This window comes from Oncorhynchus mykiss, chromosome 2 (genome assembly GCF_013265735.2).
Source record: "Oncorhynchus mykiss isolate Arlee chromosome 2, USDA_OmykA_1.1, whole genome shotgun sequence".
Taxonomy (NCBI): domain Eukaryota; kingdom Metazoa; phylum Chordata; class Actinopteri; order Salmoniformes; family Salmonidae; genus Oncorhynchus; species Oncorhynchus mykiss.
The window spans coordinates 35,629,111-35,917,468 of NC_048566.1; the positions used below are offsets into that span (position 1 = coordinate 35,629,111).

General features: G+C 43.1%; 14 protein-coding genes and 1 long non-coding RNA gene across 27 annotated transcripts; 7 read left to right on the forward strand and 8 right to left on the reverse strand.

Moving 5' to 3' along the window:
* Positions 1–438: 438 nt before the first annotated feature.
* LOC110488593 (pleckstrin homology-like domain family B member 3) lies at positions 439–34,552 on the reverse strand. Of its 2 annotated transcripts, none has more exons than XM_021560872.2 (15): positions 34,496–34,552; positions 17,157–17,305; positions 16,796–16,906; positions 16,424–16,561; positions 15,941–16,069; positions 14,535–14,717; positions 13,347–13,457; positions 11,725–11,826; positions 9,925–10,012; positions 9,001–9,166; positions 8,540–8,627; positions 7,105–7,254; positions 6,586–6,793; positions 2,347–2,432; positions 439–2,138 (listed from the first exon to the last, which is right to left on the reverse strand). In XM_021560872.2, exons 2-15 carry the CDS (start codon positions 17,301–17,303, stop codon positions 2,004–2,006), a joined length of 1,842 nt encoding a protein of 613 aa, XP_021416547.1. In that variant the 5' UTR covers positions 17,304–17,305; positions 34,496–34,552; the 3' UTR covers positions 439–2,003. The 2 variants fall into 2 exon arrangements, with proteins under 2 accessions (XP_021416547.1, XP_021416538.1); XM_021560863.2 differs by lacking the exon at positions 34,496–34,552 and adding an exon at positions 33,062–33,554.
* Positions 34,553–35,137: 585 nt separating this feature from the next.
* On the reverse strand, positions 35,138–39,301 carry LOC110488606 (persulfide dioxygenase ETHE1, mitochondrial). The gene is made up of 7 exons (XM_036947146.1): positions 38,810–39,301; positions 37,819–37,963; positions 37,463–37,611; positions 37,013–37,142; positions 36,327–36,416; positions 35,843–35,959; positions 35,138–35,504 (listed from the first exon to the last, which is right to left on the reverse strand). The coding sequence occupies exons 1-7, from the start codon at positions 38,999–39,001 to the stop codon at positions 35,458–35,460; spliced, it is 870 nt and encodes a 289-aa protein (XP_036803041.1). The 5' UTR covers positions 39,002–39,301; the 3' UTR covers positions 35,138–35,457.
* Positions 39,302–45,180: 5,879 nt separating this feature from the next.
* On the reverse strand, positions 45,181–71,736 carry drd2l (dopamine receptor D2 like). The gene is made up of 8 exons (XM_036947154.1): positions 71,467–71,736; positions 59,000–59,403; positions 57,613–57,722; positions 56,722–56,858; positions 47,173–47,387; positions 46,916–46,999; positions 46,359–46,722; positions 45,181–46,190 (listed from the first exon to the last, which is right to left on the reverse strand). The coding sequence occupies exons 2-8, from the start codon at positions 59,372–59,374 to the stop codon at positions 45,994–45,996; spliced, it is 1,482 nt and encodes a 493-aa protein (XP_036803049.1). The 5' UTR covers positions 59,375–59,403; positions 71,467–71,736; the 3' UTR covers positions 45,181–45,993.
* Positions 71,737–73,771: 2,035 nt separating this feature from the next.
* Positions 73,772–97,204, reverse strand: LOC110488613 (DNA repair protein XRCC1). Its single transcript, XM_021560895.2, has 17 exons — positions 96,811–97,204; positions 96,329–96,421; positions 94,855–94,962; positions 94,509–94,667; positions 90,130–90,207; positions 87,065–87,188; positions 86,770–86,876; positions 85,817–85,985; positions 85,393–85,648; positions 84,738–84,854; positions 80,452–80,536; positions 80,173–80,281; positions 78,453–78,492; positions 77,545–77,681; positions 77,171–77,261; positions 76,835–76,910; positions 73,772–74,826 (listed from the first exon to the last, which is right to left on the reverse strand). Exons 1-17 carry the CDS (start codon positions 96,859–96,861, stop codon positions 74,719–74,721), a joined length of 1,908 nt encoding a protein of 635 aa, XP_021416570.2. The 5' UTR covers positions 96,862–97,204; the 3' UTR covers positions 73,772–74,718.
* Positions 97,205–107,220: 10,016 nt separating this feature from the next.
* Positions 107,221–109,762, reverse strand: LOC118936742 (sialoadhesin-like). The gene is made up of 3 exons (XM_036933832.1): positions 109,685–109,762; positions 108,410–108,796; positions 107,221–107,633 (listed from the first exon to the last, which is right to left on the reverse strand). Exons 1-3 carry the CDS (start codon positions 109,737–109,739, stop codon positions 107,221–107,223), a joined length of 855 nt encoding a protein of 284 aa, XP_036789727.1. The 5' UTR covers positions 109,740–109,762.
* A 5,354-nt stretch (positions 109,763–115,116) lies between these two features.
* On the forward strand, positions 115,117–122,776 carry LOC110488622 (NACHT, LRR and PYD domains-containing protein 12). 2 transcript variants are annotated; one of them, XM_021560908.2, is made up of 9 exons: positions 115,117–115,185; positions 116,244–116,503; positions 116,640–116,739; positions 117,664–117,741; positions 117,943–117,993; positions 118,198–120,019; positions 120,162–120,248; positions 120,345–120,512; positions 120,787–122,776. In XM_021560908.2, exons 2-9 carry the CDS (start codon positions 116,273–116,275, stop codon positions 121,121–121,123), a joined length of 2,874 nt encoding a protein of 957 aa, XP_021416583.2. In that variant the 5' UTR covers positions 115,117–115,185; positions 116,244–116,272; the 3' UTR covers positions 121,124–122,776. The 2 variants fall into 2 exon arrangements, with proteins under 2 accessions (XP_021416583.2, XP_036803070.1); XM_036947175.1 differs by lacking the exon at positions 120,787–122,776 and having other exon boundaries at positions 120,162–120,234; positions 120,345–120,497.
* An 8,250-nt stretch (positions 122,777–131,026) lies between these two features.
* On the forward strand, positions 131,027–148,883 carry LOC110488629 (B-cell receptor CD22). 2 transcript variants are annotated; one of them, XM_021560918.2, is made up of 17 exons: positions 131,027–131,206; positions 134,931–134,980; positions 135,755–136,090; positions 136,309–136,620; positions 136,720–136,980; positions 137,068–137,331; positions 139,312–139,575; positions 141,402–141,662; positions 141,776–142,039; positions 142,145–142,408; positions 142,518–142,787; positions 144,963–145,226; positions 145,336–145,605; positions 147,354–147,680; positions 147,928–148,015; positions 148,170–148,269; positions 148,363–148,883. In XM_021560918.2, the coding sequence occupies exons 2-17, from the start codon at positions 134,935–134,937 to the stop codon at positions 148,768–148,770; spliced, it is 3,999 nt and encodes a 1,332-aa protein (XP_021416593.2). In that variant the 5' UTR covers positions 131,027–131,206; positions 134,931–134,934; the 3' UTR covers positions 148,771–148,883. The 2 variants fall into 2 exon arrangements, with proteins under 2 accessions (XP_021416593.2, XP_021416602.2); XM_021560927.2 differs by lacking the exons at positions 144,963–145,226; positions 145,336–145,605.
* Positions 148,884–154,844: 5,961 nt separating this feature from the next.
* LOC110533750 lies at positions 154,845–156,554 on the forward strand. Its single transcript, XR_002475033.2, has 4 exons — positions 154,845–155,362; positions 155,499–155,950; positions 156,118–156,208; positions 156,301–156,554. It is a non-coding gene; the product is annotated as an uncharacterized LOC110533750 (long non-coding RNA).
* Positions 156,555–156,786: 232 nt separating this feature from the next.
* Positions 156,787–159,004, forward strand: LOC110488639 (free fatty acid receptor 2). Its single transcript, XM_021560940.2, has 3 exons — positions 156,787–156,843; positions 156,927–157,651; positions 158,036–159,004. The coding sequence occupies exon 3, from the start codon at positions 158,045–158,047 to the stop codon at positions 158,996–158,998; it is 954 nt and encodes a 317-aa protein (XP_021416615.1). The 5' UTR covers positions 156,787–156,843; positions 156,927–157,651; positions 158,036–158,044; the 3' UTR covers positions 158,999–159,004.
* Positions 159,005–159,950: 946 nt separating this feature from the next.
* On the forward strand, positions 159,951–162,131 carry si:ch211-231m23.4 (free fatty acid receptor 2). Its single transcript, XM_021560951.2, has one exon. It carries the CDS (start codon positions 159,961–159,963, stop codon positions 160,885–160,887), a length of 927 nt encoding a protein of 308 aa, XP_021416626.1. The 5' UTR covers positions 159,951–159,960; the 3' UTR covers positions 160,888–162,131.
* Positions 162,132–162,151: 20 nt separating this feature from the next.
* LOC110488647 (lens fiber membrane intrinsic protein-like) lies at positions 162,152–170,424 on the reverse strand. Of its 2 annotated transcripts, none has more exons than XM_036947200.1 (5): positions 170,199–170,424; positions 168,175–168,386; positions 167,466–167,615; positions 167,131–167,265; positions 162,152–162,418 (listed from the first exon to the last, which is right to left on the reverse strand). In XM_036947200.1, the coding sequence occupies exons 2-5, from the start codon at positions 168,347–168,349 to the stop codon at positions 162,357–162,359; spliced, it is 522 nt and encodes a 173-aa protein (XP_036803095.1). In that variant the 5' UTR covers positions 168,350–168,386; positions 170,199–170,424; the 3' UTR covers positions 162,152–162,356. The 2 variants fall into 2 exon arrangements, with proteins under 2 accessions (XP_036803095.1, XP_036803096.1); XM_036947201.1 differs by lacking the exon at positions 170,199–170,424 and adding an exon at positions 170,005–170,147.
* Positions 170,425–182,637: 12,213 nt separating this feature from the next.
* vsig10l (V-set and immunoglobulin domain containing 10 like) lies at positions 182,638–188,839 on the reverse strand. Of its 2 annotated transcripts, none has more exons than XM_036947207.1 (12): positions 188,726–188,839; positions 187,418–187,747; positions 186,848–187,120; positions 186,177–186,443; positions 185,712–185,957; positions 185,318–185,596; positions 184,822–184,914; positions 184,042–184,266; positions 183,621–183,737; positions 183,479–183,519; positions 183,279–183,374; positions 182,638–183,007 (listed from the first exon to the last, which is right to left on the reverse strand). In XM_036947207.1, the coding sequence occupies exons 2-12, from the start codon at positions 187,623–187,625 to the stop codon at positions 182,933–182,935; spliced, it is 1,920 nt and encodes a 639-aa protein (XP_036803102.1). In that variant the 5' UTR covers positions 187,626–187,747; positions 188,726–188,839; the 3' UTR covers positions 182,638–182,932. The 2 variants fall into 2 exon arrangements, with proteins under 2 accessions (XP_036803102.1, XP_036803098.1); XM_036947203.1 differs by lacking the exon at positions 188,726–188,839 and adding an exon at positions 188,048–188,714.
* Positions 188,840–189,965: 1,126 nt separating this feature from the next.
* Positions 189,966–194,056, reverse strand: etfb (electron transfer flavoprotein subunit beta). Of its 2 annotated transcripts, none has more exons than XM_021560982.2 (7): positions 193,897–194,056; positions 192,540–192,698; positions 191,965–192,123; positions 191,791–191,853; positions 191,315–191,473; positions 191,001–191,217; positions 189,966–190,708 (listed from the first exon to the last, which is right to left on the reverse strand). In XM_021560982.2, the coding sequence occupies exons 1-6, from the start codon at positions 193,945–193,947 to the stop codon at positions 191,047–191,049; spliced, it is 762 nt and encodes a 253-aa protein (XP_021416657.1). In that variant the 5' UTR covers positions 193,948–194,056; the 3' UTR covers positions 189,966–190,708; positions 191,001–191,046. The 2 variants fall into 2 exon arrangements, with proteins under 2 accessions (XP_021416657.1, XP_021416664.1); XM_021560989.2 differs by having other exon boundaries at positions 193,793–193,985.
* A 5,810-nt stretch (positions 194,057–199,866) lies between these two features.
* Positions 199,867–216,776, forward strand: LOC110488684 (upstream stimulatory factor 2). 6 transcript variants are annotated; one of them, XM_036947224.1, is made up of 11 exons: positions 199,867–200,600; positions 205,405–205,442; positions 205,751–205,854; positions 206,920–207,039; positions 207,342–207,489; positions 207,792–207,879; positions 209,544–209,582; positions 210,667–210,725; positions 212,544–212,650; positions 212,991–213,119; positions 213,785–216,776. In XM_036947224.1, the coding sequence occupies exons 1-11, from the start codon at positions 200,560–200,562 to the stop codon at positions 213,872–213,874; spliced, it is 963 nt and encodes a 320-aa protein (XP_036803119.1). In that variant the 5' UTR covers positions 199,867–200,559; the 3' UTR covers positions 213,875–216,776. The 6 variants fall into 6 exon arrangements, with proteins under 6 accessions (XP_036803119.1, XP_021416676.2, XP_036803111.1 ...); XM_036947216.1 differs by having other exon boundaries at positions 199,869–200,600; positions 205,748–205,854; XM_036947229.1 differs by having other exon boundaries at positions 199,869–200,600; positions 212,544–212,638.
* Positions 216,777–226,092: 9,316 nt separating this feature from the next.
* LOC100653444 (hepcidin-like) lies at positions 226,093–236,159 on the forward strand. 2 transcript variants are annotated; one of them, XM_036947245.1, is made up of 4 exons: positions 226,093–226,405; positions 226,500–226,580; positions 226,827–226,918; positions 236,087–236,159. In XM_036947245.1, exons 1-4 carry the CDS (start codon positions 226,319–226,321, stop codon positions 236,091–236,093), a joined length of 267 nt encoding a protein of 88 aa, XP_036803140.1. In that variant the 5' UTR covers positions 226,093–226,318; the 3' UTR covers positions 236,094–236,159. The 2 variants fall into 2 exon arrangements, with proteins under 2 accessions (XP_036803140.1, XP_021416707.2); XM_021561032.2 differs by lacking the exon at positions 236,087–236,159 and having other exon boundaries at positions 226,827–227,310.
* Positions 236,160–288,358: the final 52,199 nt, after the last annotated feature.

The following is a 288,358-nucleotide window of genomic DNA, read 5'->3' on the forward strand; positions in this document are numbered from 1 at the left end:
AAAACAGTTTAAACAATTGCGGCTACTTTGCTGTTATTCTGGCTACACTGTTTGACGTGACTGTCAGTTAGCCGTAGTTGGCTAGCTAGCAAGCAAGAGATAAGAACGTCCCCAGACAATTATGGCAATGGAACATTTAGAACCAACGACTGGGTCGCGTCCATAGATACAGAACTGTTTCAATATGCTTTGTGTTGTAGTCACGGCAGACAAATATATATATTTAAGCAAACCTTACTAGGCTATTGCTACAAGAACACAAATACTTAATGACTGGCTCGCGTCTCTGGCAACCGAACTGATAGAACGAACGACCAACCGGCTTGGATAGCAACCCTATTTATGTGTCGGGACTATGTCTTGTGGAAGGATGAAATAGTATTAATAAAATCATCAAAATGACGTTTTTAATGAACATATGTCAATCATTATTTGAATAGGTTGGTAACCCGTTGTATACAAGTGATAATGCCCTCGAAGCCGGTGTTTGAAGGATATTTTTGCACAGTTTGCCGACCCGAGACGAACCCGTTCCAATATATCCTCCAAACACCGGCTTCTTAGCCATGATCACATGTATGACATTAATGAAATACGACAGTAGTTAATGATAAGTTGAAATAAGTAAAAAAAAAAAAAAAGTTAAACATTTCGTTATTGTTCAACTCTTACCTGCATTGCTCTCCGAGTCCTTTATCTATACGGTGTACGGCTGAGACAGAAGGGCCTGTGTTTTAACCAGACCACTTCATTTGATACACATACCGTTCCCAAAACAGATGAGGACCTTCGACAATATTATCTTCTTTTTCATTTTGAAATGGAAATACATTTTGAGGTCATTGTAATTCAACAAATAATACATTCTCCTCTCTTCATGTTACAACTGCTGGGGGCAAGAGAAACATGGTTCCCATTCAATCCCCATCAATTTGAAACGGTCAATACCATAATTAATATATCTGATTGTGGGTGCCAGTTTGGATAGCTCGATAGCTGTCTGGCAGGAAAGTAAAAATAGAAGCATGATTAAAAAGTCGATTTCAAGAAGACATTGAAGCAACGGGAATCAGAAGGGAAGGTTGTTTTCACAGTCAACAAAAGTGTATGAATGACCTTTAATGATAATAGTAAAAAATAATAGTAATAATACATATTTATAAGTATATAGTACTTCTGTGTTGATAGTAATAGAAAAAACAATCCATTTGAGATAGGAATGCTCGGTCAGTGTAAAATATACATATATTCAACATAGATATACATGTACAGGTTATTGCCAAAATAATGGAAAGACTTGAGTTAATGAGGAATACAAAGTATATTGAACGCAGATGCTTCCACACAGGTGTTGTTCCTGAGTTATTGAGTGTTAGTGTTTCCTTTATTTTGGCGGCTACCTGTATATTTCAATGGAAGCTGTAGTACTTCAATCTGGCCACAAGAGGGAGCTCAAACACAGCTGGTAGAGAGACACCAACCATTAAATCCTGATTTGAGACTAATAAAAAACATCATAGGTTTGTCTGTCAGTATATCATGGTTGGCACTGACTCTAAGATGTCAAATGGTTGCTCCAGCTTCCACATCCACGTCTTTATATTCCCATGCTCTTGTTCCTCCTCCATCCTCTCAACATCTCTTGTTCCACACAGAGCATGTAACAGTCTGCCACTCAGTCCCATGCCATCAAAGCTCCTAAGAAACTATCCAGAATCAAATGTCAGTTCCTTCAGGAAGCGCTTTCCTGAACATTATGTTCTGCTCATCACTCCTCACCTCCACCTCAACAACTCATATGAGGTAAAGTTCAGGCATCAAAATGGCTGCCTAGCTGGGTCCTACACACATTGTAGGGTGTAGGTTGAAGATTGCAGTTTTCCCCACATAATGTAAACTGCTGAAACTGTAGCCAGGTTACCCAAGTCAGCCAGGTGAATGGAGGTTCAGCCCAAGGGGTAGGTCAGACAGACACAGGTAAGGGGGCAGGTGTAAAGTCAAAGTCAGTAGCGGCTGTGCTCGTCTGTTGCTGTGACAATGACGTCCATCCAGATCCTCATGGCCTCGGCGCTGGGCGCCACCAGGAAGAAGAGGCGCTCGTACGTCTTCACACAGAATGTAAGGCTGGGCCGCGGAGACTGAGCGCGCGAGAGAGAGAGAGAGAGGCAGAGAGAGGGAGGCAGAGAGAGTGAGAGAGAGTGAGATGAATGGTGAGAGAGCAATAATTATTGGGATTTGGTTCAAGCATTAAGTGCATGAATGGATCATCTCTTTATCAGTTGTGGTGATATCATGGGCACACTGTTCCCTCTCTATGGTGATAAAATACTGTATATGAGGACTCACTGAAGTGGCTGTGCGCAGGTGGTCATAGTAGACTTCCTCTATAGCCTGGAAGTAGATCACCCCCTTCAGCTTCCTCTCATCACAGTCTGAAGGTAAACAATAGTCAATTAGAGAGAGAACGAGAGAAAGAAAGAGAGAGACAGACACAAATCACATAGGCATTTAGTAGGGCTGTGGCGGTCATTACATTTTGTCAGCCGGTTATTGTCATGCAAAAGACTGCCAGTCTCATGGTAATTGACCGGCAATTAACATAAACACATTTAGTATCTCCAGGCCTCCACGCATACAACCTGCGTACAAGCTTGCTGATGCACACCTTGCAACATCTATATTTTTTAAAAGTAGAATATATCAATTGAATATTCACCATCACAATAAATCCATTATTTATTTTAGGCAGGTCTAAAGAAACATTATGATATGAAGAAAATGTATTTCGGAGGAACAGAATATGATTTGGCCTACTGTATGTTATCTGGCTATGTGCCATGCCATAGGTCAGGGATACTCAACTCTTACCCTACGAGGTCCGGAGCATGCTGCTTTTCTGTTCTACCTGATCATTAATTGCACACACCTGGTGTCCAGGGTCTAAATCAGTTCCCTAATTTGTCCCTGAGCGTAAAAGTGATCATTTAAAACAGGTCCTATATTATGCTAGATTCAGAGTTATTGATACAAACCTTAGAATTTCTTAGAAATCAAAACAAATATGGGCTGCATGCCAGGGGCGCAACTTTCACTGGGGACGTCCACCCCCAGTTTTGGAATGTGATACAAAACTAGGCAACGTTGTGCTTTAGGACCATGCGGACGCCTCCGAGCAGTCGGTTAGGCTGTTTGGAGTGTTTATCTGACTTAACTTGTTTTGAATAATTATGTCCCTCCCACTTCTAAAACCAAAGTTGCGCCGCTGCATGATGCGACTATAGGCTATTCATGATTTGAGAAAGTATTAAAAAAAAGGCTTGCGTTTCTGTTACTTGCCTCAGGCTGCACAGCAGTTCTCTCATCAAACTATTCCTGCCCATTAAACTATTCTCAATTTAGTCTTGTCTTTACTAATATGTAAAATTAGTTTTGATTTAGAATGCCCATTATCAAATGGGCAGGAACAGGGGCAGGGGAAAAAAATACGTCATCTGTCTGCTCTCGAATAGCGAATGGAGGCCGCGTGCTTTTCCACCGGTCCGTTTTATCAATGATGACAGGTAGCTACTTCGGTTATATAGTGGAGCATGTGCTTAATATGAGCAGCTGAGAAATAAATATAAGGAAGCTTATTTCACTCCAAGCATCAAGACCTTTTCAGGAGCATGCTCTAGCTGCGTGACAGGTGATATTCCGCCCAAATTGTTTATGCCATGAGCTCTCCAACCCTGTTACTGCAGCTACCCATTGCTTAATTTGGAAAACCAAGTGAAATATTTGCGGGAAAATGGATAGTAACCTGTTTTCACAAAGAAACATATTTCATTAAACTGTTGACAGCCCGCCTGCCTGCACGAGGAAGGAATAAAGGAGAGAGGAGGAGATGGAAATGCATGGTAGTGACATATTCTGTATAGCTAAAGGTAATGTGCCCCCCAATTAATTCCCTATTACTAGGCTATTCAAAATCACCCTGCACAATCAATTTACCGACTGCATCGCCTAGGGCTATACGTTCTCTCCCAGACTCGTGGATAGACATTTTGGAGCATAGCATAAGGTAACCAGTCCATCCACTATGCATACTAATACAATCCACACTCAAAGGCAATTGATTACTCAAATTTGTTAATTTTGGGGTAGAGGCTCAACCAATTATGCACCAAAGACATCTTAAAATAGTTTTATTTTAGATTTTTCTTCCATGAATAATAAGCGGTAAGTACTGTATATCTGCACAATAATAATTTTAATAAAAAAAAAAAAAATGGGCTTGGGTTCATATGCCTATGTGTATGCAATCCCGTTATGCCCTCAGACTAACCATAATTCAAGAAAAGAGTCTATACAGGATTAAGATTGAATCCTACTACACCGGCTCTGACGCTCATCGGATGTGGCAGGGCTGGAAAACTATTACGGACTACAAAGGGAAACCCAGCTGCGAGCTGCCCAGTGACACAAGAAACACTGAAGCATGCATGAGAGCACCAGCTGTTCTGGACGACTTTGTGATAACGCTCTCGGTAGCCGATGTGAGCAAGACCTTTAAACAGGTAATTATTCACAAAGCCGCATGGCCAGACGGATTACCAGGACGTGTACTCAAAGCATGCGTGGACCAACTCGCAAGTGTCTTCACTGACATTTTCAACCTCTCCCTGACAGAGTCTAATACCTACATGTTTCAAGTAGACCACCATAGTCCCTGTGCCCAAGGAAGAGAAGATAACCTGCCTAAATTATTACCCCCCCCCCCCGTAGCACTCACGTCAGTAAACATGAAGTGCTTTGAAAGGCTGGTCATGGCTCACAACAACAGCATCCTCCCGGATACCCTAGACCCACTCCAATTCGCATACCTCCCCAACAGATCCAGAGATGACGCAATCTCAATCACACTCCACACTGCCCTTTCCCACCTGGACAAAAGGAACACCTATGTGAGAATGCTGTTCATTGACTGCAGCTCAGCGTTCAACACCATAGTGTCCACAAAGCTCATCACTAAGGACCCTGGGACTAAACACCTGCCTCTGCAACTGGATCCTGGGCTTCCTGACGGGCTGCCCCCAGGTGGTAAGGTTAGGCAACAACACGTCTGCTACACTGATACTCAACACTGGGGACCCTCAGTGTTCTGGCAGTATGGTGCCAGAACAACAACCTCTCCCTCAATGTGAGCAAGACAAATTAGCTGATCGTGGACTACAGGAAAAGGCGGGCCGAACAGGCCCCCATTAACGTCGACAGGGCTGTAGTGGAGCCGGTCGAGAGTTTCAAAGTTCTTTGGTGTCCACATCACCAATGAACTATCATGGTCCAAACACACCAAGACAGTCATGAAGAGGGCACAACAACACCTTTTCTCCCTCAAGAGACCGAAAAGATTTGGCATGGGTCCCCAGATCCTCAACAAGTTCTACAGTTGCACCATCGAGAGCATCCTGACCGGTTGCATCACTGCCTGGTATTTCAACTGCTCGGCATCTGACCGCAAGGCACTACAGAGGGTAGTGCCTTTACGGCCCAGTACATCACTGGGGTCAAGTTCCTGCCATCCAAGACCTATATACTAGGCGGTGTCAGAGAAAAGCCCCAAAAATTGTCAAAGACTCCAGTCACCCAAGTCATAGACCTTTTTCTCTGCTACCGTACGGCAGCGGTACCGGAGCGCCAAGTCTAGGACCAAAAGGCTCCTTAACAGCTTCAACCCCCAAGCCATAAGACTTCTGTACAACTAACGAAATGGCCACCGGATTATTTACATTTGTTTTTTACACTGCTGCTACTCGCTGTTTATTATCTATGCATAGTCACTTCACCCCTACCTACATTTACAAATTACCTCGACTAACCTGTACCCCTGCACATTGACTCGGTACAGGTACCCCCAGTATATAGCCTTGTTATTGTTATTTTATTGTGTTACTTTTTTATTATTTTTTACTTTATTTTATTTGGTAAATATTTTCTTAACTCTTTCTTGAACTGCATTGTTTGTTAAGGGCTTGTAAGTAAGCATTTCATGGTAAGGACTACACATGTTGTATTCGGCGCATGTGACAAATAAAGTTGTTTTGATTTTGATGCATAAGCTATAATATGCCTACGGGTGTTTTTAAAATATCATCACCTTAGAAAGCTGTCCGTTAGGCTTTGAAACAACATCTACAATAACCATGTTTTACAATCCGTTTCAACCTGCTGTTGAACTTCTTTCTTCAAATTGATCCTCAGAGTGAGGTGAGTTTTAAAAGCACGATACTGTTTTGATGAAACGTGTTTGATGTGATTTTCAAATGCATTTGCATTGATGTCAAGAGTGGTTAGAGGGACAACAGAGCCCTGAATACCAGGCCATTAGGAACTGATGATCATTAGCAAGTTGGGTACTATCTAAGCATGTCCAGAGTGCATAACAAGAGATTACCTTAACTCAACTTCACATGGAAATGTATAGCAGTCATGACTCAAGACTGCCGGTGTGGCGGTAATAGGGTCACCGCAACAGCCCTAGCATTTAGGCTTATACATACCAACACCCACCACACCCACACAGTCTCTCTCTCTCAGCCCCCTCACCTGTGTAGTAGGCTAGCCGCCTGTGGTCCATATCGAACAGGAACCACCTCCTCCTCCAGGTCTTGACCCGCCCCCCTCGCTTGGTCAAGAAGCCGGCACAGCGGCGAGGGGACATACGCAGGCCCATGCACCCCGCCACCCCGTGACCCAGCGACTCCACGTGGGCCCGCAGGTCAAAGTTCGCAGAGAGGAAAAGAGGTAGGGAGCGCTGAGAAAAAGAATGAGTATAATGTATATTGTTTCACTATAAATATGCAAAATTAAACGGATCAACGTTACAAGGTTAGTGAGAAGGAGACAGACAGAAAGAAAGACAGATTGAGAGAGCAATAAACAGGGAGAAAGGAGAGGTTGGAGAAAGGATGTATAGCACTATAGAGAACAGACAGACAGACAGACAGACAGACAGACAGACAGACAGACAGACAGACAGACAGAGACAGACAGAGACAGACAGAGACAGACAAACAGAGACAGACAGACAGACAGACAGACAGACAGACAGACAGACGGACGTACCTCAAGGGAGTTGGGGACTGGACTGGTGGTTTTTGGCTGCTCCTCTGGGTCAGGGACTGGCCTGGTCTGGGACTCTACTGGTTCTGCTGCTCCTCGGCCATCCAGCTCTCTCTGCCTCTTCTCCTCCACAATCACCTGCCTCCTTTCCTCCTGGATCAACACACATGCTCTATCTCAATTATCCACTTCCTTGTATCCTATCTCCTCGTGTCCTTATGAATCATATTGCCTCCCTTCGAAAGAGGTGCCTCCCTTCAAAGACCTTTTTCAATTCCTTTTTCATTTTTTAGAAAGATGCATACTTTTATTGAAAACAGGGGGGTTAAGATTAAGTACAATATCTAGGCTGAGGCATATACACTCCCCTACGTATTTATTTGGACAGTGAAGCTAAAAGTTCATTTGGCTCCATACATTTTGGACTTGAGATTACATTTTTTTTTATGAGGCGTCAGTACAGAAGGTCACCTTTTACTTGAGGGTATTTTCATACATATGTTTTACCGTTTAGAAATGAAAGCACTTTATGCACATACCCCCATTTGAAGGTGTCATAAGTATTTAGACAATTTCACTTAAAAGGTTAGCATGTTTTGGGGGCATGATCCGTGTGCATCTGTAACTTTCTCATTCATTATTATTCTCGATTCATTCGTGATTAACCGTGATCATGGTAGCATCCACATGAATGTAGGAGTGTTCAGAAATATATTCTATTCTTATTTCCAATAAAAGTGACACCAAAATGACACAATACATTATTTACCATTCATTTCTATTGGGCACAACATAATCTGAAACACAACCAAAACAAACTGCAAATGCATCCAACGAGTTTGTAGAGTCGCACGCTTGATGTAATAATTGCGTGCTAGGAATATGGGACCAAATACTAAACTTTTGACTACATTTAATACACTATAAGTGAAATTGTCCAAATACTCATGACACCTTCAAAATGGGGGCACTAGACACATTCATTGCATTCATTTCTAAACGGTAAAACAGATATGTATGAAAATACCCTCAAATAAAAGGTGAAATTCTATACTGACGCCTCATATAAAACAAGTTTTAGCTTCACTGTCCAAATGAATACATTGGGGAGTGTATTTGCTCGGTGTTGGAGACACAGTAATGATGACATAGTTCAGTTTTGTTCGTTTTCTATGAAGTGTTCTTCCATTTCACAGTCTGTTTTCATCTGGTGGTCATGTTGATTATCTATGGTAATCAGTCAGTTGTCACACAACAGGGTTGTGTTCATTAAGCAACAAGCAGAAGAAAACCGACTGAAACAGGGAGGGACTACCTGAATTAATCGTCCAGTAACGTTTGTAAACGTTTTGTTACAGTGTGCCCTAATGAATATGACCCGGGCATGTCTAAAGCTGTGTGTCTCTGGTGATTAGGGATGTTAGTGGTGGTGACTCACCCTCTCTTTGAGAAGCCTCTCTCTCTCTGCCTTGGCCTCCTTCAGTCTCCTCTCAATCTCAACCAGGTTTAACAGTCCCAGACTCGGGCTGGAGGGAGAAGGAAAAATACATACATGTCAGCATGTCAGAGTTATTGGCATTATTGTCGTCAAGGACGCAGACACAGATGTACAAACATACAGACACGTGCACACACGCCCACGCAGAGTGAAAGCAGCGTTTATATTTCACTCACACACACCTAGCAAACTCACCTGGCCAGTCTATCACACTCCACATCACATCAACTACATCTCCACTCTGACCCAATCACCCAATCAATCTTCCACAGACAACTCATCACATTCCCTCTCCTCCTGACAGCCAATCAGATACCTACTCTTATTCACTCTCAACAGAATCACACTAACGTGTTCCTTTAAACTTTGTGTGACTTTAGACATTTTTTCCCTCCACTGACCTGGCAGCACGGGAGCTACTAGCACTGTTACAGGGGGTGAGGAGACCACTGTCATTGCTGGGCCCAGGTCTGTGCCCGTTGCTGTGTCCATTGCTGTGCCGGTGGGAGGGGAGGGGGGAAGTGAAGCGCTCTGGGCTCGGACTGTCAGGTACCATTCTCACCAGCCCTGTGAAAGAGATAGAGATAGAGAGAGAGAGACACAGAGAGAGAGAGAGAGAGAGACACAGAGAGAGAGAGAGAGAGAGAGAGAGAGAGAGAGAGAGAGAGAAAGAGGAAGGGACACAAAAACAGCACACATAGCACTTATTATATTATATAAGAGACATGGTAAGGAGAGCACGAGAAAGGGGGAGAGAATAGAGAGAGCAGAGGAGAAAAAATAGAGGGGGAGAATGGATGACAGTGCAGACATACAAACACACACACACACACAGTGGGTTAGAGAGAGAGCCTAGAAATTGGATTTATGCAACAGTGGAGTAAACAAACTGAACAGAATTTCTAAAGAACAGCCATAGACTAGTAGCCCCACTGGCTCATCCAGTTCATACAGCTATATCCTGCTCACGGCATGGTAATAACACACAGCTACATCTGCTACTGACTCGTCTTAGCAGACACTGAAAAGGCAGAGAGAGAGAGAGAAAGAGATGGAGAAAGAGAGAGAAGCAGAGAGAGAGAGAGACGCAGAGAAAGAGATGGAGAAAGAGAGAAGCAGAGAGAGAGACAGGGAGATAGAGAGAGAGAGAGTAGGAGAGAGAAAGAAAGTAGGAGAGAGAGAGAGAGAGAGATGGGGTGGAACTAAACAAATACACAGACAAAGACAGAGGATCAAAGAGAAAGAGAAAGCAAAAATGTAAAAATGCTCTGAGGTAAAGCAAATGAAAAAAATGAATTCATAATTAAACACCAATCATAGGTCACCTTGCGCCGAGACCGGCCTATCGGCGAGCTTATTGTTGCGGTGCGAGCTCCGTCTCCGGGGTAAACTGGCGGATTCTTTGGCTTGTTCCTGAAGTTAGGGAATAACACTGTGATTTTGTGTTTCAGTACATTACTGGGAGAAAAACAACAAGTGAATCAAATCAGTGTTTATGTACAGTGGCAAGAAAAAGTATGTGAACCCTTTGGAATTACCTGGATTTCTGCATAAATGTGTCATAAAATTTGATCTGATCTTCATCATAGTCAGAACAATAGACAAACACAGTCTGCTTAAACTAATAACACAAATTATTGTATTTTTCTTGTCTATATTGAATACATCATTTAAACATTCACAGTGTAGGTTGGAAAAAGTATGTGAACCCCTAGGCTAATTACTTTTCCAAAAGCTAATTGGAGTCAGGAGTCAGCTAACCTGGAGTCCAATCAATGAGACGAGATTGAATATGTTGACTAGAGCTGCCTTGCCCTATAAAAAACACTCACAAAATGTTAGTTTGCTATTCACAAGAAGCATTGCCTGATGTGAACCATGCCTCAAACAAAAGAGATCTCAGAAAACCTAATATTAAGAATTGTTGACTTGCATAAAGCTGCAAAGGGTTACAAAAGTATCTCTAAAAGCCTTGATGTTCATCAGTCCACGATAAGACAAATTGTCTACAAATGTAGAAAGTTTAGCACTGTTGCTACTCTCCCTAGGAGTGGCTGTCCTGCAAAGATGACTGCAAGAGCACAGCGCAGAATGCTCAATGGGGTTAAGAAGAATCCTAGAGTGTCAGCTAAAGACTTACAGAAAACTCTGGAACATTCTAACATCTCTGTTGACGAGTCTACGACACGTAAAACACTAAACAAAAATGGTGTTCATGGGAGGACACCACGGAAGAAGCCACTGCAGTCCAAACAAAACATTGCTGCACGTCTGAAGTTCGCAAAAGAGCACCTGGATGTTCCACAGTGCTTCTGGAAAAATATTATGTGGACAGATTAAACTAAAATTGAGTTGTTTGGAAGGAACATGTGTGGAGAGAAAAAGGCACAGCACACCAACATCAAAACCTCATCCCAACTGTAAAGTATGGTGGAGAGAGCATCATGGTTTGGGGCTGCTTTGCTGCCTCAAGGCCTGGACAGCTTGCTATCATCGACAGAAAAATGTATTCCCAAGTTTATCAAGACATTTTGCAGGAGAATGAAAGGCTATCTGTCCGCCAATTGAAGGAAGTAAATCAACAACAGAATGGCTTCAACAGAAGAAAATACTCCTTCTGGAGTGGCCCATTCAGAGTCCTGACCTCAACCCGATTTAAAATGCTGTGGCATGACCTTGAGAGCGGTTCACACCATACATCCTAAGAATATTGCTGAACTGAAACAGTTTTGTAAAGATGAATGGTCCAAAATTCCTCCTGACCGTTGTGCAGATCTGATCCGCAACTACAGAAAATGTCTGTTTGAGTTTATTACTGCCAAAGGAGGGTCAACCAGTTATTAAATCCAAAGGTTCACATACTTTTCCCACCCTACACTGTGAATGTTTACACGGTGTGTTCAATAAAGACATGAAAACGTAGAATTGTTTGTGTGTTACTAGTTTAAGCAGACTATGATTGTCTATTGTTGTGACTTAGATGAAGATCAGATCCAATTTGATTACCATCTTATGAAGAAATCCAGGTAATTCCAAAGGGTTCACATACGTTTTCTTGCCACTGTATGTGTCACATACAAGTGGCAAACATGATCCGTGTCAACGGTAACGGCCCGGCAACACACCTGAGGTGATTTGTGAATGGTCAGCGGCGAGAGTGACATCGTGCAAGGGACTGAGCTGGGGATGTTGGACCAATCAGCGAGTGGCTTCTTCTCTTTCAAGACCTGATAAGAGATGGGAGTATGCCCATTATATAACCGGTTATGGCATAAACTCAGCCATGAAGAGGACAATGAAAAAAGAGACAAGTGAATGTTGTTGTTATAATGAGCTAGACATGTCAGTTAGGTTGGCCAGACCGTCAATCATCAGACCTGGATGACCACACGACACACTAAGACGGTTGTGTCAACATTTAGCCATGGCACATAACGAAATGACATAGTGGGAGTGTAACAAGTAGCAAAATACATTCTGCAACTCACTGAGAATGGAAAATGCATGCCAGCTCTCAGGAACCACCCTAATGAGTTAAAAAAAAAGATGTCCCTCTCACTATATCTCGCTTTCCCTCCTTCCCTCCCACCCCTTCTCCCTGACTCACAGACACATGAGCAATTCAGAAGCGGCATGCATTCTCCGTTAACCCGTCTCAGTCTCTCTCTCTCTCCTGTCTGGAAGAGCAATGAAATACATTTCTCTCTGCCAAAAACAGTGCCATCTCTTCTCATTAGTGACTACTACCCATATGGCTACCCTAGCATGTCATACAAAGTCGTATTGCATTCAGACACAGTTGTACAGAAACACACTGTCTGTCCCTCCTTTCTCCCCCTATCTGCCACTCCCTCCCTCACTCCCTCTCTCGTCCTAGTATTAACTAACACACTTAGCCTGTATTAAATGCCTTTTCTGATTAACCCAATCTACAGACACTTGAAGCGTGCATATTTGATTTGTGGTGTCTCTCAGCTTACCGGTGTTGTTGCGACGTTTTTAAGTTCTCTCAGCTTGTCTTCTCTCATTCCCTCTCTCTCTCCCTCATAGTCACCCTCCCCTGTTCTGCTTTTCTCTTCCCTGTTTCTTCCTTCCCTACCTCCCTCCCTCCCTCCCTCCCTTCAGTCATGCCTCTCTCTCGCTCACTCTCTATGCTCAGTTGTGCTCTTTCCCTGTCTCTAACTAGTCTCCTCCCCCTTTTCAACCTGCCCTGTTATAATACTAATCAAAGGCATGTCATTGGTTCAACAACAAACCATATCACTGTCCAAGCAGGGAGTTGACAAATCATACACTTTGGCGCTTCGGACAACCATTATGAATATTGAATAAAAACACTGGCAACAATGGACATTCTTATCTAGCTTCTAAGCACTTCATTTAAATGTTACATTTTAGTCATTTAGCAGATGCAGTTTGTACATTCATTTCAAGATAGCTCGGTGGTACAACCACATATCACAGGCATAGAAAGTACATTTTTCCTCGATGACGTAGCTATCAGTAGATCAGTAGGTGACATGACAGAACTTGGGAAGGTTGAAAACTAGGCGGGCTGCAGTGTTCTGGATAAGTTGCAGGGGTTTGACGGCACAAGCGGGACTTCAGACACTTCATTTAATGTATCATATTTATCATACTTGGGCCACCGGGAAAATAAGACATAATCATTTCCCTGATCAATAATAAATAAATAAAGTTAAAGTTCTGACATTTGCTGGTCATCGGTCTCTGTTCCCCGTATTACCCTTTGAGTGGGGTGGAGCAACTCTTTCCTCTCCTTCCTCAAGGCATTCATCTCTCTCTCCTTCTCTCTCTCCATCTCCTTCAACTGCTTCTCAAGCTGCTGGACTCGCTCCTGAAGAAAGCAATGAATAAAGAAAAGAAATCGACCAATGAAACGTCAGGCACTTAATATTAAACACCGCGTCATTCTGTCTCCTGTCATTCCTGTACTGTGTGTTCAGTGGCATGTTAGACAGAGGATGTTGTTGTTAGTATTATAGAGTTGTTGTGTGAAATATGCGCAGTATCTCATCTGTTACGTCTCATGTCTTATGTTAATAGTCAGTTCATCTAGGTATGTTCAATGGCACACCTTCCAGCATCCATTGGAGTTATGAGAGGAGATGTGGGACGAATAACAGAGGAGAGGAGTGAGAGATGGCAGGGAAGAAAGATTTAGTGATGTCAACTCAGCACAGTTCATATGTCAGAGAGGAGGAGATAGAGACATAGAGAGAGACCGAGAGAGAGAGAGGGGTATAGAGATGAGCTGTCAACCCAAGCAAGGCCACAGTGCAGCTGAATCAACTCTCTCCCACTCTTTCCTCCCCTCTTTCCATCACTATCACTTGTTTCATCTCTCTTTCTCTATTCTCCCACTTTTCCACCTCATCACATGATATCCTAAGTTTATCCTCTTTCTTCTCTCTCCTCACGATACAGTCCTTCCTTTTATCCTTCAACCCCTCCCCTCCACTACCCCTTTTACCTTGCCTCTCCATTCTCTACTTTTAGTCCCTCTTCTCTCCTCCAATTCCTCTATTGACCAGCTCTCCCTTCATCTATACATCCTTCTCCACTTTCCCTCCCTCCCTCCCTCCCTCCCGAAGGTGCTTCTGATGCAATTGCCTAACTTGTTTGTGCAGTCATGTGACAGTGGAGGGTGATGACGTAGAGTGTGAGGAGAAGGGAGAGTTCACGCTCATGTCTCCGTTTGAGAAGAGGAGGATGAGGGGATGGGGGTTACTTGTGAAGAGCCGTTTCCAAACAGAGAGTGACTACCATTGGGGGCACAGAGTGGGGGGAGAGGAAGAGGGCATTTAGAGAGAGTCTGTGGTGGGGGATACGCTTCTAACCAAACCAGTAGAACCTGCTTGGAGATGTGAGATTCTCTGAAATGTTGTCTTCTTATTTGACAACCCTGGCTTACCTGCGCTGAGTTGACAGCATGCTTTTGGCATGAGATCTCCTTCTCCTTCTCTTCGTCGTTCCCTCTCTCCTTCCCTTCTATCTTTCCTTCGCTCTCCTCCTCCTCTATTCCGGCCTCGCTCTCCAGGACACGGAATTCCCAGTCCTCGAACACCCGGCAGGCTGCATCCACCATCTCTTTCTCCTGGGAGAGAGAGAGAGAGGGACGGAGGGAAAGAGAGATGGAAGAGAGAGAGAGAGAAAGAGATCGGGATGGAGGGAGAGAGAGAGACGGAGGGAAAGAGAGACGGAAAAGAGAGAGATGGAGGGAAAAAGAGAGTGGGATGGAGGGATGCAGAGAGAGAAAGTGATGAAAGAAAGATGCAGGAGGAGAGGAATAGACAGAAAATGGAAGAAAGCTGTTGATTAGTACAGAAAGAGCCTGTGGCTTAGAATACTAAAACAAAAAACAACTGGTTAGACCACTCCATTCAAGAACATTAATTAAACACAGACCATAAACCCTAAGTCCTAGGTCTCTAGCTTGTGTCCCAAAGGCCACCCTATTCTCTATTTAGTACACTACCTTTGACCAGGGCCGATAGGGCTCTTGTTACAAGTACTGCACTATATTGGGAATAGGGTGCCATGTGGGACACATCCTCTGTCATCAGAATGACACGCCATTGTCAGTGTCACTGCCAAAATGCACAAAGAACCCTTTGTCTGCCTGCCTGCATGTCTGTCTCAGATACCTCGATGACACTTTGACCTATCAGGTATGAAGAGGTACTACAAAGATAACTAGTACCGCCGACAAGAAAGAACGTACAGTTACTGAAGTCAAATAGAACGGAACTATGTCTTTGTGTCCCTGAGGCAAGCTTAGCTAGCTATCGTGTCCCAAGGCAGTAAGTCGTGAATGTGGCTAGGGTTATGTTCTATGGCGCTGTTGTTTGTTACGCTGTATCTTCGTCTTCATGTACTCTTTCCTCTTCTTTCCCCTTGGGTTCTCATGCAATCCTTTATAACCATGACCAGAGAGATTTGAATTGGAACACATGATGTTAAATGGGTTCCAACCAGAGGCAGTGTGAGACCATGCCGTCACTGGCACCTGAATTCAACTGTATATGAGGCTAGAGCAAAAGCTAGCTCTCCACTGCACAAAGTTGACTTCACTTCACTTCACTTCACAAACAGGAAGAAGATGCAGTGCATTCTCTTTTACACACAGTCTCGTGGCAAGGCATAAAATCATATCATATTCATAAGGTACCAAACGGAAGAAAATGGACGGAAACAGTTAGGGACAAACTGGACTTAAGAAGCGCTCTTTTTCTTTTCTTTTGCAAAATGTTTTAAAACATTGCGTGCCTTAATGAATACCAACCCAGTCAGTGGACTGTTCCTGGATCAGTAAATCACCTGTTGTAGTTGGACCAGTAGATGCTCTCTCTGGCCCTCTGGCTGACTGGGGATCAGTGTCTCCTTCTCCTCCAACCTACTCCTCAGCTCCTCAACCCGGGCCCTCTCCACCTCCAGACTGGCTCGCTCCTACAGAGAGGGAGAAAAGAGGAGGATGAGGGATGAGAGTGGGAACAGTCATCCCTTTATATAAAGATCCATCTGTTTGTCAGATCATTCCACTGTCACATAGCTTAGGCCTATAGTATAAAGTGTCACATGGAGTGACTCAGTATCTACCTCACTGATATATAGCTACTCATGTTCAGGCCATATCACTCTCGAGTCCCACACCATGAGATTCAAACATACCGCCTGAAGACAGGATGCTTTGGATGGTATTGAATGGAGCTCTGTCTGTGTACCGCTAACCGTCCGTCAGTCTGTCTGTGACTGTCTGTCTGCATGGCTCCCTATGCTCCTTGTGTGTACAGTACTACTGACCTTCTGTCTGTCCGTCTGTCTGTGTGTCTCCTTGTGCCTGCCTTCCTCCTGCAGTGTCTGTAGATCCAGAGTGTGTCTGCGCAGCTCGTTCCTCTCCTCATGCAGCTCCCCCTCCAACAGGGCTATCTCCAACTGCAGCTGGAGTGGCAGACAGGAGAGAGAGAGAGAGAGGTTAATCCCACAAAGAAGAATGCAGAATGTGCCTTTGAAGGAGACATTAGAAAAAAGGAGTTGGTTTGAAATTGAACAGATCCAGAATCAGACTTCATCAGGCACATTTACTGAACAGCCACCACTCTTCATAAAAATGGTTTGATATGAGACACAATCAGGGTTTAACTTGGTTCATTCATTAATCCATCGGTGTCTCACCTCTATCTTTAGCTCCTCCCTCTGCTGGTCGATCTCTGTGATTCGCTGTTGCAGCATGGAGGGCAATAGTAGGATCCTCGGTGAACGCGCCTCCAAACGTTTGGCTGGAGACTGAGAGGTAGAGAAGAGAAGAAGAGACACATAGAAGATCTAAAAGTCCTTCCGATGGCTCAGTTGGTTAGAGTGCGATGACTGCGGCGCCAAAGTTACCGGTTCAATGCCAGCGTTGGACACATACACTAATGTATATGTTGAGTTGCTTTGGATAGCAGAGTCTGACTCTGACCACATTACCAGAATAAACAACCAACCCAACCAACCATCCTCGACGCAAGTTAACGTGAGACCCACTCCTCCTTACCCTCTCACTCTCTGTGCTGCTGCTCTCGGTGTCTGACTCCACCCCTGAAGAGGCGGGGCTTTGCCCTCCAGCCAATCGGGTGACCCATGGCGGCCGCAAGCCCTGCTCCCATCGGCTCCTCGGGGTGTCTATATTGTGAAGGTGCATTTCTGTAGGATAGAAGGAGATGGGATGATGGGAGGTACATGACTTGATGGAATAGGGTTAGTGCTATCTGGGATCCTTGGACGTCCTTGACCAGTACCCCTAACCCTTAACTTGCCCATTTTAAATGTGAACTTCAACAGGGTGACGTCCCAAGGACCCTGAATATAGTGGTAATGCAATACACCGCGTGGTTAAGAGCTAAAGGAACCAGGTGACAGTTCACAGAAGTGATACTACACTATGAGCAGTGTCAGCAGCACTAAGCACTTTAAAGCAGAATATCCCCCTGACTTCCAGAAAAGATGTAACAGTTGATGGAGAAAACACCCAGGAAAAAGCGATAGTGAAAGAGAGGAGAGAACACAGGATGTCAGAAGGTGGTTTGGGATTGTATTTCAGGACAAGGACTGTTAGCACAAGGCTTTTGCTGAATGGACAGGGGGCACTGTACAGTAAACAATGCCTATTCATGTCCCAGCTTTTTTGAAGTGCATTGTGGGGAAGCATGGCACACAAATTTGAGTCAGTGCAATGATGTGGTCTTACAATAACCATACACAGATATACATAGAAACAAGGGGATTCACCTTTGAAGTACTATTCACAGTACATAGTACTATACACTGCTCCCACACAACACAAAGCCACATTATGAACGAATGCATGCATTCTCAGCGATAACTAGGTCATTTAATGTCTTTATGTCACTTGCTCATACGAGTGTAATCAGTAGTAAAATAGCAGCAAATATGTAACGACCAAGCAAACCGACTGCACACACTCATACACACACACACACACACGTGGGAAAATAGTCTGGATTCCCATTGTCCAAACCTTTCCCACCCTCTCCTTTTCCCCTCTCTACTCCTCTCATTCCGTCTCCCTGAACTCCTCTCTTCTCTCTCCCTTTCTTGCTCCTCTCCTCCTGCTCTCTCTCTCTCTCCATGCACAGGCCTTATTAGGCGATGGGGCCTGGAGGAGTGGTGACATGGAGATAAATATACAACTCTGATATGAGTGAGGGCTTCCAAACACAGACTGGCACACTGACACAGAGACAGACAGAGGAGGGAGAGAGAGAGGGACAGAGAGTGGAGGAGGAGAGGAGACAAGTGGGGGGAGGGGGGTGGGGGGGTGGGGGAGGAAGTGGGTTCTAAAATGTCAGAGGCCAGTGTCATATTTCCAGTGAGGAGATGGAAAACAGTCAGAGTGTGTGGCATATATCTACACAGCGCTGTACACAGGACATACAATACTATGTTGTTTATAGAATAATAGTGCAAGGCTGCATGCATGAACTATGTATATACTGTGTTTTTAAATGTGTGTGTGTGTGTGTGTGTGTGTGTGTGTGTGTGTGTGTGTGTGTGTGTGTGTGTATGCATGCATGCATACATACATATCTGACCTAGAAATACCGTATGCCAAATTCCATATGGTGAAGTTATTAGTTACTATTACTTCCATTCCATAAATGTAAATATTACATGTAATGGACAGCACATGGAGGTCATGCTTTGGGAAGAGGGCAAAATTAGAGTGAATGCTGGTGAGGAGAAATCTTTGTTAAAACCAAGACTGACTCACATCCATATGACCCAAACGGACGTTTGCATTATCCGGTTGAGATACACTATCAACAGTAAGAGAGACTGTAGTGTTGGAGAGAGTCATGCAGGAGTAAAGTCCATTCTGTCATGTCAACACAGATGCTATTCAGAAGCAACAAAACAAAGGCTAAACAAACAAACCAGGGTTGAGTGTGTAATGGCACCCTATTGCCTTCTTTTGACCAGGGCCCATGGACAACAATACAGAGAAAAGAGAGGACGGGAGGGAGGGAGGGAGGGAACACAAAGAGACTAACTTAAAAGGATGAAAAAGAAAGTGAGTAGAAAGGGACATAATTAAGGGGAAAGGGCAAAGGTATAATAGAGAGGAAGATTAAACATTTTTGTGTTAATGTGCTGAAAATATGTATTTATTACAGAGGAGTGGCAGGAGAGATGAGAGAGTGGAAGAAACAGAGGCAGTCCCAAGGAGTGAGTGTGAGTGTGAGTGTGAGTGTGAGTGTGAGTGTGTGTGTGTGTGTGTGTGTGTGTGTGTATGTGTGTGTGTGTGAGTGTGCGTGTTATGGTGAGTGAATGAGGACCCAAAAGCGAACTAACTTAAACAGAGCTTCTTTAATAACCAAACATAGGTAGGCTCAGATAGACCGGCAGATTCCGACAGGACAGGACAAGGTTACAGCAAACATGACGATAGTCTGGCTCAGGCATGAAACACAACAAACAAGAATCCGACAAGGACAGGAACAGAAACAGAGAGAGATATAGGGACCTAATCAGAGGGAAAAAGGGAACAGGTGGGAAACGGGGTGAATGGGTAGTCAGAGGAGACAAGGAACAGCTGGGGGAAAGCGGGGGAGAAAAGGTAACCTAACAACGACCAGCAGAGGGAGACAGGGTGAAGGGAAAGGACAGAGACAAGACACAACATGACAGTACATGACAGTACCCCCCCACTCACCGAGCGCCTCCTGGCGCACTCGAGGAGGAAACCTGGCGGCAACGGAGGAAATCCTCGATCAGCGCACGGTCCAGCACGTCCCGAGAGGGAACCCAACTCCTCTCCTCAGGACCGTACCCCTCCCAATCTACGAGGTACTGGTGACCACGGCCCCGAGGACGCATGTCCAAAATTCTACGGACCCTGTAGATGGGTGCGCCCTCGACAAGGATGGGGGGGGGGGGGGAAGACGAGCGGGGGCGCGAAGGACGGGCTTGATGCAGGAGACATGGAAGACCGGGTGGACGCGACGAAGGTATCGCGGAAGAAGAAGTCGAACTGCGACAGGATTAATGACCCGAGAAATACGGAACGGACCAATGAACCGCGGGGTCAACTTGCGAGAAGCCGTCTTAAGGGGAAGGTTCTGAGTGGAGAGCCAAACTCTCTGACCGCGACAATATCTAGGACTCTTAGTTCTACGCTTATTAGCAGCCCTCACAGTCTGCGTCCTATAACGGCAAAGTGCAGACCTGACCCTCTTCCAGGTGCGCTCGCAACGTTGGACAAAAGCCTGAGCGGAGGGGACGCTGGACTCGGCGAACTGAGATGAGAACAGCGGAGGCTGGTACCCGAGGCTACTCTGAAAAGGAGATAGCCCGGTCGCAGACGAAGGAAGCGAGTTGTGGGCGTATTCTGCCCAGGGGAGCTGTTCTGACCAAGACGCAGGGTTACGAAAAGAAAGACTGCGTAAGATGCGACCAATAGTCTGATTGGCCCGTTCTGCTTGACCGTTAGACTGGGGGTGAAAGCCGGAAGAGAGACTGACGGAAGCCCCAATCAAACGGCAAAACTCCCTCCAAAATTGAGACGTGAATTGCGGACCTCTGTCCGAAACGACGTCTGACGGAAGGCCATGAATTCTGAAAACATTCTCGATGATGATTTGTGCCGTCTCTTTAGCAGAAGGAAGCTTAGCAAGGGGAATGAAATGAGCCGCCTTAGAGAACCTATCGACAACCGTAAGAATAACAGTCTTCCCCGCTGACGAAGGCAGTCCGGTGACAAAATCTAAGGCGATGTGAGACCACGGTCGAGAGGGAATAGGAAGCGGCCTGAGACGGCCGGCAGGAGGAGAGTTACCGGACTTAGTCTGCGCGCAGACCGAACAAGCAGCCACGAAACGACGCGTGTCATGCTCCCGGGTGGGCCACCAAAAACGCTGGCGAATGGAAGCAAGCGTACCCCGAACGCCAGGGTGGCCGGCTAACTTGGCAGAGTGAGCCCACTGAAGAACGGCCAGACGAGTAGGAACGGGAACGAAAAGAAGGTTCCTAGGACAAGCGCGCGGCGACGGAGTGTGAGTGAGCGCTTGTTTTACCTGCCTCTCAATTCCCCAGACAGTCAACCCGACAACACGCCCCTCAGGGAGAATCCCCTCGGGGTCAGTGGAGGCTACTGAAGAACTGAAGAGACGAGACAAAGCATCAGGCTTGGTGTTCTTAGAGCCCGGACGATAAGAAATCACGAACTCGAAACGAGCGAAAAACAGCGCCCAACGCGCCTGACGCGCATTAAGTCGTTTGGCAGAACGGATGTACTCAAGGTTCCTATGGTCAGTCCAAACGACAAAAGGAACGGTCGCCCCCTCCAACCACTGTCGCCATTCGCCTAGGGCTAACCGGATGGCGAGCAGTTCGCGGTTACCCACATCATAGTTACGTTCCGACGGCGACAGGCGATGAGAAAAATACGCGCATGGGTGGACCTTGTCGTCAGAGAGGGAGCGCTGAGAAAGGATGGCTCCCACGCCCACCTCTGACGCGTCAACCTCGACAACGAACTGTCTAGAGACGTCAGGTGTAACAAGGATAGGAGCGGATGTAAAACGATTCTTGAGGAGATCAAAAGCTCCCTGGGCGGAAACGGACCACTTAAAGCACGTCTTGACAGAAGTAAGGGCTGTGAGAGGAGCTGCCACCTGACCGAAATTACGGATGAAACGACGATAGAAGTTCGCGAAGCCGAGAAAGCGCTGCAGCTCGACGCGTGACTTAGGGACGGGCCAATCAATGACAGCTTGGACCTTAGCGGGATCCATCTTAATGCCTTCAGCGGAAATAACAGAACCGAGAAATGTGACGGAGGAGGCATGAAAAGTGCACTTCTCAGCCTTCACAAAAAGACAATTCTCTAAAAGGCGCTGGAGGACACGTCGAACGTGCTGAACATGAATCTGGAGTGACGGTGAAAAAATCAGGATATCGTCAAGGTAAACGAAAATAAAGATGTTCAGCATGTCTCTCAGGACATCATTGACTAATGCCTGAAAGACAGCTGGAGCGTTAGCGAGGCCGAAAGGAAGAACCCGGTATTCAAAGTGCCCTAACGGAGTGTTAAACGCCGTCTTCCACTCGTCCCCCTCCCTGATGCGCACGAGATGGTAAGCGTTACGAAGGTCCAACTTAGTGAAAAACCTGGCTCCCTGCAGGATCTCGAAGGCTGAAGACATAAGAGGAAGCGGATAACGATTCTTCACTGTTATGTCATTCAGCCCTCGATAATCTATGCAGGGGCGCAGAGACCCGTCCTTCTTCTTGACAAAAAAAACCCCCCGCTCCGGCGGGAGAGGAGGAGGGGACTATGGTACCGGCGTCAAGAGCTACAGACAAATAATCTTCGAGAGCCTTACGTTCGGGAGCCGACAGAGAGTATAGTCTACCCCGGGGGGGGGGGTGGTTCCCGGAAGGAGATCAATACTACAATCATACGACCGGTGTGGAGGAAGAGAGGTGGCCCTGGACCGACTGAACACCGTGCGCAGATCGTGATATTCCTCCGGCACCCCTGTCAAATCACCAGGCTCCTCCTGTGAAGAAGAGACAGAGGAAACAGGAGGGATAGCAGACATTAAACATTTCACATGACAAGAGACGTTCCAGGAGAGGATAGAATTACTAGACCAATTAATGGAAGGATCATGACAAACTAGCCAGGGATGGCCCAAAACAACAGGTGTAAAAGGTGAACGAAAAATTAAAAAAGAAATGGTTTCACTATGATTACCAGAAACAGTGAGGGTTAAAGGTAGCGTCTCACGCTGAATCCTGGGGAGAGGACTACCATCCAGGGCGAACAAGGCCGTGGGCTCCTTTAACTGTCTGAGAGGAATGTCATGTTCCCGAGCCCAGGTCTCGTCCATAAAACAGCCCTCCGCCCCAGAGTCTATTAAGGCACTGCAGGAAGCTGACGAACCGGTCCAGCGTAGATGGACCGACAAGGTAGTGCAGGATCTTGAAGGAGAGACAGGAGTAGTAGCGCTCACCAGTAGCCCTCCGCTTACTGACGAGCTCTGGCCTTTTACTGGACATGAAGTGACAAAATGACCAGCGGAACCGCAATAGAGACAGAGGCGGTTGGTGATTCTCCGTTCCCTCTCCTTAGTCGAGATGCGGATACCTCCCAGCTGCATGGGCTCAGCACCCGAGCCGGCAGAGGAAGATGGTAGTGATGCGGAGAGGGAGGCGACGGAGAGCGCGAGCTCCTTTCCACGAGCTCGGTGACGAAGATCAACCCGTCGCTCAATGCGAATAGCGAGTTCAATCAAGGAATCCACGCTGGAAGGAACCTCCCGGGAGAGAATCTCATCCTTTACCTCTGCGCGGAAACCCTCCAGAAGACGAGCGAGCAAGGCCGGCTCGTTCCAGCCACTGGAGACAGCAAGAGTGCGAAACTCAATAGAGTAGTCTGTTATGGATCGATTGCCTTGACATAGGGAAGACAGGGCCCTGGAAGCCTCCTCCCCAAAAACAGATCGATCAAAAACCCGTATCATCTCCTCCTTAAAGTCCTGATACTGGTTAGTACACTCAGCCCTTGCCTCCCAGATTGCCGTGCCCCACTCACGAGCCCGTCCAATAAGGAGAGATATGACGTAGGCGAATTCCGACAGGACAGGACAAGGTTACAGCAAACATGACGATAGTCTGGCTCAGGCATGAAACACAACAAACAAGAATCCGACAAGGACAGGAACAGAAACAGAGAGAGATATAGGGACCTAATCAGAGGGAAAAAGGGAACAGGTGGGAAACGGGGTGAATGGGTAGTCAGAGCTGACAAGGAACAGCTGGGGGAAAGCGGGGGAGAAAAGGTAACCTAACAACGACCAGCAGAGGGAGACAGGGTGAAGGGAAAGGACAGAGACAAGACACAACATGACAGTACATGATAGTACATGACAGTGCGTGTGTGTGTCTGTGTGTTAAAGCTGTGCGATCCAGTTGCGCTAAATTTCCTGAACTTGTGCGATACCAATAAAAAGATCGATAAGTTTATAACATTAATGTGCACCAGTATTTTGTATTACCCTTTAAACTACTACTACTAGTTTGATGGTTGTAGCATCATGTGTCCCATTAACAATCACACATATTAACTAAATGTATTTCATTTCAAACTTCTCTAGTATAGGCTACTTATCGCAATGAACAATATCAGCATGGTCGGTATGGTCGTGTCGATCATTTTCAGTTCATGGCCCCAGCTCTAGTGTGTGTTATTCAACTACTGTCCTATCTGGAGGTGACACAATGCGTAACCCTCAAGTCCGAGGTCTGAAGACTCACTCACTCAATCTCTCACACTGTAGTGCTAATCTTTCCCCTCCACTCAGCAATAACCAGCAACAGTTGAAGCATCATACTCCTAGTACACACACAAGAACACACACGCCCTCTCAACAGTGATCGATCATGCACGAACAGAAGCAAGGATTCCATGATAATTTGATTCCACAATCCTTACTACCGACACACAAACACACAGAAAGAGAGAGAGGGAACAAAAGAACACAATTGAGGTTCATTCATACTTGTCCCTCCACCCTCTCACTGCAGTTGGTAATATGCAATCATATCTAAAGAAGTGGAAGCCTGTTCACTCTTGACCCACCTGTGTTAACAGGATTACAGGACTGTGATTCAATTCAATTCAATCAACTGTATTCATCCCTGAGAGGCAATTATTGCTAGCAGCCATAGGATACTGATTGATTGGTGTGTGTGTGTGTGTGTGTGTGTGTGTGTGTGTGTGTGTGTGTGTGTGTGTGTGTGTGTGTGTGTGTGTGTGTGTGTGTGTGTGTGTGTGTGTGTGTGTGTGTGTGTGTGTGTGTGTGAGTGTGTACGAGCTAATGTTCTTCCTCTAGCTCCTTTGACCACTTGAGGTCAAGTTTGGATCCTGTTAAACTTCAGCTGACGGAATCATCATCAACCCCCTTACTGTGTGACAACGCTCATGTGTCGGCCTATCAGCCTTATCTATCTGAAGAGGACAGACTGCAGCCACAGTCATAGATATACAGTTCAACAAACTCTGTTTGATCATTTGATGGTGGCCATTTTGTCTTGTGTTGGAATGTTCATGGAAGATGTTCATGTTCATGGAGAATCATTTGACCAACTCAGTGACAGCAGAATACAGCAGTACTCCTACAATTAGGGACGCACGATACATCGGTGAACATATCGGAATCAGACGATATTAGCTAAAAATGCCAACATCAGTATCGGCCCGATGTCTAGTTTAACGCCTATGTGAAAAACGATGTCAAAGCTGACGTGCATATCAATATAACATAGGTACGTGACGTAATGACGCCACGTAAAATGTTACGCTACAGGTGCAACATAGAATTCCTAACCTAGTCCACAATGTCTGCTGTGTGAATCGAGCGGTAAACAAGTCGAGCAGAAAATTTCAGCAAGACAACTCAAAGGCTAAATCCATTAACGCCAAGATAATGGTATTCATTGCCCTTAACAATTAACCATTCACTGTCGTGGGTGATGTTGGCTTTCGCGACTGGTGAGCACTGGTACACACTAACGTAACCAAGTGCACTATTGTTCAGATGTTGCCCTACTGGAGTTACACAGTAATAGCGTCACTGCTTTTAGCTTCACGACATACTATGGAGTTCTGTTTGGGTCTTTGCGCGTCAAAAAAGATATATGTCAAATAACACTATTTCACTCGTTAAATAAATTTGACACGTCAAATAACACAGTTCTATTATAGAATGTTGTGTGTACTGAATTTTCACGTGCAAGCCAAGCGCTACCACTACTATCAGTAGCACTGTCAAAGCTGTACGAAAAACGAATTGAGCAATTATGACTTTGATTATTCAGTTACATTTTTGAATGAACCTTTATTTAACTAGGCAAATCAGCTAAGAACAAATTCTTATTTACAATGACAGCCTAGGAACAGTGGGTTAACTGCCTGTTCAGGGGGAGAATGACAGATTTTTACCCTGTCAGCTCAGGGATTCGCTCTAGCAACCTTTTGGTCACGGGCCCAACGCTCGAACCACTAGGCTACCTGCCATTTAAGCAATAGACAACAAGATCTTAACAGGTAATTAATTAAATGACACAAATTTCACACGAATTTAACAACAACTTGCAGGCATTGGGTTCAGAACAACAATGACATTTATTTTATTTTTTTTCAAAAACACTAAGACTGGAAGGGCATGTGCCTGTCTCTCACAGAGTCACACTGACTGTGACCATAGTTCCCCAATATAATTGTATGGAGAAATTACAAAGAAAAAGTAGGCTAAGCACTGTGTAGCCTATTCAGAACCATACGCACATTCACAATCAAAACAAGTGACAAGAGCTATGCTATGTACAGTGGCTTGCGAAAGTATTCACCCCTTGGCATTTTTCCTATTTTGTTGCCTTACAACCTGGAATTAAAATAGATTTTGGGGGGGGGGGGGGGGTTGCATCATTTGATTTACACAACATGCCTACCAATTTGGAGATGCTAAATATTTTATTTTGTGAAACAAACAAGAAATATGACAAAAAAAACAGAAAACTTGAGCGTCCATAACTATTCACCCCCCCAAAGTCAATACTTTGTAGAGCCACCTTTTGCAGCAATTAAAGCTGCAAGTCTCTTTGGGTATGTCTCTATACGCTTGGCACATCTAGCCACTGGGATTTTTGCCCATTCTTCATGGCAAAACTGCTCCAGCTCCTTCAAGTTGGATGGGTTCCGCTGGGGTACAGCAATCTTTAAGTCATCCCACAGATTCCCAATTGGATTGAAGTCTGGGCTTTGAATAGGCCATTCCAATACATTTAAATGTTTCCCGTTAAACCACTTGAGTGTTGCTTTAGCAGTATGCTTAGGGTCATTGTCCTGCTGGAAGGTGAACCTCCGTCCCAGTCTCAAATCTATGGAAGCTTGAAACAGGTTTCTCTCAAGAATTTCCCTATATTTAGCGCTATCCATCATTCCTTCAATTCTGACCAGTTTCCCAATCCCGGACGATGAAAAACATCCCCACAGCATGATGCTGCCACCAACATGCTTCACTGTTGGGATGGTGTTCTCGAGGTGATGAGAGATGTTGGGTTTGCGCCAGACATAGCGTTTTTCTTGATGGCAAAAAAGCTCAATTTTAGTCTCATCTGACCAGAGAACCTTCTTCCATATGTTTGGGGAGTCTCCCACATGCCTTTTGGTGAACACCAAACATGTTTGCTTATTTATTTCTATAAGCAGTGGCTTTTCTCTGGCCACTCTTCTGTAAAGCTCAGCTCTGTGGAGTGGACAGCTTAAAGTGGTCCTATGGACAGATACTCCAATCTCCGCTGTGGAGCTTTGCAGCTCCTTCATGGTTATCTTTGGTCTCTTTGTTGCCTCTATGATTAATGCCCTCCTTGCCTGGTCCGTGAGTTATGGTGGGCGGCCCTCTCTTGGCAGGTTGGTTGTGGTGCCATATTCTTTCCATATTTTAATAATGGATTTAATGGTGCTCCGTAGGATGTTTATTTTATAACCCAACCCTGATCTGTATTTCTCCACAACTTTGTCCCTGACCTGTTTGGAGAGCTCATTGGTCTTCATAGTGCCGCTTGATTGGTGGTGTTGCAGACTCTGGGGCCTTTCAGAACATCTGTACATATACTGAGATCATGTGACAGATCATGTGACACTTAGATGGCACACAGGTGGACTTTATTTAACTAATTATGTGACTTCTGAAGGTAATTGGTTGCACCAGATCTTATTTAGAGGCTTCATAGCAAAGGGGGTGAATTCATATGCACGCACCACTTTTCCGTTTTGTAAATTTCTTTGAATTTTTTGAAACAAGTTATTTTTTTCACTTCACCAATTTGGACTATTTTATGTATGTCCATTACATGAAATCCAAATAAAAATATATTTAAATTACAGGTTGTAATGCAACAAAATAGGAAAAACACCAAAGGGGGTGAATAATTTTGCAAGGCACTGTAGCGCGACAAACTTAGGAAATAAAATACTTAAGTATGGCATGCCGTATGCGTGCCTGAACGCAGAGGGTTTGTTTTCACTATGCGTTCAAAGCAAAGGCACCAGGGAAAAATGTTACACACACAACACATGAACACAACTGTCCTGCTAGGGGTTCAATTAAACATTCAATTAAAGGTACAGTCCACACTCTCACTGTCCCTGGTGGCCAGACCAAGTATAAACACAAACAAACAAAACCGTTTACACCAATAAGTATAAGTATATTATTTGTACATGTTTGGTCATATTTGTCTTACTCTTAGTTTTTTAAGAAGGGTACACTAGCAAACACATCCCCCACAGTCTTCCAGGGAATTTCAGGGTGAAAATCAAATGTATGGACTGTGCCTTTAACCTTTGTCTGGCTGATATTGAGCAAAAGCTGCTGTCACCTGAGAAACATAAAAACACCTGAATTTTCTGCATTGGTGAGCACTTTGCTGCACTATCCTCAAGAAAGGCATCAGGTGTTACCCATAACCCACCAGCAGTTCAAGTAGCTAAAGTGTCTCTCTTCCTTGAGTCCGGAAGACTTAAAAAATGAAACTTTCTGTCATCCGTGTATGCCATTCTGCATATTGAGGGACAAGTATGTAATCAACATACTGATTATGATGAATTGTGCTCCATTCAAACCGACTAGTCTGTCGGCCTCACAATGGGCTAGCACAGAATGTCAACAGCGGTCAATTGTAACAATGAAGTACATTTACATCAGTAACAATAAAGGGCATTTCCATAGACTACAGTTACTGTATTGCTCAGGTCTCTAGTGCTCTCCAGAGGATTACAGCGGAACCATCCAACCCCCACCGGACCAGTTAGCCATGGGCACATTGTGACATCTGACAGATCAGGTGCCCTGGAATACCTAGGACGCATCCAAAATGGCCCGCGATTTCCTTTATTGTTCGAAAGTAATGCACTATATATCAAATCAAAAATCAAATCAAATGTTATTTGTCACATGCGCCGAATACAACAGAAAAAAAAATACAACAAAAAAGTAAGAAATAAAAGTAAGAAATAATTAAAGAGCAGCAGTGAAGTAACAATAGCGAGGCTATGTACAGGATCTCTCTTGGATCTCAAATCAAATCAAATTTTATTTGTCACATACACATGGTTAGCAGATGTTAATGCGAGTGTAGCGAAATGCTTGTGCTTCTAGTTCCGACAATGCAGTAATAACAAGTAATCTAACTAACAATTCCAAAACTACTGATCTAGACTTGGTGCTCCGGTACCGCTTAACGTGCATGTGGTAGCAGAGAGAACAGTCTATGACTAGGGTGGCTGGAGTCTTTGACAATTGTTAGGGCTTTCCTCTGACACCGCCTGGTATAGAAGCCCTGGATGGCAAGAAGCTTGGCCTCGGTGATGTACTGGGACGTATGCACTACACTCTCTAGTGACTTGCGGTCGGAGGCAGAGCAGTTGCCATACCAGAGATTTCTTATAAGCTTCCGGGTTAGAGTCCCGCTCCTTGAAAGCAGCAGCTCTACTCTTTAGCTCAGTGCAGATGTTGCCTGTAACCATGGCTTCTGGTTGGGGTATGTACGTACAGTCAATGTGGGGACGACGTCATCGATGCACTTATTGATGAAGCCAGTGACTGATGTGGTGTACTCTTCAATGCCATCGGAAGAATCCTGGAACATATTCCAGTCTGTGCTAGCAAAACAGTCCTGTAGTTTAGCATCTGCTTCATCTGACCACTTTTTTATTGATCGAGTCACTGGTGCTTCCTACTTTAATTTTTGCTTGTAAGCAGGAATCAGGATAGAATTATGGTCAGATTTTCCAAATGGTGGGCGAGGGAGAGCTTTGTACGCGTCTCTGTGTGTGGAGTAAAGATGATCTGGAGCCACCCCCCCCCCCCCCCCCCCCCCCCCCCTGGTTGTACATTTAACATGCTGATAGAAATTAGGTAAAACTAATTTAAGTTTCCCTGCAATTAAAGTCCCCGGCCACTAGGAGCGCTGCTTCTGGATGAGCGTTTTCCTGTTTGCTTATGGCGGTATAACTCATTGAGTGCGGTCTTAGTGCCAGCATTGGTCTGTGGTGGTATGTAGACAGCTACAAAAAATACAGATGAAAATTCAAGGTAGATAGTGTGGTCTACAGCTTATCATGATATACTCTACCTCAGGCAAGCAAAACCTTGAGACTTCCTTAGATATCGTGCACCAGCTGTTGTTTACAAATATATATAGACCGCCACACCTTGTCTTACCAGAGGCTGCTATTCTATCATGCAGATAGAGCATATAACCCAGCAGCTGTATTTTATTCATGTCATCGTTCAGCCACAACACTGTGAAACATAAGATATTACAGTTTTTAATGTCCCGTTGGTAGCTTATACATGCTTTTAGCTTGTCCCATTTATTTTCCAGTGTTTGTGCGTTGGCTAATAGTACGGATTGCAAAGGCAGATTAGACACTCTTCGCCTGATCCTCACAAGGCACCCCGATCTCCTTCCGTGAAATCTCCATCTCTTTCTCCTGCGAATGACGGGGATGAGGGCCTGTTCAGGTGTCTGAGGTAAATCCCTCTCGTCCAACTCATTAAAGAAAAATTATTCATCCAATTCAAGGTGAGTAATCGCTGTTCTGATATCCAGAAGCTATTTCCAGTCATAAGAGACTGTAACAACAACATTATGTACAACATAAGTTACAAACAATGCGAAAAAACAAACAAAATAGCACGGTTGGTTAAACGGCAATAAAACAGCAGCCATCCTCTCCGACGCCATGATACATTTGTGTATGTCAGAAATGACACCCTATTTTGACCTGGTCAAAAGTAGTGTACCATATAGGGAATATGATGCCATTTTGGACCCTACCCACTGGGCACAGACGTCAATTCAACTTCTATTCCTGGTTCGACGTAAATCCATTGAAAATATGTGAAAACAATGTTGATTCAACCAGTGTATGCCCAGTGGGTAGTGACCATACCAGTCTCAGCTGTATGACCTCAGAGCCCACTTAGCAATGCTTCGGTGGTCAATGGAGGGCTACAGTCATCTAAGGAGGGCTATCAGGAAGCTGTCATCACCACGCTGTGTCCTGACACATCAGGTTCCCAGGAATACATGGTGACCAGTCTGAGCTGTATGACCTCAGAGCTATGACAGAGCCCACTACAGGGGGACTATGGGCTGAGAGAGGAAACTGTCATTACCACACTGGGGCCTGAGCAGGAAGAGCAGGTGAGAGGAACCAGGGTCATATTCATTAAGGCACCCAAACATGTTTTAAAAACAAACATGAGCGTTTCTTATTTAATAAGTCCAGGAAGTCCCTCCCCACTTCAGTCTGTTTTTTTCCCTTTGGTACCAAGTGAATACAACCTAGGCTGGACAGCATTGTGAGGGGTCGGTCTGTCTGTCAGATGAGAGGTGAGATATCATGACTAACTGTCTTCTAGGTGTGAGGGCAGATAGGAGTCTAACAATAGGCCTAGAATGATACTGTAGCTGAGCCAACTGGCTACTGTTGGGGAATAAAAAAAAAATGTTTTTAGGGGATCAAGGGTTGAAGATTAAAATACAAGCTAGGATCATTGATTGTTAGGGAAGATGATTTGTTGTATTTCCTGTAAGTTAATTAGAAAGTAAGATACCCTATAGGCCTAATTGTTTCTCCAATAAAGTAGATTATCACACTATGATACCACTGCATTAATAGAATAATTCACGCAAATGTGACTTGTGCATATTTCAACACTGCAAAACTGACTGGAATGGTCCGAAGACACCACTAATTACACAGACGTTGAATATATGCTAGTTCAACAACATTATCAGAGATTCCAGTGGCCTGAGCAAATCTCTCCGTTCTGAGGTCAGCGAAATAACGACCCATTAATGACAGGCTAGGTCCCAGATCTAGAGCGGTCTGTACAAGTGCAGCCAAGAAAAGGGGCGTGAGAGAAAAAGAAAGAAGGAGAGATTGAACACAGAAGAGAGATATGTGCTCCCGACTCCCCTGACGGCTACCCACCCAGGCAATCTTTCCTCTCCACCTCTGTCAGCGTCATCCTATACTTCCCCTCTCCTTTGTTTACACGATGCGCCCGATGGAAATGATAAACAATGATAAACCACATATATCAGCTGAGTCTGGTAAACAAATGTGAGTTTACATAAACTGAGGAAAACAATGCCATGGGAAAGGAGGTTTGGGACATTAAGAAAAACATGTTTGAATTAGAACCAGATATGGTCCTCTCATCGTTTCACAGTGAAAATTATACATTGAAATGCTATAGGCCTGGAGGACATGTTTAGCCCATCTAACTACTTATGCTCAAGCACAAAGTCCCAAATATTGGGTAATCAAATAGAATGTTGTCATAGAATCTTGAGTATCTGGATGTTCATAATCATACAACCAAGCATTCTGACATTTTAAAAACTACTAAACTCCCCAAAAAGTTGTTCTTTAAGTTATAGCATGTACACAATTTGCATAAATAGTTTTTTTTTAAGTATGCTATTTGGCTTGGTGTGAACTAACAGACTAATGATAGCTGTATTATTTACTATAGTCAATTTATATAAATGGCATAGGCCTATCGTTTACTTATATAAATAGTTTCGAAAGTAGGCTACAGTAGTCTACTGGCTTTCTGTAAACATAATCATAGAGATACTGTGTTCCATTTATTACATGCTCTGTCAAGCTCAAAGTGACCATTCCTTCTCATGACACCAATGAAGTTCATGTATAAACAGACAACCACTTACACTGTAGGTAGCTACTGCGGAATAATAATAATCCTAGCGTTATCAAATCGCGATCATTCACCAGCTACAATGTATCAAACTACAGCGACACAGAACAGAAACACAGAACTAATGCCTTACCTGAGAATATGCCGTTCTCTCTTCAAATGCGTTTTTGTTGTGGGGAACGTGTATTGTTGTCGCTGAATTTGAAGAAAATAGACGCTCATAAAAACAAGAGTGACTAAATAAAGAAGTGATGGGTTTGGACCGGGCGCGCGCTTTCGCTTTCAATCATACGAACTATATCCAGATAACTTTCAGAGTTTCTGTTTGCTGTCATATCCCGTCTGAATACCTTTGATGTCTATATTTTCCTCTCTCCTATCTGGTTTGATTCAATCCTTTCAAATCACTCCCAGTGAAAATGACAGATCGTAGTGAGATGTCGTCAACAGGTGAAATGGAATGCATGTTCACACTGACCGACACAAAGTTGGTGTGAAAATGCGCCTGGGCGCGTCACTAACTGACTACACAGTTTCTGTGGTCTGTTCGTGAGGGGGCTCCGCACCGAAATGAGAACTCTGATCTGGGATTTCCCGCGACGACATGGCTTTGTCATTGTAATGTGCTCGTTATAGGCTAACGCAGAAGCAGTTTGGCCTGGCACCCTGCCAACACACCTCGCGGGTTTTGTGTCACTCAATGCCAAGGGCCCTTGGAAAGCGTCAATAGCTGCCACGTAAATCTCTCCTCCACTCTCTTTACTATACCCAAAGGGCCTTTATCAGCCCCTGCCTCCTTTAACAGTTCTGTCTCAATGAGCTGATAGTGTAATCATAGACTATTCCCTCAGTCTTCCCCTAAACAAGGGCATGTGGACAGGGTGAGAGAGAATGCCTGGAGTTGGGGTTGGTAGCAGACAGTGAGTGGGCAAAGAGTGAAAGGGGTAAAAGAGAGAGCAGATGGAAGGGGCAGGGTACAGACTGGGTGAAAGAACAGCTGGTGACTTGTAAAAAGCACAACAAAGTCAAAGAATGGTGCCTTTTTTTCACAGGCGAAACACTGCCACAACAACATGTTAAGCTGCCTATTGTTTGTCTATGTATGGTTTTGCTTAGATTATTTTTTTTAAAGTACAAAATAAAACATAGCTTAGGTGTGATGGCAACACTGGTTACACCCTGTGCATTTCAAAACAATGAACGCAGGCGTTTCTGTCAGTCGGTAGGTGAAAGAAGAGTTGCCTAATGTGAATGTTCTGTTTGTCTCTAGTGGTGACAGGGACAGCTGGCAGATGAAGTGGTGTGAAGATGTATGTGACAACAACACATTGTAATTTTTCTTCAGACTTCTAGTTCTTTCTTTTTTTTCTCACTTTGAATACATCTTCTCTATTTCCATCCGAAGGTTACAGTAGAAACCTAAAAGTTCAGTCATTTCACACATGGTGTGTCCGGTGTCATTCAATGCAGTCAAAACCAAGCTGTCACTTTTGTCACAGCATCAAAGGCATGAACTGCTCAGGTAACCATACTCAAATATTTACACACAGAAGGAAGGGTACAGTACCTTTGAGAAGTATCTGAGAAGTATGAGCTCACAGTACACCATTATTATGAAATGATCAGGCAGGTTCAGAGACAGAGACATGGTTGAGTCAGAGCCAGACACTCCCATCTCCCCAAACCTGTCTACCAGGTAGAGACTAGTCAATGGGGCGTGGGACAAAAACGAATGTAGTATGCTACTAGGCTAGACACACAGCTAAGAGGAATCCTAAGGCTAAGCCGATTATGTTGATGTATTCAGGACATTACAATATGGTATTATATAAAGCGGCTGAGAGAATAACAGGATGATACCGGATAATGAAGAGGTAGATAGAGAAACAAGCACACAAAGGCATGGCAATGACATGTTTTGGACTCTCGCAATGGAAACTTGGCCCACAGTGATTTCAAATGCAAATAGAAGAGTTAGGTTTTCCTGGCATGCAAAACGGCCATGGCTGGCAACAGTCAGAGTACTGTGTGTGTGTATTGCCTTGACTAGGGGATGCTGGAAAGGCCATGTGGAAGAGCTCAATTGTGTCAGTCAGCATTCATGAATACTAAACCATGAACGGAACCTTCTATCAGAGCATTTTCCATAAGTTACACTGCAATTCTGCAATTTATACAGGTGTAGTCAAAGAAAGAGTTAATTCAGACATTTACATTTGAACAACCTTGATTTAATATAAAACTAGGTCATCTTAATGTTCACATTTTTCCAAGAGATTCTATTATAAAATGTTACAATGTACATGGCAATGTTTAATGATCATTAATGCATCTTTTACTATACAATTTCAGTATATGTACACCCACCAAATCATGACCACTGCTTTTTTTCCCCATAGGCAAACAAGGAGGAATGTATGTTCAAATTGGAAATAAAATATACACAACATTAAGTTGTGGCTGGGTGAAAATAATTTCCCTCTTCCTCCCAAGAGTGCTTAAAGTGAAATCCTAAAATCGATTTGCCATTCAAACCTCATGGAGTCCACACACCAGGTTGGCAGGCACCGCAATATCTGGCAGAGAGAGAAATAACAAATCAACATCTTGTTTCTATCAGTGAATTAAGAAGAGCTTACACTAACAAGTAGTCAAATTGATGCGCAAAGGACAGTTTGAAAGAGTACAGTATGTGTAACATATTGCCATCTCTTCACGGATAGCTTTGTCATGCTCATTCCCGTGATAAGGTTTAAGTGAGGTGAAAGACCACTGATAATAACTCTATTGTAACACAATAGTTGCATATAATCTAGATACTAATAGACCCTATAGTAATATAATATTATTACATCATACACAACAACAGTTTCTATTGTAATAGAATAACTGCAGAGGGTGGAGTGTCAGATACCGATCTTAGCAGGCTTGGGGAGGTTCAGGTTGGTCATGATGTCCACAAACTCTTCCACGGTCTTGGTCAGGCGGGGGTTAAACCTCCTCTCCTCGCCCACGGTGGAGGCCGTCTGACCTGCAGCACAGGATTAACAGACCTGTTAGCAATACATCACAATGATGATTCAATGACTACACTCAACTGTAGAACCCACGGTCTGATCTGGCTTAGGAATGAGAGTTGAAAATGAAAGTAGACAAATGGTGAAGGGTGGTGGTACAGTACACCGGACAAATTAACTTCGTAAAGTCTATGGAAAGGAGTGTCATAGCACTGCGAGAGTAAACAAGCCTTCTGGGTATGCTTGTACGAAATTATTGGTGAGACTATCCCCAAGAGCATAGATGTAAGAAAGGAAATCTTGCAAGGAAAGGGGTCAGGGGATATAGACATTACACTGGAATACAATAACACTTTTGCATAAAGAGGATGTCTTGTCAACCTTTGTAGTCATGTGCAGGGAAGACGAGGCACTGAGGAGGTAATGTGAAGATCTTCCGGTGGATTGATTCATAGAGCCTCCTAGAGCAGCCTGGGAAGTAGATAAACAAACAGATCAGGCTCGTTTTCATTGGACCCCAAACAAACGGACTGAAACAGGGAGGGACTACCTGGACTTGTCTGATAAGAAACACTAATTAACACTAACACTAACTATTCCAAAACGTTTTCCGTCACATGCCCTATTGAACATGAACTACGGTTCAGTGACTATTTGAGATCAGACTACACTGGGGAAAAAAGTCTACAATACTGCCACAGTGTGTCCACTAAGCATAAAACAATGCACCAAGTGTGGGTGAGGCAATGATCCACAAACTTTTCATGCATTGTTTAAAAACAGTTCCGACCAAAGAATTGGGAAACAATAGCATATAGGGATGAAAGTCTGTGATATACCCTGATAATATGTCCATGTCTAGATATATCACCACAGAGATCAAAAATCAGAGAGAATATGACTGAGTCACACTATAGTACTGTGTTGGCTTAGATACTTGCTTTTTGCATTGTTATGTCCAGCATGGATTCAGTCTTGTGGATGCCCAACCAGGCCAGTGCATTGCAGTACATTTTGTCTTGGCTCTGCTCGGTTTAGCTTAGTAGTGTGGAAAAGGTTAACGTTACCCTGCTGGAAGTCTGTCCTTCCACAGCCCCTGATTAGCAGTGTGTCCCCAGTGAAAGCCATGCTCTGGTCCCCTGTTACCAACGTCACACAGCCGTCTGTATGTCCTGGAGTCTCCCTCACCGTCAGATACTGAGGGACGAGAGAGGCAGTAAGAGGGATTACAGAAAACAAGGGAGGGGGAAGTAAAGAGGAGAAAGGTGTGACGTGTGAAGAAGAGATGAAAGTGAATAAGGCCGAAGCATTTAAAGCAGTGGACAGCAACCCTGGTACTGGAGAGCAACAGTACATGATGTGTAGGCTTTTGTTTCAGCCCAGCACTCTTACTCAGTTGAACAAAAAAACCTGTAAACCTATGACTCTTCAGGACCAGGGATTTTGGGTGAAAACAATTTGGGGTAGGCCCAGACCCATATTGTATTCTCTATAGCTGTAGGTAGGTCTGTCCTCACATGTTTGCCAAAGCTGATCTTATCTCCCTCTGATAGCATGATGTCTGCACTGGCCCCGCTGTGCTTGGAGATGGCACTCTTCATCCCAAACAGCCGGTTCTTCAGCTGTCCCGTGCCTGTGATGTGGTCTGCATGGCAGTGAGTGTTCACTAATAGGGGGGAACAGGGTACGGGGGGGGGGGGGGGGGGGGGGGGGGGGGGTACAGTGTGAGTCATATGTCATCTTAAACAAGGGTAGGATAAACAAGGAGATCAAAATGGATGTAAGATTAGTGTGTGCGTGTGTGTGTGTGTGTGGACGTGCTAGCCAGCGCATGCTTGTGTGCTTGTCTATGTTTTAGAGACATTCAAGTTACCTGCCACTTTCAGGTTGAAACCCAGTTCCTCTACGAGTTTCAGATCCCTATCCACTGTCTCCAGTACTGGATCAATGAGGACCGCCTCCCTGCTCTCTGTATCAGCCAGCAGATAAGTGTAGGTGCTGCTCACCGACTCAAACAGCTGTAAAGGTTGGAACAAGCAAGGACAGGTGAGTGAGTAACCATAGGTTATAAAAGATGAGGGGGCAGTACAGTATTCTATTACATAACACACATCATGCCTGTATATTGATCAAGAATGATAATATATGGGTGTGTAGTCTTATGGTGATAAGGGGTTTGTTGTTTTAAGGCTGCAAGTCTGTCAAGAGTCACCGTCAAGGTGGATTTTCATACTTTGAGGCGGTCCTACATGTGGGCATTCCTGCATCTACAGGAACCCCTCTTTATCCTTCTATTGGTCCATTTTTAAACTATGACTCCCGTATGGAGGCGCTCATGTACAGTAGGTGGCGGTAATGCACCATAAAGTTGCCAACCGCCGATAAACTCCACAGAAGAGGCGGGGGCGACAACACCGGTGGCTAGCTAGGGTAATAGTAGACAGTGTCCTTCGTCCCTGCTTATCGGACACAGTTTTCCCGTATTTATGTTAACGAGGATAGTTGTTCAGTAGGCGTTTAGGACACTGGGTGCTAGCTAACAAGCTAGGACTCCGGTACACAGCCGGTGGGAGAGGTAGCTAGCTCACCGGTAGACCGTGTACTTCGCCCCCGCCTCTCGGGCACTGTTTTCCCGCAGTTCTGCTTTTTTAAACAATGCAATAACGAAGGATGCCTAGAAAATACGTTCCCCCTAATTCTCATTTTGACCAATTACAAAATACCTGATTACTTGCACTGAAAAAAAAAACTTCATATTTTCAACAAGTCGGCGGAACCCAGTTGAAACTTCAGCCTAGAACTTTTACGCATGCCAAACTTTGGCCAAAAGCAAAAAATATAAATGATTGCAGTGGCTAACTCACCTGTCTGAAGAAAGGTCCTTTTCCCAACTCCATCCTGGAGCAGTAAGGTCGTATGATGACCGATTCCAGAGGCTGCTTGCTCGTGCGTAAGCCCGGGCCGATGTGGGCTGGAACTTTACGCGAGTACCCGGTTGTTTGGAGCCACAGCGTATAGGCCGGCGCAGGTTTCAGTCGGTTTACAACTGAACACATTTTTTCTTCACTGTTATTTTTAACTGACACTTTTTTGGGCGACGGACAGGGGTAGAAATCCCAAAACTGAGCAGACGAGTTTGACTAGTTTGTTGTGCCCCAATCCTCTGTAGCTGTCCGTTGCCGTAGAAGTATGGTTGCAACAAATGTTGTCGCTATATTGACTTATTGTGCACTAAAATGTGTAGTGTATCCAGGAAGTCCCAGAAATCTGATACGGGAGCCTACTCCTTGAGAACCTCCAAGCACTAGAGCAGAGGACAAGTGCAAGCTGTCAACCCTTCAACACACACGCGCACACACACACACACACAGAGAGAGAGAGAGATAGGGGGTCAGAGTTCGGTGTGTCACTATGACTGTGCACATGTGTATTCATATAACAAGGTACTTTACACTACGTGACTATTGTCAGCAACTCCAGATAGGAAACAAACCCAGTTGAATCCAACAATCCATGCATTAGTATGGTAATTAACCATATATAATGGTTTGAATAAGAATCTGCTTTCAATAAAATTATTGTCAGATTAAAGGACATTTTTATTTAATACAAAAATGGAATGTGAAGCAAAAGTACATAAAACTTTAATATTTTGCAGAAATGTAAGTGGTCATATTGCTGCTAATAAAATCTAGCTGTCAGAGGTACAATTCATTGTTTTTGGGGTTCCAGATTCTTCAAATGTGTCCACCTGTAAAAGAGTCAAAATCATAACATGGAGTGGAGCATTTTCACATTCAGAGAAGCACTGACCCAGTTCTGTGTGACTGGTGCATCTACTGTAGCTATGTACCTCTACATATTTGTACATCCAGGGGAGCAGCTGGGTGACCCTGGTGTAGACTCCTGGTTTGTTGGGCTGACCACAGCCATCTCCCCAGCTCACTATCCCAGCCAGCCTCCAGTCCCCCTCCCCTGTCTCACACACCAGTGGGCCTCCACTGTCTCCCTTAAAACCAGAGAAGACCACATATGAATTCATATATGCAGTTGTTGGTGTGTGTGTGTGTGTGTGCTTGCATGAGTCCACTCCTCCCTCCATGGTGAAAAGCACAAAGCATCCTGGGAGTGAGGTAGGAGCCATAGACATTTGGGTGGGAACACATGGACTGGGCTATCACTTGCACCTGAGCCTGTCGCAGCTCAGACCATACAGAGCCTGAGAGAGAGGGAGAGAGGATAAAGACAAGGCGCAATAAATTAGAGTGATCATCCAATCAGTTGAAATCATAAGGAAGTGGTGTGAGAATATTTGTGAACGTGGCTCACCCCCCTCTTTAGTGTAGCCCCAGCTAGTGATCCAATAGGGGGCACCAGGAAGGAAGGACTCTAGGACTGGGCATACACACTGGTCGAACCCCACCTAAAGCAACACATAACACAACACCATGGTCATGTTCCTTAGGACACACTGTAGCAAAACTTTTTGCAACAGAAAACAAGAGTTTCTTATTAGACAAGTTCAAATAGTACCTCAGTACTACAGTTTTCTCTGTTTTGTGCAGAACATTTACTGTACTGCACTGACGATAATCTCACATGTACCCAATGAATCAATGGTTAAATCAAAAAGCGGCCCTGAGAGGTAGTATTTTCACATTCTACTTTTAATATAAAAAAATCAAACCCACCATCTTAGCACCATGCTCTACCAACTGAGATACTTGTTGTGTTGATATAGTGTTAAGTTGTCAGTTAGATTTCATGCCGGAGAGAAACCATGAATATGACAAATGCCAAACAGGAGCAGGTGAAATCGGAATAGGAGTAACCATACATATAGCCATATAACTTCCGCTGAACAACCTTCATCATTAATTCTTCTCACCGCCCATGTCAGCCACGGTGCGCAGTAGCTCCAGGTCATAGTCGTTGTTGTTTACGGAGAAGCTGGGGTGATAGAGGATCTGCAGTGCTCTGCAGCGTTGGCCCGCTGATGTGTCCGTCAAACTGAGCGTGCCCAAAACCACCTGCCACTCTGACTCCTGCAACATGTTGTACCTGGGTTATGGAGAATGCAGGGAAAAATAAGGCACATATTATCTAATATAATAAGTACAGTTTCCATATTAAGACAGCCTCAGAGTCAAAAGGAGTTGTTAAGGAAGTCATAATATGGACATCGGAATAAAAAATAAAGCATATTTTCTCTCTCCCTCCCCCTTACTGGATGAAGCAGTGGGCTGCAGTAATGATCCAACGTGGGGTGATGATGCCCCCCCCCCCCCCCCCACACACACGTTTCCCTCTCCACTGCTCTGCCAGCCCCACTTGTCCTCTGCTAACATCCCCCCGACAATCCTCCAAGCCTTCCGACCAGCACCAACTGGACCTAGGAAACCTGAGGGAGAGTGGGATGGGGGATGGGTGCTTCAACAAATGAACTGTCAACACAGACATAACCTGAACACGTTATTCGGTTATGCAAGACATTGTTCAGTTTGTACAATATTGACTCGTGGGATCAGTTACTTATTGTCATTGTGTAATAGCCAGTCATTTAGCCAGTTGTCTACAGATTGCTTGTTCATTTGAATGTACCGAGAAGACCTATACAATTCTGATGTATCAGCGGATTGGATGGCATTACCTGCACGGACGTTTCCTGTCTGGTTGATGGGTTGCTTGGGCAGCAGGACTGGCATTGGGACACTGCAGTTCCCTTTAACGCCACATGGCTGCACCATGTCTGTCAGGTTGGGTGGGAAACACAGGAACTTGACTGAGGAGGAGACGAACAAGATGCAAAGGAGAGTGAGCGAGGACGAGGTAAAATGGGTGTTTGTTGAATGCTTGCATCCTTTTTTTTACTGTCAAATGCAGCTCGTCTTGGGTGGCAGGTAGCCTAGCAGTTAAGAGTGCTGGACCAGGAACTGAGAGATTGCTGGTTCGAATCCTTGACCTGACTAGGTCAAAAACCAATCAATGTGCCCTTATTGCGCCTGTAAAATCTGTCAATGTAACCCTAATGGTGCCTGTATGTCGGCCTGGATAAGAGTGTCTGGTAAATGACTGTAAATATATTAAGATATGACATTGTGTCTGAAAATGTTACTAGCCATAAAAATCCTTGCTTTCTCAAAGCTTATTGGAGGAGAGGATGCAAGGGACCTCCTCCCCCAATGAGCTTTGAGAGGAGTTGAGTGAAAAAGGCTTGTGATGTTTTCAGACACAGCCCAGGTCTACAAGCACTGTATTGTCATTGAAGTTACCTACAATAGCAAAGAAGGATAAAGACGGCGATGAAGGTCGTCAACATTGTCAGACGTGAGGGGCCAGTGCACCGCGGGGGCTCAAGATCTACAGTAAGAAGGGAATAGAATAAAAGATCCATTATTTTGAATAAACTGCTGCATTCTTTGGATACCTTGAACATTCAAGTGCTTTTCACAAGAATGCGCATAACCTTCATGGAAAAGAACAATACGTTTCAAAGACGTATGTCTGGCCCTGTGTGGTTGGCGTCTGCAAGCTTTCATGGTTGCCCAGGAAGGAGTTGGAACATTTATGCAATCAACAATGTGTATTATACAACCATGGAAAGGTTCATGGTATAGCCAGGGGGACTGTGGTGCTCAAGTACAGACACTTAAAGAGTACATTCACCTACATGAAAAAATGAAGAAAAAAAATCTCATTACAGTGAAAGTTGTTTAGGTGCCTATGGAAGCAAAGAATAGATAAATCACAACTTGACATGAACACAAGATAATAGACCAAAAGCCTAGTAAGACTTGGGACATATTCATTACTCCAATTCTGTTGCAAAACTTTGTAACATTTGGATTAAATGGAAGCAAACGGAACAAAACGGGAAGGGACCTACCTGAATTTGTCCAATAGAAACTCTTGTTTTGCTCTGTTTGCTTCCGTTTGGTTTATAAACGGTAAACAGTTTCCGTAATGAATACACCCGTGTATTCAAGTCTCTCTCTCCAATACGGCACAGTATCCTACCTGGCTGTTCATTAGGGCAGTCTTCGGGGAGTGCTAGCCCAACAGATCCTTCATCCACTTCAGATGGCTTCCTCTGTGGGACCTCCAGAGGGCGATTACAGGAAGGGAGGGGCGAGGATGTCTCTGAATTTGGCTCCTCTGAGCAGGCCAAGTCCGGGGGTTGGGGGTGTGAGAGGACTACCTTTGGGGTTTGGGCCTCTATGGGTACTTCAGAGGAGGACGTAGGGGGATCAAATCGTGCTTCTGTTCGGGGCTGTTGGGCCTTTAGATTCCTCTCAGAGGGGCGAGGTGTTGGGGTTGTGTCTGTCTGATGGGCATTGGGAGGTGGTGGTGGTATGCCCATTCCCAAGTGGGATTCCCCATGAGTGCAAAGAGTGTAGAGGATGGTAACTGGAATACCCCCACTGGTACACCCCCAGTGGCAACATTGAGGGAAACCGAGGGGCAGGTTCCGAGGGATGGGGTAAGGGGCTCATTGCATGGACGTTGTACATGTGGAAGGAAAATGGAAGCCTTCATATCTATACTTGTGAGGTCTGGGTATAGGAGTTTCTGAGGGGGTGGTGTGAGGAGTGGTTGGGCGAGGGGGGTGATAGCAGACCGATGCTGTAGGGGTTGGAGGCGTGTGACAGGTGGTGGAGGAGCAGAGGGGGTATGCGGCTGGGCAGGAGAGCAGACCAGAGGGGAGCTCTGGGCCTATCTCAGATGAATTGGTACCAGCGGTACGACAGGTGCCCTTCAGCAGAGATATAGACACGCTTTTAAGAACCTGTACAACGTGTTTTAAGTGTGAATGTTTACATCTTGACACAATCTCTGTTCTTACAAGCACGCACAGGATTTATTAACATATCTGTATACACATTGTCCTCCAGAAGTTTTGTGCTGTCGGTTCTGAATCGAATTATTGATTATAAGAAAGAGCATAATTGCTATAATAGAGCTATAAAAATTAGAAGCTTGCTGGGAAATCAATCAAATACCACCCATTGTAGATTAGGCAAGGACATTTTGTTTACAAAAAAAAGTGTAGATACTAGTCATAGAGAGCTGTGTCTCTACTTCATCAGGGATTATTCAACTTAATCTATTGCTCCTTCACTCAAAGTTGGAATTCCAAAGTCACAATTAAAAACATCCTTGAAATAGTGGCAACAATTCTGTCAAATGCATTGTCTATCCCAGGCTTGGTCTTTTTCAGATTATTTTCGCCAGACCGCTCCTCTTTTGTCTCTTCTTCTACCTGCACTCCTCCTTCCGTACCCAACCTTGTTCCTTTCCTAATCGATTCATTATCTCACCCCCCATCATCCCTCCCCTCATGAGTTACACCATCTTTCTCTCCTCTGTAGGTAGGTGTGAGCAGTCCTGAACAAGGTAGGCCTGTAACAGATCTATGCACTCTTGTCATCGGGGATCATGAAATATGCATGTGAATAATTGTGAGCCAGGGTTAGAGTTTAACTGTACCGCTGAGTCATTCACACGCGCAGATACTCAGTTACAGAGGTGCACAGACACATACACAGTATACTGAATGAATACAAACATACTTATGTTTTAAACATACAACATACAATCCATTCGTATTTGAAGGGCTTCTCATTTTTATTTGATTTCCTAGGTGGGTTTGCATACAGCATGACAAAAACACATTATTTGTATGGGGCAGTTTGTGTATGTTTATTGATGGGACAGGAGTTATCAATGGGGGGCACGCACAAACGCAGTCAGTGACCTAACCATCCATGACTTACACTGACCGACTATCTCTGTGTGCGTGTGTGTGTGTGAGTCCTGTTTCACATCAGCAGCATTTGTTTGGCCTCTCACGTTACTGTAGCAGACAGTTCGGTGTTGGCAGACAAGCATAGGGAGCATCCATACTGCTTCACCACCAGAGGTGGTAGAGAGCAAATGTATTTAAACAGTTTTGAAAACCAATTAGTCAAATTCTGTCTATTGTTTGACCAGTACAGCAGGGTTGGGGTCAATTTGAATTGAAGTTGGTCAATTCAGGAAGTGATTTGAATTTAAAATACAAAAACGGCTAGACTTTTGAAATAGCTTCTCCTCAGCTGAATAAGTCGTCATTGAAAATACAACTTTTCTCTTAAGTTATTATTCAATTGTAAAATATCTTTATTTCCAGAATTGACTGACTTCAATTCGACTTGACCCTAACCCACAGCAAACTTGAAATAGACTAGCAACAACATGAGTAGAATATAATTTATTACATGTATCTGTACAATAACAGTAATACAGATATTTACAGCAGAGCTCACATGAACAAACTCTAAACAATATATACATATACTTTATGAACAAACCTTGATTAGTCGCTCATCATATCACCATGGCATCATATCTTCACCAACATCATCATGTTCTTAATATAATACATCTCTTATAGGCTTGTTTACACTGGGACGACACAACAAGACGGCTATTGGAGAAAAATTGCGCTTGATGGTGCAGATTGATTGTGTATCTCCTTAAAAGATTACCTCTGTAATTTAATTAACGTCATTTACAAACTGTACATAACTGTATCAGAGTAAAAACAGGACAACGTCTGCAGACATTATATGTGAGAGCGGAATCAGAGAGCAATACATTTACTTAGTCATCCTCGTACGTAGTGGGACAGTCTTCTGCCACTGTTTGTGCCCTACCCCTTCAGAATATCTCTCTCCACCCGGTTATGTTTTATATTTACAGAAGTGTACATCTCTTTATAATTCCCAAGACTGTTTTTGATTTGGTATTTCTGTAAATTTGATTCACTTGCTCTTCTGTTTGACCTCTTAAATTATATATATTTTTTTATCTTCTCTGTCACCTCTCTCTACATCCCCCTCTATCTCTCCTTCCATTCCCTTCTTGTCTTTGTTTTCACCCCTCTCTTTCACTTCTTTAATTTCATTTCTAGTCTATTACCTTTTTTTTTTTTGCCTCTCTCCACTACTCAAACACTTTTCACACTTGTCCTTCCTCCCACTCTCCCCCCTCCTCTTCTTCCCTGTACTCAGCAGTTTAGGATCTTGATGAAGGCCTTACGGAACTCGATGTTGAAGGTGGTGTAGATGACGGGGTTGACGGCACTGTTGAGGTAGCCCAGCCAGGTGACAGCACTGTACAGGGAGGGGGAGATACAGCAGCTGGCACAGTGGGCCTTCAGCACGTGGGTCAGGAAGAAGGGTAGCCAGCAGATGATGAACACACCTTATGGAGGAGTGAGGAGAATTAAAGGGTGACGACTTAATGACGACTTATTCAGTCTCAATTCACTCTCTGCCCCTTCCCTTCAGATCATCAAACATTGAAGGGCCTAGGGGAAGGGGGAAGGAGTGAATTGGGACTGCCCTCATTGTCTCCTCCTGTTTCTCTCACCTAGCACGATAGCCAGCATCTGGGTCGCCTTCCTCTCCTTCTGCTGCGACAGAGTCCCTTTCACCCTCTCCTTCGCCATCGCTCCCTTCTCCCTGTCTGCATTTCGCTCCCTCCAGCGCTCGCGGCCACTCACGCCGTCCTCGAAGGTGGCACGGCGGGGTACGAGGGCAGAGCGTGGTGCCACCGAAGGGGACAGGGCCAGGAAGGGCGCGGGCGCCACCGAGATAGAAAGAGAGACCTTGGTGGCTCGTCCGGAGGCGGGAGGGGGGTGAGGTGGGGGGAGGCTCTGGTCTAACTGGGACAGGAAACCACGCCCCACAGGTTCCTCATCCAGGGGGTGCACCACTGCCTCCTTCACTAAGGTCTAATAGGGAGGGGGGGGGACAGGCAGAAAAGATGGGAAGGGAGAGACAAATGGAGACAGAGAAACAGCGAGAGATGTAGAGATATGTACTGTAGTTCAAATCTATGGCTCATGTTATAGGAGATTTCGGAATCCAACTTTATGGTCACAGTAGTTCCCCTGTGCAGTGGCTCACAGTGTTTCAGCGACTTACCACTTTCTTGCGTTGGGGGGCGCTGGTGGGGGGCCTCATGATCAGAGTGCACAGCTTCACATCCTCAGGGTGGGTACACTTATTCTGATAGAATGAAGGGAGAGAAATGAATGAGGGATAGAAAGTCAAAGATGCTTGCTTTTGGACCTACTGTCTTCTAAAATCAAGCTTTATTGGTTGGCAGTTTTATGGGGTTAATTGATTGATGACTGGCTGATTAGTTGATTGATTGATAGATTGATTGACTAGTCATGAACCTTCCTGTGCCTGTGGCCCTCCCCCGTCTTGCCTCCTCCCTGTGGGTGCAGGCCGTGTCTGCGGGGCACGGTGCGTCGGCCCCGCCTCCGCAGCACCACACAGATTTGGGCGTACACCAGCAGGGTCACGATGAACGGAACGTAGAAGGAGGCCACGGATGAGTAGACCACGAAGGACGGATCAGCGAAGGCACACTTGGTCTCCTCCCGACTGGCTGATGGAGTGAAGGGGATGAGAAGAGGTGGATAGAAACACAGAGATGTTGTTTGGGAGTGGTGACAGGTGGGAGGAGGTGTATGTTAAGGCAAGAGAGAAGTTTTCCTCTACAGTTCAGGTCAGATCGACATATTTAACCGCGTTGACATCTTTGGCTAAGTCCACTCTGTAATGGTGTGGCAACCAAGTAAATGCCTGGTTTAGCTCCAGAGAAGACAGGTACATAAGCATTTGACATTTGCTTTTCCTCTCCATATTCAAGCTGGATGCAACATTTGAAAGGCATTTAAAATCTGCTTCTTATAAGGCCAGGCTACGGCCTATAGCACAACACACTACAGTCTAGTTGAATCCTTTCAACATTATACAGCCGCTAGCAAATGACTATATGCTGCACACTGTAAGATAGCCTTTTTGTTGAATTGGACGTTTAGGTGGTAGGTCCAATCCAATAAACTCAAGCTTCCCCATATACAGTATAACCATAGCCTTTCTATAGGACACATGATGACCCTGAACGCCACATCATCTCTTGTTTTCCCAGCAACGTGTTCAAAGGCTAGAGGCGCTCTCAAAAGGTGACTGAATGTTAACATGCGGATTAAAGGCGCTGCATGGTCAATCCAACATCTGCAGTGGACGTAGAGCATTTACTGCGATATGGCCTCTACAGATGTCAGGGCATTTATGCTTCTTGCGCTTTGCCGAGCAGCACAGAGCTGTTGTGAAGGACGCTGTCAAGAAAGTGAGTTTGTGTTTATACAAGAACTCTCGCCCTCAGGGACAGTCGACCAATCATGTCAATGTGGAGCTATATGGAGCCCTTCGAATTGTTACAAAATTTGAGAGGCACATAGACATGCGGAACAGAGCTTGATTTGGCCTCTGCGTGCCTCCAGATGCTCCACAATTGCGTCACACCCTCCCTACGAAGCCTCCGACCACATTTTTCAGATCAAGCATAAAATGGCTTTGTGTTGGCCACTCCAGCTAGAGTGGTTGTTGCCATCCAGTTGCATCAAGCTGTGCAGCCTTTGCATACGAAAGCAGTACTCTCTTCAGCCCCATCCTCAAGGTAGGAGCTTATGTTCCAAACCTCAGTTTGCTTGTTTTCGCACGAGCTACCGCTCCGACGAGACGACACAAACATTTTTCAAAACAAAATACCATCTTGAGCGAAACGTGATGATGGGCACGTCCTCCGACTTAAAATGACATCACTGGTAAACATCACCGCATCACTGGTAAACATTCTGTATTGTGGATGTGGACCGACAGGCCAATCAATGAGTCCCTCTTTCATTGAAACGTGTTGACTGATTAAAGCATACAGAGCTGAAAGCTGTTAGTTAGCAGTAGTGTGTGTGTGTGTGTGTGTGTGTGTGTGTGTGTGTATGGTGTTCTTAGTGATTGCAGTTACTGCAAATCAAATCACATTTGTCACATGCACCGAATAGAACATGTGTAGACTTTACCGTGAAATGCTTAGTTACAAGCCCTTAACCAACAATGCAGTTCAATAAATAGCTGCGCATCATGACTAAACAGATGTAACCCTATCTAACTAATTATTCATTTTTTGTCTCTCACCAACTGGCGATACCCAGATATCCAGTAGGGCTGCAATCTTCCAGGCTCACAACAGATGGACTGGAAGACTGCAATGATTATTTTACACAGCTAATAACAAAAGGAGTGTGGGTTTATTCACGTGCGTCTTCCCGTGCCATGTTCATGTCTCTCCTAGACCGAATGAGTAAAGGAGACTAGTGCACTTGCGATTCCATTGAATAGATTCATTGGAGTGGATGTGGTTCTGGATTTTCTGGAACTCGATGAGGGATCCACTCGTCGACCTCCTTTAAGCTGCTGCTCAGTGCTCAGTGACTCTGTTTAAGGAGGGGCGGGACAGGGGCAAAAATAACGTTTCTGTAGCCTCGGCCTAGAGTCATTGACCGCATTCAAAGTTTTCTGGATATTAGCTCATATCCCGCTTAAGGTCTTATTCCGGATAAGCTGTTTACATGCACCTTTGATATCCCACCCATGAGTATCCCTGTATCCATGAATAAACAGAATGTTCATCATTTAATTATATGGGTTAAATGGAATAGTATCTGAAATATGGACACTGATGAACAATGGCGCCGGAGGGGATGACTGCCGTTTTACGGGCTCCTAACCAATCGTGTTGTTCTTTGCAACATATTTTGTAAATAATGTTTTTGCTACCGTTTCTTATGACAGAAAATAGGTTCTGGATATCAGAACAGGGAACTGGACAAAGATATTTTATTTAATGGGTGACACAAAGGGTATACTGTTGCTCCCAGACCAGGCCCAAATCCCTGTAATTCGCATGAAGACAGAGATACAGGAGGCACAGATCCGGGTGCCTTGTGAGAATTCGTCGGCGAGTGAGTAACCCCACCTTTACATCCGTTCTATTGGCCAATGAGCAATCACTAGAGAATAAACTGGATGAGCTTCGTTCGAGACCATTCTACCAACAAAACACTACCATTAAAACTATAATATCTTATGTTTCACCGAGTCGTGGCTGAACGACGACACGGATAATATACAGTTGGCTGGGTTTTCCGGGCATCGGCAAGACAGAACAGTTACCTCCGGTAGGACGAGGGGTGGTGGTGTGTGTCTATTTTTCAATAGCAGCTGGTCCGCAATGTCTAATATTAAGGAAGTCTTGAGGTATTGCTCGCCTGAGGTAGAGTACCTCAAGATAAGCTGTAGACCACACTACCTACCAAGAGAGTTTATCTATATTTTTCATCGCTGTCTATTTACCACCACAAACCGATGCTGGCACTGAGACAGCACTCAAAGAGCTGTATAAGGCCATAGGCAAACAAGAAAATGCTCATCCAGAAACTGCACTCCTAGTGGCCGGGGACTTTAATGCAAGAAAACATAACCATTGTGTTGTCTTAAGGGTCAAAAATGACCCGCCACTATGTTTAACAGCAGAGAAAACCGCCTAAATTATATTTTTTCAACTTGAAATTTGATTACTTCCTAAAGTGACACCAACATTAGAAAAAGTGAAACATCGCCTTTGATAATATTTTCATGAAAGCTGTACACCACCAGGGTACAAAGATGGTCTTAGGGTTATTTTTGACCCGGCAGTTATACAATTATTTACACCACAACCACCCCCCCCCCCCTTCTCATCAAAGTTTGCCTTCATCCCCACCACCACTCTAGTTTCTTACCACCCAAAGAGGAACAAGAAAGTGGTCCCCCTGAGCACACTGCACAAAAAGGCTGCGATCAGTGATCATGAGGACAGGAAGCCAGCCATCATCCTGGTCTACCACCACAACAAAGGAGGCGTGGACTAGCTGGACAAGGTGATTGGAATTTACAGCTGCAGGAGGATGACTGCCCGCTGGCCCCTGGTCATCTTCCATTGAACCTTTATTTAACCAGGAAAAGCCCATCGAGACGCAGTGTCTCCTTTTCAAGGTTAGACCTGGCCAAGAAGGCAGCAACAATTTTTTGTATTTTATTTTACCTTTATTTAACTCGGCAAGTCAGTTAAGAACAAATTCTTATTTTCAAAGATTGCCTTGGAAAAGTCGGTTAACTGCCTTGTTCAGGGGCAGAACGACAGATTTTCACCTTGTCAGCTCAGGGATTCAATCTTGCAACCTTTCGGTTACTAACCCAACGCTCTAACCACTAGGGTACCTGCCGCCCCAATCAATACATTACATAATTAAAACATACAACGATACAACATGATCCAGTCTCCCATCAATATTTTTAACTAATTCAGTGGCACTAGCATATCTAGATGAAGCATGGATTGTAGATTATTCCATGCGTCTGGTGCACAAGCAGAGAAGGCAGTCTTGCCTAATACTGTGAATGTCCTGGGGGACTAAGTAGCAACCACCTAGCAGACCGGGTATGGTAACTGCTGGTGCTGAAGGAGACCAGACTACAAAGGAAGAGGGAGTTTACCCAAAAGGGTTTAGTTGATGAACACATACTTACATATGCACAGAAAGTTACATTTGTGAGGTCCAACCTATCATTTGGTGCAATGGTGGGTGAGTGACTTGGCATTTGTAATAAAGCGCAAGGATGCATGATAACAGAGTCCAGTCTCTGTAAGACGGAGGTGGTTGCATGCATATATAAACAAGTCACCATAATCAATTACAGAGAGAAAAGTGGCCTGAACAAGCTTCTTTATAGCCATAAGTGGGAAGCAAGCCTTATTACAAAAATAAAAACCCAATTTCAATATAAGCTTTGTCACAAGATTATCCACATGAACTTTAAAGGACAACTTGTCATCCAACCAAACACCTAGGTATTTGTAGGATGACACTTTTTCAACGGATAAGCCACCAGATGTGACAATGCTAACGTTCTCTGGAAGACTTCTAGCTTTGGTATAGGTCTTGAATTTTGTTTTTTGTACATTCAAGACCCGTTTGAGACCATAGAGGCCTGCAGTGACTGAAAAACAGTCTGGAGCTCTTCAACAGCCTGAACCAGAGAAGGAGCACATGAATATATAACGGTATCATCTGCATATAGATGTAACTATGCTGGTTGCATCTCATTTACCAAATATTTTATTAAAATTCAGCTGTGCCATCAGAGTCCCTGGGTTCGCGCCCATGCTCTGTCGTAACCGGCCGCGACCGGGAGGTCCGTGGGGCGACACACAATTGGCCTAGCGTCGTCCGGGTAAGGGAGGGCTTGGTCGGTAGGGATGTCCTTGTCTCATCGCGCACCAGCGACTCCTGTGGCGGGCTGGGCGCAGTGTGCGCTAACCAAGGTAGCCAGGTGCACGGTGTTTCCTCCGACGCATTGGTGCGGCTCGCTTCCGGGTTGGAGGCGCGCTGTGTTAAGAAGCAGTGCGGCTTGGTTGGGTTGTGTATCGGAGGACGCATGACTTTCAACCTTTGTCTCTCCCGAGCCCGTACGGGAGTTGTAACAATGAGACAAGATAGTAGCTACTACAACAATTGGATACCACGAAATTGGGGAGAAAAAGGGGTAAAATACAACAAAAAAAGACAGACAGAGTCTAGCTAGATAGAGTCTAGCTAACAATTCATGGTCAACTGAATCAAATGCCTTTAATAAATCCAAACAGAGCAGAGATAGGACCATAGTTATTAGCATCTGAGGGATCTCCACCCTTTAGCAGTGGGAGGACATAAGCTGATTTCCAAATGTTGGGTATGGAATTGGTCAAGAGACTCAAGTTGAAAATGTGAGCCACAGGTTCAGTAATAATAGCAGCTGCTGTCTTTAAGAGGTAGGGGTCCAGGTCGTCTGGACCTGCAGACTTTTTAGTGTCTACTGCCTTTATAGACCTCAGTATAAGAAGCAGGCTCAAAGTTAAAATGGTTCACACGAGGGCCCATATCATAGTTGACTGTAACAGAGCTTATATTAGAGGCCTGGGCCCCACCATTATCAAAAACTGAACCAGCAGATATGACGTACTTGTTAAAAAACCCTACAATATCGTCTTTATCCTTCACTTCATTAGAATCCATCATCCATAACATAATTGATGTGTCCTCATACAATGCCTTTGTGATATGTAACAAGATCAACCCTACCTGGATGCCTGATAAGAGGAACAAGAGGATGGTGTTCCTGGAGCAGCTGGGAAAGGCACTTGTAAACCCACACATTCAAAGAAGGGAGCACCTTCCCCGCACAGCAGCCTCTGCAGCGCTTGTGAAAGCTGTTCAAGGGGCTGAATCTTGTCCTGATCCACCTGAGGCTGCAGCTGGGGCAGGCAAGAGGAGGAGATGCCACGTCTACCCCCCAAAGAAGGACTGTAAAACAAATACTAATGTGCTGTACATGTGAGAAATATATCTGCAAAGTCCATGCGCACATGCACTTGCATACTGTCCTACATGTGCTAATTAGAGTGGATTGATTAATCACGTTTTTGTTTTGTATCTATTATCTTATTTTATTCTTATTTATTATTGTTGTTTATACACCTTGTGGGTGGGGGCAATGGACTAGTATTTTGTAGTTGGATTCCTCATTGTACAGTATAAGAATATATCACTAAGTTCAAGACTGTTATTGCTACCCTTCAATAAAAGGCATTCAAAACTACTTTCTACACATTTCTGCTACTTCCGTAGGCTATACAAGTGCTCTCTTGCTAAAAAAAAATTATGTTTACACATATGCAGTACCTTTAGCAATAAACAATAATAAAATTCCTCTACTTTAGTAAAGAAAACAATTATGACAGGTGTGTTGTAATAAAAACGAGTGGTGTCCACTGATTAAATGCAGTCTTTCTGCATTGTGAAGAGGGAAAACCCAGATATTCAAAGTTTGATGAATGACAGGTTGTTTCTTCATGCAAAATAGATTTGGGGTTTAAAATCCAATTAAGCTGCTTATTTTAGGGGTAAAGTGAAAGCAAGTCATTTTTTACCCTTAGGACAAGGGGGTATACCGAATGTTAAGCTTACACAAGGGAAAAAAACCTCCACATTTACTCCACACATAGAGATGCGTACAAAGCTCTCTCTCACCCTCCATTGGGCAAATCTGACCATAATTATATCCTCCTGATGCTCCTGGATGCTACGCTGCAGGACTGTTTTGCTAGCACAGACTGGAATATGTTCCGGGATTCATCCAAAGAAAAAGAAGGAGTATACTACCTCAGTCACCAGCTTCATCAATAACTGCATTGACGAGTCATCCCCACAGTGACCGTACGTACATTATCCAACCAGAAGCCATGGATTACAGGCAACATCCGCACCAAGCTAAAGGCGAGAGTTGCCGCCTTCAAAGCGCGGGACACTAATCCGGACGCTATGCCCTCAGAAGACCCATCAAACAGGCAATGCATCAATAGAGGACTAAGATTGAATCCTATTACACCAGCTCTTACGCTTGTCGGATGTGGCAGGGCTTGCGGACTACAAAGGGAAACCCAGCCGAGAGCTGCCCAGTGACTAGAGCCTACCAGACGGGCTAAATGCCTTTTATGCTTGAGTCGAGGCAAGCAACACTGTAGCATGCATGAGAGCACCCCTAAATAGCTGATGTAAGATCTTTAAACAGGCCACAGCATTCACAAGGGTACGGGGCCAGACGGATTACCAGGACGTGTACTCCGAGCATGTGCTGATCAACTGGCAAGTGTCTTCACTGGCATTTTCAAACTCTCCCTGACCGAGTCTGTAAAACCTACATGTTTGAAGCAGACCACCATAGTCCCTGTGCCCAAAAACACAAAGGTAACCTACCTAAAATGACTACTGTCCCATAGCATTCACGTCGGTAGCCATAAAATGCTTTGAAAGGCTGGTCATGGCTCACATCAACACCATCATCCCGGAAACCCTAGATCCATCAACAATTTGCATACCACCCCAACAGATCCACAGATGACACAATCTCAATTGCACTCCACACTGGCCTTTTCCATCTGGACAAAATGAACACCTATGTGAGAATGCTGTTCATTGACTACAGCTCAGTGTTCAACACCATAGTGCCCACAAAGATCATAGCTAAGCTAAGTACCCTGGGACTAAAAACCTTCCTCTGCAACTGGATCCTGGACTTCCTGACGGGCCGCAGCCAGGTGGTAAGGGTAAGCAACAACACATCTGCCATGCTGATCCTCAGGTGGTTGGTGCTTAGTTCCCTCCTGTACTCCCTGTTCACCCATGACTGTGTGGCCATGCACGATTCCAACACCATCGTTAAGTCATTAACATTGAGACAGCCCATAGGGACAAAAGGAGATGATCATGGACTACAGGAAAACGAGGGCCGAACACGCCCCCATTCAGCACCAAAAAACTATCATGGACTAAACACACCAAGACAGCCGTGAAGAGGGCACGACAACTCCTTTTCCAACTCAAGAGACTGAAAAGATTTGGCTTGAGTCCCCAGATCCTCAAAGTTCTACAGCTGCACCAGAGAGCATCCTACAGAGAGCTGGTTGCATCAACGCCTGGTATGGCAACTGCTCGGCATCCAACCGTAAGGTGCTACCGAAGGTAGGGCGTACGGCCCAGTACATCACTGGGGCCAAGCTTCTTGCCATTCAGGACCTCTATACTAGGCGGTGTCAGAGGAAGGCCAAAAAAATGGTCACAGACTCCAGTCACCCAAGTCATAGACTGTTCTCTCTGCTATCGCACGACAAGCAGCACCAGAGCACCAAGTTTTGGTCCAAAAGGCTAATTAACAGCTTCTTCCCAGAAGCCAAAAGACTGCTGAACAATGAATCAAATGGCCACCCGGACTATTTGCATTGACACCACCCCTCTTTGCTTTTACACTGCTGTTACTCGCTGTTTATTATCTATGCATAGTCACTTTACCCCTACCTTCAGCACATTTACAAATTACCTCAATTACCTTAACTAACCTGTATGCACATTGACTCGGTACCGGTATCCCCTGTATATAGCCTTATCATTGTTATTGTATTGTGTTACTTTTTTTACTTTAGTTTATTTTGTAAATATTTTCTGAACTCTATTTTCTTAAAACTGCATGGTTGGTTAAGGGCTTGTAAGTAAGCATTTCACGCATGTGACAAATACAATTTGCATTGAATGTAGGCCTATGACCACTCACATGTAGCGTAATATCATATTAACTCCTGCATAATTATGCATTTCTTTAATTGAAATTATACAAATGTAACATTTTGACTCAGGAACAGGAGTGGAGAAAGATTTCTTTAACCATCATATGCGAATACGCGTGTAATGTGTAATCTTTGACACTTACGCAAGCAGACAATATTTCAACCACATAAAATATGCACCCAAGAAAAACTGAAGTCTTATCAGAAATGTCTTTTTCTCAGCTTTTAATTTCCTTAAAACCGGTCAAACTGATGACAATTGGACATTTTGCACAGGACCAATCTTTCCACTGTTTTGGAGTTATTGCATTTTCTCCCCGGGCCCCTAAAACGAAACAGACAACTTTACTGTTAACTAGATTACTAATGCATTCATTCTATCGATGTAAGACATTGTTCTGGTGAGCATTACTTTATTTAGATCTTCTGGGGCATATCAGCATATCCCAGGCATCTTATCCGGGTTTCTCATTACCTGGATACAAGCTTTTTCGTGTTGTTGTAAACGGAATATGACGTTTTTATGAGTCAACTCAAAAACAGAATACTTGAGTATCCCGAATAATAATGGGTTATTGGTGTGCATGTAAATGTGGTCACTGAGAAAGAGGGGGGAGGGGGATAAAGAGACAGCGAGTGAGACAGAGAAAAGGAGAGAAAGACAGAAACAGAGAGAGACCTGTGTTGTTGAGTCCAAACAGCAGAGGGCAGGAGATGGCGAAGGAGAGGAACCACACGACAGCAATCATCAGAGCCACCCTCCTCCTGGAGCTGTATCTGGTGTTATACAGCATGGGCATCGCCACCGCCGTGTACCTGCACACGCATGCTATATTTAGAGCTAACACCTACACACACAAACCACACATGCACATGAACACCTTGTCCACCACCGCCCACACGGCGTTAAGTTGCATTGTCAGTTCCTCTCATTCACCAGGCAAACACAAACAAAAGCTGTCCAAGTCAGTTTCACAGTGCAGCAGCGTGACAAACCAATCTAAGTGTCCTCCATAGAAAGCCTGGTGTGAGGAGAGGAGACTGTCATCCCTCCACAGAGTTGGTGGTCAGGGACAGACACAAACAAAGAACAGTACCCACACTAATCCCTGAGATATGGCTTCACATTTAGAGGGATTCAGTCTACAAAAGGACAAAAAAGGCTACAAGTATTGAGGCTGCTGAAATTGTCAATTTCTTTCAACGGTTTTAAAAGGGTATGGGTTTGGTTGGACAAAATAAGCTCATGTTAAGAAGATAATGAGACTTGAGAAGTGATTGAGGCTACCCGAAAAGATGGAAATGGTGTCCTGATTTTTGATTTTTCTTTATGGGAAAGCAACAATAACAAGCATTAAAAAATAAATTTCCCATCAGGAGACATTACCATCACCTTAAAATAAATGTTTTGCTGCAAGGGCACTATGAAATCAATCCAAATTTTGGAGAGAGTGTGAGAGGAGAGTGATGAGGGGAGAGTGAGAAAGAGCAAGACAGACAGACATATAGACAGAGATACTGTATATAGAGAGATAGAGATACTGTAGATAGATAAAGAAAGTGTGAGTACCTGTCGATGCTGATGGCACAGAGGTTGAGGATGCTGGCAGTACACATCATGACGTCCAGGGTCAGGAGGATGTCACAGTGGATGAGACTGAAGCGCCACTCCCCTACCACCTAGGAAGGGACACATACAGTATTAGTGCACTAGATAGGGAATAGGTGCCATTTGGGATGCAGTTATGCTTATGAATAATAGACTGGAGGAAAGGAGAACAAAGACAGATTCAGAGATTCAGATCAACAAGAAACTGTTGATGGGAAGAAACTGTTGATGGGAACCAACTGTAGATTATGTTATTGATCATGCTACCTTGACATGAAAACCTATTAGGGATAGGTGTTCAGCTAGCGGAAAAATTCTTAAAAACATACAAGTGTTATACATCGGCTTAAAGATACATTTCTTGTTAATCCAACCACAGTGTCAGATTTCAAAAATACTTTATGGCGAAAGCATACCATGCGATTATCTGAGGACAGCCCCCAGAACACAAAACATTACAAACAGTAACCAGCCAAGTAGAGGAGTAACAAAAGTCAGAAATAGCGATAAAATTAATCACTTACCTTTGATGATCTTCATATGGTTGCACTCACAAGACTCCATGTTACACAATAAATGTTTGTTTTGTTCAATAAAGTCCCTCTTTATGTCCAAAAAACTCAGTTTTGTTGGTGCGTTTTGTTCAGTAGTCTATTGGCACAAAGCACGGTCACAGCAGGCAGACAAATTCAAAAAGTACCATAAAAGTTTGTAGAAACATGTCAAACGATGTTTATAATCAATCCTCAGGTTGTTTTTGTCATAAATAATGAATAATATTTCAACTGGACAATATCTTCGTCAATAGAAAAGAAAAAACAAGAATGCGCGCTCCCGGTCACACGCAGCAAACATCTCTGGAAATTTCCACTGTCCACACATTGAAAGTGGTGTTTCTCCCTCCTTGTTTTCATTGTGTTTCTCCCTCAAAAACAAAAAGCCTGAAACAATGCCTAAAGACTGGCCACATGCAGATAGGGATCGTGAAGTCTTTGTATGGTGGATAGGCTTTCAATGGAAAAACAGCCATAGCATTTCCTGGATGGATTTTTCTCAGGTTTTCACCTGAGGAAACTTAACAGTTTTGGAAGCTTTAGAGTGTGTTCTATCCAATACTACCATGCATATGCATATCCTATCTTCTGGGCCTGAGTAACAGGCAGTTTACATAAGGCACCTTATTCATCCAAACTACTCAATAGGGTAACCGAGGGGGCTTTTGAAACACCTACGAATGAACTAGTGTAGAGAGACTAGGAGGTAAAGACATGGACGAGACAGACAAATGTGAGAGAAAAACACTGGCTGCCAGATGGATAGAAACATGTACGAACCCACACACACCCACCTCCAGGTAGACGCCCCAGGGCATGACCAGGGTGGCCAACAGCAGGTCAGACACAGCCAGGGAGACGATGAGGTAGTTGGTGGTGGTCTGGAGGGCGCGCTCTCGCGACACCGCCACACAAACTAGCATGTTTCCAAACACCACGCAGAAGATAAGCAGCACCAGCAGCACAGCGTAGAAGTTATAGGGAGGGGAGGAGGGCGATGGAGAGCTGGAGCAGTTGGACAGAGAGGAGGAGGAAGTGGAGAGGGAGAAGGCGAAGGAAGAGGAAGGGTTGGAGGTGAGGGAGATGGACGGTGTGAGGGAGGGGGGGTATGAAGGAGAGAGGGAGGAGAAGCCTGTCTCCTCTGTCTCATTGGGGAAAGTAGTCATCATGCTCCTCTGGACAGTGTGTCTGGAAGAGTCTGGAAAAGTAACAAGAGAGACTAATAACATCAAGAGTTATAACTCACAAATTCACACACAAAGCTCTACAACTCTGTACCTTGTATTTACACAACACATACAGTAGATTTATGTACAATTGTCAACTATCTCAGCTCAATGCAGATTTGAGTTATACTGTACATCCTGTAAGGGAAGTGATTAGTTGGTGCGGTGCTGATAGCTCAATAGATTGGAGCATTGCGCTTTCAATATCAGTTGTGGATTTGATTCCCACATGGGCCAAACATATCAAATGTCTTTGTTGTTCCTAGGCATCAGTCGATTTGGATATAAGCATCTACCATATGTTTCTACTTTACGTGAATTACAGTGGGATTCTGCATTCGACTGGCAGTTTTATTCCCCCTTAAGCCCATTGCTCTAACTAACCACAGCACCTCCACCATCCAATGTTTCAGATTGGCTTTGAGATACATAATTAAAAGGGAGAGATCTAAAGCTCCCTCCCTGACCCTCTAAATTACCCTACATACCTACACCAGCCTACATATAGTGCAATCTGAAAGTATTCAGACCTCTTGAATTTTTCCACATTTTGTTACATTACAGCCTTATTCTAAAATGGATCCCACAGACTCGTCTTCTGTAGGAGACAGGAGAATGACAACATATTATTACATCAGAAGAACTTAACCTACATCAGACGCATACCATCTTACTAACCTATATCAGGTCATAACTTAGTCTATACTACGCTGAATAAGCACATGTACAGTGCATTCGATAAGTATTGAGACTTATTGACTTTTTCCCCACATTTCGTTACATTACAGCCTTATTCTAAAATATATTACATCGTTTTCCCCCCTTCATCAATCTACACACAATGCCCCATAATGGCAAAGCAAAAAAAGGTTATTTGAAATTTGAGCAAATGTATGAATACGATAAAAAGGAAATATCAAATGTACATACAGTACCAGTCAAAGGTTTAGACACACCTACTCATTCCAGTGTTGTTTTTCTTTCTTTTTACTATATTGTAGAATAATAGTGACGACATCAAAACCATGAAATAACACATATAACATAACACACAATAACACCTTTGTTACTCATGTAGTAATCAAAAAAGTGTTAAACAAATGAAAATATATTTTATATTTGAGATTCTTCAAATTAGCCACCCTTTGCCTTGATGACAGCATTGCACACTCCTGGCATTCTCTCAAAGATATTCATGAGATAGTCACCTGGAATGCATTTCAATTAACAGCTGTGCCTTGTTAATAAGTTAATAAGTTGTGGAATTTCTTTCCTTCTTAATGCGTTTGAGACAAGCAGTTGTGTTGTGACAAGGTAGGGGTGGTATACAGAAGGGTGGTATACAGCAGATAGCCCTATTTGGTAAAAGACCAAGTCCATAATATGGAAAGAACAGCTCAAATAAGCAGAGAAACGACAGTCCATCATTACTTTAAGACAGGAAGGTTAGTCAATACAAAACATTTCAAGAACTTTGTGCATTCACAAAATCCATCAAGCGCTATGATGAAACTGGCTCTCATGAGGACCGCCACAAGAAAGGAAGTGTTACGGTGCGTGAATGAGGACCCAAAAGCGAATTAACGTAAACAGAACTTCTTTAATAACAAAACATAGGTAGGCTCAGATGGACCGGCAGATTCCGACAGGACAGGACAAGGTTGCAGCAAACATGACGATAGTCTGGTTCAGGCATGAAAAACACAAACAAGAATCCGACAAAGACAGGAACAAAAACAGAGAGAGATATAGAGGACTAATCAGAGGGAAAAAGGGAACAGGTGGGAAAAGGGGTGACGAGGTAGTTAGGAGGAGACAAGGAACAGCTGGGGGAAAGAGGGGGAGAAAAGGTAACCTAATAACGACCAGCAGAGGGAGACAGGGTGAAGGGAAAGGACAGAAACAAGACACAACATGACAATACATGACAGGAAGACCCAGAGTTACCTCTGCTGCAGAGGATAAGTTCATTAGAATTACCAGCATCAGAAATTGCAGCCCAAATAAAGCCTACACAAGTAACAGACATTTCAAAATTAACTGTTCAGAGGAGACTGGGTGAATCAGGCCTTCATGGTCGAATTGCTGCAAAGAAACCACCACTAAAGGACACCAATAAGAAGAAGAAACTTGCTTGGGCCAAGAAACACGAGCAATAGACCAGTGGAAATCTGTCCTTTGGCCTGATGAGTCCAAATTTTAGATTTTTGGTTCCAACCGGCATGTCTTTGTGAGACGCAGAGTAGGGGATCTCCGCATGTGTGGTTCCCACCATGAAGCATGGAGGAGGTGGTGTGATGGTGCTTTGCTGGTGACACTGTCACTGATTTATTTAGAATTCAAGGCACACCTAACCGGCATGAGGTCATGACTTGCCCTTTTGGGTGAGGATCAAATGCACCAGATCCCCCCCTCTCCCACCACAGTTTTATGACGGTCGTAAATACCTGCAAGAAAACTCTCTCTCCCACTCTTTCAGAAATATAAGTTAAATCCCTTTGTTACTCACGAGAGAGATGTTTCATTACAGTAACATCATCAAAAGGTTGAATAATGAAACAATATTTCTGTAATCCAAAGAGTTGGAAGGGCCCGTTGGTACTTAACTTATTTGGGGTAGGGGGCAGTATTTTCACGTCCGGATGTAAAGCATGCTCAGAGTAAACTGCCTGCTACCCAGGCCCAGATGCTAGGATATTCATGTTATTAGTATATTTGGATAGAAAACACTCTTGAAGTTTCTAAAACTGTTTGAATGATGTCTGTGAGTATAACAGAACTCATATGGCAAGCAAAAACCTGAGAAAAAATCAAACCGGGAAGTGGGAAATCTGAGGTTTGTAGGTTTTCAAGTCTTAGCCTATTCAATATACAGTGTCTGTGGGGTCATATTGCACGTCCTAAGGCTTCCACTAGATGTCAACAGTCTTTAGAAACTTGTTGCAGGCTTCTACTGTGAAGTGGGAGAGAATGAGAGCTGATTGAGTCATGGGTCTGCCAGAATGCCATGTGCTCAGTCAGGCGCGTGCCCGTGAGAGTTAGCTCCATTCCCTTTCATTTCTAAAGACAAAGGAATTCTCCGGTTGAAACATTATTGAAGCTTTATGATAAAAACATCCTAAAAATTGATAATATACATTGTTTGACATGTTTCTACGAACTGTAATATAACTTTTTTGACTTTGTCTGGACCTAGTGCCTGCGCATTTTGGATTACTGTACTAAATGCGGGAACAAAAAGGAGGTAGTTGGACATAAATGATGGACTTTATCGAACAAAACTAACATTTATTGTGGAACTGGGATTCCTGGGAGTGCATTCTGATGAAGATCATCAAAGGTAAGTGAATATTTATAATGCTATTTCTGACTTTTGTTGACTCCATAACATGGCGGGAATCTCTATTGCTTGTTTTGGTCTCTGAGCGCTTTACTCAGATTATTCCATGGTGTGCTTTTTCCATAAAGCTTTTTTGAAATCTGACACAGCGGTTGCATTAAAGAGAAGTATATTTTTAATTCCATGCATAACAGTTGAATTTTCATCAACATTTATGATGAGTATTTCTGTAAATTGACGTAGCTCTCTGCACTTCCACCCAGTGGTGGGCCGTCAGGGCCAGCAAGGTCTTCTCTGCTGGCCTAAACATCATCAGAATATATATATATATTTTTTAATATATTTTCCCACAAATGTGTATTAAATTATTCCCCAGAGTAAGAGTTATACTCTTCATTTCATAGCTTTCCTCTTGGTTGCACTGCTTCCAGCCCCAGGTTGAGATTTGGAGGGCTGGTCTTTATGTTAGATCTTTTATCCAATCATATTCAGCCATCATGTGTTGCCAGGGGTCTAAAATCTGCCCTCAGGCCTTCAGAATCAACAGTGCGGGCACTTGTAGCTTAAAGTGAATGGAAATGAAAATTTAGTGTCAACCAATCAGCTTTAGAGTTGGCTATTGTACGCCTGCTGGCTGGCTCCAGTGTTACACAGGAGCCAGCTAGCAGGCGTAGTGCGTGCACGTCTTTTGATTGGATTTCCAATATTGAGAGGCAGGTCCTATATGGGCAGAACCTCAGAACTAGGAAACTGAATTTGATAAACAAATTAATTTGCGTACTACTAAGCTGTTTTTTCAACCCACAATGGTGGAAGGAGGAGAAGATATCGATTTGGTCGAGGATATAATTATAATGCAATTCTCAAGACAAACTTTTCAAGAAAAGTTAGACATTGTCAGGAGAGGTCGCCCGACGCCGACGCTACAAAGCCTGTCACAGGCGGGAAAGGGGTTCGTTCGCCACTTTCAAAGTTCCAACTACGAGCGCTATCAATGGCTCACAGGCTCCGAGAAGCACTGCAAACTGTACTGCTGGGAATGCCTATTATTTGCAAGTGATCGATTTGGTGTTTGGAGGCACACTGGCTTTGCAAACTTGAGTTGTCTAGCCTAGGCAGCAACGAGACACCAAAGTACGGCTGGGCACTTACAAGCAATGGTGCTTTTGAAAACTTTTGTGGACACCCGAGTGGATCTACAGCTCAACGAACAAGCGCGCAGGGCAACGGGAGCTGCACAATGAAAAGGTATTGTACTCTGCAATTCTCTGAAAAAAAATTCAATTTCAAGGTGACGCAACGCCTGGTTATACTGCGTTTCTGTCTAAATGTATAGTGTCTAGAGCCATGGCATCATAATGATGGTAATAAGAGGTGGATTAATTTGGGTGGGACTGTGTAGGACCTCACTGAAGGCCCAGGCCCCAGGCCCACGCCACGCCACTGCTTCCACCGGATGTTTTGGAAGCAAAACATAACGCGCCAATGTAAACAGAGATTTTTGGATATAAATATGAACTTTATCGAACAAAACATACATGTATTGTGTAACATGAAGTCCTTTGAGTGCCATCTGATGAAGATCATCAAAGGTTAGTGATTCATTTTATTTCTATTTCTGCTTTTTGTGACTCCACTCTTTGGCTGGAAAAATGGCTGTTTTTTGTGACTAGGTGCAGATCTAACATAATCGCATGGTATGCTTTTGTCGTAAAGCTTTTTTGAAATCGGACACTGTGGTGGGATTAACAACAAGTTTATCTTTACAATTGTGTGTAATACATGTTTGAGGAATTTAAATTATGAGATTTCTGTTTGAATTTGGCGCCCTGCACCTTCACTGGATGTTGGTCCCTAGAGAGGTTAAAGAAAAATCACGTCGAATTCATTACTAATTTGTGATGTAACGTAAGGACAGAAGAACAACATAACTATCTTTGAATGTGTATACCTCCCAGTGATCAGATTCACATCTCATCTCATATGATTAAATATGAAACTATTTGTGAGAAGATGTAATGTGATGTTAGCCTTCTAAATGAATGGTCTTATATAAGAAGTTTTAACCAGTCAGTGACCACACCCACGCGAGCACAGACATTATGACAGAGAGAGGGAAAGATTCTACAAGACCAGTACACAGACAGCATGAGCTGGAAGGTACAAAATGGTTAGAAACTCTAAAACTTTCACAAGTGAAAAAGATGAAGACTACACAGGAACGTTCAGTCTGCAGCTGTTTAAGTACTTTAGTCTAGTCTAACCACCGCGTGGTACTCTGAAAGATCCATTCTAAAGAACATTTCCCTATCTAACAACCATTATAACAGAACTAAGAAATACTCTTTAGAATTACTCCCCTAGCGGATCAAGTGATTTCAACAGTGACAGCAAAGACATACAAATGTAAATATGTACATTGCAATTCTTTCAAATGAGCGGCTGGCTGTTCATGTGCAAAGTATTCACATTTCCATGAGCATAGTTCTCAGCTGTATGTATGTAGTTGGTGCATTCTGTCTTTCCCGCTCTTTATCTGTCCGCACCCCTTTCCATTGTCTACCAAGCCGTCATATCGGTTTTAGTCCACCAGGGACTTGACTTTGCATCATGTAGTAATCAATGTGTAAGCTAATGTGTAAGCTATTCTGTTTGTGTGTTAATGTAATTCTGTGTGATTATTTAGTTAGTAAATAAATAATTAAGCCAATTGCTATATTGCTGATTAACCATTTATGCTATGGTTCGTGCAGCTATCCAAGGATGTTGCGACATTCAGAATGAGACAAAGTAAATAAGAATTAATGAATTGGCTGTGACTGATGTAAAAGATATTTATATCTTTAGAGTTTAGTCAGGAGATAACTCGTTAAATAACTTTGTCCATGGTGCCCTATATTACTTACTCAATTGTTACATGAGTAATTTAATAGCGTGATTTTTTTTTACGTGGTATGTAATTATTTCATAAAATAACAGTCAATCACATTAATGATAGTCAAGACACGACAATGGCTACCACAGCATTCTGCAGAAAATACTCAATCCCATCGGGTTTGCGCTTAGTGGGACAATCATTTGTTTTTTAACAGGACAATGACCCAAAACACACCCACAGGCTGTGTAAGGGCTATTTGACCAAGGAGAGTGGTGGAGTGCTGCATCAGATGACCTGGCCTCCACAACCACCCGACCTCAACCCATTTGAGATGGTTTGGGATGAGTTGTACCGCAGAGTGAAGGAAAAGCAGCCAACAAGTGCACAGCATATGTGGGAACTCCTTCAAGACTGTTGGAAAGCTGGTTGAGAGAATGCAAAGAGTGTGCAAAGCTGTTATCAAGGCAAAGGGTGGCTACTTTGAAGAATCTAAAATATATTTAATTTGTTTAACACTTCCTTGGTTACTACATGATTCCATGTGTTATTTCATAGTTTTGATGTCTTCACTATTATTCTGACCATAGCCCTTCACCCCCAATTGCTCAGTTGGCCAGGCGTCCAGTTCTAGGAAGAGTTTTGGTGGTTCCAAACTTCTTCCATTTAAGAATGATGGAGGCCACTGTGTTCTCTGAGTCCTTCAATGCTGCAGAAATGTTTTTGTACCCTTCCCCAGATCTGTACCTTGACACAATCCTGCTCAGAGCTCTATGGACAATTCCTTCGACCTCATGGCTTGGTTTTTGCTCTGACATGCACTGTCAACTGTGGGACCTTATATATAGATAGGTGTGTGCCTTTCCAAATGGATTTACCATAGGTGGACTCCAATGAAGTTGTAGAAACATCTCAAGGATGATCAATGGAAACAAGATGCACCTGAGCTCAATTCTGGGTCTCATAGCAAAGAGTATGAATACTTATGTTAATAAGGTATTTATTTTTTTGATTTGTGCAAATGAATCTAAAAACCTGTTTTCACTTTGTCATTATGGGTTGTGTGTGTAGATTGGTCAGGATTTGTATTTATTTAATCCATTTTAGAATAAGTCTAAATTAAAACAAAATGTGGAAAAAGTCTGGGGTCTGAATACTTTCCGAATGCACTATAGCACAATCTCAGAATTAGCTGTCCAGGCAGAGTCTATTGGATCCATACTCCATCCAATGACACAGAGTGGTAATAGGAGTCTCTCAGAGGGCCACAATCTATGACCGGAGTTCCTATTGGACTAAATCACACTATTTACCTACGTTGACCTCTAAAAAATGTGTGTTGGTCAGGACTGGCGTTGTGTGCAGGCCTTAGAGGACAGTGCCCGCCCAACTGTACCTCCTTGCCCTCGTTAGTGACTATAGCTCAGCCAACACCATAGTACCCGCCAAGCTCGTCATTAATCTCAGGATCCTGGTTCTGAACCCCACCCTCTGCAACTGGGTCCTGGACATCCTGATGGGCCGCCCCCAGGGGGTGAAGGTAGGACACAACACCTCCACTTTGCTGATCCTCAACACTAGGGCCCCATACGGGTGCGTGCTCAGCCCCCTCCTGTACTCTCTGTTCACCCATGACTGCGTGACCACGCATGCCTCGAACTCAATCATCATGTTTGCAAACAACAGTTGTAGGCCTGAATACCAACAATGACGAGACAGCCTACAGGGAGGTGGTGAGGGCCCTGGCGGAGTGGTGCCAGGAAAATAACCTCTCCCTCAACGTCAACAAAACGGAGCTGATCGTGGAAACAGCAGAGAGAACACGCCCCTATCCATATTGGCGGGACCGTAATGGAGAAGGTGAGAAGCTTCAAGTTCCTCTGCGAGAAGCTTCAAGTTCCATCACCGACAATCTGAAATGGTCCATCCACGCAGACAGTGTGGTGAAGAAGCCGCAACAGCGTCTTTTCGACCTCGGGAGTATGAAGAAATTCGGCTTGGCCCTTAAGACCCTCACAAACTATTGCAGACGCACAATTGAGAGCAACCTGTCGGGCTGTATCACCGCCTGGTACGGCAACAAAAAAAAGGCGCATGTGCCACTGGCCATGTCACCGTTCTCATCGTTTTATTTTTATATCAAAAACAATATTTCTACCAGCACACCCAACCCAAAAAAATGGTCCAGCTCCTCTGGCATTTGCCAGATGGCCAATCCTCTCCTGGTATAGTCGGCCTATTTTACAGAAAAATGTATGAATTAAAGCTTAAAAGTGGTCAGCAACTTATCTTCATGTGGAGTGACAATTTACATGACCATTTCTACCAATCTGCATGCCAGTTAGGACCTATGATTTTGATATGCGCATTTTCGTTTAACAGAAAATATGCTGATGAAAGTAAATATCCATTATAAATCACATTGGCTACACCACATGGCAGTTGGTTCAGGATCTTTCAATTGCATGTACCTCCCTCTACTCCACCAGTCCGCCTTTATTCTAGCCCATCTGTCTTCAGCTCTTGCTAGCGAAGATGAAACATTTTATCAACTATTCTGGGCCCTCAGAGATTCCTGCACCAGTGAGCTCCAGACATACGGCTTTATTTGTGCAAGGGAGAAAAGTGTTCAGGTATTTGATGATGTTTCCACAGAATATATAGTCTCAGAGCATTACATTTTCCACTTTTACCCTGAGGCTCGGTGGTTAGGGGAGAGTGCTGGAAAGATTGTACCCTATGGGGGTATAGACATGGTAGCCAAAATAATGGCCTGCCCAGCATTTTTATACATGACCCTAAGCATGTTGGGATGTTAATTGCTTAACGAATTCAAATAAAATGTTTTGTCACATGCGCCGAATACAACAGGACCTTACCGTGAAATGCTTACTTACAAGCCCTTAACTCTATTTTCTTAAAACTGCATTGTTGGTTAAGAAAATATTTACAAAAAGAAAAAAAAAAAGTAAAATAAAAAAACAACAATAATGAGGCTACATACAGGGGGTTCCGGTACCGAGTCAATGCACTGGGGTACAGGTTAGTCGAGGTAATTTGTACATGTAGGTAGGGGTAAAGTGACTATGGATAGATAATAAACAGTGAGTAGCAGCAGGGTAAAAACAAAGGTGGGGAGGGGGTGTCAATAGTCCAAATGGCCATTTGATTAATTGTTCAGCAGTCTTATGGCTTGGGGGTAGAAGCTGTTAAGGAGCCTCTTGGACCTAGACTTGGCGCTCCGGTACTGCTTGCCGTGCGGTAGCAGAGAGAACAGTCTGACTTTGGTGACTGGAGTCTTTGACAATTTTGTGTGTACTGGGCCGTACGCACTACCCTCTGTAGCGCATTGCGGTCAGATGCCGAGCAGTTGCCATACCAGGCGGTGATGCAACCAGTCAAAATGCTCTCGATAGTGCAGCTGTTGAACTTTGAGTATCTGGGGACCCATGCCAAATCTTTTCAGTCTCCTGAGCAGGAAAAGGCGTTGTCGTGCCCTCTTCATGAGTTTATTGGTGTGTTTGGACCATGATAGTTTGTTGGGGATGTGGACACCAAGGAACTTGAAGCTCTCTACAGCCCCATCAATGTGAATGAGGGGGTGTTCGGCCCTCCTTTTCCTGTAGTCCACGATCATCTTCAATTCAAAAACCACACCCCTTGGAAGCATCTGCTTTCAACCCTTACGAAAAAAGATTGCAGTCAGAGTTGCTGCAGTCAGAGATGCTGCAAATACGGCATACAAAATGTTTTTTTATGAAGTAATTTTGCAGTGTAACTGAAGTTCAACTGCAGTTATTCTGCAATTATTGCGTTCAAAATACCACAGTTGACTGCTGTTTCAAAACTGCAATCTTTTTTCGTATGGGAATATAATTATTATCCATTATTTACTATATATATTTTTTTAATCCTACTTCCTTTAGTCCTTTGACTGACAGGATATCAATATGTTTAACAAGGTCAGTACTGTTCAGCAATTGGGCTTGTTGTGAAAAAGCTCTACACGGCAATGCTTATGGGAAATCATGGATAGTGGATACAAAGCGTGTTCTAAGACTTGTTTCATGGATTTAAAAAAATATATTTTAGATAGATGAGATGTGTCTAAGAGGGGAATTGAGTTAACCTTGTTGTTGTATACTGTCTGTGTCAGCGCTTCTTCAAGCCATACTTAAAGTAAGTTATGCAGATGAAGACTCAAAATATCTAGTGAAGTACAGTCTAGACTTTTCATTAAATAAAAACAGTGTCTTCAAACCCCCTCTTTCGCCCTCTTTTTCTGACAATCCTTTTCCCCCTAAAAATGGTTGTGCTTGGAAAGAGATATTTAACAGCCACCTCATTTTTTTTTAGTATATGCCCTTAACTTGTGGCTGTTAAATATGTGGTGACAACAACCCATGGACTAGATCACCTCTCTGTCCTTCCATGCTCTCTCTCTCCATCTTCTCTCCCTCCTTGTCTGTCACATGGACTCTAGCCAGGTCTAGCACAGCTTTGGCCTTGTTGGTCACAACACAAAATACTTTTTAAAAACGTGTACCCAACCTTGTTCTAGGCGAGATATTCACTGGGCAGCAACAATCAATGAAGGGAAAGGGAGGAAATTGAGCAGTGTGAATGAATCATCAGTGTTGAGAGAGGATGGACTCAGTGTAGTGGCTGTGCTGGCTGCCGCATTAGTGGGAAATTCATTAATTAATTAATAAATACTGACTGGTATATTTTAAATCCCTCACTTCTCTCAGACTCAACGCTCCATGATCTACTATTCCTCTCACTTCTTATTAAGACCATGATTTAACCAGGCATGTCAATTAATAATTGTTTTTGTATTTACAATGACGGCCTGTCCCCATGTGGGGTAGGGGTGGGGATTAAAAGTGTATCAATGCTTCATGATACCCAAAACAAAAACTAGTTCTACAGTATACAAATGTAAAAACTGTTTCTGAATATTACAATCAGTATCACCCTTATCTGCCAACCTGATCCGGCAGACGGAAAGCTGCTCCTTTCAGATCCCAGGTACCACCTGCCATCATTGTGCCCTTGATCAAGGCACTTGCCCCTGGAGCCATGTACGGGTTGCTACACTAAGGCGGACCCTGTGCTGCTCCCAACGTGTGGTGTGTGTTTGTGTCTGGGGGGGGGGGCAGAGCAAAGACGGTCATTTATTGAAGGAACACAGGATCTCATGGATAGGGCCGACCTCGTCCTAGATTAGCACTCTACTCTCAGATGCTTGATGCACCAGAATTTCTGCTTCGAAATATGGGACAAGTCAAGTACTTCGTTAGTCCTTCAATAAATGACCGTCACTCTACTCTCAGATGCATCAAGCATCTGAGAGTAGAGTGCTAATCTAGGACGAGGTCGGCCCTATCCATGAGATCCTGTGTTCTGAAAGGCTAAACTGATCCTAAATAAGCACTCCGACTCAGACTTTTAATACATACTTCCCCGGGACTCATTACTAGGTCTTAACAATGTATTCAGTCATTATACCAAACAGTGGTATATTTAATCCCATTCGTTTCCTAGGGGAGTCGACCACTCTCAAAAGGGTTTTCTATGCTCCTGCTGGGACGCAGACCTGCTCCCTGACATTCTAAAAGGGCTAGTTCCTGAACTACCCATCTCCTGCTGCAGCTCATTCTCAAGGTCTCAGTGTAAATCCACCATATGTGCATGAATGAATGAACAAGTACACACAGACACAGAGAGACATACACCTTATAACGTAAAAATACAGAGACAGGTAACCCAAATAGCAACAAAATGATGAGTAAAAAAGTAGGTTAAACTGCAACTTACCCTCACTCGGCTGTAGTGGTAGTCAGTCCCATTCCCTCCAAACAGAGAATTGCAACATACAGCAGACAGTATGAAAATGTATGCACTCACTATACCGTAAGACGCTCTGAATAAGCGGAAAATGACAGAGTGAATCAGTCAGTCACCACTCAGTCTGCTTCTGAGCCTGCTAACCCTTCTCCTGTCAGAGCTCACACCTCAACCTCTATAACATGCAACACACTCACTCCCTCTACTTCTCAATGAGTGTTCCAGCAGTAAATCCCTTCCTCTCGCCACCCCTCTCTGCTTTTCACACTCTGTACTTTCCTCCAAGTGATTTAGCGGTACCCTCCCTCTCCCCCCTCCTCCTCCCTCATTAGCCAGTGAGCAGTGTGTGTGTGTGTATATTCAGAAGAAAAAAACAGACAGACAGATGAAAACAAATGAACCGCGTGGGTAAAAAGATCTCTAAAGCACTCCAATTGGGCGACAAATTAAAATCATCCATATACGTTCGGCAGCGCTCGCAATGAGCAGAAGCAACAGAGGAGATCATCAGAGAGAAATGAGACGGGGAAGACAATTCGAAGGGGAAAACGTATATGCTTCATCATCAATGCGTAAACGGGGATAGCAATGGATGAGGGCAGGCAGTATGAGATGGGAAGTGTTATCGAACTCACTTGAAAACGCAGTGAGAGTAAGACTCATATCTCATAATTATAAAAGATAGTTCAGTGAAGTTGGTTAGTGCCCAAGTACTGAATGAGTTTGTTTTTCATCGTACAGACAAACACACCTTCGGCCTACGAGTAATTTATTTTGGCCCCGCAAAGTTTTTTTTGTCAAAAAGGACTGTAAAAATCAGCAGGAATTCGGATAAAAAATAATGTTAATTTAGGAAATCTGTTCAAGTATTCCCACAAATAAAAAGATAGCCATACAGTATGTGATCGTATCTCAATGGAATCAAGGTATGAAATAATGACTTAATTTAAAAATCTATATTTTTGGGCTTACTTGGTCAATTTGCAGTGTACAAATTATTATAATTATGTAGTCCATCATCTCTGACATCTAGTTGCCCACCCCTGCCTTAGAAGTTAAGATAAGACAGCACACCATCTGGAAAGGTTATTAAACCATCTCCAATGAAGCAGACCTTTAAGCCTCTCTGTGTCCATCAAAACCCCTTCATCCAACTGCAGTATCTCAGTAAATGACTCACTCAAAATGATCATGACTGCCAGTTTGTTCCGTTCCCAAAGCCCTCACCAATGTCCCTCATTGGGAGGATAATGTGATCTACACAGTATAGCTGAGCCCCAATTCTTCACCATTCTTCCAAAGTGTGCACACACTTTCTCTCATGGATTTTTACAATGGTGTAAACTCCTTCCAGCCAATGCTTACACTCCTATGCTTTAAAAAGGGCGGAGAATCGGGACATAGCCAATGAGAAAGCAAGCTTAGAAACTGTGGAAAAGGTACCTCAGGTGGTCCAGACAATGGTTCAGTCTACACATTGACAACTTGAGGAAGTAGAGCTGGATAAAAAGACTGTGAGAACTTTGATACACACAGCTCACTAACAGGAATTCTTAACTACGGTATGATACTCAAAGTACATCAGAATGTAACCATTGAGCTATAAAATGTCAATATTTGACAAAGAAATTGCCTATCAGACTAAAGAAAAACAGTATAGACAACACTATGAAGTGAAAAGGGCCTTACTTTGCACAATTCTAAACTCTCAGATCTACCGGTCTCTCGATTTCAAGAACATGCCAAATATGTTAAAGGAATATGAGACCATAAAATGAATAAAAGCTTTTGAAACATCTATGAATCCATCTGGGGCTCCAAATGGAATTAAGTATACACTCCTAAAAGGCTTGTGAAAAATATTATAAATTGCATTTCAACTTTAACAATGTTGTGTCAGGTCAGGTAATGAATGTCTAAAACTGTATGCATTAATCTTACACCACTGACATACCCCCACCCAAAATTAAAATGATTTCTATTCAAAATAATCATGGCATAGAATTCAAACATTTGATCATAATTTCTCTTCTCCCTCTTGCTCTTCTTCCATTACTCTAATCCCCTTGACTGGAGAGGGAAACATGGGGAGAACTGAATTAGGGGGGAGATGATAGAGAATGGAGGGATTGAAACAGAATATGAATAGAGGAAAGAAGGATGGGTGCATTCAAATCCGCTTAAATCTGTCTAGTTGATCAATAAAAACACGCAGGGTGTGCAATTCATTTAAAAATCCATTATTTTAATGGATCAAATATTTATTTTGGGGGGGGGGGGGGTAAATCTGAAAGCAAAGCTAAGATACTGTAACAAACAAGTCGAATCTAGACGGGAAAAACAAGGATAATGAACACACATCATATACTTCCAGAAATAACCAAGCAAAAACAGGACTTATTGGATCCTCACACTTTTGCACACAATAGTCTCTGTGTACAGTTCAAACAGCATACAACATGAATAAAACAAAAGTACATGTCATTGTACAGCACTACATGCTACAAATTACACTACAATCCCATGTATTATGCCAAAGTGGACTTAATAAATAATAAGATGAGGAATACCAACCAATCCATGAAGTCCATTTCCTATTCCTACCGAGCAACAAGGACAAAGGCCTTATTTTCTATTCATATTTCGTGGTCGTTGGCATCGAGTGTCAGTGACCTTAAAAAACGAACAAACACCTTTACGTCAGTAAACGGCACCCTATTCCCTACGTAGTACACTACTATTGACCAGGGCACATAGGGCTCTTTAAGAGAATAGGGTGCCATTCCGGCTACACCTAGGACCCTCTATGTTGCTCCTAACACTAATACACCCTCCACTATCAAAGCCAGTGGCCTTTCAGGACATGAGTGGTAACTGAAGTTTCCACATAGACCCTGAGGTAGTGGAGGTGAAGCAGAGAAATATAGTTTTAAAAGCCCTGAAAGAGAGGCAGATGGGGGAGTTATTTTTGTGCACCGGTAATGATAAGTCTACGAAGATATGCCATCTCTGGTAAGGAAACCATTTCATCCAGCTCTCTGGATGGCCTCAGGTAAAGTTAAGGCATTTGTACCAAAATGGCACAGGCTTGGTTTCATTTACCTGAGGATCTGAGAAGAGCTAGTGTCTATGGCTTCAATGTAAACCTCTCCTACCCTTTGGACAGGTACAATACTGTTGTGTGTGTGTTTGTGTGTGTGAGCACGTTAGCAAATGCAAGTCTCAAGGGACAACAGTGTAGGGCTGATATGGCAGCATCTTCTGTCGATCGTTGATGGCAAAAATCCATGTGGGTTTGACAAAGCTTAAATTACCATTCTCCATCAGTGCCTGTGGCAGAGAGAAAGCGAGACGAAAATATGTCAGGAGGTGGGAATCTGTTTAATAATAAAGGGCTACAGAGACTGAACCAATATTTAAAATGGTACACCAAATAGGTCAACAACATATATACTGTATTTCAATAGCTCGTGACTTGGCAGAAGCACTTTCCATTGCAAATGAGCTGGCGTGGAACACAGATGTCTGTGTAACAGACCTACATCAAAAGGCAACTAACCACGCATGTCCAATATCAAATCAAACATCAGTGATGCACACAAAAGGCCCTGAGGTAGGTAAACAGCACATCAAAAGTATTCTTAACATAATCCATGTCCTAGAATCCGTCCTTTTGGGATATATTTTCTAAATATAAATAATACTTAGGCCGAACAAAGTTGAATTACTGTTTAACGGATGCCACGCCTCACTTTTCTCCACAACCCGAAAAAAATCAAACATAATAATAATAATCAGATGTGCTGTTTTTTGGGCAATATACGCAGCTCTTTGTTAATCATGCACTCTCCGCTCTGCCTTGAGGCTTTTTTTGATGCCCAAGAGACCAAACAGACTCAGATCACGCGCTCAGATCATGTTCGAGCCTCGGATTGGACAGTGGAACACACACGCTGGCACCTGCAGGCGACGTGCAGATGTTTAATTTCTCTCTCATGCGGTCATGGCTGAAGCCGGCGCAAATTCCTACTATTTGTGTGTCCAGGTTAAACATGGGACGTCCCGCATTATAAACAAACAGACGGTTAAATTCATGGTTATTGCATCATTTTCAGATGTATTAGAAGCGATTAATAGACAAAACAACAATGTCATTTAACCAATTAACTGGTAGTAGGCCAAACGATAACAACACGAAGGAATGCGTTTGAAGTGATGACACGCCGCCTAGAACAGCTAGCGTGTCCAGCAAAGTACATCGCCAGTGGCACGCACATGCTTGTCGTGGCAGCCAGACGAGGCAGTCGAAGGAGGATGCGTTGAGCAAAGTTACTGGGCTCGAATTGAGTCACACTTCATCTATATAGATTGATGCTTCTAATTGTTGCATGTTATATGGATGATGATGAAAGGTTATAGTCTATGGCTGGATTGATGTATTATTTTCCAGTCCCACATTCATTTGGCAGACCTAACTTGATTGACTCTTTCTACCAGGCCTAGCCTATGAGCGGGTCTAATCGTATTTGTATGAATATTTTGTTAACGCCTGGGCTATAGAGATGCAGTCAGATAATGAACTCATTATGCATCAACATTTCAATTTGATTACAATGATTTATTGTTAATAATTCCTGAATTTGGTAGGATATACAATTAAGTAGATTAATGAACTGATAATACATTCATACATTACTTTGTTTTCAATCATTTTTGAAAATGATAGAAAAATGCATTCTATTATACATCCGATGTGAATAATGTTAATTAATGTTCAATTGTGTATTTAATAATAATAATCTGAAAATCAGTCTGAAATTGAATATTTTGCCTATTGTTCATGTCCATATAGCCTATGTGTGGTAAAGTACTGTTATACCTTATACACCTAATGATTATTATTTTTTATTTTTTTTACCCCACTCGCTCGCCTCACTTTTCTGGGGGGAAAATACGTTAAAACAGTGAATCAATTTTGTCTGGCCTCATTAGGAAAAATGTACTACTTATTTCACTTAAGATGATCACGTGATAGCTAGAGTGGCACCTCTATTTCATTCCAAGCCTTTCAAAAGGGGAAAATATCATTATACATGTCTGTCTCTTTTTTGGGCGCAGACTATGAATTGAGCACTTTACATAGATGACTAGCATTCTAACTCCCTGGAGTCATTACCTTTTAACAAAGAGATGAGACCTTTATAAGTGTGTGTGTTCCACAAATCATGTTCGTGGTGTGCGAGTGTGTGCCTGCCTGCTTGTGTATCGCACTCTCATATGTGTGTTTAACATCAATCAAGAGGTCTTTCGAAGGAAACAAAAGGGAGATCACACTCACGTCTTCAAAGGAGTCGTGCCATCCCTCGCCGGTGACGACAAACTGGACCTTTTCACTCATGTAGTCCTCCACCTCCCTGAAGAGAGGAACAAAGAAGGAGGGAGAGGAACAAAGAAGGAGAGCGAGATATATGGGGAGGGGAAGAGGAGGAAGAGAGTGAGAAAGCTACACGTCTCGCCGGAGATCCCAAACACTGTTTTATAAAGGGACAATGACACACAAGCCCTCATCCGCTGATCACTTGTATTACCTCTAAAAGTACTAGTAAAGTACTACTGTTACAGGAAAATCTGCCCTACTCTCATTCTGGAGTCAGTCTCTCTTTCTTCTCCCTACCCGTTGAAGGCGATGATGTACCGCAGGAGTAGGCGCCTGTCATTGTTGGGGAACTTGCCATAGAGGAAGAATCGCTTTCCAGTTAGGAAATCTAAAGGGTCGTAAGAAAATGATAGATCAGCATGAGTGCAAGACTCCCTGTAAGAGCATTACAGTAATCCTCATTGTTCATCACTGATGGGAAAAAAGAGAAGAAACGGTGTGCAATTTGACAACTTAACGTTTGCGAGTGTCGTGAAAAACCAGCGTGGCTTACAGAAAAGTTCTTTATTGATGTTGAATAACATGAACAATTAGCAAGAACAAACTGACACACACAGCCAGCACAGACCACACAGAGAGAGGCAGACAAGGTCAGACAGACAGAGACAGACCTGGTAACTCAGGGATGGGCTTGTCCTCCTCGGCCTCAGCGTCAGTGTTCTCGTCAGTCGACCCCCCAAAAGGGTCCTCCTCCTTCACTCCTTTTCTCTCCTTCTCTCCTTCCTTCTGCCGACTAGCGCTCTCCACCCTGCCGACGAGAGAGAAAAAAACTGTTTATGAAACGGGGGTTATGAAACTACTGATTGATGCTCTGCTGGTGTCCTTGAATGAAGAGACACCACACCTGTTCATTCTGTTGTGATACAGCACAACAAATACAACTGACAGAACCAGACATTTCAGCCCACATACAAAAACAAACACCCACGCACTCTTCAGATTACTGAAAGAGCTCAAGAGCGAGGGGAATGTTTGATGCAAGACCATTTCAGTATGGCGGAGTTTAAGACTTGTATTGATGCTCTACAACAAAAATCCTTTCCAACAACAAGCTCGGCAATTCATTTACATTCACGACGACAGCGCAATCCGACAACTAATGAATCAAAATGAGAACAGATGGGAAAATTATATATGGCGAGTTGGTAACCCCAGTAAAATAACAAATATGTGTAATAATAACCATGATGAGCAACAAGAGGATCAAGGTATCATGGACCCAGACCTTTGTGCTGTCTTGCCAACTCCTATGGTCATTGGGCAACTCCTATGGTCAACTCCTATGGTCATTGGGCAACTCCTATGGTCATTGGGCAACTCCTATGGTCATTGGGCAACTCCTATGGTCATTGGGCAACTCCTATGGTCATTGGGCAACTCCGACAGCACAGAGATCTGAAACCAGGCTAGGGCAGAGGCACTGTCAACCCAGAGGTCCTGCAGTAGGACATGGCTTCGACCCCCGCTACAGTCAAATATGAACACTATCCCATTCGTGTTCATTGGTGATGTTAGTTACCTCTTTAGCTCGTCCTCCGTGTCCATGCCAGACTCATCTTCTGTAGGAGACAGGAGAATAACATTATTACATCAGAAGAACATAACCTACATCAGAAGCATTCCATCTTACTAATCTACATTGGGTCATAACATAAGTCTATACTACGCTGTAGAAACATGTAAGTGCTTCACCCATACCTCTCTAAGCTTTGCTCTTCCAAAATTAAAAGGCCTTGTACTTAGGCCCTAGTTAAAGGCTAGGTTCCCTTAATACTGTGCATATGTATTTTCCAACCAGTGCAGACGAAGGAGACAAGGAAAATAAGCTACTTCTAGACTATTGAGATCCACCCAGTCGCGATTCATTCTTCTTCCCTCTTTCCAGGCATGTGATGCGTTAGTAAAGACGTTCTCGGCGCACTAATGCGCCCAGACCACTTACTCCTGGCCTTGCATTACCATAGAAATTAGAATCATGCACAAGTCTCTCGGCAGCGATTGCTCTACGCAAGTGCTTCGTTCACTCTCCTTGTCCTCTCGACACGCATCCCTCTCTTCCTGTCCTTTTTAATGGCGGCGTTGTCAATCCGTCCATCCCTCCACACAATTCATTAAAGCAGTCTTTTCCCAACTTCTCTCCCTCTGTCCATTTCAACCTCTCATGTCCATCCTCTTCAGTCTTTGTGGGGTTAGTCTTTCTTTCTTCCTCGGCTAGCTACTAGAGCAAATGTATTAAGCCCATTGAGCGATTTCATTCACTACATGGCCATAGAAATACATTTACGGCAATAATGGCTGTCAGGAAAAGGTGATGAAACGAGTCTCTGGAAGAGTATGTTCCTTTCTCCTATCCTTTCCAACACCATGTCAGGGTCCTTCCATTCTGACACATGTGATTCAGCTGCTATCAAAAGTGTGTAGTTGTCTGTTGTAAGAAAACTGGCAGCAATGATTTACACATAAATAAGTGGAGAGAATAATATCCGCTACGCAAATTAGTATCTGTTCTGTTGTTCGTTTCAAAAGCAGTGCTGCACTGAATATCTGAAGTGATCCTGACTGGTTTAACTACAGCCTCAATGTTTAGGATGATAAACACGTCACCCTCAGAATCCTCTATCCCGCCCATCAGTTAAAATAACTCTTAGCTCATCTCTCCATTTCCTCTATCCTAGTTGTCCACTTACATTTACATTTGAGTCATTTAGCAGACACTCTTATGCAGAGCAACTTAATGTAGTGAGTTCATACATTTCCACACTTCACGAGGCCCATTTTTTTACAGCATATTAAGAAAAAGTAATGTGAAATCCATAGATTAGGACCTAATAGATGTATTTAAATTGACTGATTTCCTCATACCAACTATAACTCAGTAACATCAATGAAATTGTTGCATGGTGTGTTTACATTTTTGCAGTATAGAACAGTAGTTCAGTGGGATAGAACAGTAGTTCCTTTGAAAACTGTTTCCGTATTAGCATTTTGAGCAATATGCTTGTGCTTCTCAGAATTCACCTCTCGCTCCTCCGTGCGCACAGTGGGGAGAGGGAGTGAGAGTCAGCAGCTGACAACGAAACAAGGACAGGCAGATACTTTTATAACAGGAATTAAGATAATACATAGGGTATAACTGTTGACCAAATTATTTTAGAACAATCTACAGGAACACTGTGTAGCAAAATCAGTCATTTTAGGTTTATCGTCCCAGCTCCAATGGAGGTGTGTATAATGGAAACCTGGTTCATCTGCGTCTGTGGAGCCACCATACAGATCTTCCTCCTCTTTCTTGATGGGGGTCTTTCTGGGAGTGGGTTGCCTTTCTTCTTCTCTCCTCTTTTGTGGAGTCTGCCAACGACGGAGAGGGCAGTACCGGGGTGGGAATAAAACCAACGCAATCATGTAAATCAGAACAATTACAGTTACTTGAAGCAGAATTGTGTTTTTTTTCTTTCTTGGGTCATCATTTCATGTCATGTCATACTGCTAGGTCGTGGAACGGTTTAAGAAGCCCTTACCCTTCTCTCTTTTTCCTCCTCACTCTCTTCATCCTCCTCTACGTCGCTCCCCTCCGAGCTGGACGCCGCTCCGTGCATCAGGTACCTGGCAGTAAGAGAGGAATGGGGGAAAGAAGAGAAAGATTGCATTAAATAAAGAAATAAAAAGGGGTGAAGGGAAAAGAAGCAAAACATCTGACTGGATAAACAAGAAGATTCCTACTAGATGGGCAGCAAAGGGATGATCACACTGGCTGGAATTCTGCGCAAAGGTTCCAATGTTGGAACAACACAATCCAAAGGGCGCAAAAAAGTTCCAGATGGACACAAAGGCTAGCCAGACACAGAACAGTAACAGAGTGCACACACGTCTCACACACAGTACCATAAATCAGCACCATGGACAGCACAGTCAATGCATCCACATACTTCCCTCTTCCTGTTAAGTGGATTTGTTTGACACTTGGGGGCGGTTCTGTCGCCTACAATTATGTATTTTCAGAATGTACATTTAACTGGGTGATATGGACAAAAATAAATTAACTGATGCGATACGATAAAAAGATTGATAAGTTTATAACATTAATGTGCACCAGTATTTTGTATTACCCTTTAAACTACTACTACTAGTTTGATGGTTGTAGCATCACGTGTCCCATTAACAATCACACATATTAACAAAACTTATTACATTTCAAACTTCACATTTCTCTAGTATAGGCTACTTATCGTTATGAACGATATCAGCAAAATGCGGTTTACCGTTCCAGCTCTAATGTAAAATATACATTTGACACACTACTGTAAATGTAATTGTACATGTCGTTTTGCAAACATTAGAAGTGCTACTACGCAAACAAGGGCGGAAACACAAACATTTATGCACTACCTTGAATTCGATGAGCTATGTTCCGTGAGGAATTCAAAGGCGGTCGAACTAAGTAAGTGTGTGGACGTTACGTTATTTTACTGGGCCTACATCTGCCTCCGTACCATCAATAGAACGTGACATACTGTCTACTGCAGTATCAAAGTCCTTTACTGACAAGACAAATGCCCTTGTTGGAATGGAACCAGGCCATTCACAACAGTAAATGGGTTTTGAGACACCTATCAAGGGGCGCCGGTGTGTCCGTGCCCTCCGAGCCACCCCACAGAGAGGGACTGAGAGGGTCCTATGACGAGCGAGCCTGGTGGCGGTGCCCTCCGTGCCACCCCACAGAGAGGGACTGAGAGGGTCCTATGACGAGCGAGCCTGGTGGCGGTGCCCTCCGAGCCACCCCACAGAGAGGGACTGACAGGGTCCTATGACGGGCGAGCCTGGTGGCAGTGCCCTCTAAGCCACCCCACAGAGAGGGACTGAGAGGGTCCTATGACGGGCGAGCCTGGTGGCAGTGCCCTCCGAGCCACCCCACAGAGAGGGACTGAGAGGGTCCTATGACGGGTGAGCCTGGTGGCAGTGCCCTCTGAGCCACCCCACAGAGAGGGACTGAGAGGGTCCTATGACGGGAGAGCCTGGTGGCAGTGCCCTCTGAGCCACCCCACAGAGAGGGACTGAGAGGGTCCTATGACGGGAGAGCCTGGTGGCAGTGCCCTCAGCCATCCCACAGAGAGGGACTGACAGGGAATAGAGTGCAATTTGCGACGCAACCTAGGTCTGTGATAACTAAAAGGGAATCTAAAAAGGTTTCTGAGGCACTTCAGATGTTACCAACGGACGAAACCTTCAATAATCTACACTAACGCAAAGTTTACTCATTTATTCCCCATTCATTCCATTGTGTTGCCGGTTTATCTTGATGCCACTTGAGGGAAGCGTGCGCCCCTCCTCTCCTCTTCTCTGTTCCTCCTTTCATTTTGAAGTGTTCTCTAAAGGACAAAAGGCCCAGAACATTTAGATGCATAGCAGTGTTCGTCTGGTTTGAGTTGGCCTGTGTGTTTGTGTACGAGCGTGCGACGACCGTCTCTCTGCGTTTGAGTATGTGTGTGTGTCTACGTCTCTCTCTCTGTGTGTGTGTGTGTGTGTGTTTGTGTGTGTGTATGAGCACTAGTGTTCTTCAAAGGAAGTGGACCCTTCAATTACCCATAGCAGATGCAGCTTTTAAATAAGGAATAAATCATTAGAGCTCCACACTCCAAACAAGAGCTGCACAATAGAGACGAGATGGCTTGGATGGATGGATGGATGAGGAACGAGGGATGAGAGTGAGGATAGACGAGGAGGAGAGAGGGATTCTCTATACAAAAAGGAGAGTGGTTGAGGGAGATGGAGAGCAGTCTACAGCAGAAGGGGGTCAGTAAACACAGCCAAATAACAGCGGTAGTGGGTGTGTGTGTGTGTGCGCGTCCCAAAGTAGAATTATGATGCCAACGCAGAGAAAAATACACACAATTAGCGTGTTAATACCTCAACAGTGTTAATTGGACTTATTTCCGCAACACCCCTTACACAATAGTACTTTATCATTTCGCACACCGCTTTCAAATTAGATGAGCGGATATTCATTTGTTTCTGAGGGCCAATTACACAGACATGATGTCAATTCTGACTAAAGAAAATGAGCGCATTGTACAGGAGTAGGGAAATGTGTAGAAAAACATAGGAGGTGACTGATGCAGGCAGCAATCACTGAGACCTGACCTAGCCTAGAAAGTACCAGACCTGCGTACAAATACATGCATATTTTCACTGAACAAAAATATAAACGCAACATGTAAAGTGTTGGTCCCATGTTTCATGAGCTGAAATAAAAGATCCCCAAAAATGTTCAGACCCACAAAAAGCTTGTCTCTCTCAAATGTTGTGCATTTGTTTACATCCCTGTTAATGAGCATTTCTCCTTTGCCAAGGTAATCCATCCACCTGGCAGGTGTGGTATATTAAGAAGCTGATTAAACAGCATGACCATTACACAGGTGCACCAGTTGTGTCACACAACTACGCCAGCGCAGGACATCCACATATGGCATCTTCACCTGCGAGATTGTCTGAGGGGGGTGCCGAGTTGTATTTATGTCTGTAATGAAGCACTTTTTGGGGATAAACTCATTCTGATTGGCTGGTCCTGGCTCCCAAGTGGGTGGGCCTAAGTCCGCCCAGGCACATCCATGGCTGCACCCCTGTCCAGTCGTGAAATCCATAGATTAGGGCCTAATGAATGTATTTTAATTGACAGATTTCCTTATATGAACTGTAACTCAGTAAAAGTATTTAAATTGTTGCATGTTTTGCTTAAGTATTTTAAAATACACTTTTCTGTGTATTTGAGTAGTTTGAAATACACAGCCCAAAACAACAACTTTAAATATAAGTAGTTGTAAATGCATGTCAATACTTTCCTAAATTCAACTTGTATTTAAAAAAACATTTTTTTTGTCTAAACACATCGTTCAAAACTGAGGTCTTATTGATCTACAAATAGTATTTGAAACCAGGTCTCGAAACTACCCGTGGAAGCAGTGATTTCACCTCAGGTCACAGACGAGAAGTGAAGACCTTATGTGAAAGACATTTTCACTTTGAAGAAAGGTGCGGTAAGAAACCCTTTTCATATTATCTGAGGCCTTGCTTTGACTAACTCGAGATTCAGCCATATTCTTCAATGCACAGTTTTGATTGAAGAGAGATCTTCATTGAGTCCGCTTGTAGCGACAAGAATCATTAGTAGAAGTTAGACTGAATACATCTTCAGTGAGCTGCATGGGTACAGGTAAAGTCTTGGCAATAGGTGCTTATAAACACCATTAACTGCCAACTTCACTTAATTCAAAGAAGCTTTCTGATAGAGAATGGGTGGCAATGAGTCAAAGGACCCATTTATTTGAAGCAGACTTAACAACACAGTCTAACTTCCTCCCCTCTCTCTCTGCCACCCTCCCCCTTGTTCTGCCTCCCTCAGTCTCCCCCTCGTTCTGCCTCCCTCAGTCCCCCCCCACCCACCTCGTTCTGCCACCCACAGTCTCCCCCTCCCTCCCCCTTGTTCTGCCTCCCTCAGTCTCCCCCCACCCACCTCCTTCTGCCACCCACAGTCTCCCCCTCCCTCCCCCTCGTTCTGCCACCCACAGTCTCCCCCTCCCTCCCCCCGTTCTGCCACCCACAGTCTCCCCCCCCTCCCCCTCGTTCTGCCACCCAGTCTCCCCCTCCCTCCCCCCGTTCTGCCTCCCAGTCTCCCCCTCGTTCTGCCACCCACAACCCCCCCCCCGTTCTGCCTCCCACAGTCTCCCCCTCCCTCCCCCTTGTTCTGCCACCCACAGCCTCCCCCTCCCTCCCCCTCGTTCTGCCTCCCACAGCCTCCCCCTCCCCTTACCGTTTGAAGGAGATCTTCTGCTTCCTCTTGTGACAGTCCAGCACCCACTCCTTCCGGACGATGACGCCCCCTGCTGACTTCACCTGGCTGTACTTGGGGGTGTTGGAGAAGGCACAGCTGGATAAAGCAGATGATAAACCCTTGGTTAGCACGGCTGCGTCCCAGATGGCATCTATATCGTGCACTACTTTCGACCAGGGTCGAACGTGACCATGGCTACATCCAAAATATGGCACACTATTCCCTGTATAGTGCAATAAATAGGGTGCCATATGGGATGCAGGCACAGGAAGGAAGCCAGGGACAGCCCACTGCTACTATGGCAGAGTGTGATTAGGGTGATATGGTCTGCTTTGCTTCGCATGCTGTTATCGTGATACTCCTCTAGTTACACTAGTCTTGGTTGTATATGAGATGGAGAATATACTTGATAATATTACTCCTACAAACATTACTACCACTATAATACTAGCCCCATTGTTGGTTGTACTCCACACAATTCTTTTTGACCTGTTTCCAATATGTTCTTACCTCACTCTATTACCATTTTCATGCATCTTTAAATTACCAATAAGATTTCAGATTACAATGAGAACCCAACTTAAGAGTACTTCCCAAACTACTACCTCACAGTATCTCCATCTCCTCCACTCACATGAGGTGTGTGGCGTCAGGGGTCCAGTCAGAGCGGTACTTGGCCCCCATGGCCAGGGCCTTGTCCCTCAGGTCCCCCCGAAAGGGGTTCTGGAAGCCACTCAGCACAAACACCACACCCTCCATGATCTTGTTGAGGGGAATGGTGGCCTCGGAGGAGCTGGACTGGGCTTTGGAGGGTTTGGCTCTGGGCTTGGCTTGTGGTTTGGACAGGCTCTCCTTCTTCTTGGTGTCTGGGGTTTTCTGGGCAGGGGAGACTGGGGTGAAAAGAATGACAGAGATGAGGAGAGGGGAAAATAAGAATATATAACTATCATGGTATTTGCATTGATTTATTAAACTTACTTTATTCACACAAGCATAGGTGAAAAATGTGTAGAGTGAGTCAGTGAGTGGCTGGCTGGATAGCTGACTGACTTCTTTACCTTTGGCAGCGATGGGGCTGGGAGTACTGGCTGTGCTGGGTTTGGCCTTGGGTTTGGGGGTGGTAGTGCCCCGTTCAGGAGAGCCCATAGGGCTGGGTTTCTTTGAGGGGGGCGGAGCGAGGGCAGTCTGGCGCTCTTTAGTGAACTCAAACTTCCTCTTCACTGCTGCCTAGGAAAAAGGAGAGAGGATGGATAAAGCCATTTGTCCTTACGGTAAAACAATGAGAGAAATACATACTAAAAGAACAAAGCAGTTGAGAACACTCACTTTTCAATTAAGAAAACAAGAAATTTAGAATGAAAACTGCTTATACTTTCTATAAGTGGGATAACTGACAGAAATGAGCAGAGAAAACAAACAAGCAAACAAATAGCAGGTCCTAATTATGTTTACACTTATGTAAATGAATGTGTAAGTGAGTAACATCGCCTCTCACTTGAAAGAATGTTCCATCTCTGAGCCTCTGGAAAAATGTACCACAAGCAAACATATGCCTCCATACTGTCATCTCTTTTCACTATCGATGATTTACAATGTTTACATTAAATCTATACTACATTAGCTACGAGGGCGCAGTCTACCGAACACAGCTGCAGGGCTAAAAAACAATCACCTTGTACCTCTTTTTAAAGAAATCAATATGGTGTCTGCCTCTCAAATGGCACCCTATTCCCTATATTGTGCACTACTTTTGACCAAGGCCCATAAGGCGCTTGGCAAAACTAGTGCACTATATAGGAATAGAATAAGGTGCCATTTGGGACATAACTAGTAACATAGCCTGGAGATTCAGGTCAGTCCGCACTAGCATGGAAGGACTTAATGAATGATTCACCATCAGTTCTGGTCTTAGAGAAGCCAATGATGCATCACTATGGGCTCTGATCAAAAGTAGTGCACTATATAGGGATTACGGTGCCATTTGGGATGCAGACCAAGCCTTGGTCCTTACCTGTGGTGGGGGAGAGTTGGAGGACGGTGGGGCTGAGGAGTGGCCAGACCCTGATCCAGACTGCAGGGCGGCAGCTGCATAGCTGAGCTTCTCAGTCTGTGGCGAAACTGTGGGGGGAGAAGAGGTGAAGAGACAGAGAGAGAAGTTGGTAAATATTGTTTCCAATTTCTCACCCCACCAGCAGACCCTATGGTGCTTTTCGCTCACTCAATCACATCACATCAATGCGCACTAATAAACATGCAATCTGAAATTAGCTGTAACTAGGCCTTTAGCTTGAGTACAGTAGTAGTACCCTTGAGCGCTGGGCTGGCTTTGGAGGTGCTCTCTCTGTTGAAGAAGAGGCTGCCTGGCTGTAGACTGGGGCAAGCCGATGGGGACTCATCCTTCACCCGGAACTGGCCCAGCTTGGTCAACTTCTGTCAGGGGGCAAGAAAGAGAGTGTTGTGAGAGAGTCTGATCAGTCAGTCATGTTAGGAAAGCACAGGACAGTGCACATAAATATAATTTTTGATGGTACAAATTCTAGTTCACTCAAAATCAAAGAAAGTTTAGAATTTTTTTTGTCTACTCTCTAGACGAGTCCACAGCCTAGCCCATCTGCTGTGTGGATCCAGCTTTATGCATAAATCCCAAATGAATGGGAAAGACAAGCACCATCTAATAAAGAAATAAAACAGTGCCCATTAACTTGAGGTTGAAGCATATTACTGGATCTGCGCAAAAGATGGTGGCATATGGACTTACAGTGCAATCAGACTTTAATCTAATCAGACCTTAAAATCAGCCTTAATCTAAAATTGATTTTTTGAATTGTATTCCTCAATCTATACACAATAATTTTTTGCAGACATATTAAAAATAAAAAACAGAAATACCTTATTTACATAAGTATTCAGACCCTTTGCTATGAGACTTGAAATTGAGCTCAGGTGCATCCTGTTTCCATTGTGATCATCCTTGAGATTTTTCTACAACTTGCAGTCCAACTGCGGTAAATTCAATTGATTGGACATGATTTGGTAAGGCACGTACCTAGTCTATATAGGTGTGTGCATGTCAGAGCAAAAACCGAGCCATGAGGTCAAAGGAATTGCCCGTAGAGCTCCGAGACAGGATTGTGTCTGCAGCATTAAATAAAGGTCCCCAAGAAAACAGTGGCCTCCATCATTCTTAAACAAAAAGAGTTTGGAACCACCTAGACTTTTCCTGGGCTGGCTGCAGGGCCAAACTGATCATTCGGGGGAGAAGGGCCTTGGTCAGGGAGGACCAAGAACCCGATGTTCACTCTGACCGAGCTCCAGATTTCCTCTGTGGAGATGGGAGAACCTTCCAGATGGACAACCATCTCTTCAGCACTCCACCAATCAGGCCTTTATGGTAGAGCATCCAGACGGAAGCCACTCCTCAGTAAAAGGCACAACAGCCTGCTTGGAGTTCGATTTAAAAAGGAGGTCAGGCTTGTCTTCTTATGGGAATGTGTCTGTAACTACTGCATGTCCCCTCTGAGGTTGCCCTTATCTTAATCTACACTGCTCAAAAAAATAAAGGGAACACTTAAACAACACAATGTAACTCCAAGTCAATCACACTTCTGTGAAATCAAACTGTCCACTTAGGAAGCAACACTGAATGACAATAAATGTCACATGCTGTTGTGCAAATGGAATAGACAACAGGTGGAAATTATAGGCAATTAGCAAGACACCCCCAATAAAGGAGTGGTTCTGCAGGTGGTGACCACAGACCACTTTTCAGTTCCTATGCTTCCTGGCTGATGTTTTGGTCACTTTTGAATGCTGGCGGTGCTTTTACTCTAGTGGTAGCATGAGACGGAGTCTACAACCCACACAAGTGGCTCAGGTAGTGCAGCTCATCCAGGATGGCACATCAATGCGAGCTGTGGCAAGAAGGTTTGCTGTGTCTGTCAGCGTAGTGTCCAGAGCATGGAGGCGCTACCAGGAGACAGGCCAGTACATGTGCTCAAACGGTCAGAAACAGACTTCATGAGGGTGGTATGAGGGCCCGACGTCCACAGGTGGGGGTTGTGCTTACAGCCCAACACCGTGCAGGACGTTTGGCATTTGCCAGAGAACATATGCTGGTGCGGTTGGCCCTGGGTTCCTCCTAACGCAAGACAATGCTAGACCTCATGTGGCTGGAGTGGAAGGCATTGATGCTATGGACTGGCCCGCCCATTCTCCAGACCTGAATCCAATTGAGCACATCTGAGACATGATGTCTCGCTCCATCCACCAACGCCACGTTGCACCACAGACTGTCCACGAGTTGGCGGATGCTTTAGTCCAGGTCTGGGAGGAGATCCCTCAGGAGACCATCCTCCACCTCATCAGGAGCATGCCCAGGCATTGTAGGGAGGTCATACAGGCACGTGGAGGCCACACACACTATTGAGCCTCATTTTGACTTGTTTTAAGTGTTTACATCAAAGTTGGATCAGCCTGTAGTGTGGTTTTCCACTTTCATTTTGAGTGTGACTCCAAATCCAGACCTCCATGGGTTGATACATTTTATTTCCATTGATAATTTTAGTGTGATTTTGTTGTCAGCACATTCAACTATGTAAAGAAAAAACTATTTAATAAGAATATTTCATTAATTCAGATCTAGGATGTGTTATTTTAGTGTTATAAGATATAAAACTATTTTTTTGTGAAGAATCAACAACAAGTGGGACACAATCATGAAGTGGAACGACATTTATTGGATATTTCAAACTTTTTTAACAAATCAAACACTGAAAAATTGGGCGTGCAAAATTATTTTGAAGTTTGAAATATCCAATAAATGTCGTTCCACTTCATGATTGTGTCCCACTTGTTGTTGATTCTTCACAAAAAAATACAGTTTTATATCTTTATGTTTGAAGCCTGAAATGTGGCAAAAGGTCGCAAAGTTCAAGGGGGCCGAATACTTTCGCAAGGCACTGTATTGGCCATTGGATGAGGTAATGTTTTGGTCCTAAGTGGTAAAAAAGAATGAGATAAAAACTTTGTTTAGGAGACCAATCTGGCTATGGGATACTCCTCTTACAAGTAAAATGTTCTTTGTGAACTGTTCCTGAGATCTGTGTTTCGTCATGTGAGTTGAGATGGGTGTGTCTTGGCTATAAATGATACTAAGAACTGTTTTGTAAGCACTCTGAGAATTCATTTATAGACACTGAATTGATCTAAAAGTCACAGGGCTATGGTGAAGCTCATATATAATTAAATATGGACTTTATAATATACTCTGACTTGTGTGTGGTTTGCTCTCTCAATGTTTAGTAATACAGGAAATTACCACGACATTGGCTATGTAGAAAAAGGTTAAAGATTGCGGCTGAGCTTCTCTTACCGGTGTTGTTGTGGTTGGTGGATCACTTTTGTCTGGTGGTGAATGGAACTTCACGAAGGCCACTCCGTATGCTATGTTCTGAGGGTGGAAAATGCCATTTGTCGTCATGTCGCTCCAACCTGAATCATTTTCATAAGTGTATACAATAGGAACTGTGCTGAGACTAGGGCTGTGACAGTCACTGAATAACTGTGTAGCTGACGGTTACGGATGAAGATTGTCATCGACATTCATTTTTAGGATTTATAAAATGTTTTAAGAACTTCATTTTCATGCAGATAAACTTTACCTAATAGCGGGAGTGTTCACTAATGATTCTAAGCAAATATTTTGCTAACGGTGTCTACAAAATGTTCTACATCTCCTCTTTCCAACTGTCCTTTGATGTTTGAGCAGCTAATCCCTAGAATAGCGGGGGTGTAGAGCGCTATAGGCTATGACACTTAAACACGTAAAAAAGCTTTGATGTGTTGACTTTCTTTTATACAATGCACATTTTCATTGCTTGCTAGTAAATAAATACATTGTTATTTAAAAAAAAAGAAAGTTGGATGTGTCTGACTATTCATTAATTATTCAACAGCGGTCGACAAGGTTGTTCTGGCTCCGAGGCCTATAATACACTCATGTGTCCAATGGACAATGGGCCAATCCTCTCCAACCTGACATGGTATAACTTCATATGTAATCTTTCCTTAATTTATAGACTAATCAATGCTGATCAGGCCCGTCCCTGGCCGATATGCTGCCCTAGGCGAGACTAAAAAAATTGCTGCCCCCCTACCCCACCAAAGTAGAATAGTAACCTGGGCAATATATACACACAGTGTCGTCCGAAATGCACTTTTATGAATACCCATGTAGTAGCCTTCCATTTTTAAAACAAGCAATTTACCGTCAAACCCTGTCATTGTTACATTCATTTCTGTTAATGCATCTACTAATCACAGTAATTTACCGTTCACATTCCCGGAATAGAAACGTTTGCGGAGATCACAACTTGCTACACTTGTGAGAAATACGTTTTGGTTTATTTCATACGATCACATACACTCTCCATCTTAGAAATGAGCATGCGTCTGGTTTCTGTCCTGTTAATGTTGATGGAGCAAGCACGCCTGAGCACTGATAGAAAAACACTACATGACCAAAAGTATGTGGACACCTTTTCATTGAACATCTCATTCCAAAATCATGGGCATTAATATGTAGCCGTTCCCCCTTTGCTGCTATAACAACCTCCACTCTTCTGGGAAGGCTTTCCATTAGATGTTGGAACATTGCTGCGGGGACTTGCTTCCATTCAGCCACAAGAGCATTAGTGAGGTCGGGCGACTAGGCCTGGCTCGCAGTCGGCGTTCCAATTCAACCCAAAGATGTTCGATGGGGTTGAGGTCAGGGCTCTGTGCAGGCCAGTCAAGTTATTCCACATAAATCTCAACAAAGCATCTCTGTATGGACCTCGCTTTGAGCACAGTGGCATTGCCATGCTGAAACAGGAAAGGGCCTGACCCAAACTGTTGCAACAAAGTTGGATGCACAGAATCGTCTAGAATGTCGTATTTCCCTTCACTGGAACTAAAAGAGCCTAGTCCGAACCATGAAAAACAGCCCCAGACCATTATTCCTCCTCCACCAAACTTTACAGATGGCACTATGCATTGGGGCAGGTAGCGTTCACCTGGCATCCGCCAAACCCAGATTTGTCCGTCGGACTGCCAGATGGTGAAGCTTGATTCATCACTCCAGAGAACGCGTTTCCCCTGCTCTAAAGTTCAATGGTGGCGAGCTTTACACCACTCCAGCCGACGCTTGGCATTACGCATGGTGATCATAGGCTTGTGTGTGGCTGCTCAGCCATGGAAACCCATTTCATGACGCTCCTGACGAACAGTTATTGTGCTGACATTGCTTCCAGAGGCAGTTTTTAACTCGCTAGTGAGTGTATCAGCACTCGTGGTCCTGTTCTGAGAGCTTGTGTTGGCCTACCACTTCGTGGTTAGGGAGGGATTGGTCGGTAGGGATCTCCTTGTCTCATCGCGCACCAGCGACTCCTGTGGCGGGCCGGGCGCAGTGCGCGCTAGCCAAGGTTGCCAGGTGCACGGTGTAGCCTCCGACACATTGCTGGCTTCCGGGTTGGATGCGCGCTGTGTTAAGAAGCAGTACGGCTGGTTGGGACGCATGACATTCAGCCTTCGTCTCTCCCGAGCCCGTACGGGAGTTGTAGCAATGAGACAAGATAGTAGCTACTACAACAATTGGATACCACGAAATTGGGGAGAAAAAAGGGGTAAAAAAATATTTACAAAAAAAAAAAAAAAAAAAATGAATGATTACGGGCCTGCTGCTCTCAGTCAGACTGCCCTATCAAATCAAACTTAATTATAACATACAACACACAGAAATATGAGCCTTTGGTCATTAATATGATCGAATCCGGAAACTATCATTTCGAAAACAAAACGTTTCAGTGAAATACGGAACCGTTCGGTATTTTATCTAACGGGTGGCATCCCTAAGTCTAAATATTCTTGTTACATTGCACAACCTTCTATGTATGTCAGAATTACGTAAAATTCTGGCAAATTAGTTCGCAAGCAGCCCATATACCCTGACTCTGCGTGCAATGAACGCAAGAGAAATTACACAATTTCACCTGGTTAATATTGCCTGCTAAACTGGATTAGTAGTTATTAGTTAGTAGTGATTATGATTGATTGTTTTTTATAAGATAAGTTGAGCTGACAAGGTGAAAATCTGTCGTTCTGCCCCTGAACAAGGCAGTTAACCCACAGTTCCTAGGCAGTCATTGAAAATAACAATGTGTTCTTAACTGACTTGCCTAGTTAAATAAAAGGTATACAAATAAATAATAAATAAAACATTTAAATAAATCGGAAATCGCCGCCCAAAAATACCGATTTCCGATTGTTATGAAAACTTGAAATTGGCCATTCCGATGAATCGGTCGACCTCTAGTTTTGATAACCGTGTAAATCTCTCTAGGACAAGGTGACTTATCAATATATTTGACAGTACTTCCCCCACTAAAAATGAAACGCTAATTAGCTGCTAATGTGGCTGTCATAAAGAACTACAAATGCCATGATGATCTGGACGAGACTGACGAATTGAGGCAAAGGTAAGAATCTCAGGATTAACTATATAATGTTAGCTAAATGTAGCAATGAATCAATTGGCTACATTTCTCAAAAAAAATTCAATTCTGTGAACTGTCTTGTGCAAGTTTCAAATTAACACAATAACTGTTAGCAAATGTGTCAGCTAGAGATGACATGTAGGAGCTTGCAGGGATTGGTAGTATAACATAACGTCAATTTTGAAATTAGAGAGTAAATAGAGCGGAATATATTGGAAAAAGTCCGAGAGATTTACATGGTTATCAAAACGTCACGCCAGGGTAAGCCTACCCGAAACACAGCCCCTATTTTAAGTGTTTATAAAAAACCCTATGGGGAAAATGAATGGTGGAAAAACGATTGGAACAATTTCCCTGTTTGACCCCAAGTTTTTATGGGTATTATGGACACCGCCCCTGCGGGGGGTTCTATATGACCACTCAGAAAATGTCCTAAAGCAGCCTGTCTGGACTCCATCACTTTAATAAAATCAAACACTCCTGTCATGATGTAATCTTGTCAAGGCCTATTTTCAGTAGCTTAGGCTACATTATTTCTCTCATTACAGCGTCCTCTCTTTGAAGAACATATGCCAATGCCATCGAATGACAGCAGCACGGATTGTGACGTTATGCGACTATTTTAGGGGAAAGTGGTAGAAAACCCACCAGACTTAATTTCAATGATTTTGTGTCGAAATAGGATCTGTATAGAATTGTATTATATGCAAGACAAACCAACAGCAAGAAAAACCAACAGAAAAGGACACACATCTTTATTTTGACTCCGTTAATAAGTAATAACCTGAATAATAACAATGAAACGCCATGATAATAATGAAGTGTAATGGCTTTTTTCAAATAGGTTTTTATTAAGAAGCAGACCCTTTGACATGTCTTAGTGTCTCAGCTAGGATTTTGACGTCATTGAATTTGAGGTTAAGGTAATTGGCCAGGCCAAGGTCACTGGCATAAGGGGGTTATGCCAGTGACCTTGGCCTGGCCAATTACCTTAACCTCAAATTCAATGACGTCAAAATCCTAGCTGAGACACTAAGACATGTCAAAGGAAAACAAAAATGGACGTTTCTTATTGGACAAGTGTTGTTAGTCCCACCCTGTTTCAGTCTGTTTCCTGCCTAATGAATACGACCCTGGTTTACATTGATTTAGGTGGCATCACACAGACACACAATACTCTCTGTTCACTAATGTTCGCTTTTAGTGCTGTGCAGCTCACCTTGTTGTACGGCTGGCTACACACAATCTTCACGCGGTCCCATTTCTCCTGGGCGTGAGCCTTCACCAGCTGGTTAGGGCCAAAGAAGCGCACGCGGTTGATGTTGGTGCCATTACGGCTCTCCATGGGGGACATGAAGGAGGACGTGACCAGCAAAACCTGGAAGAGACAGTGAGAAGTTATCTTAGGAATTAAGCAGCACACTATACCTGATGGTAGTAAAGCCACAACTATGCATTGTCCATAATAAAGAGGCAGAGACTAGTACCGTCACTCAGTGCATTCAGTGTGGTAGATATCAGCGAGGTATACAGGTGCTACAATACACAGTAAGGGGGTGGCATACCTCATAGTCCTGGTCTTTGACAGAGGTTGAGTGTCCCACCAGCACCTCGATAAAAGCAGACCCTTCATTTCCTATGTCTATGCTGTACACCTGCTCTTCTTTCTCAAACTGAAACGATGGGGGAAAGAGCATGGGTTATTTAGTACAAACTAGGGAAAAAAACTAACAGGAAGAATTAATTAATTAAGATTACAGAATAAGAAATTAAATGAGAAGGACAGGCTACAACACCAAGAGCCAACAGGTAGGCTTCTACATAATAATCTGAATTGTTACTGTAAGATTGAGAAGGGGAGAAAGTATATAGTTAAAGTTAAATAGTTTCAATTAGCCTAGCTAACATTAGCTAGCTTCCCTTGGTTTGATGCAGTCAATACAGGTACTATGTAATCCAGGGCTCTCCAAAACTGTTCCTGGAGAGCTACTGTCCTGTAGGTTTTCGCTCTAACTATAATCTAGAGCACCTGATTATAATAATTATCTGGTTGATAAACCAAATCAGGTTAGATACAACTGGGGTTGGACCGAAAACCTATAGGAGGGTAGCTCTCCAACTGGGCTTGAAGAGCCCTGATGTAATCAGATGAGATAATAAATAACTAGCAATACGTAGTCTACCAGCACAAGTTGACATGGTCGCTATCCCCCCCCCCCCCCCTCGTCACTCACATTTGAGCTGCTGCTCTGATTTTCCCTCCTACTAACGTTACAGCATTGGTTAGGGGCTCAGAAGTAAGCATTTCACTGTAAGGTCTACACTTGTTGTATTCGGCGCATGCGACTAATAATATTTGATTAGATTTTTGTTGCGTTAGGTATTTATTCAACTTTTATTTTCCCTTCATGATGACGGCGATCGGGACCTGTTATGATATTCACTTAGGTTTTTTTCTCTTAAGGTTGAAAATCACAATTTCTTTTAAATATTGTTACCGTTTACTTACACCCCTAGTAGGGAAGATATTCAACAATTGATTATCTACAATCTGCATTCAGAATAACTGCTATGGTGAAGAACTCATCAAACAAGACTACCTAAAACACCTAAACTGGAACAACTATCTCAGTACGGGTGCAATAAGTCCAACCACTTACAGATTGGAATATTTTAGGAAAGTGCACATTATTTGTCTTAGATCAATTAATTAATGTGCATGCAGAAATATACAGGATATATTAAAACAAACTATTCCAAAAATTCTCCCTGCAAAAAAGCATGCTGGGAAATATGATGGGCCACTCCAAAGTATTTTTCATTCAGGGAATTAACAGAAATTAACTCAGTCGAGTAAAGACACCTGTAAATCCCATTGGTGTTAACCCCACTAGAATCAACACTAAGATATAACACTCACAACACTTTTGACCTCAAAATCGAGAATTTAACACCCACAAATTTTCTGTATGAATTGGAGTCAGTGAATTGTTACACAATCCCATGAAAACACAGAGCAGAGGAAAAGTAGCCTATTACCTGTATAATGACTGAGGTTTGTTTCTCCCCTGGCCTTGCTGCTTTCCATTTTCTGTATGTGTCTGAGCTCAGCAGGTTGTCAGCCTTGTGAGTCTGCAAGGAAACAACAAGAATAGCTAGGACCCCATGATCTTCAATTACCATCTGGTGTTGTCACCACTGGAAATGAGTGTTACTGTTTACATTCAAGAAGATACATTTTTGACAACAATAAATTACTGGGAAGTGTACTGTAGCTAGCTAGCTACTTCGAATAGAGCATGCAAATACTATTCAGTACTATCACAATGATTTTGTTCTGGTGGGCTTAAAAAATAGCCATGGTCAGACTGTACTTATATACAGTAGAGGGCTAGACAGTCGACATTATCTCTCAATCAGACAGCAAGCAAACTTAGCTAGCTAACACGTTAGGAAGCTAGCAAGCGGGCTAACGAATACTGTATTAGCTAATGAGTCTAGATAGTAGTTGGACAACTTACATTGTCTTCGGTGCTGCAAGACACTACATGCTTGAGTTTTATCTCCGGCATTTTGCGCTAGTCACTTGACTTATCAAAAAAGTGGTGCCGCTTTATTTGTGTTTTTTTCAGCTAATCAAAACCAAACCTCTACGCTTGCTAGCTAGTTAGCAATTGCCTGGGTAGCAAACAATGGAACACGTTCATAGCTAGTTTATAGAAAGCAAAACGCCTCTAAATGCTCAATAGAAGTACCCTGTCTGACATTTCTGTGTTTCATGCATTGTATTTGACTTCCCTGTGAATTTTATTCTAATGTAAAGGCGGACAAAAACAGCCGAAACGTGCCCCCTGAATTTCACACCAAAATCCCTCTCAATTCATAACCTCCGATGTGACTTCCGGTTGATATTTAATTTAGCCAATCAAAACAGTTGACGCTTCTTCTTATTCTTCTTCGTGTAGTTTTACGGCCAACTAGCCGCTTTGTTGCTTATTTCTGCCTTTTAACAGTTCGAAAAGAGCATTGCACATTGTTCACAAAAAAGGGAAATGGGGAGAAAAGGAAATTGCACCACCATCTAAACCTATATATACAATATATACCACTATCCCCACCACCCCTTCCCACTACTTTGGCCCCAACAGATTCTACACTAGGCTGTTGGCATGGGTACCTGGAACACATATGACACTTTCTGCACTAATTGCACCCTCGAAACGTCAACCTGTCTCAACCGCACAGGACATTTCTGATCACTAGCAACATGGCCACCCCCACAATTGAACACTCCACTTTTCCCACCGAAACTACACACTCCTTTGTCCCATGCCTTTCTGCACACTTTTCATACAACGTAATCTCCCTCCTACATACTGTTGCAACACGACCATCAACCTGGCACCCAAAACACTGTAGTGGGTTCTGAAACAACCAGCAAATAAGTTTTTGGGGGTCAGAGATTTTAGGCAGAAGAACTACAGGGGGGTTTGAGAAGAGGTTCTGAGGCAATGAAGAAAGTAGAGGGTGGTGGGGAAAGGGGGAGGGAGACTGAGAGGATCACTGTGAGTAGTAGGCCAGTACAGAGTGACCAGAACGGTTTGTGCTTTTGTAAGGTTGGCTTCTTTGCATTTATTGCTATGGTCATTAATTGTACCGCACAAATGGAAAGGAAATCCCAGAAGATTGAATTGGTTGTAGTGGCAAAGCTCTTACGGGGTTATGTATGATAGTGTATATTGCAACCAGTATGTGGGTATACTCTGCCACTTATTGGATTGTATTTCATGTTGGTGGTAAAACAAAATATTAAAAATTCTTAACAACATTAAAAGCACAGAAAAAAGCTTTATTTTGTCACATGAATATAGAACCAGAACATACATATGGAAGAATATGAAATAGCTTTTTACTGTAGTGAAGAATGGATTTTGGTTTAGTAACCATCAATCCTCTTGAGTACAAGGTCAGGATGGGAGGTGAAGAGAGGCACATTTATATAAAACACATGCAAAAGTGATTGTTTAATAAGAGAGGTGTGTCCAACACCTTTATCATCATCACATTAAACAATCATGTTCATCCCATCTAGAACATCATTATACAAACATTATACATATAAGGATGCAAAATGTACTGCATGAAATAGGTGAATATCATGTGTGGACCATTATCTTCATCAGCCACAAACTACAGTGGCTTGCGAAAGTATTCACCACCTTGGCATTTTTCCTATTTTTTTGCCTTACAACCTGGATGCCTTACAATTTTGGGGGGTTCGTATCATTTGATTTACACAACATGCCTACCACTTTGAAGATGCAAAATATATTTTTTATATTGTGAAACAAACAAGAAATAAGACAAAAAATTCATACTTTGTAGAGAAAAAGTGGTGCAGAAATAACAGCTACAAGTCTCTTGGGGTACGTCTCTATACACTTGGTAAATCTAGCCACTGGGATTTTTGCCCATTCTTCAAGGCAAGACTGCTCCAGCTCCTTCAAGTTGGATGGGTTCTGCTGGTGTACAGCAATCTTTAAGTCATACCACAGATTCTCAATTGGATTGATGTCTGGGCTTTGACTAAGACATTCCAATACATTTACAGTGCCTTGCGAAAGTATTCGGCCCCCTTGAACTTTGCGACCTTTTGCCACATTTCAGGCTTCAAACATAAAGATATAAAACTGTATTTTTTTGTGAAGAATCAACAACAAGTGGGACACAATCATGAAGTGGAACGACATTTATTGGATATTTCAAACTTTTTTAACAAATCAAAAACTGAAGAATTGGAGGTGCAAAATTATTCAGACCCTTTACTTTCAGTGCAGCAAACTCTCTCCAGAAGTTCAGTGAGGATCTCTGAATGATCCAATGTTGACCTAAATGACTAATGATGATAAATACAATCCACCTGTGTGTAATCAAGTCTCCGTATAAATGCACCTGCACTGTGATAGTCTCAGAGGTCCGTTAAAAGCGCAGAGAGCATCATGAAGAACAAGGAACACACCAGGCAGGTCCGAGATACTGTTGTGAAGAAGTTTAAAGCCGGATTTGGATACAAAAAGATTTCCCAAGCTTTAAACATCCCAAGGAGCACTGTGCAAGCGATAATATTGAAATGGAAGGAGTATCAGACCACTGCAAATCTACCAAGACCTGGCCGTCCCTCTAAACTTTCAGCTCAAACAAGGAGAAGACTGATCAGAGATGCAGCCAAGAGGCCCATGATCACTCTGGATGAACTGCAGAGATCTACAGCTGAGGTGGGAGACTCTGTCCATAGGACAACAATCAGTCGTATATTGCACAAATCTGGCCTTTATGGAAGAGTGGCAAGAAGAAAGCCATTTCTTAAAGATATCCATAAAAAGTGTTGTTTAAAGTTTGCCACAAGCCACCTGGGAGACACACCAAACATGTGGAAGAAGGTGCTCTGGTCAGATGAAACCAAAATTGAACTTTTTGGCAACAATGTAAAACGTTATGTTTGGCGTAAAAGCAACACAGCTGAACACACCATCCCCACTGTCAAACATGGTGGTGGCAGCATCATGGTTTGGGCCTGCTTTTCTTCAGCAGGGACAGGGAAGATGGTTAAAATTGATGGGAAGATGGATGGAGCCAAATACAGGACCATTCTGGAAGAAAACCTGATGGAGTCTGCAAAAGACCTGAGACTGGGACGGAGATTTGTCTTCCAACAAGACAATGATCCAAAACATAAAGCAAAATCTACAATGGAATGGTTCAAAAATAAACATATCCAGGTGTTAGAATGGCCAAGTCAAAGTCCAGACCTGAATCCAATCGAGAATCTGTGGAAAGAACTGAAAACTGCTGTTCACAAATGCTCTCCATCCAACCTCACTGAGCTCGAGCTGTTTTGCAAGGAGGAATGGGAAAACATTTCAGTCTCTTGATGTGCAAAACTGATAGAGACATACCCCAAGCGACTTACAGCTGTAATCGCAGAAAAAGGTGGCGCTACAAAGTATTAACTAAGGGGGCTGAATAATTTTGCACGCCCAATTTCAGTTTTTGATTTGTTAAAAAAGTTTGAAATATCCAATAAATGTCGTTCCACTTCATGATTGTGTCCCACTTGTTGTTGATTCTTCACAAAAAAATACAGTTTTATATCTTTATGTTTGAAGCCTGAAATGTGGCAAAAGGTCGCAAAGTTCAAGGGGGCCAAATACTTTCGCAAGGCACTGTAAATGTTTCCCCTTAAACCCCCTTAAATGGCTTTTTTTCTGGCCACTCTTCCATTAAGCCCAGCTCTGTGGAGTGTACGGCTTAAAGTGGTCCTATGGACAGATACTCCAAGCTCCTCTGTGGAGTTTTGCAGCTCTGCAGCTCCTAGACCTGGTCCCTCAGTTTTGGTGGGCAGCACTCTCTTGGCAGGTTTGTTGTGGTGTCATATTCTTTCCATTTTTTAATAATGGATTTAATGTTGCTCCGTGGGATGTTCAAAGTTTTGGATAATTTTTTAATAACCCAACCCTAATCTGTACTTCTCCACAACTTTGTCCCTGACCTGTTTGGAGAGCTCCTTGGTCTTCATAGTGCCGCTTGCTTGGTGGTGCCCCTTGCTTAGTGGTGTTGCAGACTCCGGGGCTCAGTTGACAATGGATCTGATCGGACAGCTCAGAGCCTCTGCTCTTTTCTGTCCATAAAAAACAATTGGATTGGTGGAAGAGGCAGGGCAGGGCAGGGCAGGGCAGGGCAGGGCAGGGCAGGGCAGGGCAGGGCAGGGCAGGGCAGGGCAGGGCAGGGCAGGCCAGGCCAGGCCAGGCCAGGAGCAAGGAAGGAGGGTGTGGTCAAGCAAGGCATCAAGCAAGGCTAGACTCTGGGGCCTTTCAGAACAGGTGTATATATACTGAGATCATGTGACACAGATTGCACACAGGTGGACTTTATTTAACTAATTATGTGACTTCTGAAAGTAATTGGTTGCAACAGATCTTATTTAGGGGCTTCATAGTAAAGGGGGTGAATACATGTGCACACACCCCTTTTTCATTTTTCATTCTTTCAACTTTTCTGAAAAAGTAATAAAAAAAAATTTCATTTCACCAATTTGAATTATTTTGTGAATGTCCATTACATGAAATCCAAATAAAAATCCATTTAAAATACAGGTTGTAATGCAACAAAATAGGAAAAACTCCAAGGGGGATGAAAACCTTTGCAAGGCACTGTATGTACACTAATGAAGTAGCTAGGACTGCTAAGCCTACAATTATGTACACAAAATATATTTATATATATATATACACTACCGTTCAAAAGTTTGGGGTAATTTAGAAATGTCCTTGTTTTTGAAAGAAAATCACATTTTTTTGTCCATTAAAATAACAGAAAATTAATCAGAAATACAGTGTAGACATTGTTAATGTTGTAAATTACTTTTGTCGCTGGAAACATCTGATTTTTAATGGAATGTCTACATAGGCCCATTATCGCAACCATCACTCCTGTGTTCCAATGACACGTTGTGTTAGCTAATCCAATAATACAATTTTAAAAGGCAAATTGATCATTAGAAAACCATTTGCAATTGTGTTAGCACAGCTGAAAACTGTTGTTTGGATTAAAGAAGCAATAAAACTGGCCTTCTTTAGACTAGTTGAGTATCTGAAGCATCGGCATTTGTCGGTTCGATTACAGGCTCAAAATGTCCAGAAACAAATAACTTTTTTCTGAAACTCGTCAGTCTCTTCTTGTTCTGAGAAATGAAGGCTATTCCATGTGAGACATTGCCAAGAAACTGAAGATCTTGTACAACGCCGTGTACTACTCCCTTCATGGAACAGTGCAAATTGGCTCTAACCAGAATAGAAAGAGGAGTGGGAGGCCCCGGTGCACAACTGAGCAAGAGGACATTAGAGTGTATAGTTTGAGAAACAGATGCCTCACCAGTTGTCAACTAGCAGCTTCATTAAATAGTACCTGCAAAACACCAGTCTCAACGTCAACATTGAAGAGGCGACTGGGAAGACTGAATCTGCAATAGGTAAGCAGCTTGGTTTGAAGAAATCAACTGTGGGAGCAATTATTAGGAAATGGAAGACATACAAGACCACTGATAATCTCCCTCGATCTGGGGCTCCACGCACAATCTCACCCCGTGGGGTCAAAATTATCACAAGAACGGTGAGCAAAAATCCCAGAACCACACGGGAGGACCTAGTGAATGACCTGCAGAGAGCTGGGACCAAAGTAACAAAGTAACAAAATAATGCTGAGTTGTGAAGCATGGGGGTGGAAACATCATGCTTTGGGGCTGTTTTTCTGCAAAGGGACCAGGACGACTGATCCGTTTAAAGGAAAGAATGAATGGGGCCATGTATCGTGAGATTTTGAGTGAAAACCTCCTTCCATCAGCAAGGGCATTGAAGATGAAACGTGGCTGGGTCTTTCAGCATGACAATGATCCCAAACACACCGCCCGGGCAACGAAGGAGTGGCTTCGTAAGAAGCATTTCAAGGTCCTGGAGTGGCCTAGCCAGTCTCCAGATCTCAACCCCATAGAAATTATTTTGAGGGAGTTGAAAGTCTGTGTTGCCCAGCAACAGCCTCAAAACATCACTGCTATAGAGGAGATCTGCATGGAGGAATGGGCCAAAATACCAGCAACAGTGTGTGAAAACCTTGTGAAGACTTACAGAAAACGTTTGGCCTCTGTCATTGCCAACAAAGGGTATATAACAAAGTATTGAGATAAACTTTTGTTATTACTTATATACTTATTTTCCACCATAATTTGCAAATAAATTCATTAAAAATCCTACAATGTGATTTTCTGGATTTTTTTTCTCCTTTTGTCTGTCATAGTTGAAGTGTGCCTATGATGATAACTACAGGCCTCTCTCATCGTTTTAAGTGGGAGAAATTGCACAATTGTTGGCTGACTAAATACTTTTTTTGCCCCAATGTACTTTGTGCATGACACAAGTAATCTTTCAAAAATTGTTTACAGACAGATTATTTAACTTATAATTCACTTTATCACAATTCCAGTGGGTCAGAAGTTAACATACACTAAGTTGACTGTGCCTAAACAGCTTGGAAAATTTCTGAAAATTATGTAATGGCTTTAGAAGTTCTGATAGGCTAATTGACATAATTTGAATCAATTGGAGGTATACCTGTGGATGTATTTCAAGGCCTACCTTCAAACTTAGTGCCTCTTTGCTTGACATCATTTGAAAATCGAAAGAAATCAGCCAATACCTCAGAAAACAAATTGTAGACCTCCACAAGTCTGGTTCATCCTTGGGAACATCTGTACAAACAGTAGTACGCAAGTATAAACAACCATGGGACCACGCAGCCGTCATACCGCTCAGGAAGGAGACACGTTCTGTCTCCTAGAGATGAACGTACTTTGGTGCGAAAAGTGCAAATCAATCCCAGAACAACAGCAAAGGACCTTGTGAAGATGCTGGAGGAAAAAGGTAGAAAAGTATCTATATCCACAGTAAAATAAGTCCTATATTGACATAAACCTGATAGGTCCGCTCAGAAAGGAAGAACCCACTGCTCCAAAACCGCCATAAAAAAGCCAGACTACGGTTTGCAACTGCACATGGGGGCAAAGATCATCATTTTTGGAGAAATGTCCTCTGGTCTGATGAAACAAAAATAGAACTGTTTGGCCATAATGACCATTGTTATGTTTGGATGAAAAGGGGGGGGGGCTTGCAAGCACGGGGTGGCTGAATCATGTTGTGGGGGTTCTTTGCTGCAGGAGGGACTGGTGCACTTCAGAAAATAGATGGCATCATGAGGGTGGAAAATTATGTGGATATAATGAAGCAACATATCAAGACAACAGTCAGAATGTTAAAGCTTGGTCGCAAATGGATCTTCCAAACGGACAATGAACCCAAGCATACTTCCAAAGTTGTGGCAAAATGGCTTAAGGACAACAAAGTTAAGGTATTGGAGAGGCCATCACAAAGCCTGACCTCAATCCAATAGAAAATGTGTGGACAGAACTGAAAAAGCGTGTGCGAGCAAGGAGGCACAGAAACCTGACTCAGTTACACCAGCTCTGTCAGGAGGAATGGACCAAAAGTCACCCAACTTATTGTGGGAAGCTTGTGGAACGCGACCCAAAATGTTTGAACCAAGTTAAACTATTTAAAGGCAATGCTACCAAATACTAATTGAGTGTATGTAAACTTCTGACCCACCGGGAATGTGATGAAATAAATAAAAGCTGAAATAAATCATTCTTTCTACTATTATTCTGAGATTTCACATTCTTAAAGCAAAGTGGTGATCCTAACTGACCTAAGACAAGGAATTTTTACTAGGATTAAAAGTCAGGAATATTGAAAAACTGAGTTTAAATGTTTTTGGCAAAGGTGTATGTCAACTTCTGACTTCAACTGTATATATAATTTTAAAGGAGAGAAGGATCATCTTAATGTGCCACTTAACCCATTTTGTATCATTTTGCATAACAGTGTGTATAATCTGGCAAAATGATATCAAATGGATATGATATCATTGTGCCATTATCTTCATCAGTCAAGCAGTACGTTCGTTCTTGTATTGTTATACACTGCAAGAGCTTTCGTCCACTCCATGACATAGCTCTAGTCCAAGCCGTTGAGTGCTAACGATCTGGACCAGAGCTATCCATGACATACCTCACTGAGAGATGAACTCAGATGATCTCCAGGTAGATAGCTGTTTCAGTATTATTGTCATTGGAGGCAGGGCTTTGTCTGTCTCTTGTTCCTCTGTCCACCGTTCCCCCTTGACTCTCTCCTCCTCTTCTCTCCCCTCCTCGTCTCTCACCTCTTCTTCTCTCTCCCCCTCTCCTCTCTCCACCTCGTCTCCCCCCATCTCGCCTCCCCATCGGATGTGTCTGAGACACAACATAATGTGGTCAATCAGCCATTCAATTGGATATTTATGTTTCAATGGATAATAAAGCTACTGTATTGCATTGTATTGTAACATACCCATTTACAAGCAAAAATATATTTTTGGTACAATAGTAGGTGTACCTGTTTGGTCTGGACGAAAAGAGGGGTGCAGTTCTGGTAAACCAGCTGGTAACTGCCATTGTTGTAGATGTTGGTGACCTCAGTGCAGTTGATGTAGAGGGGCATCCGATCCTGGTAGATCCCCATGTCTCCAGGATACACCGGAGGTCTGCAGGTCAGCACACGCCTTTAAGGAATGAAGTTAAAGACAAGAGTTTGGATTAGAGAGGACATGATCATGAAACATCTACTTTTAAGATGTAATATTTCTACTCTTGCAACGGTTTTATATGTTCCTCTTTCATAATTCTATTCAATGTTATCTTAAATAAAACAACATATGTTTGATGTACTGGTATGTCATTTGGTTATTCCAAGTTTGTAAGACATCTGAAGTAACTGAGGCACAATGGTGGCAGACGTTAGAGAAGTCAGAGAAAGCAACTCTCAGAAAATATGTTTCTTACTTTCCTGACCTCTTTCGACAGCAGAACAGGAGGAGTAGAGAGAGGAGGAAGGTGGCCAAAGAGATGCATACTGCAGGTATCACTTTCCACAGCAGAGAACCTGTCAGTCAACAACAAAAACACAGCTATGTAAACTAAAGATACCACCTTTTTTGCTCTTCAACTTTCAGCCAACAGATGATCTTATCTTATATTATACTGTATTATTATATTATATTAATGGAACAGGTCAACCACCAGTTACATTGCAGGAATCATTCATACATTTGTAAGGATAATCTGAAAGAATAGGCCTTAGCGACCTTGAACGATTCATGCTTAGTATTTCACCCTCATATTTTACTCACAGTACAGATGCTTCCTACAATACACCATGTATAATGTGTGTGCATCTCAATTGTGTTTCCCTGTTTCCACATGTCCTCGCCTTCTTCTCAATATATATTGGAGGACAAGGTCAGAGGATCCTTTCCTCTGACCTTCTCCTCCAATGCGTTTTGAGAAGGAAGCGAGGAAAGGGGATGTGAGGAGTAAAGGAAATACAATTAATATGCACCCATGTATTTCTCTTGTGTGGTGTGGTGCCCCGATGCTTACCATCCTCTGCCTGAAGCAGTGTGTGGGAGTCATTGCCCAGTGCATTGATGGCGAAGCAGACTACCCTCAGTGGAGTGTCCATGTGGCCCTTCAGCATGGCTGTTAGTGTACCATTCTCTGAGCCCACTGATGTGTTGTATCTGTATGGTGGAACACTACCGTTGACACTCCAGGTGACGGCAGGCCGGGGGTTGGCGTCTACAGAACAGCGACACAGAACCTCCAACCTTTCCACAACACAGTAGGAGGAGAGATGGAGGATGACAGGCTTGTCTGGGGGATAGAAGAAGGGAGAACGAGAGAGAGAGAGCAATAGAAAGAGAGAGAGCATCATGGAAGTATCAGGGACGTTAGAGTACCAAAATATTGTTCTTGTATCACAATGTAAAGTGTACAAGTGTACAAACAGCAGCCGTTTAAATCCATACGCAGGAATTGGAAGTAAAATAATCGATCAAACATTGACTGTATAAAATGCTTACATTGAATGTTTAAGGAAGTCAATTTGGACTCTGCCCGTCCAATTAGGTTCTGGGCTGTGCAGCGGACCCTCATATCTCGGGTCACATTGTACACCCGGACCGTAAATGTGCGCTGGTGAAGGTCTACAGTTAGCCCATGTTGGGTGTATGACCACCTGTACTCTGTCACAGGCGGGTCAGCTTTACAGGAGCAGGCCAGTAACACGTTCAACCCCTCCTGGACAGTCAAGGTATGGACCTGGACTGTGACATCTTTTGGAGGGACTTGAGGAGAGATGCAATAGCAATCAAGGCCAGTATTCATAAAACATCTCTGAGTTGGAGTCCTGATCTAGGATCAGCTCCCCCAGCCTATAAAATATTTTGAATTAAGTAAAATCTGATCCTAGATCAGCAGTCTGAAACACTATGAATATGGGCCCTAGCTTAGCATTGCAAACAATCATACATTTATATAGAAAGTACTTACATGTCACATGGAGCTCCTTTACGGTGTATACTCTTCTTCCTCCTGGATATACTGCCTCACACCTCATTCTGGGTTTGATGCGATACGATGTGATAAAGGTGAGAGAGGTCCGTAGTGTAGGCCCCTGACCCTGGGTCTGGAGTACATGCGGCTCCCCGTACTCGCTGCTGTTCTCCTGAGCTCCTCTCTCCCACCGCCACTGGAGGGTGGGGGCCTGGGAGGGACAGGAGTAACTGATGCTGCAGTTTAGTGACACCATCTGTCCTTCTGTAGCTGCCCTCACACCGCTGATCACTGGGAGCTCTGGGGACTCTGTCAGTGATGGGGACAAAGAGAGATAAGAACTGACTTGATGAGCATAGTCTAAATGGGGATAAAGTAAATGTTTAGTCCATTAGCATTAGCGATAATTCAACTCAGTATGTGTAAAAATTGGTGTATTAACATGAGCCATATAAATAACCCTCTTATCACGTATTAAACATGTTAACAACGAAAATGATAGCAGTTACTTTATCTCTATATAATAACAGATGAGAGGCAGAGATTCTGTTAAGTAACAATAGATTATAAAACATTTTGAACATCTGCTCTTCCAGTGACATAGACTGACCAGGTGACCAGGTGAAAGCTATGATCCCATATTGATGTCACCGGTTAAATCCACTTCAATCAGTGTAGATGAAGGGGAGGATTTTTAAGCCTTGAGACATGGATTGTGTATGTGTGCCATTTAGAGGGTGAATTGGCAAGACAAAAGTTTTTGAACAGGGTATAGTAGTTTGTGTGAAGAACTGCAACGCTGCCGGGTTTTTCAAGCTCAACAGTTTCCCACAGTTTCCCGTGTGCATCAAGAATGGTCCACCACCCAAACGACATCCAGCCAACTTGACACAACTGTGGGAAGCATTGGAGTCAACACGGGCCAGCATCCCTGTGGAACGCTTTTGACACCTTGCAGAGTCCATGCCCTGATGAATTGAGACTGTTCTGAAGGCAAAGGGGGGATGCAACTCAATATTAGGATGGTGTTCCTAATATTTGGTATACTCAGTGTATGTAATTCTGTGCAATGAGATCCCTCTCACCTGACACAATGATGTTGACACTCCTCTCCTTCCCCCAGTCTTTCTGTCCATGGCCCTTCAGCGCCAGCTGATAGACATTGGAGTCAGCCAGGTGGACCTTGTCAATCATTACAGAGCAGTCTCCATCGTCCGTGTTTCCCTGGAGGGATGTCCGGCCCTGGAACTCCTTGCTGACCGTGGATTTGTCATCCGAACTGAAAGCTGTACTCCGCAGGAGGAAGATGTGACCAGTCCTGTAGCGCAGCCTCACGCCCACCACCTTCCCCATGGAGTGAGAGGCTGGAGGAGTGAAGGAGCAGGGGATGACCACGCAGGAGCCTGCCAAGGCAGGGACATAGTTTGGGACAGAGGGCACTGGGGACACAGCATAGGTGTCCTTCCAGAAGCCTGTTGGGATGAAGTAGCAGAGAAACATGAGCTATACTGAAAGTTAAAGCCCCATAGTGCAACAATATGACTTGGCAACAATGTGACTTTGCAACTATGTCACTGTCTGGTAGATGTGAATAAGATACTGTACAAGTAAAAATAGTAGCACCACACTATAACAGAACAGAAGTAACAAATAGCATCCTACAGACAATTAATCCTAGCTAAAACTAAATCTTAAAGTCATGCTATGGAGGAAGAACAATGTGTTCACAGTACAATCAATTATCAATGAACAATGAAATTAAATAGAATTGTACAAAATTAAAATAATGACTCTCTGTCCAGCTGTTTGTTGCCGGGTAGTCTGGTACAATGTGGCATGGTGGGACATTTCACAATAGAGATAAATTAAGAAAAGGGGAAGGGGCATGCTTCGTTTTGCTTTGCTTGCATTATCATCCTACTGTACCAACGTGGTCTCTGCGCTTTAACTCCTTATTCTGTCCCCTTTTATATGGTTGATTACACAATTGCATCAGTGAATGGATAGAATTGTACATAAGTAATTTTCCCTCTTTTTATAATAGTCCTGAGCCTCAATACATGGGGCAAACTGCTCTGCAGCTCATTTTTGCCATATCTAAAAAATAGATATATATTTGTCAATATTTCCCTTACTTTATGTTAAAATGCCACAATATAAAACTGGATTACTGGTCAAATCTCCATGTTGCATCATATGTAATGTTATGTCACTGTAAGCAAGTGACCAACTTACAGTTAGTTGAGGAGTTGTTAATTAAGATAAACAATTTTGACTCTCCCTATTATCCTAGTGATAAGGCTCTTCACATTTTAAAACATGGCAGTTAGTATTTAAATATAACATCATAAGCAACTCACCAAAGATCACAGTACACAGCAGGAGCATTCTGTCCAGACACATGACTAGAAGCATGCTCAACAGACACAACAGAGGGAAGGATGGTGTGATGGAAGAAGAGGCGAGGAGGAAGTTGTTTTGGTTTCATAATGTCACGGTGACATGAACTTATTTTAAGACCCCTAACAATTTCCCCAATAGTTTAAAATACTATACAGTTACGCTAACACATTTCAAAGTACGTCTCATATAATATCGGAATTTGTATAATTGTAATACATAGGCCTATAAAACACTCCTTGGCTGGCACACCACTTGCTATTGGCTTATGATCTTGCCTATGTTACTTGGTCATCGCTCATCCATATATTTATATGTACATATTCTTATTCCATTCCTTTACCTAGATTTGTGTGTATTAGGTAGTTGTAGTGGAATTGTTAGACTACTTGTTAGATATAACTGAACTGTCGGAACTGGAAACACAAGCATTTCGCTACACTCGCATTAACATCTGCTTGCCATGTGTATGTGACCAATCAAATTGAATTTGATTTTGATACATTGTGAGTCTGCGCATTGCACGGGCCAAGGTGAAAATACAGTAAGTGATGATCCTACAATCGTATGAGAAGAATAACTTTTAATACAGTCAGCCATTTTAAAAGAGGCCCATCACCCCTGAGACGGAGGAATCCATTGCCTAAGTGTCTAAGGAAAGAGAGACATCAGCAGTTATGTGTGTGAGGAGATGCATGAGGACAGGTGTGACTCACACCCATGCTGCTAGCTGTTTCCTAACATCACTAAATCTCTTCCCATTGACTCCCACTCATTATTAGCTGTAGGCCGTTGCATTCATGCAGGGAAAACAATCTTATTTTGGCATAAATGTAGGTTGATAATGTCGATTGTAAAATTCTATAGAAAGTTCATAATTAATCAGATAAATAAACAGTGTGACCTGAATTTTAGCCACTGACGTTTCATAGGTGGGCTACAGAAAATGATTTTGAACCTTCCAACAAAGTCCCTATTCCTAGTTTTAAATAAATATACTGAATAATGTTAGTGCACAAGCCAGGACAAACATTGCATGGAATGTTTTTCACGTAAAGCTGTAGTTCTGAAAATATCTATGAAAAACAATGTGAGGTCAAGAACAAGGTGAATAAAATGAATAAATGTCAGAAAAACTCTGCATGACTAAAGGTCAAGAGTGTCACGGTCGTCCTCCTCTTCATCTGAAGAGGAGAGGCGAGAAGGATCAGAGGACCAAAATGCGGCGTGGTATGTGTTCATGATGAATATTTAATAAAAGAACGCACTGAATACAAAAACAACAAATAACGACCGTGAAGCTATAAATGAGACCTGTGCTGACACAAGCAACTAACATAGACAGTCATCCACAAACAAACAGTGCAACCCAGGCTACCTAAGTATGATTCTCAATCAGAGACAACTAATGACACCTGCCTCTGATTGAGAACCATACAAGGCCAAAACATACAAATCCCCAAATCATAGAAAAACAAACATAGACTGCCTACCCCAACTCACGCCCTGACCATACTAAATAAATAAATACATACAAAACAAAGGAAATAAAGGTCAGAACGTGACAAAGAGGGAGAAGGTTCAACCCATGTTAAAGGTGCAAAATAAGCAGTTACTTGGAAATTAAAAAGTAAATATATATATTTTTAATCGACCAGCCAGGCTGCAGACAAAACAAAAAGAAAGGAAAAGATCACTATTTTACTTGTTTATCTTTATTGTGCATGTAGAGTGAGATTGTAGACTGGAGCAAATGGTATCATTCCAAGCACAATACAATCAGTTTTGGGAAAGGGGCCAAAATCAGAGGAGGCTTTCACAATCACAAAGTTGACTCATGGGTATTCTGTATACCCCTTATATTCTACATATGAATTTACCTTGGTAAATGAGTCTGACCAATCGGAATCCGCACTTCAAGATTGTTTTGACTCAGTGGGTGAGTTTATAAGGAAGTGCATTGTAGATGTTGTACCCACTGTGGCTACTAAAACCTACCCTAACCAGAAACCGTGGATGGATGGCGGCTCTTGCGCAAAACTGAAAGTGCGAACCACCACATTTAACCATGGAAAGAGGACTGGAAATATGGCTAAATATAAACAGTGTAGTTATTCCGGGGCCGCAGGGTAGCCTAGTGGTTAGAGCATTGGGCTAGTAACCGAAAAGTTGCAAGTTCAAATCCCCGAGCTGACAAGGTACAAATCTGTCGTTCTACCCCTGAACAAGGCAGTCAACCCACTGTTCCTAGGCCGTCATTGAATATAAGAATTTGTTCTTAACTGACTTGCCTAGTTAAAAAAATAAAACAATTCCCCCTGCAAGGCAGTCAAACAAGCAAAATGTCGGCATGGGGACAAAGTGGAGTCACAATTCAACGGCTCAGACACGAGATATATGTGGCAGGGCCTACAGGAAATCACAGACTACAAAAAGAAAACCAGCCATGTTATGGACACTGACGTCTCGCTTCTTTGCCTGCTTTAAGGACAATACAGTGCCACTGCCATGGCCTGCTATGCCCCCCCCCCCTTTCTCTGTGGCTTATGTGAGTAACCCTCGCAAGGCTGCTGGCCCAGATGGCATCCCTAGCCGCATGCTCAGACCAGCCAGCTGGTGTTTATGGACATATCCAATCACTCCCTATCCCAGTCTGCTTCAAGATGGACACCATTGTTCCTGTTCCCAAGAAGGGACAAGAAAACCGAATTAAATGAATACCGCCCCATAGCAATCACTTCTGTCATCATGAAGTGCTTTGAGATACCTTCACCTTCACCTTACCTGCCACCCTACACCCACTTCAGTTTGCATACCGCCCCAACAGGTCCACAGATGATGCAATCTACGCCTGCCCTATCCCATCTGGCCAAAAGAATGCTTTTCATTGACCACAGCTCAGCATTCAACACCATAGTACCCTCGAAGCTCATCATTAAGCTGGAGGCCCTGATTCTCAACCCCGCCCTGTGCAATTGGGTCCTGGACTTCCTGACAAGCTTCCCCTAGGTGGTGAAGGTAGGAAACAAAATCTCCACTTCGCTGACCCTCAACACTGGGGACCCACAAGAGTGCGTGCTCAGCCTCCTCCTGTACTCTCTGTTCACCCATGAATGCGTGGCCATGCACGCCTCCAGCTCAATCATCAAGTTTGCAGAGAACACAACAGTAGTGGGCTTGATTACCAACAACGACGAGACAGCCTACAGGGAGGAGGTGAGGGCACTCAGAGTGTGGTGTCAGGAAAACAACTTCTCACTCAACATCAACAGAACAAAGGAGTGAATCGTGGACTTCAGCAAACAGCAGAGGGAGCACCCCCCTATCCTCATCAAAGGGACAGTAGTGGAGAAGGTGGAAATGTTGAAGTTTTTCTGTGTACACATCACAGACAAACTGAAATGGTCCACCCACACAGACAGTGTGGCGAAGAAGGTGCAACAGTGGCTTGTCACCTAAAATCCCGACAAACCTTTACAGATGCACAATCAAGAGCATCCTGTCAGGCTGTATCACCATTTGGTTCGGCAACTGCAACGCCCTCACCCGCAAGGCTCTCCAGAGGGTGGTGCGGTCTGCACAATACATCACCGGGGGCAAACTACCTGCCCTCCAAGACACCTATAGAACCCGATGTCACAGGAAGGCCAAAAAGGTAATCAAGGACAACAACCACCCAAGCCACTGCTTGTACATATTCTTATTCCTCCCTTTGGATTTGTATGTATTAGGTAGTTGTTGGGAAATTGTTTGATTACTTGTTAGATATTACTGCACTGTCGGAACTAGAAGCACAAATATTTCACTACACTCGCATTAACATCTGCTAACCATGTGTATGTGACAAATAACATTTTATTTGATTTTATTTTATTTGGTTCCTGTACTTTTCAGTGTTCTGGGCACTGTTGTCGTGAAATGGAAAAGAATCATGAAGATCAAATAAGATTATTTGTACAAAAATCTAATACGTAATCTAATAAGGATCTGGTAAGATTGTACATGTTTTGCATTATATTTCAGTGTTGTACAGTATTTGTACATGTGTTGACTTAAAGAATATGCCTTATATGACATACACAATTTAGTACATGATTTTGGGGAATTTCCCCAAAAGATATGGTATGCCATATTTTAGAAACAATATATAAATTACATGAGTATTTTATGAATATTATAAGAACATGTGATGTTCTGAGAATGCAACCTCTTCAAAATAAACCCTTTCCTTATAGGTTTTACTTTTTTTTAAACATGCCAAATACTAAAAGAAAAATATAATATTTGTATATACATTTTCATTTAAAGGCATGGATTTCCATGGTTAAGCATGGGCAGCACTTCCCATTGGACAGTTGATTTATCTTCAACTATGCCTTTTGTTCTTCCATCAAGGTTTTTCACCATGCCCAGCCCTGCTTAGCTTAGATATTTGTCACTGACTACTGTACCAATGTGCTTTCATGAGAATGATTGCTGAAAGATCTCCACTTAATAACTAAATAGATTCACTGCTGCTATCAAAGTCATTCCTCATCCTCTTCCTCCCCTCATCCTCTCATCCTCCCCCTACTCCTACCTCTCCTCCTTTCCACCACCTCCTTCTCTCCTCCTCCTGCTCCTCCTGCTCCTCCTCTCCTCCTTCTGCTTTCACCCTTCCTCCTCCTCCTCCTTTCCTCCTTCTGCTTTCAACCTTCCTCCTTCTCCTCCTCTCCTCCTTCTGCTTTCACCCTTCCTCCTCCTCCTCCTGCTTTCACCCTTCCTCCTCCTACTCCTCCTCCTCGAGGCGGACTTTGCTTCTTTTTCAATAAGTGTTACATTGCATGTGTGAATGACATCAGGCGGTGGTATACAAGTGCTTTGAAATGTGTATGTTCCATGTATGTGAGACCTTAGAGGTCTCAGCTTACAGGTCTCTCGTATGTTTTTTTATGCAAAACATGCAACAGCTTTTTATTAACATTATTCAAGTGCTTTGACATTTGTGTCCCATGTATGTGAGACCTTACATATCTCTTGCATGTTTTTTATCCAATACATGCAACATTTCTGTTGTCTAAACGTAAACCTCCCACATAAGTCAGATATTACATTATTACTATGAATCTTGTAAGTGTATTTGCTGCCATATGTGTTACTTACAAGTTCCAGGTAGAATTCATAAGAATCTTGTTAAATTATTCTATATGTTTTCCATGTGGGCAGCGTTATTATCATAGCCATGAGAAGCGGTCTATCTAACACATTATAGAGTGATAAAACCGGTTCATAGACACATGATTGAACTGTGGACCATGGACTCCTTGAGCTGCTCTGTATTCGTAGTTCTGGGCGTGTCACTACCATTCCCACCATCTAACAGGTAAGACCGAGTATTCATACAATCCCTGCATACAGTCAACAGTATTTGGTCTAAAGAGTGCAGGGTGCAGTAGTGAATGTAGGCATATCTTCTGTTCAGGTAAGGGTTCTTACGGGCATCTCTTGCTGTTTTTTGTACCTCAGGGTTTTTGGCTTCAGTGTGGATGTTATGTTCTACAAAGTCGAATAACCAACTTTTTTTCTTAAACAATTCGAATGCGCTGTATAAGGATCCATATAAGCGGGCTCCCGAGTGGCGCATTGGTCTAAGACACTACATCTCAGTGCAAGACGCCTCACTGCAGTACCTGGTTTGAATCTAGGCTGCATCACATCCGACTGTGATTGGGAGTCCCATAGGGCGGCGCACAATTGGCCCAGCGTCGTCCGGGTTTGGCCGGGTTAGGACATCATTGTAAATAAGAATTAGTTCGTAACTGACTTGCCTAGTTAAATAAAGGTTCAATAAAAAATATAAGATCTGATTTCTATCTCACTTTTCAAATAGGATGTGCTGTAGCTCTTACTAGCTGGTCTTCTTTAATGATTATATACAGTACATGGATGTCCAAAACAATTGATCATGTGACACCATTCATTCCTATGTGAAGACTCAATAGAGCATTGAAGCCAAATGAAGTAGGTTAAGATGAAGTCTCATTGAGACATAACATGTGCAGTTTGAGCTACTCCAGGAAGTGACGTCGCAGGCTAGCTCAGTGCTACCCCGTCTCATACGATAACTAAAGTTGAAGGCCGACCGGGGTACTGCAGGCTGCTATTAGCAACTAAATTATCCTTATAACTTCTTCTGTGTGCAATTTTGTAAATAATCAGTTCTAGGACATACATTTGGTGTTGCAGATGCAATTACTGGTACCATGATTGTCTCCAAAAAAATGTTGTATTTATATGAAGATTGACCAAAAAAAATGCAATTTTTCCATTCCCTATAATGGGGGATCCCAATGCCTGCAGTTCCGCAGTCGGGCTAGAACTTCCGTGACTTTAATGAGAGAGGGCAGTCTTCTCCCCAGTCTTTTTATTAGTACAATATAAAATACTTTGCAACCTAATTAATGAATGTTGCAATATACAGTAAATAAAAGTAATTCAGATTCATCATTAATTCATAACCATACACTAACATATCTGCAGCACCAGCAGCACCACACCTCCATTGGATAATGACCTCTACAGCCCAGCAGCTGCTGCACTCCCAGCGGGATGTGCTCCTGGAGTGGACACGTGTCCACCCTGCCCCCCTACTACGCTGGCTATGTGACGCCAGGGTACTTTCTCACGCCCACTACTTGTCCCTGCTGGAGCGTTCACCCTCCAATGCCGTTGCGCAGGCCCTGGAGACGGTGTGCGCAAGTGAGGAGAGCAGCCGCGGCTTCCTGCAGGTCCTGAGGGAGGTGTGTATGTTGATGAACCACAGTACTTACAGTATAATAACCTGATTTGTTACTTACGTTAAGCAGGGCATCGTCGTAATTCTGTTCCTGTATCTAACATAATGGTGTCCTGTGACTGTTTCCTTGTCTATATAAGGTGCAGGACTACTACTGTGAGGAGCTGCAGGTCTGGGTGGAGAGACACTGCAGGGAGAGGACAGAAGAGATGAAGGAGGCCAAACCGGTTAGAGTGGAGGGTGAGCCTGGCTGCAGGGGAGTTGTAGCCTGGTCGCAGATCTGTTTGTACCGTCTGCCAACTCCTATTTTCATTGGTTAGCTGAGCACAAACAGATCTGCGACCAGGATAGGTGGCAAGGCAGTGTTGATGTTTGTAAAAAAAAATACTGATGGTTGTAATAGTGTTGTCATTGAGGTTTAGCCAAAGGCAGGCTTCTGATTATGTTTGACAAAAAAATAAGACAAGATATTGGCAGTGTGAGCCAAACCTGATGCTGAAAAACTGGAAAATTAATGAATTAATTGTGACTGAATGCGAAGTGAAAGAGCTGATAAAGAATAATTATGTCAGATTTACTTATTGAACTATAGAACATTATGGGGAAATGATTAACAGAGTCAATTCAGGCTTGCAGTATTCAACTGAAGTGCAATTCCTTGAACTGTGGCAAAGCCTCTAATGTCTTGCCAAGGTCTTATCTACTGCAGATTGGACTGGCAAGCGGTTTGCATACATGCTCATCCTTGCACAGCGATAGAAAAGTCATTCATTGTAGCCTGTATATAGTAGTCAATAAAATACTCTGTCAATGTGACAAAACATTCTGTTGAGTTTCCATCTGAGATGGCATTTACATAACAATGGCTAACTGTGAACTTTAACACCTTCTCACAAAGCAACAGTCTTGATGATGCGAAGGTTGTTGATCATGCTCGCCCAAAGACTTTAGTGTTACACTCCTAATGGAAAAACACTTACACTCGTGCTTACATTAATATAAAACACTGGCGACACACTGGTATAAGGTAAGTCTTAGGTGGAAGTACAGATAGTGTCAAAGACCTTTTCATTATCAACAAAGTCTGGGACAACATCTCACCTGATGCCGAGTTATGTTTTTCTAGTTTACGTCCATGCATTTTTTTCTATCTCATCTCTACAGAGAAGAAAAAGCCAAAAAGCCCCATTTCAAAACTGTTCAAAGGCAAGAGTAAATTCACTGTGACCCCTGAGGTCAAAGGTAATGAATTCCATTATCATCCACCATCAATAGTAAAGATATGAGATGATGAATCAATTATCACTAACATGCTTTCTAGTGTGCCCAAATGACACACATCAGTAATATGACACAATTAAATGTATTCAATCTCCAGGTAGGGAAAATGTATCTTTCAAACGTGTCAAATGTATAATTTCAATCGTTGTCTTGATAATTTAGTTGAGGAAGGGTTGAAACCTCGGCGGAGTGTAAAATCTTCTCATCTCAGAGGTAGGTTGATAACATTAAGAGTTGGGCCAAACTGTGTAACACTGACATTGAATTGACTGTTGAATCAATATTTGCTTATAAAGACATTATAATACACGAATTGCAGCAACATTTCTCGTAGATATGACTTGAGTATCTTATTGTAATGTGTTAGGTATGTGTGCCCATGTTGCGTGTAATTTACTTGTCTCTCTTCTATTGCAGTTCCCCTTTCAGCTCACAGAAATACCCTTCTGGAACGTACAGAACGACTTACATCTTACGCAGAAGGGGGAAGACAGGCCGCCAACTCTGCTTCTCACATTGAGATCCGATACACTGATCTCTTTGTGACTGAGGACAACGAGTCATTTGACAGCAGCCAGCATGAGTACTTCACCCTGGCCAGTCGACGGGCACGCATCTACGCCCACCAGGCCTGCCAACGCATCTGCCCTCGCCACCTCCTGAGCCCCCAAGGCACCACAGGGCGCCCACCTAAGCGGGTAAAGGTGAAGGGCATCGCTGGCATCGGCAAGAGCGTGGCAGTGCAGAGGCTGGTCTATGAGTGGGCGCTGGGGAAGCACATGCGTGAGTTCACCTGTGTGTTTGACCTCCGCTTCCGCGAGCTGAACCTGATCAAAGCCCCGCTGAGCTTACTGGACCTGCTCGAAGACCGATTCCGCTACTTCAAGACTGTCCTGCCAGACCTTCTGGCCTCGCCAGGTCCCTTGCTCTTCATTCTGGATGGGCTGGACGAGTTTCAATACCAACTGGACTGGAATGCTCCTGACAGGGACATCGGCGTGGACTCCAAGGTGCCTGTATCAGAGCTGATGATGGCGTTGATCAAGGGGAGTCTACTCCCAGAATCCTCGGTCATCCTGACATCCAGGCCTTCCACGGATGCTCCTAAGCGGTTCTTCCAGCGTTGCTGCGTGGTCCTGGGATTCGAGCAGGAGCAGGTGAAGGAGTACACCTCCAAGTTCTACAAGGACCCCGAGGTGTCTGAGAAGGTGTACAACTACATCGTGGACAATGACAACCTCTTTGTGCTCTCCTTCATCCCTCTCTATTGCTATATCATCTGCACCGCCTTGGCTGAGTTTTTCTCCTGTCAGGAAGATAGTGACTCACGGTCTCTAGAGTTAAACCCACCTAGGACAGTCAGCGAGGTTTACTACTGCTACCTGTTTACAGCCATCAAGCACCATGCGCTGAAAGGTAAGGCGAAGAGGAACACCCTCAGATCGGAGGTACTTTCTCTAGTTAGGCAACAGCTGACGAACCTGGGGAGATTAGCTTACGAAAACCTTCTAAAGAGTAAGATCATGTTCGACATACAGGACCTGGAACGTTATGGTCTCACGCCAGTAGATATACAGAGCACCTTCCTCAGTCAGATCCTGGTGCCTCTGAAAGAGGAGAGGGTGGAGATGTTTTCCTTCTTCCACTTGACCGTCCAGGAGCATCTGGCCGCCCTGTACTGTGCGATCAACCTCTCAAAGCAGGGTCACATAATCCAGGCTCTGGACTTCTGGTGCTTTGGTGAGATCCCCCCACCTTCCACCTCCCCAACTCCCCTACTGAGCCAAGACCTCCACCTGGACCAGACTAGGGTGGAGAACCTGCAGATGTTGACTCGCTTCTTCATGGGGCTTCTCCGGGCCAGGCTGGGGGGGCAGTTGGATGGGCTGGTGCTGGCCCCTCTGGAGGTGGGCTTGGAGGGGGTGGATATCCCCACCAGGCTGGGTATCTGGTTCCAGAACCAGTTTAAGGGTAGGCAGCTAGCCAACCAGACGGCGCTGAATCTGCTCCACTGTTTGATGGAGCTGCACATGAAGGAAGTCACCAGCAGGGCGTCACCAGAGATCCGGAGTCTGAACCTGTTCAAGATTAAGATGAGCGTGGTGGACTGTGCAGCATTACACTATGTGTTGCAGTTCTCCCCACATAGGCTCGAGGAGCTCAACCTGGGATACTCCAACATCGGAAACAGAGGTCTTAGCAGGCTAGCTCCGATATTGCACCGCTGTGAATCTCTTTAGTGAGTATTCATAGCATTTTCTTGTGTGACACAGCTCTGCACCGCCTGTTGCAAATGTTTGATCATTAACAGGGACTAACTGATGAGAAGTATAGTAATTAACTCATTAATGTAGGTAACTATAATTTGTATTTTTTCTCAGTCTGCGATATAACTGTCTGGAAAGGGAGGCAGCAATCCTGGAATCTGCAGTGTTGAAATCAAACGAGTGTCAGGTGAAGAAGCTTTTGTAAGTGACTCTGAAAATAACATAATTTCATTTCTAACACTGTTTCATAGCGCATCTATCTCGCCCTTGAACTCTTGACTCCTCTATTTTGTACAGTATGTGTGGTAACAACTTGGGTCCAGAAGGGGTTCTGGAGCTGTGGAAGGCCCTGGAGCAGAACATTACACTGGAGGAACTCTACTTGGACATCACTGGCATCACAGAGAGAGGAACAGAGAACATTGTCAATTGCCTCAGCAAGAACACCTCTCTGAAAACGCTGACGTAAGAGAAAGGGGAGAGAGAGATGGGCTATCTTTTTGTAATTTTTCTTTTATCTGACTTAATATTACTGCATTGTTGATGAAAAGCTTGCAAGTAAGCATTTCACTGTACTATTTATATCTGCTGTATACTGTGCAGGTCACAAATACACTTTGATTTGAGGTTGACAGTTTTCTCTGAAGTTACAATGGGTGTTGACATGCTGCCATCTAGTGTATTTCACAGTTGCTGCTATGATAACATCCTGTCTGACCTGTTATGTTCTCCTTCCCAGCATCGTGGGGAATGACATTGGGGAGGTAGGGAAGAGGAGGCTGAGGGAGCTAGGGCATCGACGGCCGGAGCTCCAGATCATTGGGAACTTTGTGGACGACCTAGGACTGCTAAACGCCTACCTGGACTGGGTAGAGGAGATACGGGATGACCGGGACCAGATGGACTCAGTGAAGAACGCAGATGCCCTACAGTCCATCTTGAAGGGGCTGAGGGTGGGAGCAGGTGGGGAAAATGGGGAGGGAGGGGAAGGAGAGAACACAGCCAAAGCCCTGGAGCTGGAGACCAAGATCTTGGAGCTTTTGAACGCTCCCGCTCACCTGGCTGGAGTGAGATGACTTCACTTAACCTTTTGCTCTGTGAGGAGCACAGGTTATCCACAAAATGAGATGACTGATCAAGTCTAAATGGGCAAAATAAAATGCAGCCACACCTTTGCATCGTCACAAAACCAGAGAACAACCTCTGTCCAGTGAATTCCACAAAGCAAGCATATTGCATGTAACAAACTGTGACATGACCTACAGCATGGTCAAGCAAGTGAATGTTTCCAAAATGTTCTGACCACTAAACAACTATTGATTCAGAACCACGGAGAGTTACCACGAGTCTCAAAGAAAACAGGACCTGCCTCCACTATTCCAGCACCATTTCAACTTCAACACTTCAACCACATCAAATCACATGTTCTTAGTTTAACACAGTGACAATTAAAAGATACCAAAAACTATTTAGTCCATTGAGCAAAATATGATGTGGCTGTCCATGGTTCTAATTTCTGTGTGTGTGTGTGTGTGTGTGTGTGTGTGTGTGTGTGTGTGTGTGTGTGTGTGTGTGTGTGTGTGTGTGTGTGTGTGTGTGTGTGTGTGTGTGTGTGCTATTGCATGTAATTAAATATGTTGACTCACCCTACTTGTTGATGAAACGGTCAACCACTCTGTCATAAAGTACACGCTTTTATTCTTTGTTGTCCTAGGCTACATTTCTGTGAATGACGTATGCTCTCAATTCGATTTGATAGGAGTGACACCAAATTTCAAGCTGGCTTCCCTACACACTTTTTTTGATGCGCCAGGACCATTCACAATTGCGCTCGCTCAGTTTAGTTCAATGCAGATTGGCACATTTCTGAATACTTTTTTTTTATCAAGGGAGGCCAAATTCTTGCTGGCTTCCCTTGCATTCTATTCAATGCAATTGGCGGCAGCAATAGATGGACAGAGATGGACAGACAGAGGGGCGCTGTTTTGCTCGCTTGGATACTTTGTCCGATGAGATACATTCAGCCTCTTGTCGAATTGAAGGAAAATGATAAAACTCAGAGAGATGAAAGATACATTTAACTAGGCAAGTCAGTTAAGAACAAATTCTTATTTTCAATGACGAACTAGCAACAGTGGGTTAACTGCCTGTTCAGGGGCAGAACGACAGACCTTGTCTGCAACCTTTTGGTTACTAGTCCAACGCTCTAACCACTAGGCTACCCTGACGCCCCACATTTTTAATGGTAAAACATTTTTGGGAAGCCTGGCTTCCCTTGGCACCCATGAATACACGCCACTGCCTATATGTCACACGGGACTGGGTGGGTGAGGAAGGAATCAGGCGCAGAGAGTTCCACTGGGAAAAAGTACTCTTTAATAAGGCACAAAAATAGACAAGCCCAACAACACAGGGCCCGGACAGTAAATGAGACTACACAAAACACAGGGTGCCAAGTCCAGAAAATTACACATCTCTGCCTAAACGCACACGCGTAACACAAAGACAATCCCGCACAAAACAAGCGCGGGTACACGTACTTTAAATTAGGAAGCTCATTAAGCACATACAACAGGACACAGGTGAAACTAATAAGACAAAACAAACAGACAAACGAAAAAGGGATCGGTGGCGGCTAGTAGGCCGGTGGGAGCCAACTTCGGTGGAAGTCGTGACACTGTAGCCCTAAATCCTAGCCCTTTTATACTTTTCTAATTGGGCCGTAGTGATTATGTTGCCATTGCTGTAAAAGCTGAAGGTGTAATAAAGCTCCTTTGCGTGTACTTTGCACTGTCTCTGTGGTAATGTTTGCCCGGGGATTTTAGAACTCTGCAAGTGACAAACATTGTTTCTGTGAAATTAAGTATCAGCTGAACAGCACTGACACTGAGAGCACTGACACTGTTACATCTGATACATTTACAGTAATTAGTGTCATGCTGAATGTAACTTGTGAATTAACACATGCAGCTCTGAAAGTTCCTAATTTTCTCAGTCAGAGAGTAGCAGTAAAAAATAAATACAAAAAATACAAAAATAAAAAGACAATCCCAGCATGGCCAAATAGCTCTATTTTCATTTTGTTCAACATATGTAAACGCCTGGAGATTGCTCATTGGCATTTGGCTTGGAACATGTGCTTTGGTCAGATGACGTAAAAATTCAGCTCAGCAGTGCTGGGTTTGGCGTCAACATGAGAGTGCATAAGCAGAAAATGACCCCATAACTACTGTCAAATATGGACAATATTTGTTATGGTCTATTTTTGCTTCCACTGGTCCTGGGGCCCATGTTAAAGTCAACAGCATCATGAACTTTACCCAGGACATTTTAGCCACAAACCTGATTGCTTCTGCCAGGACTCAGGAGGCTCAAACTTTGGCCGCAAGTGGATCTTCCAGCAAGAGAACGACTCCAAGTACACATCAGAATCCACAAAGAAATGGTTAATTGGCCACACAATCAACAATTTGCAATAGCCATCTCAGTCTCTGGACTTGAAACACATTGAAAACCTGTGGTTTAAATTGAAGAGGGACGTCCATAAGTGCGGATATCAAGGATTGGATGGATTCTATATGGAGGAATGGTCTAAAACCCCTACCAATGTGTTCTACAACTCAAGCATTGTAGAAAAAGGCTCAGTGCTGTTATCCTTGAAAACAAGGTTGTCAATCATTTTGACCCTATTACTTGTTAAACACACTCTTTCTCTGTGCAATTGTATTAGTTTAAAAAAGAAACATGTGGCGCATACAATCAAGCTTAATTGATTTTCTAACTGACATTTTTGATCATCTTAATCAAGCGTGCCAATTTCAGACCCCACTGTACTTTACTACTATGTGTTAGAGAAACGTAGCTACAGTATGATTACGCAATACAAAAAAAAGTCTCACTTCCCTCCAAAATATCCTCATAGTATTGATAATGTGTGAAATAATGTGTCAAGTGGAGGATAGAAACAACATTTCCAAACCTGCTTGATTGCAATGAAATCCCATTAATGTCTAGGTTATTTTGTTTTAGATATTTTGCACAAAAGTATCTTTCAAATCAAGTCAAATCAAATGGTATTTGTCACGAGGTGTAGACCTTACAGCGAAATGCTTACTTACAAGCCCTTAACCAACGATGCAGTTTTAAGGAAAAAAAAAAACAAAAAGTAAGAGATAAGAATATCAAATAATTAAAGAGCAGCAGTAAATAACAACAGGTGGAACCGGTACAGAGACAATGTGTGGGGGCACCGGTGTCGAGGTAATATGTACATGTATGTAGAGTTATTAAAGTGACCATGCATAGATAATAACAGAGAGTAGCAGCAGCGCAGAAGGGTGATGGGGGAGTCTTATGGCTTGGGGGTAGAAGCTGTTTAGAAGCCTCTTGGACCTACACTTGGCACTCTGGTACCGTTTTCCGTGCGGTAGCAGAGAGAACAGACTATGACTAGGGTGGTTGGAGTCTTTGACACCGCCTGGTATAGAGGTCCTTGATGGCAGGAAGCTTGGCCCCAGTGTTGTACTGGGCCGTACGCACTACCCTCTGTAGTGCCTTGGGGTCGGAGGTCGAGCAGTTGCCATACCAGGCAGTGATGCAACCTATCAGGATGCTCTCGATGGTGCAGCTGTAAAACCTTTTGAGGATCTGAGGACCCATGCCAAATCTTTTCAGTCTCCTGAGGGGGAATAGATTTTGTCGTGCCCTCTTCACGACAGTCTTGGTGTGCTTGGACCACGTTAGTTTATTGGTGATGTGGACGCCAAGGAACTTGAAGCTCTCAATATGCTCCACTCCAGCCCCGTCGATGAGAATGGGGCGTGCTCAGTCCTCCTTTTCCTGTAGTCTAAAATATACACTGCTCAAAAAAATAAAGGGAACACTTAAACAACACAATGTAACTCCAAGTCAATCACACTTCTGTGAAATCAAACTGTCCACTTAGGAAGCAACACTGATTGACAATAAATTTCACATGCTGTTGTGCAAATGCATAGACAACAGGTGGAAATTATAGGCAATTAGCAAGACCCCCCCAATAAAGGAGTGGTTCTGCAGGTGATAACCACAGACCACTTCTCAGTTCCTATGCTTCCTGGCTGATGTTTTGGTCACTTTTGAATGCTGGCAGTGCTTTCACTCTAGTGGTAGCATGAGACGGAGTCTACAACCCACATAAGTGGCTCAGGTAGTGCAGCTCATCCAGGATGGCACATCAATGTGAGCTGTGGCAAGAAGGTTTGCTGTGTCTATCAGCGTAGTGTCTAGAGCATGGAGGCGCTACCAGGAGACAGGCCAGTACATCAGGAGACGTGGAGGAGGCCGTAGGAGGGCAACAACCCAGCAGCAGGACCGCTACCTCCGCCTTCGTGCAAGGAGGAGCAGGAGGAGCACTGCCAGAGCCCTGCAAAATGACATCCAGCAGGCCACAAATGTGCATGTGTCTGCTCAAACGGTCAGAAACAGACTCCATGAGGGTGGTATGAGGACGTCCACAGGTGGGGGTTGTGCTTACAGCCCAATACTGTGCAGGACGTTTGGCATTTGCCAGAGAACACCAAGATTGGCAAATTCGCCACTGGCGCCCTGTGCTCTTCACAGATGAAAGCAGGTTCACACTGAGCACATGTGACAGACGTGACAGTCTGGAGACGCCGTGGAGAACATTCTGCTGCCTGCAACATCCTCCAGCATGACCGGTTTGGCGGTGGGTCAGTCATGGTGTGAGGTGGCATTTCTTTGGGGGGCCGCACAGCCCTCCATGTGCTCGCCAGAGGTAGCCTGACTGCCATTAGGTACTGAGATGAGATCCTCAGACCCCTTGTGAGACCATATGCTGGTGCGGTTGGCCCTGGGTTCCTCCTAATGCAAGACAATGCTAGACCTCATGTGGCTGGAGTGTGTCAGCAGTTCCTGCAAGAGGAAGGCATTGATGCTATGGACTGGCCCGCCCGTTCCCCAGACCTGAATCCAATTGTGCACATCTGGGACATCATGTCTCGCTCCATCCACCAACGCCACGTTGCACCACAGACTGTCCAGGAGTTGGCGGATGCTTTAGTCCAGGTCTGGGAGGACATCCCTCAGGAGACCATCCGCCACCTCATCAGGAGCATGCGTTGTAGGGAGGTCATACAGACACATGGAGGCCACACACACTACGGAGCCTCATTTTGACTTGTTTTAAGGACATTCCATCAAAGTTGGATCAGCCTGTAGTGTGGTTTACCACTTTCATTTTGAGTGTGACTCCAAATTCAGACCTCCATGGGTTGATAAATTTGATTTCCATTGATCATTTTTTTGTGATTTTGTTGTCAGCACATTCAACTATGTATGAGCAGTGTATAATTTTGATGTACAGTATGTTCTAAATGCAGCATAGTATATAGTCTGAAATTATTGTGCTTTACAAGCAAATTGAATATACAGCGGGGCAAAAAAGTATTTAGTCAGCCACCAATTGTGCAAGTTCTCCCACTTAAAAAGATGAGAGAGGCCTGTAATTTTCATCATAGGTACACTTCAACTATGACAGACAAAATGAGAAAAAAAATCCAGAAAACCACATTGTAGGATTTTTAATGAATTTATTTGCAAATTATGGTGGAAAATAAGTATTTGGTCACCTACAAACAAGCAAGATTTCTGGCTCTCAAAGACCTGTAACTTATTCTTTAAGAGGCTCCTCTGTCCTCCACTTGTTACCTGTATTAATGGCACCTGTTTGAACTTGTTATCAGTATAAAGGACACCTGTCCACAACCTCAAACAGTCACACTCCAAACTCCACTATGGCCAAGACCAAAGAGCTGTCAAAGGACACCAGAAACAAAATTGTAGACCTGCACCAGGCTGGGAAATCTGAATCTGCAATAGGTAGGCAGCTTGGTTTGAAGAAATCAACTGTGGGAGCAATTATTAGGAAATGGAAGACATACAAGACCACTGATAATCTCCCTCAATCTGGGGCTCCACGCAAGATCTCACCCCGGGGGTTCAAAATGATCACAAGAACGGTTAGCAAAAATCCCAGAACCACACGGAGGGACCTAGTGAATGACCTGCAGAGAGCTGGGACCAAAGTAACAAAGCCTACCATCAGTAACACACTACGCCGCCAGGGACTCAAATCCTGCAGTGCCAGACGTGTCCCCCTGCTTAAGCCAGTACATGTCCAGGCCCGTCTGAAGTTTGCTAGAGAGCATTTGGATGATCCAGAAGAAGATTGGGAGAATGTCATATGGTCAGATGAAACCAAAATATAACTTTTTGGTAAAAACTCAACTCGTCGTGTTTGGAGGACAAAGAATGCTGAGTTGCATCCAAAGAACACCATACCTACTGTGAAGCATGGGGGTGGAAACATCATGCTTTGGGGCTGTTTTTCTGCAAAGGGACCAGGATGACTGATCCGTGTAAAGGAAAGAATGAATGGGGCCATGTATGGTGAGATTTTGAGTGAAAACCTCCTTCCATCAGCAAGGGCATTGAAGATGAAACGTGGCTGGGTCTTTCAATATGATGATGATCCTAAACACACCGCCCGGGCAACGAAGGAGTGGCTTCGTAAGAAGCATTTCAAGGTCCTGGAGTGGCCTAGCCAGTCTCCAGATCTCAACCCCATAGAAAATCTTTGGAGGGAGTTGAAAGTCCGTGTTGCCCAGCAACAGCCCCAAAACATCACTGCTCTAGAGGAGATCTGCATGGAGGAATGGGCCAAAATACCAGCAACAGTGTGTGAAAACCTTGTGAAGACTTACAGAAAACGTTTGACCTCTGTATTGAGATAAACTTTTGTTATTGACCAAATACTTATTTTCCACCATAATTTGCAAATAAATTCATTAAAAATCCTACAATACGATGAAAATTACAGGCCTCTATCATCTTTTTAAGTGGGAGAACTTGCACAATTGGTGGCTGACTAAATACTTTTTTGCCACACGGTATCTAATAATAGACATATTTTAGGGATGTTCTTTTAAACGTCAAACCAAATATTGAGTTTATTTTAAAAAAAAAAACATTGCTTGTTTACCCCTATCACTTCCGATGATTGTTAGCTAGCTCCTAGCGTTTGCTAAAGATAGCTGAAGTTTGTAGTGGCTGTTTAAAGAAAACCAATTACTGTTTCTCCTGGCCCATAGACTACTTTTAGGTTGATAAACCATCATCAAGTTGTAAAATGCTGAACTTCCCATTGAGGCCATGTTGATAAAACCATGAAGCACCAATCAACAGGAAGAATGCAGGACTTACCATCGTCCTCTTTTGACAACCTGTGAGAAAGAAAAACCTATTTACAGCAGTGATACTATGAGTTAGTTACTAATTATTGATGTTTCAATATAATGACTGGTGTTTTACAATATTCATAAATTTACTGTCTGAATTTGTACAAACCAACACCAACAGTTATGATGTAAAGGCAAACCATTGCTAGAATAATTATATATTCAGTCAATAGTTTTTAACTTCCTGAAAAAGAACATCACGGTAATTCCGTGCTAAAAGGTCACTTTAGAAATATAACTCTTGTTAGAAAGCCAATATCAAAGAAACCTCTTATGATTTTAATCATTCTCAAAAATAATATTGACTGTTGCACTTTATGCAAAGAAGACCATTCATGTAAATACTCAAGTTAAAACTGAGATTACTTCAGTTGAGACGGACCTGCAGCTTTCATGTTGTATGGCCTGTGTGTTTGCAACACAAAAATGTTACTGATATACTTTACAGATGGTCTTTGAGTTAGCGGTAAAGCACCCATCAGTTCTGTTATTAATGCAGAAACACATATCCCAGTGATAAAGAGTGGTAAGGACACTTGACCTACATTTGGGCAGAAAAAGGATTGGTGTCTACAGGATCAGTGTCCCCCCGCGGGACAGTTGAGCTAACGTAGGCTAATATGATTAGCATGAGGTTGTAAGTAACAAGAAAATTTCCCAGGACATAGACATATCTGATATTGGCAGGAAGCTTAAATTCTTGTTAATCTAACTGCACTGTCCAATTTACAGTAGCTATTACAGTGAAAGAATACCATGCTATTGTTTGAGGAGAGTGCACAATTATGAACTTGAAAATGTATTAATAAACCAACATTTGGGCAGTCTTGATGCAACATTTTGAACAGATATACAATGGTTCATTGGATCAGTCTAAAAATGTGCGCATACACTGATGCTATCCAGTGGCCAAAATCTAAATTGAGCATGGGCTGGAATAATACATTATGGCCTTTCTCTTTCTCAGATGTAGTAAAAACAACAATATTTTCTTTAGTGTACACATGCAGCACTTGGTACTGTAGACTTCAGGGAGACTGTGATGCATTTCCAGTAAACTCTACCCACAGGTCCTACATAATCTGCTATAGACTATCCATCTTGATATCATTTTCCATGTATTATCTAATTTCTATTCACTGATGTGTAAGAACTGTCCATCTGCATCCTGTTTAATCAAACCAAAATGAAATTGGCAGAAGTAGTGACCTCATTGCAGTTTCGCATCCCTTTGCACATCAGCATGAAATATTTGTTTGTTTGGTAAAATATAGCCTTTGGTTACTGCAGTATAGCCTGCAGGGCTGCAGTATAGTGAAATGTTTTCAGTAGAAAGTATTTTTTTTAAAATATATATAATATTCTGAATGTATTTATGTTGTGATTCAATGTATAGTTGAAACTGAAATGTAATAAAAAGTACTTCATTGATGTAATTGGTTGATTGTTTTATAAACCTCAACAGCCTATCCACCACTAGCATCTGGACCCTACCAGACACTTAGTCACCTTAGACCCTTCTCATGAACATTTCAACTTTGTTGAAAGTGCTACATGTATAAAGAAAGACAATGAGAGAACCACATGCAGTATCTTTAACCTTTGGTCACATAATGTGAGAAATGTGCTTACTGGCTACACACAGCACATTTTGTTCAGTGTCAATGTAGTGTCAATTACATATTTCTGTTTTCTGTTTCTATTCCCATTTCTGATTTCTCTGTGTGGATTTCAATAAAAAAAAAGTATATATATTTACTGAAAAGCAATAATTAATATTGCTGTAATATTGTATTTTTTGTATGTCATCATGATTGTTGTGGCATTTGTAGCCTCTGAAACATTAGATATGTGTCCACTCGTCTGAGACCACTACACAAGCATGTGTTGTGCCAATGGTAAACAAGTGTATTACATATTTTTCCTGTCTTCTCTAATATGTGGTGATTATGTAGAAAATAAAGGATATTGAGAATCAAACATTCTGAGCCAGAGCTAAAGGGACAGTAGTTTTACAAGTGTCACAAAAAGACAACACTGGGCATAAAGAGTTTCCAAACTGAGACGTAGGTCACATTAATATATTGATAGACAGGTTAGAGATTGTTTCCCTTCTAGATTCTGCAAATATGGACAACCAAACATAGCTGTGGGAGTTAGGGGTGCTGAGCAGCGCCCCCTGATGAATCAGAAATCAGTGCACTAAGCCTTCATAACTCCTGTCTGAGTGGACAAAAATAGTTGTCAGCAGCGCGGGTAGAACAAAATCTCTTTCCAAGTTAGGCCAGAAAGGACAACCAAACAAATAGTAATAAAAGTACGATAGATGTTCTCCATATATAGGAAACCCGCAAAATAATTGATGCTTTCAAAGATATTAGTTTTTGATGGCATGATAGTTGGATTGGTCAAGTTGACCAATGTTGCTATTTCAGACAATATATGACTTAATTTCCAATGTAAATACCATTACACAATATTCTCAATGCTTTTGATCCATTTTGATGTGATTTTTATAGAATTTCACAATGTTCTACCATCAAAGCCTAATGTTGCATTTTTGCTGTTTCCAGAAATTCTTTCTACAAACAAAATTTAAAAAAAGAGATTATTTTCATAATCAGAGGCCTATTACAAGTATTTCTCAAGGGTAATAACATTTTTTTCTTCTAATTTGGATCTATGCTTGGGTCTCGCAGGGTTAAAGATTTATAATACATACAGCTTTGAAAGTTCCTCATTTTCCAAAGACACAGTCAGTCAGTCAATCAGTCAGACACAGTTGCAGTTGAATAGGACATAGAAACACAACATACTTCTTATTTGATCCTCCCTACTATTCTATCTGTTGGCAAAAAAAAGGTAAGTTATTTAATAATGTCATAATAAATGTATAGGAGCGAACATTTATTTACGGATCAAAATTGCTTCCGTTTTAGTGATTATACTCGGTAACACTTTACATTGTGGTGCCCTTATTACTCAAATATATATTTTTTTTTTGGTAATTGATTGGAACATTTTACTGTGTAGTAATTCCTGTAAGTACAGTGTAATAGGTGTTGTGATTAGTCATTGTTACACTGTGCTTGCCCTGTACTTACAGCAGTAACCCTTACCCTAAACCCTAAGTACAGGGTAAGTCCAGTGTAACAATGAGTAACTACAATACTTGTTACACTACAGGGACAATTACACAGCAATAAAGGCACTGGAATGTAAAATGAAACCGTTGAAGAGGAATTTACACTGTGTTAGCACCATCAAATCGTATTACAATCTGTCCATATACACCCTCGGGAAGAATATGTTGCATTTGTTTACATTTTGTGACAAGCAAGCATAAAGACATGCAAATGTTCATGTTCTCATCCATTCATAGAATGTTTGGAAATTATGTAGAGTCAGGTATTTGTAAAAAAAAATCTATATGAATACGAGTGGGAAAGTGGCCGTGCGTTTGGGCAATTAATAGACACTTCATTAAGTAAAAACACTGGACACAGACTGCTGCGCCATAACCAATCAGAGCTACACGGGCGTGTGCCATTCACTTTGATATTTTACTGCACTGGACTGTGTGTTTACAGGCAGCAGCACAGCACGGTTTTGGTTAAATCATTCTTTTGAAAGCAGTAGCACACAGCAGTAGTCACAAAATAAACCCTATCCCTCCACAAACAAACCTTTTGGAGTCCCGGAACGTCACAGGTGTCACACCCAAATTTGCCAGGACATTGTGTCATTGTCCCTGGAGGTTTTGTCTAGTTCCCGGTTTGTTCTGGAGATATCCCAAAGGTTTATAGGATGTTTTTAGAAGATTCTGTCATTGTCTCCTGGATATTTTTGTTTAGTTCCCGGCTTGCTCCGGGGATGTCACCTGATGCTCGCAAAGACCTGATGTGTTTTCAATTTACATACATTACACACTTTGACATACATGAATACATTGTGTGTTCATTTACAGTAATTATTATTCAACCTTTCCTGATCTGAACTCACACCCTCTTGGTTCATGGCATTCCGATCTTCTGGCAACGCCACCATGTCTGACTCAATGACGGATTTCACCTGTATTCCTACACTTAGTACTTCAAAGTAAATCTCAGATCTGTTAAAAATACACGGAAGGAAAACTATTGTATTCATCTGTAACGTTTTTCCTCCTCTTCTGACGAGGAGTATGAAGGATCGGACCAATGTGCAGCGTGGTAAGTGTTCATGTTATTTATAAGGAACAGAAACACAACAAAATAACAAAGAGAGTGAAACGAAAACGAAACAGTCCTGTAAGGTGCAGCAACACAAAACCGAAAACAACTACCCAAAACCCATAGTGGGAAAACAGGCTGCCTAAGTATGGTTCTCAATCAGAGACAACGATTTACAGCTGCCTCTGATTGGGACCCATACCAGGCCAAAACCAGAAATACAAAACATAGAACAAAAACATAGAATGCCGACCCCAACTCACACCCTGACCAAACTAAAATAGAGACATAAAAAAGGAACTAAGGTCAGGACGCGACATCATCATAGTGAAGTACTAAGCAGAAAGATCAGCAAATCCAGATGTTATGAGTTCAAATCTCACGGTCCAGATTCACATTTTTTAAATATGGATAAGAATGATCCGGATTCTGTAATCCACTTTTTTGCAATCCAGGATCAGATTGATCTATATGTTTTTGAGCTGTTTTTTTCTGTGAATTGAATAGATTTAAATGTTAGAATGTTAGAGTTTTTCAAAATGGAAATGTTTTATTCTGATCCTCAATATAGGGATCCGGATTTGGTAATCCAATCTGACCTTTAATCAGGATTAAAAGTTGTTTATTGCATTTTTCAAAACTCAAAGGTGGTGATTAGGATAGTTTTGATGCCGAAAATCAGGACTACCTTGATCCCATTCTAATCCAGATGAATCCATTTGAAAAACTGGCCCCTGATGACTGGTAAAGCAAATGTCTTGAGAACATTTTACAAACGTCCTAACATGGTCCTCAATGACGTCCCGATAACTTACAGGGAACTCAGCAGCAGAGAGGAGGTCGTTCACTATCTTTACCAAGGCAGTTTCAGTGCTATGCATAGCCCAGAAGCCCGACTGGAGGGGTTCAAAAGTTCATGAGAGACCCTGTGTTGTTGGATTTGTGATGCTACCACCCACTCAAGCACTTTGCATGCATTAGCCTTGTACAAATCATCCTGATCTCGCAAGCTCACATTCTGTTTCGCTTCACGGACCGAGCTCACAATGGTGTGTACGAGGCTATATGATTTGGGCTAATGTGTTGTATGGAGATTACTACAGTTCCACTGTGATGCCTGGACGTTTTGGAATTCTAACCCCTGTTAAACTTTGCGTGTTTGAGCTACAGACTGCTGGACTATGACTCTCACAAGCCACACAAGAGTTGTTAGAATGTAAGAAGTTTCCAGGACATAGTGTCTATAATACTGTAATAAGCTAACATAGTTGCTGTCACAAACTCCAAACCCCAGACAGTTTTCACTGACTAGTTAGATATTATTTCCAACTGAGCAAACAGGTACCGGTACTTACAGCATTCTTATAAATACATTTTTCATTAGGTTTTTTACACCAATTTTTTTATTGACATTTGTCAAATCAAGTTCCATTTCCTGTAGTACACAATCAGCTCCTTTGTTGAGGGAGAGGTTGTTGTCCTTGCACCACACTGCCAGGTCTCTGATCCCCTACCTAATAGGCTTTCTTGTTGTCGTTGGTGATCAGGCCTACCACCATTGTGTCGTCAGCAAACTTAATGATGGTGTTGGAGTTGTGCGCAGCCACACAGTCGTGGGGGATTAGGGAGTACAGGAGAGGACTAAGCATGCACCCCTGAGGTGCCCATGTGTTGAGCGTCAGCATGGTGAATGTGTTGTTGCCTACCCTCACCACCTAGGGGTGGCCCGTCAGGAAGTCCAGGAACCAGTTACAGAGGGAGGTGTTCAGTTCCAGGGTCCTGAGCTTCGTGATGAGCCTGGAGGGCATTATGGTGTTGAACACTGAGCTGTAGTCAATAAATACAATTCTCATATAGATGTTCCTCTTGTCCAGGTTGGAGAAGGCAGTGTGGAGTGCAATAGAGATTGCATCATCTGTGGATCTTTTGGTGCGGTATGCAAATTGGAGATGGTACAGGGCATCTGGGATGATGTTGTTGATGTGAGTCAGCCTTTGAAAGCATTTCATGGCTACAAAAATGAATGCTACAAGGCAATAGTGACTTAGACAGGTTACTTGAAGAGAGCAGGCGAGAAGTTTGTTAGGTGTCCGACCCCATAGCAACCACCTGATCCTGGCAACCTATCAGTGGCCTGGTCACAGAGGTCACTGGGAGTTTGGGCAGACAGTTTATGACCCCCTAGTCTCTCTGGCAGCGTCAGGGGATGGGTGGAGTAAGTCTCACAGGCAGGGGAATCTATAACAGGTCTACCACTATACCATGAATAAATGCCACACAGCGGATGTTGACTGTAAAAAAAGGAATCCTTCATTTCACATGCAGAGGTAATACAAGCTAATAACTGTGTTATTCCCCCTGCTCTTCCCCGACAGAGACATGGCTGGCGCTTTAAGATTCCTCCTCAGTGGCTGTCTGCTGCAAGGTGGGTGGCTGTGGGAGTTGGGATCACTGGCCAAGATCAGGGGTGAAAGTAAGGCGGTACGGTCCAGTATGCCGTCCAGGCAAAATAAAGAGAGGAGGTACGCCGTACCGGTAATCATGACCCTATCACCATAATAATTTAAAAATATCATTAAAAAGTAGGCTATTACACTATTATGTATCATTACTGCATGTCAGAGGCTTGAAACATTTGTGAATTGACTTGAAAACGTGTGGTATTGCCTACGCTCCAAAATGTGATGTGGTTCGAGTGGATGAAGGTGCTCGGGTATAGCCTGGTAAAGGAGCCGTTCGGATTATGAAATCAGATGAAAACCTCATGACGGGTTGTGTTTATGACATAAATAAAGGTAATACATGTTAAATGTGAAATGACAAATCTTTACGACTAGGCCCACAGAGATCCTATTGAATTAACAGGGATTCTATAACTAATTCTATGATTAGGCCCATGAAAATGCACACATAAGACGTCCCGTACCGGGAAGGAATTAAACCTTCTTTCACCCCTGGCTAAGATGATATGTGCAGCAGCAATGTGTGGTAATAATAATTAATTAGTTCTTGATACACACTCACACCCTAACAAATGTCCCATGTTGATCATAAATATAAAAATTCTAATAAAGTGTCACCCAGCTGGAAAAATGGACTGGAGCGGATACACAGTACACCTAAAATACTGTCTTTCTTGAGTTGAATGAGTCAAATCGAACTCTATAAAGACTTGTGCTGTTGTGTGTGTGTGTTTTAGGTGTTCTCTGTGAAGATTGGACAGCCTTGATGCCTCAGAGTATAGAGGCTCTGAAGGGATCATGTGTGCGCATTCCCTGCTCATTTACACTTGGTTCCATAAAGGCAGTGGACTATGATCCCTGCCTAAAAACTCACTCATGTAATGCCATTTGGATGAGAGGGGGAACAGATAAGACAAACACAGTAGGCTCCAGTCCATCTGGGAACTTGAACCAGAAAGACTGTACTACAATCCTGGACAACATGCCTACTGGTGACAAGCTTTACTTCAGACTAGAATGTGGCAACTGTGTCAAGTTTAATTTTGGCACACCTGTTCAAATCAATATCGCAGGTAAGACACATAGCTATCCAATCAAACGGAATTACTGACCACACATGATTCTATACACTTTACCTTGACAAAAACTACATGAAATTGTATTTAACATATTTTTATTTGTAGACTTTGTTTTCACTTATCTTATTGAACAATTGATTGATTATCATTGATAGTGGGTGTGTTTGTTCCTTTTTGTTTCATTGAGCTAGTAACGTGTCTTTCTATTCTAGACACTCCCCCCACACCCACTCTAACCCCAGCTACAGTGGAAGTGAGGGAGGGGACCTCAGTGAGTTTGATTTGCTCTGCTGCAGCCCCATGTCCCTCTCTCCACCCAACTCTGACATGGACCCCCAGTCTGGGTCAAAGTGAGGAGGGACTACAGGAGAATCAGGATAAAACTCAAGTTAAGACCTCTTCTCTGACCTTCACTGCTTCATACCTCCATCATGAACAGAATATCTCCTGCACTGCTCTCTACAAACAACAAGATGGCAAGAATGTCAAATCACCTGAAACTAGTCTGACCGTCACGGTTCTATGTAAGATCATTTGGACTTTTTTTTCCACCTCATATTAGCATCAGTTGTTTGGTTTTGTTTCAGTCAAACATGAATAACATTGTGTGCACTTTCTCTAAGTTTCTCCCAAGAACACCTCAGTGTCAGTCAGTCCCTCTGGTTCAGTGTTAGAGGGCAGCTCCATGACTCTGACCTGCAGCGGCAATGCCAACCCAGCAGTGAGCTACACCTGGTACAGAGTCAATGGAGTTCAGGTGACAACAGTGGGGTCTAGCAGAATGCTAACTATCCAGGTGTCTGCAAACAACAGTCAGTTCTACTGTGAAGCCAGAAATGACCATGGAACTGAGAACTCCTCTGTCATTCAACTAGATTTGCCATGTAAGTACTTGCACTATCTCAGTAGCAATGGGTGCAATGGCGGCACCACTAAATTCACTTGTCTCAAACGTTGTCCCTGTTTTTCAGATCCTCCCATGTATACCTCAGTGTTAGTCAGTCCCTCTGGTCCAGTGGTAGAGGGCAGCTCTGTGACTCTGACCTGCAGCAGCAATGCCAACCCAGCAGTGAAGACCTACACCTGGTACAGAGTCAATGGAGTTCAGGTGACATCAATAGGACATGGAGAGAAACATCAGACCCAGGTGTACACAGATCAAAGAAAGTTCTACTGTGAGGCTAAAAATGTCCATGGAACACAGAACTCATCAGTCTTTGAACTGGATGTTATGTGTAAGTATACAATGAAACTATGGATGGGCGCGAGTATTTGAGTACTCAGGTACTCGATTCAAGGTTTGTATTTGTTTCCTATAATCAAATGCAAGTATTTAGCTGGTTAAATTCATGAGCACTGACATTTCAACTCTAAGATGGATTTGATGTTTAGAGAATACAGTATGTCAAATGCAGTGAAAATATGTTCAGTTTGTTTTTCAGTTGTGTAAAGAATAACCAGCACAACCAGTACAACTTACATTTATTTTTATGAGAGTACTCAAACACCGATATTTTTTCAAATGCCCATCCATATTAAATACAAGTATTGAATATTTCGTGGCAATCACTTTGTACAGTTGAAGTCGGAAGTTTACATACACCTTAGCCAAATACGTATAACTTAGGATTTCATATTTCCTGACATTTAATCCTAGTACAAATTCCCAGTCTTAGGTCAGTTAGGATCACCACTTTATTTTAAGAATGTGAAATGTCAGAATAATAGTAGAGAGAATGATTTATTTCAGCCTTTAATTCTTTCATCACATTTCCAGTGGATCAGAAGTTTACATACACTCAATTAGTATTTGGTAGCATTGCCTTTAAATTGTTTAACTTGGGTCAAACGTTTCGGGTAGCCTTACACAACCTTCCCAGAATAAGTTGGGTGAATTTTGGCCCATTCCTCCTGACAGAGCTGGTGCAACTGAATCAGGTTTGTAGGCCTCCTTGCTCGCACACGCTTTTTCAGTTCTGCCCAAAAATGTTCTATATGATTCAGGTCAGGGCTTTGTGATGGCCACTCCAATACCTTGACTTTGTTGTCTTTAAGCCATTTTAAGCCAAGTATGCTTAGGGTCATTGTCCATTTGGAAGACACATTTGCGACCAAGCTTTAACTTATTTTGTGAAGTGCACCAGTACCTCCTGCAGCAAAGCACCCCCAAAACATGATGCTGCCACCCTCATGCTTCACGGTTGGGATGATGTTCTTCGGCTTGCAAGCCTCCCCCTTTTTCCTCCAAACGTAACGATGGTCATTATGTCCAAAAAGTTATATTTTTGGTTCATCAAACCAGAGGACATTTCTCCAAAAAGGATGATCTTTGTCCCCACGTGCAGTTGCAAACCGTGGTCTGGCTTTTCATGGCGGTTTTGGAGCAGTGGCTTCTTCCTTGCTGAGTGGCCTTTCAGGTTATATCGATATAGGACTCGTTTTACTGTGGATATAGATACTTTTGTACCTGTTTCCACCAGCATCTTCACATGGTCCTTTGCTGTTGTTCTGGGATTGATTTGCACTTTTCTCACCAAAGTATCTTCATCTCTAGAAGACAGAACGTGTCTCCTTCCTGAGTGGTATGATGGCTGCGTGGTCCCATGGTGTTTATCCTTGCATACTATTGTTTGTACAGATGAACGTGGTACCTTCAGGCATTTGGAAATTGCTCCCAAGGATGAACCAGACATGTGGAGATCTAGAATTTGTTTTCTGATTTATTTTGATTTTCTCATGAAGTCAAGCAAAGAAACACTGAGTTTAAAGGTAGGCCTTGAAATACACCCACAGGTACACCTCCAAATGACTCATTAACTCAATTGACTCAATTAGCCTATCAGAATCTTCTAAAGCCATGACATAATTTTCTGGAATTTTCCAAGCTGTTTAAAGGCACAGTGTATGTAAACTTCTGACACACTGGAATTGTGATACAGTGAATTATAAGTGAAATAATCTGTCTGTAAACAATTGTTGGAAAAATTACTTCTGTCATGCACAAAGTAGATGTCCTAACCGACTTGCCAAAACTATAGTTTGTTAGCAAGACATTTGTAGAGTGGTTGAAAAACAAGTTTTAATGACTACAACCTAAGTGTATGTAAACTTCTGACTTCAACTGTGTGTATATATATATATATATATATATATATATATATATATATATATATATATATATATATATATATACATATTAGTATTTATTTTGTTAGACTCCCCAAAGAACACCTCAGTGTCAGTCAGTCCCTCTGGTTCAATGATAGAGGGCAGCTCTGTGACTCTGACCTGCAACAGCAATGCCAACCCAGCAGTGAAGACCTACACCTGGTACACAATCAGGGGAGGTCGGGGGACACCAGTGAAGAATATGCCAGAGCTAACTGTCCAGGTGTTGACAGATAACAGCATGTTCTACTGTGAGGCCAAAAATGACCATGGAATCCAGAAATCATCTGCCTTTCAACTAGATATGATGTGTAAGTACACAATAAAATAAATGTGTATAATATATTTGTGAGCTATACACACAAAAACAATTGTTCTATATGGTACCAAATAAGGGTTATTTGGCTTGTAACCATAGCGGATCCTTTTTTTGGTATATATATATATATATATATATATATATATATATATATATACACATATATATTTATGTTTATATATATATATTTATACACAAAAATAAGCTTCTATAAATAACCATGCTCATAAGGTTCTAAATGGAACCTCTGTGGTGATAAACATAACCATTTCCTAAGGGTCTATAAAGAATCATTAATAAAAGGTTCTGAAGAACACCAAAACAGAGTTCCGCTATGGTTACAAGCCTTTTGGGGGCTACATAGAACCCTTTTTTCATGTATTTTTATATAGAATCTTTATGGACAATAGTTTTATAAATATACTTCCTCGGTCTCAAAGGTTCTTTGTAGATCTTTTTGAAAAACCATACAGGGTTCATTATTTTGTTTAACCATATCACGTTGTTAAAGTTCCAATGCAGCCATTTTTATCTCAATATCATATCATTTCTGAGTAGCAATTAAGTACCTAACTGGGATTGTTTTAAATAAAAATGTGTCCAAAAGAAACAAAAATATCTTCTTAGCAGAACAATTTCTCTGTCATCAAGCAGGCCAAAATTCCATCCCACCAAAACAGGCGGAAATTTCTGACCATCTTTTCAAGCAGTTGTTCCGTTAAACGGGCGTTATCATAAGTTTTTACAATTTCACAGTATTATTCCAACCCCATGGTGTGGAAATAGAATCTGAGTGTACAAAACATTAAGAACACCTGCTCTTTCCATCACATTGACTGACCAGGTGATTCCAGGTGAAAGCTATGATCTCGTATTGATGTCACTTGTTAAATCCACTTCAATCAGTGTAGATGAAGGGGAGGAGACAGATTAAAGAAGGATCTCTAAGCCTTGAGACAATTGACACATGGATTGTGTATGTGCGCCATTTAAAGGGTTATTGGCCAAGACAAAATATTTTTGTGCCTTTGAACAGGGTATGGTTGTAGGTGCCAGGCGCACAGGTTTGTGTCAGGATCTGTAACCCTGCTGTGTTTTTCACGCTCAACAGTTTCCTGTGTGTATCAAGAATTGTCCACCAACCAAAGGACATCCAGCCATCTTGTCAGAACTGTGGGACACTTTTGACACCTTATAGATTCCATGCAAAAGTAGACGGGGACGGGGACTCAATATTGCAACTCAATATTAAGAAGGTGTTGCTAACGTTTGATATAATACATTTATATGAAACACAGGAATACCTATGTTTGACAGCACTGGGCTTTTAAAATTCTTTAGGTGTCATAATTGTGTTAATTGACAAGTTGAATCAGGTGTGCCAGCTCTAGAACAGCTGGAGACATCTGAGGAGAGAATTGTTCTCAGTTGACAGAAGGCCATACAGGAGTATTTCACAAGACACTGTGACTGACTGTAGTCATAATGATGATGAAATAGCATAACACAAAAAAGATGGAACTGGAACTGGAATCACACTCTCACTTGTGGTTGCACAAGAAGAGCTGTGAGCAAACCACATCCCAAAATATTTGAATGAGGTGCCGCCCCTTACATTTTAATTATCACTAAGAGAGGAAAGAGGAAAGAACCCTTTTCAGAAATGCAAAGAATCAATGAGGAGCTCAAAGTGTTCTTGGAGCCATTACCCTTCCAAAATAACCCTGGAGGAACCCTATTTTCTAAGTGTGTAGCCAGTATCATAACACACACTATGTTTACGTATTTCATTCAGCATCTGTTGTTTCTTTCCCCCAGACCCTCCCAAGAACACCTCAGTGTCAGTCAGTCCCTCTGATTCAGTGTTAGAGGGCAGCTCTGTGACTCTGACCTGCAGCAGCAATGCCAACCCAGTGGGGACCTACGCCTGGTACAGAGTCATTGGAGATCAGGTGACATCAATAGGACATGGAAACAAACATCAGACCCAGGTGTACACAGATCACAGACAGTTTTACTGTGGTGCCACAAATGACCATGGCACTAAGAACTCATCAGTCATTGAACTGGATGTATTGTGTACGTATAATTCTGGAACTATTGTTTGTGCTCAATTTTAGTTGTGAGGATAGCACCAAGTTTTAAAACTCTTTTTTTAAAGCCTTTTTACTATTTTTCACCTGTCTCTTCAGATCCTCCCAAGAACACCTCAGTGTCAGTCAGTCCCTCTGGTTCAGTGTTAGAGGGCAGCTCTGTGACTCTGACCTGCAGCAGCAATGCCAACCCAGCAGTGAAAAACTACACCTGGTACAGAGTCAATGGAGACCATGTGACACAAATTGCTAATGAAAGAGAGTTAAAAACGGAAGCATCTATAGACAACCACCAGTTCTACTGTGAGGCCAGAAATGACCATGGTACAAAGAACTCATCAATCATTCTACTGAATGTGCTATGTAAGTACAACATTACAAACATACTGGAGCCTCAAGTAATAACTTATTAAACAAACAAAAAAACAGGTAGAACATTTTAATTGCATATTCTTTGTTGTTTTTCAGACCCACCAAAAAACAGCTCAGTGTCAGTCAGTCCCTCTAGTTCAGCAATAGAGGGCAGCTCTGTGACTCTGACCTGCAGCAGCAATGCCAACCCACCAGTGGGGAGCTACACCTGGTACAGAGTCAATCAAGAACAGGTCACAGAAGTGGGATCTAGCAGAATGCTAACTATCAAGGTACCCGCAGACAACAGCCAGTTTTATTGTGAGACCAGAAATCGTCTTGGATCCCAGAACTCATCTGTCACTCAACTAGATGGGATGTGTAAGTGCAAAATTAAAACAAATGTACACAATAGTTTAGCACTATGGCTAGTGTCATAACACACTCTAAACTACCTGTTTCCACACAATATGCTTCTTCACATCTTCAGATCCTGCCAAGAACACCTCATTGTCGGTCAGTCCCTCTGGTCCAGTGGTAGAGGGCAGCTCTGTGACTCTGACCTGCAGCAGCAATGCCAACCCAGCAGTGAAGACCTACACCTGGTACAGAGTCAATGGGAGGGAGGGAGTCATTGTAGGATCTGGACAGAGCTTCACCTTCAATAAGATTGCTATCAATGATGGTGGGCGGTACTATTGCGAAGCAGAGAACAAGCATGGGGTGGACAACTCAACAACTACTTACATAGATGTGACATGTAAGTTGTTACACTTCTATATCCTGTGAACATACTTTAAAGGGGCAGTGCAGTCAAAAACGTGATAAAAAAAATATATATTTCCAAGCACTGAGGTCATACTAACACTCTGAAATTGTGGAAACAATGCCCTTTTTGTGTAAGTGCTTAAAAACAAATGTTTTTGAATACCTGGAATTTCAGCCTAATCATGTGGGATGAGTTTTTGGCCCACAGCATGTCATCACATTCTGATGTAATTATTCTGACCAATGACCAGTCATCTTTTATTTGTATACAGTATGTATCCTCCTACTTTTAAGTGGTAAGTGGGGTAGGCTCTAGAGAGTCTGGACCAGGGGTTCCCAAACTTTTTCACTCAGGCCCCCTTCCAGCATTGGGAAATATCTCTCCCCCCGCGCGCACACAAAACGTCTATTTCTATGGGCACAAGCACGGTTCATGATACAACCTGTTCACACCCCTCTTGTTGATGGAGAGAACATTTTGCAGGTTTAAAGCTTATGTCCTGCAATTCTACACATTCTGTCATCAAGTGCAGAGAACATTTTGCAATTTTAAAGCAACGTTTCTTGCAAGTCTATACATTTTGCCATGTCTAATGTGTATTCATGTGATATGTGAGCGTCACAAACATTACAACAAAATCTATGACCTAAAAAACCTAGCTTAAAAAAAAACAGACGCTGACATGGGCTACTTAATTTGGACATTTCTGACAAGTTACAAATAGCTCTCCAAGGTATGAAATGACTGACATGACAAGAAGAAAACTGATGGTTCACTACCAAATTACGAAAATGCACCTTGTGCATTCTGTTATTACAACTTCCAAGTGTAAATTGAAAGCCGGACTGAGTTCCTTTAAACCCGTTCCATGACTTATTAAACATTATACAACGGGTGGGTCTAATCCTGAATGCTGATTGGTTAAAACCACATTCCAGTCGGTGTCTATTCCATAAATTACCACCAGCTAAATCTATGACATTAAAATGCCTATTTACTCTGTTCCATCTGACTGTGCAATCCACTGTCTCATCAGCCAAGCCAGGCACTTTATAAACTTGATCTTCACTATAAAAAGCATATTGACATTCTCTCACATTTCTTTTAGACTAACATTTAGTTTTCAACAGAGGACATTTGTATAAACCTTGCTGTCTATCTCTCTGACATTTGCAACATTGTTTCAATATTAAAATTAGATCTCCAGATGTCCCATAGTAATGACCTCGTCGGGATGACCGACAGGCAGGCAGGCAGCTTTTCTCAGCCATTCAAAATCATGAATAACATAATTTTTATGGATATATACAAAGAACTATCAATAGAAAACAGGTAAAACAAAACAATGTGTAATTAGGTTGCTGTCTTTCCAGATTCCGTTTAATGGGATTGTGTTAGCTGTGTTGCTGGCCAGCTCCTCTGAACAAGTGTCCTGACAAGAGAGTACATTTTCAATGCCAGGCGAAGTCGCGCCTTATTAGCTCATTGTTATGGATGTATCCAAATAAATATCACTAGAAAACAGCTTAAACAATCGCGGCTACTTTGCTGTTATTTTGTGGTTACACTGTTTGACGTGACTGTCAGTTAGCCGTAGTTGGCTAGCTAGCAAGCAATAGATAAGAACGTCGCCAGACAATTATGGCAATGGAACATTTAGAACCAACGACTGGGTCGCGTCCATAGATACAGAACTGTTTCAATATGCTTTGTGTTGTAGTCACGGCAGACAAATATATATATTTAAGCAAACCTTACTAGGCTATTGCTACAAGAACAAAAATACTTAATGACTGGCTCGCGTCTCTGGCAACCGAACTGATAGAACGAACGACCAACCGGTTTGGATAGCAACCCTAGATTTGTGTCGGGACTACGTCTTGCGGAAGGATGAAAGAGTATTAATAAATAGATCAAAATAATGTTTTTAATCAAAATATGTAAATCTTTATTTGAATATGTTGGTGTCCCGTTGTATAAAAGTGATAATGCCCTCGAATGCCGGTGTTTGGAGGATATATTGGTACAGTTTGCCTGCCCTCAACTTCGTCTCGGCCCTAACAACATCGTGCCAATATATCCTCCAAACACCGGCTTCTCTGGCGTAATCACTTAATCGAACAACAGATATAACATTTCACTGCATCATTTGTTTTGGTTTTTCAGACCCACCAAAGAACACCTCAGTATCGGTCAGTCCCTCTAGTTCAGCAATAGAGGGCAGCTCTGTGACTCTGACCTGCAGCAGCAATGCCAACCCACCAGTGGGGAGCTACACCTGGCACAGAGTCAATCAAGAACAGGTCACAGAAGTGGGATCTAGCAGAATGCTAACTATCAAGGTACCCGCAGACAACAGCCAGTTCTATTGTGAGACCAGAAATCGTCTTGGATCCCAGAACTCATCTGTCACTCAACTAGATGGGATGTGTAAGTGCAAAATTAAAACAAATGTACACAATAGTTTAGCACTATGGCTAGTGTCATAACACACTCTAAACTACCTGTTTCCACACAATATGCTTCTTCACATCTTCAGATCCTGCCAAGAACACCTCATTGTCGGTCAGTCCCTCTGGTTCAGTGGTAGAGGGCAGCTCTGTGACTCTGACCTGCAGCAGCAATGCCAACCCAGCAGTGAAGACCTACACCTGGTACAGAGTCAATGGGAGGGAGGGAGTCATTGTAGGATCTGGACAGAGCTTCACCTTCAATAAGATTGCTATCAATGATGGTGGGCGGTACTATTGCGAAGCAGAGAACAAGCATGGGGTGGACAACTCAACAACTACTTACATAGATGTGACATGTAAGTTGTTACACTTCTATATCCTGTGAACATACTTTAAAGGGGCAGTGCAGTCAAAAACGTGATTAATATATATATATATATATATATACACTGAGGTCATACTAACACTGAAATTGTGAAAATTATTCCCTTTTAGTGTAAGAGCAAAAAAATAAAGAAATATACACCACCGTTCAAGTTTGGGGCCACTTAGAAATGTCCTGGTTTTTGGAAGGAAAGCAACTTTTTTGTCCATTAAAATAACATCAAATTGATCAGAAATACAGTGTAGACATTGTTAATGTTGTAAATGACTACTGTAGCTGGAAACAGCTGATTTTTTTATGAAATAGCCACATAGGCGTACAAAGGTCCATTATCAGCAACCATCACTCCTGTGTACCAATGGCACGTTGGGTTAGCTAATCCAAGTTTATCATTTTAAAAGGCAAATTGATCATTAGAAAACCCTTTTGCAATCATGTTAGCACAGCTGAAAACAAGGATATTTCTAAGTGACCCCAAGTGTATATGTTTTGCATTTCAGCATGTTCAGGTGGGATGAAGTTTTTGGCCCACAGCATGACATCACAATCTGATCTGATTATTCTCACCAATGACTAGTCATCTTTTATTTGCATGTGTATCCTCCTACTTTTAAGTCTAGACCCGGGGTTCCCAAACTTTTTCACTAAGGAGAAAATTTACCTGCCTGAATGCATAGTGCCAACTGTAAAGTTTGGTGGAGGATAAATAATGGTCTGGGACAGTTTTTCATGGTTCGGGCTAGGCCTCTTAGTTCCAGTGAATGGAAAGCTTAACACTTCAACATACAATGACATTTTAGACGATTCTCTGCTTCCAACTTTGTGCAAACAGTTTGGGGAAGGCCCTTTCCTGTTTCATCATGACAATGCCCCATGTATAAAGTGAGGTCTATACAGAAATGGCTTGTCAAGATTGGTATGGAAGAACTTGACTGGCCTGTACAAAGCCTTGACCTCAACCCCATCAAACACCTTTGTGATCAATTGGAATGCCACTGCGAGCCAGGCCTAATTGCCCAACAGCAGTGCCCGACCTCACTAAGGCTTTTATGGATGAATGGAAGGAAGTCCCCGCAGCAATGTTCCAACATCTAGTGGAAAGCCTTCACAGATTTTTTAATGAGATGTCCACTTGAGCCAGCTATTTGCTGTTTCAAGTGGGGACTCTTCCGGCTGAGGAATAAGTTTCACACATACCAATGTGTTAAATTCACCCCTCAAACTTACTCAACAGCAACCCCAGCTTTGAGCTGACCTCATCTGTAGATCTGAGTCACTAGGAGCTGCTGTAAAGGACGTAACACTGCTTGCTTAGCGAGTACTGCTTCCACCTGATTTGGCTCACACCAACCCTGATGTCAATACAGTTTTCTGTTCCTAAAACTAGAATCTGTTACGAATAGAGTGCAGTAAGTTTTGTAGATGTGACCCTTTGTCAAGGTTTCTAAAAGTTGTGTTGTTTACAAGGACCGCAATGGCAAATTGAGTTATTGCACACGCAACGCACACTTCACAGCGAAGGTGTTCCCTAACGGAAATGTGCAAATACATGCTAGAACCCACCAATAGGATCTTGCTAGCTCTTGCTTGGCTCTGCCCACCTCCTTGCTCGTTCTGCCCACTATGCTTAATTTTCCCCCATTGAAAACGACACAGAACTATCTCGGGTTAGTTATAAATATTTTTGACTTAACTGTCTTCCTCCTCTGTTGTCTATAGTTTCTCCAAAGATTCTGCCCTCCTCTCGCTGCATCAGAACTGCTGATCAGATCAACTGTACCTGTGAGAGTCATGGGAACCCCTCTCCCAAAGTGGAGTGGCGATTGGCTGGACAGCCTGTCAATCACTTTACTAACACTGTCGTCAGAGAGCGAATGGGCAGCACAGGCCTGAGAAGCTCCCTCACCACCCACCAATCACAGGAGGAGGACACGCCCCCTCTGGTCTGCCTCAGCACCAACTCTGTAGGATCTTCCAGCCTCCAGTTCTGTATTCAATGCCTGGGGAGTCACCAGGGGCTGGGCAAAAGCGTTGAAGTTCTTGAGGGTAAGTGCTTTATGTAATCAAATGCCATACATACACGTTGTGCAGCATTTGGTGTTTTTCTGCAGTAAAAGCGATTTGGATCTGGTCAAAACACAATTGTATAGTATAGGTACTTTGAAATACACAAACCAGTCATCATCATTCATAAGGGTTTTGGACACCAGAATTGACTGCAATAATGATCTTGATAACCTTGATAACAACTTTTGTAAGTCTATCGATGAAAGTTTTTTCTGTTCTCCCCTAGGTCAAGTTTCCTTGCCAATCTTCATCACTGCAATATTTGTTTCGGCATTAATGACAGCACTGATATGTGCTTTACTGTATCTACGAAAGTAAGGCCATCACTCTTTAAATGTTCCGGAAATACTGCACATATTTGTGTCTTTATCATTTTTGTGCTTTACATTAACTTAGTTCCTGACTCTGAAGTCAACACTTATTTATAGCTATCTGATTTGACCAGTTTTTTGTATGATGATTTCACAGGGTTTGGTATCCTTGTTTTACGGTACTCAGAGGTCATTACAAATATTACGACAGTGATGTGGGGATGAACCTAGTTCCGACCAGTGGTGAGAGGACACAGGTAAGCATCATCAGATTCATCCTGGAAATATGTTGATAATGAAATGACAACAAAACAAATCTGTTAAATGTCTATAAATGTATGTTATTGCAGGATCATCCTGCGCCAGAAGAAGACATATACGCCAACAGCAATGTACCGAGTCAGGCCAGGAGACAGGGACGCAAACAAGACCTAGAGGCCCCGAATCCGGGTCCCAAACCCCTGCCTTCCTCCAAAGCCATCTCTGAGACCGACCGAACCAGCCTGCCCAATCTAATCTCTGACACTGCTACAAATCCAGGAGAAGGCACTGCAAAGAAGGAGGGGGAGGATGTGTTTTATTCCAGTGTGATTTGGAAGAAGAAGAAGTGGATGAAGAAGAAGAATGAGGGGTCCGTGGATGGGGGAAGGGAGGCATCTAGCGGTTCCTATCTGGAGGAGGAAAGGTGTGTGCTGGGAAATGTAGGCAGACACAGAATAAGTAAGTTACTGGAGATGGATCACCTGCAGTTTCTCTAGTTTTTCATGAATATAATGTAGGTCTATTGTACTTTCACAGAGATATATTGCTCTTAATGAAAGTATAACGCTGTCTTTTTCACCACAAAACAAATAAAAACATGAAATGTCCACTTTATTGTACCCTAATGTAATTGTTCACAGCATTATGATGACCTACATTCTGTATAACATTTAATGTTGTCAAGGTATTTAAAACTCTTAAACTTACTCTAATATCATTGAATGTACCAACACTAACAAAAAAACGAGAAAAAAAAATACGAAGATGTGTTTGAAAGCTAACAATAGAACAAACTCTTGGCCAATTGGAAAGTAGGCTCAGACAAACTCATTGAGTTTCCTGTTTGAAAAGATCAAAGGGGAGGATGATGTAGTGGGTTTCGCTTTGTGAGCGGAACAGAGGGCCAACACAGACAGACGCTCAACACCACCTCTGAAGGTAAGGCATGATGTTAATCTCTAGTTTAATGGGGATTTGTGACCACATTTCAATGACAGGTTTATAATGTTGTTTTGTAGCCTGCAGGTACACTGTGATCCATTTCCAGTAACCTCTTCCCACAGGACCTATCACATAATATATAGTTTTATATTTGTTATTCACCAGGGGCAATGTGCAGAGCAATTCACAGCAGTGAATGAATACATTTTTATAATTTTCTCATATTGGTCCCCCGTGGGAATCGAACCCACAACCTTGATTTTGTAAGTGTCACACTCTACCAACTGAGCCACATGGAAAAATAAATATTAAGTATTTATTAGGATCCCCATAAGGATCCCCATAAGGCAGCAGCTACTCTTCCTGTAGTACAAACAGGAACAAAATAATTACATCTCAACAAAACAACAGCCTACATCAAAAGTAAAACAATACATCATACAAGACATTAATTACATTATTACTCTATCATTACAAATATACTATATAAATGTGGAGTATTACAATATTAAAATGTGTGTTTGTGTTTGTTTTAGTGTGTGTGTGTGTGTGTGTGTGTGTGTGTGTGTGTGTGTGTGTGTGTGTGTGTGTGTGTGTGTGTGTGTGTGTGTGTGTGTGTGTGTGTGTGTGTTTGTGTGTGTGTGTGTGTGTGTGTGTGTGTGTGTGTTTGTGTGTGTGTGTGTGTGTGTGTGTGTGTGTGTGTGTGTCAAATAAAATAAATAAGGGGGCCTCCCGGGTGGCGCAGTGGTTAAGGGCGCTGTACTGCAGCGCCAGCTGTGCCATCAGAGTCCCTGGGTTTGCGCCCAGGCTCTGTCGTAACCCGACGCACAATTGGCCTAGCGTCGCCCGGGTTAGGGAGGGCTTGGTCGGTAGGGGTGTCCTTGTCTCATCGCGCACCAGTGACTCCTGTGGTGGGCGCAGTGTGTGCTAACTGTGCAAGGTGCACGGTGTTTCCTCCGACACATTGGTGCGGCTGGCTTCCGGGTTGGATGCGCACTGTGTTAAGAAGCAGTGCGGCTTGGCTTGGTGTATCGGAGGACGCATGACTTTCAACCTTCTTCTCTCCCTCTCCTCCAGTTGTAGCGATGAGACAAGATAGTAGCTACTACAACAATTGGGGAGAAAAAAAACATTAAAAAAAATACACTTTGTAAAACTACAGTGAAATGCTTACTTGCAGGCCCTTCACAACAATACAATAATAATTATAATAATAGAATAAAACAATTGTAACACGAAGAATAAATGCACAATGAGCAATGATAGCTTGGCTATATAGATGGGGTACAACTACCGAGTCGATGTGCATGGGTATAAGGTAATTGAGGTAGATATGTACATATAGGTAGAGGTAAATTGACTAGGCAAACAGGATAGAATGTAGACAGTAGCAGCACCGGATGAGATGAGTGTTTAAGTGTGTGTGTCAGTGGAGGCTGCTGAGGAGAGGAAGGCTCATAATTATGTCTGGAACGGAGCTAATGGAATGGCATCAAGCACATGGATGTTTACCATTCCACTTATTCCGTTCCAGCCATTACTATGAGCCCATGAGTCCTCCCCAATTAAGGTGCCACCAACGCCCTGTGGTGTGTGGTGAATGTATGCCTGTTGTGTGTGTGGGAGTGATTGTGTGTGTGTGTTGGAGTATCAGTGTAAGTATGCGTGAGTGTGTGCGCATAGTGTCTTTTCACTGTCCGCGTTGTGGCTTGAGGTCGTTTAATCCTTTTTTTAAATCAGATTTTACTGTTCTCTTGAGTTATTTGATGTGGAAGAAAGTTCTCTGTATTCATGGCTCTACCTCAGGGGTATTCAACCGGGGGTCAGCGGAGGTACTGCAGGGGGTCCATGAATATACTGTATAAAATTTTTATTTTGTTTACTTCAATGTTTTTATGAATATCGCAAGCAATAACAGAATAAACTCAATTTGAATTACATACCTAATGTAGAAAAGAGGAGAATATCTTGTTTCTAATAATGTCAACTTTATTTATGAACTCCAATACTGAGCCAATTACACTAATTGGAGTCAATTACACTCACTGGAGTATCTGACATAGGATTTGAAAAAGCTTCTCCTTGCCATTATCAATCGCCTGGTGATTTGACAAAATGTGATTCCCCCCCTAATGTATGAGTCACTGGTTTGCCTGGGAGGGGGTCCCTGGGCAAGTAAAGGTTGAAGAGCCCTGTTCTATGTAGTCAAGTGCTAGAGCTGCAGTTTAGTGAGATGTTTTCATTAGAAAATATACAAAAACACTAAATATTCTGAATGTATTTATGTTGCGATTCAATCCATATTAAAGCAGAAATGAAATAAAAGTACATCATTGACGTATGTAAGGTACTGGGTGTCGTGAGTGGGAAGTCAGGCACAGGAAAACAGAGAGTTCAATATAGTGCTCTTTTACTGCACATACGGTGAACCACGGCCACCCCACTAATCACTGGGTGCTCAAAACAAAATGCCCCAGACACGGGGAACGAAAACAGTCCAGCACTATACACGAACATAAACCAACACGTTCGACAATAACAAACACCAGGGTTACAATAATCAATCCCGCACAAAGAAACGGGCGGGCCGGCTGACTAATAAAGCCCAACTAATTACAACAAAACTAAAACAGGTGTAACCAATAAACACATAAGGAGGGGGAGGAAAGAAATCAGTGGCAGCTAGTAGGCCGGTGACGACGACCACCGAGCGCCACCCGAACGGGAAGGGGAGCCACCTTCGGTCGGACTCGTGACAACGTAAAGGAAAATACCCAAAATATTTTCCTTGTCAGCAATCTGTATTTCTGTATTTTGAAAGTTACATATCTTGAACCAAAATATAGTTTTCCTTTATTAATTGGTTGGGTGATTGATTGTTTGTTTAATAGCTACAAACTTCAGCATCCTATCCATCACATGACATCGGGACCTTAATAGACTATAGACACCACCGACTGTAATGGACGTCCTCAGCTTCATCACAGGTACATTATACACATCTTATTAAATTACATTTGTTTGCATGGTAACATTTTATTTCTGCATCAACATGTGCATTATCTGACTTTAGTTTTCTAGCTTTAAGCCATTAAATGTCACCACATGTTAAATACTGTATGTTTACAGTAAATGCTACTTATTTTGCTTTGGAGCAGCTGGTGCTTCGGAAACTGATTTTATAATGGAACCCAATTATTTGGCGTCCCGTCACTCTGATTGTTGTGAACGTATGAAAAGTATGAAAGTATGAAAGTGATTGTTGTGAAAGTGCTACATGTATGAAGAAAGACAACGACGACGACAAAATGTGCAAAGATTAATAAAACCTAAACGTTCTTTGTCATTATGGGGTATTGTGCTTAGATTGATGAGGAGAAAAACTATTGAATCCAATTTAGAATAAGGCTGTAATGTAACAAAATGTGGAAAAAGTGAAGGGGTCTGAATTATTTCCAAATGCACTGTACTACTGTGGATCAACCAACTCTTCTGTTCCTCAAATTGGGGAAGGTTATTTAAACTCCACTTGATACAGCTGGAAAAGTAATGAAAGAGAACTCATACAATGTAAACTGACTTGTTAGGTCTTCTTCCTCAGGGTGCACACTTGTCTCGCTTGGTCACTGTTGGATAGTGAAGGTGCCCAATACTGTGAAGGCAGTAGATGGTAGTTGTGTAGAAGTGTCCTGTCACACCGCCCCCCACCACAGGGTCATCTGGTACCGGTATCATAGCATTCTCTATCCCAAGGTTTATGATGGCAAGGAACCGACCAGTGTGGAGAGCAGCTTTAGAGGGCGTACATCAGTGCCAGGCAATGCATCAGAGGGTGACTGTACACTGAGGGTTGAGAGTGTGACATGGACAGACAATAACCTCCAGCTCTACGTGTGGATCAACCCTGATGAGTCAGCTACACAAAATTTCCATCGTCAGATCGCAAGGATTACAATTGAAAGTACAGTGCCTTGCGAAAGTATTCGGCCCCCTTGAACTTTGCGACCTTTTGCCACATTTCAGGTTTCAAACATAAAGATATAAAACTGCATTTTTTTGTGAAGAATCAACAACAAGTGGGGCACAATCATGAAGTGGAACGACATTTATTGGATATTTCAAACTTTTTTAACAAAAAAAAACTGAAAAATTGGGCGTGCAAAATTATTCAGCCCCCTTAAGTTAATACTTTGTAGCGCCACCTTTTGCTGCGATACAGCTATAAGTCGCTTGGGGTATGTCTCTATCAGTTTTGCACATCGAGAGACTGACATTTTTTCCCATTCCTCCTTGCAAAACAGCTCGAGCTCAGTGAGGTTGGATGGAGAGCATTTGTGAACAGCAGTTTTCAGTTCTTTCCACAGATTCTCGATTGGATTCAGGTCTGGACTTTGACTTGGCCATTCTAACACCTGGATATGTTTATTTTTGAACCATTCCATTGTAGATTTTGCTTTATGTTTTGGATCATTGTCTTGTTGGAAGACAAATCTCCGTCCCAGTCTCAGGTCTTTTGCAGACTCCATCAGGTTAACTTCCAGAATGGTCCTGTATTTGGCTCCATCCATCTTCCCATCAATTTTAACCATCTTCCCTGTCCCTGCTGAAGAAAAGCAGGCCCAAACCATGATGCTGCCACCACCATGTTTGACAGTGGGTATGGTGTGTTCAGGGTGATGAGCTGTGTTGCTTTTACGCCAAACATAACGTCTTGCATTGCTGCCAAAAAGTTCAATTTTGGTTTCATCTGACCAGAGCACCTTCTTCCACATGTTTGGTGTGTCTCCCAGGTGGCTTGTGGCAAACTTTAAACGACACTTTTTATGGATATCTTTAAGAAATGGCTTTCTTCTTGCCACTCTTCCATAAAGGCCAGATTTGTGCAATATACGACTGATTGTTGTCCTATGGACAGAGTCTCCCACCTCAGCTGTAGATCTCTGCAGTTCATCCGGAGTGATCATGGGCCTCTTGGCTGCATCTCTGATCAGTCTTCTCCTTGTATGAGCTGAACGTTTAGAGGGACGGCCAGGTCTTGGTAGATTTGCAGTGGTCTGATACTCCTTCCATTTCAATATTATCGCTTGCACAGTGTTCCTTGGGATGTTTAAAGCTTGGGAAATCTTTTTGTATCCAAACCCGGCTTTAAACTTCTTCACAACAGTATCTCGGACCTGCCTGGTGTGTTCCTTGTTCTTCATGATGCTCTCTGCGCTTTTAACGGACCTCTGAGACTATCACAGTGCAGGTGCATTTATACGGAGACTTGATTACACACAGGTGGATTGTATTTATCATCATTAGTAATTTAGGTCAACATTGGATCATTCAGAGATCCTCACTGAACTTCTGGAGAGAGTTTGCTGCACTGAAAGTAAAGGGGCTGAATAATTTTGCACGCCCAATTTTTCAGTTTTTGATTTGTTAAAAAAGTTTGAAATATCCAATAAATGTCGTTCCACTTCATGATTGTGTCCCACTTGTTGTTGATTCTTCACAAAAAAATACAGTTTTATATCTTTATGTTTGAAGCCTGAAATGTGGCAAAAGGTCGTAAAGTTCAAGGGGGCCGAATACTTTCGCAAGGCACTGTAAGCACACTCATGTAGAGGAGTATTAGATTGAATATTTGTTGTCGTTAAACAACTGAAAAAATACAACAGATTGTGATCAGATGAACAGTACTTCATTACTTTGACATCTGTATTTAAGAGTGATAGTGATAAGTAGTTGGAGCACTATGTTAAAACTGAATGAGAATTGCAGACAGGGCATTAAACCATGAGTCACGGGAACTGGTAATGCCTTGTTTGCCTTTGGTTCCAGCTAATAATCATTTATTTGAACTTGCAGATAGAAAAGCTCCTGTCTTATCCATGAAGAATGCATTGGTGGATGGAGCCTTATTCCAGGCCAACTGTACTGTCTGGCATTCCTGCCCATCCTCTCCTCCATCCCTTCACTGGAGCCGCTTGCCTGTAAATTCTACAGCAGTGACTTCCATGGAGGAAAAGGGAGGGCTGTGGGTGTCTACTGAGACAATACAAGGAAGAGGAACGTGCCAACTGCACAAAAAAGAGATGAAATGCACAGCTCAATTCGCTACAGTACAATCTGAGAGTCAACCAGTCATTCTTAACATCTCATGTATGTTTTTGGTCATTCTTGTTTGTTCTCAGTTGTGTAATTATTTCGTTCACAGGCCATCACTTAAATAAATCTACAATTCTACAGAACAAACGACTACAAAGTCACAATACATGTTTCTCTACTTTATTAACAGATGCCCCAGTAGGTGTGAAGGTGATGGTGGATGAACAGCCAGTCAGTGAAGGTCATAGTGTCAACCTGGAGTGTGTTGCTGACAGCAACCCCCAGCCAGGCAGGTATATCTGAATCAGACGACAGGGAGGCCAAAGCATCCAAATGAATTCAACTCAGGGCAAAATGTCCTATCCCAACATTAGCAGAGACACCTCATTCTCCTGCATTGTCCAAAATAATATTGGATCAAATCAGTCAGCCTGGCTGTTTCTGGATGTCAACTGATGATCAAGGGAAGCAGTGCTCTCCCATCCTCTTTCACTTCCATCACAATATACAGAGAAAATATGGTGTCAACAGAACTCACTGGGCCTGTGGAAAGAGGCCCGAATGTCTCCTGTGTAGCCAGTAACTCACTGGCCACTGACATCCAGCAGCTGCCCCTTGACACAAAATTCACAGCTGGACAGTGTAAGTAAGCATTCAGTACAGAATTTCTGTTGTTTATCTTCTGATATCATTATAATCGGCACACAGTGACTGTCATTCTTCCTCCTCTGCCCCCCCCCATGTGTCCCCACTCTCTCTCTCTCTCTTGCTCTCACTGTCTCTCTCTGTCTGTCTTTCTTTGAACACAGTTCTGCCATGGATGCTGACTGCTCTGGCAGTTGTAAGTGTCTTTCTGTGGGGAGCTGTAATGTTTGTATGCAGAATACGTTGCAGAGAGAGGTTTGTATGGTTCTTGATGATGATGATGTCACATATTAAACCATATTAGGTGTGTCATTTTGAATGATGTCTCCCTTCTACATTATCTGTAGACCAAAGGCCAGCTCTAATCTCCCCACTTTGGATATCCCTCTAAGGTACTTTCATTTTTGCATCTGTATTTTACATACAACAAATAATAATGTTCAAGCTCATTGACATTGAGATGTTTTTGTCTTTAAGGCAACCTGTCCCTAAGGTACAGCAATCCCCAAAAGTAACATAGGATAACCCTTTGAAGAACCCGTTTTGGTTCCTAGTAGTACTCTTTTGGTTCCAGGTAGAACCCTTTTGGGTTCCAGGTAGTACCCTTTCTACAGAAGGTTCTATATAGAACCCAAAAGGATTCTACCTGGAACCCCAAATTTGACATCTGCTCCTGCCACGCCCTCTACTGCTCATCCGGTGTCTCCTTGACCTGCCTCCACTCCCCCAGTGCTCTTTCCTTTTCTGTGTGTGTGTGTGATTGTGTGGGCAGAGACAGGTGTGCTGGAGTCAGAGCAGATCCCCACCAGCTGCAACCTGTTCCATAATCAAGACCTCTACAAATACTCAGCCCTGCCACTTCCACACCGTCAGATCGTAATCTCTGCTCAGTCAGTCTATGTTCCTTTTTAGATCCTGTTGTCCTGCTGTGCCTGTCTTCCCTTGACTGACACTGTTTTCCTCTCTACTACAGTTCTGCCCACTCTGACTTTGGTCCCTGTCTCCAGTCCTACTTCTCGTCAGTCCTGCTACTCTGTCCTTGTCCCCCACTCTACGGTTCCCTTGGATTCCCCTCTGGATCTGCTTACCCTGTCCCAACACGTCTCGCTCCAGCTCCGGCCTCCGCACCTGGTTTACTGCAACCTGCCTTAGCTCCCCCTGGCCTGCCCTCAATCTTACCCCTGTGTTTTAATAAATACATTGGTCACCTCATCCCAGTCACCTGTTCACCTGGGTTCACCTGTTCCGCTTCGCGTGACACAACAGGGTTCTAACTGGAACCAAAAAGGGTTCTCCTATGGGGACAGCTGAAGAACCCTTTGGAACTCTTTTTCTAAGAGTGTAGCACCTTAATTAACCCCCTAGTCAAAGGGACACCTTATGGTGACAGTTATGCAAAACTTCAATGATTTAGGCCCAGTGATGGCTGTTACACTTGGTTTATTACACCGTTGCTTATCTCATTATATACAAACCACCCATTCATTGACTGCTTACTTGTTCTGATAAAATGAGCTATAGAGAACATTTTTTCAAGTAAAAGTAGGAGCATGTAATTAGAAAGAGGTGGACAGTCCTCCCCAACCAAGCTGAGGAGAGAAGTGACTTTAATCTGCACAAATAACTTTCCATGAAGCCTGTGTAGCGGATAGCCTTGGACTTTCCACCATATCCTCTGTTTGATGAACTGTTGATAGCGTGAGTAATACTTCAATGACTGTTCATTATTGTTATTTAAGCCTTGGTCCTGACAGCGCACTGCAAATGTATGTTATTAGATAGCCTAATACTGGGAGCTGATACAATCATCTCAAAAAACAATCTAAACAATCTACATTATACCATGATGCTTTTGTTTTGACATGGCGGAGCTTCGGTTTGAACTATAAAAAATGGAATAGGAGATGATTTCATGGATGGTTTCATTTTCATTTAAAAATTTCCTCAGCAAGCTGCATCCATTACATCATCATTTGAGATAATGGTTGATCTTAATTTAGAGTTGATCATTTTTCAGCTAAAACCGTGTGCTATATGATCAAATATAGATAATAGTTGCTGTCATTCTCTGCTCGTCCTCAGTTGAAAGCCATGGTGGTGAGGAGTGGGGTGATTCTGTCTGTCTACATCATCACCTTCCTGGTTGGCCTGCCTGGCAACATCCTGGCACTTTACGCCTTCAGCGTCAAGATCCACAACAAACCCACTCCCACAGACATCCTCCTGCTCAACCTGACTGTGTCCGACCTTATCTTCCTGCTCTTCCTGCCCCTCAAGATGCACGAGGCAGCCTCCGGCATGGTCTGGACTCTCCCCAGGCTTCTCTGCAACGTTACCTCTTTCGTCTTCTTCTCCACCATCTACACCAGCTCCCTCCTGCTGATGGTGGTCAGTGTTGACCGCTACCTGTGTGTGGCCTTCCCTGTCCAGTACAGGCTCCGCCGCAAGCCCTTGTACGGAGTGGTGAGCAGCCTGGTGGTGTGGGTCTTCAGCTCGGTCCACCTCTGCTTCATCTACATCGTGGAGAACCAGACCTCATCTGATTTATTTACCTGCTATAACAACTTCACCCAGGAGCAGCTGAAGGTGGTGCTTCCCATGCGCTTGGAGCTGTGTGTGGTTCTATACATCGTGCCACTGCTGGTCTGTGTGTTCTGCTACCTGAACTTCATCCTCATCCTCAATAGGACCCCTAACCTTTGTGCAGAGAAAAGGAAGAGAGCCGTCGGAATGGCTGTGGGGACCTTGCTTGTTTTTGTTGTCTGCTTCCTGCCCTATAATGTCACCCATGTACAGGGGTTCATCATCCAAGACAACGTGGAGTGGCGGCTCTACGCTCTGCTCCTGACCACGGTCAACACCGTCCTGGATCCTGTGACGTTCTACTTCTCCTCCTCCATGTTCCAGGCCACCATGAAGAGGATCCTAACTGGGAAGCGAAGGAACAGCACCCCTGGTGTCTTCATGACAGCTCAAAACAACACTAGAGACATAGAGGGACACTGTAACCCAGCCACAACTGAGGGAGGTTTGTCTGACAAGTGACAGAGCTTTTGATGACAATTGAAGACTTCCTAATATGGATGCCATATTACGGGGCAGACATTCACCAGTTCACAGCCAATGATGTAGACAAGAGAGAGACCTGCCAGCAGCATACCTGCCAGTAGAATACCAACCTACATCCCACTGCTCACTTAACTATGAAGCTAAGCAGGGTTGGTCCTAGTTGGTCCCTGGACACATACAACCACATGGACACATACAGTAACAATTAGTGGTTTGTTGCTACAGTACTCGTCAAGTGTTAGTAAAATGCTAATACACATATGATGTTACATCAACCTTGGGCACATGGAAAAATATGTGTTAGGATTCTGTTATCATTTACATGACTGTTTTCTTGGGAAGTCAATGTCTGTTTCCACACTATTTACAAAATCGATATTAAAATTAGACATGGGTATTTCCCTCCCTCCTACACATATGTAATATCAGATGTAAGCACAGCAATGTTTTGCATTTTAGTTAATCGTTACCATGCACTCTCACCTCCTCATGTTTGCACTGTTCAATAAGTCTGCTGTGCACTCAAACAGGTCTGCTTGACTGCTAGATATGCTAGAACATGTAAATAGAACATTCTGCTGTTTTGACCAAAGTAACGACCTTCTTGGGAAGCTTGAATACACATGGCTGAGCTCTCCAATTCCTGATTAAAAATAAATACACATCCACAGCCAGGTAGGTTATGACCATTTGGAATTAAGAATGTGTTATCCTTCTCCCTTTAAGGTTTTCACTGTTGAGCTGCAAGTGTACTGTGAGGAGAATGTAGCTATAAGCAAATTGTGATTCATTCATTGGTAATAAGGAGTTGGCTGAGATATTGTAACAAAAACACATTGATCATTGAAAACAGCTACATTTGTATGATTTTAAAATATGATTATTGGGCACCCTGAATGTGTTATTTTTGGTTTTGTTGACCTTATAGCTTCAGAGCCATGGTGTGGGTGAAAAGTGAGGTGATTCTATCCGTCTACATCATCACCTTCCTGATTGGCCTGCCTGCCAACATCCTGGCACTCTACGCCTTCAGCGTCAAGATCCATAACAAACCCACTCCCACAGACATCCTCCTGCTCAACCTGATTGTGTCCGACCTCCTCTTTCTTCTCTTCCTGCCTCTCAAGATGTACGAGGCGGCCTCCGGCATGCTGTGGAACCTGCCCGAGTTCCTCTGCTCCATCACTTCCTACACCTTCTTCTCCACTATCTACACCAGTTCTCTCCTGTTGATGGCTGTCAGTGTGGTCCGTTACCTGGCGGTGGCCTATCCCATCGCCTACCACCAACTTCACAAACCGTTCTATTCTGTGGTGGCCAGCACAATCATCTGGCTTCTCTCCACCGCCCACTGCAGCATCGTGTTCATCATCCAGCACCATCCGGACCTCTCCCCAAGCAACACCTCCGTCTGCTACGAGGACTTCACCGAACAACAGCTGGCCATCCTCCTCCCGGTGCGTCTGGAGTTCTTCATCATGCTCTGCTTGGTTCCTCTCATAGTTTGCGTCTTCTGCTACCTCCGCTGTATCTGGATCCTGTACACGCTCCCCAGGATCAGCCCGGGCCAGAAGCAGAAGGCCATCGGGATGGCGCTGGGTACTCTGGCCGTCTTCCTTGTGTGTGTCTTTCCCTACAACTTCTCCCATGTGCTGGGTTTTTTCACAGGCTCCAGCCCCTCGTGGAGGTACTACACCCTGCTGCTTAGCGCCTTCAACACTTGCCTGGACCCTATCATCTTCTACTTCTCCTCCTCTGCTTTCCGCATCACTACCAAGATGGCCATCTGCAAGATGCTGGGACTGCGACAGGGTCAGGCTGCAGTCCAAAGGGAAAGCACAATAGCCAATATTGGCCAAGAGTAGAAAATGTAATCACCTTACTCCAAGGTGCCTTTTGGGTAATTTTGTTAAAAATAACTATTCATTTCACCAATTGTTTTAATTCTATCATAAAGAGCAAATGTTCAACTTCATTCAAAAAAACATGTTTTCCCATCTCAAGAGGTTCAATTAAGAAGAATAACTATACAAATTCAAATTAAAGTGACAGGATTGACTGTAATAGGGTTAACAATGTTATCTTAAATCCGCCATAACTCCCTTTGTGACAGGGTGAATGGAAGCATGTTGTGTGCAGCAGCGGGAGGCAATTGCAATGCAAGTTCAACAAAAACATTTCTAGTAACTTGTTGAAAACATTTCTAGCCTATCTATCTATGGGTAACACAGGGTTGATGGGTTATGCTCGACGTGTTTTCCAGCACAAAGCAAATGGCCTAAAAAAGTAGAACCAGCTCACCTGCTTTTACACTATGATATGGCTATATTACCAGATGGTACGTTTTTCTTTGGATTCAATCATTTAAAATCTAATAGTTTTACCATATTAAAACGTGAGTTCAGGTCATGTTACAGGGTTAACATAAACCTGAGGGACAAATGTAAATTAATCATTAAATAAGTAGGAATCTTCAGACATTACTTTCCTAAAGTAACAAAATAACTTGGACTTAACTTGGACGTAATTAAGTAGATATATTTCGTAGAAGGTGAACAAAGATGACATTGGACATGCCAAATGGGGATTTTCAGAGAGAAACAAATACCTTACTTTAATGAAAACACACTGCTATTAGAATGTGTAAATAAATAAAAATAAAAAAAGTCTTGGCTTAGTTAAAGCATAGATGCATGTGATTCCATTGAAATGACAAAAGGCACTCTATTCGTGGAGAGACCTAGCTATGTGCAGTATATTTCAAGATAATATGTAGTTTGTGTTTTACACATTTCTGTGAACTGTACCTTTCTTGCCAAAGTCATTCATATTTAAATGTTCAAAAGTTTACATTCCATTTACAAAAGTGAGCACTTCATACATGATTCATTTGTTTCATCACAGTAGCTTCTGTTACACTTTTGAATTGCACACTATGTGAAAGCTTGGTTGTTACCCTTTAAAATTATGAATTTGTTTGGTTAGAGTATGTGCTGTGTTACCTATTTTAATTGACACATAATGCTAAATATTTTCTACCTCCATTTGTATTGGCATGAATCAGCTAACACATTTGTGTTGCAAAGACCTTTCTGTATTCAAGAGTTTCAAGGCTACATGTTTTACTGCTAAAGAGAGTTATAGCTTTATTAAAATGACACGTAAACTGCTCAGGCAGAATCAAACATTTGTATTAATCTTTGGTTCTCAATTTTCCAGTACAGTTTCTATATTTCAGTGATATGTCTATTGGTGTAGGCTTGATTCTTTCATCGAGTTGGAATTGCGGTGCCAAAATGTCCCGATTTTCTTTCCACTGGCTTTCCTCTCTCTTCTAGCGTGGACCCACCACTCTCCTGCATTCATGCATTCTGTAGGCACACATGTAAAATATTCCTGCAAAAGAAAAAATTGTAAATCAACTGTCCAGCATCAATGCTACTTGAGGTCGTTCCCATATAGATAGATAAAGAATAGTGTCTTACCTGCTATCAATGAACACCAGTCTGCATGTTTCATCAATAAAACTAGAACAATTGATGATATTCTGCAGTGTTTGGTTTGACAATTCGACTAGCAATTTTGGATTTCAAATAATTACTTAGGAAATGAGAAGAACATGTGCCATTTGATTCTAGTTCTGCTTATCCATAGAGAACAAAAGAGGGCATACTCCTATATTTGCCATTGATCGCTTCTGTGACAGCATTGGCAGCTCCTACATTTTTTTATTTTTTATTTTTTTTATTTGACTTTTATTTAACCAGGTAGGCCAGTTGAGAACAAGTTCTCATTTACAACTGCGACCTGGCCAAGATAAAGCAAAGCAGTGCGACACAAACAACAGCACAGAATTACACATGGAATAAACAAGCGTACAGTCAAAAACACAATAGAGAAAAAAAGAGTCTATATACAGTGTGTGCAAATGGCTTGAGGAGGTAAGGCAATAAATAAGCCATAGTAGTAAAGGAATTACAATTTAGCATATTAACACTGGAGAGATAGATGAGCAGATGATGAAGAGCAGATGATGAGTGTGCAAGTAGTGAAACTGGTTTGCAAAAGAGCAGAAAAGTAAATGAAAACAATATGGAGATGAGGTAGGTAGATTGGGTGGGCTATTTACAGATGGACTATGTACAGCTGCAGTGATCGGTTAGCTGCTCAGATAGCTGATGTTTAAAGTTAGTGAGGGAAATGTAAGTCTCCAGCGATTTTTGCAATTCGTTCCAGTCACTGGCAGCAGAGAACTGGAAGGAAAGGTGGCCAAAGGAGGTGTTGGCTTTGGGGATGATCAGTGAGATATACCTGCTGGAGCGCGTGCTACGGGTGGGTGTTGTTATCGTGACCAGTGAGCTGAGATAAGGTGGAGCTTTACCTAGCATAGACTTATAGATGACCTGGAGCCAGTGAATCTGGCGATAAATATGTAGCGAGGGCCAACCAACTAGATCATACAGGTCACAGTGGTGGGTGGTATAAGGGGCTTTGGTAACAAAACGGATGTCACTGTGATAGACTGCAACCAGTTTGCTGAGTAGACTATTGGAAGCTATTTTGTAGACAACATCGCCAAAGTCAAGGATCGGTAGGACAGTCAGTTATACGAGGGTAAGTTTGGAGACGTGAGTGAAGGAGACGTTGTTTCGAAATAAAAAGCAGATTCTAGATTTGATTTTGGATTGGAGATGTTTGATATGAGTCTGGAAGGAGAGTTTACAGTCTAGCCAGACACCTAGGTATTTGTAGTTGTCCACGTATTCTAGGTCAGAACCGTCCAGAGTAGTGATGCTAGTCGGGCGGGCGGGTGCGGGCAGCGAACGGTTGAAAAGCATGCATTTGGTGTTACTAGCGTTTAAGAGCAGCCACGGAAGAAGTGTTGTATGGCATTGAAGCTTGTTTGGAGGTTTTTTAACACAGTGTCCAAAGAAGGGTCAGATGTATACAGAATGGTGTCAGCTGCATAGAGGTGGATCAGGGAATCACCCGCAGCAAGAGCGACATTGTTGATGTATACAGAAAAGAGTCGGCCCGAGAATTGAACCCTGCGGTACCCCTGTAGAGACTGCCAAAGGTCCGGACAACAGGCCCTCTGATTTGACACACTAAAGTCTCTCTGCGAAGTAGTTGGTGAACCAGACGAGGCAGTCATTTGAGAAACCAAGGCTATTGAGTCTGCCGATGAGAATGCTGTGATTGACGGAGTCGAAAGCCTTGGCCAGGTCGATGAAGACAGCTGCACAGTACTGTCTTTTATCGATGGCGGATATGATATCGTTTAGTACCTTGAGCGTGGCTGAGGTGCACCCATGACCAGCTCGGAAACCGGATTGCACAGCGGAGAAGGTACGGTGGGATTTGAAATGGTCAGTGATCTGTTTGTTAACTTCTTTGGGCTAAGGGGCAGATCTGACCAAAGTAGGGGGCAAATCTGCCCAAAGTAAACTGCCTGTTACTCAGGCCAAGAAGCTAGGATGTGCATATGTAGCATTGGATAGACAACACTAGTCTAAAATATTGTCTGTGGGTATATTAGAACTGATATGGCAGTTGAAACCCCGAGGACAATCCATCCAGGAATTATTTTTTTGAGGTCAATGGACTTTTCAATGCTTTTCTATGGGAAAGTCTGATAATTAGGACCCAGATTGCAGTTCCCATGGCTTCCACTAGATGTCAACAGCCTTTAGAAATTGTTTCATGCTTGTTTTTTGAAAAATGAAGAAGTATTCGAATTCTTTCAAAGTATCCATCAGAAGGACTCTAGTCTTTTGGCACGTGTGAATGAGTGCGCACTCCTCGTTCTTTTTCTCCGGTATTGAACACTGTATATTCCGTCTTAAATTTGATCGATTATTTACATATTAGGGTACCGGAGGTTGGATTAGAAACATTGTTTGAATTGTTCGGACAAGGTTTTACCTGTAACTGCATTTTGGGCGAGTTGGATCAAGTGGATTTCTGAATCAAACGTGCCAAATAAACTGACATTTTTGGGATATATAGAAGAACTTTATCGAACAAAACAACCATTCATTGTATAACTGGGACCCTTTGGATTGCAAAAAGATGAAGATCTTCAAAGGTAAGTGATTTATTTTATCGCCATTTTTGAGTTGTGACACCTGTGCGTACATATGAATTCATGTTAATGCAGGAAGTGGGTGAGGCGCTGTCCTCAGACGATCAAATGCTATGCTTTCAAAGCCTATTGTAAATCGGACAAAGCGGTTAAATTATCAAGATACTAAGCTAAAGAATGGTGTATAACACTTGTATTTTTCTGAATGTTTAATATTACTACTTTTGTATTTTGAATTTCACGCTCTGAATTTCACCGGACGTTGTCGAGGTGGGACGCTAGCGTCACAATGATCCGAAATAAGTTAACTTGGCTTTCGAAGACTTTAGAAAGGCAGAGCAGGATGTATATAGGTCTATAACAGTTTGGGTCTAAAGTGTCACCCCTTTAAAGAGGGAGATGACCGCGGCAGCTTTCCAATCTTTAGGGATCTCGGACGATATGAAAGAGAGGTTGAACAGACTGGTAATAGGGGTTGCAACAATGGCGGCGGATAATTTTAGAAAGAAAAGGTCCAGATTGTCTAGCCCACCAGGTTTTGCAGCTCAGTCAGAACATCTGCTATCTGGATTTGGGTGAAGGAGAAACTGGGGAGGCTCGGGCAAGTAGCTGCAGGGGGTGCGGCGCTGTTAGCCAGGTTTGGGGTAGAAAGGAGGAACGCATGGTCAGCCGTAGAGAAATGCTTATTGAAAATTTCGATTATCGTGGATTTATCGGTGGTGACCGTGTTTCCTAGCCTCAGTGCAGTGGGCAGCTGGGAGGGGGTGCTCTTGTTCACCATGGACTTTACAGTGTCCCAAAACTTTTTGGAGTTAGAGATACAGGATGCAAATTTCTATTTGAAAAAGCTAGCCTTTGCTGTATTGATTCCTGACTTCCCTGAAAAGTTTCATATCGCGGGGACAATTCGATGCTATTGCAGTCCGCCGCAGGATGTTTTTGTGCTGGTCAAGGGCAGTCAGGTCTGGAGTGAACCAAGGTGTTCTTGAACCAATCTGTTCTTAGTTCTGCATTTTTTGAAAGGGACATGCTGCCTGCTACTCAGGCCCAGAAGCTAGGATATGCATATTATATATGGATAGAACACACTCTGAAGTTTCTCAAACTGTTTGAATGATGTCTGTGAGTATAACAGAACTTATTTGGCAGGCAGGATCCCGAGGACAAACCATCCAGGAAAAACATTTTGAGGTCACTCTTTTCAATGGGTTTTCTATGTGGATCTAGAATTCTAAGGCACTTGCTTGCAGTTCCTATCGCTTCCACTGGATGTCAACAGTCTTTAGAAATTGGTTGATGTGTTTCCTTTTGTGAAATGAAGAAGTAGGGTTGTTCAGAACGAGGGTCGAGTCTAGTGTGCTGTTGTGGTTGGGGAGCATGACCTGAAAGCTCGCTCCCCTTTTTTTTATTCGCTATTGAACGCAGTTTATCCCATCTTAAATTTGATCGATTATTTACGTTTAAAAATACCTAAAGTTGTATTAGGAAAGTTTTTTGATTACAGGTAACTTATTAGATATTTTGTAGTCATGTTGCGCGAGTTGGAACCGGTGTTTTTCTGGATCAAACGCTCCAAATAAATTGACATTTTGGAGATATAACGACAGAATTAATCAAACAAAATGACCATTTGTGATGTTTATGGGACATATTGGAGTGCCAACAGAAGAAGCTCTCCAAAGGTAAGGCATGAATTATATCGTTATTTCTGAGTTTTGTGTCGCACCTGGCGGGATGAAATATGATTGTCTGTGTTTGTTTGATGGGGTGCTGTCCTCAGATAATCGCATGGTTTGCTTTTGCCGTGAAGCCATTTTGAAATCTGTGGCTGGATTAACAAGAAGCTAAGCTTTATTTTGACATATTGCATGTGTATTTTCAAGAATGTTAAATATTTACAATTCTGTAGTTTGAATTTGGCGCCCTGCACTTTCACTGGATGTTGGTCAGGTGGGACGGTAACGTCCAGACTTTCTGGCAAGTGTGCCCTCTATCCATATGTATGTATTTTTTTCATTTTTACCTGCAAAGAAGGTCATGAGCAGTGCCACCCAGCCCAGTATGTAGGACCAAGAGAAGCGCCAGTCACCGAATCGCTTCCCCAAGAAGTTCACCGTCACTCCAGTGTAGATGGCCATTGCAAGCAGAACAAATAGAGCTGGCGGAGAGTTAATACAGGACAAATTCGGACTCCCAATTTACAGTAGACAGAATTCTAGGTAAAATAGCGGTCGGGTCTGTAAACAGAGACAAAATGATTTGTCCTGGATTCATTTACATTTGTGTATTGAAGCTGTGACTATTTGTGTATTGTGTCTAGCTAGCTCTGTTAGCTTCGCAATGTCCAGTGGGACTCACTGGAGACAAAGAACATGATCCCTGCAGCGAAGGAGCGGTTGAACCTCTCGAAGGCGGAGAAATGGGCGAAGGAGAGAATGCCTGCGATGATGCCGGCGAAGCACGACATGGCCGACAGGATCATGAAGGCACGGGTGGCATTCCAGTAGGCTGAGAGAGAGAGAGAGAGTGAGAGAGAGAGAGAGAGAGAGAGAGAGAGAGAGAGAGAGAGAGAGAGAGAGAGAGAGAGAAAGAGAGAGAGAGAGAGAGAGAGAGAGAGAGAGAGAGAGAGAGAGAGAGAGAGAGAGAGAGAGAGGAATAAAACAAGAAAAAGAGAGGACAGATACAATTTCAAAGATTAGAGAAAGTCGCAAGCCCACACGCCAGTCTAATGCTCCAAATATAATTTTTCACCTAAACTAGTACCAGCCAATTAGGGACAACGGGTGCATGATTTGCCTCCATAGCTAACTGTAAAGACATGTTGAGTCTAAAAAAACGTATTGATTCTGAGTCTAATGACACATGTTGCTATTTCAGTCATTCAGTCGTCTCCTTCATTTACAGTCCTCCTTGGTAGTCCTGAACATGGGTAGGACAGGCATACAGCATTCACATTAGGAAGTCATTCAACTAAGGGAGTTTCGTCTGACAACTGAGGGACGTCCTAATATGGATGCCGTACAGGCAGTCCCAGTGGTGCTATGGGTCCCCAGTGCGCCCCACTCACCGATGCTGTCTGTCTGCATGTAGCACTTGCCCGACATGCAATACCTCCACAGGCCCTGGTGGGCGAAGCTACCCGACAGGCGGTACTGCATCCAGTAGTCTGTCGCAGTTGAGACCACCAGCAGGATGTTCCCCACTATGGCGCAGAACAGGCCCCCTCCCATAAAGCTGTGCATCCTGAGTGGCACTGCGACGGTGGCGAGGCTCTACGCACTGCAGCGCACAGCAAGGCAGAGGGACAGGGTCAATGGCACAGTCAATACAGGGAAACATCAAGCACAGGCAACACAGTCAACCATGGGGCACAGGCAACAAAGTCAACCATGGGGCACAGGTAACACAGGCAACCATGGGGCACATGCAACACAGTCAACTATGGGGCACAGGCAACACAGGCAACCATGCGGCACAGGCAACACAGGCAACCATGCGGCACAGGCAACACAGTCAATCATGGGGCACATGCAACACAGTCAACCATGGGGCACAGGCAATAGAGTCAGCTATTGAACAATGCAATATTTTGCGGATGCCTTCAAGGTCCTACTACACAAAGTTGCAGGCAGCCAGGGTTGGGGTGAATTCCATTTTAATTCAGTGAATTCAGGAAGTGAATTGCATGTCCAGAATTACAAATAGCTGCTTATCTTTATCATTATTTTTTTTGAATATAAATAGAACTGACCCCAGTACGGCAGGCCACAATGCCACACATTGTGCCCACACACTAAACACAACACACAGATCTAGATAGACGCATCAATGGTGCACAGAACCAGACAATGCAGGCAGTGCTTCACTCAGCAACAGCTCAGAGACGTGACACACACTCAGCACAAACCAGATGAAGCAACACAGTATCACTTCCTTATTTGCAGGGACACACGTGAACATGTGTCATATTCAATAGCACAGGATGGCAAAGTGTCTCTGTAGTTGCACAGAGACCGTATGGACCCTATTTTGAACTGTATATGGTTCATTTTCTGTATCACTGTCAACACTGTGCAATCCACTTACGCCATCCATTACCCGCATGCATTGTAGAGACGTCAGCTCAGTAACATCAAACACATACAAAATGACACAAACACTCCACAAGAGTGGTTATACTGAAATATGGAAGTGTTACATTTCAAAGTGAGAGTGGAGGAGGGGCAGTGGTGTAATTATTTACCAGCTCCAAATAAAATGCTTATCTAGAACTAACCAACAACAAATGATGGATATAAAAGCTGGATGGTATTTCCTGAGACAGTGATTCATGACAATCCAGCCAACAGTCATAACACCTCTGGAACACCTGTTTCCAGATGATAAAACGTCCATAGAGGTTCCTTTAGGGTTGAGGAAACGAAGAGCTCACTGTTTTACTCATTGATCTTGCACCCGAGGCGGAACTAGAAAATAAACATTCAGTTCAGGGGTTCAACGCAAAGTGAATGCTATTTGCAACACAGTCAGACCATTCACCAAGGCCCTATGTACTGCAGAGACTAATGGATGCCTCATACTTTTTGCATCCATCTTGGCCATCCAGTCCATGTACGACATGCGCTACATTCAACATGCTTGCATTGAACGTTACTTGAGGTCAAGCGTTGAAGTTAATATCTGTAGAATGCTCAATTGGTTGTGATTGCATTTATTTTAATGCATACTTTGACATAAAATGACAATGATGGAAGAAAAATGATTTACTTATTTCGCTTTAGAGACTCAAGCATTATCTCATTCTGATTAGTACTGAATGATTTCAATCTAATTAGCCATTAACCATTTAATTGCCCTTCAGACCAAGTCTTCCTTAGTCTTCGAAAAATATGCTTACATTCAGGAGCTCTGCTATTTTTCTCCATGGACAGAAGTGTCCCTCTTTGCCCACCTGTGCCCCATATGGCTACAATGTTTTACTCCACACAGATTTACTGTATACGCTTGCTTATTAGTCCAATCAGTCCAAACGGCCCAATCTGGCAACACAACATAACAGCACCAGGAGTAAAGTACCAGGATGCATCTTACCTGAGTTCTTCAGGATAAATAAACCCTCTTAAGTGTCAACCTTTCCGCAGGGAAAGACTGAGAGAGAAAGAGAGAGAGTGCAAGCCTGGAGTGAGCAAAAAGTCAAAGAGGACCCCCTAGGCCGAATTCCAAAAAGTTATCCGCTCCGCTTTTCTGTCTATGGAGGCAAATCCTTTACAACAATCATCAGCGAGAACAAATGCACTTGAGCTGGTGGGCGCAGAGGCACGTGGCTCTTTCCCATTGAGCGACCATGGGGATTGTTGGAGGGGGGATTGGGTTGATAGTATGGGACAGTGGTGGATTGGGGGGGAGGGGGGTGAGGCCGCCACCGGTGTGCCTTGGTCTCCTTTCTGTTGTTGTATCTGGTGTTCTAGAACTGTGAATGTGCAGAGGCTTGCAGTACTGGGGGTGGTCAATGCAACATGCTGAAGCTCACACTTTCTTTCAGTTGGAGGAGGCAACTGTCACCTGGGTATGGCCATGAGAGCAGATACACGCTCAGATACATGCCCACACGCATGGCTTAAATGAACTCCCTCTCTCCATCTCGCTCTCTCACTCACGCAATGACATGCACTCACATGCACATGCTCACAGACACACACAATGTCAACATACATACGCAGTATCATCCTGACATCGCAGCCACTGATGATCACTTTTAATTTATTCAAAATGATCTGTTGCCAAGTAATTACAATATTATTATTTACACAGAATTTCCATGCATGCATATTAGATAACTTGCAGTCATACAAATTGGTTTGATCAGTCAATAAGGAGCTTAATTAAGTATTAACATTCATGCCCAGAATTCAAGGATAATTTTTTTTTTGATAAATAAATACACCAGTGAACTGTACCAACGCAGAGGGTGAAACAGAACTGATTGTGCGTCTGTCTCTCAGTTATTTAGCTCCAGGCCTCATAGACCTCAAATCCAGTGAACAAGGGGCATCTGGGCTGCCTAAACAAACACAGGAAATGATTCTATGATGATCATTCAAAGATGTTTTCGAGTCCATTTCTCACTGACCTCTTGTTCTAATAAACATCATTCCATATCTATTGGTCTGTGTGCTAGTGTGTTTTTTAATATCTCCCATCTCCAATATTATCCTCCCAGCTTTATACAAAGGAGGAGACAGCCATTTTGAACATTTTGAACACACATTATAGGGGGAGTCCTCTTCTGACACCATCAGAGTGAGTGTGTTACCTGGGCAGTCAGCAGGCTCATGGTGTATCACCTGCAGTGCCCCCTTCAGTTCAACCTCCTCCAGTGCAACGCGGCAATCTCTTCTGTGATGGGAAGACCACAGTTATTAGATGACATCGCTGACATTATAGTTTAATGTGTAGTGCAGTCCAAAACGTGATTGTCCTATGTTTAATATATATATATTTCCACACTATTCGATTGGAATAATAGTGTTAAAATTATGATAATGTCCTTTTAGTGTCCTGATTGGCTCAGTTGGTAGAGTATGGCGTTTGCAACGCCAGGGTTGTGGGTTCGATGCTCACGGGGGACCAGTATGAAAATGTATGCACTCACTACTTTAAAACCGCTCTGGATAAGAGAATCTATGACATGACTCAAATGTAAATGTTATCACACTCTGATCTCTTTCACCTGTCTTTGTGATTGTCTCCACCCCACTCCAGGTGTCACCCATTATCCCGTGTATTTATGTCTGTTGCCAGTTCATCTTGTTTGTCAAGCCAACCAGCGTTTTTGTATCAGCTCCTGTTTATCCCCAGTCTCTCTTTTCTCGTCCACCCGCCTGACCCGTCTGCTGACCCTGCCTGCCGTCCTATACCTTTGCCCCACCTCTGGATTACCGACCCTGAGCCTGCTTGCCGTTCTGTACCTTTTCCTCTGTTGCTGTAATAAACATTGTTACTTCGACACAGTCTGCACCTGGGTCTTACCTTGATACCTGATAAATGTGTATAAGTGTGTAAGCTGTTTGAAAAACTGGTAGTGCTGCTGTCCTTGGACCACAACGGCTTGATCCCCCGTTCCACCAATCACTCTCTCGCCTGCATCCCCAATAAACACTACCATCTCATATTCTGATATGCAACTGTCAATAAAATGTCAAAATACCCTAAATAAAGTATTTCAGGGAAACACATGACATGGACTAACCAGGTGAGATCTAGGATCCCTTATCGATGTCGCTTGTTAAATCCACTTCAATCAGGGGGAGATGAAGGGGAGGAGACAGGTTAAATAAGGATTTTTAAGCCTTGAGACAATTGAGACATGGATTGTGTATGTGTACCATTCAGAGGGTGAATGGGCAAGACAAAATATTGAAGTGACTTTGAACGGGATATGGTAGTATAATGTGTCAAGAACTGCAACGCTGCTGGGTTTTTCACGCTCAACAGTTTCCCGTGTGAATCAAAAATGGTTCACCACCCAAAGGACATCCAGCCAACTTGACTCAACTAAGGGAAGCATTGGAGTCAATATGCGCCAGCATCCCTGTGGAACGCTGTCGACACCTTGTAGAGTCCATGCCCCGACCAATTAAGGCTGTTCTGAGGGCAATGCTTGGTATACTCAGTGTGGGTGTGCAATATTGGTTATGAAGTCGGAAGTGTTTATAAGATCAGTAACTTATGGTGTTTTATCATCGTGCTCACCTCTTGGTGGAGTAAAATCTCCAAAATAAAATGGAGGCAAAGGAGAGCACCAGCAACAGGGCTTCCCCAACTCCTACATAGAACAGGGACTGCTGGGCAGACGTTTCACCTGCTATTGAAAAATCCACAAAGGGATCATCAGTCTTACTACTTGGAGCTTTCCAACGTTCTACATTCACATGAAATATCGTCTGGATTCATTCAAGCTCCAAAGGTACATTAGGGCAAGCCAGACGCTACAGTAGCAATACGATACGATAACACTCCAGCTGCATTTTCACTCTTTGAATTTATCTGACTCTCTTCACTACGTTGTAGTGAATGTGGTATAGCTTCTGCTTGATAAAGATGGCACATTTCACTATAAATTCTGTCCTTTAGGTATTGATTTCTTTAACATTTTGCCAATGACCCTATGTCCTTCACTCAGATAAGACCAAACTTACCCTGAATGCTCATTGGTTGAATTGCAGAGGACATCACCCATGTCATCACCATTGGGCCCAATGAGAATGGACCTCAGGATCCTCCAGTTGAGCAGGTCAGTGATGTTGTGAGTCTGATTGTCCTGGATGCTCCATGGTTTCCAAATGATCTTCGCCACAGGGTGAGAGTCCACCACACAGGCACACCTCACCTCCCCATCATTCACAGGACAGAAGGAGATGGGAGGTATACAGCCGGAGCATCTAAAAGAGAGGAAGAGAAATGGAAAGAGAGAAAATGACAAAACGACTGTGGCAAACGTCCATATATAACATGGTTTATAAGATTGTTACAGAAACGTCTATTGCATAATGATACATACCCTCAATGTTCACAGGCGTGGTGTCTGAACTCCACTCTCCCATCTCGTTCAGAGCAGAACAGCGGAACTGCCCCATGTCTCTGGTCACAGAGAGACTCACACTCCCAGAATCCTCTCTAAGCAGGACTGACTGCTCCCCGAACACACGGTACCACCTGTAGGAGCTGACTGGGAGGTAACCGTGACCCAGACAGGACAGAGTGACCTTTTCTCCCACCAGAGGCCGGGCTGGGAGCAGGCTGATGGACACATTGGTGGGTGGTGCTGGTGAAGACAAAACATTTAGGAGAATACAGGCATGTTAAAAATGTATCCAATAGCTCTCACAGTGACATAATCATTCAAGTACATTTATGTTGAGTAGAAAAGGTGTTGTGGAAAGCATAAATGTCACAAACATATTCAATTAATAATGACCATTACAAAAGGAGACCCTCATCTACCACCGAGGACATTTTCATCACACCTTTCACAAATACACTCAGGAGAAGCTTATCATGGCCATGTGTGTTGTTGACCAGACAGGTGAGAGACACATTTTCATAGGTGCACTCTGCAGCCCAGATATCCATCACCATATGGTTCTGGGGGGAGGTGGTTCAGTCAGAGCCAGGAAACAGGGGTCATCCATCCACCATCCACAGCACTGTGGCCCTTGGTCAAGCCCAGGCCTGAAACCTGCAGATGACTTGGCCAGTGTGGTAGGAGAAGCTGGAGTTTGCCAATATAGATGGTTTGTCTGGAGAATGAAAATACGTTCAGTGTTAATTCCATTAACTATGAATAAAAGTTCACATTTAGGCCTACTTCATATTAAACTAAATCTCACAGTCCATATTTTGGCAGTAGTAGTCAATGCGCTCCCCTCCATGGTCTGCATTTTGTAGTGGTGGAATAATTCTGGACAAACACATTTTCTCTTTTTAATACATTTTTTCCATTGGAATAGATTTGATTTCAAGACACTAAATCCACATATCCATTCAGTAAACCTCAGATCAACCTAAAACTCACATTATGCCGTGACCACAAAACTAGAGGAGGGCTTGGACCTCCCCAGAGGGTTGTTAGCTGTGCAGTAGAAAGCATTCTCGTCTGGGGGCAGGTCTGTGACCGCAGCGGCCTCTGTGCTGTGGTTCATTGGCATGACCAGGCCAATCTCTCAGAAAGTACCACAGGTAGGAGCTGGCAGGGGTGTTGGCATCACTCACACAGGACAGGGACAGGTTAGTGCCAACCTGGACCACAATGCTTCCCCCTGAGACACTCACAGACCTGGGGGCATCTGAGAGAGAAGAGGGACAAAGGAGAGATGAGCCTTTAAATGGAGTTCATCATTCGTTATTGATGGGGGAATTGCTCCTAATTTTCAAATCGGATGTTCCTATGTCCCAAGTTGTATCACAGAATGCTCCCAGCCTAAAAAGCAAAGCTCCTACTGCAATACTGCAACATCTGTTGTGCAGATCTAGAACCTCACTCAAAGACCTTTGAAAATATGTTCAGTGTTAATTCCATTAACTATGAATAAAAGTTCTGAGGTACACAGTGAATAGAAACAAATTGAACAGTAAGAGTAGAGTAGAGTGACTCTAGCTGAAACTCACAGCTCACGTCGAGCACCACCTGCCCTGCAGCTGTCTGTTCTCCTGGATGTGTCACGTTACACGCCAGCACTTTCTCATGATCCTCTGCTCGGGCCACAAATGAGATGGTGGAAAGGTCACGCAATCGACCTTGTATCTCCTCGGTGTGGTACCCCTGGACCACCTCCCTCTGGTCCCCGAAAGAGAGGAAGGGAGGGGAGGAGGGGCAGGTGTGGGGGACAGTACAGGAAACAGTGATGTTGCCCCCCCCCCTCCTTCTGCCATTCACTGAGTGACAGCTGTGGCCTTGGTGCTGTATCTGGAAATAACAAGAGACACTAAGTCTAAGACACTAACTATGGGTTCACTCATTGTGTTATCGGTCATTCCTCGCAGCAGTCTGCTAACATCTACATAATGTAACCAACAAAAACTACATTAAGACACATTTTCTTTTGGATTCATGTTATCATATTTGGTTAATTTAAAAAATCTCAATCCATCTTCAGGAGCCCTTTTGTCGGGTAATGCATAATTCATTACCTGGAACCTCCAGTGTCACCCTCCACTGAAATAATGCAAAGACAGACTTGTGGACCTCATCCACCCAAGGGAAAATGTCCTCTCCGTTATGTTCTAATATCATTCCATTGATCATCAGGCAGCAGTCTCCATCAGAGGCCCTTCCCACCAGTTCAGTTCTACCTCTGTAGTGCTCTATGATATCCACTGGTTTGGTGCGGCTGAAGACGACTGGGTATTTACCAGGCAGCTTGGAATGCTGGTACCAGGTGACATTAGTGGGGTTGTAAGAGTTGGGGTGTGTGAAGGAACAGGGGATGAGGATACAAGACAGGACAGAGTGACCTTTTCTCCCACCAGAGGCCGGGCTGGGAGCAGGCTGATGGACACATTGGTGGGTGGTGCTGGTGAAGACAAAACATTTAGGAGAATACAGGCATGTTAAAAATGTATCCAATAGCTCTCACAGTGACATAATCATTCAAGTACATTTATGTTGAGTAGAAAAGGTGTTGTGGAAAGCATAAATGTCACAAATGAGTGTACAGTCTCTAATTTCTTTAATTGAACATAATTCATACAACATATTCAATTAATAATGACCATTACAAAAGGAGACCCTCATCTACCACCGAGGACATTTTCATCACGCCTTTCACAAATACACTCAGGAGAAGCTTATCATGGCCATGTGTGTTGACAGACATTTGATGAGTATTGTTTGATAGCTGAATGCTGTCATATATGGCAAAATAATAAAACAATTAACAACATTTAATTTGTGGGCTCAAATGTATCAGAAATGTGTATTGATATTGAGAATATAAAGATCCAATGTACATTTATCTTGGAAACAGAAGACAATACATTGTCTTATCTGCCAGATTCATTGTTCATTGTTGAATCTAGGAAGCTCTTTTCAAAGAGCAGAGGATAGAAATGGATTTGAAAGTGGTTGTCAGAGATGACGATGTTTATGTGTACAAGGGGCACAACCATAAGTAACCCTTAAAGACACTAAAATAGGCCCGTCTTTAAAACCAGAACAGAGTGGTTATATGAACTGTAATAATCCCCCAAGTTATGAAACTTGTAAATTGGTGGAAAAAGGAATTTCTTAAAATATCAACTGTCATGGGTTGCTTAAAAAGTGTTGAAAAAAACTGGATATTGTGTAACTGACTGAACGGCATTGCAATCACATCGGACTGAACGTACAAAACATTAATAACACCTTCCTAATGTTGAGTTGCACCCCTTTTTCCCTTAGAACAGCCTCAATTCGTTGGCGCATGGACTCTCCGAGGTATCGAATGCGTTCCACAGGGATGAAGCTGGAATGAGTTCCACAGGGATGAAATTGGAATGCTTTCTACAGGGATGAAACTGGAATGCGTTCCACAGGGATGAAACTGGAATGCGTTCCACAGGGATGAAACTGGAATGCGTTCCACAGGGATGAAATTGGAATCCTTTTCACAGGGATGAAACTGTAATGCGTTCCACAGAGATGAAACTGGAATGCGTCGTTCCACAGGGATGAAATTGGAATGCTTTCCACAGGGATGAAACTGGAATGCGTCGTTCCACAGGGATGAAACCGGAATGCGTTCCACAGAGATGAAACTGGAATGCGTTCCACAGGGATGAAACTGGAATGCGTCGTTCCACAGGGATGAAACTGGAATGCGTTCCACAGGGATGAAACTGGAATGCGTTCCACAGGGATGAAACTGGAATGCGTCGTTCCACAGGGATGAAACTGGAATGCGTTCCACAGAGATGAAACTGGAATGCGTTCCACAGGGATGAAACTGGAATGTGTTCCACAAGGATGAAACTGGAATGCGTTCCACAGAGATGAAGCTGGAATGCGTTCCACAGGGATGAAACTGGAATGCGTTCCACAGGGATGAAATTGGAATGCTTTCCACAGGGATGAAACTGGAATGGGTTCCACAGGAATGAAACTGGAATGCGTTCCACAGGGATGAAACTGGAATGCGTTCCACAGGGATGAAACTGGAATGCGTCGTTCCACAGGGATGAAACTGGAATGCGTTCCACAGAGATGAAACTGAAATGCGTTCCACAGGGATGAAACTGGAATGCGTTCCACAGGGATGAAACTGGAATGTGTTCCACAGGGATGAAACTGGAATGCGTTCCACAGGGATGAAGCTGGAATGCGTTCCACAGGGATGAAACTGGAATGCGTTCCACAGGGATGAAATTGGAATGCTTTCCACAGAGATGAAACTGGAATGCGTTCCACAGGGATGAAACTGGAATGCGTTCCACAGGGATGAAACTGGAATGCGTTCCACAGGGATGAAACTGGAATGCGTTCCACAGGGATGAAACCGGAATGCGTTCCACAGGGATGAAACTGGAATGCGTTCCACAGGGATGAAACTGGAATGCGTTCCACAGGGATGAAACCGGAATGCGTTCCACAGGGATGAAACTGGAATGCGTTCCACAGGGATGAAACTGGAATGCGTCGTTCCACAGGGATGAAACTGGAATGCGTTCCACAGGGATGAAACTGAAATGCGTTCCACAGGGATGAAACTGGAATGCGTCGTTCCACAGGGATGAAACTGGAATGCGTCGTTCCACAGGGATTAAACTGGAATGCGTTCCACAGAGATGAAACTGGAATGCGTTCCACAGGGATGAAACTGGAATGTGTTCCACAGGGATGAAACTGGAATGCGTTCCACAGGGATGAAACTGGAATGCGTTCCACAGGGATGAAACTGGAATGCGTTCCACAGGGATGAAACCGGAATGCGTTCCACAGGGATGAAACTGGAATGCGTTCCACAGGGATGAAACTGAAATGCGTTCCACAGGGATGAAACTGGAATGCGTCGTTCCACAGGGATGAAACTGGAATGCGTCGTTCCACAGGGATTAAACTGGAAGGCGTTCCACAGAGATGAAACTGGAATGCGTTCCACAGGGATGAAACTGGAATGTGTTCCACAAGGATGAAACTGGAATGCGTTCCACAGGGATGAAACTGGAATGCGTTCCACAGGGATGTAACTGGAATGCTTCCCACAGGGATGAAACTGCAATGCGTTCCACAGGGATGAAATTGGAATGCTTTCCACAGAGATGAAACTGGAATGCGTTCCACAGGGATGAAACTGGAATGCGTTCCACAGGGATGAAATTGGAATGCGTTCCACAGGGATGAAACTGGAATGCGTTCCACAGGGATGAAACCGGAGTGCGTTCCACAGGGATGAAACTGGAATGCGTTCCACAGGGATGAAACTGGAATGCGTCGTTCCACAGGGATGAAACCGGAATGCGTTCCACAGGGATGAAACTGAAATGCGTTCCACAGGGATGAAACTGGAATGCGTCGGTCCACAGGGATGAAACCGGAATGCGTTCCACAGAGATGAAACTGGAATGCGTTCCACAGGGATGAAACTGGAATGTGTTCCACAGGGATGAAATTGGAATGCGTCGTTCCACAGGGATGAAACCGGAATGCGTTCCACAGAGATGAAACTGGAATGCGTTCCACAGGGATGAAACTGGAATGTGTTCCACAAGGATGAAACTGGAATGCGTTCCACAGGGATGAAATTGGAATGCTTTCCACAGGGATGAAACTGGAATGCGTTCCACAGAGATGAAACTGGAATGCGTTCCACAGGGATGTAACTGGAATGCGTTCCACAGGGATGAAACTGGAATGCGTCGTTCCACAGGGATGAAACTGGAATGCGTTCCACAGGGATGAAACTGGAATGCGTTCCACAGGGATGAAACTGGAATGCGTTCCACAGGGATGAAATTGGAATGCTTCCCACAGGGATGAAACTGGAATGCGTTCCACAGAGATGAAACTGGAATGCGTTCCACAGGGATGTAACTGTAATGCGTTCCACAGGGATGAAACTGGAATGCGTCGTTCCACAGGGATGAAATTGGAATGCGTTCCACAGGGATGAAACTGGAATGCGTTCCACAGGGATGAAATTGGAATGCTTCCCACAGGGATGAAACTGGAATGCGTTCCACAGGGATGAAACTGGAATGCGTTCCACAGGGATGAAACTGGAATGCGTTCCACAGGGATGAAACTGGAATGCGTCGTTCCACAGGGATGAAACTGGAATGCGTTCCACAGGGATGAAATTGGAATGCGTTCCACAGGGATGAAACTGGAATGCGTCGTTCCACAGGGATGAAACTGGAATGCGTTCCACAGGGATGAAACTGTAATGCGTTCCACAGGGTTGAAACCGGAATGCGTTCCACAGGGATGAAACTGGGATGCGTTCCACAGGGATGAAACTAGAATGCGTTCCACAGGGATGAAACTGGAATGCGTTCCACAGGGATGAAACTGGAATGTGTTCCACAGGGATGAAGCTGGAATGCGTTCCAAAGGGATGAAACTGGAAGTAGGGATGAGTTGAAAGTAGTACAGAAGGAAATTAAAGGTCTGATCAGGAAAGGCAAACATGAAACTGAAGCTAGAACGCAAGCTGCAAGCGAACAACATTGAGGATGTCTGGGATGGTATGAAGAAGGCTACAGACTACAGCACCAGGGGACAACTACAGAGTGATGAGGGAAGGGACAGAGCCACAGAGTTTAACCAGTTTAGTTTTTTTTTCCAGATTTGATGAGTATGATTTCTCAGCAGAGCAACAGCAGATAGGGGGGGGGGGGGGGGGGGTGCTGGATTCTGATCTGGGAAGCACTGAGCCCATGAGCATCTCGGAGGATCAAGTGGTGAGGCAGTTGAAGAGGATCAATCCCAGTAAGTCAGCAGGGTCTGATGGGGTTAAAATCAGAATACTCAAGGTATGTTCTAATCAACTGGCTTTCATACTGCAATATATTTTCAACCTGTCCTTAATACTATCAGATATTCCTACTAAATGGAGAACAACCTGCATGGTGCCCATCTCAAAGAAATCAGGAGGGACTGCAAAGGAGTCATTTACACCAGTGGCTTTGACATCACAGGTCATGAAAACCGGTTTTTAATATCCTTAAAAAAGGTGACTTCTCCCGTACATATACATATCCGATCTGATACTGCCTGATTCGGTCTTACAAACTGTCGTCAATTGGTCAGGTAGTTCACAATCCATTTGATTGTATGTGGATTTACATGAATGTCCTTTAGCTTTTGGGCCAGCAGGTGGGGTTGTATGGTATTGAAAGCACTTGAGAAGTGGAAGAACATTGTTCTCGCCACACAGCTGGGCTTCTCCAGACCGAGCAGAGCATCGTCAACACCAGTTTTTGGGCGGTGGTCAAATTGCAAAGGTTCCAGATAGGCTTCCGCCTGAACTCTTTATGTTTACTCTTTACACAAATGACTTCACACACAACAACGAACTGAGCCACTTACCGAAATTCTCTGATGACTTTGCTATAGTAAACTGTGTCATGTGGGGGACGATGCTCATCATAGGGATATAACGGAGTCCTTTGTGAAATGGTGTGAGGCCAAGGAGCCATGGTAGATTTTTAGGAAAAAAGAAAGATGTTTTGAATCCCATTTCTATTAATTGTGAAGAGATTGGCCATGTTGACTCTTTTAAATACTTGGGTGTAATAGTGGACAACAAACTGAACTGGAAGGAGAATCCTCAGTGTCTACTATAAAGCCCTAAGGAAGCTTAAATCTTTTTAATTATGTGACAAAATGCGTCATATGTTCTATAGCAGTGTTGTGGCGAGTGTAGTGACCCATCCCATTGTTTGCTGAAAAGGGAATTTAGCTAAGGAAGACTTAAACAATCTTGACAAAATAATTAACAAAGCCAGTGCTACAATTGGCTGCAGCCTGGAATCGATGCAGGACATGTTCATAAAAAGTCACTCCACAGCACTCTGATGACCCACACCCACTCCACAGCACTCTGATGACCCACACCCACTCCACAGCACTCTGATGACCCACACCCACTCCACAACACTCTGATGACCCACACCCACTCCACAGCGCTCTGATGACCCACACCCACTCCACAGCACTCTGATGACACACACCCACTCCACAGCACTCTGATGACACACACCCACTCCACAGCACTCTATTCCTACACAGGACCAGCTTGAGTAGCAGGTTCATCCTGCCCAGATGTTCCAGAGGTTAAGACGGTCATGAGGCTTTTTAACGAGTGTCATGGAATAACTTGTTTATGCAGTCTTTCTATTGGAAAATGTTGTTGCCTGTTTTCCCAGAGTAGGATAGAAAACAGAATTTTGAATCAGACTATTATTTTAGGGATACTATCGTTGGTTTATGTGCCTTTGTCTTAATAATGGGTTTCTATTTTTGATCGTGTGTTGGTCATGGTTGCAGGTTCTGCCATTGATGATGCATGCATGCTGTGATATAACAATTTCCCAAGTTGAGATTAATAAAGTAACTCTACTCAACTCATGCGGGCTCATGTTGACTCCAATGTTTCCCACAGTTGTGTCAACTTGGCTGGATGTCCTTTAGGTGGTGGACCATTCTTGAAACACATGGGGCACCGTTGCGTTTTGAAAACCCTAGCAGCGTTTCCAGTTCTTGATACAAACCAGTGTGCCCGTCTCCTACTACCATACCCCGTTCAAAGGCACTTAAAGCTTTTGCTTTGCCATTCCCCCTTTGAATGGCACACATACACAATCCTTGTCTCAAGGCTTAAAAAAATCCTTATTTAACCAGTCTCCTCTCCTACAGCTACACTGATTGAAGTGGATTTAACGAGTGACATCAATAAGGGAGCATAGCTTTCACCTGGATTGACCTGGTCAGTCTATGTCATGGAAAGAGCAGGTGTTCATTATGTTTTGTACAATCAGTGTACAATAGACACTGCCATTTTTATCATATTTATTTAAAATAAACATCAGTACAAAGTTTGCTGATCACAGACATTGGCGTTCGGATATACATGTATTTACAATTTGGTTGAAGCAGAAACACAATTTTGATTAAGAAACACCATAGTCAGTTCTGCAGTTACAGAGAGCAACATATCCCCATATTAAAATCAACCTCACATACACAAGAGCTTTTCACATTAGTGATAAAATAATATGAAGAATATAAAATATGAAAACATTCAAGACATAAAATATTGCACATCACAGTGAAAATAAGTTTTATTCGTTTACACAATTGTGGCAGTTCTCACAGGGGGAGGAGCGACAAACGTGGGGAGAGGGATTGACCGCTCAGCCGGAGCCTGGAAAAGATATCAGATACAAAGCATGGCTGGTAAATCATTTCTGAATAGACATTCCTACATTTCTATATAACAGTTCTAACCCAGTAGCAATTCCACAGGGACCATATTCACAAAGCGTCTTAGAGTAGGAGTCTTATTCATTATGGTTTAAAAGGCAAAACTGATCCTAGATCAGCACTCCTACTCAACTATGTTTTGTGAATACGGGCCCTGACGTGTACTTCAGATATTTTGAAAGTGTATGTCATGACAAGGCGAGGTGAATTACCGCCTGCGATGTCATTCTGTTGTAATCAGGCCGTGGTTTGAGTCCTCCAGTCAGCAGGTGGTTGGGAGTGTTTACGTCTGGTTGGGTTGACACCACCTGCATGGGGGGGGGGGGGGGGGGGGGGGGGGGGGAGAGTTCTACAGTACTGGTAGGAACATGACATTTGTGCAATAACAAATTTCCCCAGTTACTGACATTACCTTCTCTACTGCTCTGGGCACAGGATATCTGTTCTGTTGACCTATGAAAGAGAAACACAATTTTAGATTGAAAGCCACTTGATTCCGGATGTGATAATAAAAAAAGGAAGGTAGATCAGGGGATTGAGAGTAGTGCTCCTACGTTTCTTCCTGCAGCAGTAGACACAGAGGTATATGAGGCCGATGAGGAGGAGGAGGAAGAGGAGGCCACAGGGGATCCCGACAGCGAGGCCTATAATCTGTGGTCTGCTCAGACCACCTGTCATACCAGCACAGACACAGTACAATCTGTTAGAGCAGCACTCACAGAGCCTACTCTACACTGATGCGCCAAAGGCGACATGGAAGCATAGTGTTTACTATAAGTTTAACTTTACCAGTATCATGTAGAAGTCTACCTTTATGTTAACATCCAGCTCATTCAACAATACAACAGACTATCTTATAAAGAAATGAATTCATTGCTTCACATGAAACAACGCCAAGCCTACTAGTAAGTGGCAATCAAATTAGCACCCTCCAAACAATCTGAATAGGAATATTATCCAAGTCAGTTCAAATACCGGGTCCAATTCTCTGCACCGCTGATGGTTCCCCCTGAGTTCGGCCAGCAATGGGGATGACCCGGAAGTAGTATGTGGATTTGGGATCCAGAACAGAGATATCAGTGCTCCGGGAGGAACCGGGCCTCTGCTGAATGCTCCGGAATCCCTCTATGGCTCTTTTCCTTCGGCTGCCATTTTTAGTGACAGTTAGGAGGTCTGGTCCGCTCATCTGAATGTCAAAGCCTTCAAAGCAACGGAGGGACAGAAACCAGTGTTGAGCAGTACTTACAGGGATGTTCCATATCATTTGACATTAACTACAGTCAAGATACATGGAAAACCTGGTCAAATTGTATCCCGAAGCTGTCACTACAGAGTGGTATTTTACAAGGTTCTCAGCCAACTGCTTGAAGACAGACTTATAGACCCAAAACGACATAAAAGGAAAATGGCAACAAGAAAGCACTCATTTAAAAAAAAATTGGTTAAGACCTATTAGGCTACAATATCAGTTTCTCACACCAAAGAATTTTGCACTCTAGAACAAAGCCGGATAGTCCAGATGGTCTCAGGCATTAAGCAATATTTACAGTACACCCCCATCTACTGTGTTTGGATTTGCATCTTTTCCCAGCAGCATTATTGGTGAGGTCTAGCAGTTCAGCAGTGAGATCAAAATCATTTGAACAAAAGGTTGTCAAATACCAATGGCTAAATTGTGGAAAACACTACTCTTAGATTCTGACAATATTGTTTTTACAGGAACATTTGAGAGAGTAGGTACGTCGGCAGCTTTACCTGTAATCACAGAGGTGGGAGGGACCTCCCAGGTCATTGTGACGATGGTTCCATTTCGATTAGGGAAAAGACTGGAATCTGAGATGGTGGGTCCTGGAGAGGGGTGAGAGGAATACTATGGAGCTTTGTGTAAAAAAAAAAAAAAAAGCATGTTTTTCTATACACAGTCTAAGACCCCATTGTGCTGCTTCAGTCGAGTAACTCTAGTGCTCCAAAACTTTCAGGTAACATCGGATTCTCCAGTCATTTAAATACAGTATAACTCCTTCCCAGTGCTCAGCACAGAGATCACATTATGTATGCTTAACCACATGCTGTAACTACTGTATAGCGTAAAACACTACTATAACAGTGGATCAAAATCTTACATAAAAGTCTTCCAAATTTCACGGTGACCCACCAAGTAAGCAAAACCATGTATTTCGCTCTAACTCTATCCATGACCCAAGAGAAACAGGCCGCTAACCACCACCTGAGAAACTGGTCGATGACATACCCAGTAGCTGAGTCTTTTTTCCATTGCTGCCCAGTGGGTTGCTACAGTTACAGGTGTAAGTGTAGAGCTGAGCGGTGCTGGTGTTAAAATCATGGATGTTGAGCTGCGCAGTGTCCACGCTGATCTGGTACTGCAAGCCATTGGCTAAGAGCTCGGTACCTTTGGACCATGTGACCATAGCCTTGGGCGTGGCCTGGCTGTTGCAGTGGATGGTGACCACTATTTTACCCTCTCGGTCCACTGTGGTCAAGACCATCGGTAAAAACTTTGCAGGTCCAGCTAAGGAGTAATGAGACCACTAGTTATCCTGTGTGATCCTCAAACATTCTGTTTGTTGTGCAGACCTGCAAAATGCATGGACCTTACATAGTCTAGTATGGAATAAGTAACTCACTGGCAGTAATATTGCACCATGTCTGACGGAGGGGGTGATTGGCCCTACAGAGGACCATTTTCCCATTGAGGTCCTGAGAGGCAGGCATGGTCAGGTTGAAGTCTCCAGCACCGCTGGTGGCGTTAGTCAAGGCAGGAAAGGACAGCAGGGCTTCTGGGGTGCCTCCTGGCCACCGGCAGTGGAACTGCAGGTCGACATTTCCGTTCACTGCATTGACTGAGCACAGTGGGCTGGCTGTCGGGCTCTCTGTAATGGTAGGAGGACAAGGGGCGGCGGAGTAATTAGAACACTTGCACCCTAAATAAATGCAAAAAGCTTATCGGTTTGGCGCACACACACAGGTTGTGTAGCACAGGCACAATGGTCCATCCAGATGTTTAAAGACCCCTTACGCTAAGATCAATGATATCAACCACCACAAGACATGTGTACCGTATTACCCCTCAACAGACGCTAATACTCTACCATAAACGTTGACTGTCAAGTTCCTCTTGCGCTGCGCTCCAGTGTTCACATTGACCAGCACACAGGTGTATATGCCCCCCTGGCTAGTTTGGACATTAGTCAGATTGAGACTTCCTCCTTGGGAAACGGGCAGGGTCTGACCCCCAAACATCCAGGAGGCGGAGGGTTGGGGAACCCCCTCGGCCTGACAGGAGAGAGAGAGGGTATCTCCAGAAACAAAGAAGGCCTGGGACGGACTGGCTCCAAGCATGGGCTCGTCTGGTCCATCTACGGGAGACGACAGGTAGTGGAAAGGGAAGTCAGATGACCATTTAAGGGCATTTCGGTGTCATCAAATGGCTGGTTAAAGTGGATGTAATTTGTGTGACAGCATTTTTTGTTCAGTGTAGGGTAGAAGAGCAAGAAAGTGAGGAGGACTATTGCCATTTCCACATGCGAGTTCCATATAGAGGAGTTGAAGGAAATAAAAACATGCAGTGGGAAAGTGGATTTGTGAGACAGGGAAACATGTTGTTGCTTTCAGTAAAGGATAAAGGATTCAACTACAAAACTAGAGACATGCGAGTAATTTCGGGTGCACAAGACAGAACATAACTAATAAAGTAGAATAAAAGTAATGCTCAGACTAATGCTTCGGACAAATAAGGCGAGATTCAAATTTTCCTTCTTACAGAGAACAGTTATTTTCCTATGAAATGTGACAGTGCTGAAAGGGTTGGTCAGGACCAAGGTGTAAGGTCCTGTGTCGTTCCGGTTGGGCTGATGGATGACCAGGCTCTTCTGGCCCACTGTGTAGTGAGAGTTGTTCTGTATCTCCACACTATTAAAGTACCACCTCCACTGGTCGGCCTCACCCTGCAGTGTGCTGTACTGCAAAGTGAACTTTTCGGCTCCCTCTAAGGCATCGGCAGGCTCTGTGTTCACAGACACGTTCCGGATGTAGTCTGAAAGCAGAAAGGAGAGCAACGGTTGGGGTAAAGGACACAGATGGATGGACAAACCATATTGCTTCACCATGGTGAGGAGGACAATGGAGCTGCATAATTCCTTGAACAGGTAAAAGAAACATACATGAAATCCTAACATGACTAAACTCTACATGAAGTCTAATATTCAACTAAAATGTGTAATATTCAACTAAAAGGTGTGCTCAAAGGAGAATATCTATTGAAACTGCTTTTTACTAAAGGAATATGATTAATCTGGGTCTGGGAAACTGGCACCAAATGACCAATACTCACCATAGACCTTCAGCACAAATGTGGCTGAGACAGTTTTGAATCCAGACTTGACTATCTCCACAGTGTAGGTGTTACTGTAGACATGAGACACATTTCGGAAGGCGAGGGACCCATCGGTCTCAATCTTCAGCACATCGCGGTGAATGATGGCTATGTCTGGTGCAACACTGGAGCCAAGGGTCCAGGTAACCACAGGTAAACTCCCCATCTTCCATGTGACCACAGGGTCAGGTGCACCACTGAGGGTCACTACCAGAGTCACATTGCTGCCAACAGTGGTGTTGACCAGTGAGGGTCCCAGGGGAGAGATGGTCAAATCACAGTTTACACCTGTAGTTGATCATGATGAAGCAAAGAATTAATGGAAATGTTAACATTAATACAAAGTTGATTAAGGGTCACAAATTGTAACTAAATCCTACACAAAAATAGGATCTCAATCATCTCGTGATACATTCTATATGGTCACAATTTATTGGGTAGTTAATTATGTGAATCAATAATTTATTTATTGTATAATTTATAGGTTTACAATATGGTGTAGGCCTATAGAAAGCAGGCTCGTTTTGTTTAATGGCACGTAACATACGTGACATACAAAATTAAACAGCATGATAAATTAAAACGTACCTCCAATCATAAATATCAATAGAATGAACTTAAAAATGTGCCATTTGTGGACACCAAACTGGTCCGAGGACATTATTCTTTCTTTTTTTTTACTTGAAAGAGAAATCCACGAAAACTGAAACCATAAATTGCCCACAGCTTTCACATAAAAATAATATTCCACATTTTAGCTTTTTAAGATACCGCAAAAAAAATCTGGGTAGTCCTTGTGAAAGTTCGATGGACAACTGATGTAATACAATCGCTCCTGCGTTGTGTCCTCTATTGCACTCAACCTTGCTTCACTGTCGAGATGTCCGGGCTATCTGTCATCAAGATTCGAGAGCAATTCACCTGTGTCGATGTCAAAGCCTTGATTGGTAAAATATTGGTAAACGTGGGCTTTACTTTTACAGGCAAACGTTCAATAAACAATGCAAACGTGACTGCTTGTTGAGCTTTGAGGCGGGACAGTCCTTTACTATATCAATATCTACAGGTAAACTAGTCTAGAATGGCATATTCAACCAAACAGTAATGTGAGAAAGAAGAGGAATATGATTTATTGCGCAGTCACCTAGACGTTGACACAAAATAAAAAGGTGTAGGCTGGTGATTTACCAGTGTTTCAGGTCTATTGTAACAGAATGATCTGATTAAAATGAAAGGTAACCGGTTGGACTGCATTCTTTCCATCACCTATTGCGCTTGTCCTCTGGGAGAAACCAAAGATCTCCCCGCCTTAACAACCGGAGTTGTTGTTCACAAAGCAACACGGCTGGGCTGCCTAGCTCTCGTCTATCCTTTATTTGGATTGGTGGACACATCTCAATATTGTAATCTCTTTTGAATATTCGAGGAGAGTTGTTGACGTCTGTAATTCAATGGAGACGCTATGATACTAGCTTCATGCCATGAATAGTCAGTCAGTCATTGAGACAACTCCGATTTAAAGTGGGGTTTTTTTCTCAAGGTTGCCGGGATGTCACGTTTCCTACTTATCGGTACACTCGTAATAATTTAAGATTTTTTCATTTCTATTTGATCAAATAAACCTTATGGAGCAAATATGCCATAATGTTTTTGTTGTTGACCAAATTCGACACTCATTAACCTCAATACAAAAACGCCACCTGCTGGAGGGAGAAAGATTTCCTGCTGAGTTTGGACTATTCCTCTCTGGAGAAACAACCTTGGTGTCTGGTCCCAATGAATGGGCCAATCATACACAGCTATTCCAGTTATTGGTTACCACTGATATAGTTTAGTTCCATTGAGGGAGTTCTATTAACCTGAGCTGCAGTACACCCGTCAATGGCCCGTGACTTGAACGGGCAAAAGCAGAGGGAGGAGCGCCCTTCTCAAATCGAACAGTAATCTGTGCCTCATGGTCAGGTTGTCAACAAGGCAGCACAGTGCATGACCTAGAAACATGCATCTCTTTTCCATAAAATATGTTGTGTTGGAATTTTCAAATCAAGTTGTTTTCATTGAGAAGGCATTTTTATCAAAAGCAATCATTTTTGCATATAAAAACAGAATCCAACTCATTAATCCCATGTGCCACTAGCCTAGGCTGCACAACTTTTGTCTTGAGCAGACTTCATTGTGGCTTTGAACAGCCCCTGGCTCACGCCCGGGAGGCAGCCCAGTTCCAAAACAAATGCAATCACTTTTCACCTGGTGCAAATTCCTCCCACTGGCTAACCTGGGACAGATAAGCAAATCCTCTCATTATAAAATTACTTTTGCTACACAGTTAGGAAACCATTTAAGATAAGAGTACCATCTTCCTGGGGGATTTAGGGGGTTCGGAACATGCCCTCTAATGACTGGATGGTTGTTGCCAAGTACTTGCTACTCAAGAGACTATCTTAAAACCAAAACAATATGGAAAGACAGAATACAACAACATAGAATGACAGTGGAAAACAGCAGATGTAGATAGGAAAAAGATACCTTTATTGTTATGGTAGGATGCTGTACAATCTAAACAGAAGAGGCGCTTATGGTAAAAAGTAAACTGTGTGTTTTTTAAATCATTTTCCCACATCTGAGAGACACTGTCCAACCGGAGCTGCCACCCAACTCAGAAATAATTATATTTATATAAACTTTATACAAACCAAGTCAGTAGACATATCACAAACCCTGAATGCACATTCAGCACTGCAACTTTGGGTTCTTATTTACACATAGCATCCAACTCAAACTGCATAGCCCAGATGTGTCATTGTAGGGCTTCGTGATAGGGTTTTCATAGGCCCATGTTACAGATGAAAATGCTATTGTGACACTCTTGAATGTACAGTGCAACACATACAGAAACATGGGTGAAAGAAAGTTACTGACATATTACTGGCTTGGAAGTTGTGCATTTTTTGAGTCTAGGTCCTCCATACCTAGTTACCTATACTCACAGGCAAGATACATTAATTACAATACAGATGTACCATGTGGATTAAATTGCACAATAACAACAGACCCTCTTCTTCTTCACCCTCTGGGCTGTGTGGGTTCCTATAGGACAGTGTTTCTCAGTGTCCCTTTATTCCAGGTCAGTAGGCTACTATCATGGAAGTCAGAGTTAAACACAGAGGGCCGGGTGGCGATGGGTTCTGCCTTATGCAACCAGTCCTCCACGTTTGCTAAATTACTTTGTTCCATCTCTCAAACAGAGACCTGCAAAATGAAAGGGGGAAATGACATATTACAGCCAAATAGAAACAGAAACACTGAGCTTGGTCAAGTACAGCACACTATGGCAAAGGTCTGCGTTTACAGTTGAGGAAATTTGGTGGAAGAAGCATTTGATTGTACAATCTTCACTATTCCACAAAAATGAAAAATTCTCTCAACATTCACAAGAGTAAGTTGTTACATGAACATGAAATTCATCAGTGCTCTGACATTTTCTAATGGGTTACAAATATTATCTCAAACAGTCATACTGATTTTAGGTATTGAGACTCACCCCTCTGTGTGTCCCCTGCACTCCCCCTTTGGCTCCCACAGGGCCTCTAGATTGTTCCGTTAGCCTTGAGTTTGGCGACCAGGTCATCCACCGTCTCCACCTTCACTCCAGCCAGTCTCGTTGGGGGCTCGTCCACCCTCAACACCTCCACTCGTGACACCATGTCCACCCCCAGGTCTGCTGGCTTCATGTTGGCTATCTTCTTCTTCTTGGCTTTCTGGTAGGTGGAGGGAGAAGGAGATGAGTTAAAGTGCTATGTGTGTGTGTGTGTGTGTGTGTACACTTTGTGAGGAAATGTACATTGTGTGTATTACCATGATGTTGGGCAGGGTGGCGTATCTGGGGGTGTTGAGTCGAAGGTCTGCTGTGAGGACAGCTGGCATGCTGATTTTTATGGTCTCTAGACCACCATCGATTTCCCTCACCACCTTCACCTTTTCCCCATCGATGGTCACCTCAGAGGCAAATGTGCCCTGCAAGAATGGGGGGTCCTACATTTAGTAGATGTCATAATCCACATTGCGATTAGGCCACGAGGCAATCCAAGTGTGACATCTGGTGGTTTAACCATGTAAATACACCCTAATTTTGCCCTTCATTTGGCCTTTGGTCTACTTTTCAGTGCAGACTGTGTTGACTGTTGTGACATAATCTAAGGCCTGCTAGTTCAGCTGGTCTCTTCACCTGACATTACATCGATATGCTAATGCTTATAAAGACTCTGCTCTGAGATCAGTTTAGTGATTCCTGCTGAGAAAAAGGATTACAATCAGAAGAAACCACTACTGACCTGAGGCCAGTCTAACAAGGCTGCCGTCATCTGACCTGTCTGGTTACAGTCATCGTCAATAGCCTGTCAAAAAATACCAACACAATCAGTGAGCATTACATGAGATCATGAGGTTTGATTTCAAAGTCAACTGGCATTGGTGTGGCAGTGGCGCAATCTATTGCATCGGATGACCTGTTTGCCCAGGATGACGAGTGAGGCCTCCTCCTTCTTGGCTAGGGCAGCAAAGATCTTGGCGATCTGCAGGGGTCCCATGGCCTCGTAGTCTTTTCCTGAGACCTCCACGTGGATGCCGCGGTCACACCCCATGGCCAGTGCAGTACGGATGGTCTCCTACACACACACACACACGGTAGGGTTCTCAAAATTATATAAGAACACCATCTGAGAACAATGACAGAATAATACAATCATTAGCACATTCAAGTTGGAGGTGACCATCTGCAGAATCCGTCTTACAATAAAATGAAAACATACTCATGACCGCTATCCTAATGAAGAAACAAGATCCAAAGCTTCCCTCCAAATGTTAGCTATTGAAGGCCTGTGAAGGAAGATGAAGCCTAATGATACAGAACGTTCAGGTAGAAATGAAGCCTAAAACTCTTTTCTATCTATTCTATCTTAAGATAGAAATGAATAGAGTAGAACATATATGTATAATGTCATGTAGAACAAGGAAAATGTTCTGCATCGTTGAATACACCTGACTTCAAAATGGTGTCGCCAGAGCATTCCGTCACTCTTACCGTTACTTGCGTGGGCCCACAGCTGACGGCCACCACCTCTTTGATGAACTTCTTCTCCTTGAGTTTGACGGCCTCCTCTACAGCGATCTCACAGAAGGGGTTCATAGAGTGCTTGACGCCATCTGTCACCACCCCGCTGTGGTCGGGCTTTACGCGGATCTAGGGGAGAGAGCAGGGTTGTCTTCATTAGGCACCAAACAGAAAAAAACAGACTGAAAAGGGGTGGGACTACCTGAACTTCAATAAGAAATGCTAATTCAGTTTCAAAGAGCTTTGCCCTACTGAACATAAGTGACTACTGGATAGTCACTCAGAAGGGTCAGAGAGAGACAGACAAAGACAGAGGCTGGAGACATAAAGTGCATGCAGTCAATGTGTCGGAGTTGAGTGTGGGGACACTGTGCAGTCTGGGCACTTGGAAATAGTTGCTGTGGGCCCAATGTAGGTGTGCTCTCAGAGCTTTCCAATTGAGTATGAGGCAGTCAAACCAATTCTGGAACACTTTTCAAAGCCTGCCACCATCCCAATTGTATTGAACAGCCATTGTAAATAAACCTTTTAAAACGCCAAGATTCTGTCTTAAGTCCATCCCATATACATTAGTCACCTCATAAATACATGACTGGCCCAGACTATGTCTCTCTCACAAACACACCGCCCTCATGCCTCCCTTCCTCTGTCTGATAGGAGTTGGGGCAGCATATGGGACGGGGGAAGAGTACAAACATAGCTTAACCGAGTGCATGGAGAGACAGCTACAGGGATCTAGTTGGGTGCAGCTGAAGCAGGAGTGCTCAGACTGTATGTAGTATGAAATAACTGGTAATATATATGGTGTTAGGCTTCCTTTACAGAAAAAATATTACATTGGAACTATCTGATAGGAGTGGCTTGGATAGTGATAGCCTACTAAGTTATCTAACTGTCCTGATGCTGTGACACCTAGTTGATTTTATGTTTTTAAATCACTCTGATGAAGCCTGAATGATGATTATACATGTAGCTTAATATTTGCAATACACTGCACAACACAGTGACAATGTATTGTTAGCTAGCTTTCTTTTTTAATGGTGACAGTCGTTTATCGTTTTACCAATTCTAGAAGTAGCACGCTAGACAAATTAAACTGTTACCTAGACAACCCTGTAATGACCTTGGCATTTTCCTTGAAGTTATGGTTGTTAGTTGAACAGACTTGACATTCAAACAATGAATGCTAGCTTGCTAAACTAACCCTTCATCCATCTACCCACCTTAACGTTAGCTAGCTACCATAGCCATATGACGTCTCGAATGGAAATTCCGCACGTTAAATGTTGAATTGTTTTAAAATAGAAGACAGTGGGGAAGTAGCTACCTTGACAGCATAGTCAATTACACGTTTAACTCCAACAAGAACCCGCGACATTGTTAGCGATTCTTCGGTTCAGCAATGTACAGTAGCTAGTTACCGAGTCACCACAACGAACCTTCACCCAAGAAGCAGGAGACTCCTATATCTTCTAGCAGCACAAATGATAACGTCACTTCGGTATGGTAATGAGGAAACCTTTCAAATAAATGGATAACTCATTCAAAAGACATTGAATTGTAATCAATAGCCCCCTACATTGTGACAACAAGAAAATGCAATGAGTAAGTTATGAAAACAATGTTAAGTTATGAAAAATATGTTTTTAAATTATTTATTTTTATACCAATAATGAAAAAGACATGACACTGGGGGATATTGTGTCCCCCCCAATAGCCCCCAATGCAAGACACCGTAATAGACTGTACATGGGTTCCATATTGGCTCATAGAGATAAATGTTCTACCTGTTTCAGTTAAAGTGGGTGGGAAATATTAATTAGGGTCTCTACTAACCAAATATTATGGTTCGTTTTGGAGTGGGACAGTGTTGTACATATCCAGCAGGACTACGTTCTCAGCCAGCAGCAGTCCTCCTCCAAAACTACACATATTTGGTTGGTAGAGACCCTACTGAATATTTCCCACCCCACTTTAGCTGAGACAGGTAGAAAGGTTTTCTCTCTACAAGCCAATAAGTATCCCATCTACTGTGCATTGCGTTGCAGTGAAAGGAGTGGGTGGAGTAAGGAGTCACCAGTACTCTGTATTAAACCAGTTGCCCAGCACAAGACCAATTAAAGTTTTGCAGACTCTGTTGAGTATTCCCAATAACATATATTTGTATTTTATTAAAAGTGTATTTCTTTAAACATAGCCTATGTAACAGTATTACTTTAGACCGTGCCCTCGCCCATACCCGGGCGCGAACCAGGGATCCTCTGCACACATGAACAACCCACGAAGCATCGCACCACCGCTAACTAAGCTAGCCGTTTCACATCCGTTACACCTACACAATCATTTTCAACATACTGGCATAAATAATTTAATATTGCAAATAAAATACGTCAAATTATCAATACATTTTTTTCAGAGTGGGTTGCAATGCTGTGAAAAACAGTCGGAAGTTTGAGTGTCTCTGCGGGGGAACTATTATTTTGAAAAAGAAAACCGCGATCTACTGCCAGCATAATATCCTGCTGCTAGGAGAACGGTAACGCAGGAAAGGTCGGAAAGATTTGAGAGCGATTCCGTTGAAATGAAAGAAGGCGGGTCTAAACGGGACCGCCCATTGTTGGAACCAATTAAACTATGTGAAATGGAAGACTGTCAGCAAAAGTGACCTGTAACCAATCACAGAGAACAAGCTGGTGCTCCTACTATTTCAGTCGGACACAAAGCCCAGGAAATGTGTTCCACTCTTGGGTCAACTAGGGTAAAGGTCATGGTGTATTTAAAGGAATATTTCATCTTTATAAACTACTTACATGACGTGAAAACAACTCTTTATGTAAAAAAAATAAACATGCATTTGCACCGAATACAACAGGTATTCGGTGCAAATACAACAAGCCCTTAACCAACAATGCAGATTTATATACTGTGGGTAACGATACCGTGTCAATGTGCAGGGGTACAAGTTAGTTGAGGTAACTGAGGTAATATGCTACGCTACAGGACTGTTTTACTAGCACAGACTGGAATATGTTCAGGGATTCATCCAATGACATCGAGGAGTATACCACTTCAGTCACCAGGTTCATCAATAAGTACATTGACGACGTCGTCCCCACAGTGACCTTACATACATATTCCAACCAGAAGCCATGGATTACAGGAGACATCTGCTCCTGGCTAAAGGCAAGAGCTGCCGCTTTCAAGGAGTGGGACACTAATCCGAAGGCTTATAAGAAATCCAGCTATGACTCAGACGAACCATCAAACAGGCAAAGCGTCAATACGGAACTAAGATTGAATCACACTACACCGCCTCTGACGCTTGTCGGATGTTGCCGGGCTTGCAAACTATTACGGACTACAAAGGGAAACACAGACGCGAGCTACCCAGTGACGCGAGCCTACCAGACGAGCTAAATGTCTTTTATGCTCGCTTCGAGGCAAGCAACACTGAAGCATGCATGAGAGCACCAGCTGTTCCAGACGACTGTGTGATACCACTCTCTGTAGCCGATGTGAGCAAGACCTTAAAACAAGTCAACATACACAAGGCCACAGGGACAGATAGATTACCAGGACGTGTACTCAGAGCACGTGCGGAACAACTGGCAAGTGTCTTCACTGATATTTTCCACACCTCCCTTACAGAGTCTGTAATACCTACATGTTTGAAGCAGACCACCATAGTCCCTGTACCCAAGAAAGCGAAGGTAACCTGCCTAAATGGCTACCACCCCGTAACACTCACGTCAGTAGTCATGAAGTGCTTTGGAAGGCTGGTCATGGCTCACATCAACGCCACCATCCCGGAAACCCTAGACCCACTCCAATTTGCATACTTCCCCAACAGATCCACAGATGACACAATCTCAATCGCACTCCACAATGCCCTTTTCCACCTGGACAAAAGGAACATGTATGTGAGAATGTTGTTCATTGACTACAGCTCAGCATTCAACACCATAGTGCCCACAAAGCTCATCACTAAGCCAAGGACCCTGGGACTAAACACCTCCCTCTGCAACTCGATCCTGGACTGCCTGACGGGCTGCCCCCAGTTGGTAAGGGTAGGCAACAACACATATGCCATGCTGATCCTCAACACTGGGGCCCCTCAGGGGTGCGTGCTTAGTCCCCTCCTGTGAGGGCATGGCCATGCATGACTCCAACACCATCATTAAGTTTGCTGATGACACAACAGTGGTAGGCCTGATCACCCACAACGACGAGACAGCCTATATATGGAGAAGGTCAGAGAACTGGCAGTGTGGTGCCAGGCCAACAACCCCTCCCTCAATGTGAGCAAGACAAAGGAGCTGATCATGGACTACAGGAAAAGGAGGGCCGAAAAGGCCCCCATTAATGACGGGGCTGCAGTGGAGCTGAGTTTCAAGTTCCTTGGTGTCCATGTCACCAACAAACTATCATGGTCCAAACACACCAAGACAGTCGTGAAGAGGGCACGACAACACCTTTTCCCCCTCAGGAGACTGAAAAGATTTGGCATGGGTCCTCAGATCCTCAAAACGTTCTACAGCTGCACCATCAAGAACATCCTGACCGATTGCATCACTGTCTGGTATGGCAACCGCTTGGCATCCAACCGTAAGGAGCTACAAAGGGTAGTGCATATGGCCTAGTACATCACTGGGGCCAAGCTTCTTGCCATCCAGGCCTTCCGTCAGAGGAAGGCCACAAAAATGGTCAAAGATTTCAGTCACCCAAGTCAGACTCTTCCCTCTGCTGAAACTGAGACTGAGACTGCTGAACAATTAATCAAATGGCCATGGACTATTTACATTGTTCTATCTATGCATAGTCTTGTTTTTCTTTTTTTTAAGTTTATTTAGAAAATATCTTCTTAACTCTTTTTCTTGAACTGCAATGTTGGTTAAGAGCTTGTAAGTAAGCATTTCACGGTAAGGTGTACCTGTGGTATTCCACGCATGTCACAAATAAAATGTGATTTGAATATATACATTTAGGTAGGGATAAAGTGACTATGCATGGATAGGGTTCAATAACACTTCATAGTAAAAAAATGTTTTATGGGAATAGAAGTCTGGTTCAAACAGGGCAGGCAGGTAATCTCAAGATTGTCTGTAGCAGTGGAGGCTCCTCAGAGGAGGAAAAGAGGACCATTCTCCTCAGTGAATTTCATAAAATGTTAAATGTTGTAACATTTAAAAACTTATAATTTTTAAATAAAATTATACTAAATATAATCACGTCATCAAATAATAGATTAAAACACACCATTTTGCAAATAAGCTCTACATTAGCCTCAATAGCACTCTGTAGGGTAGCACCATGGTGTAGCCGGAGGACAGCTAGCTTCTGCCCTCCTTTGGGTACATTGACTTCAATACAAAACCTAGGAGGCTCATGGTTCTCACCCCCTTCCATAGATTTAGACGCAGTAATCATGACAACTTCTGGAGGGCATCCTCCATCCTATCAGAGTTTTTGCAGCATGAACTGACATGATGTCCACCCATTCAAAGGATCAGATAATTAATCTAGTAGTGGAAGCATAAGCAACAGCTATCTAGCACTGCGGTGTATACAATGTGGTGAGTAGTTGACTCAAAGAGAAAGATAATAGTTGAACAGTTTTGAATAAATTAATTTCTTCCAAAATGAAGGAGAAGAGAGATTTTTTTTTTTTAAATCAATTTCAGTTTCACTTACTTAGCTAGCAAATGCAGCTACCTAGTTTAGCCTACTGAAACACCCTGCTTAAACAGAAGGATGCTGTGTTAGCTAGCTGGCTATGACTTTCCAACACAACACTGGAACTCTTCCAAGTCAAGGTAAGCTTCTGCTATTACTCATTTAATGCCACCAGGGCCGCCGGTGTAACTGCTGACTGACTGTACACTGTAACGTTACTGCATGATTGTAGCGCGTTTACTAACGCCTTGGTTCTATTAGCTATGCTGACAATGACGTAACTTTAGCTAATATGGTGACAACGATGTGTGTAGCGGTTTGGCTTGGAAAGGTTTTTCGCATGGTCACACAGCTGAGCTGATGTGTTGTGCATTGAAGTCCAGAAGCAAATGGGAGAGGTGAGAGGAGAGCGCATAGATGCAAGAAGGAATACGTGTTTACACCTGGTCAGGGGTGTATTACATCCTATATCAGCGAGATACAGGCAAGAGTTTGCAAGGCGGTATTAAACGTATGTTCATGTGTCAGTGTCTGTCAACTCAAATTTGGCTCTTGACTTGTGTGCACCTACTTTGTAAACTTTCATTCATAGGCTAGGTTGAAGCAACCTCATAATGGGTATAGGGAAATTTGAGTATCAGTAGCCTAAACCTATCGCGGTTACATTGAACTTGGTGAATGGAATATGAATGAGAATCATCCAAAATGCTGTAATAGAAATACAAATATTCCTCCCTCATCTTAAACGGCACTGACCGTCACTGATCTGTCGATACTTTTATGAACATGTTGGCCAAACAATCACACATTCAGTTAAAATCATACCTGAAAAGATATACTCTTTGGAGGCCTCTCAGACTTTGAGAAAACACTCTTTGGAACCAGAAGCATAATCAAGCCCATGATATACAATATTTCCTGAGGAATGGAAGAGTGAGTTGGCAATGGCATTAAAGATTAATAGAAATACCAATGGTTGCCATAAGCAGACGAGAGGTCAACCCAGAATTTCAGTCCCCACTGAAAGGCTCCAGGGCTTGGTTTCCAAAAGCATGTTATGGCTAAGTTCATCTTAGAACCATAGATGGTTCTAAGATGAACTTAGCTATAACATGCTTTTTGGAAACCGGGCCCAGGTCTTTAATAGGCCCAGAACACAGTTACTTGCACAATTTCAGCTGCTTTATCACTAGGGATCTTTGTTCTCTGGCAAACTCCTAAGACTGAGCTACTGTAGATCATATTTAGGGAAGATGTCAAGAAAATTATCATGCTCACACAATCTAAAACGTATTAAATCATATAAAATATGCAACATGTTCCTTGGTGGTCAATAGAAAACATTAGTGGAAGAAGAATCTCCTACACATATCCTCTTAAATTTAGCTATTTAAATGGAACTATTATATATCAACCACTGTCTCTAGGTAGACTTTGCACACGATTTTTATTTTATTGATTCAATGTTTACAAATTGCTCAATGCCCCACAAAAGGGTGCGATTTGTTATCGTATATCACTTTTATTTAAAAAGGGTAGTCATGTGGTTAAAGCAAAAACCCGGATTCGATCTCAGCTCTCACCTGAGTAAACCAACGTGATCAGCAGCATCATGTCACATGAGCTTGATTTGTACTCCGAACACAGTTTCTAAACCATCTTTGTTGTAAATATCAGACATGAATATAGACAGAAAAAAAAATCTGAGGTGTATTTGTAATGTTGTGTAATGATACAAAATGGTTGGCACGCAATGGATATAATGGAATTGAGAAGGTTGACATTCATTTTAAACAGGGGCACCTCAAATCAACATTGCCGTGTAGCCTACTGTACATAAAACACATTTCTACATACTCCTCTTCCAAGATCAAAAGTTGAACAAAAATAGATGCAGGGCGGGGAATTAAATTTTGCTAACACCAACAGTCCACTCCATATTTTGTGAGACACGACGGACGCTGGTTTACTGCAGAGGTTGAGAGGATAAAAAAACCGAGAGTGAGAAAACATTTACCGAAATTACTCGACGAATCACTGTGCCATAACCTTGCAAAGAAACAATTCCAACCGTCCAAGTTGCTATCCTGACGACACTGACTCAATTTAGCAGTGCGAGTGAAACCGTGAGAACGAAAGCTTCGAGAGCGACATAAACCCCAGCCAGCGGCAGCGGTCTCCATTTTAACTTCGAGTCCGATCTATGCCTCACGTGTCTTGGACTGTCTCTCTCACATGACCCGAGTGTTTGTTCCCGTGATCAGCACTTCCATCTACGCGTCTGTGTCAGTGAATATCACATTTTATTCCAACCCTGATGGATATGCACCTCGAACAGAGTCTGGACACCGCGACAAGGTAATCCAATGTCCGCCACTTCCTCTCCATCACGTACGGAAGTCTCCTCTAGCAAGCGAAGGCCTGGCCTCCATTTTCTAGAGAACAGCTTGATTATGTGTAGTATAAACTAGATAGAATAAAGTGGTTTAATTTAGTAATATTTTTGCACAGTTAAGCTAGCAAATCAAATTAGGAAATGGTTACAGTATAGCAAACGATTGCAACATTTCATGCAAACACTGTTATCTACGGTAGTGAATTTACAGTAGTTAAGTAATCTACATCTTGCTAGTAGTAACGCTAGGCAGCTAACGTTACCTAACTTTAGTTAGAGATCCAAAGTTAATTTGCTAGCTTACAGCTCTACACTATAGTTGCTACATCCATTTTTGGACTTGTAAATTAAATATGCACTATGTAGAAATCGCTCTGCCACAAAACAAGCAACTATAGTGTAGAGAATCATAGTACCATCTAAACCACAGTGAAATATATTTTCCATAACCAAACATATTGTATTTTCTGCTGTTTTGAAGGAGATGTACAAAACTGAAAGTAAAAGACAAAAACGAAACTTTAAGACCGGGAAGAATAGAAATGGAACAGAGAGAATAGATCTGCTGCTTCATAGACTTGCTTTCAATGAGAGTGACACATCTATAATGTACTATTCTATGTGAATTTGGTCAGGTCATATAAGGAAATCGGTCAATTTAAATAAATCTATTAGACCCTAATCTATGGATTTCACATAATTGGGAATACAGATATGCATCTGTTGGTCACGGATACCTTAAGGTCAGAACCTCCTCTCACACCTCTTCAATAGCTGTGCGAAGTTCCTAGATATTGGTGGGAACTGGAACATGCTGTCGTACACGTCAATCCAGAGCATCCCAAACATGTTTAATGGGTTACATGTCTGAGTATGCAAGCCAGGGAAGAACTGGGACATTTTCAGCTTCTAGTAAGCAGTGGCAACTTTGAAGAATCTCAAATATAAAATATATTTTGATTTATTTAACACTTTTTTTTTTTTGTGACTACTACATTCCATATATGTTATTTTTATAGTTTTGTTTTCACTGTTATTTTACAATGTAGAAAATAGTACAAATAAAGAAACCCTGGAATGAGTAGGTGTGTCCAAACTTTTGCCTGGCACTGTGTGTCTATACACACAAAAATAAATCATATAATATGTTCATGTTTTCTGCTAAAATCATAAAATTCCACGTCAATTCACGATGCAGAATAATGATCATATGACGTAGAATTCTGCTCCGGCATAGAATTATCTGTATTTTTACCATGACAACAATAAACTTTGCTGATTTAATGTACTGATGTTTGTTATGGTAGGGTAGCTAGATGTGTTTTCTTTCTACTGAATGTCTTGCTTGGTAAGCCACGGTATTTCACAAACATTAAAGTACTTTTTTTTTTAAGGAGAGTGTGGTCTATATTATTTGATTGACAGTTCTGGTTGCCTAGTGATGGACGTTAGTCCCGCTTCAAATATCCAGAGAAGGTTTTGTCAGCATTTTAATAAGCCGTAGTGTAGCCTACCCTAAAAGACGAACAAACAGCCGAGGCGCTTTCAAGTGTAATTGATACAGGCTAGGCTATTCTACATGCAACAGACCGAAGACTGAACACAAGCTTGCATCACTAGCCATGAGAATGCTCAGGCAAGGCAGTGCCCAGGAGAGAGGATGGGGCCGGCAGAACCATGCCTATATGATCTCTTGGTATCTGCACCTCGCAATGTTTTGTCTTGCATGCCTTGCATATTCACTAAAGTTTGCCTCTTCCTCCCTATTTTTATTTAAATTACACAACTTTACCCAGGCCTTTTATTTTCTATTGTCTAGTTGGGCTATAACAGGGAAAATAATGTTTTGTGATAACTGTCCTGTGATTTTAATTATGTGGAGGGGGGGGGGGGGGGGGGGGAGACTGTGTTTTTCGGTTAGGGATGTTGTTTAATGTTAATGATCCCAACTTCATGTAAACGTTTAAACATTCACACCTAGTATATGAGTATACACCTGCTCTGACAGCTATGATCCCATATTGATGTCACTTGTTAAATCCACTTTAATCAGTGTAGATGAAGGGGAGGAGACCGGTTAAAGAATGATTTTTAAGCCTTAATACAATTGAGACAAGGATTGTGTATGTTTGCCATTCAGAGGATACATGAGCGAGACAAGATTTAAGTGCCTTTGAATGGGGTATAGTAGTAGGTGCCAGGCACACACTGGTTTGTGTCAAGAACTGCAACACTGTTGGGTTTTTCCATGCTAAACAGTTTCCCGTAGTAATAAAGAAGGACATCTAGCCAACTTGACTCAACTGTGGGAAGCATTGGAGTCAACACGGGCCAACATCCTTGTGGAATGCTTTTGACACCTTAGGTGTTCCTAATGTTTGATGTACTCTGTGTGTGTGTTTGGTTTTTTAATCACATTTTTTTGCAGCAGTGGCAAGAATGTAGCAGTAGTGGGCCACCACTGCTAAATGAATAGAGGAAAACACTGCCCATTGATTCTTGAAGAATTAAACATAATACATTTAGAATATCTCATCCACGTGGATGCTAGGTGAATTGCAACAACACTTTGAATATAAACAACTCTCCCCCTTCCCTGCATCAAATTTTCCCACAATTCTGTGAGGAAGTTAATGTCCCAAGGATCCCAGATATCATACTGTAGACCATGGTGGTTACCTCCCCCAAGGATTCAAGATTGCATAGATGATGGTGTAGACTATTTTACTTTAAGTTCACCAACTTCAAACAGCCATTTTTTTATTTATTTTTTGTTATTGAAAATGTATTGTCCTGCGATTTAGATTATTCCCTGCAGAATGATTCCCTACACTATTCAAATTGTGTGACGAGTGTAGAATTTTTAGCAACCGGGAAATGACAGAGCGATTTCTCCATCGGCCCCTTGCCCCAGTCTGCCGTTGTTCGTTGTGATTGAGGAGGCGATGACCATGCCTTTTAATGAAGCCGATGTAAGGGAGGGAGCAGCGGTGTAAAAATACTGCTTAGTTTGTTAATGATGTCTGAGTGTTGGAATATGCCCCTGGTTATCCATAAATAAATAAAACAATAAAAGGATGCCGTCTGGTTTAGAGGTCGACCGATTATGATTTTTCAACACCAATACCGATTTATTGGAGGACCAAAAAAATCCGATACCGATTAGTCGGCCGACTTTTAAAAAAACAACATTTTTTTGTGTGTGTGATGATAATTACAACAATACTGAATGAACAATGAACACTTTTCTTTTAACTTAATTTAATACATAAATAGCATCTATTTAGTCTCAAATAATGAAGCATGTTCAATTTGGTTTAAATAATGCAAAAACACAGTGTTGGAGAAGAAAGTAAAAGTGCAATATGTGCCATGTAAAAAAAGCTAACGTTTAAGTTCCTTGCTCAGAACATGAGAACATATGAATGCTGGTGGTTCAATATTCCCAGTTAAGAAGTTTTTTAGGTTGTAGGAATTATAACGCATCGACTATTTCTCTCTATACCATTTGTATTTCATATAACTTTGACTATTGGATGTTCTTACAAGCATTTTAGGATTGCCAGCGTAATCTCGGGAGTTTATAGACTTGAAGTCATAAACAGCGCTGTGATTCAAGCATTGCTAAGAGCTGCTGGCAAACACACGAAAGTGCTGTTTGAATGAATGCTTACAAGCCTGCTGCTGCCTACCACTGCTCAGTCAGACTTCTCTGTTAAATATCAAATCATAGACTTAATTATAATATAATAAACACAAAAATGCGAGCCTTTGGTTATTAATGTGGTCAAATTCCGGAAACTATCATTTCGAAAACAAAACATTTATTCTTTCAGTGAAATACGGAACCGTTCCATATTTTATCAAACGGGTGGCAACCCTAAGTCTAAATATTGCTGTTACATTGCACAACCTTTAATATTATGCCATAATTATGTAAAATTCTGGCAAATTAATTACGGTCACACAGTTAGCAACGAGCCAGGCGGCCCAAGCCGTTGCATATACCCTGACTCTGCTTGCACTGAACGCAAGAGAAGGGACACAATTTCCCTAGTTAATATTGCCTGCTAACATTAATTTCTCTTAACTAAATATGCAGGTTTAAAAATGTATATACTTCTGTGTATTGCTTTTAATAAAGGCATTGATGTTTATGATTAGGTACATTTGTTTAACGATTGTGCTTTTTTCGCGAATGCGCTTTTGTTAAATCATCACCCGTTTGGCGAAGTTGAAGTAGGCTGTGATTTGAAGATAAATTAACAGGCACCGCATTGATTATATGCAACACAGGACAAGCTAGTTAACCTAGTAATATCTTCAACCATGTGTAGTTAACTAGTGATTAGTTACTTAGTTATCTTACTTATAAGATAAGTTTACTGCTAGCTAGCAACTTACCTTGGCTCCTTGCAGCCACAAGGTCCTTTTGACGCTGCACTCGCGTAACAGGTGGTCAGCCTGTTACTCAGTTTCCTTGTGGATTGCAATGTAATTGGCGTCCAAAAAGGCAGATTTACCGATTTGTAATGAAAACTTGAAATCGGCTTAGCCGATTTTAAATCGGTCGACCTCTAGTCTGGTTTGCTTAATATAAGGAATTTTAAATGATTTATTATTTTATTTTTTATACTTAAGTATATTTTAGCAATTAGCCAGGTCACTGTAACATTTGTACTCCACTGCCATCCCTACTCTGTTAAGCTTGTCTGCTAGACCTTGCTTGCCTATATTTAGGATTGTTCCTTGTTTATGTCTTCCTAGTCACGAAAAACAAGAAGAGGAGGTCGTCCAATTAGAAGGTAAGAATTTATGTTGGGATGTATGTGTTTCGGATGCATGTGTGCCATTGTGCGTAACTTCACCATTCTGACTCTTTCACACATTTCAAAGTACTGACGTTTCAGACATCCTCTTGAAAAACCTGCTTTAAAAACCGACCAAAGAACAGACCAAAAACACACGCTTAAGTGTCATAGTTTTAGGCCTAGCTTTTTTTTTGCAATAATGCACCTTGCCTCACTAATTTCTCATCAATGGATATCTGAGTGTTATTTTTCTCTTCCATCCTTCTATCGATCCTCTCATTCCACTGTCCTTCGCTCAGGAGACGGGGAAGGGGAGCAGACTGCTGTTACCATAGGCAGTATTCAGCAGGCCCAGGCATTCGCGGACCACAACATTCAGTACCAGTTCCGCTCTGAGGGTGGTCAGGTGGGTGTCCTGTGAACAGCGTTTTGCTGATTTTAGAAACATTTAACTAGCTGAATTCACATAGGTTTGTTTTTGCTGTATGAGGTCAGTTTACTATATCACTCACTCACACTAGTACAGGGATGGGAAACTCCGGTCCCCAGGGGCCAGAGTGGTGTCATACTCCCCCCCCCCCCCCCCCCCCCCCCCCCATCCATAGCAAACACAGCTGATTTGAACAAATTGCATTCTCAACTTAAGTTCATGATTAGTTGATTATTGGAGTCTGGTGTGTTAGCTGGGGCTGGACACCCAATCAGGCCCCAGAGGACTGGTGTTGTCCATCCCTCCACTAGAGAATCAACCGTATCACACAATGGAAAACCCTGAATAACCCTGTAATTCAACACTAGCCTCTCCGTTGAATTGAGAGCCTTGTGTGCGTTCACTCTGAACCCAGACAATAGAACCGGCCAGGACACTGATATAGGCCTACAGGTTTGGATGTCAAATTGGTTCTTAATTGTGACTGTTTACGTCTACGCTTTTGTGGATTGTCACAGAAAATGTTATATCTTCACATAAACCATTTTTTTGGGGGGGAGGGTGAAGGAATAAGCTAGTTAGAGCTGGTCCTTTCGCTGCTCATTTGGAGTAAACAGAGCTGGTGTGAGTGATCATGTGATTCCAATCCCCTTCCTGGATTGGCATGCGGCTGGTGTCACATGTTAGTCAGGAGGCAAGTCACACGATGAAGGGGTACAAATACTGATTATTTTGAAACAAACACGTGCTTTTCTGGATCTGGCTGTTTTTATATTGAATTAGGAACATTCTGCCATATAAGCATAAGTTGGGTGCGTAGATCACTTATAGGCCTAGTGGTATCATTCAATGTGCAAGGTCTTAACTACAATAGCCTAGGGTGTGAACCTCGGTATGAGGTAAACAACCTGCAAGTACTGAAAACAGTGACATTAAAATGACCATGGTCAGGCTAGAAGGCATCCCACGCTCTTTGTTGTAGAATTAATGACTCTGGTTTCTCTCTGTCTCTCCATCTCTCTGTCTCCCTCTCTTCCTCAGGTGACTTACCGCGTTGTCCAGGTAACTGACCAGCAGCTGGAGGGGAGAGATGACGGGGGAGGGCCGGTTAGCGTGGTCTCCACGGCCGCCTTCCCCGGCGCTCCTCAAGCAGTGGCCCAGGTAGGTATCAGAACACCAGGAACCGAGGCCACTACTGTCACCCCTTACAATAACACAGTTCCCTAATGGCTACGGAGCCTGACATACTTCAATGTGTCAAACTATTGATCGTTATACAAGTTATCTGTATTGTTGTTGTGCCGGAATCAGGACACTTTTATTTATGTGTGTATATATTTATATTTATATTTATATATATATATTTATATATAACTTGTTGTAGTTAATTATTAAGTAATATCCGTGTTGTAAGTTAGTTGTCAGTAGGGCTTGCTAACCCTTCCCACCTTGTTCCCTGTCAGGCTGTGATCCAGAACCCTTTCAGTAATGGGGGTAGCCCCGTGGGAGAGACGCTGGGAGGGGAGACGCGCTTTGCCTACTTCCCAGCTACGGCTGTGAGCGACGGCACTGTGTCTGTGCAGACCACCTCCGACCCCACTCAGGCCGGGGGTGAGTCAGCTCTACTTCTAATGCTAGTCTAGCAGTCTTCTGAGGGCAAAATACTGTCCCTCGCTTTTGGTTCAAGTCCAAACAGACATAAAGAAGAATGACCACTTATCAAATTGACATTTTGAGTACCATGACCCGGTGCTGACTGAGAGAGATTAACTGTTCATCCCCTCAGCCACAAGGTTTGTCTCGGTGCTGGAGTCCAGTGTCACTCAGCAAATTCTCCCTTAAGACTTTGTCACTGAGATCTCCAACCTGCCCCATCTCTCGCTCTCGTTTCCATGTCATCTCTTCTCCCACAGGTCAGTTCTACGTGATGATGAGCCCTCCTGACATCTTGCAGACAGGCACACAGCGAACCATAGCCCCGCGCACACACCCCTACCCTGAGTGAGTATCAACCACACTGCTTCTTCCTCTCCTCCTATGGCCCTCATTTTAGGGGGACTCTGAAAGGAGAGCCCATTCACACAGCAGTCTGAGCCACTCCAGATGTTAAGCAGTCAAAAACCTACCTATGCAGTCCTTAAGTTCATCTTCCACAAGCATGTCAGACATGTTTTGCAAGTAGAACCTAGCCTATACGCCTAGGTGTTATGTGATAATTTCAACTCTTCATCAATAATGACCTGTTAAGAAGTAATTTGACTGGATTTTTCGAGAGCATCTAAGAGTTGGTTTACATTGACTCTGAGATGTATCAGTTAGACTGGAAAACGATAAGTCACTGATATTGACTATTGAAAAAATAGTATATTGAATATATAGTATATCCATCCCCCCCCATTCACTTTCACAGAGATTTGGGTTGAGCAAGAGAGTGACCTGGACCTGGGTCAGACAGGTGTGTGTGTGTCGTTTCCTTGAACACTCAGCTGTTCTTGTGGGATGGATGATGTCATCACAGGGTTGTGTCCCTGTCCTTGTTGCCCTGGTTTCCCAATTCCTTGTCTACTTCCTCATTTGTTTATCTCTTTCAATCATCAATATCATTATCATGTGATTTAAATTATTTTCCTCAAACCACTCTGAATGAGTAACACTGAATCAAAACCAAACTGTTAAATCTGGTTAATCCATTCTGAAAATCAAAATAATCTCTCATGCCAAATGGATGATTAATGATATGTGTGTCAGTGAATTAATTTGACATTAGTGTTCTGGTTAATTTAGGAAATGAATTATTTTTCAACGAAGACATACTGCATGCCCAGTGCCAAGGGGTGTGAGTAAATTGTAAACATGCTCATAAACTAGACATATAATCTAGAAGGGGGGAGTGCCAGGCAAGTGTTTGAATATAAAACAAGGAGTTGTGTGTTTATGAGATTGTGTTTCTATAGTTGTGCACATAAGGGAAATGGTTTGGAAGAATAGGTCAAAGTGCTTTTTAAAAAATTTGACATAATGCCGTGCTTGTTTTGCCATCCAGAACGAACGCATGATCCTCTGAAATGTAATTTGTGTTGGACTGAATGGATATCCCTTGCCTTGCAATTTCCCTGCCTGTATATGATGAACACTTATTCTCAGGCCTGTAGAACAACATGGAGATTTTGCACCTCTTATACTCTGAAAAATACATTTTACAATATAGCTTTAGGTAAAGGGGATGGCCATCAATTTGCACACAGTAAGGTGGGGCTATGGGTTTGTTATTATGACTGATCTTGACTCTTCCCAAGTTCTCTAGGCTACTTGGGGCTTTTGTGTGGGACGTTCGTACAAGACTATCCCAGTTGAGTTTCTAGTATCGGGCTGCAGTGATTCTCCTGGGCTACCAGTAAAGCTTTTATCTACTTCACTGTTAAATATACAGTCTTAAAGGGCTGGATACCACTGCAGTGTGTGCTGTTGTCTAAGGAGGACTTGTTTTTCTGTGGTTTGCCATTCTATTCCCCCTGTCCATATGTTTTTCTTGTGTGTGATTAATTTGTCTTTTTTTTTTATTCTTACATCAACAACGCATAAACTAATCCATGACTGAACATATTTGATCTGTGAAAATACATGAAATTAAATGAAAACTTCCACCGCTTACCTGCCGTTCGCAGAGACGAAACCGAGATGCTGCAACATGACGGTTTAAACTGGTGAGAACAACTTCCACATCCCCCCCCCCCCCCCCCCCCCCTCCCACTGTAACCAATCAAATTAGGCCTTGATCATATACCACAAAGAAGAAGGAACAATCATACCACCTCCCTATTCCACCTTCATTCCCTTTAGTACAATTCCCTGGTGATTATGTTAGACCCTTGATGTGATTGAGCTGTATTTAGCATTGGAAAATGTGTGTGTACTCTTTGATGGTAGTCCTGATGCAGTATTGAGTTGTTTTCAGTTCAGTTCTGTAAGACGTTGAAGAGCTAGTGTAAAGTATAAACAGCCCACTTTGTTTTTGCTGGCTTTTAATTGCTTTTACTCATTAGATGCGAAAAAGGTAAGTGCACTGTGCGAACACCAGCCGTTTTGGTTTAATTTATGACACAATTCATTAGACGGATTAAAGCTTTGTCAAAGTAAGTGCTGTTGAATTGTATTAGTTTACTGCCACGGCCCTGCGCATCTCGTCCCCAGTGCCTTCATGAGCTCATCTGGCTGTCACGTATGGGGAACTTAATTAAAGAATACCTCGGGGAAGACACACACACACACATGAAAAACAGTTGTCATTAGCCATACTCTGGACACCAATGCGACAACATCGCAATTTAGGATTATAATGATGCCCGCGCCTTAGACTCCCTGGGGTATAGTGGGGAAGGGCACGTATACCTCCAAGAAATCTGCCTGTCCAGACGGCCGTCAGACAATCAGTAATACAGTAATTCCAGTCACTGCGTCTCGCTGTCAGCACCAAGGTGGTGTTATTGCCTCATATACTGGCCCATACGGCTGCTTCAGATCAGCACGGCTGCCCAAGGCAGTGCAGGGCGGCCCCCCTGCAGAGTACGGCTCTGGTGCCTGAGTGGAGTGTAATTGTAAAAGGGTCAGGTGCTTTCAGATAGTGGTTCTGGTGGGGGATTTCTGCACTAGATTAGTTGCGTGGAGCGCTGTAGTCTGAAGATTTTTTTTCTTTTAGTCTGAAGAGTTGCACCTGTTTTGTACAGAGGTGGCCTGAGGACTCCCGGGTTTAGAACATGGCTGAAATGTGCTATTTGTTTTTGTCTGTAGGAAAATGGATGGCCCACGGACACCCAGAGATGAGAGGAGGAGAGCTCAACACAATGAAGGTGAGCAAAGAGAAGGGCCTACATCACCCACAATCCTCCCTGCTCTCAGAGCCAATCTTTTTTCTTTTTTTTTTTAACCTTTATTTAATTAGGCAAGTCAATTAAGAACAAATTCTTATTTATTTTCAATGACGGCCAAGGAACAGTGGGTTAACTGTCTTGTTCAGGGGCAGAGCAACAGATTTTTACCTTGTCAGCTCGGGGATTCGATCTTGCAAACCTTTCGGTTACTAGTCCAACGCTCTAACCACTAGGCTACCTGCCGCCCCATTCTATCTTAACCATGCAACTCTGTGCTTTACTTCTGCATTCCAAGATACACTACATGGCAAAAGTATATGGTACTTTTGTATACATTCTAAAATCATGGACATTAATATGGACCCCCCCCCCCCCCCCCCCCCCTTGCTGCTATAACAACCTCCACTCTTCTGGGAAGGCTTTCCACTAGATGTCGGAACATCGCTGCAGGGACTTACTTCCATTCAGCCACAAGCATTAGTGATGTTGGGCGACTAGTCCTGCCTCACAGTCGGTGTTCCAATTAATCCAAAAGGCGTTAGATGGGGTCGAGGTCAGGGCTCTGTGCAGGCCAGTCAAGTTCTTCCACACCGATCTTGACAAACCACTTCTGTATGGACTTTGCATTGTGCACTAATTGTCATGCTGAAACAGGAAAGTTGCCACAAAATTAGAATGTAATTTTATGCTGTAGCGTTAAGATTTCCATTCACTGGAACTACGGGGGCCTAGCCCGAACCATGAAAAACAGGCCAAGACCAATTTACCTCCTCCAAACTTTAAGGATGGCACTGTGCATTCGGGCAGGTGGCATTCTCCTGGCTTCCGCCAAACCCAGATTCATCCGTCGGACTGCCAGATGGTGACACGTGATTCATCACTCCAGAGAACGCGTTTCCACTGCCCCAGTGTCCAATGGCGGCGAGCTTTACACCACTCCAGCCGACGCTTGGCATTGCTCATGGTGATCTTAGGCTTGTGTGCTGCTGCTCGGCCATGGAAACCCATTTCATGAAGCTTCCGATGAACAGTTCATCGTTGCTTCCAGAGGCAGTTTGGAACTCTGTAGTGAGTGTTGCAACCGAGGACAGACAATTTTTTTTACACGCTTCAGCACTTATTGGTCCTGTTCTGTGAGCTTGTGTGGCCTACCACTTCACGGCTGAGCCGTTGTTGCTCCTAGACGTTTCCACTTCACAATAACAGCATTTACAGTTGACCGGGGCAGCTCTAGCAAGGCAGAAATTTGATGAACTGACTTGTTGGCAAGGTGCCACGTTGAAAGTCACTGAGCTCTTCAGTACGAGCCATTCTACTGCCAATGCTTGTCTATGGAGATTGCATGGCTGTGTGCTCGATTTTTTTAAAAATATTTTTTTATACACCTGTCAGCAACTGGTGTGGGTGAAATAGTTGAATCTACTAATTTGAAGGGGTGTCCACATACTTTTGGCCATGTAGTGTATGCAATATCTTGTTGAATTTCTTTTTAAATTAGTTGCACCTTGTGATGTTTTGTTTGTTGAAGCCAAAGCCACATTAAGTGGACAGTAGATCTTTTCTTATTCTATCCCAAAGACTCTTCTCAAGTGGAGGCACTTTTTGGGAATTTCATTTTGTATATCAACCAACCACTAGATGCTGCTGTTGAACTGTCTGTTGTTCCCACAATGTCACAATGTCACTAAGTGACTATTCAAGGCATACAGAGAAAAATATCCATGTAGACACTAACCACTCCCCATATGTATCCCTATTGTTTCTCTTTCTCTGAACCTGTTCTGTGTGTCTGAACAGTTGAGAGGCGGCGGAGAGACAAGATCAACAATTGGATCGTCACGCTCTCCAAAATCATCCCCGACTGCAACATAGACAGCACCAAGACGGGGGCTGTAAGTCACTCTGTAAGGCACTCTCAGCAACTTTGTCGTGTGTGTGTGTGTGTGTGTGTACACATTTTAATATACTTGTGAGTACCAGAATAATGGTAAACCATCTTAAATTCAAAGAGGTGAGGACATCTTGCCGGTCCTCCCTTTTATAAAGGCTATATTAAGCCTAGGGGTTAGGTTAAGATTTAGGGTTAAGGGTAGGCTTAGGGAAAATAAGATTTAGACGTGTGTGTGCATGCACGAATATTGGTATTTTATTAGGATCCCCAACAGCTGTTGCGAAAGCAGCGGCTACTCTTCCTGTCGTCCCCACGGCAGGATGTCTTAATTAACTCCTCTCTCCTTCCCCCAGAGTAAAGGGGGCATCCTGTCTAAGGCGTGTGACTACATCCGAGAGCTCCGTCAGAATAACCAGAGGCTCCTGGACGGTGTCAAAGAGGTGGAGAGAGTACAGGTGGACAACGAGCTCTGCAGACAGCAGGTAAAACAGCCTAGAAAGAAGGCTATCCCAAAGAATCAGAGGCCTAGCCTGGACTCGGATCTGTTCGTGCCGTCGTGCCAAATTCTATGGTCATTGTCAGGCACAACATAGGAATTGGCAAGACTGCACAAACTGATTTTGGGACCAGGCTATCACATTCCTGCGAACAGAAAGGGTTAATGTTCGAACAAATGTACGCGTTTGATTACGTTTAACGTTCATTTTACGTCTGACGACCGAAGTGCCGTTTTTACTTCAAAATTAAGTTATAGCATATATTTGCACGGCGAGTGTTTTGCCTTTTCATTCCTTACTGAATCCCAAAGCACTGTTCTTCATGTTCCTCATTCTAATGCTCAGAAGTGAAGTCTCCAGTCCTGTGGGGGAGAGAGAGGCAGTGAGTGTGTAATAGCCCAGAGGAGAAACTGGGATGAAAGTACAGTACCTTGAGATTTAAAACAGATGGCTGTTGTGGCCAAAATTGTCTAAAACTTTTGTTTGAAAAGTGTATACAACAGACGTTTCTGTCCAGAATCATTGAAAGAACAAGTGAGGCCTAGAAGTTGACTTTGTATTTTGCTAAGTTGCTGCTAATTCATTGATTACATTGAGGACACCCATTTTGTTGTTCGTCGGCGGACATGGTTTGTTGTTGTTTGTCTCAGATCGAGGAGCTGAAGAATGAGAATGCCCTTCTCCGAGCTCAACTCCAGCAGCACGGCATCGAGAGCGTGGGCGAGACGCCGCCACAATGAACGAGGGAGACTGGGAGAGCAGGACGGGTAGAAGGAGGACGAGGCAGACTGGAGACGACACGTAGGAGCAGAACAAAACGAACGAGCTACTGACGAATCACTCTTTTTCACAGTCGCTGACAGTTAAGACAGTCTTCCCTGGCCTCGTCTTTGAGGCTGCATCCGAGACTCTTGGCAGGCTCCTGCTGCTTTGTTGGCTGCACTTGACTGATCCAGGATCAGTCGAAATGACAAAAGACGCCACCGTGTAGACCATAGACATGTCTCCGAGAGAGAAGAGGTCACAACCACCAGAGGAAAAACCCTCTACTAGCCCAGAGAAACCCACTGCACAACTCCTCCCTCCCTTTCTATATTTATTTAGTTCCTCACCTGTGGACTGTGACATTGGATATTTTGTTGTTGAGTTGTTTTTTTTCCCATTCTCTTCAGTCATGTTTTATTTTAGTCTGTATTTGTGGTTGAGGGTCATATTACAATTTTGTTACGTTAGCAGTTTTTAATTTATTAGTTTGTGTATTGTTAAAAATCTGCCCAGAAAGACTCATTTAGAAAAGCTCATGTATCCTAGAGGAATAGATGATGTATGAGTGAGTGGTAGGCTACCAGCCAGTAGAACAGAAACACGATACAAATAAACCGCTGCATTGCAGATCTATGTGAAAGAATGGCTTGATAGTTGCCAATATTATTAGAAGTATTGGGACAGTGACACATTTTTAGTTTTGGCTCTGTACTCCAGCACTTTGAAATGATATAATGGCTATGAGGTTAAAGTGCACACTGTCAGCTTTAGTTTTGGGGTATTTTCATCCATATCGGGTGAACCGTTTAGAAATTATAGCACTTTTTGTACATTGTCCCCACCATTTTAGGGGAACAGAAGTATTTGGATGAATTCACTTGTGTAATAAAGTAGTCAAAAGTTGAGTATTTGGTCCCATATTCCTAGCATGCAATGATTGCATAAAGCTTGTGACTCTACAAACTTGTTGGATGCATATGCCATTAGTTTTGATTCTATTGGGCACAAAATAATCTGAAACTATGGTAAATAATGCATTGTCATTTTGGAGCCCCTTTCATTGTACATTTATTGTACATTCTAAACACTTGTACATGGATGCTACCATGATTGCGGATAATCCTGAATGAATCGTGAATAATGATGAGTGAAAGTATCATAACTCCAAGACTTGCTAACCTCTCACCATAACGAGAACGGGAGGTTAGCATATTTTGGGGGGAGGTATGATGTTTATGCCTCTAACTTTCTCACTCGTCATTGTTCTCGATTCATTCAGGGCTGTCCGTAATCATCAAACACAAGCAAACAAACAGCAAATGCATCTAAGAAGTTTGTAGTCACAAGCTTGACGTAATCATTGCGTGCTAGGAATGTGGGACCAAATACTAAACCTTTGAGTACTTTACAGCACTTTTTATATATATATATATATATATATATATATATATATACATTTTTTTTATTATTATTATATATTTTTTTACATAGTTCCCCCCTGATTTTTAGGGGACCAAAAGTATTGTGACGAATTCATTTGTGTATTAATTACTAAACGGCACCGATATTGATGAAAATGCCCTCAAATTAAAGCTGACAGTCTGCACTTTAACCTCAGTCATTGCATCATTTAAAATCCAAAGTGCTGGAGTACAGAGACAAAACAACTATCTCAAGGATGCAATTTTGGTATACCCAGAGGAATAGCTGTGCTTTGCCCAATATCACAGTTTTACAGTGCTTGCATTAACAGAGTTGTTGTTAAAATAGCAACAATGCAACGTTCTATAAATGTGTCATGTTGAAGTATGGCCACTGGCGTTAGTGGGAAAATAAATGGTAATCAATAATTCATTTACTGTGTACGCTGGCCCTTTTCTACAATTATGCAATTTAATACACAATCTTTAAGGCTGGTTTGAGACTGGCCGGGTTCGCTTATAGAGCATTTGATAGACCACTGATACGGCCTCTGAGAGAAAGGTGGAGCTCTTAAAATGTCACCTGACATATGAAGTGAGTGCAAATGTATATGATTCTGGGTGGAACATCACAGGTTGCATCAGAAATGGCACCCTATTATGTAGTGCACTACTTTTGACCAACAGTGATTTATGTAAGGGATAGGGTGCCATTTCAGACACCACCCAAGTTTTTAATTTCAACATTGTGTCACGTTTAAAACTCACTCTTGAGAAAGCGCATTGAGTTCACTGCTGAGCTAAATTTAGCGGCTACAGAAGTCTGGATGTTTTTTGCGAATGTGTGTGTGATGCATCTGTCTTGATATGTGTAAGAATAACCACAAGTATCATGTCTAGCGTTTGGCTTTTTATTTTTCTAACCAACACATCAAATGGAGATTAATGCACCCAGGGAGAAAGACTCTGGAGAGAATAAATGAACCAACTCACTGCTCAAGATAGAAGCCAAGAACAGAGAAACTTCCTGTTCTTGCGCCTCGTTTCTGTGTTCTGACTTGCCTCTCCTTGCAAACGAATGGATGCTAATAAAGACTTGGGAAAACATTTTCATCTCAGACACTCTTTCACTCATCTAGGACAAGAACCAAGTTGAAATGCGTTCAACGTGCAAACAGGCAAGTTGATGATGATACCAATGTTACTGATGACTGGATTTGCATTGTGTATTTTGTCCTGAATTTGGGAAAATGGGAATAGGTCAATTTGTGTTTTAGTCTCTGATCAGGGTGTTTTAGGCATGTACTGTCTGGCTCGGGAATCAGCAAAGCAGCACTAATACTCAACCCAATGAAAAGTCATGTATACTCAATGATTCCACCTCGACAAGCTCTCCTACTCTGTGACCTTGTGCTTTTGTAAGTGCAGAATAAAATTGTTATCCTGTTTTGCTCAACTGTCTCTTAGAACTGTTGCTCTTCAGCTGAATATAGCCAAAGTTGACTGATAATGTTTATTTTGCAGTTGAATTCTACACATTTAGTGGGAAGTGAGCACGGTCAATTATGGTGAAAATAAGGTAGCGAAAGGAAATTGTTGGCTGTAGTTAATTTGATCTTTTTTGAAATATCAAAAATGAAATTTACCAGCCTCTATCCCCTGTAGCAGACGTGCTATTCTCAGGTTAGATTATAAGACTTTTTATAAGTAAAATGGCAGAAAAATAAATAATTTACTTGCTTGTAACCTTGTCAGCATGTGTTCTGGGTCATTGTCTTTTCCCCTATATGGAATGTCTTCCCTTCTAATGTATTCATAATTGTTAAAGTACTTTGGATGAAGGAAGGCCTACTAATACTGTATATTAATAGCAAAGGTTTAAGATAATTAATGATAGACATTGAGGGCACATGGGTGAATAATGTAGCCTGGTTGCCAGTCTGTTTCTGCTCTTGCCAACCCCCTTTGGAATTGTCAGGCCAAAGATAACATGTTTGACACGGACAGCAATGGAGTAGACAAGCACAAACAGATCTGTGCCCAGGCTATGAATAATGATAAAGGTAGAAGAGCAGTTCTCATTATAAGCTGCAACAGATGGTTACTCATTTTTTTTCCTGAAATAAATCCAAAATCTGGTCATCTTTAATAAGAAGATTATCCTTTTATTTAACTATGTTCAGCAGCAGGTGTGTGGTGTCACATCCACACGTGTGTTTCATTCTGTGTAGATGGACATCTCATAGGCATTGGGGCAACTCCTGCCTGGGCCCCTCTTTCAGGTGGTCTTTCAGCAGGGATTTGGGGGCTGAGATGGGCAAAATTCATAAAAATACAAAAGACCAAAATATACAACAAAATACTGTTGCCAAAATATATTTAATTAAAATACATGTATTTTGTATTTTTAAAATATAGAAAATACATTTGCAAGTACCCTCCTTAATTATACTGTACTAAAATACAAACTCAATATGTAACAATTTCAAGGATTTTACTGAGTTACAGTTCATATAAGGAAATCAGTCAATTGAAATGAATTCATTAGGATCTATGGGTCTATGGATTTCATGTGACTGGGCTTGGGCGCAGTCAAATTCTCTAAAACGACATTGGAGGAGGCTTATGGTAGAGAAATTCAATTCTCTGACAACAGCTCTGGTGGACATTCCTACAGTCAGCATGCTAATTGCATGCTCCCTCAAAACTTGAGACATTTGTGGCATTGTGTTGTGTGACAAAACTACACATTTTCGAGTGGTCTTTTATTGTCCCCACCACAAGGTGCACGCACCTGTGCAATGATCATGCTCTTTAATCAGCTTGAAAATGGAGAAATGCTCACTAACGGGGATGTAAACAAATTTGTGCACAAAATTAGAGAGAAATAAGCTCTTTGTGCGTATGGAGCATTTCTGGGACCTTTTATTTCAGCTCATGATTATAGGACCAACACTTAACATGTTGCATTTATATTTTTGTTTAGTATAGTTATAAAACAAACTGTGACCCTTGGTTAACATGCTATGAACAGTACCAATAGCCCAGACAAATGACACAGTTGTTAGTCCTCATAGCTTTGTGGCCCTCTATTCCAAATTCAAAGGTGTTTGAATGAAAGTCGAGGCACAAGACACAGTGTCGTGACAGTGTGACAATAATAACATAATGTGTTCGCTTTCAAAGTCCAGTTAACTTCCCCCTTTAGGACCAAATTCACTGTATTATCCTCACTCTGGAAGTACATCCATGTGCATTAACTTTCTTTCAAGCTTGTGCACTGATCCAGTGCCATAAGACTTAGTTTACCAAAAATGTGTAGTATTTTTTGTTGTTTGAAAACACCAAACACAAAAGTAAACTACATGTCCAAAAGTATGTGGACACATGCTCGTCAAACATCTCATTGCAAAATCATGGACATTAATATGGAGTTGGTCCCCCCTTTGCTAATATAACAGACACTATTCTTCTGGGAAGGCTTCCATTCAGCCACAAGAGCATTAGTGAGGTCAGGCACTGATGTTGGGCGATTAGGCCTGGCTCGCAGTCGGCGTTCCAATTCATCCCAAAGGTGTTCGATAGGGTTCAGGTCAGGGCTCTGTGCAGGCCAGTCAAGTTCTTCCACACTAATTTTGACAAACCATTGCTGTAGCTACCTCGCTTTGTGTATGGGAGCACTGTCATGCTGAAACAGGAAAGGGGCTTCCCCAGACTGTTGCCACAAAGTTGGAAGCACAGAACTGTCTAAAATGCTGTATGCTGTAGCGTGAAGATTTCCCTTTAATGGAACTAAGGGGCTTAGCCTGAACCATGAAAAACAAGAGCATTATTCCTCCTCCATCAAACTTTACAGTTAGCACTATGCATTGGGGCAGGTAGCGTTTTCCTGGCATCCGCCAACCTCAGATTAGTCCATCGGACTGCCAGATGTTGAAGCGTGATTCATCATCACTCCAGAGAACGCGTTTCCACTGCTCCAGAGAACAATGGCCCCAAGCTTTAACTCCACTCCAGCCGACGCTTGGCATTGCGCATGTAGCCAACCTTTGCCTTGATGACAGCTTTGCACACTCTTGGAATTCTCTCAACCAGTTTCATGAGGTAGTCACCTGGAATACATTTCAATTAACAGGTGTGCTTTGTTAAAAGTACATTTGTGGAATTTCTTTCCTTGTTAATGCGTTTGAGACAATCAGTTGTGTTGTGACAAGGTAAGGGTGGTATACAGAAGATAGCCCTATTTGGTAAAATACCAAATCCATATTATGGCAAGAACAGCTCAAATAAGCAAAGAGAAACGACAGTCCATTATTACTTTAAGACATGAAGGTCAGTCAATACGGAAAATTTTAAGAACTTTGACATTTTCTTCAAGTGCAGTCGCAAAAACCATCAAGCACTATGATGAAACTGGCTCTCATGAGGACCACTACAGGAATGGAAGACCCAGAGTAACCTCTGCTGCACACGATATGTTCATTAGAGTTACCAGCCTCAGAAATGTATTTATTTTTATTTTACTAGGCAAGTCAGTTAAGAACAAATTCTTATTTTCAATGACGGCTTAGAAACAGTGGGTTAACTGCATGTTCAGGGGCAGAACAACAGATTTGTACCTTGTCAGCTCGGGGGTTTGAACTTGCAACCTTCCGGTTACTAGTCCAACCAACGCTCTAACCACTAGGCTACGCTGCCGCCCGGCAGCCCAAATAAATGCTTCAAAGAGTTCAAGTAACATACACATCTCAACAACAACTTTTCAGAGGAGACTGCATGAATCAGGCCATCGTGGTCGAATTGCCTCAAAGAAACCACTTCTAAGAGACTTGCTTGGGCCAAGAAACATGAGCAATGGACATTCGACCGGTGGAAATCTGTCCTTTCGTCCAAATTTGAGATTTTTGGTTGCAACTGCCATGTCTTTGTGAGACGCAGAATAGGTGAATGGATGATCTCCACATGTGTGGTTCCCACCGTGAAGCATGGAGGAGGAGGTGTAATGGTGTGTGTTTGTGATTTGCTGGTGACTGTCTGTGATCTATTTAAAATTCAAGGCACACTTAACCAGCATGGCTACCATTCTGCAGCAATACGCCATCCCATCTGGTTTGTGACTATCATTTGTTTTTCAACAGGACAATGACCCAAAACACTCCTCCAGCCTGTGTAAGGGCTCCTTCAAGACTGTTGTTAAAGCATTCCTCATGAAGCTGGTTGAGAGAATGCCAAGAGTGTGCAAAGCTGTCATCAAGGCAAAGGGTGGCTGCTTTGAAATATCCCAAATATATTTTGATATGTTTAACACTTTTTTGGATACTACCTGATTCCAAATGTGTTATTTCATAGTTTTGATGTCTTCACTATTATTCGACATTGTAGAAAATAGTAAAAATAAAGAAAAACCCTTGAATGAGTAGGTGTGTCCAAACTTTTGACTGGTACTGTACATGTAACGGATGTTTGGGGGCACGGGTGGACTGGCCGTTGTTGGGGACACTGCTGTAGGTGTACGTACGGTCGGTGTAGGTGTACGTACGGTCAGTGTAGGTGTTCGTACGGTCGGTGTAGGTGTACGTACGGTCGGTGTAGTTGTACATACGGTCTGTGTAGGTGTATGTACGGTCAGTGTAGGTGTACATAGGTCAGTGTAGGTGTAGGTACGGTCGGCGTAGGAGTATGTACAGTCGGTGTAAGTGTACGTACGGTCGGTGTAGGAGTACGTACACTTACACTCTCTGTAGCAGCAGTGGGACACGGTTTCTTCATTGTACACTACTGTGCAGCAAAATGGCAGTGGTACACTCTGCAGGAGTCTTCGGGGTCAGAGATGGACCTGCCGTTGCTGAAAATAATGCTCTTATTGAATTCATTCTCCACCTTTGGAGCATTGGGGCACTCCGTCGTCCTCTCACAAATCTTTGAGCCGTCATTGCAGGTGCAGTTCCAGCAAGAGTCTCTTGGGTCAGGGAATGAAAGGGAAAAGGGGGATACCTAGTCAGTTGTACAACTGAATGCAATTCAACTGAAATGTGTCGTCTGCATTTAACTCAACCCCTCTGACTGGCCGTTGTTGAGGACTTTGGTTACATTCTCCACAGCAGTGTCCTGGTTGTGTGTAAGGGTCGTTGCACAATGTATAACAGTGTATGTCTTCGCAGAGAGGCGTGCCTCTGTAACACATACAAAACCCACATGAGACAGGAAACTGTTCCCCATCCCTGGCTCATATACAGACGACTTTAAGATATTCAGAGACTTTGTCGCCAGCTGGTTCAGAGAACACAGTAACAGTTAAACTCAGAATGACCAGGATCTTCATCCAAAGGACCTCCATCTCCACAAACAGAGAGTGTCGTAAACAGTCTCCCAGTATAATTTTTGGGTTACTCCTAATTATTATTTGGTGAATTCATTAATAAATGATCGTACAGCATATTAGTCTCTAGATGCATGTATACATCTATTTACATAATCAGATGTACAGCACATAAAAAATACATATTTAGCGCGAAAGTCACAATGTTAGACAGTTCACATTTGTCTTGTTTTCTCTCTGTTTACATCTTTATATGAAAAATCCAATGAATTTAACAAGTAACCACAATATCTTATCACCAGTAAATTCATCATAGCTATGAATCCCTGTATTTATTTAAATTTGCACGGTCCGTCACTCAACTCTCACAGATGGACAGAAGCTGCTGCAAAATCACCAGGATCGTTATTAATACTGATGCATCTCATTTTTCTCCTCTGCCACACGATCTCACCACCTCCACACGCCTCCCCTACTTCCCCCTCCACCTTCCCTCCCTCCCTCTGTGCTTGTCTCTCGGCCAGTCTAACAGCCGCCAATCAAACACACACAGCCAGCCAGGCGCCTGTGTGCCCCCTGCTCTGTTTGAATGGGTTGATCTCTGATCCCATGTACCTCAGATTGAGACATACTCTCTCTCTCTTTCTTTCCCCACAGTTGGGATGGTACTCCAATAGACCGATGCAGACAACTGGCTTATTCAAAGAGTAGCAGCCTACAGGGTTTGAGTTATGATACACCGGACAACCCCATAATAAGCCTTAAAAATGTCAACATGCAGTAGGTACCATGTTAAGAATCAACATGGTCTCATTAGATATGACAAAATAGGGACATTTAACCATTGTAGTTATTCAGAATGTCACCAAGGCTGACATAATATCGCGCTGTCTTTTACCAAACAAATGTATTTATTTCCCCCCCGCTTTTTTAATATTTTTTATTTTTTATGTGTGGATGTTGAATCAATGTGGAAAACTGATTGGATTTGCAAAAAGTCATCAACATAAGGGAATTTAGCTTTTTTTCACTCAATGTTGAACCTAAATCCAATGAAAGGGTGATATTTTTAGTTGATTTCACGTTATGAATGTAAATCAAAACTAGAGGTTGAACTGAAGTCTGTACCCAGTGGGATGTCCTCAAGGCTGACATAATATGTCAGAAATGTATTTAAACATTTATTGTAATAAATGTAGCAATACTGTAATAAATATAGTTAGGTCACTTATTTGTTATTTTAGAGTGTTTGAGTAGAACTATGAATCCTCATATGGTTATTTGTTTGAAACAGTCTGGGTGCGTTTCCTATCATACCTGAGATTCACTTTTTCCCCGCTAGCTACCTCTACTATTCTTATTCTCGTATGCCTTAAATAGCACTATACAACACAACTGTCCTCAATTCTTCGAGGAGAATTTGAACAGGATGTCTTTATAATTACAATGCTTACCCAGCGAGAGTTGCTGGCTAGTAATAAACATGCATGGTTGACTCCAACAAATGCCACAGTCCTCAATACGCTCTTGTACTGTAGGCCCAATGAATAACCCTTAACACTCAAGAGTTCGAAAACGCTGCATGAATGACTGTCTCTCCTTTGTGTGCTGAGATGTTCTCTACCTTAGAGAAATTGCATTTCAACAACGGCTATGGTCTCCAAACTCAGCCTGTCCAGCTCTGTCAGTCTGAGGCTTGTTCGTGTCAAGAGTGCAAAGCAGAAGAGCTTTAGTGATTCACACTTCCCCCAGTACCTCTATTCTCCACAGACTCTGATCTAGCTCTACAGTAAGCACTACAGGATACATCTTTTCTTATTTACAACAAGAGACAGAGTAGCCAATCAGTGGTGAGAAGGACAAGTCATGTGCTCACGGGGACCTACAAGACAAGTTCTCTGCGTTGCTTATGTGGATATTTCAGTTTGTCTCTGGCAGGTTCTGCTAGACAAATGGGAAGCAAGATGGTCCATTTCTCAATTGAACATTTAACTTGGTCCATATTACTCTGCTAAAAGGAGACTGGAATTTCCCAAGAAGATTCGCAGTAGCACAGTATCTGCACTGGGAAAATCGTGACCCCTGTACTAACTGTGTCTGGCTTGCTCGTACATTTCACTAAAACAGTCAGGGAAAACACTGCCCCGTGAGGCAGATAATGTCACAGCAAAAGGAGGACTAATTGGACAGAGTTGCTATAGTCAGGTTTAGGGCAGGGTGTTTGAATACTAAATTCTACTACAGTTCATTAGCATACTGTTTACGTTTTTCCCTAATGAGCTGATAGTGACCCAGTTCTACATGAACAAATTATCCACAGTAACCGTGCAAGACGACAGGCTTTCTGGCAGGTCTGGAGAAGGTGGGGGGTCGGAAGAAATATGACTATTGGGTTTTTGCGGAGTTGGCTATTTCAGTAGTAAAAATGATTTTTCTGAACTTTTGGGTCAAGTGCCAGAACAAATAAAGTACATATGAGGTGGTGAGAGTGGGGAGGGGGGGGGGGGGGACAGAGGTAATTAGGATGACAGAGGGGGGAAACAGGGGGCCAATGCACCGGCACCAGGAGGAGCGAGTGGTGGACTGGCGCCTGTCTAGGTGACTGTGTCTCTGTGTCCGCCCCACTGGAGCCGAGCTCTGTTTGACCAGAAGATTCTCAAAGATAGTGCTGGCGGCTGGTGACACTGGCAAAAACCTCCTACCTCTCCCCCGCGCTCACTAATACTCAACCAATTAAACTTGCTGGGTGGATTCCATTGAGGAGTCATTCGTGGTTATATTTGTTGACACTGATGTTCCGGTCACCCAAAGTCAACAAGTGATGGCAAATAGTTCTCTATATACGAGACAGACTGACGCAGGGGTTCCCACAACATGTTATTTCACTTAATACTTTGGGATGATTTTGGCAATAAGGACCTTTATCTACTTTCCCAGAGTGAGATTAATTGTGGATTAATACCATTTGTATGTCTCCGCGTGCAGTTGGAAGTAGATAAAGGGCCTCATTGTAAAACTCCTGAAGTATCCCTTTAAAGAGACAAGTTGGGCAGAGCAAATAAAATACTTAGTGAATAGATTAAAACCTAATAGTATAATGATATAATATCCAACAAGTTGAGCCCTTGAGTGAACATCCAATTAATTATTATTAGGCTATTAACCACTTATCAACTCATCACAGACTCTTTGAGGATGCAAATTAGGCATTCACAGGCTTACAATTTGCAGTGTGATTTTGTGTACATGAAATATGATTTACACTGAGTGTACAAAACATTAAGAACACCTGCTCTTCCCATCACTTGTTAAATCCACTTCAATCAGTGTAGATGAAGGGGAGGAGACAGATTAAAGAAGGAATTTTAAGCCTTAAAACAATTGAGACATGGATTGTGTACATGTGCCATTCAGAGGGGGAATGAGCAAGACAAAAAAGTACCTTTGAACGGGGTATGGTAGTAGGTGCCAGGCGCGCTGGTTTAAGTGTGTCAAGAACTGCAACGCTGCTGGGTTTTTCATGCTCAACAGTTTCCTGTGTGTATCAAGAATGGTTCAACACCCAAAAGACATCCAGCCGACTTGACACAACTGTGAGAAGTATTGGAGTCAACATGGGCCAGGATCCCTGTGAAACGCTTTCGAACACATTATATAGTCCATTCCCCGATGACTTAGGAAGGTGTTCGTAATGTTTTGTACACTCAGTGTAGCAGCATAGCAAGACATTAAATGTGTCTTCTTTTTTTTTCAACTACAAAATACCTTTATGAAGCAATTCAAGTGTGAATCACTATTATATAACCTGCCTGACCTTTGAAATGTATTTTTCATTAGGTCTGATAAACACAACATGATGCGTGTCACATATTATTGTCATATTCCTCTGTTTCTAATAACACTTGAAACACCCTGAATGAAGTGATCAGTTTGCACCTCTCTTTTCCTTTCTACTCTTTTACTGCTCCTTTTCTTTCAAATGAAGTTCATTCTGTTAGACTGCAGGTTCCTCACATTACACCACATTATACGTCAAATGAAAGCGTTGCTAATTACATGTCAAAATAGGGCTAATTATTCCATTGGAAGGGTTATAATGAAGTCCTTTAGACAGAGGAATAGATACTGTAATGGCTCACTCCCTCATGTGGAGGGATTTCCCAGGTCAGACAAAAGGGCTGTGCAGCCAGCCATGCACTTCCAGTAACTGTTCGTCCATGACTCCTGCTGTTGGGTAATTTCCACAATTCTTTCAGATTTCGAATGAGGAAATAAATTATCATCAATTTTCAGTTATCCACCCTAAAGGAAAGACAAAAAAAACGATACAATTTCCCATTTTTGAAAACGGGAAAGTGGATTAGGTAATATGTGACGGGAATGCGCTCCATTGTCCAAATGGGGGGGGGGGGCATGATTGCACAATTGTGGCCAAAGTGTGTATAAATACCAGTGCACCGCAGTCTCACCACATGACAGAGAAGTCCCTCATCCGCTGACATCAAAAGGACAATCAATCAACTTTGGACTCGTCTAGTGCATTGAAAATTGTGCATTGGAGAGCGCCGCTATTTGGGAAAATTGAAGAGCTCTGATCTTCATCATAAACTGTCACTTCAATTCCAACTGTTTTCAACAGGACTTTTAAATAGGCTATAAGCTTCCTAACAAAACCGAGAATGAAGGCCTTCAGTGTTGCAGTTGCAGTGGTGGTCGTCCTCGCATGTATGTGCATCCTTGAAAGCACCGCTGTTCCTTTCTCCGAGGTATGGCTAATTCTCCAACACTAACCCACTACAAACATGTGTGTATCGATTTTAGAAGTTGGTCATTACTCATTTGTACATAATGTCTTTGCAGGTGCGAGCGGAGGAGGTTGGAAGCATTGACAGTCCAGTTGGGGAACATCAACAGCCTGGCAGCGAGTCCATGCATCTGCCGGTACGTTCAATTGAGTGAATGAATTAAGTAATTACCTTTGGCAAATTAACATCTAAGTGGTTGCGTTTCACCCTTGGAATTGAATTAGCCCACGAGCGCTAGTTGTTAACCATTTGATTGTGAGCCATTAGCAAGGGCTTCAGGGCGAGCAGTGTGCAATGTGCTTGTGAAGGGGAGACTTGGACAAAAGTACTTACCATGTGCTTGTTCCCACCTTTTTCATTTTCTTTTCTTGGCGGGATACAGGAGCATTTCAGGTTCAAGCGTCAGAGCCACCTCTCCCTGTGCCGTTGGTGCTGCAACTGCTGTCACAACAAGGGCTGTGGCTTCTGCTGCAAATTCTGAGGACCTGCCTGCACTAAAACCATCTTATTAACTTATTGCCTTTAATTTCCCCCCTATTCTTCTACATTTCTTTTGGACTCTGTGGAGAAGATGCTATCTCATTGATGTCTTTCTCACTGCACAACCTCAGTCTTGTACATAAATGTTTTGTATCATGTCGTATATGTATTGTATAATGACGCAGGAAAAAGACATAGCCAATTGAAATAAGTGGGGATTTTTATTTTCTATTGTGTAAATTGTTTTGTACATTTTCTAGTTTGTACATGTTTGCAATATTTTCTTTCTAAGATGTTGTTTTTGTAGCTATGATAATGATTTGTTAAACGATTTCTTACAGTGACACTTTTTTAAATATAAATAAACACATTCTTTGAATAACAAACATGGTTGTTTCTGAATTATGAATCTGCTATAGATGTGTACCCTGTGGCTAAATGTTCAGGCCTGACAGCCAGAGGCTTATTCAAATTAGTCGCGTCTGGGAATGGAATCCACAGTGCCTTCAGAAAGTATTCACACCTCTTGACATTTTCCACATTTGTTGTGTTACAGCTTGAATTTAAAATTGATTAAGTTGAGATTTTGTGTCACTGGCCTACATAATGTCGAAGTGGAATTATGTTTTTAGAAATGTTTACAAATGAATAAAAAAACAAAAAGCTGAAATGTCTTGAAGTAATAAGTATTTAACCCTTTTATTATGGTAAGCCTAAATAAATGGTGTAGTAAAAATGTGCTTAACAAGTCACACAATAAGTTGCATGTGTGCAACTCTGTGTGCAATAATAGTGTTTAAAAAACCCTAAAGTCGATGTCCGAGCCCCAACGGAAATCCAAGCCCCCACAGGAAAAAAAATTGCATAATAAAATCCTCATAAAAATCTGTCAGTTTAAGCTAGAGATATCTGTTTTTTTATGCATCTCCATCCACTGAATCCGCCGATGTCGCACTTCCGCATCTGTGGTGAAAGGTGACAGAGCTATAGCAGTGTTTGTCAGACCATGAGACTTCCCGAACATTGGTCTTCTTACAAAATCCTCTGTTGCGAAAACTTTGGCCTTCAAACTATTATGGAAAGTGAGACTCTCATAAACATGATGGTTTTCTCATTTTTTTCTGGGAAAGCTAGTTTGCCAACTAGTCTGCCAACTTCTGTTTGTAGCGTCTGAACCGTTTGGGCTAAAATGACTCCTCCATGGAAGGTGAGACTCTAACAAATACGTACATGTTGGTTGTTTTGCGCTAGGATGCCCACAGGCCTCACGGGACTCGTCTGAAGGTCCCCAGGTACCAGTTGAAAAAATTAATGGAAGTAGTATATATATGGAAATGGTTTAGTGCAAAAATAAGTGGTTAACTACATGTAAATATATTCAGTTGAAGTCGGAAGTTTACATACATTAAAACTCGTTTTTCAACCTCTCCCCAAATTTCTTGTTAACAAACTATCGTTTTGGCAAGTCGGTTAGGACATGTACTTTGTGCATAACACAAGTCATTTTTCCAACAATTGTTTACAGACAGATTATTTCACTTATAATTCACTGTATCACAATTCCAGTGGGTCAGAAGCTTACATACACTAAATTGACTGTGCCTTTAAACAGCTTGGAATATTCCAGAAAATTATGTCATGGCTTTAGAAGCTTCTGGTAGGCTAATTGACATCATTTGAGTCAATTGGAGGTGTACCTGTGGATGTATTTCAAGGCCTACCTTCAAACTCAGTGCATCTTTGCTTGGCATCATGGGAAAATCAAAAGAAATCAGCCAAGACCTCAGAAACATAATTGTAGACCTCCACAAGTCTGGTTCATCCTTGGGAGCAATTTCCAAACGCCTGAAGGTACCACATTCATCTGAACAAACAACAGTATGCAAGTATAAACACCATGGGACCACGCAGCCGTCATAACGCTCAGGAAGGAGACACTTTCTGTCTCCTAGAGATTAATGTACTTTGGTGTGAAACGTGCAAATCAATCCCAGAAGAACAGTAAAGGACCTTGTGAAGATGCTGGAGGAAACAGCTACAAAAGTATCTATATCCACAGTAAAACGAGTCCTATATCGACATAACCTGAAAGGCCGCTCAGAAAGAAAGAAGCCGCTGCTCCAAAACAGCCATAAAAAAGCCAGACTATGGTTTGCAACTGCACATGGGGACAAAGATGGTACATTTTGGAGAAATGTCCTCTGGTCTGATGAATCAAAAATAGAACTGTTCGGCCATAATGACCATCGTTATTTTGGGGGGAAAAAGGGGAACGCTTGCAAGCCGAAGAACACCATTCCAACCGTGAAGCACGGGGGTGGCAGCATCATGTTGTGGGGGTGCTTTGCTGCAAGAGGGACTGGTGCACTTCACAAAATAGATGGCATCATGAGGCAGGAACATTATGTGGATATATTGAAGCAGCATCTCAAAACATCGGTCAGGAAGTTAAAGCTTGGTCGCAAATCTGTCTTCCAAATGGACAATGACCCCAAGCATACTTCCAAAGCTGTGGCAAAATGGCTTAAGGACAACAAAGTCAAGGTATTGGAGTGGCCATCACAAAGCCCTGACCTCAATCCTATAGAAAATTTGTGGGCAGAATTGAAAAAGCATGTGTGAGCAATGAGGCCTGCAAACCTGACCCAGCTCTGTCAGGAGGAATAGGCCAAAAATTCACCCAACTTATTGTGGGAAGCTTGTGGAAGGCTACCCAAAACCTTTGACCCAAGTTAAACAATTTAAAGGCAATGCTACCAAATACTAATTGAGTGTATGTAAACTTCTGACCCACTTGGAATGTGATGAAAGAAATAAAAGCTGAAATAAATCATTCTCTCTACTATTATTCTGACATTTCATATTATTAAAATAAAGTGGTGATCCTAGCTGACCTAAGACAGGGACTTTTTACTAGTATTAAATGTCAGGAATTGTGAAAAACTGAGTTTAAATGTATTTGGCTAAGGTGTATGTGAACGTCCGACTTCAACAGTATACATTACCGTTCAAAAGTTTGGGTTCACTTAGAAATGTCTAAGTGAAAAGCACATTTCTTGTCCATTGAAAGAACATCAAATTGATCAGAAATACAGTGTAGACATTGTTAATGTTGTAAATGACTATTGTAGCTGGAAACTGCAGATTTTTAATGGGACATCTACATAGGCGTACAGAGACCCATTATCAGCAACCATCACTCCTGTGTTCCAATGGCACGTTGTGTTAGCTAATCCAAGTTTATCATTTTAAAAGGCTAATTGATCATTAGAAATCCATTTTGCTGTAAGCACAGCTGAAAACTGTTTTCCTGATTAAAGAAGCAATAAAACTGGCCTTCTTTAGACTAGTTGAGCATCTGGAGCATCAGCATTTGTGGGTTTGATTACAGGCTGAAAATGACCAGAAACAAATAACTTTCTTCTGAAACTCGTCAGTTTATTCTTGTTCTGAGAAATTAAGGCTATTCCATGCGAGAAGTTGCCAAGAATCTGAAGATCTCGTACAACGCTGTGTACTACTCCATTCACAGAACAGCGCAAACTGGCTCTAACCAGAATAGAAAGAGGAGTGGGAGGCCCAGGTGCACAACTGAGCAAGAGGACAAGTACATTAGAGTGTCTAGTTTGAGAAACAGACGCCTCACAATTCCTCAAATGGCAGCTTCATTAAATAGTGCCCACAAAACACCAGTCTCAACGTCAACAGTGAAGAGGCAACTCCGGGATGCTGGCCTTCTAGGCAGAGTTGCAAAGAAAAAGCCATATCTCAGACAAGCCAATAAAAAGAAAAGATTAAGATGGGCAAAAGAACACAGACACAGGACAGAGGAAGATTGGAAAAAAGTGCTATGGACAGACGAGTTTGAGGTATTCAGATCAAAGAATAACATTTGTGAAATGCAGAAAAAATTAAAAGATGCTGGAGGAATGCTTGACACCATCTGTCAAGCATGGTGGAGGCAATGTGATGGTCTGGAGGTGATTTGGTGGTGGTAAAGAGGGAGATTTGTACAGGGTAAAAGAGATCTTCAAGAAAGAAGGCTATCACTCCATTTTGCAACGCCATGCCATAGCCTATGGACAGCAATTAATTGAAGCCAATTTCCTCCTACAACAAATGACCCAAAGCACAGCTCCAAACTATGAAATAACTATTTAGTGAAGAAGCAGTTAGCTGGTATTCTGTCCATAATGCAGTAGCCAACACAGTCACCGGATCTCAACCCTATTGAGCTGTTGTGGGAGCAGCTTGACCGTATGGTACTTAAGAAGTGCCCATCAAGCCAAGCCAACTTATGGGGGAGGTGCTTCAGGAAGCATGGGGTGAAATCTCTTTTGATTGCCTCAACAAATTGACAACTAGAATGCCAAATTTCTGCAAGGCTGTAATTGCTGCAAATGGAGGATTCTTTGATGAAGCAAAGTTTGAAGGACACAATCATTATTTCAATTAAAAATCATTATTTATAACCTTGTCAACGTCTTGACTATATTTCCTATTCATTTTGCAACTCATTTCATTTATGTTTTCATGGAAAACAAGGACGTTTCTCAGTGACCCCAAACTTTTGAACGGTAGTGTATATGTTTCCTGATCTTTCTTATATCTCTCAAATATAGGACAGACACTTCAGAACAAACTCCCTTTAGGTTTATTTTGAGGACTATCTGTTGTTCCATGTAGTTCATCTGTTATTCAATGCATTTGTATGGGCTAATAACAATAAGGCCCAACATTTTCTTTCCAGAAAATATATTTTTTATATATTTAAGGCTACTTCAAGGGGTCTTAAAATATAATCGCTAAATTATCCTTGTCATGACCGTATTAAAATAATTCCATTATAGTTTAGAAAGGGCTTAGACTGTTATTGGTTAATTAACATGATTTTTGAATGACTACCTCATTTCAGTACCACACACATACAATTATCTGTCAGGTCCCTCAGTCAAGCAGTGAATTTCAAACACAGATTCAACTATAAAGACCAGGAAGGCTTTCCAGTGCCTAGCAAAGAAGGGAACTTATTGGTTGATAGGTTAAAAAAAAGAAACACGCATTGAATATCCCTTTGAGCATGTTGAAGTTATTCATTAGACTTTGGATGATGTATCAATACACTCAGTCCCTACAAAGATACAGGTGTCCTTCCTAGCTCAGTTGCCAGAGAGGACAGAAACCGCTAAGCAATTTCACCATGAAGCCAATGGTGACTTTAAAACAGTTGTACAGTTTAATGGCAATCTCATAGAAACTGAGGCTGGATCAACAATTTTGTAGTTGTTCCACAATACTAACCGAAGTGAAAAGTATGAATCCTGCTTGCAACAAGGCACGAAAGTAATACTGCAAAAAATATGGCAAAGCAATTCACTTTTTTTTCTGAATACAAAGTGTTATGTTTGGGGCAAATCCAATACAAAACATTTCTCAGTACCACTCGCCATATTTTCAAGCATAGTGGTGGCTGCATCATGTTATGGGTATGCTTGTAATCGTTAAGGACTGGGAGCTTTTACAGGATAAACAATTTACGGAATGGAGCTAAGCACAGGTAAAATCCTAGAGGAAAACCTGGTTCAGTCTGCTTTCCACCAGACACTGGGAAATGAATGTACATTTCATCAGGACAATAACCTAAAACATAAGGCCAAATCTACACTGGAGTTGCTTACCAAGAAGACAGTGAATGTTCCTGAGTGGCCGAGTTACAGTTTGACTTAAATCTACTTGAAAATCTATGGCAAAACCTGAAAATGGTTGTCTAGCAATGATCAACAAACAATTTGACAGAGCTTGAAGAATTTTGAAAATAATAATGGGCAAATGTTGCGCAATCCAGGTGTGGAAAGCTCTCAGGCACTTACCCAGAAAGACTCACAGCTGTAATCACTGCCAAAGGTGCTTCTACAAAGTATTTACTCAGGGGTGTGAATACTTATGCAAATTAGATATTTCTGTATTTCATTTCAATACATTTGCTAATATTTCTAAAAACATGTTTTCACTTTGTCATTATGGGGTATTGTATGTAGATGGGTGAGTGAACAAAATATATTGAATACCTTTTGAATTCAGGCAGTAAGTAACACAACACAATTTGAAATAAGTATGAGAAACTTTCTGAAGGGACTGTATTTCAAAATAGGGATATTTAACCACTCTGAATGGCACACATTCCATGACATAGACTGACCAGGTGAGTCCAGGTGAAAGCTATGATCCCTTATTGATGTGACTTGTTAAATCCATTTCAATCAGTGTAGATGAAGGGGAGGACACAGGTAAAATGTTTTTTTTAAAGCCTTCGAGACAACTGAGACATTGATTGTGAATGTGTGCCATTCAGAGGGTGAATGGGAAAGACAACATTTTTAAGTGCCTTCCCACAGGGTATGGTAGTAGGTGCCAGGCACACTGGTTTGTGTCAAGAACTGCACCGCTGCTGGGTTTTTCACGCTCAACCGTTTCCTGTGCGTATCAAGAATGGTCCACCACCCAAAGGACATCCAGCCAACTTGACACAACTGTGGGATTGGAGTCAACATGGGCCAGGATCCCTGTGGAACGCCTTCAACACCATGTAGAGTCCATGCCCCGATGAATTTGCAACTATTAGGAAGGTGTTATTTTTTTGTACACTCAATGTAGCCCATACTACTCTGCTAAAAGGAGACTGAAATTGGGATTAGTATATGCACTTTGAAAATCCTATCTCCTGTATGAACTAGGTCTGGCTTGTTAGTACAGCCTAAAAAAACAGTCAGTGCTCAACACTGCCCCAGGAGGCAGAGAATGTCCCAGCAAACAGGGGACTAGTTGGACAGAGTTGCTGTAGTCGGGGGCAGGGTCTTTGAACACTGAACACTACTGGAGTTCATTAGCATATTGTTTACCTTTATTTCAAATAATGAGCTGATAGTGACCCAGTTCTACATTATCAAATTAGCCACAGCAATCGTGCAATCCAACAGGCTTTCTGGCTGGTCTGGAGAAGGTGGGGGTTGGAAGAAAGCTGCCGATTGTATTTTTTTGGCGGTTGGCTATTTCATTAGTAAACATTTTTCTTAACTTAATTTTTGGGACATTTTGTGTCAAGTGGCCAGGCAAATAAAGTACATGAGAGGGAGGAGGGAGGAGACAGACGTAGTTAGGATGACAGAGGGGGGAAACAGGGGGCCAATGCACCGGCACCAGGAGGAGCGAGTGGTGGACTGGCGCCTGTCTAGCTGACTGTGTCTCTGTGTCCGCCCCACTGGAGCCGAGCTCTGTTTGACCAGAAGATTCTCAAAGATAGTGCTGGCGGCAGGTGACTCTGCAGAAAGTTCCTACCTCACCCCCACTTTCACTACTACTCAACAAATGAAGCTAGGTGGGTGGATTCCAACGTGAAGTCACTCGTGGTTATATTTGTTAACACTGATGTTCCAGTCACCCAAAGTCAACAAGCGATGGCAAAGGGTTCTCTGTATACAAGACAGATGGGCTCAGTGGTCCCCACAACAATGCTATTTTTACTTACAGAGACAAGTTGGGCACAGCCAACAAAATAATTATTGAATAGATTCAAATGTAATAGTATAGTATCAAACAAGTTGAGCCCCTGAGAGCACATCAAATGTGTTATTATTAGGCTATTAACCACTTATCAGACTTTTTTGAGGATGCAAATTACAATTTTCACAGTATAATTTTGTGTTAATGAAATGTGATATAGCAGCATAGCATAAAATGTGTCATTGTAATTTTTTTTTAAAGATACACTCTTATCCAGAGCAACTTACAGTAAGTGTATTAACCTCATACTTTTCCCCCCTTGGGAATTGAACCCACAATCCTGGCATTGCAAGCAACATGCTCTACCAACTGAGCCACACAAGACATTCCAGTTGCCTACACTTTCCAATAAATCTTTTTTTTTTCTCAACTACAAAATTACCATTGCCTAATAATTCCTTGCATGAATCACTATTATATAGCCTACCTATACCTTTTAAAGAAATGTATTTTTCATAAGGTCTGATGAACACTACATAATACAATACCTGCCACATAATAATATCATATTCTTGTATTCCTAATAACACTTGAAACAACTGAATGAAAGGTGCCACAGAGGAATTTTGTTCTTTCATTTTTGCATTGCAGTGTAATGAACATGTCCATAATATATCTGCTGTAATAGTGGAATGATATTGTTTCACAGTATTACTTACAGTGTTGTGATTGGCCGGGATATTTGTCAATTGATTACTTCCGCAGGAGCGGCATCCTGTTGTCAAAATGGGAAAGCTGTTTTGACTTTGTGGCTGTGTTATCTAGTGGGAATCGGGTCAAGTGGCAGGATTGCACAATAATGGCCAAAGTGTGTATAATACCGGTGTACCACAGTCTCAACAAAAGACAGAGAAGTCCCTCAACCACAGACACCAAAAGGACCATCAACTAACTTGGGACTCATCTATTGCATTTAAAATTGTGCGTTGGAGAGTGTTGAAGAGTTCTGATCTTCTTTATAAACGGCCACTTGAATTCCAACTGATTTCAACCAGACTTTTTAAATAGGCTATAACCCTCCTAACAAAACCGAGAATGAAGGCCTTCGGTGTTGCATGTGCAGTCGACCTCGCATGTATGTTCATCCTTGAAAGCACCGCTGTTCCTTTCTCCGAGGTATGGCTAATTTTCTAACACCAACGCACTTCAAACATGTCTGCATCTATTTAAGAGGTTGATCATTATTCATTTTTGCAAAATGTCTTTGCAGGAGAAAAAATGAGGAGGTTGGAAGCATTGACAGTCCAGTTGGGGAACATCAACAGCCGGGCGGCGAGTCCATGCGTCCACCAGTACGTTCAATTGAGTGAATTAATGAAGTAATTACCTTTAGCAAATTAAAATCGACGTGGTTGCTTTTGCCCCGCAGAATTGAATTAACCTACTTGCGCTACCTGTTATCGTTTGATTGTGAGCCGTTAGAGAAGGCTTCAGGGCGAACAGTGCACAACGTGCTTGTGAAGTGGAGACTTGGACAGAAATACTTACCATGAGCTTGTTCCCACCTTTTTTCATGTTCTTTTCTTGGCCGGGATACAGGAGCACTTCAGCTGGTTGGTGCTGCAGCTGCTGTCACAACAAGGGCTGTGGCTTCTGCTGCAAATTCTGAGGACCTGCCTGCACTAAAACCATCTTATTAACTTATTGCCTTTAATTTCCCCCCCTATTCTTCTACATTTCTTTTGGACTCTGTGGAGAAGATGCTATCTCATTGATATCTTTCTCACTGCACAACCTCAGTCTTGTACATAAATGTTTTGTATCATGTTGTATATCTATTGTAATGACACAAGAAAAATACTTAACTATTTGAAATAAGTGAGGATTTTTATTTTCTATTTTGTACATTTTATAAAATAAAAAAAAATCTAGTTTGTACGTGTTTGCGATGTTTTCATTCTAAGATGTTGTTTTCGTAACAATGATAATGATTTGTTAAATCATTTCTTATAAGGATTTTTATTACATAAACGCACACACTCTTTGAAGAGGTATTCAACCCCTTTTTTCATGGCAAGCCTAAATAAGTTCAGTAGTAAAAATGCACTTAACAAGTCACACTCATTGAGTGCAATAATAGTGTTTAACATGACTTTTGAATGATTGCCTCATCTCTGTACCCCCACACATACAATTATCTGTAAGGTCCCTCAGTCGAGCAGTGCATTTCAAACATAGATTCAACCAAAAAGAACAGGGAGGTTTTCCAATGCTTCGCAAAGAAGGGCACCTACTGGTAGATGGATAAAAAAAGGAGACATTGAATATTCCTTTGACCATGGTGAAGTTATTAATTACACTTTGGAGGTTACATCAATACACCCACATATACAGGCGTCCTTCCTAACTCAGTTGCCGAAGATGAAGTAAACAACTCAGGAATTTTACCATGAGGCTGATTACTTCATTTTTAAGGCTGCCCAGAGAGGACGTCATTTTTATGGGCAGAGGCAACTCATTCCATTCTGAGGCTCCAGTATACAAGAGAGTACCTTTCCCAGCATTAGTCTTGATTCTGTATAAGCACACATCAGCAACACCTGATCTGGTGCTGTGATTGTGTGCATCCCTAACACGGGGAAAGTAATCAGTTAGATATCTGGGCGCAGATCCATAATTACTCCTGTAAACGAAACCTAGTCTAATCTGGGACACCCTAGCCTCAACAGGCAGCCAGTTTAGTTCCTGAAAGCAGCTCCTGCCTATGTGAGTATGTGGACTCACCTTCAATACTACCCCGATCAGCTTATTCTAGGCTATCTGGAGCTTCCCCTTCATAAGCTTAGATAAGCCCCCAAACCAGGAATTACTAGCATCGTCAACATGGCATTGAATGAGGGCAGTGGCTAGCACTTTCATGGAGTCCTTATCAAGCAGCTTGGACTTTCTAGCCAAAAACTTAGTGCTGGCATTAACCTTCCCTAGCACTTGCACACACCTCCCAAGCTTCCATCAAGGATACATCTAAGGTAGCTAACAGAGGTTTTAGTAGTCAGCACCTCACCATTCTAACTTAGCATATTATCTCCAAGCCATTTGTTAATGTTAGTAAGCTCTGTGCTAAGTATGCTTTCCAACATAGTTTTACTTTTGTGAGACACCAGAAGTGTAGAGTCATCCACATAAAGGAAAAGACGTCAAGAATAAGCATCTTTCATATTGTTAATATACAGTAAAAACAGTAGAGGCCCAAGCACGCTCCCCTGCGGAACACCACAACTCATTGATTTTGCTCCCATTAACCTCTACTACTTGCTCCCTACCTGATAAATAGGAATTTACCCAGCCTAGAGGGATAATGCGTAACCCCAGTGCCTCTATTTTGGAGATTAGGAGACAGTGGTTAACTGTATCAAAGGCCTTTTGTAGGTCAAGCAATACCATTCCACAGAGATTTCCCTCATCAATCTCTTTCCTGATGTAGTCAGTCAAGTAAAGTAGACATGAATCGGTGGAGTATGTTTTTCTAAAACCCAACTGAAAATCATATATTAGACTTTGTTAGTTGATATATTCATAAATTTGCTCATGTACAACTCTCTCCAGGAAACTTTGATGTTATACTGAGAATAGATACAGGCCTATAATTCCCAGGGTCAGACTTTGACCCCTTCTTATACAGAGATATAACTTTAGCTTGTTTCATGTCGCTGGGAAAGATGCCTTGTTCAAGAGAGATTAACAATATGCGTAATATAAGGGCGAATTTGCTCAGCAGAATCTATAAGAAACCATACAGGAATATTATCCAGGCCTGCAGCTTTGGAATATTTAAGCTCTGCTAGCGTACTGTCTCTTTTGGCTGTTGCTACCTTTTCAAAAGAAAAAGAGTTTGGCTGAACCCCTAACTCGGCTTAATACTTTTTGACTTGGTTGTTTCCATACAAACCAGAACTGGTAGACAGCTTGCTAACCGGCTTGCTGGCAATATTCCATCTCCCCCTGATGTTCAGTCCAATACTGTTTAGTCTGTTTTTGGTAGTACTACTACAGCCTAGTTCCTTAAATGATTTCCAAAGCATTTTTGTTCTCAATTATTTTCTCAACAAAGTAACCCCTCTTAGCTTCATCCATCCTACTCTGTGCTTCCTTTCTGTGACGTTTATATAGTAAAAAAAAATCAGGCTGCTCTTGAGACTTCACCATTTCTTAAAGGCCTTATTCCTTGCCTGGATAGGTTCTAGAATCTCATGATTAAACCAAGGGCTAGATCTCTGTTTTACCCCGACCCGTCTAATGGGATCCACCACATTCACCACATCAAGGAATCTACATTTAAAGGCTTCCCAGGCACTGTCTACCCCTACACTATCCAACACAGGTGACCAGTCAATTTTACCCACCTGCGCCCTAAACATTTCAACACAGTATTTTATGTCCTCTGATTCTAATGGTTTTGTGACACATAAATGTATCTTTAAAAACCCTCCTTCTGCAAAATGTAATACAATTATCACTGATTCCATATACTATTACTCCACTCTGTGATATTTTGGATTTATCAGACACCAACATTAAGTCAATTGTACTTGGCACTGTTTCACATACCCTGGAGGGATCTTTTATCATTTGGGTCAGAGCAAGTGATCTACAGAAGTACAAAAATACACTGTGGGTTGGGTTATTCTTTTTACAGACATCAGCATTGAAATCCTCAAACAAAATTATTTCCCTCACCAGGGAATCTTTACAGTTTGACAACACAATTTCGAGACCTTCATAGAATGCACACCCCCAACAAAATCGGCTTGGTTTTGGGAAGGCAGAAATCCAGTCAGACAATCTCCAGATCGCTTAAATCCGATCTGACGTTAAAAGCAATGTCCGATCTTACAAACGCACATATCCCCCACCGTTCCGATTTCCGATCCTTCCTGACAACAGAGTAATTGACTATCTCAATTTCTGAATCACAAACAGATGAATCTAGCCATGTCTCGGTAAAACACAAGACTCCCACCTCTGATTTGCAAACCAACAAGCATATCTCATCAATCTTCGGTAGTAGGCTTCGGACGTTTAAGGGCACAAGATGTAAACCCTTCTTCCCAAAAGCCTTCTTCTCGATCCACATGTAACTCGCCTCCCACTGCACTACCATCTTCCCGCTGCACTGCCTCCAGTAGCCTCTCTGCCGCCATGGAGCACCCCTCCCCAGGTGCTGCTCCAACGTCCATTGTTGAAAAGGACATATCTGTATTTCATTTTCAATAAATATGCATTTCCAAAAACATGTTTTCACTTTGTCATTCGGGTGTATTGTGTGTAGATGGGTTAGATTTTTTTTTAATGGGGGGATGGTTCAGGTGTGGTAAGTCAAGGGGTATGAATACACACACACACACACACACACACACACACACACTATTCATTCCTGGACTGTTCTGAGTCTAAGTTGTCAATATTGTCAATGTTTTATGATCTGTCTATTGCACCTGGTAACCCTTTGAGGTGGGAGGGTGGTTGACATTGTTGTTGAGTATTCTGTGTAATACAGATGTCAGCATATAGGGAGTGCTAGACACCATAGATTGTGACATTTAAATAGGCCTCCCATTCGAGCAATAGCCATAATGACTGCTCATTCAAGTGTGATTCAACATGTCACACATTCGAATAAACATGGGCACACTCAGCTTTTTCTGTCTCTCTCTCTCTCTCCTACTCTCGCTCTCTCTCTCTCCAAAAGGCCACAGAATAGGTTAATACTGAGAGCCAGGCTCTATCTGGGTCTAACATAAACATATTCTCACCATCTCCCTCTCTCTCTCTGACACTGCCTCTCTCTCTCTCTCTCTCTCTGACACTGCCTCTCCCTTTCCCTCTGCCTCTCTCCCTCTCTCTCTCTCTCTCTGACACTGCCTCTCTCTCTCTCGCTCTCTCTCTCGCTCTCTCTCTCTCTCTCTCTCTCCCTCTCTCTCTCTGACACTGCCTCTCCCTTTCCCTCTGCCTCTCTCCCTCTCTCTCTCTCTCTCTCTCTCTCTCTCTCTCTGACACTGCCTCTCTCTCTCTCTCTCTCTCTCTCTCTCTCTCTCTCTCTCCCCCTCTCTGACACTGCCTCTCCCTTTCCCTCTGCCTCTCTCCCTCTCTCTCTCTCTCTCTCTCACTGCATTTCCCTTTCCCTCTGCCTCTCTCCTACTCTCCCTCTCTCTCTCTCCAAAAGGCCACAGAATAGGTTAATACTGAGAGCCAGGCTCTATCTGGGTCTAACGTAAACATATTCTCACCATCTCTCTCTCTCTCTCTGACACTGCCTCTCTCTCTCTCCCTCTCTCTCTCTGGCACTGCCTTTCCCTTTCCCTCTGCCTCTCTCCTACTCTCCCTCTCTCTCTCTCTCCAAAAGGCCACAGAATAGGTTAATACTGAGAGCCAGGCTCTATCTGGGTCTAACGTAAACATATTCTCACCATCTCTCTCTCTCTCTCTGACACTGCCCCCCTCTCTCTCTCTCTCTCTCTCTCTCTCTCTGACACTGCCTCTCTCTCTCTCTCTCTCTCTCTCTCTCTCTCTCTCCCTCTCTCTCTCTGACACTGGCTCTCCCTTTCCCTCTGCCTCTCTCCCTCTCTCTCCCTCTCTCTCTCTCTGACACTGCCTCTCCCTTTCCCTCTGCCTCTCTCCCTCTCTCCCTCTCTCTTCCTCTCTCTCTCTGACACTGCCTCTCCCTTTCCCTCTGCCTCACTCCCTCTCTCCCGCTCTCTCATTCTCCCTCTCTATCTCCCTCTGCCTTTCTCACTCTCTTCCCCTCTCCCCCTCTCTCTCTGCCTCTCCCTCTATCTCTATATCTCAATCTATTCTGTGCTCTAAGGCCACTGAATGGGTTAAGACAGAGGATAGAGAGTGTCGAGGATAGAGACAGAGGATAGAGAGTGTCAAAATACTCTCCAACAGTAGGCCTACTGCTAGAGGGTAATAACCGAGGCCTATTGACTGACAGCTAATATTGAGATTATGTCATTAAAACATGTCTTCCGACCGCCTATCTATAGTATAGTTCCATCACACCATAATACATCATGTCATGTCATTTGCATTTAGATCACCCCTGTTCTTGGATTGCATACTGGACGTTGGGTGCGATGGAGTCGATAGTGAGGAGATTCCTAAAGAGAATGGATGGAGATCATAACGAAGGCGAACCACCAACACAAACACAGCCGCCCGGCCCCTCTTCTGTCCGTCTCCTTGCAGCACCTGGAGTCGTTAGTTTTAATTAGCAGAGGGGAGTGATAGGGGCTTCTCTCCCCTCCCACCTCTCCTCTCTGACTGTATGCTCAGAAATACTGATTGCTCCAGAGTACTGAATATTATACCGGTGGCCAGCCTACACTCAGGCTTCCAATGACACATTCAACATCAACGACTACATAAACCCGGACTCAGCAGGCGTGCATGCTTGAAGTTAATGAATAAATCAGTGAATATATTTATGTTCATTTGAATAGATTAATGAATATGTTGTTAACTTTATGCATGATTATACACTCTTAGAACAAAGGTTCCAAAAGGGTTCTTAGGCTGTCCCTATAGGAGAACTCTTTTTGGTTCCAGGTAAAACTATTTTGGGTTCCATGTAGAACCCTCTGTGTAAAGGGTTCTACATGGAACTCAAAAGGGTTCCACCTAGAACCAAAAGTAGTTATTTAAAGGGTTCTCATGTGGGGACAGCCGAAGAACGCTTTGAGGTTCTAGATAGCACTTTTTTTTTATAAGAGTGTATATGCTAGATACCTGACTGGAAACATGTTGGAAATATTTGAATAGTCTTATTTAATGTTTTGTTTTAACTAATAATATGCCGGGGTACTGTGGAAGCAAATTCATGCTGGTCTAATTCCATTGAGGTCAGGACTGAAATCTCTCCTGTTTGTCAAATATTGTAGTACTCACAGCTCACTCTTCTCTCCTCTATCTTCTTCCTTTTTATTCAAAGCTGTATTGAAGTGTTCTGTCTGATAGGATCTCTCTCTGCTCCACACACACACACACACACACACACACACACACACACACGTACACAAACGCACATGCACACGCGCACACACACACAATGTTGAACAACACACGCACACACACGCAAACGTGCACACGCACACACACACAATATTGAACAATACATAATACTGAAGCACAGGCCATGATTTACGTTACCTATCATCTCCTCCAGTCTGTCCCTCTCCACCAAGCACTCAACCCACAACTCAACCCACTAAAATGCGTTAGTGGGCCCCAACAGTCAACATTACTCAAAACTTAAGTTCACATTAAAAACCAAACAGATTATTGTCTGAAGAGGGATCTGGTGCTATCGAGGAATAAGTCCATTGTTTTTAAAACTTGAGATACCCGACTTGTTTCATTCATATGTAAGGTCTTATCTAGACCCAGGCATGTGGAACCTTTACCTCTCCAAGGCTACATGAATCTTAAGCTTACTGTGGAACTGTATAGAGTGTGTGAGCCTAAATGTTGCACTGTATACTCCCTGTGTCTGTCTGTATTGTGGTAGCAGGGCCACTGGTGGGAAGAAAAATACATTTCAGGTGAAGCATAACAATGTGGGTCAGCTTTGTGATTCTCATCCATGCACACCAAATACACCCATCGGCACAATCCTCTTTCTGTTTACCAAACCATGCAATAACTGATCTAGACGCCCACACACACACACACACACACACACACACACACACACACACACACACACACACACACACACACACACACACACACACACACACACACACACACACACACACACACACACACACACACACACACACACACACACACACACACACACACACACACACACACACACACACACACACACACACACACACACACACACACACACACACACACACACACACACACACACACTGTAACATCGTCAACCAAGAGCTGGGGGAAATATGCCATGTTCTCTCACATGTAATATCTCCCACAGCATGTGTTGGATCCACATAAATCATGCCGGTGTTATTTAGACTTATATTACCCTGGGGAGAGCTGTGTATTTGAGTGCTGTGCTAGCTAGCGTTACCTCCAGGCCCACACTGATTATATCAAACAATATGCAGCACGGCCTGAATACTTAAAGAGCGGCAATTCCATCTCTCTTCGCTCTCCTCGCTCTCCCTCTGGTTGAAATGTGAATGCAGGTATAATAAGATTAATACTGCCAACTTACCCAGGGCCACCCTGCGGTGGATAGATAGGCCTTGACATGGTTTCGCTGGTTCATACTTAACCATGGAGCCTGGCTAGAATCCACCTGTGAGCCAGTGGTACAGTCTGTTGTCCTAATGGCACTACAAAGTCACAAACCGTTGATTTGTCATTCACCCACACGCATTCTTCATTTACATAGGGTATCCAATCTAAAAACACAGAATTAGGGTGACTAAATCAATGGAGGCCAGAGAAAAAAAAGTGGTCCAAAATCAGAAAAAGTGCATCCGTCAGCTAGGCTGGATTTTGTGCAAGAATTAAGGCTCCCGGCTACCTGACTAGCTCACTTTCCTGCTGAACTCGTCTATTTTCTTCTCCAATCCATAGGACATGAACCAATACAGGGGTAAGATGTATATCATGACATGTAGTATTTTCATATTTAGGATTCGCTTTTCATATTAATTGCAGTGGGCTAAATCAGGGTCACACAGAGGGCTTCTTGGTAATCTTAAACAAATATACATTGAAACAAAAGTATACACCTCACACACATGGTTCTGGGCTTAAAACAAGAAGAAACCTGTACCACATCAGATATAGAGTTGAAATGTATTCAATTTTGAGTTTGCATTCCAATATTACACTGTATATACACTGGCCTTCAAAAGTTTGGGGTCACTTAGAAATGTCCTTGTTTTTGAAAGAAAAATACATTTTTTGTCCATTAAAAGAACATCAAATTGATCAGAAATACAGTGTAGACATTGTTAATGTTGTAAATGACTATTGTAGCTGGAAACAGCTGATGTTTCATGGAATATCTACATAGGCGTACAGAGGCCCATTATCAGCAACCATCACTCCTGTGTTCCAATGGCACGTTGTGTTAGCTAATCCAAGTATATAATTTTAAAAGGCTAATTGATCATTAGAAAACCCTTTCGCAAACTGTTGTGCTGATTAAAGAAGCAGTAAAACTGTCCTTCTTCAGACTAGTTGAGTATCTGGAGCATCAGCATTTGTGGGTTCGATTACAGGCTCAAAATGGACAGAAACAAAGAACTTTCTTCTGAAACTTGTCAGTCTATTCTTGTTCTGAGAAATGAAGGCTATTCCATGCGAGAAATTGCAAAGAAACTGAAGATCTCGTACAATGCTGTGTACTACTTCCTTCACAGAACAGCGCAAACTGGCCCTAACCAGAATAGAAAGAGGAGTGGGAGGTCCCGGTGCACGACGAGCAAGAGGACAAGTAAATTAGAGTGTCTAGTTTGAAAAACAGAAGCCTCACAAGTCCTCAACTGGCAGCTTCATTAAATAAAACACAGGTCTCAACATCAACAGTGAAGAGGCGACTCCGGGATGCTGTGGCAAAGAAAAAGCCATATCTCAGACTGGCCAATAAAAAGACAAAAGATTATGATTGGCAAAAGAACACAGACACAGGACAGAGGAACTCTGCCTAGAAGATCAGCATCCCAGAGTCACCTCTTAAATGTTGAGACTGGTGTTTTGCGGGTACTATCTCATTCTCTCTCCCACATTAGATTTTACAAAGATCATAAATACAGTTGAAGTCGGAAGTTTATGTATACTAAGAGATTTACGTAATTTGGTGTGAAAAGTGCAAATCAATCCCAGAACAACAGCAAAGGATCTTGAGAAAATGCTGGAGGAAACAAGTACAAAAGTATCTATATTCACAGTAAAATTAGTCCTATATCGACATAACCTGAAAGGCTACTCAGCAAGGAAGAAGCCTACTTGTGAAGGGATTTTTTATCCATAAGGACTAATGATGTATACATTTCAATCAGGACTGACTAATCAGAATACTATTATGTTACTGTATAGATGTATGAATTTTCTTTAAATCCTAGTACTGAATATAATGTGTGTAATTATAATCAAGAATTAGAACAACGACTGTCTGTTCCTTGGTAGAAACGAATGAACTTATCGTCAGACTGGCTAGAATGCTTATCTACACAGGGAGGCTTTGGCCGTCATAAATTATCTATACTGTGGGGGTCGATGTAGGACGGCTTGAGAACTATACTGCCAATGTACCGGAGTGGAGGAGGGACGGGACAGTTTGAAACCTAATGACGTCATTTTCAGTTTATAACCTGTTGTAAATTGTATCATGTTCAGTACTCTCGAGAATAAACGCTAGTGCTTGATTTTGAGAGTGGTCTCCGCCCATTTTATGCAAATTAGTTTCTTACAAATCCTTAGAAATGGGCTGAGTGTATTATTTGACTTGGGTATTAAACATATAGGAATTGTATTCCTCTAACACTACTCCAAAACCACCATAAAAAGCCAGACTACAGTTTGCAACTGCACATGGTGACAAAGATTGTACTTTTTGGAGAAATGTCCTCTAGTCTGATGAAACAAAAATAGAACTGCTTGGCCATAATGACCATCGTTATGTTTGGAGGAAAAATGGGGAGGCTTGCAAGCCGAAAAACACCATCCCAACCATGAAGCACGGGGGTGGCAGCATCATGTTGTGGGGGTGTTCGCTGCAGGAGGGACTGGTGCACTTCAAAAATAGATTGCATCATGAGGAGGACAATTATGTGGATATAATAAAGCAACATCTCAAGATGGTCGCAAATGGGTCTTCCAAATGGACAATGACCCCAAGCATACTTCCAAAGTTGTGGCAAAATGGCTTAAGGACAACAAAGTCAAGGTATTGGAGTGGCCATCACAAAGCCCTGACCTCGATCCTATAGAACATTTGCGGGCAGAATTGAAAAAGCGTGTGCGAGCAAGGAGGCCTACAAACCTGACTCAGTTACACCAGTTCTCTCAGATGGAATGGGCCAAAATTCACCCAACTTATTGTGGGAAGCTTGTGGAAGGCAACACAAAATGTTTGACCCAAGTTAAACAAAGGCAATGCTGCCAAATACTAATTGAGTGTATGTAAACTGACCCACTGGGAATGTGATGAAAGAAATAAAAGCTGAAATAAAAAATTCTCAGCTATTATTCTGACATTTCACATTCTTAAAATAAAGTGGTGATCCTATCTGACCTAAGACAGGGAATTTTTACTAGGATTAAATGTCAGAAATTGTGAATAACTGAGTTTAAATATATTTGGCTGAGGTGTATGTAAACTTCCGACTTCAACTGTGTACACCTGTTCTGAATGGCCCCAAAGTCTGCAACACCACTAAGTACGGGGCACCACCAAGCAAGCGGCACCATGAAGACCAAGGAGCTCTTCAAACAGGTCAGGGAGAAAGTTGTGGAGAAGTACCGATCAGGGTTGGGTTATAAGAAAATATCTGAAACTTTGAACATCCCACGAAGCACCGTTAATTCCATTATTTTTTTAAACCCTGCCTTTCAGGTTATGTCGATATAGGACTCGTTTTAGTGTGGATATAGATACTTTTGCAGCTGTTTCCTCCAGCATCTCCACAAGGTCCTTTGCTGTTGTTCTGGGATTGATTTGCACTTTTGGCACAAAAGTAGGTTCATCTCTAGGAGACAGAACGCGTCTCCTTCCTGAGCGATATGACGGCTGTGTGGTCCCATGGTGTTTATACTTGTGTACTATTGTTTGTACAGATGAACGTGGTACCTTCAGGCATTTAGAAATTGCTCCCAAGGATGAACCAGACTTGTGGAGGTCTACAATTGTTTTGTCTGAGGTCTTGGCTGATTTCTTTTGATTTTCCCATGATCAAGCAAAGAGGCACTGAATTTGAAGGCAGGCCTTGAAATACATCCACCTCCAACTGACTCAAATGATGTCAATTAGCCTATCAGAATCTTCTAAAGCCGTGACATCATTTTCTGGAATTTTCCACGCTGTTTAAAGGCACAGTCAACTTAGTGTATGTAAACATCTGACCCACTAGAATTGTGATACAGTGAATTATAAGTGAAATAATAGGTCTGTAAACAATTGTTGGAAAAATTACTTGTGTCATGCACAAAGTAGATGTCCTAACCGACTTGCCAAAACGATAGTTTTTTAACAAGAAATTTGTGGAGTGGTTGAAAAAAATAGTTTTAATGACTCCAACCTAGGTGCATGTAAACTTCCTACTTCAACTATATATACTGAGATCATGTGACAGATCATGTGACACTTAGATTGCACACAGGTGGATTTTTATTTAACTAATTATTTGACTTCTGAAGGTAATTGATTGCACCAGATCTTATTCAGGGGCTTCATAGCAAAGGGGGTGAATACATTTGCAGGCACCACTTTTCCGTTTGACATTTTTTGGAATTTAGTTATTTTTATAATTTCACTTCACCAATTTGAACTATTTTGTTTATGTCCATTCATGAAATCCAAATAAAAATCTATTTAAATTACAGGTTGTAATGCAACAAAATAGGAAAGACGCCAAGGGGGGTAAATACCTTTTCAAGCACTGTATAGTGTATGTTTTAGATATTCAATAAAATATATATTTTTTTTTAAAGGGATAATGCTTTCACCTGGATTCACCTGGTGAGTCTACAGTATGTCATGGAAAGAGCATATGTTCTTAATGTTTTGAACACTCAGCATATATTTCAAGCTTGATGTTATGCTGTGTTTACAATGTGTCATAGAATATGTACTGCAGTCAGAACAGCCGTCAGTAAATTGTCCACGACTTTGTTTGCATTAGTGTGGTAATGATATTCTACGAGCCTTGTTAAAAGACAGCTTAAGGTCATGATGGTTTACAAGCGGAGCAGTGAATACTTTATCTGCCCCTGTAGAGCTGCCGAGTCTTTCAGAGTGCATAAAACAGCGAGGGAATCCCCTGTGGGATCGTGGTATACTAGCCCCACCATATCTTTTCTGATTTTCCACCCAGGTGTTTAAGAGAATGAATTGTGGAGTTTGGTTCATCTCCCAGCCAAGGCTCAGGCTTGGATAGCTTTCAATAAAGCCCAGTGATTGTCTGTGAATAGCCTGGTCTTAGATCTGTTTGTGCTGTCTTGAATAATAATGACCATAGGAGTTGGCAAGACAGCACACACAGATCTGGGACCAGAGGAGAATACAGAACAAACAGGCCTGGGATCAGAGATCAATACAGCACAAACAGGTCTGGGACCAGGCTACAAGACAGTAAAAACAGGTCTGGGACCAGGCTACAAAAACCAGGCACCTCAAAATCAAATGCCAACCGTATTACCTCCCAAGAGAATTCTCTTTGGTTATAGTCACATACAGTATATATTCCCTGTCAAGCCGATACCACGGCGGCCCTCAAAGAACTTCACTGGACTTATGCAAACTGGAAACCACATATCCTGAGCCCGCATTTATTGTAGCTGGGGATTTTAACTAAGCAAATTTGAGGAAAATGCTACCGAAGTTCTATCAACACATTGACTGTAGTACTCGCGCTGCTAAAACACTCGACCACTGCTACTCCAACTTCCGGGATGCCTACAAGGCCCTCCCCCACCTTCCCTTCGGCAAATCTGATCACGACTCCATTTTGCTCCTCCCTTTCTATAGGCAGAAACTCAAACAGGAAGAACCCGTGCTACAGACTATTCAACCTGGTCTGACCAATCGGAATCCACGCTTCAAGATAGTTTTGATCACACATACTGGGATATGTTCTGGGTAGCCTCCGAGAATATCATTGACGAATACACTAATATGGTGACTGAGTTTATCAGGAAGTGTATAGGAGATTTTGTACCTAATGTGACTATTAAAACCTACCCTAACCAGAAACCGTGGATAGATGGCAGTATTTAAGCAAAACTGAAAGCGCAAACCACCGCATTTAACTATGGCAAGGTGACTGGGAATATGGCCGAATACAAACAGTGTAGTTATTCCCTCCGTAAGGCATTCAAACAGGCAAAACATCAGTATAAAGACAATGTGGAGTCACAATTTAACGGCTCAGACACGAGACGTAAGTGGCAGGGTCTACAGACAATCACAGACTAGAAAGGGAAAACCATCCACGTCGCGGACACCGACGTCTTGCTTCTGGACCAGCTAAACACCTTCTTCGCCCGCTTTGAGGATAACACAGTGCCACCAATGCAACCCTCTACAATGGACTGTGGGCTCTCCTTCTCTGTGGCCGATGTGAGTAAGGCATTTAAGTGTGTTAACCATCACACGGCTGCCGGTCCAGATGGCATCCCTAGCCGTGTCATCAGAGCATGCGCAGGCCAGCTGGCTGGAGTGTTTACAGACATATTCAATCTCTCCCTATCCTAGTCTGCTGTCCCCACATGCTACAAGATGGCCACCATTATTTCTGTACCCAAGAAAACAAAAGTAACTAAATGACTATTGCCCTGTAGTGCTTTGAGAGACTAGTCAAGGATCATATCACCTCCACCCTACATGATACCCTAGACCCACATCAATTTGCTTACCGCCCCAATAGATCCACAGACGATGCAATCGCCATTGCACTGCACAATGCCCTATCCCATCTGCACAAGAGGAATACCTATGTAAGAATGCTGTTCATTGACTATCGCTCAGCATTCAACACCATAGTACCCTCCAAGCTCATCATTAAGCTTGAGGCCCTAGGTCGGAACCCGCCCTGTGCAACTGGGTTCTGGACTTCCTGACGGGCCACCCCCAGATGGCGAAGGTAGGAAACAACACCTCCACTTTGCTGATCCTCATGACTGGGGCCCCACAATGGTGCGTGCTCAGTCCCCTCCTATACTCCCTGTTCACCCACGCATGCCGCAAACGCAATCATCAAGTTTGCAGATGGCACAACAGTAGTAGGCCTGATTATCAAAAATGACGAGACAACCTACAGGGAGGAGGTCCTGTGGAGGAGGCCCTGTGGCCCTGTGGTGCCAGGAAAACAACCTCTCATTCAACTCAACAAAACAAAGACGCTGATGATGGACTTCAGAAAACAGCAGAGTGATCACCCTCCTATCCACATAGACGGGACCACAGTGGAGAAGGTGGAAAGCTTAAAGTTCCTTGGCATACACATCACTGACAAACTGAAATGGTTCATCAACACAGACAGTGTGGTGAAGAAGGCACAACAGAAATTTGGCTTGGTACCTAAAACCCCACAAACTTTTACAGATGCACAATAAGGGAGCATCCCTGTCCGGCTGACTCACTGTCTGGTACACCAACTGCACAGCCCGCAACCGCAGGGCTCTCCAGAGGGTGGTGTGGTCTGCCCAACGCATCACCGGGGGAAAACTACCTGCCCTCCAGGACACCTACAGCACCCGATGTCACAGGAAAGCCAAAAAGAGCATCAAGGACAGCATCCACCCGAACCACTGCTTGTTCACCACGCTATCATCCAGAAGGCGAGGTCAGTACAGGTGCATCAAACCTGGGACCGAGACTGAAAAACAGCTTCTATCTCAAGGCCATCAGACTATTAAATAGCCATTACTAGCAAATTAGATGCTGCTGCGCTATATACATAGACTTGAAAATCACTGGCCACTTTAATAATGGAACTCTAGCTAGTCACTTTTATAATGTTTACATATTTTTCATTACACATCTTATATGTATATACTGTATTCTATTCTACTGTATCTTATGTAACGGTTTTGACTTGAGGTTATTATTTTTTTATAGGGGTGCCAGGTAGGTTGTGCCTACCAGAGAAAACATTGGTTTCTCCTTTTAGTTTGGGAGGGAATGAGTCCCATCTGGTCCGTCAAGTCTACACCATTACAAAGGACTTATGTAAACGTCAGAAGGGAAATCAACTTTTCATAAACCCTTAAAACATTGAAAGAACTTCAAAAACAACTATTCTTTTGCGTGGGTTGTATTAGCAACATCAATGGATTACACACACATAATAATATAACACAATGAGTTCTGGTTCCTCCAGAAATGTCCTGTACCTCGGGCCTAAAAAGAGTCCCGCCCGGTAAAGGAGTTCAGTGAACTCAAGTGACTTTTGTCACGCAATGTTGGTCCGTTCATTCCGTGTAGCGTAAACCCAGTATTAAATCATACAATCAATATAACCATTTTACCACAGAACTTTAAAGCGTATCTGCTCTTACTAATTCCTCAACTACATCTAACTACATAAATCATCACCGTATACATCATATCAAAACAAATGAAATACCGTATACAAAAAAGGTGGTAGTCAGTCGGTCAGTCAGACAATCCAATCCGCCAACAGATCTCCAGCGGAGAAAGGTCACGAAGAATAGAGAGGAGTAGTCCACGGACGCAAAGAGTGGATCCGATCCTGGGTAAACTCTCAGGCTACAAAACACACGTTTAACAGCAACAAAACAACCGGAATAGAGAAGCTTCGGGAACACATCCTCAGTCACGTCTCCATCACAAACGCCACTTTTGCGCAGCTGATGCTGGCTATTTAATTGGGAATTAAAGGGAAAGCACCCTATTGGAAGGAGAAGCACTGAGACGGCTCAAAATAATTCAGGGCCGTCACACACCCCCTCCCCTGGAAAAAGCCGACCATTGCCCTGGAAGGCACATCTTGGTCGGGGTAACCGAGAAAGGTCTCCTCATCACTTTCCTCTACAAAAATTCTCATGACTTTTTGGAGCTCACGCTCCTCAGCTGAGGGGTCACAGGCCTTAAGGTGTGAGACTTCTGGGTCTGGGAATCCGAGAAAAGTCTCCTCACTTTCCTCTTCAAAGATATCCAAGATCTTGCGGCGCTCAATCGCCTCCAATTCCTCAGCCGAGGGGTAACAGGCCTTAAGGCGTGAGACATGGACAACGCGCATATCTTCACCTGTGTCCTCTTTCACCACTCGGTAGTTCAAAGGGCCCATCTGCTCCACAATCCTATATGGTCCTTGCCATTTAGGAGCGAGCTTGGCAGAGAAGAATTGTTCAGCTTTCGAGTAAGGATGAGAGCGAAGCCACACCCGATCACGAAGCTGAAACTGCATGTCTCGTCTGTTCTTATCATAATTTCTCTTCTGCTTGAGTCGAGCCTGGGTCATGTTCTTTGAGACAAGAGCTCTCAAGTCATGGAGATGGACTACCTGGTCATAGCAAGCAGCGTCTGGAGTAATCTGCTGGGGCTGTAGCACCATATCCAAGGGTCCTCGGAGGGGACGACTTAGGTTCAGCTCTGCAGGTGTGACTCCAGTGGACTCTTGCACAGCAGAATTCAGGGCAAATCGAAACTCGTGAAGGTGCTTGTCCCAGTGTTTGTGCTGGGTCCCTACATAGGAAGCAATCATTGTCTTCAAGGTTCGATTTACTCTCTCAGTGAGATTGGTCTGTGGGTGATAGGCCGTGGTCAACTTCTGTCTCAGGTTCCATCTTTGGCAGGTCTCCTCAAAGAGATCAGAGACAAATTGGGAACCTCGATCAGACAGGATGTAATCAGGCACTCCCCAGCGAGTCAGGATCTCTTTCGTAAGGATGTTAGAGACGGTCCTTGCTGTGGCCTGACGCAGGGAAAAGAGTTCCACCCACTTTGAATAATAATCAACAAACACAAGCATGTACACATTCTGATGGGAGCTTCTAGGAAATGGACCCATCAAATCCACTCCTAGCATTTCCCAAGGTCGGGTAACCACCGTTTGCTGCAACTTGCCAGCAGGCTTTCTACCTTCTGGTTTGTACATTTGACAAACCTGACAGTTTCGGATGTGTGACTTCACATCCATGCTCAGATGTGGCCAGTACAGTAACGCTTGCAACCGCTTGTAGGTTTTGAACCTGCCCAAATGACCAGCTAATGGGTCTTCATGGAAATGTTGAAGCAGTTGTAGGCGTAGAGTTTCAGGTATGTACAATTGGTAGAGGGTTCTGTGAGGTAGTTGTACAACACGGTAGACTTTGTCTTCCATGATGGTCAGCTTTGTGGTAGGATTGACCATCTTTTCTCCATCTTCCAGGATAGTCTGGTACAAAGCCTGTACTTCTGGATCATCCTGTTGGGCTTTCCATATGGTCTCATCAGAGATGGGAAAGTCTGTTTTGGGCGAGTCTCGACTGCTTGACAGGACAGTAGCACATGTAAAATGAGGGCCACCGTTATCACAAGCAGGAGCCCTGGATAAGGCATCTGGAACAGTGTTGTATTTTCCTTTCCTGTATTCTACTGCAAAGGTGAACTCTTGCAACCGTAGAGCCCATCTTATGAGTCTGGTGCTTGGTTTGTTGGTCTTGAACACCCACACAAGGGAGGAATGGTCAGTGACCACAGTGAAGTGTCTTCCCTCCAGGTAGTACCTCCACTTTTCCAAAGCCCAGACAACTGCAAGGCACTCTTGCTCGGTTGTGGAGTAGTTCCGTTCTGCTCCATTCAATGTCCGACTGGCGAACGCTAGCACTTCTTCAGTGCCAAGTCCAGTCTGTTGGACTAGGACAGCACCAAGTCCAACATCACTTGCATCAGTGTAAACAACAAAAGGGGAATCAAAGTTGGGATGACCTAAAATGGGAGGTGTGACGAGGTGTCGTTTCAGGGTTTCAAAGGATGTCTGGCACTCTGCCGTCCATAGGAATTTCACTCCTTTTCGCTTCAACGCGTTGAGGGGTTCTGCCACCTGGGAGAAGTTCGACACAAACCGATGGTACCATCCAGCCATCCCAAGGAACCGTTGAAGGGCCTTGAGTGTGGTTGGCACAGGAAAATCTTGTACCGCCTTGGTCTTTTCAGGATCCACATGAATGCCGTCGAAAGACACAATATGGCCAAGGAACTTCAGGGAAGTTTGGCAGAAGTTGCTCTTCTTCATATTCACGGTCAGACCAGCTTCTCTTAGCTTGTCCAACACTGCTTGAAGATCTTGAAAGTGTTGTTCTCTGTTCTGGGAGTAGATAATTATATCGTCCAGGTAGACGAAACAGATCTTCCCTTTGAGCTCACCTAACGCAATCTCCATCAGTCTTTGGAAAGTGGCAGGTGCATTCTTTAATCCAAAAGGCATCACCTTAAAGGAAAACAAGCCCTCAGCACAGACAAAAGCAGTCTTGTCCTTGCTTTCCTGGTCCATCTCAACTTGCCAATAACCACTATTGAGGTCAAGGGTAGTGAACACAACAGCGCCAGACAATGACTCCAGGATCTCGTGGATGGTAGGAAAAGGATAGGCATCAGTCTGGGAAACATTGTTGGTCTTCCTATAGTCCACACAAAATCTAAGACCACCAGTCTTTTTTGGGATGAGGACAACAGGAGCAGCCCAAGGAGAGGAGGAACGTTCTATTATATCTTGTGTTAACATATCATTAATGAGTCCCTTTTGGATGATTAGCTTCGCTGGGGACAAACGATATGGCTTTTGCTTGATCGGCATTTCCTGTGTAAGGAATATTTTGTGCTTCAGGAGCCCGGTGCGTCCTAGCCTTGAAGTACATACATCAGCATTATTCTGCAGCTGTTCCAACAGCCTTAACTCCTCTGGATGTTCCAGCTGAGCTCTTCTTACAGCCTGTAAAAGGAGATCGTCAGAAGGATTATCAAGGGTTAGTGGTAACGGAGCAACGGCAGAGAAGACTGCCACATTTGAACCCCAATCATGTAACTTCGTAGCTTCTGATTGGAAGAAATGCTTCTTGCTCGGATTGTATGGAAACCAGTAGCAATTGTGTGCGATATCAATCTGGACACCACTGAAGTACATGAAATCAATTCCCAACACGACAGGAAAAGCAAGGTTCTTGGTTTGTAGGATAACCGAAGGAATCATATAGGAGCGGTTACACAGGCGGAACTCTACCTCACTCCATCCAAGTGGTCGTTTAGCCTCACCATCAGCCAGATAGAGTGGACCTTCTGTCCACGGCTTCAAGTTGTATTGCGGACCTTTTACCTCCTTCCACAGTTTCTCATTGAGCAGTGTGTAGGATGACCCGGTGTCCAGGATGGCTCTTCCTGTCCATGGGCCTATGGACAGGGGTAACACCAGTTGGTGCGGTATGAACTGAAAGGAAGGGGATGTCGATGGGGGGGCGTAGGCAGTGACTCTTGGGGTTTCAGCTCTGGTTAAAGCACCCAGAGAAGGATGGTCATTCCTGCGAAGAGAGTTAGGCGTGTTGGCCTGTTGTGATTTGTGGTTTCTGGAAGGGTTTTCGTGATACGGTCTTGGACATGTAGCTGAAGAATGTCCCTTTTGGCTACATCTCCAACAGAACATGAGAGGGGTCATGGCTTGAGACTCTGGCTGTTGTTGATGGTCTGTCTTGGGTAACGGTTTGGGTGTCTGTTTCTTTCTTTGGTCATATTGCTGTTGGCATTCTCGGTCCTTCTCAAACTGCTGTCCCAAGCGAACCAGTCCATCGACAGTGGTGACTCGTTCTCGGAGTTGACTGGCTAGTAGTGGGTTGATGTTCTTCAAGATCAATTTAATGACCTCTTCCTCCTCAATGCCAGGTTTCCACCTTCTGCACAGGGAGTGGTACCCGTATGCAAAGTCACTGATACTCTCTTTCTCTCTTTGCACTCGATTCCTGACTCTGTCTGCCAGCTCATCTGTGTAGTCCTCAGACAGAAATGCAGAGGAAAACTTGGCCTCAAAGTCAGCCCAGGAGGTAGTGGTGAGACGTGCCACATCCCACCAGTCTCGAGCTGTTCCATGCAACACATTCCTCAATGTGGCAAGGAGTTCTTCGTCAGCCAGGGGATTGAGGGCAAGAAAGTCACGACATCTTTCTAGGTACATTAGCGGATCCGGACTGTCATCTTTTTTCCCAAAGGTGGGAAATTGCAATTTAATGGGCATCGCCCCCACATGACGTCTACTCAATTCACCATGAACAAACGAGCTAGGAGGGATTGAGGAAGTAGAGGGGGAGGGCGTTATCGGACAATGAAAATGAACACCAGGATGCATGGTGGATTGCATCCTGCAAGGGGTGGCTGTAGCATGGCCTTGTCTTGGCTCTTCAGAGGTGCCAGCTTGGCCCTCAGTGGTCTGAACAGAAGTGGACACCAGAGAAACTCTGTGTAAGGAGTTGTGCCTAATGGCGGCCATGTCCACAGACACGTCATCCAACATTTTAACACAATTAGAGAGCTCTGTTTGCAAGTGGTCTACAGTGTTAACCATGGGAGAAAAAACAGAATTAACGTCCTTGAGGACCTCAGTGTGATGATGTTGCAGGCGCCATTGGAGAGTGGCAGTGAGTTGGTTTCGTTGGTAGTCAAACTGCCTGTCCATGGCACCAGTAATTTCCCGTCTTCCACTCTCACTGAGCTCTGTCAGCGTGTGGGTTAGAGTGCTCAGTGAGTTTCTGAATTCCATGGCACTCTGTTGTTGCTCTTCCCTCAGACATTTTAATTTATGGTGGATAAGAGTTTGGAGATGTTGTTGAGTCCGACGAATATCAAGGATGTCACCTTGAAGTTGTAAAACTACAACCTCTGGAGATAAACCAGACAATGGAGGAAGGTTGGGTGTCAGATGGAGGGCTGGCTCAGTACTTTCACACAGATCCATGTCAATAAGTGAGTAACTGGTTAGACCTCCTGTGGCCTGTGGTCCAGACCGAGCATTCAGATTCCCAGGGCTCTGGCCCAAATCAACTCCATTATCTCCATTCCCATTATGATTTGTGTTGTCAGCTTGATGGTCAGAATAGCCCTGTGTATTCCCATTGACAGGTATGAAATGGATGAGCACATTATCTTGGGGTGAATCCATTGTTTTAATTCCACACAAAATATTTGCTTTGGTTAGTTCTCAATGTTGAGCTCTCCCATCTGGGGTGCCATTTTTTATGTAACGGTTTTGACTTGAGGTTATTATTTTTTTATAGGGGTGCCAGGTAGGTTGTGCCTACCAGAGAAAACATTGGTTTCTCCTTTTAGTTTGGGAGGGAATGAGTCCCATCTGGTCCGTCAAGTCTACACCATTACAAAGGACTTATGTAAACGTCAGAAGGGAAATCAACTTTTCATAAACCCTTAAAACATTGAAAGAACTTCAAAAACAACTATTCTTTTGCGTGGGTTGTATTAGCAACATCAATGGATTACACACACATAATAATATAACACAATGAGTTCTGGTTCCTCCAGAAATGTCCTGTACCTCGGGCCTAAAAAGAGTCCCGCCCGGTAAAGGAGTTCAGTGAACTCAAGTGACTTTTGTCACGCAATGTTGGTCCGTTCATTCCGTGTAGCGTAAACCCAGTATTAAATCATACAATCAATATAACCATTTTACCACAGAACTTTAAAGCGTATCTGCTCTTACTAATTCCTCAACTACATCTAACTACATAAATCATCACCGTATACATCATATCAAAACAAATGAAATACCGTATACAAAAAAGGTGGTAGTCAGTCGGTCAGTCAGACAATCCAATCCGCCAACAGATCTCCAGCGGAGAAAGGTCACGAAGAATAGAGAGGAGTAGTCCACGGACGCAAAGAGTGGATCCGATCCTGGGTAAACTCTCAGGCTACAAAACACACGTTTAACAGCAACAAAACAACCGGAATAGAGAAGCTTCGGGAACACATCCTCAGTCACGTCTCCATCACAAACGCCACTTTTGCGCAGCTGATGCTGGCTATTTAATTGGGAATTAAAGGGAAAGCACCCTATTGGAAGGAGAAGCACTGAGACGGCTCAAAATAATTCAGGGCCGTCACACTTAGTCTATGCCGCACTGACATGCTAGTCCAAATATTTATATATTCTTAATTCCATTCCTTTACTTAGATTTGTGTGTATTGTGTGTATTGTTGTGAATTGTCAGATATTACTTGTTAGATGTTACTGCACTGTTGGAGCTAGAAACACAAGCATTTCACTACACCCCCAATAACATCTGCTAAACACGTGTATGTCACCAATACAATTTAAACAAATTGAATATCCGAAAACATACCATATACTTGCAGTGAAGCAGCTCAACAACTACACCCCACCAGTCATCCAACAGACTCCCATTCAGAGGGACACACATAAGCATCCAGCGTCAATGCCCTGCTCAAGGACACGTGACAGATCTCCCACCAGGCCATAAAACGTGAACCCAAACCCTCCAAGATCCCCTCACAGTTCCCCAATAGCTGTCCCTCAACCATTTGAGACCCCTCCCACAGTCTAACCTCCCCCCCAGAATTTTTTTTTGTTTGTTTGTTTTTTTTGAATGGTGGCAGCTTTTACACACCATGTTCCATCCCTGTTTCCACCCATCTGCTAACCTGCCACGTAGACAAAGTAGGTTGTACTTTTTCTATATTAGGAGAGGGACAACTCTGTTCGTTGTGCTTTCCTAACGATGCACTGTCGAGTGGTTGTTATTAATTGCTTCATTTTTGCAAATCTTACAATAAAGTTGTTGTTGGAGGAATCTACAGTCGCTCTCTTTCTATAGAATTTCTCTGACACAGCACAAACAGGTCTGTGACCAGGCTACAAGACAGCGCACACAGATCTGGGACGAGAAGACATTACAGCACAAACAGGTCTGGGACCAGGCTACAAGACAGCGCACACAGATCTGGAACGAGAGGACATTACAGTACAAACAGGTCTGGGACCAGGCTACAAGACAGCACAAATAGGTCTGGACTAGGCTACAAGACAGCATAAACAGGTCTGGGACCAGGCTACAAGACAGTACAAACATGTCTGGGGCCAGGCTACAAGAAAGCACAAACAGGTCTGGACCAGGCTACAAGACAACATAAACAGGTCTGGGACCAGGACAGCACAACCAGGTCTGGGACCAAGCTACTGAACCACCGCATTGGAAGATAGGTGTGTTATGGGAGTACATTAACAGGATACACTATCTAGAGACTGGGCTGGCAACTTTCCACTGGCCTGGGATACAGTACAGTATATTGGATAATGGGAACAGCTGGAGCCGTCACACACACATGCACGCACGCACTAATGCATGAACCCATGAACGCACCCCCCCCCCCCCCCCCCCCACCACACACACACACACACACATACACATACACACACAAACACACTCCCCAAATAAATTATGTTTCTCTCCATTTGGCATGTCATGCAGTGGTGAACACAGACGGAGAGCACTCTGGAGCTTTGGAGGGGAAAGTCACTCTGGAGAGAACCGAGGGGACCCCACAGCTGCACCGCCCGTGTGGAATGTGTATGGCTGGCCAGAATGTGGAGTATGTGTGCCGTGGAGAGGGTGGAAGGAGGTGCTGACAGATGGGTCTGACAGCTAGGCCCACACTGCACTGAGGCTCATAGGGGGAAGAGTGGAAAAGCGATCATGGTTTGGGAAAGGTGGCTGTTGAAGAGAAAGAGAGAGAGTGGTTTGGAGAAGGGGGCTGGGGTCAAGAGTGCTGATTTATGCTTCTGGATGTAGGCAGAACGCTAAGTCAACCAAGACGCAGAGTTTCTAAATTCCAGAACCTTTGTCCTTATCAGTGTCTTGACTGTCTTTAATCCCCTTTACTGAGAAGCATGGGGGGAACCTCTTGGGGGTCCTTACCCCCTTGCCCCCTGTCCAGATCTATGTGTAATGGGTTTTTGAAGAGCGCTTCTTTGCTGAATCCGGAGCCCTTGGGGACGAGCGGAGACAACACAATGCAAATATCCTTATTGATCAATTCAGATTGTCATTGTAACGCTGAGTCATCATCACACACACAAACATACACATACACACACACACACACATTTAGGATTCAGCCGAATGGGTTGATAAGGGAAAGGCATGGATCACCTTGCCGTTGATGCCTCAGAGGGCTGTGCTGCTGCGGTAAAGCAAATTATGATGATTGTTCAATGTGCCGTGTGCTGTTGTCATTACCGTGTTGCTTTGAAGACAAGCTCAGACAAAATCCTTCCAGGCCTTTCAGGAATCAGCAAAGTATTACATAAGAGAATATGGGGAAGCCGTGTAGAGAGCGTATAGAGAACTACACAGTAAAGCAGGAAATGGAGAGGCCTGCTAATTAGTGTGTGTGTGTGTGTGTGTGTGTGTGTGTGTGTGTGTGTGTGTGTCTGCAGCACCAGCCGTGGTTCAGTGTAGCAGGATTCTTTGAAAGACTTCACGTACCGTCGTGTGTCGAGCTAGCATCCATTAGCCGCCATTCATTGCTGGTGTTGTTTACTTGAGTATAATCATCATGCATAACATTTTTATGCATAAAATGTTTTTTTACTGACCTACTTGGAGAAAAAAGTATTTGTTGTTTAAGAGAAAGAGGGTGATCGTCTTTTGTTTTATCTGTCTAATTTCTGTGGAAACCTTTGTAGTTTATTCCCCAAAGCAAGAAGCGTAGTGTTCAGTTTCGTATTTGCCATGGGAAGATGAAAAACAAGGCAGTATGTGTGACTGTAAAGTCAAACCAATCCCATTGAGTCCCAGGGAATTGGAATAGGTCCAATGGGAGAGGGAGATGGAGGGAAGAAAATGGGATTGGATGAATGGCGCAGCTCGGCTACACTAGCGACACATTTATTCTTTAATCCCATGGAAGCTATTTGTGCAGAAGCCGTGGCAGTGGTGGATCGGTGAACACATTTGCCTACAAAAGAGATGACATCAGCAGGAACTGCACGGTTCCCTGGGAACCACAAAGGCAAGCTGTAATATCAGTTGCCTTTACCTTCTACCCACATGTGACCTTCCAAATCACAGCGTTACACCACTCAACCATGGGTCTGGGTGTAATATACACACATGCTGCTAATCGGACCCTGTTACAGGACTGTAGACGTTGATTCAAGGCACTCGCCTTACACTGTGATGGATGTTTCAGACAAGAAATTAATGGAAGAGGGGGATGGAGAGAGAGGGGGTATGAAGAGAGCGAGAGAGAGAAAGGAAGAGATGGAGAGAGATATGTGTGAGAGAGAGAGAGAGAGAGAGGTGGGAGAGAGAGAGAGAGAGAGAGAGAGAGAGAGAGAGAGAGAGAGAGAGAGAGAGAGAGAGAGAGAGAGCAAATGAAGTCATCAATTACATTATATGACCATGTAATACTCACTCAGTGGTGCATGAGTATGTAATATGTCAAATCCAGTGTATTACTATTCGTTATATAAATCCTAGACTCATTTGTTGACACTGAACACTGAACACTGTCACATTTCATATTAAATAGGTTTCAATGCAAATCAATGGTAGTGATCTCATTCAATTCAAAGGCTTTAAGCATGACTATTAAAATGCACCTCACAACACTGCTACACTACACCTCTGTGATTCTCAGAATAAAATACAATTGTCAATGTTTTTTCTATCTGATTCGATTGTATATTTGCGGTTGCTTTCAATATTCAACCCCTCTTTCGTCAATTTCTCAGAGCACATTCTACATAAACCTAAATGAGGGTGTCCACCCACTCTGCCCAGAATGGGTGAAAACGAGTTTGGTGATGAAATGTCACTTACTTGTGTTATGAAATACTTTTTTACCAAGACAAATATGATTCTTCATGTTCTGAATCATTCAGTGGGGTCTTTCTCTTACGCATCATTAACATCGTATCCAAAAAGTCAGATTTCGGAACCTGACGGTCCTGCTACTGTACACTATAGACATCGGCTATCTGGCATTGCCATCAGCAATTGAGAAAATGCTTCCTTTGAAATAAATGAAAGCTGCTATACTGCCAGTGTTGTCCAATGGCAGCGTCCATGGTCAAGAATCGGTGAGGTTCAATTCTTGATGGCTGACGCAAGTTTATTCTATCTTGTGTATTGAAATAATGAGCAATAAAGTTGATTTTGTTTGCATATGGACTGGACTATACGCCACTGATTACTGTACTAAGATTTATGAAGTCAAGAAGCTACTAGATAGCAGAAACTCTAGCTAGCTGGCTATCTACATTGACTGTGTTTTTAATGTTTTGCTTTTTAGAGGGCACATCAGCTTTGATATTGCAGATACATTTTTTGCTTCCATCAATGTAATTGTCAGCATCATTTCCAATTTCTGCATCATTTCCAATGACCTATACAGTTGAAGTTGGAAGTTTACATACAACTAGATTGGTGTCAGAACACCATCCCAACCATGAAGCACGGGGGTGGCAGCATCATGTTTTGGGGGTGTTTTGCTGCAGGAGGGACTGGTGCACTTCACAAAATAGATGGCATCATGAGGAGGAAAATGATGTGGATATATTGAAGCAACATCTCAAGACATCAAGTTAAAGCTTGGTCACAAATGGGTCTTCCAAATGGACAATGACCCAAAGTATACTTCCAAAGTTGTGGAAAAATGGCTTAAGGACAACAAAGTCAAGGTATTGGAGTGGCCATCACAAAGCCCTGACCTCAATGATATAGAAACTTTGTGGACAGAATTGAAAAAGCGTGTGCGAGCAAGGAGGCCTACAAACCTGACTAGTTACACGAGCTCTGTCAGGAGGAATGGGCCAAAATTCAACCAACTTATCGTGGGAAGCTTGTGGAAGGCCACCCAAAACCTTTGACCGAAGTTAAACAATTTAAAGGCAATACTACCAAATACTAATTGAGTGTATGTAAACTTCTGACCCACTGGTGATACTAACTGAACTAAGACAGGGAATTTTTATTCGGATTCAATGTCAGGAATTGCGAAAAACTGAGTTTAAATATAAATGGATGGGGTGTATGTAAACCGTGCTTCATGGTTGGGATGGTGTTCTTCGGCTTGCAAGCCTCCCCCTTATTCCTCCAAACATAACAATGGTCATTATGGCCAAACAGTTCAATTTTTGTTTCATCAGACCAGAGAACATTTCTCCAAAAAGTATGATCTTTGTTCCCATGTGCAGTTGCAAACTGTAGTCTGGCTTTTTTTATGGCAGTTTTGGAGCAGTGGCTTCTTCCTTGCTGAGCGGCCATTCAGGTGATGTCGATATAGGACTTGTTTTACTGTGGATATAGATACTTTTGTACCTGTTTCCTCCAGCATCTTCACAAGGTCCTTTGCTGTTGTTCTGGGATTGATTTGCACTTTTTGCACCAAAGTACATTCATCTCTAGGAGACAGAACGCGTCTCCTTCCTGAGCGGTATGACAGCTGCGTGGTCCCAAGGTGTTTATACTATTGTTTGTACAGATGAACGTAATACCTTCAGGCATTTGGAAATCGCTCCCAAGGATGAACCAGACTTGTGGAGGTCGCCTTTTTTTCTCTGATGTCTTGGCTGATTTCTTTAGATTTTCCCATGACGTCAAACAAAGAGGCACTGAGTTTGAAGGCAGGCCTTGAAATACATCCACAGATACACCTCCTGACTCAAATTATGTCAGTTAGCCTATCAAAAGCTTCTGAAGCCATGACATCATTTTCTGGAATTTTCCACGCTGTTTAAAGGCACAGTCAACTTAGTGTATGTAAACTTCTGACGAACTGGAATTGTGATACAGTGAATTATAAGTGAAATAATATGTCTGTAAACAATTGTTGGAAAAATTACTTGTGTCATGCACTTGTGTCATGCACAAAGTAGATGAGAAATTTGTGGAGTGGTTGAAAAATGATTTTTAATGACTCCAACCTAAGTGTATGCAAACTTGTAATTGAGTGTGTGTGTGTTCATATCAACTTCATAGTGTTCAGATATTTTTACATGCTTTTTTCCCCCCGTAAACTGACGTCCCTGTAGAATTTAGTACAGCCATGGTGTTATGGAGCTGTCTCGGAAGAGCTGTCCATCTATAAAGAGTGTGTCCACAATGAGGAAGGCACGCTTACCCTCCTCCCTCTGTTCCCTCTGTACAGGGTACAGCCTCTTGTGACGTTCGTTTATCTCTGCGTCTTTCCCACGACGACCAAAGATATGATCATGAGTTGGAAAATGCGCGATCCACACTTCAATGCAAAGTTGCTTTCGCTGTTTTGTTTGTAAATAACAGGCTGCTCGCATTTCAATATTCATTGCCTTAACTTGCCAACTATAAAATAAAAGTGTACAAATGGTAGAAAACAGGAGCGATATACCCAACTCAACATGAGGATGCTCTATGGTCGAGACTATCCTACCAACGGGACATTAAAAACTGTAATATCTTATGTTTCACCGAGTTGTGGCCTGCTTGGTTTTCTGTGTAGATGAAGGGGAGACAGGTTAAAGAAGGATTGTTAAGCCTTGAGACAATTGAGACATTGATTGTGTATGTGTGGCACAACTGTGGGAAGCATTGGAGTCAACATGGGCCAGCCTCCCTGTGGAATGCTTTCGACACCTTGTCGAGTCCCTGCCCTAAAAAATTTAGGCTGTTCTGAGGGCAAAAGGGGGAGCCCAATTCAATATTAGGAAGGTGTTCCTAATGTTTGGTGTACTCAGTGAGAAGAGAAACAGTAAATTAACAAAACTATTTACTTAAACCATGAACAAATATCTGTTTAGTTGGACCAGTTTCCCGGACACAGATTAAGCCTGATTGTAGAGTAAAAATCATGTTCAATTCTCTATTAAAAGTGCTTCTCAGTCCAGGACTAGGCTTAATATGTGTCTGGCAAACTGGCCCTAACGCCTTAATTTAATTTTGTGTTAAAAACCCAGTCTGCAGGGACAGTTTTGAGACAAAATCTTGTTGTCCATACTACTAAAAGCACATGGGACCAGAAAAATGCTTTTCCAGCCCTGCGGCAGACGCACGGCTGGTAAACACAACATAACATGACATAATAATGAATCAATGAACCATGAATCATTAAGTACAGAACATTGTTATGCAGAGCTTCTTTATTCTGTTACATCCTCATCCACATCCCAAATGGCACCCTGTTCCCTATGTAGTGCACTACTTTTGATCAGGGCCCATAGGCGTCAGGGTCAAAAGTAGCGTGCTATATAGGGTGCCATTTTGGACACACAGCTCATCTTCAACACTTGAGGGTTTTATAGAACGCTTCACTTTCAAAAAGTAATATCTCTCTCTTCGCCACATTGTAAGCCTCTCTTAGAACACAAATCTACTCCAAACGGTGTGTTCTGCAGTCCGCATCGCTTCCACCGTCTCTCAGATTAAGGCAAACAACTTGGCAACACTCTCCCTGACACTGCACTGATTTGCAAACTGATTAGCATCAAGAAAAAATAGAAACAGCACCCAGGTCGGATCCGACGACGTGTCACTTTTTAGCTGAACGAGACGTATAACATAGAGAGGGGGAGAGAGGGAGGGAGGCGGAGGGGGAAGACAGGGACAGGGAAGAGGGGGAGGATGAAACGGACAAGAAAGAGAGATATAATAATACTGATTGGGACAGCATGAGCTGACAGGAGAAAATGATTGACAGGGTGATGTAGAAAGATCAAATCAAATATTATTTGTTATATGCGCCGAATACAACAGTGAAATGCTTACTTACAAGCCCTTAACCAACAATGCAGTTTTAATTCAAATATGTTTTGAGTAAAAAAATAAGAAATAAAAGTAACAAATAATGAAATGGATGGAGAGGGGGGTGGAGGCAGAAGGGGAAGGGTTCAGGAGGGGTGTGTAGCTGGGGGGTGACTGGATGGAGAGGGGGGGCAGAGGGGGAAGGGGTCAGGAGGTGTTTTTGGCTAGGAGGCAAGACAGTTCGAAGGAGGAGTATGTGCAAGGTGCTTGGTTCTGTCTGACTCAGGTCTGGTCAGATCTAGGTGATCTTTGTGTGTGTGTGTGTGTGTGTGTGTGTGTGTGTACATCTGTGTGTAAGAGAGTGTCTGGTGTGTGGAATGTTTTTCCCTCTGATGCCTCTCTCTCTCTCTGTGTGTGTGTGTGTGTGTGTGTGTGTGTGTGTAAGAGACTGTGTTTGCATGTACCTACACTACCGGTCAAAAGTTTTAGAACACCTACTTATTCAAGGGTTTTTCTTTATTTTACTATTTTCTATATTGTAGAATAATAGTGAAACATCAAAACTATGAAATAACACATATGGAATCACGTAGCAACCAAATAAGTGTTAAACAAATCCAAATATATTTGATAGTTTAGATTCAAATAGCCACCCTTTGCCTTGATGACTGCTTTGTACACTCTTGGCATTCTCTCAACCAGCTTCATGAGGTAGTCACCTGGAATGCATTTCAATTAACAAGTGTGCCTTCTTAAAAGTTAATTTGTGGAATTTCTTTCCTTCTTAATGCATTTGAGCCAATCAGTTGTGTTGTGACAAGGTAGGAAGGGTATACAGAAGATAGCCCTATTTGGTGAAAGACCATGTCCTTGAATGAGTAGGTGTTCTAAAGCTTTTGACCAGTAGTGTATACCTAACATAAAACTGCCACAACCTGTTCTCCATTTTTATGTTTTCTCAATTATCATGTTGACTTCCTCTTGCGCTGCAGTATTACAGTACCTTCCTGAACTCTCTCTCCTAACCCTCACTCATTCCCACTGCCTCCCCTCCCTTCCCCCTCCTCCTTCCTCTCCCCCTCCTCCCTCCCCTTGTTCAATCTCTGCACTGTCAGTTTGTGGCTAGCGCCTCTCGCTCAGTCATTGATCACAGTGGCAACAGTGGTGTGTGTGTGCTGGTCTAGAAAGCAGTGCAGTGGTGGCGTCTCCACAGGGAGGGAGATCAAACACTTTAATTACACCAGGCTTGTAGATGGTGCCGGCTACAGGCACCAGTCATGTAACAAGGACAGGTGGGGAGAGAAGACACTGAGGAAGACACACACACACACACACACACACACACACACACACACACACACACACACACACACACACACACACACACACACACACACACACACACACACACACACACACACACACACACACACACACACACACACAGAGAGAGAGGCATCAGAGGGAAAAACATGCCACACACCAGACAGTCTCTTACACACAGATGTAAGATCTACATGTGCATTGAGGTATAGTCGAAGGAAAATAAATAATTTACATACTGAACGGAAGATATTGATTATGCATGATTTTTCTATTGAATTAAATGGGGGGAGACACATTTAGAACATTTCCCACAGAGTCATTGATATGCACACGAAAACACACACAGACACATGAATGCACATGTGCATACAAAAACAGGATTTGCAAAACACAGCTTAGCGTCACTGATTGTATACAGAAACCCTCAGATCCCCAAAGGCGTACATTAATTGTAAGAACATAACCAGCTTCTATTGCTATTATGCTCTCTATTCTTTCATTGCATGGATCCTGCAGATAGCACCATCGAGCATGGTGGGGGAAAAAGCTGACACAGGCGGTGTCGTGTTGTGATTGATGCCCCATATCAACTGGAGCCCAGTGCTGATTCAGAGCTCCTAGGCATCGTGGGAAGGGAATCTGTTCTCCACTCGACTGGGCCCAGTCACACCAGGGACCTCCTCCTTGTCACTCACTGCCCAATTGTGACCCAGCACAGTCCCACAGCAGCCAATCATCTGGGTTCCCATGCTAAGGCTTGTCAACTTGGCAACCCAAAATCAGCATAGCATGCAATAGGTCAAAGGGCGTCTGGAGGTCAATGAAGAAGAACAGGTAGGATTGGCACCAATTGAATTCATTCTTCCTTCCTCCCTTCCTTGAAGTAAAGTGATTAGACGTGATTTTACAGGTGAACATCAGGGCTCCATCACATTGTTTTTTTCCTGGCCACTTATTTCTAATCAGTGATTTCTTCATGAAAGAGAGGAAGGAAGGATGCCCTTTTAAATAATTTGATCAAGGCGCAACAAAGATTCATAGGTAACAGCATTGTGAGATCAACAAAGAATGATAGGCTCTAATAAGGAAGAAAATAAATAACATAGGAATTCTCTTGAGACCCTGTGCTTGGAATGAATCGGCTGTAATTGTTCCAATCGCTTTGTTTCTTGGTTTCAGGCTTAATGAGAACAAATTAACTCCTTATTGAATTTCAGTTGATTATGAGAGATGGAATGCTTTTCTTCCTGTGAGAAAATCTAACTAAAGAGGTAAAATGTAAGGATGCCAACTCTAGTTTATTTTGTTTTATGAGCTCAATTAGTTTGACACTGTTCATACTGTACACACTGTCTAGGCAGAGAGAATGAAATAGGGAAGGTAATTGGACTGATAAGTGAAATAAGAAGTGTAAAGAGATGACTTGACTATGCTGGTCTTTCATCACGTCTCTTTTCGCTTTGAATCTCTCCTGTATCTGCCTCAATGTCCTGTTACTCAATGTCTCAGTGATGTAGCCAAAAACACATCAGCCTTCCTGCACTTTTCTCCCGCTCCCCCTGTAAAATGGATTCCATTTTTTATTTTATTGTAAGGTGAGGTCTTTGATATTGCGGATCAATTTTTCAAAAGTGTTTTTTTTTCTTTTTCGTATAAAGACTTTTTTTCTCTCTCTTTCTCCTCTCTCGCCGCCAGTGTGTTTGGACCGAGCCCAAAGCAGGTTGGAAGGAGAGCAGTCAAAGAAACTACGGAGGAAATGAAGGGAAGGAAAAGAAGAGAGAGGGGGTCTTGGTGAGGAACAGATGGAGATGGAGGCAGAGAAGAGAAAATAATAATACATATTTATGTCCTGTATTGTTTCTGCATGGCAGAGTCTATATCATATTTGAATGCTGTACGTGCCACATCTCAACCATGAGAAATGTGTTGGCAAGGCGTTGTTACGCTGCACCAATAAAGCACGTTTGGGATTTGGAATGTGTGAGAGAAGGAGAGTGGGAGGAGGGGAGGAGAAAATGAAAATTAGGGAGAGAGAGAGAGAGAGAGAGAGAGAGAGAGATAAATGAGTATGAGGAAAACAACATGGAGACAGCCTGGTAGGAAAAGCAAAGAAGAAAGAAAGCATAGAAGCCGACCAGAAATAGACACACACAGGTGCTGCATAATGGGGAAGCATGAGAGCAAAACAGAGAGTGAAAGAGAGAACGAGGAAGACAGAGATAGAGAGATATACAGAATGAGAAGGTGAGAGGCAGAATGAGAGATATGTGTGTCCAGCGGATTGAAGGGCATGAAACAGAGAGGGCCAAGGGGTCGTTGGAGTGTGTCGGGGGGGTTCAGGCTGGAGGGAGGGTGGCAGGGTGGGCCAGACAGGGTCCACAGAGCCAGAGAGAGGAGAGGGACAAGGCCCATTAACTCGGGAATAGTACACCTGACCAGGGAGTCCAGAGGAGGGCATCGGTCCGGATCCCCAGCTTGAGGTGCTGTGAGAGGGTATGAGAATGCCTGTAGTCACGTGTCTCTGGAGGACTCGAAATGACAAAGGATATGTGTATCTGTGTAAAGGTTGTGTGCAGTACAAGCACGTGTTAACCAGCACTGTGAACCAAAATCTGATGATACTCTATGATACAATACCAAACAGTAAATGACATGACATACAGTATGTCAAACAGCATATCTCAAGGGTACAACAGCACTGTATGTCCACAGACAGACAGACAGACAGAAAGACAGACAGACAGACAGACAGACAGACAGACAGACAGGCCTTGCTACTGCTGCTGAGATGCAGCAGCCGCAGCAGCATCAGTGGAAGTGACTGCTGTGCTCCTCCTAAATAGGGCCCGACGGAGACCAAGACACCGGCTGCAGATTGAATCCCGCAGACGGACAGGGACGGAGAGGGAAAGTCAAAGAGGTTGGGCCAAAGTAGTTGGTGCTCTGACTGAGTGTGTTGAAAGGAGGAGAGGAGGAAGGGCACGGAAGTGGTGTGGAGGCTGGCAAGGCTGGCATGTGCCATGCCAGGTGGAGAGAGATAGGCCCCCTGCCTTCGGTGTCATCTGTCGCTATACGGAGGGGGAGAAGATAAGGAGGGAAAAGAAAGACGAAGGGGGTAAAAGAGAGGAGAGGGAGGAGATAATTGAAGATGGGAAGAAAAGGCTGGATTGGGGAGTGGAAGAAGTGAGGCGGCAATCTCAGATTCAACACAAAGCGTCAGTACTTACTGTCAGCTGGCACTATGATTTGACACTTCTGTGTTGAAGGAGAACTGAACTCAGAAGATGCTCTCTCTGTCTCTCTGCCTCTCTCACTGGCAGCTATTGTAAAGCACATTGTGGTCTCACTCTCAAACAGCATCTTGTGTTTTTTGTTTTGTTTTACCATGAACACCAATTCACAGATTCTCAGCAACAAAAGAGTGATCAAATGAAGATCCTACATCTTTAGGCGCATGGCGCATGACCATCAATGCAGTGTTCTCAGATTAGTTGTAACAAACACGTTCCATTCCTACAGGTCCCCAGAACCAGAATAGAAAAATACAGCTCTTTTGAATATGGAGATAAAGTTGAATTAATACAATTGATATACATAATAATACAGTGTAGACATTTTATAGTGTAGATATATTTTTAATTGTATTCCTTCACTGAGGTTATCATCCAATTTTTGGGGTGGGACTATTTCCCATGGCAGCCAAATCTTAAACACCAAAGGACATTCAATAGTCAATAGGCTCCCAACCTGTGTAACAAAATACGTTGTCTCACTTTCCCAGTGACTCTCAGAGCGCATTACTCCGCCGCCACAAACGCCTCCTTCCAGACAGGGAAATAAACCCATTTCATTACACCTGATAAAAGAAAAGTGTCTCCGCCGGAGCAGAACATCACAGGATCACATGTAGTAGCAGAGTAGCATGTCCTCACCATTCACAACCGCTCACAACCATTCCCAACCATTCGCAACCATTCGCAACCATTGTCATTCAAATGGGGTTCTCAACTCAAGCGCTCTTCACCCTGCTCTTCCCCTTTTGTTTGAGCACAACCAATAGAGTCGAGTGTTCATACAGTTCACATAAGGCAGACGTTTATTCAGCTCATCACATTATTGTATTGCACATCGGCGGAGATGAATGGGGTGGCAGACTTATAACCCGAGGGTCGTATATTTGATTGGATTTGGTTCCAAGGTAAGGAGGCTGATGTTTAGTCATAAGCTAGGTACTTAACCTGACGCTACCTCTGTGTGCCTAAGCACACGAAGAGGATGGGGAGAGAGAAAATCAATTGCTCCATATGTTTGGGGCCAAGGGTAGAGGCATTGACTTAACAAGTGAAAGCCAATCGTGACATGTGAAGGCCATAACGGTGAGTAAACACGAAACTCAACACCGATAATAGAAGAATTAAACGAGGGCATGTTTGTCGTGAAAATAAAGTGTATTTTACAAATAAAACAGATGGCATACAAAATCAAACCAACCCCACCCCACTTGGAACTTAACACGCCCACTCTCCCTGGCTTTGCTCATGAAGTCTGTTCCGAAGCCTGGGATCATACCCATGATCTGGCCGAATGGTCCCATCTTCACGATGTTCTGAAACTGCTCGTACATGTCTAGAGAGTGACCAGGGCGGAGCCTACAGTCTAACATGTCAAGCAACTACGGGACCTTGGGTTACAAGGTCTTGCTGATTGACGCATGTATCTCTCTCTCTCTATCTCTCTCTCTCTCTCTCTCTCTCTCTCTCTCTCTCTCCTCACTGTGGGTTATACTCCGGTTGTTTAGCTGGCTGAGAACTCCCTTCACCCCTCCATTTTGTTCTGTCCCTTGATGCTTCTGTCTGTCATACGTCTGTCTGCCAGTGTTTTTTATTCTTCTACCATGGAGGGCAGAACGTGTTGTGGCGTGGAACGAGGGAGGGCAGCGGGAGAGACGTATCTGGCGTATCTGCGAGAATACAGAACGGCCCCGCCACTTCACTCGCGCCTCATTACCGAGCCGATCGCATGGCAAGATATTCCACGCCAGTGTCAAGGTGTGTCACGTCACCTGAACTCTTGCTGTCAAGCCGAACGTCAAAACATCGCAAATCCTCCAGGGTCTCAGACGATGGACGTTTCAGTCTAGTTTCAAGCAGCTGGGTTGGTGACGAGGCAATCAGGTATTCCGCAATTACTCATGCCGTTTTCACCATAAACTCCCCTTGACTTTTCCGTTTGGCGTTAAACTCAACTCATGTGGACGCTGATACACTCCTTCTACTTCTTCTTAAAATGGCACTATTCTTTTATATGTGTGGTCTTTGCAGATAATGAATAAGTCAGGGTTTATTAATATATTAATAATAGATTAGGATTTGTCTGTCATTTTAATAAATTAGAATGATGAAACAGACAAAAAATAGAGCAACGAATATATTATCCCGAGATTTTGAAAAATGCATTTCAGTGGAACCAAAATGCACGGAATTCCCGAAAGCACATAAACCCTTTCTGTGAACTACTTGCAAACAAACATACACCTCTGTGCTTCTATAGCAGTCTTGATGAATACCTTTCAAACCTACAGTATTGTATTTCACGGAACAATACACATGTCTTAAACCAGAGTAATTACAGTGTCATAACCTATGCAATGACCCTTTAATAAGCCAGTAGCCTAAGTGCATGCGGCTATATTGAGTTACTCCCCACCCACATTTGCACGGTAACAAAGAGTTACCAAAAACACTATTCAGTCTTAGAAAGAGGCAGTTGTTCAGTTGTTCAGTTAGGTTGTGAGAAGCCCCTATAAAGCCTACAAAACGGAAGCTGACCGGGTCAAGAGCTAAATCCCTAAGGAGAGGAGGCTTCTCTCCACCAGCGAAGCATGCAGGGTGGAATAAACCTTCCTCTAGCTAGCCTGGCAGACGGGCCCAGTGGAGTTGGTTGTGGAGCCACGGAGCCAGCCAGTCTGCAGCAGGGGAGACTTAGGAGAGAATGTCACAATGCTCCCTTCACGGTGCGATTCAGACCTTGGTGAACGTCCAGAGAAAATAATGGAATATGAAAGGAAATAGGTCTCTCGGACCATAGTGGATGTGGATCGAAATCCAAGATGGCCCGATCAAGAGTAGTGTCTAGCTAGAGCCTTGACTTCAAGAGTGTCTGGAGGCACCAAGGAGAATGCTGTAATACTTCTCAGAGGCAATGAAACGTGTTGATTAAAGAAAATAGTTGGAGAGGGTTAAAGGGAAATAGAGAGGGGGAGAGAGTGGAAATATTTTATTTGCACTATTAAACAACCACCTTAGAGGCATTCAGCGAGATATTCAATGGCGTATGCATACACTATATAATTCAAAATGTCTTCAATGGGGAAGGAAATATCAGCATTTCGATCACCGAGGGTGTTGCCATGGGGAATCAGCCTGGCCCTGTCACACGCCACCACCATCGAAGGCTCCCGATGAAATATCTTGACTACAACAACCTTGAGAGTTTTTTTCTCACAACATGCCAGTTTTATAGCCTCTTTTCACAGGGAGAAAGCAGAGACAAGACTTTCACAGCTAGCTAGTGCTAAGAGCCCAAGTCTAAACACAGAGGGCAAGCCCCAGTCATTCACCCACACACATGCACATACAGTACATGCACACACAATCACGCAAACACAGCCATGTTGCTTTCCTCCGCGCCTTCTTGGCTGGATAGCACAGAGCATAATAAGGCTTACTCGCTTGTGTTTCAGTCAGACACAGGGTCATTCAACTTAAAAGGCACCGTCTTGGAGAGGTCACATCCACTGCTAGTCTATAATGGGAAGAATAGAAAGCCGCCACGCACAAGCACACACACACACACACACACACACACATTAGCACAGCCAAGTTCTTTCTCTCTCTTTTTCCTGCAAGGACTTTTAAAGGTCAGGGTATCCATTCACACACCAATTTACATTGATAAGCTCTGCCTCTCTCTCCAAAGTTGTTAATCCACTGAGTGCTTGTGTCCCAAATGGCACCCTACTTATTGCCAGAGCCCTATTGGCCCTTCAAAGGGCATAGGGTGCCATTTGGGACACAAGTGACGTTTCACACAGAACCTGAGTATAAATCACCTGGAGATCGAATCAGGAGGCAAAGTCAAATCTGAATGTGCTTCTCTTTTAAAAAAAGGAACATCATTTCTCACGCAAAGCTATTTCTCTCTCTCTCTCTCTCCCTCTCTCTCTCGCTCTCACTCTAGTTCTCCATGTACCTGATATACACGTTTGTTTTTTCTTCTCCATGATCTATATGTGTCACGCCCTGACCATAGAGAGCCCTCGGGATTCTCTATGGTGTTGTAGGTCAGGGCGTGACTAGGGGGGTGTTCTAGTTTTCCTATTTCTATGTTGTTTTGTTGTATGGTTCCCAATTAGAGGCAGCTGATTGTCGTTGTCTCTAATTGGGAATCATACTTAAGTTCTCCATTGTTCCCACCTGGGTTGTGGGATATTGTTTGTGTTTGTTGCACCACGTAAGTCATGTATCGTTGTTTGTTTGTTGTTTTGTTACGGTTCACTACAAAGGAAATATGTGAAACTCAAATCACGCTGCTCCTTGGTCCGTCCATCACAACAACCATGACAATATGCATTTGAAGTAGATCAAAGGCATTGTACATTTCAGGAACAATCAACCGGTGAATCCCAGTGGTCATTTGAAAATGCCAGTGAAAAATGAATCCATTAATGAAGACGACGGGAATGAATGTTCTCTCTGACACGTTTTTCAGATGTTCCCCCCCGAATCCAAGCTGTGTTGTTTATTGTTAAATGAGTAGACCAACGTTCCAAAGTTTAACAGAGAAAGTGTTTATAACGAGGGCCTTAATCAGGACTCACCCTCCGATCTGCCAGGGATGATGTCGTACACACGCGGCTGAGCAGCTCTGAGCTACACCTGGTGTGTGTGTGTGTCAGAGAGAAAGAGAGAGCGAGATACTTTGTCCCCCATGTACTATGTTTGTATGTTATTTATATGTTTGTATATTTTTTTTTATACACATACTCACACACCCAACATGTACACACATACACACGTGGTGTGTGTGCGTGCATACCTGTATGCACGCTTGCATGTGCGTCTATTTCCTGTATATTTATGTATATCCACTGTATGCGTCTCATTACATTGTTTAATTGAGATTGAGATGCAAATTGTGAGCTGTAATGTTCAAGCTGCGTCAACATGACACACACATACATGACACTAATGAGCACTGCAGTGGCTGACTGACAACCCTGTACTTACCTTCAATACATTAAATTCTTCATATGTAATGGAAGAAAATGAAACATCATGTTTCTATTAACCATTCAGCTAAATAAGTCAGGAGAGGAGTGTGTGTCCAGAAGGTGGCTACTTCCCGTGCCTGCGTCCCAAATGCCACCCTATTCCCTATACAGTACATTCAGGAAAGTATTCAGACCCCCTTGACTTTTCTCACATTTTGTTACGTCACAGCCTTATTCTGAAATGGATTACATTGTTTTTTCCCCCTTCATCAATCTAAACACAATACCTCATAATGACAAAGCAAAAATAGGTTTTTAGACATTTTTGCAAATGTATTACAAATTCAAAACTGAAGTATCACATTTACATAAAGTATTCAGACCCTTTACTCAGTACTTTGTTGAAGCATCTTTGGCAGTGATTACAGCCTCGAGTCTTATTGGGTATGATGCTACATGCTTGGTGAGGAGTGGCTTCCATCTGGCCACTCTACAATAAAGGAATGATTGGTGGAGTGCTGCAGAGATGGTTGTCTTTCTGGAAGATTCTCCCATCTCCACAAAGGAACTCTGGAGTTCTGTCAGAGTGACCATCAGGTTCTTGGTCACCTCCCTGACCAAGGCCTTTCTCCCCCGATTGCTCAGTTTGGCCTTGGTGGTTCCAAACTTCTTCCATTTAAGAATGACGGAGACCACTGTGTTCTTGGGGACCTTCAATGCTGCAGAATTTATTTGGTACCCTTCCCCAGATCTGTGCCTCAACACAATTCTGTCTCGGAGTTATACGGTCAATTCATTTGACCTCATTGGCTTGGTTTTTGTTCTGACATGCACTGTCAGGGACCTTATATAGACAGGTGTGTGCCTTTCCAAATCATGTCCAATCAATTGAATTTACCACATGTGGACTCAAATCAAGTTGTAGAAAAAAAATAGTTTTACCTTTATTTAACTAGGCAGGTCAGTTAAGAACAAACTCTTATATACAATGACGGCCTACCCCGGCCAATTGGACTCCCAATCACAGCCGGATGTGATGCAGCCTGGATTCGAACCAGGGACTGTAGTGACGCCTCTTGCACTGAGATGCAGTGCCTTAGACATCTCAAGGAAGATCAATGGAAACACAATAAACCTGAGCTCAATTTCGAGTCTCATAGCAAAGGGTCTGAATAACGTATTTCTGTTTTGAATTTGTAACACATTTGCAAAAATGTCTAAAAACCTGTTTTCGCTTTGCCATTATGGGGTATTGTGTGTAGATTGATGAGGAACATTTAAATTTGATCAATTTTAGAATAAGGCTGTAACGTAACAAAATGTGAAAACGTCAAGGGGAGTGCCATTTGGGATGCACGTTATAACTAGGTGTGCTGTATAAGGATGCATAATACATTGTTCTAAAAGGGACAATAACATGGTAATGTCATGCTGGTTTGCAAACAATTACTTTAATTCAATTCTGGAACACTTTATAACAGGAACTCCTGGGCAGCAAGCCTTGTCTCCTCATGACAACTCAACTGATAAGGACTGTCCTTTCTCAAAGCAATGGGCTATCAGACCTGGGTTGAAATACTATTTGAAAACTTTCAAGTACTTTGAGTGTTTGCTTTAGCCTGTCTGCAGTGCCAGGTCAGAATCTGAATCTGGGTGGGGTTTGCACTTCTGAGACTTTTCTATTTGTTCTATTGTGCTAGGCAAGCTCAATCAAGCCCAGATAAGGTATTTAAGAGTACTGTTATTTATCCTACCCAATTTCGATCTTGTCTCATCGCTGCAACTCACCCAACGAACTTGGGAGAGGCGAAGGTGGAGTCATGCGTCCTCCGAAACATGACCCGTCTAACTGCGCTCCTTAACACACGCCAGGTTAACCCGGAAGTCAGCTGCACCAATGTGTCGGAGGAAACACCGTTTGACTGGCGACCGAGGTCAGCCTGCAGTCCCCCGGCGTGATGAGCCAAATAAAGCCTCCCTAACCCGGACGACGCTGGGCCAATTGGGCGCCGTCCTATGCCACGGCCGGTTGTGGCACAGCCCAGGAATGAACCCGGGTCTGAGGTACAGCCTCTAGCACTGCGATGCAGTGCCTTAGACTGCTGCGTCACTCAGGAGTGATGTTAAATAATGTTTGAACCTAGGACTGTTCTCAGAGCAATTATCTATATGGGAATGCATACCCAAGTACACAGACTAAACAGAGACTTTACTAAAAATATGGAAAACAGAGACTAAAGGACAGTATGTCGGACACAGAGAGCTATGAGAGAGAAGTCAAAGAGAGAAAAGTCAAGTGAGCCATGGATAGATGAGATGAGAGCGGGGCGGGAGAGAGAGAGGGAGAGAGAGTATGGCAACTGCTCGGCATCCAACCATAAGGTGCTACAGAAGGTAATGCGTACGGCCCAGTACATCACCGGGGCCAAGCTTCCTGCCATCCAGGACCTATATACTAGGCGGTGTCAGAGAAAGCCCGAAAAATTGTCAAAGACTTCAGTCACCCAAGTCATAGACGGTTCTCTCTGCTACCGCAAGGCAAGCGGCGCCGGAGCGCCAAGTCTAGGTCCAAAAGCCATAAGACTGCTGAACAATTAATCAAATGGCCACCCAGACTATTTACATTGACTCCCCCCCCCCCCGTGCTGCTACTCACTGTTTATTATTTATGCATAGTCACTTTACCCCTACCTACATGTAGACTACCTCAACTAACCTGTACCCCCACATATAACCTTGTTATTGTTATTGTTATTTTATTGTGTTACTTTTTTATAAAAAATAAAAAAAATTGTAAATATTTTCTTAACTATTTCTTGAACTGCATGGTTGGTTAAGGGCTTGTAAGTAAGCATTTCACTTGTATTCGGTGCATATGACAAATACAATTCTATTTGATTTGATTGCGAGAGAGCGAGGGAGAGTGAGTGAGTGACTGAGTGAGTGAGTGAGTGAGTGAGTGAGTGAGTGAGTGAGTGAGTGAGTGAGTGAGCGAGTGAGTGAGTAAGTGAGTGAGAGAGAGAGAGAGAGAGAGAGCGAGAGAGAGAGAGAAAGGGAGGGAGGGAGAGTGAGAGAGAGAGGGTGGGTGTGTGGGAGAATGTGTGAGAGAGAGAGAGAGACATAGAGTAAGGAATTGAGATCGAGAGAACTATGGAGAAAGGGAGATGCATGCAGAGTGACACTTCATTGATTGGCACTCCGGCAGAGCTGGGATGGTGGCCCACATCAACACTGAAGCGTTCGATTCAGAGTGCATCGACAAATGGGTCCGGGGCGCTCTGGGGAGGGGACGTGTTTAATTAATGGCCAACTACTTCTCTGTTAGGAGTTAAACCAAGAGCAGGGCCCAGGGGCGGGGCCACGGGGGCCCAGAATAAAACAATGCTCTATCCATCCATCTGGTTGGGTAAAAAAGAGGGGTGGGGAGGCGCCGATCAATACATAAATTGAACTGGCGTGATAATGGCGATGATTGCACAGCAATGCTAATGACAATACCGAGTGGCTTAATGATTTTCCTGAGCGGGTAGTCGGAGTGTGAAGGCAGAACCCGGTGAGCAACGCGCTCGTGTCATGCTATTAAAAAGTGGAACTTATCCGCCCTATGACTCTCTAAAATGTATTGATGAACCATGCTAAATGGGGTAAGAGACAGTGCAGGAAATGAATGACAGCACGAGGGCCTAAACAATCTGCTCCCGAGTGGCGCAGCGGTCTAGGGCACGGCATCTCAGTGCAAGAGGTGTCACTACAGTTCCTGGTTTGAATCCCGGCTGTATCACATCCAGCTGTGATTGGGAGTCTCATTGGGCAGCGCACAATTGGTCCGGGTTTGGCAGGGCTAGGCCGTCATTGTAAATAAGAATTTGTTCTTAAAACTGACTTGCCTAGCTAAAAAAAAAAGGTTAAATAAAATAAAATAAAAATGTATTAATCATACATTGCATTACACCCAAAACAATATTTTTGGTATTTGTTTCATTAGTGCATTGTTGACATACTCCCAAAATGTTTTGCTTGTCAGAAATCATGTTTTCAAGAAAATCATCCCCGTATGATGCATTATGCAGCATGAAATTCAGCATTGAATGTGATTGCTGGCAACAAAACCTTTTGGGACAATGTCACCAAAGGACTAGTAAAACAAATACCTCAAGATCGTTTTTGGGTGGAGTTTTCCTTTAACAGTGTAGATGTTGCTGAAAAATCTATTTTAAAAGCCATCCAGTCAATTCTCTAGTTGTGCTGAATCGGCTCACAGATTAACGTAATGTGTAAGCATTCATTTGAGAGTTATCTCAACCATTTCGAACCCTGAATGCCTCAACTGTGTACAGAATGATTAAATTTCCACGACTCACACTCTCTCTCTCTTTCTACTTCTCAATCCACCCTCCCTCCATCCTTCTCTCAAGACCAACCATACACAGCCAACCCTTTGAGAAAATATGTATCGACCAAGATTGATGACACCGCGGCGCTCGTGCGTTGGAGAGCGTCACATTCTGGCACTGTGTTGTGGCGTCGTCAAAGATGGATACCTCTGCACTGTCTACAGCCCGTCTGCTTAGGCAGTACAAATAGCTGACTATTGTTTCTTGGCATGGCGTTTTGGTAATGATTTGCAAATAAACACCTCCAACTTCACGGAAAACCTCAGCCAAACCCTGATGATTTCAAAAAAAATGTTGTTTCATTTTGTGATTTCCTTCCATACCTGGGATCCAATGCTCTTTGAAATCTTTGAGAAACTTTGAGCGTTTGCTCTGGTCTGTCCGGATTGCCAGATAGGTGGGGTTAGTAGTTTTAGGACTCTTCTATAGGTCCATTAAGCCAGGCAAGTTCAATCGAGCAGGCATAAAAGTGTTCTTTCTTTCTGGCCCTTACGGTGGAGGTTCTCCTCTACACTGTCGAACCAATTCAGTAAATGTGGAGGAGGAGTTAACACGGAGTGCCTTGTTAACGTCCAAAAGCGGACAGGCTCTCTTCCATTTCCCCTGAAGACCGGATGCATCTGGTTGTCGCAGACACCGCAGAAGGTGGATGAGTACAGATAGAGTATTTTAAATGATTTAAAATAGTATTAGAACCCAAGTCTGTCTCCTTCAGTCTCTCCGAGTATACAAAGTCCTCGGCCGTTTCTCTATCTAGGTGGCCCCTTCTCCCTTGACACCAAAAAAGGTTTGGCAATTCTCTTTCATTTCTCCATAAATCAGAAGACTAACACTTCATAACTTCTTCTTCGGGGGAAAGATGTTTCCGTGCAACTGTTGCTAAGCCTCACAAAGGGAGGACCATCAAAGAGTGAACAAGGGAAACAAAGAGGAAGAGAAGAAAAAACTCAACTGGGTTTGATGGTCTTTTAAATTGAATTGATGCTCTTATTTTGTTTGTTTATTTCACAAAGAAGCTGTTCTGAGGTTCATAATGAAGCGTGTAAAAGCATTTGAAGTTAGTCATCATTTTTCCAGGAGGAAGGTAGCCAGTCTATGTAAACTTTCTCACTCTCTTCTGCGGTGAAAGCCAATAAATATCCTAGCTAGCAATCCTAAGTCAAAATAATGTGTCATTCGGATCCATTTGTTATTGCACTGTGAATGTCAAAGAATAGCACAGTCTCTACTTCGGATAGGAGTGACTGATGCATCGTTTGGAGATAACAAACTGCCATACATGTAGCGTATAGACCGAGCCGGGATAGATAGCGATTCATCTCGACCCACAATAGTACATCATCTCACAATACGTAGCAGTATAGCAGTGTAGCATATTTCAGAGTGCCAGACTGGTAACACTATATCTTATGCATGACGCCACCTTGAGCAATGCAATTCTCCGGGATGGAATCGTCTGTGCCCTGGTATGCCATGCACATCTAATCAACTCATTGTTCCCCAACTCTGGGGAGTGAACCCTGGAAGAGAGGAGAGCAAAAGAAGACCATTCTTAATGAGTTGCTGTGGAACAGAAAGAGGGAGCATGGGAGCGAATGAGAGAGAGAGAGAGAGAGAGAGAGAGAGAGAGAGAGAGAGAGAGAGAGAGATGGAGTGAAGATAGTGTTGACGTGGAGAGGGATGGGGGACGGTGGCGTCGACGATAAGAGATGGCGGAATTAATTCCGATTGATTTGGGAGCGCTACAAAGGAAACAGGGATCAAATGAGGGAGAGAGAGAGACAGAAATAGAGCGAGAGGAAAAGAGGATGAACAAGAACAACAGGGTGTCTGCATTAGAGGGAGTAATTGGCAGGCTGAGTAGGGAAAAAGGAGAGAGAGAGGAACAGAGAGAGTGAAAGACCTGCTAGAATGAGGATGACAACACCCATCAAATTCTATGCAGTGCATCAATGGTACCATCAGGCCAAGTTTAAATGAGGACATCTCTTCTACGTGGAAACATCTTTCCCCCAGACACCCACCCAGACTTCAGCTCTGTCTTCCTTCCTCATTCACTCTAAGATTATCCCTTTTGATTATGCACACGGCCCACATAGCCTCCGTGGCATTTGCAAGTGCCACAATTAGAAACTAAATGCATTTGTGAATTGACAAAAATAGGCATTACAGTAACAAAGGAGAACATCCGTCTCTATGTATGTTTCTCTCTGCCTCTCTCTTCCTCCCACGTTTTCTCTCGCTTTCTACCCCAGGCACAAACCAAGGTCGCTATCCTCATTAACTTGCTGGCTTACTCCAGCTCACCTCCAGCCAGCCCCACCTTCAGCTGCTGCACTCATTACTGCCGAATCATCAGAGCGAGAGAGAGAGAGAGAGAGAGAGAGAGAGAGAGAGAGAGAGAGAGAGAGAGAGAGAGAGAGAGATAGAGAGACATAGACAAACCTTGTATGAAATATGTTGATTTTGTACCTTTAAAACAACATCACATTTTCTCTGTTTTACCCACTGTCAGAAACAATAGGCCGGGCAGCACTTCCTAACGGATCTATCTACTGCTACCCTTCGGTCTCCATTCTAAGGTTTTAACCAAGCCCTTCCCTGCTTAGCTATTATATTTGTCTCTGGCTATTGCCAATGTGCTATTGTGAGAATGCTTGTTGTGGGATCTCCACTGAGAAACTAAATAGATTCACTGTTGGTATCAAAGTCATTCCAAAGGGTTGGTTTAACAGAACAAATGAAATGACCATACTTTCTCACTCAACTCCAAGATCGCATAGCAGTTCAGACGTCTTTTGTCCTCATCTTGTCGTGTCCTGTATATATATATATTTGCAACTTTTTTCACATACATTTTATTTTTATTTTCCATCAACTCATCTTCAAAACACTCTCCTGCAACCCGCCTCACCAATTTATATTTATAAAAAAGTATTATTTACCTCAGATCTGTAATCCTCCAAGAAGCTAGCCAGAAACTCCAAGAAGCTAGCCAGAAACTAGCCAGAAGCTAGCCAGGAGCTAGCCAGGAGCTAGCCCAGAAGCTAATCCAGAAGCTAATCAGAAGCTAGTTAGCTTCTTTACTGGCAAATCGTTAGTATTCAGCTAACCACGGTTTGTGGTCATCAGCTATCCTTTAGCTCGAAAATCTATTGAAAATCTATCGCCAGTTTTGTACGGCGCAGCGCGGCTCGGAACGGAACATACCGGACCAATTTTTCTCTCCATGTCCCTGGATTTCAACTGCTCTCTGGACATTCATACCCGGATCTCACAGCTAGCTAGCTGCTATCCGTGTGACAATCGGCTTTCGTCGATTATTCCGGTGCAAACATCAATTATTCCAGTGCTAGCCAGCTCCGTCAATCACTCCTGAGTTCCATCATTCACTCCTGGGCTGCAGTCACCTATCCGGACCCGTTTTACTGCCTACGCGGAGCCCCACCGGGCCTTCACAACTGGACTGCCGACGTTATCTACCTGAAGGAGATCCGTCTGGCTCCTTCGTCGCGACGTTACCTGAACGCCCATCTGCGGCCCGCTAACCGTTAGCTGTCTTACCGGCTGCTATCTGAATAGACAATCGGACAATTTATTTATTTTTATTATTATTATGTTTTCTTCTCGGGCCTCTATAACTATATCTATTGTTCTTATTTTTGTTGTTGTTGTGTGATTTGGATTAATCCCCTCTGCCACACGGAACCCCACTAATCTACTGACCGAACGCAAGAGGTGGCTAACAACATACCTCCATCCTATGCTAGCTTGCTACCGATGGCCTGGCTAGCTGTCTAAATCGCCGTGACCCTCAACCAACCTCTCCACTCACTGGACCCTTTTGATCACTCGACTAAGCATGCCTCTCCTTAATGTCAATATGTCTTGTCCATTGCTGTTCTGGTTAGTGTTTATTGGCTTATTTCACTGTAGAGCCTCTAGTCCTGCTCACTATACCTTATCCAACCTATTAGTTCCACCACCCACTCATGCAATGACATCTCTTGTTTTCAATGATGTTTCTAGAGACAATATCTCTCTCTTCATCACTCAATACCTAGGTTTACCTCCACTGTATTCACATCCTACCTTACCTTTGTCTGTACATTATACCTTGATGCTATTTTATCGCCCCCAGAAACCTCCTTTTACTCTCTGTTCCAGACGTTCTAGACGACCAATTCTTATTGCTTTTAGCCGCACCCTTATTCTACTCCTCCTATGTTCCTCTGGCGATGTAGAGGTGAATCCAGGCCCTGCAGTGCCTAGCTCCACTCCTATTCCCCAGGCGCTCTCTTTTGACGACTTCTGTAACCGTAATAGCCTTGGTTTCATGCATGTTAACATTAGAAGCCTCCTCCCTAAGTTTGTTCTATTCACTGCTTTAGCACACTCTGCCAACCCGGATGTTCTAGCTGTGTCTGAATCCTGGCTTAGGAAGACCACCAAAAATTCAGACATTTTAATTCCAAACTACAACATTTTCAGACAAGATAGAACTGCCAAAGGGGGCGGTGTTGCAATCTACTGCAAAGATAGCCTGCAGAGTTCTGTCCTACTATCCAGGTCTGTACCCAAACAATTTGAACTTCTACTTTTAAAAATCCACCTCTCTAAAAACAAGTCTCTCACCATTGCCGCCTGCTATAGACCACCCTCTGCCCCCAGCTGTGCTCTGGACACCATATGTGAACTGATTGCCCCCCATCTATCTTCAGAGCTCGTGCTGCTAGGCGACCTAAACTGGAACATGCTTAACACCCCAGCCATCCTACAATCTAAACTTGATGCCCTCAATCTCACACAAATGATCAATGAATCTACCAGGTACCTCCCCAAAGCCTTAAACACGGGCACCCTCATAGATATCATCCTAACCAACTTCCCCTCTAAATACACCTCTGCTGTCTTCAACCAAGATCTCAGCGATCACTGCCTCATTGCCTGCATCCGTAATGGGTCAGCGGTCAAACGACCTCCTCTCATCACTGTAAAACGCTCCCTGAAACACTTCAGCGAGCAGGCCTTTCTAATCGACCTGGCCGGGGTATCCTGGAAGGATATTGACCTCATCCCGTCAGTAGAGGATGCCTGGATATTTTTTTTAAATGCCTTCCTAACCATCTTAAATAAACATGCCCCATTCAAGAAATTTAGAACCAGGAACAGATATAGCCCTTGGTTCTCCCCAGACCTGACTGCCCTTAACCAACACAAAAACATCCTATGGCGTTCTGCATTAGCATCGAACAGCCCCCGTGATGTGCAGCTGTTCAGGGAAGCTAGAAACCATTACACACAGGCAGTTAGAAAAGCCAAGGCTAGCTTTTTCAAGCAGAAATTTGCTTCTTGCAACACTAACTCAAAAAAGTTCTGGGACACTGTAAAGTCCATGGAGAATAAGAACACCTCCTGCCAGCTGCCCACTGCACTGAAGATAGGAAACACTGTCACCACTGATAAATCCACCATAATTGAAAATTTCAATAAGCATTTTTCTACTGCTGGCCATGTTTTCCACCTGGCTACTCCTACCCCTGTCAACAGCACTGCACCCCCAACAGCAACTCGCCCAAGCCTTCCCCATTTCTCCTTCTCCCAAATCCATTCAGCTGATGTTCTGAAAGAGCTGCAAAATCTGGACCCCTACAAATCAGCCGGGCTAGACAATCTGGACCCTTTCTTTCTAAAATTATCTGCCGAAATTGTTGCCACCCCTATTACTAGCCTGTTCAACCTCTCTTTCGTGTCGTCTGAGATTCCCAAAGATTGGAAAGCAGCTGCGGTCATCCCCCTCTTCAAAGGGGGGGACACTCTTGACCCAAACTGCTACAGACCTATATATATCCTACCATGCCTTTCTAAGGTCTTCGAAAGCCAAGTCAACAAACAGATTACCGACCATTTCGAATCTCACCATACCTTCTCTGCTATGCATTCTGGTTTCAGAGCTGGTCATGGGTGCACCTCAGCCACGCTCAAGGTCCTAAACGATATCTTAACCGCCATCGATAAGAAACATTACTGTGCAGCCGTATTCATTGATCTGGCCAAGGCTTTCGACTCTGTCAATCACCACATCCTCATCGGCAGACTCAACAGCCTTGGTTTCTCAAATGATTGCCTCGCCTGGTTCACCAACTACTTCTCTGATAGAGTTCAGTGTGTCAAATCGGAGGGTCTGTTGTCCGGACCTCTGGCAGTCTCTATGGGGGTGCCACAGGGTTCAATTCTTGGACCAACTCTCTTCTCTGTATACATCAATGAGGTCGCTCTTGCTGCTGGTGAGTCTCTGATCCACCTCTACGCAGACGACACCATTCTGTATACTTCCGGCCCTTCTTTGGACACTGTGTTAACAACCCTCCAGGCAAGCTTCAATGCCATACAACTCTCCTTCCGTGGCCTCCAATTGCTCTTAAATACAAGTAAAACTAAATGCATGCTCTTCAACCGATCGCTACCTGCACCTACCCGCCTGTCCAACATCACTACTCTGGACGGCTCTGACTTAGAATACGTGGACAACTACAAATACTTAGGTGTCTGGTTAGACTGTAAACTCTCCTTCCAGACCCATATCAAACATCTCCAATCCAAAGTTAAATCTAGAATTGGCTTCCTATTTCGCAACAAAGCATCCTTCACTCATGCTGCCAAACACACCCTTGTAAAACTGACCATCCTACCAATCCTCGACTTTGGCGATGTCATTTACAAAATAGCCTCCAATACCCTACTCAACAAATTGGATGCAGTCTATCACAGTGCAATCCGTTTTGTCACCAAAGCCCCATATACTACCCACCATTGCGACCTGTACGCTCTCGTTGGCTGGCCCTCGCTTCATACTCGTCGCCAAACCCACTGGCTCCATGTCATCTACAAGACCCTGCTAGGTAAAGTCCCCCCTTATCTCAGCTCGCTGGTCACCATAGCATCTCCCACCTGTAGCACACACTCCAGCAGGTATATATCTCTAGTCACCCCCAAAACCAATTCTTTCTTTAGCCGCCTCTCTTTCCAGTTCTCTGCTGCCAATGACTGGAACGAACTACAAAAATCTCTGAAACTGGAAACACTTATCTCCCTCACTAGCTTTAAGCACCAACTGTCAGAGCAGCTCACAGATTACTGCACCTGTACATAGCCCACCTATAATTTAGCCCAAACAACTACCTCTTTCCCAACTGATTTATTTTGCTCCTTTGCACCCCATTATTTTTATTTCTACTTTGCACATTCTTCCATTGCAAAACTACCATTCCAGTGTTTTACTTGCTATATTGTATTTACCTTGCCACCATGGCCTTTTTTGCCTTTACCTCCCTTCTCACCTCATTTGCTCACATTGTATATAGACTTGTTTATACTGTATTATTGACTGTATGTTTGTTTTACTCCATGTGTAACTCTGTGTCGTTGTATCTGTCGAACTGCTTTGCTTTATCTTGGCCAGGTCGCAATTGTAAATGAGAACTTGTTCTCAACTTGCCTACCTGGTTAAATAAAGGTAAAATAAATAAATAAAATAAATAAAACTCATATTTCATCAATGATGATGTTTGGCCTGTGTCACATTTGCAAAGTCATCAATAGCGATTGTTCCAATTCAACCCAGAATGAAACAGAACATTGACAATACAATAGGCCTAGGGTTTCAAGCTCTAGTTGACATTAAAAATATATATATTTAGTGACATTGATTTATGTTTGGTTGTCAACACAAACAAATATCAACATTTGAAGGAGATGTATCTCCTCCTTGTTCGGGCGTAGTTCGGAGGTCGACGTCACCGGCTTTCTAGCCATCGCCGATCCACTTTTCATTTTCCATTTGTTTTGTCTTTGTTTTGCACACCTGGTTTCAATTCCCCCATTACATGTTCATTATTTAACCCTCTGTTTTCCCCATGGTTTTTGTGCATGATTGTTTTATGTATGTTCGGTCCGTTATTGTGGGCTCGTATTTATGACATGTTATTGGAATATTTGAGTAATGTCACTTGTGTTACTCATCTCTGCTGTCCTGCGCCTGACGCCTCTGCACCAGCTACACCCAGACCATTACAGATGGGGGCGTGAATCCAACATATAATTTATTATATTTGTAGAAAAACTGCCATTAAAAGCCAGACTAAGTCAGTGACACAGAGGGAACTATCCAAGCAGAAGATACATGTCCTTCAAACCATGATATCTGGTTGCGTTGACAACCAAACACATTTCAATATCATATTCGAAATACAATAAATAACCTATTTACTTGTCAACAAGTTAACAAATAATGTGTTGAATTCATGTCTCCAACTCAACCAAAAATAAAAGTTAAAGAATGGGATTAAGCCAGAGGCTCAGATGGAACTATCCAAGCAGTAGATACATTTATTTTAAATGTTGATATATGGTTGTGTTGTCGACCAAACACAATTCAATATTACTTTTGTAATACACTAAATAGCCTAAAGTTAAGGCTCTTACAAACAA

Coding starts and splice junctions, on each gene's coding strand:
- etfb (XM_021560982.2), bottom strand. CDS start 193,947: ATGTCGCGGGTTCTTGTTGGAGTTAAACGTGTAATTGACTATGCTGTC. Junction 191,474..191,790: donor CCTTGTTAGACTGGCCTCAG/GTCAGTAGTGGT, acceptor CCATTCTTGCAG/GGCACATTTGCCTCTGAGGT. Junction 191,218..191,314: donor CCACCCTGCCCAACATCATG/GTAATACACACA, acceptor TCCACCTACCAG/AAAGCCAAGAAGAAGAAGAT.
- LOC110488593 (XM_021560872.2), bottom strand. CDS start 17,303: ATGCACCTTCACAATATAGACACCCCGAGGAGCCGATGGGAGCAGGGC. Junction 16,562..16,795: donor GGGAGGAGCTAAAGATAGAG/GTGAGACACCGA, acceptor CTGCCACTCCAG/CTGCAGTTGGAGATAGCCCT. Junction 16,070..16,423: donor GACAGACGGACAGACAGAAG/GTCAGTAGTACT, acceptor CCCTCTCTGTAG/GAGCGAGCCAGTCTGGAGGT.
- LOC118936742 (XM_036933832.1), bottom strand. CDS start 109,739: ATGCTTCTAGTCATGTGTCTGGACAGAATGCTCCTGCTGTGTACTGTG. Junction 108,797..109,684: donor GCTGTGTACTGTGATCTTTG/GTGAGTTGCTTA, acceptor TCATCCCAACAG/GCTTCTGGAAGGACACCTAT. Junction 107,634..108,409: donor TGTCAACATCATTGTGTCAG/GTGAGAGGGATC, acceptor CATCACTGACAG/AGTCCCCAGAGCTCCCAGTG.
- LOC110488684 (XM_036947216.1), top strand. CDS start 200,560: ATGGATATGCACCTCGAACAGAGTCTGGACACCGCGACAAG. Junction 200,601..205,404: donor AGTCTGGACACCGCGACAAG/GTAATCCAATGT, acceptor ATGTCTTCCTAG/TCACGAAAAACAAGAAGAGG. Junction 207,040..207,341: donor CTCCTCAAGCAGTGGCCCAG/GTAGGTATCAGA, acceptor GTTCCCTGTCAG/GCTGTGATCCAGAACCCTTT.
- LOC110488613 (XM_021560895.2), bottom strand. CDS start 96,861: ATGCCGGAGATAAAACTCAAGCATGTAGTGTCTTGCAGCACCGAAGAC. Junction 85,649..85,816: donor CAGCCCCATCGCTGCCAAAG/GTAAAGAAGTCA, acceptor TTTTCACCCCAG/TCTCCCCTGCCCAGAAAACC. Junction 84,855..85,392: donor CCTGACGCCACACACCTCAT/GTGAGTGGAGGA, acceptor TGCTTTATCCAG/CTGTGCCTTCTCCAACACCC.
- LOC110488606 (XM_036947146.1), bottom strand. CDS start 39,001: ATGTGTTCAGTTGTAAACCGACTGAAACCTGCGCCGGCCTATACGCTG. Junction 36,417..37,012: donor AAGGACAGACTTCCAGCAGG/GTAACGTTAACC, acceptor TCTACTTCCCAG/GCTGCTCTAGGAGGCTCTAT. Junction 35,505..35,842: donor CCCCAAGCCTGCTAAGATCG/GTATCTGACACT, acceptor TCTCTCTGCCAG/ATATTGCGGTGCCTGCCAAC.
- LOC110488629 (XM_021560918.2), top strand. CDS start 134,935: ATGGCTGGCGCTTTAAGATTCCTCCTCAGTGGCTGTCTGCTGCAAG. Junction 134,981..135,754: donor CAGTGGCTGTCTGCTGCAAG/GTGGGTGGCTGT, acceptor TGTGTGTTTTAG/GTGTTCTCTGTGAAGATTGG. Junction 136,091..136,308: donor TGTTCAAATCAATATCGCAG/GTAAGACACATA, acceptor TTTCTATTCTAG/ACACTCCCCCCACACCCACT.
- LOC110488622 (XM_021560908.2), top strand. CDS start 116,273: ATGACCTCTACAGCCCAGCAGCTGCTGCACTCCCAGCGGGATGTGCTC. Junction 117,994..118,197: donor AAAATCTTCTCATCTCAGAG/GTAGGTTGATAA, acceptor CTTCTATTGCAG/TTCCCCTTTCAGCTCACAGA. Junction 120,513..120,786: donor ACCTCTCTGAAAACGCTGAC/GTAAGAGAAAGG, acceptor TCTCCTTCCCAG/CATCGTGGGGAATGACATTG.
- LOC100653444 (XM_036947245.1), top strand. CDS start 226,319: ATGAAGGCCTTCAGTGTTGCAGTTGCAGTGGTGGTCGTCCTCGCATGT. Junction 226,406..226,499: donor CCGCTGTTCCTTTCTCCGAG/GTATGGCTAATT, acceptor ATGTCTTTGCAG/GTGCGAGCGGAGGAGGTTGG. Junction 226,581..226,826: donor GCGAGTCCATGCATCTGCCG/GTACGTTCAATT, acceptor GGCGGGATACAG/GAGCATTTCAGGTTCAAGCG.
- LOC110488639 (XM_021560940.2), top strand. CDS start 158,045: ATGGTGGTGAGGAGTGGGGTGATTCTGTCTGTCTACATCATCACCTTC.
- LOC110488647 (XM_036947200.1), bottom strand. CDS start 168,349: ATGCACAGCTTTATGGGAGGGGGCCTGTTCTGCGCCATAGTGGGGAAC. Junction 167,616..168,174: donor CATGCAGACAGACAGCATCG/GTGAGTGGGGCG, acceptor TCTCTCTCTCAG/CCTACTGGAATGCCACCCGT. Junction 162,419..167,130: donor GCTCATGACCTTCTTTGCAG/GTAAAAATGAAA, acceptor TTTCTTTTGCAG/GAATATTTTACATGTGTGCC.
- drd2l (XM_036947154.1), bottom strand. CDS start 59,374: ATGATGACTACTTTCCCCAATGAGACAGAGGAGACAGGCTTCTCCTCC. Junction 57,723..58,999: donor CCTGGGGCGTCTACCTGGAG/GTGGGTGTGTGT, acceptor GTCCCTTCCTAG/GTGGTAGGGGAGTGGCGCTT. Junction 47,000..47,172: donor AGGGCCACAGGCACAGGAAG/GTTCATGACTAG, acceptor TCATTCTATCAG/AATAAGTGTACCCACCCTGA.
- vsig10l (XM_036947203.1), bottom strand. CDS start 188,120: ATGTCCTCGGACCAGTTTGGTGTCCACAAATGGCACATTTTTAAGTTC. Junction 183,375..183,478: donor TGCCCAGAGCAGTAGAGAAG/GTAATGTCAGTA, acceptor CCCCCCATGCAG/GTGGTGTCAACCCAACCAGA. Junction 183,008..183,278: donor ACAGAATGACATCGCAGGCG/GTAATTCACCTC, acceptor TATCTTTTCCAG/GCTCCGGCTGAGCGGTCAAT.
- si:ch211-231m23.4 (XM_021560951.2), top strand. CDS start 159,961: ATGGTGTGGGTGAAAAGTGAGGTGATTCTATCCGTCTACATCATCACC.